The sequence below is a fragment of the Rattus norvegicus genome, chromosome 11, assembly GCF_036323735.1.
Source record: "Rattus norvegicus strain BN/NHsdMcwi chromosome 11, GRCr8, whole genome shotgun sequence".
NCBI lineage: Eukaryota > Metazoa > Chordata > Mammalia > Rodentia > Muridae > Rattus > Rattus norvegicus.
The window spans coordinates 39,977,725-40,244,498 of record NC_086029.1 but is presented as its reverse complement, the minus strand read 5'-3'; the positions used below and the strand labels follow the sequence as shown (position 1 = coordinate 40,244,498).

The following is a 266,774-nucleotide window of genomic DNA, read 5'->3' as shown; positions in this document are numbered from 1 at the left end:
CAAACATCACCCTCCCTCTTCCCCTTCCTTATGGGTGTTCCCCTCCCAACCCTCCCCCCATTGCCGCCCTCCCCCCAACAGCCTAGTTCACTGGGGGTTCAGTCTTAGCAGGACCCAGGGCTTCCCCTTCCACTGGTGCTCTTACTAGGATATTCATTGCTACCTATGGGGTCAGAGTCCAGGGTCAGTCCATGTATAGTCTTTAGGTAGTGGCTTAGTCCCTGGAAGCTCTGGTTGCTTGGCATTGTTGTACTTTTGGGGTCTCGAGCCCCTTCAAGCTCTTCCAGTTCTTTCTCTGATTCCTTCAATAGGGGACCTATTCAATAGGGATTCCTTCAATATTCTCAGTTCAGTGGTTTGCTGCTGGCATTCGCCTCTGTATTTGCTGTATTCTGGCTGTGTCTCTCAGGAGCGATCTACATCCGGCTCCTGTCGGTCTGCACTTCTTTGCTTCATCCATCTTGTCTAATTGGGTGGCTGTATATGTATAGGCCACATGTGGGGCAGGCTCTGAATGGGTGTTCCTTCAGTCTCTGTTTTAATCTTTGCCTCTCCCTTCCCTGCCAAGGGTATTCTTTTTCCTCATTTAAAGAAGGAGTGAAGCATTCACATTTTGATCATCCGTCTTGAGTTTCGTTTGTTCTAGGGATCTAGGGTAATTCAAGCATTTGGGCTAATAGCCACTTATCAATGAGTGCATACCATGTATGTCTTTCTGTGATTGGGTTAGCTCACTCAGGATGATATTTTCCAGTTCCAACCATTTGCCTACGAATTTCATAAAGCCGTTGTTTTTGATAGCTGAGTAATATTCCATTGTGTAGATGTACCACATTTTCTGTATCCATTCCTTGTTGAAGGGCATCTGGGTTCTTTCCAGCTTCTGGCTATTATAAATAAGGCTGCGATGAACATTGTGGAGCACGTGTCTTTTTTATATGTTGGGGCATCTTTTTGGTATATGCCCAAGAGAGGTATAGCTGGATCCTCAGGCAGTTCAATGTCCAATTTTCTGAGGAACCTCCAGACTGATTTCCAGAATGGTTGTACCAGTTTGCAATCCCACCAACAATGGAGGAGTGTTCCTCTTTCTCCGCATCCTCGCCAGCATCTGCTGTCACCTGAGTTTTTGATCTTAGCCATTCTCACTGGTGTGAGGTGAAATCTCAGGGTTGTTTTGATTTTGCTGCCAGTTTTTTAACATGGGTGCTAAGGATGTGAACTCAAGTCATCTGAACTAGCTCCTCTAGTATGACTTGAAGTCATGTATTGTGATACCTCTGGAACTACTCTTTGTGTATAGAATGGCTCTGATTATCCTGAGGAAAAGAGTGTCTGTAGTACTTGTTTATGGGTTTAGGACTGGTCTTTTTGTTTGGTGAAGAATACCAATGGACCTTTGATAGAAGTTACATTGAACTGCAGATTGCGCTTAACAATACTAATTCTGCAACTCTGTAAGCACAAGAGGTCTCTCCACCTTCAAGTGCACCGTCATGCATTTCCCTTCCTTATTCTGTTTTCACTGTAGAGGCATTTTCCTCTCCTTGGTTGGTTCACTCAGACATCTTTTGTTTTGCTTGTTTCTGTTTGTCTCTGAAGTTACAAGGAATAGAATTGTTCCATTTTTTTCTCTACAAGTTTTTTATACATGTATTGGGAAAACTGCTGATTTTTTTGTATGTTAATTTTGGGCCCTGCTATTTTGTTGAAGGATTTTATCAGATCTAAAAGTTTTCTGGTAGAGCCTCTGTAAGTTATAAATACAAGATCACGCCATATTACAGCAGAACTAGCCTGGTTGTATCTCCACTGTTGTCGGATTCATTCTCTCCCTTGTCTTCTGCTTTACCTAAGAGCATAGGCACTAAGCTTAGAGGGGAGTAAGGGCACACTCCTGTCCACCCCTCCTTTTAGAGGAAATGCTTTCAATCTTTCCCCATTTTATATAAAGTCGACTGTGAGCATGTCCTTCCTGACCTTTACTATGCCGGAGTGCATTTCTTACTTCTGTGTTACAAGCAGTTTTGATACTGTTTCATTTCCTAAGATTCCATCTCCTGTTGCACATAAATTCTCTTTATAAGTCAAAATTTAATATACCTCAGAGTTTTAATGCTAACATTTTCCTCCTCTTAGCAGTTAGCCATAACACCCAATACACCCTGGCCACTTTCTTCCTCAATAAATCAGACCTTGGATAAGGCTATTCAAAGTGTTCAGATTGAAGAGAAAGTGGGGAAGCATCTCGAACACATGGGCACAGGGGAAAATTTCCTGAACAGAACACCAATGGCTTATGCTTTAAGATCAAGAATCGACAAATGGGACCTCATAAAACTGCAAAGCTTCTATAAGGGAAAGGACATTGTCAGTAGGACAAAATGGCAACCAACAGATTGGGAAAAGATCTTTACCAATCCTACATCTAATAGAAGGCTAATATTCAATATATACACAGAACTCAAGAAGTTAGACTCCAGAGAGCCAAATAACCCTATTAAAAAATGGAGAACAGAGCTAAACAAAGAATTCTCAACTGAGGAATATTAAACGGCTGAGAAGCACCTAAAGAAATGTTCAACATCCTTAGTCATCAGGGAAATGCAAATCAAAACAACCCTGAGATTCTACCTCACACCAGTCAGAATGACTAAGATCAAAAACTCAGATGACAACAGATGCCAACAAGGGTGTGGAGAAAGAGGAACACTCCTCCATTGTTGGTGGGATTGCAAGCTGGTACAACCACTCTGGAAATCAGTCTGGCCGTTCCTCAGACAACTGGACATAGTACAACCTGAGGACCCAGCTATACCACTCCTGGGCATACACCCAAAAGACCTCTAACATATAACAAGAACACATGCTCCACTATGTTCATAGCAGCCTTATTTATAATAGTCAGAAGCTTGAAAGAACCCAGATGTCCTTCAACAGAGGAATGGATACAGAACTTACACGATGGACTGCTACTCAAGCTATTCATAGCAATGACTTCATGAAATTCTTAGGCAAAGGGATGGGAAATATCGTCCTGAGTGAGGTAACCCAATCACAAAAAAAAAAAAAAAACCCACAAATGGTATGCACTCATTGATGAGTGGATATTAGCCTAACACGCAGAACAGCCAAGATATAATTTACAGATGATATGAAGCTCAAGAAGAAGAAAGACCTAAGTGTGAATCCTTCAGTCTTTCTTAGAAGGGGGAACAAAATCCAGGAAGAGATACAGAGACAAAGTGTGGAGCAGACATTGAGGGAAGGCCACCCAGAGACTGCCCCACCTGGGGATCCATCCCATATGTAGTCCCCAAACCCAGACACTATTGTGGATGTCAAGGAGTGCTTGCTGACAGGAGCCTGATGTAGCTGTCTCCTGAGAGGCTCTGCCAGAGCCTGACAAATACAGAGGTGGATGCTTGCAGCCAACCACTGGACTGAAAACTGGGTCCCCAATGGAGGAGTTAGAGAAAGGACTGAGGTAGCTGAGGGGACTTGCAACCCCATAGGAAGAACAACATTATCAACCAACCAGACCCCCACCCCCCAGAGCTCCCAGGACTAAACCACCAACCAAAGAGTACACATAGATCGACCCATGGCTCCAGCCACATATGTAGTGAAGCATCGGCCTCGTCAGGCATTAATGGGAGGAGAGGCTCTTGGTCCTGTGAACACTTGATGCCCCAGTGTAGGGGAATGCCAGGGTGGGAAGGTGGGAAGGAGTGAGTGGGTTGGTGGGGGAGCACCCTCATGGAGGCAGGGGATGGGGGATGGGATTCAACAGATCTACCTCTTGGTGGGGTCTGAGGCGCATGGGAGCTTGTATTCATAGATGCGGCAGAGGCACGGATTGGTCTGAGACACACACGCATGTGTGTATGCATCACAATGAGTGCAGATGCAGACTTGGTACCCAGGATTCCAGTCTCAGTTATGAGTGTTAGGAGCTCAGTGGAGAGCATGGAAAGGGGAGAAGAACTTGTAGGTGAGTTTCCCAAGGCAGCACGACTTTTAGTATTGCAGCCATGGAAAGTAGGGGTCAAGATGAGCCCAGCAACTGGGTTTCCTGGGAGCGATCCAGATAAGCAGAACTCACACAGCCCCACAAGGAGCAGGATCTTCCAATGGCAGTTTCTTGACATCTCAAGAAACACAACCTTCCCAGGATCAGAAACTCTTGCCTATGGCCACCAGGACTTTGTACAGTGCCTTCCAAAGGGCCCCAGAGTTTCACCCAGAAGAGTGAGTTATCACAAACACAAACAGCCCTTAAATAAATATGACACACTGTGGTGTGAATGGGGGAGGTGCTACCTTGCTCGTCTCTACCCCAGAGAACAGATCAGTGAGTCTGCGAGGCACGAGAAAACTGCGGGAAGGATCCTTTGGAAAAGATGCACACACATAAAGAATCTCTAGTCGGTGGATGGGGATTAGCTGAAGGGCTCGCTGCAGGCTGTATCACTGGTACCTGAGGCGTGATGCTTCCTGGACTGCTGTAACTGGAGAGGCTACGCACACATTCTGTACTCAGACAGGTCAACAACTACGCAGCCCTTTCCTGTGTGTAATTCCAAATACTCCTGGCTCAGGACAGGGTCAAGTTTCCATCCTGGACTTTTCTAATCCAGGCAGGCTTTCTCTGCTTAGGAAGGGAAGGAAGTTCTCAGATTCAAAGTGAGTAGGTAAGGCTGTTCAGGGTAGAGTCAGAGCTAGATAGCAAAGCTGGTCTTCAAAAAAAACCATTTGTTCTGTCCTCAGTCAAGTTGAAAATGGAATGCCCACCATGCTCATCACCACAGAAGAGATTCGTACGTTTGGAATTCTGGAAGGGGCTCTTTTCCAGAGTGTTGTTGTAAAATATAAAAAATTTAAAAAGTATGGTTGTCTTTTATCCCGCCAGGTCCAGCACCTCAGTGTCCCAAGACATCTGCTGGATATCTTGGCAGAAACACATCCCAACTCCACGGAGGCCCAGTGTCTCCTGCCACCACACACTTACCTACTCTCAAACTGTCGCATAAAAAAGAACACACAACACAATAATCTTTGACCCAATTGATAAGATATAATTGCCCACCTAAACATACAGAGCCCAGTACCATCCATTCCTTAAGAACGTTGATAACAACCTGTAAATACACAGAGTGGAATCTTAACGTCACCTGCCATGGCCTCTCTCCCTCTCCCTCCTATCTCTTCTTTCCTTTCCCATCTCCTCCTCTTCCTTCAAACTTCTCTCCCGCCCACCCTTCCTTCTCCTCCAATGACAGGCCTCCTTCTATCCTGTACCTGCCCCTCACCTGTATTTTACAAATTCAATGGGGAGAAGGTTCTGGTGAAATCACCAGAGTTCTGAGTGGTTTAGGTAGCTGTCCTTGGGGCAGTGGAATTAGCATCAAAATACAGATAACTCCAGGGCAAACCACAACACTGGAGACTTTGGCAGTTTATATAAACCTCAGCTCTGGTTTCAAGGAGAGACGAGAGATAATATAATTTTGATAGGAAAACAGAATAACTTAAAATATTTAGATAGGGAGAGAAAGAGAGCGCGCTCAGCAGCTAAGAGCTGTCTTCCAGAGAACCAGAGTTTATGTTCCAGTGCTCCCAAGTCAGGTGTTTCACCATTGCTTGTAACTCCAGCTCCCAGGGGTGGGAGAGGAGTGGCACATGGGTGCCCACATAAGCAATCACACACACACACACACACACACACAGAGAGAGAGAGAGAGAGAGAGAGAGAGAGAGAGAGAGAGAGAGACTCATAAATTAAAAAATAAAAGTTTTTAAAATGAAAAACCATCCTGCCCCTAGAGGCATTGCAGGCATGGCTGCTGTTTCGCTTGTGCATCAGTAGGTGGCAGAGAGGAGAGAGGATATGACTACATCCAGTGTTCTGACCCGTGAATATCTGAACGATTGATTAGTAGCCTAACATTCCCTGAAAAAGCAAGCCTGAGACAATCATCAGTCAGGTGCCAGGGGCCCGGACAAGGAGCTAGCCAGAAATGACCTTTGGTCTGGTCCCCGGGCAAGCCCAGACAGGATGGGGAACAAGCCAGAGAATAGAAGAAACTTGCTTGGCCGTGGGCCCCAGGAGGTAGTGAGCCTGAGACAGATGACCCTGTCAAGGGGCCACTCGAGCAGGTCAGGTGAGAAGCGAGCCCAAGACAATCACCAAACCAGTGCCTTGGGACCTGGACAGGGAGCTAGTCTGGCGCTGTGCAGGCCTGTGGAGACCTGAGATGAACCCCTGCCCAGTGCCATAATACACAAGTGGGACATTGTGTGCCGGAGACTACTCCTGAGATGACCCCAGACATTTGGAGAGTCAGGGCACCACTAGGAGCAAGTAAGTGGTGGAGAAAGGGAAGAGAAAGAGAAACAGAAGGATGTGTGCACAATGAGGAGAGGTAGTACTGGAGACTCATGGGTAATGAGGAACGACCCGATGTGAGAAGCCGGTAATGGCACCTGGGACTATGGTGGCGTCCTGGACTGTGTTGCCACCAGAGTCCACGTCTGGGTCTATTGGCCCTGCAGTATCATGGGTCTGTTACTACCAAAGGCCAGGCAGATGTCTCTGGTCTGGACTGCCGCTTTGGGACATGTCGATGTTCCAGGGCTGTGCAGAACTGGCCCCACCCCTCACCTCAGCATCCTGGGATTGCTGGCCCCGGAGGCATGAGAGCAGGAAAGCCGGCCCTGCCCCTCACTAGCTGCAGCCCTCCAGAGCCGACCCTGCACCTTGCGTGGGTAGTACAGAAAAGCTGACCCTGAGTGTGTGAGGGAGGAGGCATAAGATCTGGCCCTGCACTTGTCTGCCATGTGGTAACATGGCAAGAAAAGACGCCCCTCCCTCTAGCACATATGGCAGGCAGAATCGCTGGCTCCAGCATCTTCAGATCAGGAGACCTGACTCTCACCTACTGCAGCACTCAGGAGAGCAGGCCCTGCACCTCACCTGGACAGCACAGCCGAGCTGACCCTGGACATGAAGGTTTCAGGTGAGCAAGCCCGAGGATATGAGTGTGGGAGATCCAGCCCTGCCTCTTGTCTGCTTGTCTGCTACATACGAGCATTGTCGAGGAAGAGATCCCTTCCCCTCCCCTTTGCCCTCGCCACTGGTGGCCGGCTGGAGAGTTGGCCCCAGTGAGGGGCTATGACACCAGAAGAGCTGGCCCTGTCTCTCACCCATTGCAGCACTTGGGAAAGTGGGCCCTGCACCTCACCCAGGAAGCACAGTAGAGCTGATCCTGTTGGCAGGGGTATGGGTGAGCCGGTCCCAAAGATGTGAGCATGGGAGAGCTGGCCCTGCAACTGCTCTACCATGTAGCAGTGTGGGCAAGGGACAGATGGCCTCCCCACCCTTGCTCTCCTTGTCTCCTGTGGCATCTTGGAGAGCTGGCCCTGGGATCACAGAGGCAGAAGAGCTATCTCTGCCCCTCACCTGATACAGACTCTGCACCTCACCTGGGCATCAAGGTAGAGGTGGCCCTGGGTGTGAAAGTTGCAGGCGAACTGGCCCCAAGGGTGTGAGCATGGAAGAACTGGCCCTGCCTCTGTGTGCTGGGCAGTGGCATGGTTGAGGGAGAGATACCTCCTCCTGTCCCATACTCCTCACCATCTATGGCAGGCCGGAGAGCTGGCCCTAGGGTCATGAGGCCTTGACCCTCATCAACTGCCACACTCAGGAGAGTGGGTGCTGCACCTCACCTGAGCAGCAGGGTAAAGCTGGTCCTGACTTCCTGAGAGCAGGAGAGCCTGCTAGATGACCAGGTCAGGTACCTCTCAAACCCAGGTCCTCAACATCTACCCCAGTGAACTGCTGTGGCGTAAGAGGGGCTGGTCCTGCAAATCCAAAGGCACAAAATCTCCATTACATAGGGTAACTGAGAGGAATTCCAGTGAGAGTCCAGCACTGATAGAGCAGCAGAAGCCAGAGGCCTCATAGCAGACCCATGAGTCATTGCAATGGACATTTGCAATCAAAGAAGTATGGACAAAGGGCACAGTGTGTGGGGGACACGCTACAGCTTCCATAATGAGACCTTTTTCTCTGTTGGGAGGGGGAGGTGGGGGTTGGCCAGGGTGGAGGTGGGTATGAGGAGAGGGAAGATGAGTGGAATTGGGGAACATGATTTAAAATTCACAAAGAAACAATAAAAGTTACATTCAAACAAAAAAGAAAAACACGTTAGCTGTAGGTATATCTCAGCTAACAGAGTATTTGCCTAGCATGAGGCCCTGGGGTTGAACCTGCACAAACCGGACATGGCAGTACACACCTGAGGTCCCAAGCTCTTGAAAGATAAAAGTAGGAAAATCTGAAAGTCGATGCTGCTTGACCAACTTGAGAATCTATCTCTTTTTCTTTTTCTAAGGGGTTGTTTGGGGGTGCTGATGCTGGAACCATGGACAGCTATTTGAGGAACAGTGCCAGGGATGCTCTCATTTGCAGGAAAACAGGGATGAAGAAGAAATAAAGAAGAAAACGCCACCAACATCACAGCGGGAGTCTGTGGAGATGGAAACTCCCAACTGGGCAGGCTGGGAGGCTAGAGAAGGAGGGTCCTTTTGTTGCACACGAAACACGCCCAAGTCATAGAAATCTGACAAGTGTTCATGAGAAACATAGAGAAATATTCTGTTTACCTTGATTTTGTCATAGCTATCTGTGTCCTCTGGTTCAAAGCCAGTCACCAAGAGGAAATCAGAGACACCACACACACACACACACACACACACGCAAGGGGAAAAATCTTCAAGGTATTTATATTGGGGAAGAACTGATTGAAGCATGAATGAAAGTACAATATCGAAGGCTCCCACACTGCCTAATAGAGGCCAGGACAGTGACAGGCACTGGCCCTGCCACCAGCTGAAGACCTCCCCACACTCTACACATCTCATTCGTCAAAGTGAGGATGATTCCGAGGCCATCCGGGAAGTACGGAACCTGACACAACCGATGTGGTCTGCTCTTTGGACTGAGTGCTCTCAGAGGCACTGCGAACCCAGCCCAGCCCAGCCACAAGTGTGGGCCTTTTCCTCTGGAGCCTGATGTGGGATTGGAGGTAAGGAGGCAGCGGTGATGAGTGGGGAAGGATCGTGAGGTGGAGTCAGTTGGAGGTTTTGCTGCAAAAACACCACCCTTCCCTCATTCCTTTACCAAGATAATATGAAAGGAGTCTGGCTTTGACAGTTTACAGGGGTATGTTTTTCAAGCTCAGAGTTATAAATTCAACACAACATTAGCTACAAATGACGCAAATCACAACTCAAAGGCCAAAGCATTCCAGAAATTGTCTGTTGAGTAATAAGGAGAGCTGAGGTAAGATAGCTGGAGGGCGTGTGGGTCAGTGGCTTGGTGATGTCATCACAGACAAAGGTTCAGTAAGAAAAATCTGTCTCAAAAAAAAAAAAAAAAAAGCAGAGAAGCAATTGAGGGAGACTCCAGTGTTAACCTCCGGTCTCCTTCCGTGCACACACACTGGACAAACAGATAAATCAGTAGAGTATGGTGGCTTCAAGTGAACATTGGTCAGACTATCTGACCATGCACTCAGTGTGACCCTATTTATACCCTACCTAGTTTTATGTCAACTTGACACAAAGTCATCCGAGAGGAGGGAACCACAATTGAGAAAATGCCTCCATGAGACTGGGGAAACCTTAGTGATTGATGTGGGAGGACCCAGCCGTTAGAGGGTGGGGCCACCCTGGACTGGTAGTCCTGGGTGCTGTAAGAAAGCAGTCTGCGCAAGCCATGGGGAGCAAGACGATGAGCAGTCCTCCTCCGTGGCCTCTGCACCAGTTCCTGCAGAGGTGACAGAGTTCTAGGTCTGACTCCCTTTGATAACAAAGTGATATAGAACCCTATCCTCCTCAACTTGCTTTTGGACTTGGTGTTTTCTCACAGCAATAAAAAACCCTGGTGTCTAATAACAAATCAACTATTAGGCAGCAAGAACTCTGTCACGCATCCTAAACCATGACACCCCCAAAAGCATGCATCCCCTCCCCTTTCCACTCAGTGGAAATGATGTTTTGTTGACGTTGTCACTGTTCCTGAACTAGAGGTATCTAACTGAACTGTACCTAGCTTCCCGGTGACAGGAAATGCTTGCTCATTAAATTAAAACCGCCAGACCTAAGGTCATCTGTGATGCGGTGACAGGAATGGAAGAAAGCATTCTTGTAAGTGGTGTGGCCGCTTGAATCTCCAAGCTTGCTGTGCTCAAGGACCCCTCGCCCAGGTCACACCACCTGCTTTGACAGATGAGGAAACAGACTCGGATTATTTCAATGAGATTCCCCAAATTCAGAGCAGCTCGGAACCAGCATGAGGGGCTGAGCTCAGATGCCCTGCAACTGTATAAAATAAAAGGAGGTCAAGGGGATACAGATCGGAAAAGAAGAAGTCAAAATATCACTATTTGCAGATGATATGATAGTATATTTAAGTGATCCCAAAAGTTCCACCAGAGAACTACTAAAGCTAATAAACAACTTCAGCAAAGTGGCTGGGTATAAAATTAACTCAAATAAATCAGTAGCCTTCCTCTACACAAAAGAGAAACAAACTGAGAAAGAAATTAGGGAAACAGGGGTTGGGGATTTGGCTCAGTGGTAGAGCGCTTGCCCAGGAAGCGCAAGGCCCTGGGTTCAGTCCCCAGCCCCGAAAAAAAAGAAAAGGAAAAAAAAAAGAAATTAAGGAAACGACACCCTTCATTATAGATCCAAATAATATAAAGTACCTCGGTGTGACTTTAACCAAGCAAGTAAAAGATCTATACAATAAGAACTTCAAGACTCTGAAGAAAGAAATTGAAGAAGACCTCAGAAGATGGAAAGATCTCCCATACACATGGATTGGCAGGATTAATATAGTAAAAATGGCCATTCTACCAAAAGCGATCTACAGATTCAATGCAATCTCCATCAAAATACCAATCCAACTCTTCAAAGAGTTAGACAGAACAATTTGCAAATTCATCTGGAATAACAAAAAACCCAGGATAGCTAAAACTATCCTCAACAATAAAAGGACTTCAGGGGGAATCACTATCCCTGAACTCAAGCAGTATTATAGAGCAATAGTGATAAAAAAAAAACTGCATAGTATTAGTACAGAGACAGACAGATAGACCAATGTAACAGAATTGAAGACCCAGAAATGAACCCACACACCTATGGGCACTTGATTTTTGACAAAGGAGCCAAAACCATCAAATGGAAAAAAGATAGCATTTTCAGCAAATGGTGCTGGTTCAACTGGAGGTCAGCATGTAGAAGAATGCAGATCAGTCTATTCTTATCACCCTGTACAAAACTTAAGTCCAAGTGGATCAAGGACCTCCACATCAAACCACATACACTCAAACTAATAGAAGAAAAACTAGGGAAGCATCTGGAACACATGGGCACTGGAAAAAATTTCCTGAACAAAACACCAATGGCTTATGCTCTAAGATCAAGAATCGACAAATGGGATCTCATAAAACTGCAAAGCTTCTGTAAGGCAAAGGACACTGTGGTTAGGACAAAAACGGCAACCAACAGATTGGGAAAAGATCTTTACCAATCCTACAACAGATAGAGGCCTTATATCCAAAATATACAAAGAACTCAAGAAGTTAGACCGCAGGGAGACAAATAACCCTATTAAAAAATGGGGTTCAGAGCTAAACAAAGAATTCACAGCTGAGGAATGCCGAATGGCTGATAAAAACCTAAAGAAATGTTCAACATCTTTAGTCATAAGGGAAATGCAAATCAAAACAACCCTGAGATTTCACCTCACACCAGTGAGAATAGCTAAGATCAAAAACTCAGGTGACAGCAAATGCTGGCGAGGATGCGGAGAAAGAGGAACACTCCTCCATTGTTGGTGGGATTGCAGACTGGTACAACCATTCTGGAAGTCAGTCTGGAGGTTCCTCAGAAAATTGGACATTGAACTGCCTGAGGATCCAGCTATACCTCTCTTGGGCATATACCAAAAAGATGCCCCAACATATAAAAAAGACACGTGCTCCACTATGTTCATCGCAGCCTTATTTATAATAGCCAGAAGCTGGAAAGAACCCAGATGCCCTTCAACAAGGAATGGATACAGAAAATGTGGTACATCTACACAATGGAATATTACTCAGCTATCAAAAACAATGACTTTATGAAATTCGTAGGCAAATGGTTGGAACTGGAAAATATCATCCTGAGTGAGGTAACCCAATCACAGAAAAACACACATGGTATGCACTCATTGATAAGTGGCTATTAGCCCAAATGCTTGAATTACCCTAGATGCCTAGAACAAATGAAACTCAAAACGGATGATCAAAATGTGAATGCTTCACTCCTTCTTTTAAAGGGAACAAGAATACCCTTGGCAGGGAATAGAGAGGCAAAGATTAAAACAGACACAGAAGGAACACCCATTCAGAGCCTGCCCCACATGTGGCCCATACATATACAGCCACCCAATTAGACAAGATGGATGAAGCAAAGAAGTGCAGACCGACAGGAGCCGGATGTAGATCGCTCCTGAGAGACAAAGCCAGAATACAGCAAATACAGAGGCGAATGCCAGCAGCAAACCACTGAACTGAGAACGGGACCCCCATTGAAGGAATCAGAGAAAGAACTCGAAGAGCTTGAAGGAGCTCGAGACCCCTTATGAACAACAATGCCAAGCAACCAGAGCTTCCAGGGACTAAGCCACTACCTAAGGACTATACATGGACTGACCCTGGACTCTGACCCCATAGGTAGCAATGAATATCCTAGTAAGATCACCAGTGGAAGGGGTAGCCCTTGGTCCTGCTAAGACTGAACCCCCAGTGAACGTGATTGTTGGGGGGAGGGCGGCAATGGGGGGAGGATGGGGAGGGGAATACCCATAGAGAAGGGGAGGGGGAGGGATTAGGGGGATGTTTGCCCGGAAACCGGGAAAGGGAATAACACTCGAAATGTAAATAAGAAACACTCAAGTTAATTAAAAAAAAAAAAACAGCCACAGCCAGACATGCCTGTAACCTGCAGCACTACGGGAGGTGGAGAGGTAGAGACAGTAGGATGACTGCAGCTGGGCAGATGAGTTTATCTCAGGTTAGTGAGAAAACCCTGTCTTAAGGGAATAAGGGAGAGAGGCCTAGAGGAGGAAGCATCCCTCGCTCTTCTGGGCATGGTATTTGCACGCAGAGATGCATGCACCTGCATCCACACATATGCACAAACACCACACACATATGGGACACACATCCCTTCACGAGAAAATTAAAATAATATTAATTCCCTAAATTATGCATACACAACAATTCACCAAGACTACAGTTGGCTTAGATAGATATATGTCCACGATCTTGTCCAATTATAATGGCTCAGTGCATGATAACGGAGCTAAAATTCAACAGGAAAGATCCTTTCCCACGTCTATGAGTTCCAAGAGTTTGGCATTAGTGGTTAACCCCCTTCGACCCATTGTAAATACAAATTACAACCTTGCATGTTTTAATTAACTTGGAATACTGTTCCTCTGCGTAATTTATGAGAAATCAATTATTGTAACTGCATATCACCTTATTCGACCATAATGCTTATAGAAGAAATGATTAGTTTCAAAAGAGCCCAGAGAGAAGGCTACGACCTAAACAAACTCATAGTAAATCTGTCTCCTGGCCCAAGGACCATGCTGCCCTCACGTGCAGGTGCTGAACTGCATCCCAGTTATAGTAACAACTGTGATGAAAACAGATTTTTTTTTATTTTTAACCCATCTCTTTATGTTTTGCATATAAGTCATGTTTAAGGGTTCCCCCCACCCCCTTTCCTTTCTAAGCATCTTTCTGCTCACGTATGGCACAGATATCCTAACAATATTCAAAACAAAACCTGTCGTCTAAGATGCAGTCAGAGAATGTCCAGAGACCGATGGTAACATTTCTAGGACGGATAAGGCAGGTGGATTGCTACAAGTACAAACTCTTGGGGAGTTTACTAAAATGATCCTTCTGGAAGAAAGGAGTCCTTACTCTGTTTCACGGTAGTGAGACTGGAATGTTGCATATCTTGAAATTTCTGAGATCTTAACCTGTGGTTTCCCAACTGTGTGAAAAAGCACCCTTCAAAGGGGGAGAATCCAGGGAAGTGGAGGAGAGGAAGAGAGATCACTTTACCTCTGTACCTAAGGCCAGATCCACCTACATTCAGTTTACCATCCAACTAACTTCCCTTTTATACTTAAGCTCCAGTGAGTTGTTTCTGCCACCTGTGGTCACGTGTGTCCCTTTAAGCACCGCTCCTCTCCAAACCCACCAGGGGTTATGCTCCTTCATTTCCTATGTGCCTGACCTGCAGATCTCACCTTAGACACCACCTTGTTAAAAAGGCTCCTCCACCTCCAGGACTGGAGAGATAGCCTGGTAGTTAAAAGCACTTGTTTCTCTTGCAGCAAACTGTAGCTGATCTTTGCTACTCTGTAGGTTCTTCTTTGTCCCATGCTTCATCTCCCTGGTTTCACTCCTTAGCATTAGATAGGAGAGAAACAAAGATAAAAAGGGAAAGGAGAGAGAGGTAAGAGGGAGGCAAGGAGGGAGGGAGGAAAAGAGAGACAGAGAGGTGGGGGGGGGGGGAGATCCCTGAATCTAATTTCTTTCTTTTTGTTTCTTCTGTGACCACTGCTACTAATATCAAGGAACCCTCCTAAAAAAAACCAACAACCACTGGCCATGCCTCTCAGAGCATTTATGTACCCTCTGAAAAGTTCCTAGAATTACAAGCATCATGCAATCACAGAAATTTTCTCCAGCTGGCAAAAACACGCTTCTGCTAGAGCACGAGGTAAATCATAGTCACCTGCTGCCAACAATCCGAAGCAGCCTACACCCTACACCTGGGATTAAACCTGAAGAACATTCTTATAGTATTTCTGTGTCTTTTAAAGAAACCAAAATTCCAGAATTCTCCAAATGTCGTAGAATAGACTCAGATCCAACTCTCAATACTTACAGGGTAGCTCACAAACCATCCACAGCTCTAGTCCTTAGAAATCCAATGCTCTGTTCTGATGTCCATGCACAAATATGCACATGGTGCACATGCATACATTCAGGCAAAACACACAGAAAATAAAATGAACAGATCTAATTTTTTTAAAAGAGATGGAGCTCCCCCAAAGCTCCCCAGCACCAAGTATTTTACTATCTCTAATCCTCATATCTCTAACATGATCAAAGTTCACTGTATACATGCATTCAAATATTACAACGAAGCCTAGAACCTTGTATAACTATTACAAGCTAATAGAAAAACAAATGAAAAAAGCAAAAGCCAAAAGCCTAACCCTCCTTATCACAATTGCCTCTCAGAAGTTTATCTTCAGCAGCCTACTCAGTGCAGGAAACTGCATCTGCCATGTACCCCACCACCTAGAAGGCTTAGCCCAGAGTCAACACCTAATGAATACACAAACAAATGAGGTTTTGTCTTCTACTTTCTCATTTGAAGCTTACAAGACAACACTTTCGCCAATATACTTTTGAAGCACAGAAGATGTTTTCAACTCTAGTTAACAGGATCAATGTCACAGATACCAGTTTCTCAAAGCCCCCACAGCTCACATCTCACTTTAAACATCTGCTTCCAAAAGTATTTTCTGTGCAAAAAGTAATAAACTTCCCTGTGGAGCCAGGGTTAAGTGTCACTGTTACAACATTGACACATGTATTTCTCTTAGGAACGGCTGCCAGCAGGATCACTGTTTTGTTTCTTTGTGGCAATAATAATTATTGCCACAAAACAGCTAGTTACTTCAAACTTTAATCTTGCTACTCCAAGCATGTTTCTTGTTCCAGCAAAGTCAACATGACCTGAGGGCTTATGCAGAAATGCAGACTTTCAGACCCCAATCCGGATTTCCAGAATCAGAAAAGTGCCTTTTAGGTACTCCAGATAACACAGGCACATAGCTCCCAACTCGCTTTTTGGCCAGAGAAGATACTTTGAACTGAGGTTGGGGATTTAGCTCAGTGGTAGAGTGCTTGCCTAGCAAGTGCAAGGCCCTGGGTTCGGTCCCCAGCTCCGAAAAAAAAGAGGAAAAAAGATACTTTGAACTATAAATTGTATTCGCTGTGCATGTAGTGAAGCCATAGGAGGAGCAACAAGGACAGGTTAGATGACATCAGCACAGGAAGAGATTGACTGTCAAGTTGAAGAACCACTAAAAAGGCCCCTGCCTTCCTGGGAAGAGAGGGGAAAGGGCCAGGAGTTGAAAATCAAAATGAGTACCCAGCACCCACATGGCCGCTCTAACAACTGTAAGTCCAGCTCCAGGTCGTCTGGCATCCTCTTCTGGCCTATGTGAACAATGTATACATGCGGTACACAGACATACATGTAGACAAAGCACCAGTGCATGGGTATGGTCAGAGAGTGAGGTGGGACTCAGCTTTGGACAGACAAAAGCCAGCCGTGGACGACCTTCTGGCCTTGTGGCTCTCTCTTACTGTTCTAGGGGCCAGAAGCGGCTGGCTTCTGGACATCCTCTTACTGTCCTGAGGCTGAATGATGGTGGCTTTTAACAATTTCTCTGTCTTTCACTCCTTGCTACTCTGTGGTCAAAAGTTGCCTACTTTTGACAATTCTTCTGTCCTTAACTCTTTGCCAAAAGCTGTTGCCTTCTGGTAGTTTGACTTCCACTGATTGCCTGCTGATGTACTTCCTCAAGGCCACACCTCCATTAGTGCCACTCACTGGGCCAAGCATATTCAAACCACCACATTCCACTGATCAAAGCAGGGGGTTTAAAAAAAGGGGGTGGGGCTTAGTTTCTCTCTGGCTCAAGCTCCCTTGCTGGCCAGGCAAGAGGCTTGGGGTTGATTAACTCTTTGTGAGCCAAAGGGAAGAAAGAGAGAATTCAAATACACACACACACACACACACACACACACACACACACACACACACACACAAACACTTTGGCCCAGCCCGACGACCACCTGTCTCAACAATTCCACAAGTGTTCATGAATACTTAAATACATAGATACCTACACGTGTTGGTACTACATATACACATTTGATAGATGGGACTAAGTCCCAAATGCCACACTTTATTTCTTCCCTCTGGCCTTTTTACACCTTCTTAGACAACAGTTCTTTATAAAATTGTCTCACGGATAAAATGTTACACAAAGGGGAGTTACAGAAGGACGTAGATATTAAGTTCAAAGCAGTGTTTCATTTCTTTTTTTTTTTTTTTTTTGGTTCTTTTTTTCGGACCTGGGGACCGAACCCAGGGCCTTGCACTTCCTAGGTAAGCGCTCTACCACTGAGCTAAATCCCCAGCCCCCAGTGTTTCATTTCATAAGCTCATTATAAGTTCTAAGCAACAGTTTCACATGGCCTTGCCTTATCATAGTGCACACATGTGGCTTTATCTTTGGATTTGAGCTAGAATGATTGTTTTCCTTTGATCATTGTCTTAGTTGGGGTTTTACTGCTCTGAACAGATACCATGACCAAGGCAACTCTTATAAGGACAACATTTAATTGGGGCTGGCTTACAGGTTCAGAGGTTCAGTCCATTATCATCATCAAGGCAGGAGCATGGCAGTGCCCCAGGCAGGCATGGTGTTGGAGGAGTTGAGTTCAACATCTTGTTCTGAAGACAAACAGGAGACTGGCTTCCAGGCAGCTAGGATGAGGGTCTAAATGCCCATACCCACAGTGACACATTCCCTCCAACAAGACCAGACCTACTCCACCAAGGCTACACCTCCAAATAGTGCTACTCCCTGGGTCAAGCATATTCAAACCACCACATTCTACTCCCTGGCCCCCATAGACTTGTTGAAATATCTGAGTCTATGGAGGCCACACCTAAGCATAGAATAATGCAAAATACATTTATTCCAACTTCAAAAGACCCCATAGTCCATAGCAGTCTCAACAATATTAAAAGTCCAAAGTTCAAAGTCTTTTCTGAGATTCATTTAATCACTTAACTGTAATGTCCTATAAAGTCAAAATCAAAAAGCAGATCATATACCTCAAACATCACAGGATATACACTACCATTTTAAAATGTCACAGTGAGGAAATACTGGACCAAACAAGATCAAAAACCAGCTGGGCAAACTCTAAACTCTGCATCTCCATGTCTGATGCTAATGTGGTCTTCAGATCTCCAACTCCTTTCATCTTTCTTGACTGCAGCACAATTCTCTTTGGCTGCTTTCACTCCCTGTGAGCAGCTTTCCTCAGCAGATATCCCATGGCTCTGGCATCTCCAACATCTTGGAGTATCCAAGGCATCTTCAACTTTACAGGTTCTCGTTCCAATGTCTGGGATCCATGCATGAACTTCTGGGCTCCTCTAAAGGGCTTGACTCACTTCTCCAGTTCTGCCCTCTGTAACACTCTAGGCTCTGGTTGACTCCAGTCCCCTGGTGCTGCTGTTCTTGGTGTTCATCCAGGGTCCTGGTATCTCCAATACACTGGGGTCTTCCGCTGCAATTGAGCTTCACCAATAGCCTCTCATAGGCTCTCTTCATAATGCCTAGCCTTAACTTCTTTGCATAACCCTTTCAGTCCTGTGCCATCTACTACAACTGAGGCTGCATCTTCACCAGTGGCCTTCTCTGGCCTCTCTCAGTGCCAAGCCTCAGCTGTTCTCCATGTCCCCTTCCTACCTTCCAAACCAGTACCATTTGGGAGATTCTTACACATTACCTAGTCCAGTTATAGCATGAGGTAAAACCTTGGCTATCTCTGGAACACAGCTCCTTTGTGCTCTCAGAAAACACTTCCCAGATTCCACCTCAATGATGTGGTCTCCTCTTAATCACCACTAATTTCTTGGTTCCAGCTAGCCAGCGTTGTTTTGTCCCAGTAATCTGTTCTATTTTGAATCTAAGGTCAGAGCCACATGGCTGAAGCTGCTGAGTTTTGCTGCTTGCTGCTTGCTGCTTGCTTGCTGCTTGGAGTTAGAACGTGGCCCCCTTGTTCTATTACATCATCACAAGCTTTCTGTTTTCCAGCTCCTTCACTGCCTAAGCTTGGCTGTCCTGGAACTTGCTCTGTAGATTGACCTTGAACTCAGAGATCTGCTTACCTCAATCTCCTGGGGTTAAGGTGTGTGCTATTTTTCCTGGGCCTACAATTTTTATGGCTACTATGCCTCAAGATCTCCACATCAAGACCTGGATCAAAGGCCTGTGTCTTGCAACATCAAGGTCTGGATCACAGGTATGCCCTCCATTTCTGGATTGCAGCTCATTCCAGATGTAGTCAAGTGGACAACCAGGGACAGCCACCACAATCATAAATCTATCCCAAGTCTTCTCTTCTTAGTATAACTGTATTCCTTATAATGTAGCTTTTACTTACTGTTCTGTGAGGAGGGGACACATTCCATTCTTGACTCTAACTTTATTATATCTTTCTGGCAAAACAACTAAAACCAACTCCTTAAACTTTCTTCCTAAAATTATTTGAAGCAAATCAGGAATGCCATAAAGTTGTTAATTTATCTAAAAAGCACTAATTCATGAAAGTTTATCTTCATGATGATTTGCAGGAAATTTACTCAGTAAGGTGGGATGCCCAGGAATGATTAGGCTATGAAACAGAGGAAGGAAAGGCATATCAGCAGGGAGAAGCAATCCTGGGATGAATCCCTAAGGACACTGTATTTTTTTTTGTAATAAACATGAGGTTTATTGATAGGAACCAGTGCACTGGGGTCGAGACGCATATCCCATGTAGGGGCACAGGAGTTCGACCCCGAGAGGCTGGGAGATAGGGTATTCAAAGGGAGACGCCACAACCCGAGGGGGCAGGGATGGTGTCATTGGAAAATCACAAGAAGCGTCCTGTCTCTCAAGATTGCTTAACTTTGTGTTCCCTTTAGTTCCTAGGAGAAGCTTCCTGCTTCTCAAGGTTGTTCTCTTAAGATTCTAATTTAACTGTATGAGGACACTGTATTCTTAGAGTTCACCCATCATAGCCACTCGAAACAGTGGGTCATCTCCAGAAATCTCCCTTGCTTGCCATAGACTTTCCTTCATGGCTTCTGATAGATGCACATAAGTTGGTAATTTTTAAGAAGAAAATATAGGGGACTGGAGAGATGGCTCAGTGGTTAAGAGCACTGACTGCTCTTCCAGAGGTCCTGAGTTCAAATTCCAGCAACCACATGGTGGCTCACAACCATCTGTAATGATATCCGATGCCCTCATCTGGTGTGTCTGAAGAAAGTGAGTGTACTCACATACACAGAATACACAGAATAAATAAATCTTTAAGAAAAAAAGAGTATAAAAAGAAAATGTAGGCATGAGGCCTGTGGAGTTGTGTTTAATCAGCTGTTGAAAAGCTCTCAGGGAGAACTTTCCCTCGGGATGGAGACCCTCCAACTCTAAAGACCAGACCGAGACACCACAGGATGCAATCAGCAAGAGGATTTGGTTTATTGTCGGGATACACAGGCACAGGCACCTGCGGGCGCTTCAGTCACTCGGAGGACTGGCGCGCCCCACGGAACCAAGGATGGGCTTTTTATAGGATTCTGGGGAGCAGAAGCAAGCATACAGAAGCAGATGCATGGTTACAGGGATATAATTGGTGGATTCTAATGTGGCAAGGGTTCAGCCCGAGGGCAAGTTTCCTAGCTACCTTCCTGAAACACAACGACTGACTCGGCCCCCCAAGGGTTCAGCCCGGGGGCAAGTTTCTTAGCTACCTTTCTGGAACATAACGGCTGACTCGGCCCCCCACCAGGGTGTGGGACCTCTCCCGGGGCTTTTCTCATTGTCAGGTGCTCAACCGCAGTCGTCCTGTTGCCAGGCCTTCAACCAAACACATCTTGCTTGGCAGCCGCTGTGTACTCAGTGTTCTAACCTTTCCCTGAACCAGTCATCTTAAGTACAGCCTTGCAAAATGGCGTTACTGCTGCTAAGCTGGGGTCTTTCACTGTAGCCCACATTCTGCTGCCTATGACTCTGGCATGTGCTTGAAAACCTTCTCTGCCATGAGCTCTCTTGGACTTAGCACTGTTAGCATTAGGGGCCAGATAACTCTGTGGAGCTGTCCTTAGACAAGGGCCTGCTTCTGCCTATCAGTGCTAAACCTCCTAGCTGTGGCACCCTAAAATAGAAAAGCCCTCCAGTCTTTACCAAGTGTATTCTGAGGAGGGAAAATGGCCACTGTTTGAGAACCACTGTACCTGAAGTATAACTATGGCCTAAATTGTTCCTAGGCTCAATCATGGTACATAAACACACAAAATAATAACATATGTGCCCTTATATATTCAGAGACATTTAACAATTTAGTGTAAAATAGCATTTGAATAATTAATAATTTACAAAGTCCTAATGCATAAAGGTCATCCATAGTTCTATACGAAAAGTGATTTTAGGGACTGGTAAGATGGCTCAGCAGTTAAGAGTACTGACTACTCTTCAAAAGATTGGGGTTTGCTTCCCAGCACTCACATGATAGCCCATGGCTATCTGTAACTTTGGTTCCAGGGGACCAAACATCCTCTTCTTTTGGCACCAGGTATATGTGTGGTACACAGACATACATGCAGACAAAACACCCATACATGTAAAATAAAAGTAAATCATTTTAAAAACAAAGAAAAAAGTAATTTTACATTCATGAATTAGTACTAATGATATGACCACCTTTCATAGCTAGAACTCAGATAAGGTGTTTGTCCTTCCTAGATAAAAGAGTTAAAGGAGTAATGGAGATAGGGTCTCGAGTCTCACTGGATAGCCTTGGCTGTCCTGCAACCTGGTTGCACATATTAGACTAGGTTGGTCTTGAACTCCCAGATATCCATGACCTGCCTCTGCCTCCCCAGTGCTGGGATTAAAGGTGTGTGCTAACATACTTGGCGTGGCCTCTAGACTTAACAAATCTATTAGGCAAGAAACAGGAGCTGTAGGAACATTTAAACAGACTGATCAACGGAATCTATTGTATAATTCAGGGCGGGTGCAAATCCAGACGGTGGCTTGGGTTATACTGTGAGTGAGCTAACATTTGCAAAGAAGTTGTGCGAGAGTCACTGTGATATTCAAGATATCAGAATATTTGCTCTCAAATCAAAGAATAAAAAGCTTCACAATTAAATTATTTAGGCACAGTCTTTCCCCCTTCAAATCACGCTCTGATGGGAAAGTGCAACGGGGATCCTGAAGTGTCAGATGACCCAGAGCTGGGACGACTCAAAGAGTTCCACTCTCATCCAGGTCCCCACAGTCTTGAGCTCTTACGGAGTAGTGCACAAAAAGCCGGCAAAGCCTGTGACTTTCGGGAAGTGGCTGGAACACCATCCCGAGGTGAGCTGGGGATTTCCATCCGCACAGTAATAGACCCTGGTGTCCGAGGGAGCGCCCAATCACCAGCGGCCAACTCAATGACCTTTGGATGGTCCTCCAACATGGCCAAACTTGTTGCAGAACATAAAACTGAAACGCTAAATAAAGACCAAGGCCAAGTCAAAGTCACGATGAGACCAATGACCTCACACAAACCTCCTCGTGTCCGTTCTTTTCTGCTCTGGGAAGAACCTGAAACCTCTTGCTTCCTCTTTGGACAGGATCATTAATGGTCCTTAAAAACTAGAGTTTAAATCTGGAAACATTTCTAATCAAGGGAACGGGCACAAACGTTGGCATCAACAGTGTGCGCTCCAGTCCTTGGTGTTAATGGGAGAAACCACTCCACCTTCCTCCTCCCCAGGCAGAAACTTAAGTTTTTGTTCCTGAAAACCAGAAAAGTCTGATTACAAGATTACTAAACTGCCTTTCCTGTCAGTTAGAATAACCATCACTTGGGAGACAATAAAGCTACGGACCTTGGAGTTTAGAAATGTCCCTATCCAGTTTGAAATGTCAGCTCTGCCATCTTCTAACCGGGTTGTGTAGGTCAACACCTCTAAGCCTCCCCTGCTTGTTCCCTCACCTTTAAAATAGAGGAGGTAATAAAAATACCCAAAAGGATACTGTAAAGAACAAGTGGAACTTTACGTGTGAACAGTTAATTAGACACATGCTCTAACACATAGGAAATTCCCAACAGATGGAGGTCGTATGCACTTGCAAATGAATACTCAGGAGAATAGAAGGGACACCTGGTGTTGGGGAAGATGGAATTTGAGCCACTGAAAAACTGCCTGAGAAATGCCACTTCTACCCTAGAAAAAAGATTGCAGATGTTTGTGACAGTCGCAGAATAAACTCAGGTTATTTCTTGTGTTTCCTACACTACCTAAACTGGTAGATAATTCAAAATGAGTAGTTCCTGGATACCTAGATTTTCTTTCTTTCTTTCTTCCTTCCTTTCTTTCTTTCTTTCTTTCTTTCTTTCTTTCTTTCTTTGTAGTGCACTGCTTTCTGCTAACTTTGTTAGGGATGCTGCAACTGAATGAAAAAAGAAAGTTAAGAGAGATGCATTGTCCAATAGAGTAGGCTCTTTTCCTATGTTGCTATTGGGCAATTGAATGTGGCCATTTTAATTCGGAAAATGCTGTAAATGTAACTTATCCACCAAAAAGTTTATATTGTGTAGATGTGGAAATGTTAAAAAATAAATTAGAATTATATATACATATATATTGCTGTTTAACGTGACTGTGAAGATATTTTAAATTATGCATGCAGTTTGCATTATATTTCCATTGAATAATACCCATACAGAAAGAGGGAACAGACACAGGCATTATTTTTTTTTAGCATGAAAACACACACACGCATATGAGACAGTGGGGAAGAAGAGAAAGAAAGAGAGAGAGAGAGAGAGAGAGAGAGAGAGAGAGAGAGAGAGATATGAAGGCTAGGCTTGGTGGCCCATACCTTCAGTCCAAGCATTCAGGAGGTTCAGGGAAGCAGATCTCTATGAGTTCAAGATCAGCCTGTTCTACATAGCAAGTTCCAGGCCAGCCAGGAACTTGCTACAGTAAGGAACTACACAGTAAGACCCTGTCTCAAGAATAATGATAAATGAATGGAAAGAACAAGGTAAAAAGTAAGTCCCAGCGAGGCAGTGATCAGAAAAGCATCAGCCCATGAATGAGGTCAGTTTCATTCTGTCCAGAATTTCACACTGGAGTATGAATGTCGGCTCCACCCCACCCTCTCATTCTTTCAACTGAGCCGATGCCCTTCCCACTTCTACCCAAATTCATGACCACTTCCAACTGAATAACCTAGTAAGGGGTTGTCCCAAGAGAAGACCGATTCTTGCTTACTGAGTAGCCATTAGTTGCCTGTAACTCTTTCTGCTAAGGGTAGATAGAGTCTTCGGGGATTCCCCTCAGCCACTCTGCATGCTGTCATTGTGTAGGTCTTATTTACACAAGCGTATTGCTAAGATTCCGTGCTGTAGCTTCCCTACCCCACCTGATAGTAGGCATCCCAGTCCGCTGGTTCACACAACCCACCTCTTCTGAAGTGTTCCTTGAGCCTTAGGTTTGGGATGACATTATATTGGGCTGTAGTGTGTTGTGTTGTGTTGTGTTGTGTTGTACTGTGCTGAACTGTGTTGTACCGTACTGTACTGTACTTTGTTGTTCATTTATTGGGGTTGGGTCGGGGACCACATAGTCGGTTACTCTCTGCGTTTTGACCAGTGGTCGATTTCTGTGATGGAGACTAGTCTTGAGAGAAAATCGTCAAAATTGTTTTTTTTATTACTGAGAAAGCTAAAAGAGAGGCTGCCTTCCATGCTTTACTTCTTACAAGTTCCATTCTCCAACATTTAGTAAAGAAAAGGAAAAAGAAGTTAAACCGCTAGTCTTATAAAATGTCGGGTTCTCAACAAAGAAAGAGAACTACAGACCAATTTCCCTTATGAATATCGACGCAAAAATACTCAATAAAATTCTGGCAAACCGAATCCAAGAGCACATCAAAACAATCATCCACCATGATCAAGTAGGCTTCATCCCAGGCATGCAGGGATGGTTTAATATACGGAAAACCATCAACGTGATCCATTATATAAACAAACTGAAAGAACAAAACCACATGAACATTTCATTAGATGCTGAGAAAGCATTTGACAAAATTCAACACCCCTTCATGATAAAAGTCCTGGAAAGAATAAGAATTCAAGGCCCATACCTAAACATAGTAAAAGCCATATACAGCAAACCAGTTGCTAACATTAAACTAAATGGAGAGAAACTTGAAGCAATCCCACTAAAATCAGGGACTAGACAAGGCTGCCCACTCTCTCCCTACTTATTCAATATAGTTCTTGAAGTTCTAGCCAGAGCAATCAGACAACAAAAGGAGGCCAAGGGGATACAGATCGGAAAAGAAGAAGTCAAAATATCACTATTTGCAGATGATATGATAGTTTATATAAGTGATCCCAAAAGTTCCACCAGAGAACTACTAAAGCTGATAAACAACTTCAGCAAAGTGGCTGGGTATAAAATTAACTCAAATAAATCAGTAGCCTTCCTCTACACAAAAGAGAAACAAGCCAAGAAAGAAATTAGGGAAACGACACCCTTCATAATAGACCCAAATAATATAAAGTACCTCAGTGTGACTTTAACCAAGCAAGTAAAAGATCTGTACAATAAGAACTTCAAGACACTGAAGAAAGAAATTGAAGAAGACCTCAGAAGATGGAAAGATCTCCCATGCTCATGGATTGGCAGGATTAATATAGTAAAAATGGCCATTCTACCAAAAGCGATCTACAGATTCAATGCAATCCCCATCAAAATACCAATCCAATTCTTCAAAGAGTTAGACAGAACAATTTGCAAATTCATCTGGAATAACAAAAAACCCAGGATAGCTAAAACTATCCTCAACAATAAAAGGACTTCAGGGGGAATCACTATCCCTGAACTCAAGCAGTATTACAGAGCAATAGTGATAAAAACTGCATGGTATTGGTACAGAGACAGACAGATAGACCAATGGAATAGAATTGAAGACCCAGAAATGAACCCACACACCTATGGGCACCTGATTTTTGACAAAGGTGCCGAAACCATTCAATGGAAAAAAGATAGCATTTTCAGCAAATGGTGCTGGATCAACTGGAGGTCAGTATGTAGAAGAATGCAGATTGATCCATGCTTATCACCCTGTACAAAGCTTAAGTCCAAGTGGATCAAGGACCTCCACATCAAACCTGATACACTCAAACTAATAGAAGAAAAACTAGGGAAGCATCTGGAACACATGGGCACTGGAAAAAATTTCCTGAACAAAACACCAATGGCTTATGCTCTAAGATCAAGAATCGACAAATGGGATCTCATAAAACTGCAAAGCTTCTGTGAGGCAAAGGACACTGTGGTTAGGACAAATCGGCAACCAACAGATTGGGAAAAGATCTTTACCAAATAACCCTATTAAAATGGGGTTCAGAGCTAAACAAAGAATTCAGAGCTGAGGAATGCCGAATGGCTGAGAAACACCTAAAGAAATGTTCAACATCTTTAGTCATAAGGGAAATGCAAATCAAAACAACCCTGAGATTTCACCTCACACCAGTGAGAATGGCTAAGATCAAAAACTCAGGTGACAGCAGATGCTGGCGAGGATGCTGAGAAAGAGGAACACTCCTCCATTGTTGGTGGGATTGCAAACTGGTACAACCATTCTGGAAATCAGTCTAGAGGTTCCTCAGAAAATTGGACATTGAACTGCCTGAGGATCCAGCTATACCTCTCTTGGGCATATACCCAAAAGATGCCCCAACATATAAAAAAAGACACGTGCTCCACTATGTTCATCGCAGCCTTATTTATAATAGCCAGAAGCTGGAAAGAACCCAGATGCCCTTCAACAGAGGAATGGATACAGAAAATGTGGTACATCTACACAATGGAATATTACTCAGCTATCAAAAACAACGGCTTTATGAAATTCGTAGGCAAATGGTTGGAACTGGAAAATATCATCCTGAGTGAGCTAACCCAATCACAGAAAGAAATACATGGTATGCACTCACTGATAAGTGGCTTTTAGCCCAAATGCTTGAATTACCCTAGATGCCTAGAACAAATGAAACTCAAGATGGATGATCAAAATGTGAATGCTTCACTCCTTCTCTAAAAGGGGAACAAGAATACCCTTGGCAGGGAAGAGAGAGGCAAAGATTAAAACAGAGACTGAAGGAACACCCATTCAGAGCCTGCCCCACATGTGGCCCTTACATATACAGCCACCCAATTAGACAAGATGGATGAAGCAAAGAAGTGCAGGCAGACAGGAGCCAGATGTAGATCGCTCCTGAGAGACACAGCCAGAATACAGCAAATACAGAGGCGAATGCCAGCAGCAAACCACTGAACTGAGAATAGGACCCCCGTTGAAGGAATCAGAGAAAGAACTGGAAGAGCTTGAAGGGGCTCGAGACCCCATATGTACAACAATGCCAAGCAACCAGAGCTTCCAGGGACTAAGCCACTACCTAAAGACTATACATGGACTGACCCTGGACTCTGACCTCATAGGTAGCAATGAATATCCTAGTAAGAGCACCAGTGGAAGGGGAAGCCCTGGGTCCTGCTAAGACTGAACCCCCAGTGAACTAGACTGTTGGGGGGAGGGCGGCAATGGGGGGAGGGTTGGGAGGGGAACACCCATAAGGAAGGGGAGGGGGGAGGGTGATGTTTGCCCGGAAACCAAAGAATTATTATTAAGTATTAAATAAATTTAAAAAAAAAAGAAAGGGGGAAGTGGTATAATTCTATTTCAATTGAAATATATTAATAAAAATAAAACCAAGTATAAACAGTAAAAAAAAAAAGAATATGTTGATTAGAAATATTTTTGTTATGATTTTAATTGAAGTTTTCTTTTTGTTGTTTCATAGTTATTTGTTCTTCTTACTACTTTTCATTTTTTAAAATATTGTTAAATATTCATATTAATTCATTTTAACCATGTTTTGTTGTAAATTGTATTCCTTATGAATAAACATTGATTTTTATCTCTTGAAAAAATAAATAAATAAATAAAATGTCGGGTTCCTCAGTGCAGGCTTGAGGTGTAAAAATAAGGAAAGTCCGCCCTCTGCAGGTTACTTAGTATATTTTAGAAGAAAAATAGGCACACTGGTGTGGACATGATGTAAGGTAAATAAATAACTGAGTAAGGTTGTTCTATGTAGTTTTCTCACCACTGACTTGTTAATGCTATAAATAAGGCATGGCAAGAGTTCAATGGGCCAGGTAGAGCCTTCCCTTCATTCTCACAGGAAGACACAAAAGGGACAGCACTCCTTTGCTTTCATTTCAGCGCCTGCTTAAATCACGAATCTGACCGTTAAACTGTGCCTGCTTGAGGTTCACTTTTGCTGCTGAAACAATCATGGTGTTCGGTGAGTGATGTTACCAGACCATGAGGGAAATGTGTTTGCAGCTCTGCTCCCTCCTTGAGTGCACAGACAGTTCCCAAGTTCCACACATGAGAAGAACTGCTGCTTCTCCCTGATACACAGTCCCTCAATCAAGCCTCTTTAGGGCCGGGGATGTGCCTCAGTCGGTTGAGTGCCTATTGACATTCACAAAGCCATCGATTCAGTCCTCAGTACCGCATAAAACCAGGTGTGGTGGTACATGTGTTTAATGCCAGTATTTGGGAGGTTGGAGAACCAGACGTTCGAGGTTATCCTCAGATACATAGATTGTGGGGGAAGCCTAGCCTTTATGAGACCCTATCTCAAAAATTTTAAAAAAAAAGAATAATAAGAAAAAAGCCCAAACTTTAAATGGATGGGGACGTAGCTCAGGTGGCAGAATATTTGCCTCACATGATCCAAGGCGTGAGTTCCATCCTCAACTCCATGGAAGCCAGGTCTGTAATTCAGGCACTCAAAGGATTAGAAGCATATGCATTAGGAGTTCAAGGTCATCTTCAGCTACCTTAGAAGTTGAAGGCCAGCCTGAGCTATCTAAGAACTTGTCTGAAGAACTAAAACTATGACCAAAAAATAGAATAAAATAAACCCACACACCTTGGCAGGAAGTGGTGGGGCCCATGCCTGCAATCCAAGCATTTGGCAGGCTAGGTAACAGGCATCTTTAGTTTGAGGCTAACCTTGGCAATACAGTGAGACTGTGCTTTCACACTCTCGTGCACACAAACACACACACAGAGGAGGTGGGAGGGAGACACAGAGAGGCAGAGACAGAGAGACAAAGAAAGACAGAGAGAGACAGAGACAGACAGAAACAAAGATGGAGAAAACGGTTTTGAGAAAGAAAATTTGCTGGCTTCACAACTATCCTTCCACATCTGTGACTTTCCCACGGTGAGTCCAGCCATGAATTGGTCTCTGCAGGGATCCCAGAGCCCATGCTTGCAGAAGCTAAGGAATAATGTGTCAGGTCTTAGAACAAAAATAAAACAGGTTGATATGAGAGATGGGCAAAGTTTTTAGACAAGAGTTTTCAAAGAAATTCTCTGTGGTGAGGTGAGGTTTGACTCAGGGCCTGGATAACAAGGAAGAATCACCGAAGGTCAGGACTGAGGACAGAGGGAAGCCACTGGAGAGCCCTATGGAGGGAACAAGGTTACAAGTGGCACATTTCAAGAATATGGAGTAAGCAGCATAGCTGTGGTGGGGAGAGCAGAAAGCAAGGCATGCAAGAAGGCAGGTGCGTAGCAGGCTGGGTTTGGTCCTACAAAGCCTCCTACGAGTGAAGGCAGGTACATAGCACACAGGGTCCTGCAAACCCTCATACGGAGTTTCGGTTTTATTTTAAGTAAAATGAGAATGCACTGAAGGCTTTCTGTCAGTGTGGTTCTGCAGATCAGATAAAATAACTTGCACAAAGCCCTCAGCAAACAGGAGCGCATGGCATGCAATGATGTTACCACACAGTAAGACTGTGCAATGCCATGAAGTCCAAAAGTGTTAATTTTTATACCAAGTCCAGGCTCCAGTTACCACAGGACTGGTGGAGTGAGAACGGAGGCTGGGGAGTGAATGGGCATCAACTGCTCATCACCATGAGGTCAAATGACCGTGCAGATGCTAAAGCAAACACCTTTCCACGGTTCCATTCTCACCATCACTGCTACCATCAGTGAGACTGAAGGCCAGCTCTGCCCCGGGTTGCTTTCCTAGCATCCTCATAGGGCAATTCACAACCACCTCTAACTCTGGCTCCAGTGGATCTGACACTCTCTTCTGGCCTGTGGGGGGCACTCAAACGCACATGTACTCAATGCACACACACACACACACACACACACACACACACACACACATACACACACACACACACACACACACAAACAGTATCAGTGGATTTTTTTTTTTAAGGGAGAAATGACACCGTCATTTCCCAAGAGCACCGTTGATCAGGTCAGTGAGGATACCTCCGCCCATTCGTCAGACCTGGTGGCAGTATTCACTGGGCTGCAGACACGTGGATATCCATTTCAAGCTGGGACTTGTGTGGATGTGCCAACGGGGTTTTTCTGGCCTGGCTTTACCCACCATGCCTTCTCTCGCTGTAAGAACGCCATATAAAGCTGCCCTTTCCCCATGGATCATCCCGTTTACTAAATCATGGTTTATTTTTTTCCTTGGGATATCACATGCTATTTTAGAGTCAGTTTTCAAAAGGCCTTAAGTGACTTGGCTCAAAGTTGGTTTTATATTAAGGGAAGGAACGGGTGATCCAGAGTCTCAATCAGCACCTTAGCAAGTTGGCCTTAGCCTTGGCCTCCCTCAATCGCCCAGAGGTGGCCAGCAGCAATAAGATGGGTGATCACAATGGCCCATGTCTTCCCAGTGATCTTCTTCATTTTTCCCACTCTTACCAAAAACAAGATGACAGTTGGCAGCCATAGGGAGGAGCATGAAGAGGTTGGGTGAGCATAATGTAAGACCAGCTTCCTCATCCTACATCCTACAGAACTTCTTTTTTTTTTTTTTTTTTTTTTTTTTTTTTTTGGTTCTTTTTTTCAGAGCTGGGGACCAAACCCAGGGCCTTGCGCTCTACCACTGAGCTAAGTCCCCAACCCCCCTACAGAACTTCTATGAGTGCAATTAAACAAACTACCTGGGTGCTCTAGATACCGAACTGGCTTTCAAGAGTGTAGTGAAGATCTGAATCCAGGTCATTGCAACATTGTTTCTGATCCTTACCGGCTACTGGTCTTCCACTAAATAAGCCAATATCTCATTCATACAGATTGTATAGAGGGATGAAGATTTCTACAAAATGATTCTGCAGACAGGGAATGAACACTCTATCAAGAATCAAATGTGTCTTACAAGTCCATACCATATTTTATAGAATTTACATGTAATTTACAGATGGATGGTTAAGCAAGGTAGACTGCTTGTTTTATTGTGTTTGTTCCTAGACAACAATCCCTCTCAGTGAATTTAACACATCGGCTTCATCAACTGGCCTCAGCTGAGTCTCTCTCGATTTGGGGTCTTCCATATGCTTGGTGGGTCCTCATTTATCGCTTGCCTATCACTACCTGTTACTTCTTGCTACAATCAATAAATCTGACTGTTCTTAGCTCATGCACGCGCATGTCTGTTCTATTTGTTTCCTGTGATGAAGAAGACTACAAGGCTTATGGAAATTAAAAGTATTATACGGACTGGAGAGATGGCTCAGTGGTTAGGAGCAATGACAGCTCGTCCAGAGGACCTGAGTTCAATTCCCAGCAACCACATGGTGACTCACAACCATCCTATAACCATGGGATCTGATGCCCTTTTCTGGTGTGTCTAAGAACAGCTACAGTATACTTATATAAATAAAATTTACCAAAAAAAAGTATTTTACAACAGCCCTTGATCCAAAAGACTTTAGTGGAGGGCCACTGATGTATTACAGCACAGATGAGAAGGAAATATACGGGCTTAGAGACAGCTGTTTTCTTTGTTCACTTTTTCCTTTGCTCTTGGGATTTTTGACAAAGTTGAATATCGTCTTGAGATATGCAGTTGTCATTAGATCTTCTAAATGTATTATTTCCTTGTACTTCTTTCTCACTCACAATTCCTAAAAAAGGGAGGAAGGGGTTCCTTTCTCCTCTCAGAGCTCATTCCTAATTACTAGACTTCACTTTCCTGTGGCACCACTGTATAACAGTATTATAGAGGTGACCGTCTTCTGGAAGGTCACTTGGGTAGCCAGTCCCCTCTGCATGGAGATTGCTGTTCTGACTTGACATTCTCCTCTGTGATGCAGCTGGGCATGTAGTCAGAAGAGAGAGGCTCTATTAAGGAGCCGGAAATGGGCTATCACATAGCAATGAGAGAGCGTAATTGCTCTACCAGATTGTTACACAAATAGACACTTGGATCCTTTCTTAATTTTACTCCCTGAGGCTAATGACTGACCCCACTGAAAACCCTGGTGGTAATCATCGCAATTAAAAATAGCCGAAACATTCTTAGGACCAGCGAGAATGACAATGGCTAATAAGCATTCGAAGCATCAAGCATCCTTGGCAGCTCGATCACAGAAATAAACACTGCCTCATGGGCTGAGTACCTCAAAGCAACTATGGACAAGCTGGGCATGGGACATATGCCTACAAGCCAGCCTTTGGGGGCTGAAGAGGGAGAACCACAAGCTCCAGGTGAGCTGAGGTTATATATTATAACCTTGTCTCCAAAACCCAAGGGCTGGGCTGTAGCTCAGTGGTTAAACACTTAGCACTTACAAGCCCTGGATTTGCAAGAGGACAGGGGTAGGGTATGGGGCAGGGGGTGGTTGCAGGGTTGGAGAGATGGCTCAGTGGTTAGTTAGAGCTAAGGCGAGGGGATGGAAGTGGGAAGGGTGGGGGCTGAGAGGGGAGGAGAGTGGGGAGGGGAGGGTTGGAGAGATGGCTCAGTGGTTAGTCCGAGAGCTAAGAGTGAAAAATCTCTGGATGCCATGTGCTGCCTCCTTGTTCAGTGACAAATTTGTAATTTTGCCTTTGGATCAAACCAGGCATCAAGGTCTTATTCTTTAGGGAATTAAATTTGACAAATTGTCCTTTAAAAAATAATTTATTTGTAATGTATATGGGCATTTTGCTGGCATGTACATCTATGCACTACATGTGTGCAGTGCTCGTGGAGGATAGACGAGGGCATCCGGTCCTCTGGGACTGGAGTCAAAGACACTTGATAGTGGCCAAATGGGTGCTGAGAAGTGAGCCTAGGTTCTCTGCAAGAGCAACAATTGCCACAAGTGCTCTTAACTGCTGAACTCTAGGCTGCAAGTTACCTCTTTTTTTCTAGCATATCTTATAATGTGGAAAATTAAGAGATAAACTAAAGGGCCTGGAGAGATTGCTTAATCCAAGAAAGCTGGAGGGCCTAGGTTCACTGTACATATCTCAGGGCTGAAGACAGGAAGACAGGAAAATCCCCAGGGTTCACTGGTTAATTGTCAAGTTCTAGGGCAGTGAGAGACCCTATCTCAAAGAACAAAATGGACAACTCCCAAGGAATTGTACCTGAGGATGACTTCTGGCTTTCACATATACACACATTCACCCGAAAACACACACACACACACACACACACACACACACACACACACAGAGTAAAAAAAAAGTGGACCATTGTCTTCTGTATGCCTGGTTTTGTGGTGTCAACCATTTTATTACATGGCTCTTTTCTTATATGATCGATAGGAAAATGTGTTTCATTATTCAACCAACTTTTTTAAAAAACATTTTTATGTATATGAGTATTCTTCAGACACACCCAGAAGAGGGCATATTCAGATGTCATTAAAATAAAATTTAAAAATACCTAGAGGGTCACTAGAATTCTCCTGCTCACTAGTTGGTGCACATGAATAGTCCTGGTTTATTTCCCTCCTTCCTTTCCAGTGCTAGAGACGCAACCCAGGTTTTTTGTTTGTTTGTTTTAGATTTATTTACTTATTTTATGTACATGAATACACTGTAACTGTCTTCCGACACACCGAAAGACAGCACCGGATCCCATTGCAGATGGTTGTGAGCTACCATGTGGTTGCTGGGATTTGAACTCAGGACCTGTGAAAGAGCAGTCAGGGCTCTTAATCACTGGGCCATCTCTCCAGCCTCCAACTAGCCTACTTTTTTACATAATCCAAGACCACCGGCCCAGAGATGGCACCATCCAGCATGGGCTGAATGCCTCCTACCCACCATGGATCACTAAATGAGAAAATGCCTCACAGTTGGATCTCATGGAGGCATTTCCTCAGCTGAGGCTCCTTCCTCTCTGATGATGGTAACTTGCATCAAATTGACATACAAAACCAGCCAGTACATACAGTTTAACCCAAATTACGCAAAATTAACAAACCTTCATTTAAAAGGAATAACTGGCAATTAAAATCTAATTCCTTGATGAGTTAAATGGATTTTAATTCTTTCCATTTCCACAAGTACAAAGCCAACTTTTACTGTAAACTTTTAATGAAAATGTATCAGTTGTCTTGAACTCAAGTTTAGTTTTTCAGGGTCTAGTTAGCAAATTTTGCCAAGATTTAATTCCTCATAGTTACTTTTTTTTTTTTTTCCTATTCTTTTTTCGGAGCTGGGGACCGAACCCAGGGCCTTGCGCTTGCTAGGCAAGCGCTCTACCACTGAGCCAAATCCCCAACCCCTCATAGTTACTTTTAACAAGCCAGGTATAATTTTACGTCTCTTTTCACTTTTATCCATAAATGGTGCTCTCTGAGAAAATGGGTTTTTGGGTTTTTTTAGCTGGTCCATGAGCAGGAGAAAATCTTAGACCGTCATACTGCTCAGGTCGCATGTACTTCACAGTCATAGAATCCGCATAGAGGTTTAAAATGATTGATTGTTTGTTACTGTGTACTGTAGTAATCAACTATTGTTTATATTATAAATCAAACTACTAAACATAAATATTAAAACAGAACAGTGAACATTAGAGGGTAACATAATATCATTGAAAATATCTTTTTTTTAAGGAGTGACATTTACAAGTTTTTTTTCCCAAATATTTTATATGTGGCTTAATGGAAGACAAAAGGTATAAGAGGCTCCTTGTTCTTTTCACATTCATACTGTGAAATACTGAACGCCCTGTAGGCCTTCAGAACGCCCCACAGGAAGAGAGGAGTCTCCTCTGTATTAGTATGGAAATACTTCCATAGTAATGGACCCTGAGAGTGTTGGAGAGCCTCAGAGGTGTCCAAACAAGTCTTTGAGAACCACTGACCTTTTGCACTGTCTTCCAATACAGATGGCTCACTTACCTTGTCGTCTTAGGTGACAAGAAAGTATTATTTTTATGGTTACATATTTTAAATGCTTATTAGAAAAAAATTGCAACTGATCATACACTTGAAATTATGAATCTGTCCCAATTTAAAGAAAACTTTAATTTCTGTATGTCCAAAGACTCACCAAAATGTTTCGTAGTTTTCTGCAAGGGCGGGAGATGCTTCCATTTTTTGTATTTTTTTATTGTAAGACTTTTACCTTCTCTGTGAAACGGTTCTATTTACATTAACTCCGTCGATTTGGAAAGATATAGCAGTGGCATGTGGGGGAGTAGAGGGGATTTTTTTTTTATACATACAAAGGGTTAAATATGCACACTTTGCAATCTGTCAACCTGAGGTAGAAATCATCCTTCAATATTTATTGGCTCGGTGACCTCTGGTGTATCACTTAAATTGTGGATGTCAATATTCAGTCTTACATTTGACCAGTAACAAAGATAACTACACTTAAGCAAACCACTTAGATCTGCCACACACGTGCACTCCACAAGTTGCAACCCTCGTTACTATTTCAGTTATCACCTTCGAATCTTCAGGGCTTCCTACAGTGCCCAACGGACACACGGAGGACCACCATTGGTAGTTTGCAAGGACGAGGGCAGGTGAGCATAGAGAAGAAAAGGCTACCTTGTCCCGGTGCTAGATCTGCAGGAGTAGTGCAAATGAAGGTTAATAAGTGGGGTGCCCACCTCAGAAATGTCACAAGCCAAACCTTCCAACCAGAGTTTGCTAATTAACTTAGGACAAGGGACACGAATCAGGCCTGCGAACCGAGATCGGCCTAATCGTTCGATTTAATCGGAGATCGGCAGATTGGGTCTGTCTGCTGGAACCTCTCTATGGAGCTCACTCTCGTTCTCGCGATACTTCAGATGAGATGATGGGTGAAGGGGCGGGGCGACCGGCCATAGAAGACCGTGAGGCAGCGCAAAGGCACCTTCCCAGCAGGCTTTGCGCGGGGCACCTTGCTTCCTTGGAGCGAGCGCGTGAGCGGTTGATTGCGGGCTAGCCATGGCGCTTCACGTCCCCAAGGCCCCGGGCTTTGCCCAGATGCTCAAAGATGGAGCAAAAGTAGGTGGCATAGAGAGTTTGTGCGGTGGGAGGGCGGGCCCGCGCTGTGGCGCCCGCGAAAGGCCTGCAAACGTGCGACCGCGCCGCGATCCGGGATAGAGAAGGTTCTAGAAAGGGAGCTGTGCTCTGGATGCCCGGTCGCTGAAACCCGTGGGCATTTCTGTTATTGCCCCAGCGAGGTTGGCCGGAGGGAACAGGACAAGGCTAGGGGTTTGCGTCCCAGCTCTGCATGTGTCCGTGGGATGGAGCCCAGGGGCCCCGCCCTTAACGGGAGCTGGCGATGCAGTTAATGAGTTTGGACAGAATTGATAACCGGTTGTTTTGGGGTCCGGACTTGTAGGGTGGAAGTGACAGGAGTCCGGCATAGTAACCTTTGAGCCTGCTCTTGGTTGCTTCCTTCCAAAAGGTAATCATGGACCATCCAGAGACATCCAATCCCAACTGTTTTACTGAAAACCCACCTCTGGAAGTTGTGTTTCCTTTATCTTTTCTGAATTGAGGAGACCGAGCCAAAGGCTGTTACTGTCTTTTCATCCTGACTGTCCGATTTCGTAGCCTACAGGATAAGTGAAGCCCCAGGACAGGTCAAATAGTGTTATCCCTTAGAACACAGTTTCAGGAGTGTTTTTATTTTATTTATTTATTTATTTATTTATTTATTTTTGTCAACGGTCACACTGCTTATGGAGTGATTTGTCTCGAGATGCTCAAGCTACCAGAAAACTTTGCTTTGACTTCCATATTTCTGGAACTTGTAGAAAAAGATAAATGCATTGAATTTAAGGTCTTCGGGGAAATAGAGGGTCCTTAACAGTTTAGAGGGCTAGCTTCTCTTTGTAGTGATAAGTTGGCACACTAAATGGATGTCAGGATTTAATGTAAGTTAGTAAGTTCTGGAAATGATACTGCTTCCCATTTGAGGGGTCTTTTTCTCCTTCACTCAGACTGAGGAAATGATATTTAAAGGATTTCTCTGGAAGGCTAGCACTTAAGCACAGAGATACTGTATGTAAATCAGTACTGAGGGGACCATGATGAAGATACATTTAAGTCCCCTCCAAAAGATTTCAGGTTAAAGGCTAGTACTAATAGGTTGGGATTGTAGATTAATGGTGGATTGCGTTTTTGTGTTCAATCCCTGGGTAAAGGCGGGGAGAAGAACAGTTGTTAATTAGCTAGGTGAGTCTAAATAACCTGCCAAGTAGGAGCTGCCAATCACCCCATTATTTTACAGGTAGAAAGTGATTGGGCACAATGGCAAGTTAGGGGTAAACTGAGGCTGTTGAGACCCCATCTGAAGGATGCCTATGTGATCCTGGCTGTTTCTTAGAAGCATAATTAGCAGAGGTATCTGAAGATTCTTCATTACCATATTTAAGCAGACGTTTTCTCTTGCAGCATTTCTCAGGATTAGAAGAGGCTGTGTATAGAAATATACAGGCTTGCAAGGAGCTGGCCCAGACCACCCGTACAGCATATGGACCAAATGGTAATGGCCAAATTCAGGCTGGGAAAGATGTGCCGTGATTGTTAGCTGCCTCGTTTCGTCCTGTGGGCGTTACTGTATAGTGCAGGTCTTACACACAGTTTTATAGTTGGTGGCATGATGTGCTTCTAACTTTTAGTTAGAAATTCAGCTTTCTGGAAAAAGAGAAATTAAAACCGATACTATTATCCTCTTAGGTCAAAGGAAAATTCAGCGTGCTCACTATTGGCACCTCCCTTTATTATGGAAAGGGCTGAGCAGTTGGAACAAAACAACATAGTATAAGACAACACTTCTTACCTTTAACCACCAGCTGAATTAAAGACACACACAAGGAGATGAAGGATAAAACCAAGTGTGCTTCTAAGCGTACTGTTTTTGTATGTGTTAATTCCTGTGTATTGAGCACTGCTTACATGCTAAGCATGTGGGTGTTTACTCAGGGAAAGGCCATGGGTTTGTGATACAGATCTAAAACAGTATTATTTCTGCCCATGTTTTCTTGGGTTATGTGGGGGAATATTTGGATAGTAATGGATTCTTTTCTCTTTGCAACTGTTTCTGAGGAATGAATAAAATGGTGATTAATCGCCTGGAGAAGTTGTTTGTGACCAACGATGCAGCGACTATTTTAAGAGAGCTAGAAGTAAGTATTGCTTTAAAACCATGAAAACCCATGACAAACATAGTTGAAACTGTATTTCAGTTTAGATGAAAAAAGGCCATTACTTCAAGTTTATCGTGAAGGGTTATGTGACCTAGTTTCTAGATTTGCCATTTTGGGTTGTGGAGTATTGGTCTGATGATCAAATTTATTATTCTATAGATTGGTTTTAATATGAATTCTCCAGTGATATAAAAATAGCTGGTAAATAACAATGCATTTTCCTTTTTTCCTGAAGTTTTATTGTCCAAGAGGGTATAGAACAGATACTTAGAGCAGAGATGAGAGGAATGTAATACCCATTTCTCGTCCTATTAGACCCTATAGTTTAGTATTGGAGAAGAATATAATCTGTGTTTTAAAGAAAATGAAGTCACATTTCTATAACATATTAAAATGCTAACTAAAAATTTAGCTTCACAGAATATTTGTGGAGGAATGTTTTTGTGGTAAACGAAATGAGGACTGGAGTTGAGAGTGCATACTGCTCTTGTGGTTCAGATCCCACAGCATGCAGCTCACAGCCTGGAATCCTAGCTCAGAGGGACCCACCACCCTCTTACAGTCCTCAGCACCTATATTCACACATAGCCACACGCAAAAATAAAAATAACCCTTCAAAACCTGTATACTGTCAGAATAACAGAGCTGCAGTGTGGGCTTAGAGGGTGAATTAGTGATTTGTAAACGTGGCCTGGGGAGGTAGCGCTGTAATGTAGTACTTGACTAGCAAGCACTAAGCCCCACTACGTTCTGTCCCCATTACTGAACATTTGCATTGAAGAGTGTCTATAAAATTAATTCCTAAGAACTTGAGGATTTTGTGGCTTTTTAAAAATACTTTCAGGCTTGGGGTGTAGTTCAGTTTGTAGGTGCTTGTCTAGGGTTTGATTTGCAATACTGTGTAAACTTGTATAAACGTGTGACAGCTTCTGCCTGTGATCCCAGCACTCAGGAGATGGAGGAGGACAAAAGGATCATAACTTCAAAGTCATCCTCAGCTATAGTCTAAGCTGCATGTACTATCTCAAAAGAGAAAAAAGGGAAGTCATAGGTTCCTTTGGATTTTTTTTTTTTTTTAAACAGGAGCATGTTTAGAAATGTAAGTGATACTGAGACTCTGGTCTGTTTTATTTCTTCTAAAAACTTTTGTTTTCGAGACAAGGTTTTTGTGTTCCTGGATGTCGTGAACTGGCTCTGTAGACCAGGCTGGCTTGGAACTCCAGAGATCCCCTCCTGCCTTTGCCTCCTGAATGCTGGGATTAAAGGTGTGCACCAACAGGCCTGGCAAACTATTTTTTAACCATTAAAAAGTTAGTATGTGGAGAAAATTGGTGAGACCAGTGTATCAGATGTTAGGATGGAGAAAATAAAGGGTGACGCTAAAGTTTTATGCCAAGTGTTTGAGAAGATGACAATTGATAGGTGTCACCACACCAGCTTCTCTTCTAAAGACTTCAAAATTGCTGAGTTTAACAGTTGCAAATGCTTTATTTTCTCAGTTAGGTATGAATATGGTACTTTTGTGGAGCTGTGTATAATGGGCGGCTATCAGAAGGATGCTTTGAAATGATTTCATTTGTACTGGTGAATTTGTGCTGAGAAACCATAGTTTAACATTCGAAACTATAATGAACTGGTCAGGTAATATTTACCTGCCATCAAGGAAATGAAGGACTTTTTGTTACTCCAAGTATAAGAATTTGTCACTTGATAACCCCCCTCTGTATCAGGTGCAGCATCCTGCTGCCAAGATGATTGTGATGGCCTCTCATATGCAAGAACAAGAGGTTGGCGATGGCACAAACTTTGTTCTGGTATTCGCTGGCGCTCTTCTGGAACTAGCTGAAGAACTTCTGAGGATTGGCCTGTCAGTATCAGAGGCAAGTGTTCATCTTTTACTTTAATTATATTTGATACCTTGTGTGTTTTTGCTTAAAGCTTAAGATTCAGAACTAGGTGGGTAACAGCACTCATGGGCAAGCACAGGGACCCGTGTTCAAATCCCTAGAACCCATGTAGTGCTCAGGTATACCTGTAATCCCACACTAGGAGGAGTGAAGACAGGAGCATCACAGGCACCTGCTGACCAGATTGAGAGAGTTGTCAGAGGGAATGTGTTAGATAGCAGGACACCTGATACCTACCTGTAGCCACCGTACATGTACATCATGGGCACACTTGCATATTCATATAACGCTATGCGTTATAGTCCTGTGTGTACAGTTACCATGCACAAGTGAACGATTTTTAAGTAAACTTTAAACCTCCTCAGTAAAGCTAATGTTGAGTAGCTTACGCTGCTAGGCATTGGCCATTGCTTCACATGAGTGTGTCCTCAAAAGATTCTAATAGCTAAGCTTTCTTAAAGTCATTCTGTTTCATAGGAAGGTAGAGATTTGAAATTAAATTGCTCAAGGTCCTATAAGTGGTAAGTGCTAGAATAAGGGTCGACGTTTGTGTTGTCGTCAGAGCTGTGTAGTCCATAGCTATTGGCTCTACCATGCATTTCTCTAAACACTTGCTATTTTATGTTGAAAATAATCCGTATTTGTTGGATTACCAGAATAAAGTCATATCAAAATTATGTCTACCAAAACTTATTTTTCTTCATGGTTTAGGTAATAACAGGGTATGAAATAGCTTGCAAAAAAGCTCATGAGATTCTTCCTGATTTGGTGTGTTGTTCTGCCAAAAACCTGCGAGATGTTGATGAGGTGTCGTCGCTGCTGCGCACCTCCATAATGAGTAAGCAGTACGGCAGCGAGGAGTTTCTGGCCAAGCTCATTTCTCAGGCGTGTGGTGAGTAATAGTAGGTAACAAAACAATCCAACCACATTATCTAATGTCACTGAGATGTCTCTGTCTTTTCTGTAGTCTAAAAATACATTTCATTTTCTTAACAGTATCTATTTTTCCTGATTCTGGCAATTTCAATGTTGATAACATCAGAGTATGTAAGATTCTGGTAAGTTTCAAAAACTACATTACCATATCCCAGTAGATCTTAGTAAGAGGCATTGTCTTTGCATTCCTGGGGATTTGAACTAGAGCCTGAGCATGCCAGGAAAGCACTCCACATGGAGGTGCACTCCCACTCCAAGGTCAGTCATTTTCCCTATTCCCCGGCTTCAGGATTGTTCTGCTCTTTTCTTAAGACTTAATTCATGTGCAGGTATTTTGCCTGCATTTATGTCTTTGTATCATGTACATGCACTTGTATGGAGGCTGGAGAGGGCATCATATCCCCTGGAACTGAAGATACAGATGGTTTTGAGTTATCTTTTGGTGCTGGAATCAAATCTGGTTCCTCTGGAAAAGCATCCAGTTCTAACCACTGAGCCATCTGTGTGCCCATAAATTTTATCCTATGTTTTATTTTAGATTTACTGCTTCTGTCTTAAAGCTGTTTTGTTGTTGCTCTTTCATAATTCTGTGACTACTATGAATAATGATGTAAATATCTGCTACAAACTCCCAAAGGGGTTGTGGCCCATAGCTTGAGAACTGCTGTTGCTCCTGGTTAGAAGTATAATTTCTTGTGAAGTCATTATTTCCCTCTGATACTTAGGGGTTAGAATAATGTAAAGAATGGGGCCAGAGAGACGGCTCCCCTTTGAAATCATCTTTGTCTATTCTTCCTGTAGTACTAGCAATTCTACTTGGTGTATTAGTGCCGGGTTCTTGGTGATGAGGCACATAAGTGACTTGACTGCTGTCTGCCTACCCTTGCTTTTCTCAGCTGCTGAAGCACGCTCCTTCCATAACAGTGGTAATTTTGTAGTGCTTCCAGCCATGAGAAGAGTGGCTTGTTATGCCAACCATCTGATCATAGGAGCCTTGGTATATAACTTTACTTTAAAACTTAACTCCAATGACAGTGTTGGTGTGTTCCAATCTTACTACTTTGTGGGTCCCCCGCCCCCCGCTTTATTCCCCCACTTTTTATCCCCTATCACTAGATAGGAAAGGAGAGAGATCCTTGAATCTAATTTCTTCCTTGCTTGTATAGGTCTTTGGTACTTTGTGGGTCTTCCCCCACTCCCCACTTCACCCCCATCACTAGAAAGGAGATAAAGGATAGAAGGGAGAGAGAGAGATCCTTGAATTTGATTTCTTCTTTGAGCACATCTACTAACAACCCATAACCGACCTCCAACCCCCTTTATCAGGTCTCTAACTTTTTTGGCTGGGAGGGGCTCTAGCCTTCATACACCCTCTGAAAAGTTTTCAGTATTCAGAACATCACACAGTCACAGAAACAACCTACAACAGGCAAAAACCATGCCTCTACTAGAGGCAAATCAGTCAGCTAACATGAAGCAGCCCCACAAAGTATAGACTATTTTCTCTGTTACTTAAAGAACCCCGTATTTCCGATTTCTCACTACATTGAGTTTGATTCCTTAGGGCTCTGGTGTTTATTCATCCTCAGTATTACATGGCATGGTTTTTAAGAAGGAAACGGAAGGCGATGTGACATCTGTCAAAGATGCAAAAATAGCCGTGTACTCTTGTCCCTTTGATGGCATGATAACAGAGACAAAGGTATGTGATTTGAAATGGACATTTGGGTTGCTTTTCCATTAAGTTGGGGGTGGGGCTTGCTCTTAAGCAAATTGAAGATTACAGTTTGTTTCTTCAGACCACGAGTGTTTGCTTAAGCTACCAAATACTGGACTAAAACACTTTGTGGTGGCAGTATTTCTGTTCATAATTATAGCTCTTTGTCAATACTCCATGCAGCTTGTATGTTCATGAAACCACTTTTAGTGAATGTTGACATGCTCTTACGCCCTTAGGAATACTAATCAATTAGAACATGATAAACCAGTCTTTAAAGCTACATACATACTGTAGATTCATCAGCAGTAGATCCATGGCAAACAATCGTGGCAGACTCAAGTTGTTGGTTTTACAGAATTGAAGGGAGGAGAATGGTTGTGTAGTCCATGCTTCAAGGGAAATGTGAGGAGAAGTTGTTTTGGTGACACTCGTTGATATTTGAAAGAACGATGTATCTGCCTAACATCTCTAAAGGAGACATGTCCCTGCCACATTGCAAAAGGCATTGGCTTTGACACATGGGAGTGTAGGAACAAACTGAGGGTCATACTTTTATGTTTTAGAGGTTTATACACGAGGATCCTCAAAAAATGTGTGTATTTTGCTTCATAATGAAACATTTATTTCCATGTTTTCTCTCAGATCTCTAAGTGATTGGGTAAAACCTTATCTTACAATTTTTGAACACCAAAATTGTGAAAGGTTTTAAAGGGAGAGATTTTGCTTGCTTTTCAGGGAACTGTGCTGATTAAGACTGCTGAAGAACTGATGAACTTTAGTAAAGGAGAAGAGAATCTTATGGATGCACAAGTGAAAGCCATTGCAGGCACTGGTGCAAATGTCATAGTGACAGGCGGCAAAGTGGCAGATATGGCTCTTCATTATGCTAACAAGTACAATATCATGCTGGTGAGGTAAGAGCTACATTCTGTAAACAGTACTATAAATGCTCTAAGTAAACTTGGCATTTAAGCAGTTGGGGTCCAAGGAGCAGTGAGTAGATGTTACTTGAGCAAGAAGGAAAAAACATTCTGGGCAAAGGAATAGCTTAAGGGTTAAGATGTGAACTTAATTGCTTGTCAGCTAGAGTGCGAATCAAGAAAAATGCCATTTCATTGTCTGAGACAAATTCTTGCTATATAGCCCTGGCTGGGCTGGAACTCACTATGTATATTCAGTTCTGTCTGTGTCTCCTCCCAAGTGCTAAGGTTAAAAGTGTGTGCTGTTGCACTGGCCTCAGTTTTTCTATCTGTGGGTGCCATACACTTCCAGCTAGTTTTTTACAAAGTCAGTATCAGCTTCTTGGCTTCCTAATTCAGTGCAATAAAGACATGTTCAGTTTGAATAGGGTGAAAGAATAATTCTTACTGGTATTATTTTTGAGACAGCCTTGGCTGGCCATGTAGACTAGCCTGGCCTTGAAATCAAAGAGATCTGCTGGTCTGGCTGCTGGGATTAAAGGTGTATGTCACCTTGTCCTTTTATTTTGCTATTCTCTACATTTTATGTTGGGAGTAAATCAAATTGCATATTTTTTCTTTTTGAAGACTGAACTCAAAGTGGGATCTCAGACGACTCTGTAAAACAGTTGGTGCCACAGCTCTTCCAAAATTGGTATGTATTTTGGAAAACAAAGGATGGGTGAATACATTTGGATTTTTACTACAAGGATCGTTTTCTTGTAGACTCCTCCCGTCCTAGAAGAAATGGGACATTGTGACAGTGTTTACCTCTCAGAAGTTGGAGATACCCAGGTGGTTGTTTTTAAGCATGGTAGGTAGTAATGGTAAGGTGTGTTTTATACAATTAAGAGTTTTGTTTTCTCTCATTTAATCCACAAATTATTTATTGGCAGAAAAAGAAGATGGTGCCATTTCTACCATAGTTCTTCGAGGTTCTACAGACAATCTGATGGATGATATAGAAAGGGCAGTAGATGACGGAGTTAATACTTTCAAAGTTCTCACAAGGGTCAGTATTTGCAATTTCAGAAATTGTGATTTCTTGAAAACAGTTGGTAGACTCAAACATGAGAACCTCAAGATAGGTGGTTTAATAGCCTGTCAGTTGCTGATGAATGCTACCTTCAAACACTAGTGTACAAGCTAAACATAACAAAGGTATTCCAGAGTATGGACTGTCTACCACTGCTGAAGCACTATCAATGCTATATTTATATTAATGGGTTCCTAGTCTCCATGTTTGAAAATTTGATGTAGTCCCTTAAAAGCGTATACTTAAATTTTGCATAGTGGTGCCTGCTGAAAAGCTATAGTCTAAAGAAATATTCCACTGTAGTGTTTTTGCTTTTCCATTTTGTTTTTAAATAGGATAAGCGTCTTGTACCTGGAGGTGGAGCTACAGAAATCGAATTGGCCAAACAAATCACATCATATGGAGAAGTACAAGTTTTTTCTATATAATTTGCCTTTCTGACCATTTCTTAAAAAAAAAAAAAAAAAGTATTGACGAACCCATTTTGTTTTAGACGTGTCCTGGTCTTGAACAGTATGCTATTAAGAAATTCGCTGAAGCATTTGAAGCTATTCCACGGGCACTGGCAGAAAATTCTGGCGTCAAGGCCAATGAAGTTATCTCTAAACTCTATTCAGTACACCAAGAAGGAAACAAAAATGTGGGGTTGGATATTGAGGTATTAAAATGTTACTCTTTTTGTGAATATACATTTTAAACGGAAGTGCAGTGTGCGTAAAAGAGGAATTGGTACAAAATAGAGGTTTGATTTTTACAAGTAGTTCTCGTAATAATCTGATAGAGGAAATCTTAGTTACCGACAGACAGCTTTGCAGTGAGGGTATATAAGCACTACTTAGATTATCAGCTTTGTAAGTTTTCTGTGTTGAGTATAAGCTTTCACATGTAAAAAAACTAACTTAGGTTTGTTTTAACAGGCTGAAGTTCCTGCTGTAAAGGATATGTTAGAAGCCAGTATTTTAGATACTTACTTGGGAAAATACTGGGCTATTAAACTGGCCACTAATGCTGCAGTCACTGTACTTAGAGTGGATCAGGTGAGTGAAATGAAAATGTAATCTTTATAGAGTGGTGGCACGTGGGAAGCAGAAGCAAGTACACTTCTTTAATCCTAGCACCAGGAGGCAAAAGCAAATGGATCTGGGTTCCAAGCCATCCTGCTCTACAGAGCAAGACCTTGGCTTAAAAATGAGTTGACTGGGGTTGGGGATTTAGCTCAGTGGTAGAGCGCTTGCCTAGGAAGTGCAAGGCCCTGGGTTCAGTCCCCAGCTCTGAAAAAAAGAACCGAAAAAAAAAAAAAAAAAGAGTTGACTTTTCAGGCTAGGGAGATGCTCAGATGGGAAAGCTTGCCCTGAAAGCATGAGGGCCAGAGTCACAGGCATGCTATGCATCTATAACCTCACTGATTGGCCTAGAAGGGCTACAAACAGGCAAATCCCACAGACTCAGCACTGGATAGACAGTACAGTCCAGCTAAAATGGCAAACTTTTCCATAATACAGCACTCCTGAGAGTAATCTGGAGATTATGGCTGGCTCACATTTAAAAAAAAAAAATGGCAGTTTTCAAATTAGCAAAGACCATTTAGACATGGGGGTTAGAGGCTTGGAACCTCCTTGTACAAACGTTCTAGAGAATAAATTTAATGTGGTATGAATATAGGGTGCACAAAGGAAATGCAGATGGCAAGTAAAGCCCTGAGGCTGATTATTATAAGCACTGTTGATATGAAGTCAGGTGAAGTCCCTAGTTAGTTGTTTCTAGAGGTGAGAAGGCCAGGGGATGTTTCTCTACTTTGATGAAGTGTAGGTTGAGACACCAGGAATGTTCATGGCTCAAAGTCACAATATTCCTTTTTTTTTTTTTTCCACTATTAAAATGAAGACTGTTGATAATTAATGTGGTTTTTCTCCACAGGTAGAAATTTAATTGCTAACACAAAATGGTCTTTGAGTTTATTGTATTTAACATGGTTTTTGTTATTTAGATCATCATGGCAAAACCAGCTGGTGGGCCCAAGCCTCCAAGTGGGAAGAAAGACTGGGATGATGACCAAAATGACTGAGGAACTTTGTCATGGTGAAGAGTTGTGTTTGTAGAGTAGAACTTGCCCAATGTTTTCTTACTTTTCTTAAAGTATTTGTGTTTGTTCTCTGCTGGGTGGTACAATAAACGTGTTACTGTTCTGGCCATCTGATTAACTACTGCTTGTGTCAATGTCAAGTTACTCACATGACTGTTCTCATTATAGATCTGGACTGCTTCTAAAAGCAAACTGCTATGACCATACCATGTATCTATGTTGGCAGTTGCATTCTACAAGGGACAGACAGTTTGAATAGTTGTAACAGAGACCTAAGAGGCTAGAAATCGTTTCTCATTTCCAAAGTTATTTTTCCAATCCCAGTCTGGATTTAAGCTCCAGTAACCTGATACAGTGGCTTATAAATTGGTTTGTCACCATGCCAAAGTTCATAAGCTTTTCAATAATCACTGGCTGACTTTTCACAAGGTTTTGCAGCATAATGTCTAGAGTCACACTGACACCAGGACTTCACATCGCTTCCAGCACTACAGTAGTGAAACATGATGCTGCCAGTAGGGTTACAGTAATAACTTAAAAATTTAATAAAGCACGTTTTGGGAATATCACTTTATTGATGTGTCAAGAACTACCACCCAGTCAGTTTAGTTATTCAAATCTTTCCTAAAGTTGAAACTAGAAAGAGTAAAAACCAGTATGCTAATACAAAAACTGCTGTAAGTTAATTTTGTCTGTATTTAAATAAACATGATTTTTTTCTGTCATTTACTTAGGTGAACATAATTTATAGTTTAACTTTTTATTGTTATAATAGCCAGTATAAAAGCCATAGGCGTATTTCCAGAGAAAACACTTCTTGTCATCACAGTATTCTCTCATAAAATAGGAGATAAGCTTGTGAGTTCAGTACTTTAGTTATAGGCACCGCTTGCACGTGTGTGTCGCTGATGTGAAACCACTGCCCTTTGGTTGACTCCATTTCACAATCTGCCAGGAAACAAAACAAAAGGAAAGAGTCAGGTTTCTTTGGGGGGTGGGGAAGGCTTTGGCATAATATGCAAAATGTCTGGATTATGTAAGATAATTTACCTTGCGGAATGTCACCATGAAGAACAAGATTAGAGAGATGACAGCTTGCAGTTCTTTCCTTTGCGTAGGCAGTGTAATGCCCTGACCTCATAGTGCCACTGTGTTCCACAACTCCATATAAGGAATACAGCACTCTTGTACTTTCCTCAGCAACGTTCTTAAAAAAATAAAAAAGCAAGAATATAATCCAATGTTACTGTCCCATTTACACAGTTGTCTGTGGTAAAACGTGTTCACAGCGTGTCACACCACCTGTCTTCTTAGCCCACAGAGATAATTTATTTCACCTTTATCAAAGTTGCCGTTGATTATTCATGGTGCAAAAACATGGTTAAATGAACAGTTAGATTTGCCAGTTAAAGGCCTCAAGGAAGTAAGTACCTTTATATCTTGGCCATCCTGGTTCTACCACAGTATAAACCTTGTAAGGCTAATATTTAGGTTGTACTTTAAACTACTTGGATTTTGTACATTCCCACCCAGAGTGAAGGCTGCTGAAGACCCTAGGTACCACAGCTCTTGTAACAAATGCATTCCCTCAAGCAGGGACCACTTTCCTTTGTGCTCTTACTGTTTTTGAACAATCCTACTCTGCCCTCTTGGGTAAATTGTGCCTCCACATTCTCTGGATTTTGTTTACATTGCCCCAGAGAGGTATGTGCACTAGTGATTCACATGGGTTTCCAGTGCCATTGCTTTTCAGCCATAATGGACTGGATTTTAAAATCTTAACCCAGTCCAGTATTCTTTTCCTCTCTTCAACTATGGTGTGCTCTTTAATCTCAGTTAAATTCAGTCTTGATTCTCAAGCCTTGGTCTCTTGGGTGTGAGGCTTGTATATCAAAGATACCTGAATTCACTACATCCAAAGCTGACCCCAGTCCTTCTAGCCTGTTTCCTGTACTTCCTATCCTTTTGGGGTTTTTGAGAGACAGTTTGTGTAGCCCTGGGTATCTTGGAACTCACTCTAGATGGGGCCGGTCTCAAACTCTAGAGCTAAGTCTGCCTCTGCCTCTGCCTCTGGGGTGCTAGGATTTAAGGCATCATGCCTGGCCCTATCTCTAGGGCACTCCATGTGTCCATCTAGTCACTCAAGCCTAGATCCAGAAATCCTCAACTGCCCTGCTCAACATCCACTTAAAGGACTCTGCCTCCCTTTCTAGTACCAAACAAGTCTCTTAGGTTTAACTTGGAGAAAACATTTCTTCCTTCCCCTTCTACCTGCCTAAGCTTCATGGCTTTATGGAGTTAAAGTGATTCAGTTCCCTCATTTGCTGCCTTTCCCGTCTCCTCAGATCCAGCTCCCACACTAAAGCAAATAGTCTAGATAACACTCACGTGGGACTGGGTCAAGAAATTGCTGTACCATTCTTCTGTGGCTTACAATTTCATACCTAATAAGGTCAAGTTCCTTGGCATGAACCTCCTCATTCCTATCTTCTTTGGCTTGAAATCCCTGTTTCCTTCTGTGAGCTATAGAACTACTGCTAGTCTCAAGTACTATTTCATATCACAACGTTCCTTTACCTGCTATTGTTTTTAAAACTGGATTCATCACACTATGTTCTTTAAGTGCTTAGGCATGCTCTACTTGGTATGGCCTTCAGAAACACAAACATGCAGAACTTCATAGACTGTATCTGCTCCAGGTATACCTATCTTAACATTAACATATTAAACTGAGACTAGTAATATATCTGCTCAATTTTTTTGTGTGCCCTCAACGTATCAAGACAAGCTCTACCATATAAGAAGTCAAACTAATTTTGTCTGTATGGTGGTTTGAATGAGAATGCCCCTTGTAGGCTCATGTGGTCAAATATTTGGTTTCCAGTTGGTGAAACTTTGGAAAGGATTAGAATGTGTGGTCTTCTTGAAAGGGTGTTTGCAGCGCCCAAAAATCCACTTCATTCCTCGTTATTTGTCTTCCGCATGGTTGCCTCAGTTTATGAGCTCTCAGCCAGGCCTGCCTGCTATATTCCTGACCATGATATGATGATCATAGAGTCTAACCTGAAACTTTAAGTCCCAAATAAACACTTTTTTTATACATTTACTTGATCATGGTGTGTTATATCAATTGAAAAGTCACTAAGAAAATCTCAAATAACCTAATCTTCAAAATGACTTATCATAGATTTTGAAATTATAACGGTGTGATGGTTTGTATATGCTCAGCCCAGGAAGTGGCACTATTAAGAGGTGTTGGAGTGGGTGTGGCTTTGTTGGAGTAGGTGTGTCACTATGGGTATGGGCTTTAAGACCCTCATCCTTGGGTCATGATGAGTCAGCAATTAAGAGCACTGACTGCTCTTCCAGAGATCCTGACTTCAATTCCCAGCAACCACATGGTGGCTCACAACCTGTGATGGGATCTGACACCCTCTTCTGGTGTGTCTGAAGACAGCTACAGTGTACTCACATACATAAATAATTCTTAAAAAAAAAAAAAAAAAAAAAAAAGACCCTCATCCTAGCTGCCTGGAAGCAGTCTTCCACTAGCAGCCTTTAGATGAAGATGTAGAACTCTCAGCTCTCCCTGCATCATCATGCCTGCCTGGATGCTGCCATTATGATAATAGACCGAACCCCAGAACCTGTAAGCCACAATTAAATGTCCTTATAAGAGTTGCCTTGTTCACGGTGACTGATCACAGCAGCAAAACCCTAACTAAGACAAAAGGTATAATCAAAAGTCCCACTCTAGGGGCTGGAGAGATGGTTCAGTGGTTAAGAGCACTGACTGCTCTTGTCAAGGTCCTGAGTTCAAATCCCAGCAACCACATGGTGGCTCACCACCATCTGTAATGGGATCTGATGCCCTCTATATAATAAATAAATAAATCTTTAAAAAAAAAAAAGTCCCACTCTAAAATAATTCTAGACAATCACTTTTATCACTAAGCTACATTCCAGCCCTTCTTCAAAAAATTATATTAATTTCATATTTAATGTAAAATACTGGAGGAGTATTCGATAGGTTATGACTTCAATTTCCTTTAAAAAAAACAAAACACTTTTACCTACCTTACATTTAAGGGTACAAAAAGGAGCCAAATCTAAGATTTCCGGAAACTTTATGTGTTTGTTAACTTTGCGTAGGTTAAAACCAGCCTAAAAAAAGAAAGAGAGGATTACAGGTTGAGTTCTTTTCCTGGAAAAGCTATACAGATTGTCCCTTCCAATGCACAAAGAACTCTCAACACATCCAGCACCGGTCACCTTTCTACGGAGACTTTTTCCTCCTTGTCTTGTTTCTGGCTAGTTTAGATTTTTCCTTAAGTACACTACCAAAAAGTGCTCTGGTGAGATTTCCCTGATTCTGCCTTAGTCCTCCCAAATGCCCAATTGGGTCAGAGATTTGGAGTTCCTAAAATTCAGCAATAGCAGAATGTCCTCCTTGAATCGGTTTTCAGCACATATTCTAACCATGCTTACACAACTGCCAGTAAGACCCAACCAACTGGACAAGCCAGTACTTGACCAAAACGAGGGAAAATGTCTATAAAATTCTGCAGAATTTCAAAGTTGTAGTAATATATCAAATGTTCCAGAAAATATGACCAGTCACAAAATTATGAAAATCTGATGTATGTCTTTTTAAGCAAGTCATTAAAAAATAAGATATACTACATAAACATTTTAGCAGTAAACTAGTGTTTTTCTAATCTGAAATTAAACTTTGAGTAAGATACTACAAATCATAAGTTCTAGAAACCAGGACTGTCTAAATTCCTCCACTTTGACAAACTTACATTTATTTCTCTTCTAAATTTCCCACTTTTTTTGAAATCAGAATTAAGAAAAAGCAGAAACAAATTCAGAAGAGAATAAAGTAGTTTTACATACTTAAACAGATTTGGGGTTATGAGGGTACCTGCTGAAATCTCTTTAAATGAAGAGTGAGTACAGGAGGAGCAAGGGAAACCAGCATCTGCTTCTTGGCATTGGTGTAAACATGTTTCCTTTCACCTACAAAACACTTTGTTATAAAAGTATCTAAACCTCTAAAACCAAGATTAACACGCTTCAGCAGAGACTGTGGTAATATTGGTGTTTTTATTAACCAAGACGCAAAATCAAGGACATTTTCTCAGTATAAATTGAAGAATGTCAAAAACACATGAAGAATGTAAGCAACATTAAGTTTTATTAGGGTTGGAACTTAAGTGTTCCAGATCATCAAATCATTTATAAAAACCTATAAGGAATGTTTTGAGGAGGGGAGAGACATGGTCACACATGCCTATAATCCCAGTACTTGAGAGGTAGGGGCAGGAGGATGGCAAGTTTGAGAACAGCATTCTTTAAAAAGGCTTAAAGTACAACTTACTACCAAAATGCACAAGGCCCTAGGCTCAGCCCTAGGCTCAATCCCAGACATTTTAAGGTATCTTTGAGAACTGTTACATCGGCAAGATGGTCTGGAGGTGTTTGGTTATCTCCCGTCATAAAAGATGACCAAAACGAGAAGAAGCATATTTGCTCAGAGACTATCAGAAACAGTAGGTCTGTGGATTTTGGCTTGCTTGCCACTGTCTGCTCTAAAATGAAATCCCTAAATGCAGCATCACTTAGTCTTTGTATTATTTTACACGTAAAGAAATGGCTTTAGAATGCTTCAACTCCAGTGAAAATCTTCAACAGTCTGACGCCCTCCCCCTTAGCCCAATCCCGCTTAGTCAAACGTGAAGAACACGGGCAAGACAAGGGGACATTGTATTATCAGTATCTCTGTTCCACATTTCAGGGAGACAGAAGCAAGCCGTCTGCTCTGGGTGTGTCACGTAAGTACACTGAAAACTTTAAGCGTGACTTCCTGGTGCTAAGGAGATGAGGGCCATCACAAATGCTGACAAGGATATGCGGATGCAGAGAATCAGTTTCTGTCAGGGTGTTCTGACAGCGGTCCAGTGTGAAATTCACCGTTAGACAGCAACCCCTCTTTGCTCTCAGGGTACCAGTGTACTAGCCGTGCTGGTGCAGTTTTTTTCTTTCTGCTAACACATTTACAAGCAAAATGGCACTACTGACTCTCTAAACCCGGATGTGAAGATAATTCACAAGGATCCTAACTGTAAAATACTCACTTAAATATCTATTTTTACAACAAGAAAAACAACTAAATACCTTTTATATTTGCCTTTGGTCCATTACACTGCCGTCTTGTGCACACTTCACAAAGCAGTTTATTTGCATCTTGAAGTTTCTCATTGCGGGTGAACTGATACAAACAATGTTGGATTGAACACTCATCAGTACTAAAAGCTTCCCGGTTTGCAAGGGTACAGAAAGCAGTTTCTGGGTCCTCATTCATGACCTCATACACCTTTAACGCAGGAGAATGGCTGTCATTCAGAATCTCTATACTTATTTCATCAGGATCAACAGCAGCATTCAAAGTAAGGTTTTTTAAACCATTGGTAATGTCTAGCTCTCCACTGGTCCTTTCTTCCAGGAAGGCACCATTTAAATCTCTAGGACACTCAGGAGCAGAAGTCAAACTCCCCAGATCACTCTCGGTGCTGACACTTTTCACCTCCGGGTGCTCTGGGCATTTCCGCTCATCGGCAGCGCTTTCTATCATTTCCTCTTGGCCATTCACATCTTTCTGATTAGCACAGAGCTCTGTCTGTGTGAGCTCCTCTTGAGAGCCACGGTTGAACTCAGTATCCACTTCCCCTTCTCCCGGAAGTGCCGTCTCAGCTTCATGGTCATTGTCTTCAGTGTAGTTAGTGGTGCAGATCTCGTTGAAGTGAAGAAACCTTTCTTGAATTTTTTGTTGCCTTCGTTGGTTCTAAGTAAAGAGTATAGATAAAGAGAGAAAAAAAGGAGGACAGAGAAAAAGAAACAGTACACAGATCACATCAGATTTTGTTGCTTTTCAAATAAATCATTTCATAAGGAGTGTTCACTCTCAAATTCTGATTTTAAAAATTCCTTTATTATCAGAGTTCAAATAAATTATGACAGAAAGTTCTTTAAATGGAATCAAGAATAATCACTTCATCAAAACATTGGACTACTGTGGAAATAGTATGAGTTGCTGTCTATTCCTGAGTTCTATGATTTGGAACTGAGCAGCCAATATTAGACAAAGTGGTGGTTTGAACAAAATTGGCCTCATGGGTCTTGGAGGAGTTACATTACTGGAGGCAGACACTGAGGTTTTCAAGGCCTATGCCGTTCCCAGTGCTCTTTCTCTGCTGCATGGTTGTAGCTCTGGACTTGGCAGTGGTGGTGCACACTTTAACCCAGTAATCAGGAGGCAGAGGCAGGCAGGTCTCTGTGAGTTCAAGGGCAGCCTGGTCTACACAGAGAGACCCTATCTTGAAAAGCAAAACAAAATGAAGAGGTGAGTCCTGCGTTGTTCTTTGTCATCTGGACACTAACCCTCTAAAAAAGTATACACCAATGAAACTTCCTTTTAACTTGCCTTGTTCATGATATGTTGTCACAATAACTAGAAACTAAACTAATTATTAACAGAAGTCTCACTAAAACAACAGAAGGACACACTACAAGACTGCCTTGGCTACAGGAACGGTGAGAATTCTGGAAGGGGAAATGGCTAATTTTAACAAAGAAGCAAAGACATGCACAAGGTCAGTAAAAAAATTCCCTCCTGAATTCACATTTCTGTCTGCACCGACAGGGGCAAATTATATACAGGGACTAGGGAATTAGCTCAGTTAAGAGCACTGGCTGCTCTTCTGAAGACCTAGGTTCAATTCCGAGCACCCTCAGAGCAGCTATCAACCATCAGTAACTCCAACTGAAGGGACTCTGATGCTCGTTTCTGGCTTGGGAGGCACCGGTCATAAGTGTGGTACACATACAGACATGTATGTTGGAGAGGCCAAACCTACTACATCTTGGGACCAGCCTCCATCTTGGAAAACAAAAGCCCGAGAACTCGACCTGCAGTTTAACCCAAGCTGTACCCACATACTAGGAAGGACCTCATGGCTTGTCCTTGGCTGAAGTTACTCCTTAGCTACTTCCTAGCAACAGCTGAAGATTAGTCTGATTGTTTCAGATGTACTTTTAGACCCTTTGTGATTGTTCAGTCTTGCTTCAGAGTACCCACCTGTTGGCTTACCACAGACATTCAGTTAGATACTAGCCAGGAGAGAAACCCCTCCCTTACTTCTACGTCCTATAAAGTCTCCTCCCACTGAGGGTTCAAGGATGTTTACCTTCCCATTGTCCTGAGCTTGTAATAAAGAGACCCTAGTGCTCTGTTGAGGTTCATGAACACTTCCTGGCACAACAATGTAAAGAAAACACCCATTCACATAAAAATAAACAAAAGTAAACCAAACAAAAGCAAGTGTTAAACCCCACCACCGCATGCTCATTAAATGCTTTAATTGGAAAAGCCTAGCCTTTTAATTGGAAAAGTTGCTCAAGGTTGCCCACCTTGGCTTGCTTTTTGGCTTGCTTCTTTGCTTTCTTCTGTGTGTGCTTGCTTGTTCCTGAGGGCACGTCACTCCGTGTTTTCATGTAGCTGTCATCTTTCTCTTCCTCACTGTCTTTATCTTCTTCCTCCATTGTCTTCTTCACATTTTTATCATTTATATTTTTCTTACCACTCTTAAAATATGGAGAAAAGCAAAATATTACCACAACTACTTGGTTAAGGAAAATCCATGTTGCCTAATGTTTCTTACTCCCTTATCCTTAATTGCCACAATATATAAAAGTTAGATAAAGGTCAGGTCTGACATGGTGACATACACCTTTAATGTCAGTACTCGGGAGGCTGAGGTAGGCAGATCTCTGTGAGCTCAAGGCCTGCCTGTCTACAGAGAGAGTCCAGAGCAGCCAGGGCTGTTAGAGGAACCCTGTCTCAAACAACATCATCACATGCTGAGAAAATATGAACAAAACAGCAATAAGGCTACTAGGGATGAAGAGCTGGCTGAGCGGTGGAAAGGAGCACCATGTCAAGTGAGTCACGACTACCCACATCCCTAGCTTGCAATCAGTTGTGCAAACCCATACAAAAATACATATGTTCACATTATCTCAAAAGTCAGCATCACACCTAAGTATATTAGAAAGGAATGTAGTGAATTTTACTGGCTACATGCCATAGCATGTTGTATGTATGTCCTTTTGTAAATGCACTTTGTGCAAGTGGTTTCTATACTACACCCCAATTCCTCCTTATTGTCTTCTTCTGCATGTGAATGATTATTAGGGAAAGTAGAGTTAGTCTGGTAAGACATTAATTACTCTAAGCAATAGGACAAAGGGTTCCTAATTCATACAAACTTGAAGAATGACTTATTCAATATTCATTCACTTATTTAGAAGTTAGGGGCTCACTGGTGTCACCCTCGTTGGTCTGCAACTTCCTATATAGACCAACCCAACTTTAAATCCAGAGATTTGCTAATTTCTGCCTCCCCAGAGTTGAGAGTAAAATCATAGGCATAGGAAATCACACCCAGCAACTTGTATCTTACAGCAACTTAAAAGGAACCCAGTTAATATGGTATAAAACTGAGATAATTATTTCTGTGTATCTTTATGCACTAAAGACTACAAGGAACTTGTGGTCAGCTTTAAATATAGAAAACAGTTATTTTAATTGGAAAAAATACTTCCCTATATGTAATACTATCAACATAACACCTACAAAGAATTCTATACACAGCTTTTTAAGAAAGATTATAGCCCTTTTTCTTTTCAAATCCTAAAAATGACTCTAATGTACACTGGGAAGTTTCTCAGTGAGCTGACTGGAAATACGCAGATCCTTCAAAGATGTTTCTCATAAAATCCTACAAAGGCAAAATAAACACCAAAGGAAATAAATCTTGTTTGATAAAATAAAGTAGACTTACCTGATCATCTAAAACTGGGAGAGACAAATCAAGGAAAGACTCATGCACCAAGGAGACCTTCACACCAACCAGAGGCCATGTAAGAGAAAAGGGAAAGTCATGTTGAATCTTATCATTACATCCTTCCCACCTGGCAGAGAAAGACACTTACTTTAAGCATTACCAACTAGGATCCTTCTCCCACCACCAAGGATGAGGGGTAGAAGGTGGGATTTAATAAGCCAAGGATTAAGAAACATGGATGAGACTGGGGAGATGGCCCAGTGGTTAAGAACACTGACTGCTCTTCCAGAGGTCCTGAGTTCAATTCCCAGCAACCACATGGTGGCTCACAACCATCTGTAATGGAATCCGATGCCCTCTTCTGGACTGTCTGAAGATAGTGAGTGTACTCATATACATAAAATAAATAAATCTTAAAAAAGAATATGTGAAATAAAAAAATTATAGAATGCTGAAGTCCTTGAGTTGGGGAAGGATTTAAAGTTATTGCAATTTACTAAAGATCTTAGGGGTGACATATTTACAGTGAGTAAGCATACACATCAAGAAGGAGTATCTTGACAGGGTTGGGAATGGAGGTAAGTACTTATAATTCAGAACTTATAATTCAGTACTTATAACTCAGCACTCAGAAGTTGAGGCTGGCTAACTGTGCTGAGTTCTCAGACAGCCTGGGCTACATAGCAAGACTTCATCTCAAAACAAACCAATACCACTCTAGTAGTAAATAATCAAATAAAGCCCGGCAGCAGCACATTCCTCACTACCTGCTTTAATTAGATATCTGTCTTAGAAAGGACTCAAGATCAACCATCCTCAGTGTCCACCCCACAATACCCACTTACAGTCCTGCAGTCATCACACATGATTGTACTAGTCAGTTCGCCACCGAAGATGCGGTCCACAAAACTTGGGATTGCCTTTTTCTTTTCATAATCTATAATAACAAAAAAATTACACTTATTTTTTAAAGTTAACTGGGAAAAATTTAAATAACTTATCTTAACTTTCATTTTTAATTTCTTGTCCCTATTTGTAAGCAGTGGGAGTCAACAGTATATATTCTATCACTGAGAACACAATAAACACAATGACCTTTTCATAAATAATATGTGTGTGTGTGCATGTCTTCTGGTCTGTTAATAAGAAACAAACTCCCAGTCAGTGGATGTATATTATCATCTGTCAGCAAACACCAAGGTCAGCCTCTGCCAGTCAATACTATGACTCCCTTGTTCCAGCACTAACATCTGAATACAACCAGTACTCATAAGAGATTGCAGTCCACGGATGGAGAGATGGCTCAGCAGTTAAGAGCACTGACTGCTCTTCCAGAGGTCTTGAGTTCAAATCCCAACAACCACATGGTGGCTCACAACCATCTGTAATAGGATCCGATGTCCCTTTCTGGTGTGTCTGAAGACAGAATATTCATATACATAAAATAAATAAATAAATAAATCTTTTTAAAAAAGAGAGAGATTGCAGTCCAAAAGAATATCCATAGCTTGGTCTATGAGCTCTAAAAATGAACTATTTGTATACTTAAAACCAAAACAATATAAAGCCCTAGGAGCTCTCAGGCAAAATGTTCCCTTTCATTTTCTACAATCCTATTAACACTTTTGACATGTTTAAAGTCAGAGAGTATTTTAATAACTAATCGCTTAATTTTCATAACATACAGAATGTATAAATATTACTCAAGTGGTATTTGCCCCACACGCAGAAAAATACTTTTATGCCATACGGTGCCAGGAGGCACTATTTTGTTACTAGGCAGACTCTATAGCAAGCTAAGGGGGCAGACTTGTTATGAGGTAACTGGAACCAAAGCTTTAATACTGTATCCCTTGGTCACTGTGGCCACCTACATTTTACAAAACTTACATAAGAATCAAATGTAGTTTTTGTGCTTCATCAGTCATGTGTCAAATGCTCAGCAGTTACATGTAAGTAGTTATGTCTTTATAGGAAAGCATGCAGGAGAATCCCATAATCACATTAAATTCTATGAACAAAGCCAAGTGTAGTGGCTCACGCCTGTAATTCCAGTACTCAAGAGGCTGAAGCAGAATGATCTGTGACTTCTGGCCCAGCCTGAGCTAGAGTGTCCTAAGTCCTTAAGTGACACGCGGCTAAGACAGCTTTCTGATTAGAAACCAGCTACTGATAAATAAGCCAACCTAGTGTCATTCACTTGCTGTTTGTTCATCAGAATGAGTTTCAGAAAAATAAGACTGTGATGCTACATTAATTCTATCTTTATAGATCTTAATATACTAACACATAAAAAGGATATATCACAAGTTAATTTTTCCAAAATATTTACCGCTGGAGGACTAATTAATTTTTGAAACTCAATGATGACATGGATAAATTGTTATTTAAATTATTATTTAAAATAATCCTGGGTTTGAAATATATGTGCCAGTAATCTTGTCCTAAGGTACAGAAGAATTCAACTATAGCGTTTTAATTCAAAAAGTCAGACATTACCTTTAACTTTATTTTTTACTTCTTCATCCAATTTTTCAGTAGAATTACCAAATGCTTTAAGAATTCCTTTACTCACTCTCTAAAAGTAATAAAATGAATATATATACACTATTAAATTTTAAAGTTATTTTCCTTAGAAACTATGTACTAAATTAAAGAAAGGAGTAAGTAGTAGCTCCACAAATGTACTGAGATGATCACATTTTCAAGATTAATTCAAGGAGCTGAAAGAAAACCCTGTCCTACAAAGCCTAGAAAGGAAATCTGTGAAGACAGGGGTGGTCTTAGCATCAGGACCTTAGACCTGTTCAACACTTTTTAGGACACACTATCCCTTCAGGAGAACACTAAGACACCTGATGCCTGGAAGGCTGCACCAGAGCCAGCAGAACCAGCTCCAACACTTCCTGTACTGCTGTGCCATTGCTGAGGGACTTCCTATACTGCTGTGCCATTGCTGAGGGACTTCCTGTACTGCTGTGCCATTGCTGAGGGACTTCCTATACTGCTGTGCCATTGCTGAGGGACTTCCTGTACTGCTGTGCCATTGCTGAGGGACTTGTACAGAGTAATAAAGTAGTCTACTCATAGGATGGCTGCAACACTACAAAAGGTTTCATATGAAACACAGAAGTGCCTGGTTTAAATGCAGAATTAAATGAGTTATTATTGCTGTTACTATTATTGCAATTAATTAACCTCATCCCTCCGAAATGCATTATATATCCTGGGAACTAACAAAAGTGTTTAGTTGAAAAAAGCATCCCCTGACTCTTACTCAAGTGACAACACTTCCCAGACTCAGCACTTGTATTAAACCATACTCAGAACGAGTGTGCTGCAACAAGGCCCGTCTGGGGAGAAATGTTTTCAGTGTTCTGCACCTCCGTGTAGTCTAGTGTAACAGAGTCCTTAAAGATATTATTGTTGCAGTAAACAAACAAACAAAAAATCCATTTAAGAGAATCATTCTCGAGCTCATCACTTATCCTAATGAAGAAGCACATTGGCTGGAAACCCTGGTATACGTAAGTGTTTAAAAGCACAACGGCCTCTGGGACTGGTAGGAGACGGCAGGCGAGCCCGTGGGATTACAAACAAGATTCTCAGAGTGTGCTAACTTGGTGCTCTTCCGCTCTCATCCCGTCCAATAGGTAGCGAAGCAGCTCCTGGCTGTCTTGTTGTTGGTACCCTTTAAAACGTGTTGCTCTAAAGAAAGAAATGCAGAGAAGAATGAGTCTACTACATTACAAAGCTACTTTTAAAGTCTTAAAGTAACAGTGTCTGAGTTTTCTCAAACACTGTGTCTGCTGTAAGACTAGACTAGGCAGATTTTTTTTTCTTTTTTTTTCTTTTTCTTTTTCTTTTTTTTTTTTAGACTAGGCAGATTTAATTATCACACAAAGCATGTTGTTTTTAAATCGGTTGGTTCTCATGCTATCGGTCATGAACTTTTCTCAGCATCTTACTGATTCACTGAAAGCACAAACAAGTGGATACTCACTTTTTACAGACCTGAGAAAAGAGCTCTTTAGGTGTTACAATTCGTTTTTTGTTCTCTTGCATCTCATTAAGAAACTGGCTCATGGCTAAAGTAAGAGGACCTGGAGGTTCAAGGTTTACTTCTAAAGGTTCCTGAAAATAGAAATAGAAATAATCCTAGTCAAACACTGGAGTCACTTATTTAACCGATATGTAACAGCCAATGATACCGATAGAGCTGACCAATGTAAACATCCGAAATGCACATCAAGAGACACAGAAACTTTCTGCTCAAAGACTCAGCCCTGGCTAAAAGGCTCCGTGGTTGCAGTCCTTGCTGACACCGGTGTTCAACCCCCAGAACTCTGTAGGTGGAAGGTAAGACTCCATTCATAACATTTTCTTCTGACCGCCATAGTTACACCATATCACAGGTACACACACACCTCACACACAAATTTTAATAAAAAATTTAGGGCTGGAGAGATGGCTCAGTAGTTAAGAGCACTGACTGCTCTTCCAGAGGCCCGAGTTCAAATCCCAGCAACCACATGGTGGCTCACAACCATCTGTAATGAGATCTGATGCCCTCTTCTGGTGTGTCTGAAGAGAGCGACAGTGTACTTATATATATAAATAAATCTTAAAAATTTAAAAGGGAAATTAAAGTTTATTTTAGTTTTAAATGGCTAGGACCTTATTACCTAAGAACTGAGAAAGCAAAAGCAAAATATATCTAATAACAGTGGATAAAGTAAAATTTATTTGGCTACACTACAGTTAAGTCACAGTGAAAGATGTTTAACAACAACGTGCAGGCCTCGGGCTTCACAGTGATCACCATTCACAAACACACAAGAAAACAGAAATAAAACATGGCATACATTTAGTAAGCATAAGTTCTAGTAACAGTTATTAGTCCTAAAGGATTTCTAAATAATTTAACTTAGACTGAAATAAAACCAAAGAAGGTCTCTATAAGTTCCAATTCCTCAAAATAAATTTGGAATATGTGTATTTATAAACAGGACACAAAACAACTTTTTACATGCATTTATTTCGTGTATTGAAGAATAAACCCATGCTGTGTTGGGACAAGTCAGGAAGAAAAAAAATCTGGGGGGGTCAGTTCTCACCTTCTACCATGTGATTCGAGAGGACTGAATGGACATCACCAGGCTTGGCAGCAAGTGACTTAACTACAGACACCTCCCTGGGTCAATTATTTTAAAAATCTGGCTCAGCAAGGTGAGATACACCTCTAATCTCAGAACTTGGAAAGCCAAGACAGAAGGCCTGCCAAGATTTGAGGTCAAACTTAGGTACAAGAACTGTTAGGCCAGCCAGGGCTATAGCAAGAACCTGCCTTACACAGAATAAGACAGGTAGACTGGTGCTGGTATGCCTTTAATCCCAGCACTCATAAGGCAGAGCAGTGGCTCTCTAAATTCAAGGCCAGCTTCGTCTACACAGTAATTGCAGGACAGAGGTATGTCCTAAAAATAAAAATAATGGGTTGGAGAGATGGCTCAGTGGTTAAAAGAACTGACTGCTCTTCCAGAGGTCCTGAGTTCAATTCCCAGCAACCCCATGGTGGCTCACAACCATGTGTAATGGGATCTGATGCCTTCTTTTGGTGTGTCTGAAGACAGCTCCAGTGTGCTCATATACATAAGATAAATAAATAATAAATCTTACTGTGAGTGCCAGATCAGGTGGCTCTATTTTTACAATTGTTCCAGACATCTTCACTTCTTTTAGTAGTTCTCTAAGCACTGGCGTTTGTGACAAGTTCTACAATGCAGGATGGAAACAAAGGGGCAATTAGATAGTCAAGCCATTCAAACATTAAGAGCTTAGTCTACTCAAACAGAAAACTACAGCCAGCACTGCGTTCCTCATCTCTACCTAGGAGAGGAAACTACGACATGCTCTTCTCGGCATGCTCCAGGGCTCATGCAATCAGGTCTGAGTGCGCACATCACTTCCGAGATGCCTTCGCCTGTATGAGTAAGGTGGAACTAATGCCTGTCCCTACATCCCAGCAGTAAGTCTCATCACCACTTGCTACCATTGCAACTGCACATTTCTTTCTGTACCAGGCTACCCTGGGTTTCCCTGCTCCAAACCCATGCCTTGTGAAAGCAGAAGCCATGACTGTTTGAAACTGTTACCCCCAGTGCTTGCCAGTGTTTTACTGTATGTCACAAACACTCGTTACATTGGATACGTGAATTCACACAGCAAGGATACAACTCAACACTGAGGGCCTGAGGGGAGAAGACAACGTGGTCACCTGCATAACAGCGTTGAAGAAACAAGTATTCCCCAAGTTGCTGAGTCCTTTCACCGTTATCTGGGAAGCAGAGTCCAAGGGGATGTTTTCTTTAGCCATGCTTTCCGATTTTTCTCTCTCTTGTTCATTTTTACTCTCTTTCTCCAATTTTTTATTTTCAAGCTCAATGTGTCCATTATTTTTCTCTGCTTTGAAAAGGAGAAAAAGAGGATTTGGCAAAGTACAGAATATGCCCAAGCCAAATGTAAAGTTACATTTAGATAGAAAATCATAATAGAATTTCTCATTTTAACTAGTATCAATTATTGGCATTGATTTGACTGACGATAAGTAGTGGTAAGCTCACAGAAGTGCTAAATGTTCAGAGCTGATGATATATGCAAGTGTGACAAGTGTAAAAATAGACTATGCTCGGATATAAAACCTTCCATTTATCATATAAATATTCCTATACATGAATGTATCTTACCATATACAATTAGAGCACAGAAAATGTGAGCATAATATTAATATATTCAAATGAACTCTACTAACTAAAAATCAATTCTGACATAAATAAACAACTGTGGTTTGAGAAAGAAAGGTACCTCTCCACACGAGCAGCTAAATTAGCTTAAAGCAAACACTGTACACACAGTGCCAATTCACTTAATTATCAGGAACTAAAAGTGTGACATTAGAAAATGCCACAAATACCAAATGCTAAGAGGTAGCAATACACACTGTTAATCCCTGCATTTGGAAGGCAAAGGCAGGCAGGTTTCTGTGAGTTTGAGGCCAGCCTGGTCTACAGTACTCGTTCCAGGACAGCCAGGGCTACACAGAGAAACCCAGTGTTGAAAAACCATAGGTAGGTAGGTAGGTAAGTAGGTAGACATACAGACAGACAGACAGACAGACAGATGCCCGCCTAGCATAAATTATGGCTAGGGTTTGATTCCTAGCACCTCATAAAACCAAAGAGTGATGGTGTATGTCTGTAAACCTATTACTTGAGAGGTAAAGACAGGAGGATCAAAAGCTTAGTACCTTCCTTGACTACATGTAAGGTCAGTAATGGCTATAGCAAACCCTATCTCCAGCCTGCCAGGGTGGCACATGCCTTTAATCCCAGCGTTTGGGAGGCATAGGCAGTCAGTTATATGACTTCCAGGTTGGAATAGCCAGGGTTTCAAAAGACAAAAACAACAAAATACCTTTTCTAAAAATCAATGTGTGTGTGTGTGTGTGTGTGTGTGTGTGTGTGCGCGCGCGCGCGCGCGCGCATGTGTGTTCCTCCCTCACCCCATCCCTTTGTCTTAGCCTGAAAACAGCAGGAGGCACTTCCTGGACATCCATTGGCAATGACAGTCAGAGAATCTGGAAGATGCTCTTCACTCTCCCAGCTGTCTTTCAGTTTCAAATCCCAGTTTTGCCCCCAGCTTTGTAGCAAACACTCTGCTGAGGCCTCTCCTTCCTATCTTCGCCCATTTCCAGAGAATCATGCAGACCTTCATAGCACCCCCAGCTTTCCTCCCTCCTCTGGACCCTCTCAGCCCCATCCCTTGTTAGACCATTCCTATATCTCTGTGTTGACTCCCAATCTCTAGAAACACTTTCTACTTAGGATCCAAAGTGGCCACACCTGATGGGGTCTCAAAGCACTCCCTATGAGGCAACCCTCAGCCACCATAATCTCCTGAGATTCCAAAGCACAGGGCTTGGATAGGTCTGTACCAGATGGAGTCCTAGTTCTCACAGTGGAAGTAGACACATGACCCAATCCTTAACCCAGAAACTATCTTCAATGAGAACCATTCGAAAATGAAGAATCAGCCTGACAGGGTAACCCACCACTCTAAAAGGCAGGTTCCATGCATGCCCGGCAGTAGATGACCAACACAATATAACAGTTTTGAAGGGTGTCTTCTAATGCTTTATGAGATCTTTTCCCCTCTCCCTCACGGGTCCTTTGAGTAGTCATTATGATTCCCAGTGTCTGTGTATGTGGGCATGTGTGTTCCTGCAACTCTGTGTTCCTTGTGCCTTCCTTATGCTTTTCCTTTAGCTAAGTTTTTTGTTTGCATTGTCCTATTCCAACTTGTTTTTGTTTTATCTTATTTTTTGTCTTCTTCTTTAGATTCTAGGTTGTTTTCTAAGGATAGAGAAAGGATACAGATTTGTATGGGAAAGAAAGACCAAGAGAATCTGAGAGGAGTTGAGGGTTGGGAGAGGAGAAACTGTAATCAGAATATATTATATTTAAAAAAAAACTATTTGCAATAAAAGGAAAATCCTTTTACACTTACACACACACACACACACACACACACACACACACACACACACACACACACAAAGGTTTATAGTAAGCTCTAGATCGGAGTTAGGAGAAGTTTGATCTTTAATGACCTTAGTCCAGGCCCTTTATCACATATGACTAGATCATTTCTTACATTCTATTTAATTGTAACACCACAAATAGTTTCTCAGTTTAAAAGGAGTTACAGCTAACATTGCTTGCTATATGCAATACTGGAGGTAACGTATCAACTGGGTGTGAGTCATACCCCTGTAATCCCAGTAAACAGAAGGCGTAGGGGGCTAAAGGAATGAGTATATACGCGGCTACACAAATGTAACATTGCCATACCTGGTAAGGAACATAGTGGTTTTGGGTTTTTACCTGGTTTTGAAGTTATTCTGCCAGCTTGCTTTCTAACATAATCAACCACTTGGCCCAGCCGGTTTGAACTGCAGTACTTGATTTCCTCATCACACTTGTAACACCTGTAACCAGAGAAGAACATTGACAAACTGACAACTGCAAGACGGAGGGACAATCCTAACTGTCAAATCATTCTACTAAAAACCACCAAAGGAGGGCTCAGTGGATAAAAGTGCTTACTTCAAAATTCTACAACCTGACTCCAACCCCCAGAACCAATGGAGGAGAGAACTGATTCTCCACACATGCACTACGGCAAGCCTGAACAACAGGGTTCACACATGTGCACATACATACACACAAACACATCACATACTCAATAATCTAAAAATTGTAGACAAAATTAAAAATAAAAAAGTTTCCGTGAGGGCTGGAGGAACAGCTCAATAGTTATGTACTATTTCTCCAGAAGACCCAAGTTTGGTCCCCAGGACCCATGTTGGCCAGCACACAACTACCTGTAACTCTAGCCCTGGGAATTCTATAACGTCTGGCCTCTAAGGTACCTGCACTTATAAGCCAAATCTTCACAGACATATACATATACAGAGCTTAAAATAAAAAATAGGTTTTAAAAATGTGTCTCAATACAACTAAGTACGCATTTTAAGCCTGGTTTATTAATAAAATTCACCACAATTACGGCTACACATAAGTAGAATGGAAATTCCAAAGACAGGGTACATCGTTAAAATGAAAAGGTGTTTTTTGTCATTTTTCTCCATATAAGGTTCCAGGAATGGATCAGTCTCATCATGCTAGGCAAGTGCTCTGTAGCCAAGTCACCCTTGGTCCAGTAAGTCTTTTCTGTCCTGGGAGGACAGCTCAGTGTATAACGGCACTTGCTACATGGGAATCTGAGTTTGATGCCCTATATGCCTGCACTTGCCTGTAACTCCAGTATCATCCAGTGGAGGCTCCTGGCTAGCTAGCCAAACCAATCAGCCAGCCAGTCAATACAAACAAGAACCCAATAACCTTCCTGTTCTGTGAGAGAGACGGTCTCATGCTGTAAGGTGGTGAGCAAGGTTTGGCCTCCGCACACACAACATGCACACGAATATGTATGGACTGCATGGTCTTGTAAATACATCTTGTGAATACATTTAAACTACAGGCCAATGCCAATAAGATTAACAAAGTTTACAAGTGACAGATGATACTCGGAGGATACTGCTGCAAAGTCAGTTCTTAATGAAATAAAAATCAGTTAATAATATTACAATTTAGAAGACACAACACCATAAACGGCCTGACAATGGTTTTGTGGAAATTCATTCTCCTTTTACTGTATTCTCATGTATTTGAAGTGTGTAATTCCTGTCCCTATGTTTAAATTGAAACAATTCCACAAGAAGAAGACAAGGAGGGGTTGGGGATTTAGCTCAGTGGTACATCGCTTGCCTAGCAAACGCAAGGCCCTGGGTTTGATCCCCAGCTCCGAAAAAAAAAAAAAAAAAAAAGAAAAAGACAAGGAGGTGACGATCCCCACACCTTCTGTGTGTTCATTTTTCTGTTCTGCAGTACTACATGACAAACAGGTACAAGTTTTCTTCTTGCTCTTAAACACTTTGAGTAGTTTCATTCTCTAGTATTTTAATCATCTCTAGAGCATAGGAATAGGAGTTGAGGCTCACCAGACGCTCCAGTTGTCCAAACTAAGCACCAGGTAGTGAGGTTCAGACCTTGGTGTTGTGTAGTGCTTCAGGGCATGCTGCTCCTGGGAATCTCTGCCACAGCCCTAGGGAGTAATGATCAGAAGCCTCAAAGCCAAAGACTCAGCACATCAATGTACAACCCATCGTGCACATTAATGTATAACCCATCATGAATATACAAGTACTTCAAGAACTTTGTTAATCCTACAATCTCAAAACTAAGGTAGCTCACCAGGAAACTTGCTTCCCCAGGACCTACTAGAGAGAACGTATTCCTTCTACCTGCCTTCTGACCTCCACTGTGGAACACCTGGGCACGATTCCTCCCTCGCTTGTGCACACACATATGCTCATACCAGACAGCCCACACATACCAGACACCTCACATATAGCACAGATACCCCACACAGACAGCTAGAAGAAAGACTGAAGATATAAGTGATGAATTATATCAATAGCAAAGTCTAGCTACTGTATTGCACCAATTTTTAAAAATATTACCACTGGGAGAAGTTGAACAAAATGTGTAAGAGTATGTGTGTAAAGTTTTAGGACTGTAATTGCATTTGAATCTGTAATTATCTTCATATAATTTCAACTTTTTTTTTTTTTGGTTCTTTTTTTTCGGAGCTGGGGACCGAACCCAGGGCCTTGCGCTTCCTAGGCAAGCGCTCTACCACTGAGCTAAATCCCCAACCCCATAATTTCAACTTTTAAATAATGGGGGACTAGCTTGACAAATGGCTGAGCCACAAAGGACACACACTGTTCTTCCAGCTCATTCCCAGAACACACATCAGGTGGCTCACAACTGCCTTACTACCAGTTTCAGGGGATGTGACAACCTCTTTTGGCCTCTATAAACACCCACATTCAGGTGCACACACAGTCTACCAAAGACACATAATTAAAAATAAATCTTAAAATATTTTTTCAAAACTTAGTTGTCTGTTTCATCTTGTAGTTTCATGGTAAGACTGAGCAGTCCAGTTTCCTAACAGACTCACCACCAGTTGGGCATGGTGACTCACAGCCTTTAATTTCAGTATTGAAGAGGCCAAGGTTGATGGAACTCTGAGTTCAAGGCCAGCCTGTTCTGTATAGTTAGTTCCAGGCCAGCCAAAGTTACATATTGAATCCCTGTCTCAAAATACGTAGGTAGACAAATAAACAGATGGATAGATGACAGACAGACACACACAGATAGATAAACATGCCACCATTTAATGGAGACTAAGGGCCTGAGCTTTAGTACTTCAACCATATCAGTAGGCTGATGATACACGGTAGATAATGAGATGCACCAGCCAGATCAGCCCAAGACCAATGGACTCACTTCTCCACCTGCCTACACTGTAGCTTGATCATGGTAGCAACCCAACCACCCATACCCAGAATTATCCCCAGAGGGAGCTGCCTTGCAGAAGCTTACAACCTCTCTGCAGGAGCAGAACCTGTGTGCACAGGCACAAAGACCTAGCCTTTGCCTTTATTCAGGACACATGCCAAGGGTCAGAGTCGCTCTAAAACCTTCACGTGCTCTGTTGCAGCTGTTTCTTCATCCCCCTCTGTCTACTCCTATTCCTTCACTGTTACAACTACGGTACCTCAGACAACCCTCCCAAACACCAACATAAAAAAAATTTTAGTGTCAGAATCTGCTGACTAGAGAGCATGACCTATGACTGCTGGCATTAGTCAGCCAGACTGTGTTTTTATATAGGACCCACCCAGAGCTTCCTATATTCTCGTGCTTCTTTAAGTCTGAGCATACCTGATGGCCACATTTAAGACACAGCCAAACCGAAGGGTCTTCTGCTTCTTCCTCAGATTTATCTTTCACTTTATTGTCAGTCTTACAGTCTTGGCAGATATTCCATTCCACATTTACCAAAGCTTTTTTCAAATTACCTTGTTCCAACCCTTTTCTAAGGTGTCTGCACATTGGTTCTATTGAATTAGAAAAAAGAAAGCAATACATAAGATTACATTTGGCTTTTAATTGTCAATATTGAAGTGGCCCCAAATTTCAACATCAGCTCTCAGACTATGAGAACATCCGTCGTCCTGTCTGACGTATGAACATTAGGAGGCTCTCAGAGAAGGACGCCTGTGTGTGCTTGTGGCAGGGTGGGCTCTATCAGCTGAGCTCTGTGCTTTCTAAACATCAGCCCCAAGGAGGAAAGACCAGCGGATAAGCAGTCCCTCCCAACTCCTTGTTTTCTTTGTGGTATTAGGGAAAGACTGTGTCCTCACACACTGGCAAAGATGACCACTAAGTTACATCCAAACTCTTCTAAGAAAGCATTTTCACAAACTTGAAATTGATTTATTTTTATTTTTTTATTTAGCATGTATACAGCTTTCTGTCTGCATGTATGCCTGCAGGCCAGAAGAGGGCACCAGATCCCATTACAGATGGATGTGAGCCACCAAGTGGGTGCTGGGAACTGAACTCAAGACCTATGGGAGAGCAGACAGTGCACCCCCCCAACCCCCCAGAGCTGAGGACCAAACCCAGGGCCTTGTGCTTGCTAGGCAAGCGCTCTACCACTTAGCTAAATCCCCAACCCCTAGACAGTGCTCTTAATCTCTAAGCCATCTCTCCAGTCCCTGAAATTGATATTTTTTAGCTTGATTTATTTCTATTTCTGTATAAATGTGTGAATGTGTATGAATGTGTGTGCATGCAGAGCAAGCCTAGCAGGCAGGAGAGTGTTGGCAGCTTGGAATGCCTGTGGGGAACCTCGGTTATGTGGGTACTGTAATTCAAACACCAGTCCTTAGGACTACACAGCCAGAACTCTTAACCAGGAGCAGTCTTGAAGGGACAAATTTTTATTTTGATGACCTAAATGCAATCACATCTACAAATTTATCTCTATTTCTCTATTCTCATAAAAATAAGGCCTTTTATCATATTAATTTTTTTTTAATCTTTGAAGGACAGGAAACTAAATTCATTCTGTAACACACACTCTTCAGCCACATTATGCCAGTTCTGTTTTTAGAGAATCTAAAGTTACCAACTTTCACCTCTTCCTTCTTGAGCAGCTCATATTCCAGCAGGAATAGAAACTAAGGCAATGAATAAGAATTCCCCAAACTGACCATCCACTAGGAAAAAAGTCTAATGATGCAAAAATGTCAAGAGGTAGATAAGGTAAAATACTGAAAGACATTTGCAGTAACCCAAGTCTCTGATATTGATTAGTGCATCCTATAAGCTGTTTTAAATATAGTATCTCATTTAACCCTTACAATTACCTAGAAGGAAGGCAGTACTAATCCTAGTGACAAATGAGAGAGCTAAGGTTAGCATGGAAGAGCGAATAACCACTGAATGACTGTGCCGGAGCTTGAACTCACAACGCACTGAAACCCTGTCCTCAGCACTGAGAGGCGCCAGGCTGAGGAGCCACACCTTTAAATCCCCGCATTGAGGAGGCAGAAGCAACTGGATTCCTGGTCAGTTCAGGCCACCCTAGTCTACACATGGAGTTATAATCCAGCAAAAATCACATAAGAAGGCCCTGTTCTAAGAGAGATAGATGATGGGTGGATGGATGGATGGGTGGATGGGTGGATGGATGGACAGACAGACGGACAAACAGATACATATCACAAACCAAAAAGACCAATTCCCATATAAAAGTGTGTAAAAATGTGTGCTATCTCTGTAAATGGTGGAGCCATACAATGTACTCAAAAGACAGCCATACTTGAGACTGGAAATCAAGTTCAGGACAAGTGATTAAAGGGTATCGGAGCGGGGTTGGGGATTTAGCACAGTGGTAGAGCGCTTGCCTAGCAAGCACAAGGCCCTGGGTTCGGTCCCCAGCTCCGAAGAAAAGAAAAAGAAAAAGAAAAAAAAAGGGTATCGGAGCCATTCTGAACAATTTGAGCAGTTTGATGGAAACTAGTCAAAGAAATCAATCAAGTAGCACAATTGGCTTCCTGTCCAATAAACACAGATCAAGTTAATACAAATAAAGTATTTGTGTGGAAAAACCACTGAATCCTAGTAAAGAAACAGAGATTGGAGAAGGGAGAAGAAATATCTTCTTTTTTTTTTTTTTTTTTTTTGGTTCTTTTTTTCGGAGCTGGGGACCGAACCCAGGGCCTTGCGCTTCCTAGGTAAGCGCTCTACTACTGAGCTAAATCCCCAGCCCCAAGAAATATCTTCTAAAACATTAAATGAACAATAAATTTTACAATTGATACTGTCAAGTATTAGTAAAGGTTCAGGAAAATAAGCATTTTATTGTACAATTAAGGACTATTATTGTTCCTCTGAGAACAATAAAACTTAACAGTAGCGGACTAGCTAAATAAATGATAGCATATACAGCCATGGTCCTTTATATCAAAAGTGATATAAGGCTGGAGAGATGGCTCATCAACAGTAGTAGTCGTAGAGGCTACTAGCTACTCTTGCAGGGTCAAGTCCCAGCACCCACACAGCAGTTCATAACTGTGTATAGATCCAGTTTCAGGAAATCCAATGCTCTGTTCTAGCCCCACTAGGCAGCAGACAGACAGACACATGGTGGAATTACCACACCTTCCAGCAAAGCACCCATTACACATAAAGTAGTTTTTAAAAAGATGAATGTAGAAGGCAAATGACACATACAGCAAAGACTACAACAAGGGCCAGCCTGGTGTGCGGGACTGAGGACCCAAATTAAAATCCCAAACCCATAGGGGCTGGAGAAAAGCTACTCCTGAAAGCTATCCACACATTTACACTATGGCACACAGATGCTACTCCCCCTCAATACAAACACATACCACACACATACAGTAATAAAATCTAAGCTGGGTGTGGTTGTGTATGTCTTAATCTTAGCACTAAGGGGCAAAAGCAGGCAGACCTCTGAGTTCATCACCAGTCAGGGACAGTGAAACCCTATCTTAAAAAGAAAAGGGCTGGAGGTGCTGGAGAGATGGCTCAGTGTTTAAGAGCATGGGCTGCTCTTTCCAGAGGACCAGTGGTTCCAATCCCAGCACCCATGTGATGCTTCACAACCAGGTTTATAAACTCGTTCCAGAGGATTCAGGTTCTCTTTTGGCCTCCACAGGCACTGCCCAGACATGGTATACAAAAGATATGCATACAGTCACAAGACTCATATACATAAAATGTAAAACTAAAAATAGATGAATAAATATGGTTGGGATGAGAGCTCAGTGGTTCCTGTGCTCTTCCAAAGGACCTGTGGTTCCAATTCTAGCACCCACATGGCAGACAACAACCAGCACGATGTACAACTCCAGAGGTTCTGACACCCTCTCTGGCCTCCACAAGCACTGCCCACAAATGCTTCAGTGGCATACATGCAGGGAAAATGGCTTTAAATAAAAACTTAACAATAGTAGAACCCTGATTACACAACAGTACAGACATTGCTTACACATCACTCATGGGGGCTGGAGAGATGGCTCAGCAGTTAAGAGCACTGACTGCTCTTCCAGAGGTCTGGGGTTTGAGTCCCAAAGTCTATGTGGTGTCTCACAGCCATCTGCAACTCCAGTTACAGGAGATGTAATGCCCTCTTCTGGTCTGTGTGAGCACTGCATACACACACCGTGTCTTACCATTAAATACACACAAGAAAAAGCACCAGTACCCATAAAAATAAACTTAACATTTAGTTATAGTAACAGGCTTTAACAACAATCGACAAAACATACCTGTAGATTCAGAAGAAGCCTTTTCTGGAACACTTTTCCCCTTTGTTCGTTTCTTTCCCATGTTGGCACTTTATGGAATGCTCACTGACACAAAATTACAATCTAGAAAACAAGATAAATTCAACTTGACAAAAACCAAAAAGACAAAATATGAAAGAACAAAATGATTTCTACAGTTTATCAGATAAAGATTCAAGTAAGCTACAGGCAATGCTTTGTATGTCTATCACACTCACAACTCAAAAACACCACCGGGACACACCAGCCATCATACTTTTAACACCACTGGGACACACCATGACACTTTTAATAAGAGCCCCCTAAGTACACAGAATAGACAGGACCATCCTGTTTTCGGAGCATCAGGAAGTGACAAAGATGTTTTCTACAAATGAAAGTGAAGGCTCTCAGTCTTCTTATCTCTATCTCGAAATGCTTCAGTGCTAACGCAAACAGGTATTCAACTCTTCACCACATAAATAGCATTCTACAATCAGCTAGCAAAGTTTAAAAGATTGCATGAAAACTTAAAAAGACAAACAAAAGTACACAATTCTCTTTACAAACCTGCCTTCAGATATGAACTAAGAATTGACTGCCGATTTATGTCACCAACAAACTCCCATTTGGTAGCCTATGGCTAAAATTTGAAAATATCAAGAGAATTCTAAGGAATTACAAGCCTATCTTTAAACATTAACTTTGAGAATCTGTACTTGACGTGCTTCAAAGTGACTTTAGGCTAAAAACTTGGTAACTGCCATAGAAAGTTACTTTAACTTGAGATGTTTATTAAAAGTTTGTGCAAATGGGAAATAGTATCTGGAGGAAATAGGTCACTTAATTCTACTTTTTACAGGTGCTCTACCATTAAATACACCCAGTCCTACTTCAAGTTAATTTTAATCTTAATTTTCATTAACATTCTGGCATAGTCTTGCAAGTATTTCTTTAGCTCCTGACGGGATGGTGTTATTAAGGATGGCCACATAAAAAACAGGAGCCAAGTGAAGTAATTCTTTTTTTCTTTTTTAAGATTTATTTATTTACTATATATGAGTACACTGTAGCTGTCTTCTGACACACACCAGAAGAGGGCATCAGATCCCATTACGGATGGTTGTGAGCCACCATGTGGTTGCTGGGAATTGAACTCAGGACCTCTGGAAGAGCAGTCAGTGCTCTTAACCACTGAGCTATCTCTCCAGCCTGAAGTAATTCTTTTAAAGAGAAAATTTTCATTCAGCTCTTTGTCCTCTTCAGTGCCAGATACTAAATCTGGGCCTTGTGTATGCTGGACAAAATGCTAGGGAACTACTGTACTAAGCCAGAAACCCTTCCTTTACCAAGGATCATCTAAAATGTTGTAAAAAACAAAACAAAAAAAACAAAAAAAACCTGATGAGTGCTAAAGATGTAGCTCAACATGTAGAGTGCGTGCTGACCATGCACAAAGCCCTGGCTCAATCCTCAGAGCACACACGAGCTAAGCGCAGTGGTGCACACAGCCCTACACTCAGAAGGTTCAAGGTCATAGTCATCGCTGAGCTGAGGTCAACCTGGGATATATGAGACCTTGCAATAAACAAAGAGCACAAAGTATGTAAGCTATATAAAATACTACAGTACTCTTTCAGGGAAAAAAAGGCCCAACTCCTTGCCTCCAAGCTGTACCTCTAAACTGTACCACATTAGTGCACATCTTCAAATAATGCCACTTGTATTACGTCACTCTAAAGAAGCCATTAAATAGCCAGAACATCTAAGTTTATACTCTGGAACTTGTCCCTTTCAACCGGACTCCCATAATTCCTCAATAAAAGCAACTAATGAGACAGTGCCTTTCCAAAACCATCATGTCTGATCTTCACGATAGTCTTTTAAATGACGATACTCACTAAAAAAAAAAAAAAAAAGAAAGAAATTTAGAAACAAAATCACTCACACTCAAGAGATCCAACCACCTCTGCCTCCCACAGTGCTAGGTTAAAGGTGTGTGCTGACACCACCACCAGGTTTCAATGAAGCTTTAAGAAAACCTTCATAAGCCAAGTTCCAGGGCAGTCTGGTGTATGGAGGGAGTTCCAGGACAGCCAAAGTTACACTGACACCTTGTCTCGAAGAACAAGGGAAACACACACACACACACACACACACACACACACACACACACACAGAGAGAGAGAGAGAGAAAGAGAGAGAGACAGAAAAAAGGTATGAACTAGCCTTTACCTGTTTCTCTATCCTCTATCACAGTCACAGTAAACTGCTTTTCAGATCTATAATCTGAGCATGCTAATTTCTTCTCTCTCTGTAATCTGAAGCTTCAGAAGAAAGAACTGGTTCTGGGCCGAATTTTTATGTTGCTTATAGCATACTGTGAGTACATAGGTCCTCAAGAAAAACTTCCTCCCTTAACAGCACACACCTTTAATCCCAGCACTGTGGGATAATGGCAAAAGTAGGAAGTTACAAAGTTTCAGGCCAGCTGGAGTGAGGAGAGAGAGAGAGAGAGAGAGAGAGAGAGAGAGAGAGAGAGAGAGAGAGAGAGAGAGAGAGAGAGAGGGAGAGAGAGAGAGAAAGCGCAGACATCAATTAAATCATAAGCCTGCAGTTGTGAAGACAGAGCTAGAAAATCTGGTTTAAGGACTGCAGTTTCCCTTGAGACAGCAGAGGAACACATGAAAGACAAATTTTAATTAGGGCAACCAGTTGGCCTGAGGAGTCCGTCGCTGCTATTGAAGGAGCTACAGTAAAACTCTGACAGCTGTGAAGGTCACTGATGAGTCGTGGGAAAGGGTGCTATAAAACATTAATACTGTCAGGCACAGTTCAGGTGGGCTTTCAGATAAGAATTGTCACCTTAGTCCAATTACCCGCTCGCGGCTCCCTTCACTGAACCCAAAACTCCAGTTGTCAGCCTCCAATTAAGCCAACTGCTCTCCTTTTCTTCCCTCCCAGTCTTCCTCTGCCTACGCAACGCCAACACGAATCCGTAAGGGGGGAAAAACCCTGTCAGCAGGTCTCTCGACAACGTGGCTTTCGAGTTTGGACGTAGGCTGTCACCCATAGGTGACAGCACCAGCCGCGCTTACAAAGCACACAGTGTCTCCGGGCGCTCTCCGGAGCTCGTCCGCCAACCACTTAGCCGTCTTCCCGGCGCCCGCGGACCCCACCAACTGCTCGGCGCCCACGGGGCAGGCTGGGGTACACAGGCCCGGGCCACCGGCACCCCATGTCACCGGCCGCCCCGGGAGCCAACAGCACTCGCAGCAGATGAGACCGAGGCGCGACAGGCAGGGAGGGAGGGCGAGGGACGCGACCGGTACTCACCCGGTGAGACGGCGCCCATAACTGCCTCCCGCGACGGGCCCGGAGCCGGCCGCCAGCTCCGCTTCCTCCAGGTGACGAATAGAGAGCGACGCGGTGGAACCAGTCACCCTCCAGGAGAGGCAACTTCCGGAACTCGGCATTGTGGGAAATGGCTCGGCCTCCTGTGGGTAGTTCGCTGACCGCTGGGATCCCGGCTCCAGTGTCAACTGTGGAGTTATTTAAATCTTCCTAGAGGGTGGATAACAGAAGCTGGTCTATGGCTTCGAAAATCCTGCATGGTTACCTCTCTTAAACACGTTATTTCTGCAGGATGGCCAAGAAAGCAACTTATAAGCGTCTCTCATTTTCCCTAATCCTGTCCCAATCGCTTATAAAAGTGAGTGTTCCTTCCTCCAACCCCAGTCTTCACCTTGCTGACCTTGCCAAAACTGACAGGAATTCAAGGGAAATGTTACAGTGTAAACTCCTGAATATTTACAGTTCGTTGATGAAAAACGGCAACTACACACTTTGTGACAAGTCTCTTGTACGGCGAATTAAGCGGACCACAGTAGCAAATTAGGCAAGAACTAAGCAACACAGTAAAAGAACAGTTGATTGTGTATGCGAGTGGATGCCATAAAGGAACGACTTGGGCTGGAGAGATGGCTCAGCGGTTAAGAGCACAGACTGCTCTTCCAGAGGTTTTTAATTCAAATCTCAGCAACCACATGGTGGCTCACAACCGTCGTTAATGGAATCTGACGCCCGCTTCTGCTGTGTCTGAAGACAGCTACAGTGTACTTAGACACAATAAATTAAATCTCTAAAAGAAAGAAACAAAGAAAAAGAAAGAAAGAAAAACCACTTGAAACTGCCGTTCAGTTAGGGGGAAGGCTTTTATTGTGAATAAGAGAGAAACTATTCAAAGGCACCTGGAAGAGTCTAGAGAGAGAGAAAGGCAAGGGTTAGGGAAGCAAGAGAGTGGGAAAGAATAGTAGATATAGCATGATTTAAAAAAAAAGGGGGGGGGGTGGGGATTTGGCTCAGTGGTAGAGCGCTCGCCTAGGAAGCGAAAGGCCCTGGGTTCGGTCCCCAGCTCCGAAAAAAAGAAATTAAAAAAAAAAATAAAAAATAAATAAATAAATAAAAAAGGCCAGAATAGGCAGGGACAGGAGGTACAAAAAGAGCAGGAATCAGGAAACTGATGAGAGAAGATCCTGAAGGCTAGTGTGAAGATGTTGAGATGTGTAACCGATACTTGTGAATGGGGACTGAGGGAGCCTGGAGACTAGTTCTGGATTTTGATAGACAACCACGGGTGTATATCAATGAAGAATCAAATGTCCCTTCTGCCAGAGGCAAGGGACATGAGTCCTTTTGGGGGAAGAAAGAAACCTCAAGTTTCTGAGGAATGTTGGCTATTATCTAACCCCAAAAATCCTTCCACGGTCCAGCTAGAGCTCATTTCAGGATACATGGACTTCTTAAGACCTAAAGGATTATAAAGGAAACTTACTAGTTGTCAGATAAAACTTTATTACGATAGTAGCATAGTAAGTAGGCGAGTTGGCCAGTGTAATTTTTACTTACAGTTTGGGGAAAACTAACATTCTTGCTCTTTACTGGTGATAAAATGTGTGGGGTCTAATCTTATTTACTTACTTTGAGATGGGAGCTCACTGTGTAACACGGCTGACTTTGAACTCAGTATGTAAAACAGACTGGTTTGAACTGGCAAGGCACAGCCAGCCTCCTGCTCCTGACAGCTAGGATTAAAGGCGTGCACCACATCCTGGCTGGGGATGACAATTCAAAGCTCAATGCTTTTAAAGCCCAGCGACAAGGTTTTCCTCCCTGGTTCCCCATGGCTGTATTGCCAGCTTTCTTTGACCTTTTCTATCTCTTACTTTTCTGTGGCTGGTGCCTTAGACCACTCCCTAAAAATCATGATAAAAGCTAAGCAGCTTATCTAACTCCGTCACCAGGTCACTCTCATCTGATTTTAAATCTCTGCCAATTAACCTTCATCTTGACACATGATTTTCATGTTTCCATGTATGAATGGAGAATATAGATAGAGATGTAAGTATTTGTGTATATACGCATATGTATAGGGAAGAGTATACATATTTTTCTATAATTCTAGTAACTAGAAGTGCCTGCAACATACTAAGTGCTTAAAGTATTAAGAAAGTTTATTCATTAGAACAAAGTGCTGGCTGGGGATTTAGCTCAGTGGTAGAGCGCTTACCTAGGAAGCACAAGGCCCTGGGTTCGGTCCCCAGCTCCGAAAAAAAGAACCAAAAAAAAAAAAAAAAAAAAAAAAAAAGAACAAAGTGCTGTAGAAGAATGTTCATATAGGCGGCTGGAGAGATGGCTCAGTGGTTAAGAGCACTGACTGCTCTTCCAGAGGTCCTGAGTTTAAATCCCAGGAACCACATGGTGGCTCACAACCATCTGTAATGATATCTGATGCCCTCTTCTGGTGTGTCTGAAGACAAACAACTACAGTGTACTTATATATAATAAATAAATCTTTTTTAAAAAAATTAAAAACAAAAAGAATGTTCATATAGCTAAAATACTGAGAACCAACCGGTTTCCCTTGAAACAGAATAGAAAACGAGGGGCCAGTGGTTAGGAGCATTGGCTGCTCTTCAAGAAGACCCAAGTTCAATTCCCAGGACTCACATGGCAGCTCACTCACACAGATATGCATGCAGGGAAAACATTAATGCATATAACATAAAAATAAATAAATTATTAAAAAAAATAGAAAATAAATGGAGTTGTAGCTGGATGGGAGAGCACCTGGTCAGCATGCACATTGTCTGGGATTGGATCTACAGCACATCTTAAAAACAAAAATAGAAGGGCTGGAGAGATGGCTCAGCGGTTAAGAGCACCCGACTGCTCTTCCAGAGGTCATGAGTTCAATTCCCAGCAACCACATGGTGGCTCACAACCATCTGTAAAGAGATCCGATGCCCTCTTCTGGTGTATCTGAAGACAGCTACAGTGTACTTATATATAATAAATAAATAAATCTTTAAAAAAAAAAACAAAAAAACAAAAATAGAAGAAAAAAAAGTCATATCACTGGAACACCACTATGCAAAACACCAACAGTGATAAATCTTTACAGTATTACACTAGGGGCCCCTATTATGCTTCAGAAGGCTACAGAGCTTGCTGCTCAGCCCCTGACTTGAGTTTGAAACTAAGGAGCAAGAGCAGGCCGTGGTGGTGCATACCTTTGACCCCAGCACTCAGGAGGCAGAGGTAGGTGGATCTCTGTGAGTTCAAGGGCAGCATGGTCCAGGAGAGCCAGGGCTGCAGGGCTGTTACAAAGAGAAACCCTGCTCTAAAACAAAACCAAAACCAAAACAGGGTAAAAAAAAAAAAAAAAAAAAAAAGGAAAGACAAGGCGAGAACCAAGTGTTGTGTTTTATAAAAAGAAAAAGAGGGGTTGGGGATTTAGCTCAGTGGTAGAGCTCTTGCCTAGCAAGCACAAGGCCCTGGGTTCGGTCCCCAGCTCCAAAAAAAAAAAAAAAAAAAAAAAAGAAAGACAAGGAGAGAACCAAGTGTTGTGATGTGGTGGGGGCCCGGTACGGTGTGAGAAGAGGAGGTGTCTCTGAAGACCCATGCTGAGGCAGTCCTTTCCCCTGAAGTAGCAGTCACACAACAGGTACAGTTTACAATAGCGTTCATTTAGGGTATGGGGAAGGGAGTTGAGGGGGTAGTAGAGACAGAGAAAGGAAGGCAGGCAGACAGACAGACAGTGAGAGGGACACAGAGAGAGGGGGACAGAGAGTATAGAGGAGTAGAGGCTGGCCATGAACACAGGGAGGTGGGGGAGGGAAATGAAAAGAGAGGGGGAAGACGGTGAGGGAACAAGAGCAAGAAAAGCGAGGAGGGGGCGAGCAGCCCCTTAGTGAGTCAGGGTCACCTGGCAGAGCCTAGAGATGCCAACACCAAGTTCTGTGTTTCTGACTTCCACACTCAGACCCTGAAACACATATATGCCGCGCATGTGCGCACATGCATAAACACACACACACACACACACACACACACACACACATACACTCAAGAAATAAGAGAATGTAAAATATAATGAAGGAAATACAAATGTAAACAGAAATACAAACGAGTAACAGATACTGAAAGGAAACAAAGGCCCTTCCTGTTTGGTTTGCACCATATTAAGTCCTAGAACACACAAATGTGTATGTGGGGCAGTAGTGCCTCCTAGAGAAGCGTAGGAGCTAAGAAGGAAAGTGTGGGAACTTTTTGAAGTGACGATAATAGAATATGAGTAACATAGATTTTTGCACTTGTCAAAACAAAGCGAATATCCATTTAAGATAGACATTTCATTTTTAGCTCAGAAGAGATTAAAATTAAACTCTGATGCTAAGCGTGCGCCTGTGTTTTGAGAATACTATTCTCATTTTGCAATGTACTTTTCATAAGCTGTGGCAAAACACTCATGATGGTTCCCAGCGTATAAACTGATGACACAACTGCTCCACAGTACGGCTAAAGAGACAATGTCTAACTGTAGATGAGAGAGAACAGCCAGAGGCATCAGGAAGAGTCCAGATTGGAAACTATGCTGACCATTGCCAGCAGACAGGATATGGTGGGCAGACAGGGACATGGCGGGCAGTCTTTGAGAGTGGGGCAATAAGGAGGGACATAGAACAGAGAAGACAGTGAGAGAAGCAGAGTGGAGCAGGAACACAGTGGGAGGAGCAGGTTAGAAGGAGAAGGAGAAGCTGAGGGTAGAGAAGCCATGAGCTGGAGGGAGGCTATGGAAGGGTGGGTGAGAAGAGCAAGGCTGCTGGGAGGACTTTGAAATGTCTAGTGGGCACTTGGGATACTGAGGGAGGCTGGAGGCCAGCATGAGCTTTGATGTGCTAATAGACACCACAGACAGAGTCCATCTACCTTTTGGTAGAAGGAAATCAACTGTGGTGGTTTGAGTAGGTTTGGCCACCATAGATTGTTGTGTTTGAATGCTTGGCCATCAGGACTGGTACTATTAGGATGTGTGGCCTTGTTGGAGGAATTGTGTCACTGTGGATGTGGACTTTGAGGTCTCAGGTTTGGCCACGATAGATTCGTGTGTTTAAATTCTTGGCCATAGGAAGTGGTACTATTAAGAAGTGTGGCCTCATTGTTGAACTGGGTCACTGTGTAGGTGGGCTTTGAGGCCTTCTGTGCTCAGGCTCCACCCAGTGTGGCAGAGAGCCTTTTCCTGGCTGCCTTAGGATCAAGATGTAGAAGTCTTAGCTTCTCCAGCACTAACTATGTCTGCCTGCATGTTGCCATGCTTCCCACCGTGATAATAGACCATACCTCTAAAACTGTAAGCCAGCCCCAATTAAATGTTTTCCATTATTAGAAATTACCTTGATCATGCTGTCCCTTCACAGCAATAAAACCCTAAGACACTGGCTTAACAAGTTCCCAGGAATGCTGGCTTTTATTTAACCACAAGAAATAACTCAAATTGATCTCATTTCTGCCTTTTGAAGTTTGGGGAATTGGAAAGATTCTATATTTTTTTTAAGACCAGTCTTTTAACACTATTCCTTAATCTTAAAGATAGGAAGAAGACCACTGTGTGGAGAGCTTTTGGGGTCACTTCTAGAAATTTGACAAGCATTTATCACTGGGCTGGAACAAGAAAGTTGACTCAGATAAGAGAATTTACATTTGTGCTAATACAAAGCTCAAGGTAAACACAGCTGAGGAATATGTGGCTTTCCTTTTATCTCGGTCATCCTGATAACCCCTAGACTCAGTGACTAAGGGACTTTGTTTATTGCCTCCTTTGATTACTACCTTGTTTGATTTTTTTTTTGTTTATTGCCTTGTTTGATTTTTTTAAAGATTTATTTATTATATTTATTATATAGAAGTACACTGTAGCTGTCTTCAGACACACCAGAAGAGGGCATCAGATCTCATTACAGATGGTTATGAGCCACCATGTGGTTGCTGGGATTTGAACTCAGGACCTCTGGAAGAGCAGTCAATGCTCTTAACCACTGAGCCATCTCTCCAGCCCGCCTTGTTTGATTTGTCTTTGATCTAAGAACTGACCTCATTCCCTGCAAGTATCTAGAATGGTGTAAAAGCTGACTGGGAAGAAATAAAGATGCTTCAGCCTCAGCACTGGCTGGAGTCATGTTATAATGTTGTCTAACTGTCTTTTTCTTTTCAATCTTTAATTCAACCCTTGACACCCCATTGACTGTCTGAGCTGGCTTGGTCACCACTGACCCAAATTATCATGGACAAATTAATTACAGCAAGTGACTAATTACACCAAGCTTTTTTAATCGTGTACACAGCTGCTTCCCCCTAAAGCAGGGTTAGAGAGGTCAGCATTAGACTGAGGAAGACAAGGTTTTGATAGCTCGGGGCTAGAGAGTTTCCAAATGGGAGATTTGCAGGCAAATAGGCTGGGCTATAGAAGCAGAACATAAACTTAACCATTTGATCATAACTGTAGGACGATGCCATTATGCAGCAAGGCAGGTCCAGGATAAGGTGAAGCCTATCACTGGATGAGAAGGAAGGGTAGGCTTCTAGTTGGGGTAGGGACGGGTCACGCATAGAAAAAAGAATGACAAGACTGTAAGCTATTTAATATTTCTGTACTAGGCTCTTAAGCATTAAAGTCCTGCCTCCCACTGAAAAAGATTTGTTCCTTATCTGTCTGCTGACTGACATTCCTCGCCGGTCCTGTAACACTGCCACAGCCCCAATACCAAGGAAGACAATCAAACCAGGACAAGAAAGCACCTAGTAGGGAGCAAAGTATTCCTTTGCTGTCCCAGTCCTGGATCCTAGGCAAGAAGTGAGGAGCTTCCTGCTTCCGGGGCTTGAGTCCTCACGCGCAGGCGCCGGCCGGCAAAGCAGATAGTTGGCTTCCCGCAGGAAGGGTTCAAAGGTCGCGCCGTTCCCTGTCGTCTCTCTGGGGGTGAGACCTGAGCTGCGAGCGCATCCAGACTCGGGGTATCGGCAGTGTGGGAGCCCCAGCTCTCGGTGAGTACGGCCCCGGATGCTTTAGCTAAGCGGAACTAAGAACATCTCTCCGCCGGGGCTCGAATGGGCGGGAGCCGAAGCAGGACTTCCCTCCATTGGTCAGAACCGGCTTTGGTGTTTCCTGACCCCGCCCACATTCTGCGGCTGCCCAGTCCGTTGTCACTGCGCCTGCGTGTGCGACAAATGGGTTAACACTTCGGGGTACTTAAGGTTTGGTCTAGCTCCTTAAATCTCCCGGGGCAGCAGTGGCTCCTCTCAGCGCTCTGGAGACAAAGCCGTGTGTGTGTGTGTGTGTGTGTGTGTGTGTGTGTGTGTGTGTGTGTGTGTGTGTGTGTGTGTGTGTGTGTGTCTGTGTCTGTGTCTGTGTCTGTGTCTGTGTCTGTGTGTCTGTGTGTGTGTCTGTGTGTGTGTCTGTGTGTGTGTCTGTGTCTCTGTGTGTCTGTGTGTGTGTCTGTGTGTCTGTGTGTGTCTGTGTGTGTGTCTGTGTGTGCGCGCGCGCGTGTCCGTCTGTCTGTCTGTCTGTCTGTCTGTCTGTGTGAACGACCCGTCCCTACCCCAGTGAAATTTTCTCTGAGATTTTCTCTGAAGCTAAGCAAATTTTACTGAAGCCATGAAACTTTAGCAAAGAACTTTCTGTGTACTGTGTACACCAGGCTGGCCTCAAACTCACTGAGATAATCCCTACCTCAGCCTCCTAAGTACTGGAGTTAAAGGCTTGTGCTACTACACGTGGCCATCCACCCATTCATTTAAGCATTGGCCACACATTCTTTTTTTTGTTTTTTTTTCCCGGAGCTGGGGACCGAACCCAGGGCCTTGCGCTTTGCTAGGCAAGCACTCTACCACTGAGCTAAATCCCCAACCCCCTGGCCACACATTCTTTTGGTTTGTTTGTTTTTGTTTTTGTTTTCTTTAGACAGGGTTTCTTTATGTAGCCTTGGCTGTCCTGGAACTCATTCTGTAGACCTTGCTGCCCTTGAACTCAGAGATCCACCTGCCTCTGCTTCCTGAGTGCTGGAACTAAAGTCATGTACTACCACTACCTGGCTGGCCACATTTCCACAATTATATCTATCTAAATAAATCACAGATCCATTTTTCCAGGAGCTTAAACTTTGGGGTCATCCTTACATAGCTATATAATTCAACAGCAAAGGCTCTTGATTCTACTCCCCTATATCCAGAACCACCGCAACTACCCTAACCCAAGCCCCCTTCATCTCTCCCGGGTCTCCCTGCTTTCTTCTTCATAGTAGTGGATAGGAGCCCCTTCGTGAGTTAAATTCCTGCAATGGCCTTCTGTGCCAGTGAAGGTGAAATCCAAGGTTCTGTCTTCTTTGACGCCACTTCCAGCTCACTTCCTATTTAGCCAGCTGGTCTAACACACCTTTGACTGCTGTTTTCTGAACATGCTGTTACACTCCTTGCCTAGAAGAGGGGTGGAGGGACTTGTTAGATTGGCTTACAAGATATGGTCCAGGTAGTCCAGCATGCCCATCTCACGCTGGAGAGAACATGAAAATCCAGTAGTCGCTCAGTCTACAAGTCTTTCTGTTTCGCAGTGCCAGTCTGGTGCTGGAGAAGTCTCTAAGCCCAAAGATGGTTCTAATACCAGCAAAGGAAGGCAGCAGACCCAGGATAGATGGGTTTCCAGTGAGGGAAATCAACCAAGAACAGTTTCCTCTTCTCCCATCTGTTTATCTGGGCTGCCTGCCGCCAAGAAGCGCCTTGCACATTTAGAGTGAGTTTTACCACTTAGAAATGATCTGATCACGACCATCCTTCATGGACCCGCTCAGCAGCCTGAGTACTAGCTGAGTCCAGCCAAATATAGTCAAGCTGACAACCAGGCAAGCTAGAGCTGGGCTTTCCCCGTAACCTTACATAGTCTCATCCCTGACCCACAGGGGCTTGTTATGCCTGCGTGTCTCAGTTAGTTACTGAACACAGCAAAACCTGTTTTTGATGTCAAAAGACTCCTGTCCCTAGATTAACCCTGTGTGACAGCAGAGACAGTCTGCTGCCGTTGTTACTTTTCTTCGTACTGTCATGCACTGTGCCTGGCACACAACTGTTTGGGAAACATTTGTCGAATTGATAAATCCTAGCAGGTACTCAAATGACACTTCACTGGTGGGAATCATTTTGGTTGGTGTTTGTTTATTTGTTTGTTTCTTACATAAAATCTCAGTATGCAGACCAGGCTGGCCTCAGACTCAACTGAGATAATCCCTGCCTGTCTCCCAAGTACTGGAGTTAAAGGCTTGTGCCACTACGCCTGGCCATCCACCCATTCTTTTCAGCATTGGTCACATGGGTTTTTTTTTGTTTGTTTGTTTGTTTGTTTGTTTTTTATTTCCTAGACAGAATTTCTCTGTGTATCCCTGGCTGTCCTGGAACTCACTCTGTAGACCAGGCTGCCCTTGAACTCAGAGATCCACACGTTCTGCAGCTGCCCAGTCCGTTGTCACTGCACCTGCGTGTGTGACAACTAGGTTAACACTTGGGGGTACTTATGGTTTGGTCTAGCTCCTTAAATCTCCCGTGTGTGTGTGTGTGTGTGTGTGTGTGTGTGTGTGTGTGTGTGTGTGTGTGCATCCTCTGCATCCTGAGTGCTGGTACAAAAGACATGTACCACCATTCCCTGATTGGCCACACATTCTAACTTTTCACAGCAGCCATATTGTTCCCATTTTAGAAATGGCATCTTTTGTGTAGAGTCTGAAGGTGTATAAACTAGGAAACAGAAGCCATCTCCCAACTGTGTTGAGTTGACCAATAACTGTTCAGTGCCTTTCTTTTCTGACTTTTTCATGCATGTGTGATCATATACCAGGCCCTGGCTTTGATCCAAAACTGTAAAACAGTAACAACTGATAATTATACCAATAATTCTTTGTTGTCCCTTTGCTGTTTCAAGGCAGCCGTTTCATGAACATTAGTAACAATGTATATTTTAATGACCTTATAATACTTGTTTGTTTACATATATACTGTAGCTGGTCTGTAACACTATGTAGACCAGACTGGCCTTGAACTCAGAGATCTTCCTGCCTTTATGTCCTGAGTCAATGCCTCAGTTTAGTTGGGACTAAAGGCATGTGCCACCATGCCTGGCCAGCAGCTTTAGTGTTCTGGTGTGAAGCATCAGAACTGCCTTGGATGCAGGACTTAGGTGGACAAGGGAGGAAGCCATTGACAGAGGACGATATCGTCATGGTTTAACTTTCTTCTGCTGTTTCCATGTTCTAAAGTTTGCACCTTTCAAACAGGAAAAGGGGCTGCTTGAGCTATGGGAGGAGTCAACTTTCCCCACTGTACATCATTTACCTTTTATTGTTTTGCTTTGTCTCACTCTCTAGCCCAGGCTGGCTGGGAACCTGCTGTTTTCTAGCTTTTTGAATGTTGGGATTGCAGGCATGAGCCAACACACCTATGTTGATGTAAAAATATAAAAACTAAAACAGTCTTTTTACCCGCTTTAGGTCCGTCACCGCAGTGCCCCAAGATATCTGATAGATATCTTAATCTCAGTCAGCAAAGCCTCTCACCCATTTTGCTCCATCCCATATCACACTGCCGAAGGCTTCTCTCTGAGCCTGGCAACAATCTCTCTACCCTTCCAATTCCCAAGGCAGGCTGCCACCATGGCAGAAATATCCATCCTAATTCCGCGGCGGCTCAGTGTCCCAGCTTCCCCACACTCTCTTATACTTAAATCGCTACAAGAAAGAACACACAGCCCAATAACCTCTGATCCAATTGATAAGATATAATTGCCCACCTCAACATATAAAACCCTGTACACATCCATCCCTTAAGAACATTCATAACAACCTGTAAATACAGAGTGGAATCTTAACATCAGCTTCCATGTTCTCTCTCAGTGGCGGCTTCTCTGCTTTCTCCTCTCTCGTCCTTTCTGTTCCAGTCTCCTCCCCTTCCCTCAAACTTTCTCCTGCCCATCTTTCCTTCTCGTCCAATGTCAGGCCTTGTTCTATCCTGTAACCACCCCACCTGTAGGGTCATCTCACACACCTACCTGGGTCTTCCATTTAAAGACCACTGAATGGGGGGTAGAGAGGTAGCTCAGCTGTTAAGAACACTGGTCACTCTTCCAGAGGACCCAGGTTCAATTCCCAGCACCTACATGGTGGCTTACCACCATCTCTAACTCTAGCTCCAAGGGATTCAGTTTCCTTTTCTCACCTGTGTATGGCTCCAGGCATGCACACGGTACTCAGACATACACGCAGACAAAACACTCATAATAGATAAAATAAACGTTGTAAAAGACTAGTAAACATTAATATGTACTTAAAAGAAAAGCACATTACTTGCTCCCTTACTCTGTTCTTCCAGGGTTCCTGTGTAACTGATCACAACTGCACCTCAGGCTATACCCTTGGCATAGCTTTTTGAGTACATAGTTCGTATTTCTCAGGGAGAATGGCCACTGTTGTAACTAGAAATGCCAGATCAATTGTCTAGATAAATTACTGTCTAGATGTTGAATACTGCATAGACTTATGAATTTCAGTGGATTGTCTCTTAATTAAAAAATTGTGTGTGTGTGTGTGTGTGTGTGTGTGTGTGTGTGTGTGTGTGAGAGAGAGAGAGAGAGAGAGAGAGAGAGAGAGAGAGAGAGAGAGACTGACTGTGTGACATATATCTGCAGGTACCCATAGAGGGCATGGGATGCCCAAGGGCTGGAGTTACAAGTCGTTGTGAGCCATGAAACATGGGCACTGCGAATTGAACTCAGGTCCTCTGGAAGAACAGGCAGCACTCATATCTACGAAGTTGTCTGTAGCCTACTGTAGTTGTTTTGACCCTTAGCATATGATATATGAAAATAGAATAACGGGGTGACGACTCTGACTACTCTTTTCATTTCATGAAGGAATTAAGTATTCTTGAAGGAAATATCTATGTCACTCTATTTGATTCTTTCTCTTATCCTCAGCTCCTTAGGAACTTCAGATGTCTCAGCATGGTTGAGATGGAGCAGGCAGAGGCCCAGCTCTCCGAGTTGGACCTCCTGGCCAGTATGTTCCCTGGTGAGAATGAGCTAATAGTGAATGACCAACTGGCCTTAGCAGAGCTCAAAGATTGTATTGAGAAGAGGACAATGGAGGGGCGGTCATCGAAAGTATACTTTACGATTAATGTGAGCCTGGATTTCAATGAGGCAGCAATGGTAATTCAATTCTATCTGTTCTGGAAAGAGTGGAGCATGTCAAGAATAGTGTGTGTGTGTGTGTGTGTGTGTGTGTGTGTGCGAGTGTGTGCATGAGAGAGAGAGAGAGAGTTTTAAAACAATGTTTATAGCATTTTTCTTCCTCCTCCTCTTCTCAGGTGATGTTTTCTTTGTCTTGCATTCTTCCCTTTAAATACCCTACAGTCCTGCCTGAAATTACAGTGAGGTATGTTATAGAAATCGTGTCCACGGGGTTGGGGATTTAGCTCAGTGGTAGAGCGCTTGCCTAGGAAGCGCAAGGCCCTGGGTTCGGTCCCCAGCTCCGAAAAAAAGAACCAAAAAAAAAAAAAAAACTTAAAAAAAAAAAAAAAAAGAAATCGTGTCCACCGTACCAGTCAAAATTAACATGAAGATAAAAATAATTCTTGCATTTATTTTTTTGCCTAAGGAAATTGAAAATTTTCCCTTGTGTTTCCTGTCAGATCAGTATCGCTGAGTAGATCCCAGCAGACTCAGCTGAACACAGATCTGACAGCATACCTGCAGAAGCACTGTCTGGGAGAGGTCTGTATCCTGAATGCCACAGAGTGGGTTAAAGAGCATGCCTCTGACTACGTCAACAGAGATGCCTCACCCTCCCCGGCCAGGCAAAGCACAGTCCAGCCTGTGGATCTCACGTTCACGAGGCTCTGGATCTACAGCCATCACATCTACAACAAATGCAAAAGACGAAACATCCTAGAGTGGGCCAGGGAACTGTCCCTGTCCGGGTTTAGCATGCCTGGGAAACCTGGCGTTGTTTGTGTGGAAGGCCCACAAAGTGCTTGCGAAGAATTCTGGTCAAGGTGAGGGTTCACCTATATTAGTTGTAAGCGGAAAGATAATGCTAGAGATGTAGAAATAAGGATGTTGCAGGGGGATGGATGTCTTTACGAGGATGTAGTCTCAAGTGGGTGGTAAGGCAGAAGTCATGCATAGATGGCATTACCTACTCCTCCCCTAGCATGGTGCGCATCTATAAACACTCGAGGAATAAACTGAGCTCCCTCTCCCAAGTGATCTAGGACCTGTCAGTTTTCATGATTCTTCCCTTCCCTTATCTAAAGAATATGGTCAACTTTCAACTTGTGAAATGGGGATTGTTTGTGGGCACTCGCATAGAAATCTTATTCCTCCACTAGGTTTCTGAGAGGTTCCTTAAGCACTAAAATATTTGCAGCAGTCGCTGAGTCTGTAGCTCAACTGGAAGAGTGCTTGCTTGGCATGCACAAGGCATTGGGTTCTAGTCTCAGTACCACATATACCAGGCACGGAGGCGCACATCTGTAATCTTGGCCCTTTGAAGGTAGAAAGGACAGGATCCAGAGGTCAGTGCCGCCTTTGGCTACTTATCAAGACAGAGGCCAGCCTGAGATTCTCCCAAAATAAATGATTAACTACTAAAATCAAAAGTGATATCATAATAAAAGACAGTAATGGTGACCATAAATGAGTGTTAAGATGTAATGAGAACCATTTGAGGAAATTAAGCCCCTGGGAGATTACCTCTCTACTTACAGGAAAACACACTGGCAGGTCATTCTTTATTTTTTTTTAAAGATATATTTATTTATTGTATATATATGAGTACACTGTAGCTGTCTTCAGACACACCAGAAGAGGGCATCAGATCCCATTACAGATGGTTGTGAGCCACCATGTGGTTGCTGGGAATTGAACTCAGGACCTCTGGGAGAGCAGTCAGTGCTCTTAACCGCTGAGCCATCTCTCCAGCCCTGTTGTTTTGTTTTTGAGAGAGGATCTCACTATATAGCTTTGACTGGTGTAGAACACTCTATGTAGACCAGGCTAGTCTCTAATTCACAGAGATCTGAATTCTGACTCCCAATTCTGATGAGTGTGTCTTACAGATTCTAGCCCAGTGCTGTAGAAAGTACGTTTTGAAATTTTCTACTTTGAAAAACTATGTTTCAGACTCAGAAAACTAAACTGGAAGAGGATTTTAATTCGCCATCGAGAAGACATTCCTTTTGACAGTACAACCGAGAAAATGGAGGAACAGAGGAAATTTTCCATTTTTGAAGAAAAGGCCTTCAATGTCCATGGAGCCAGAGGGAACCACATGGACTTTGGTCAGCTGTATCAGTTCTTAAATGCCAGGGGGTGTGGGGATGTGTTTCAGATGTTCTTTGGCGTGGAAGGACAGTGACTGAGCAGAGGGGAAGTCAGATCTGTTGGCTCTCTGTTCCTCTGTGGACCATTTCTTCCCTGAAATTCAATTTCAGTGCTGTTCTAGAATGTTCTAGGGTTGAGATCATGAGAAGAAAATATAGCTGAAGTGTATCAGTCAGGACAAGCCATGCCTAGGGGGTAGAGAGATGGCTCAGCGGTTAAGAGCCTTGGCCGCTCTTCCAGAGGTCATGAGTTAGGTTCTCAGCAACCACATGTTAATGGGATCCAATGCCCTCTTCTGGTGTGTCAGCAACAGCATAAGTCATAAGAAAACAAAACAAACAAACATAAAACATGGCATGCCTGAGAAAAGAACTGAGTTTCAACTTGTAAACTTTAAATGACCAGAGAAGGCTGGAGAATTTAATAACTCAGCGGTTAAGAGCATAGACTGTATCACCAAGGACCTAAGTTCAGTTTTCAGCACCCATGGTAGGGAGCTCATAACCTCCTGCGAGGGAGGATTCAGTGTGTCGGATGTACTCTGTCATCAGAGTGCTTGAACATACACTCGTAAATATACTCATAAATATACTCGGGGTATCAGGTCCCCTGGAGCTGGACTTACAGGAGTTGCCCATTGTGCGTGCTGGGAACCTCTGCAAGAGCAATGCACTCTTTTAACCACTGGGCCATCTGTACCATTTGGTGGAAATGTGAGCTGGATATGATGTCACATACTTGTAATCCCAGCATTTGGGAAGTAGAGGCAGGAGGATTGGAAGTTCAAGGCCAGCTGGGCTATATCATTCTCTGTCCCAAAAAACAAAAACAAAAAAACCCAAAAGTTATTCATGCAGAAACTTTTGGAAGACAGATTGTATGTATCAGTAATTTTGGTGGTTCAACTTGCTATGCATTTCCAACACTCTTCTTCTGCCTTTACTGAGGAACCTGGAAAAACTGTCTGCTCATCCCCCTGGCCTCTGTTGCAGCTACATTTGGCTGTGGCACAGGAGTGCAGGATTTCCGGGGATGAATTTGGTTCTCTTTTTGCCAAGGACACTGAAGTGATGTCAGGAGAAAGGACTGATGGACCAAGATATCTCAATCTCAGAGAGGCCACTGTACAAGATACCTTGTCATGTGCGGACCCAATGTTAATCCTTGCCTATCTCCAGACCTTTGAAATAAAGTGAAATTTTAAATTCTCTGTGCTTGTTATCAACAGTCAGAAGTTTGAAATGTGTGTGTGTGTGTGTGTGTGTGAGAGAGAGAGAGAGAGAGAGATGTGTGTGTGTGTGTGTGTGTGTGTGTGTGTGAGAGAGAGAGAGAGAGAGAGAGAGAGAGAGAGAGAGAGAGAGACTGCATTCAGTTTGAGCTCAAATGTTTGCAAAAGTCCTTGAGAGTTCTCTTTACCTTCATTGTTTGAGATTAAAGGTGAATACTAAGGCCATGTCTTATTCCAGCCAGAGAGATTAAAGGTGTGTGCTAAGGGTCAAGACACACCCTAACTAGAAACACGTTCAGATATCCTGTAACAGAAGAGAACAGATTTTCTTTCTTTTTTTTTTTCCGGAGCTGGGGACCGAACCCAGGGCCTTGTGCTTGTTAGGCAAGCGCTCTGCCGCTGAGCTAAATCCCCAGCCCCGAGAGAACAGATTTTCTAACCTCCTAATTAAAAGACTTTTTTGATCCAGGCGTGGGGGTGATTTCCTTTAATTCCAGCACTCCAGAAGCAGAGACAGGTGGATCTGAGTTTGAAGCTATCCTGGCCTATATAGTGGGTTCTAGGTTAGTCCTGACTGCACGGTGAGACCCTGTTCCTCAAAAAATTTTCCGTTTGAAAATTAGTAAACTTGAGGGCTGGAGAGATGGCTCAGTGGTTAAGAGCACTGGCTGCTCTTCCAGAGGTCCTGAGTTCAATTCCCAGCAACCACATGATGGCTCACAACCATCTGTAATGGGATCTGATGCCCTCTTCTGATGTGTTTGAAGACAGCTACGGTGTACTCACACATATAAAATAAATAAATCTTAAAAAAAAAAAGAGAGAGAATTAGTAACTTTGAAAAAAGTATGAACATGATAGCCTATAGTTTCAGTACTTGGGAGGTTGAGGCAAGGGAGCGGAAAATTTGAAGGCATCCTAGGTTGCAGAGTGAGAACTTGTCGCAAACAAATGAAGGACAAACATCCTCTTATGGCACAGCATATGCAGTACCCTTGTCATTGGCCCATCATAAGAACGCTAAGAAATGGAACATCAAAATGCTTTAAAATTTTTGTCTGGACCATATCATCACCAGTGCTTGCTGTTGTTCTGACAGCACAAAATGTTCTAGCATCTTGTCGAGTCCAGCTGCTTACTACACCCAGGACAGCTCCAGAGAAGCGACCTCCAGATATTCCAATCTCTTCTCATAGACACAGAGGCTTCTATTATACCTGTTCCTTCTGACCTATACTCAGATGGTTCCACAGTCCCTGGACAACAAGGAAACAGCCAACCCTAAGACTGGACAAACATCCCATACCCACTTCTCTAGGTTCCCTAGAAACATGTCATCCCAAAGCAAGCAGAAAGTAGAGATCACGATGATGACCCTATTCCGGCTCCACCATCGCCTCTAATTTTCTTTTTTAATTAAACCGAAACAGGGAATGTTGGTATTCTGTCTAAACACCCCCACAGCAACCTGGTATCAACCAGCTGTGCCTGACACACACTCTCTCTCTCTCTCTCTCTCTCTCTCTCTCTCTCTCTCTCTCTCTCTCTGTCTGCTTGCCCACTCCTCATTCTCTCTTACTCTTATTCTTCCTCTTGCTCTCTTCCCTGCTCTTTCCCCTTGTCCCTTCTCTCCCCATCCCTTCCTCGTCTTCCTTCAACGTGCCCATGGCTGGCCTTTTTTACTTCTCCCCACTTCTACTCTTCTCTCATTAAACCTCTCCATGCAGATGTTGGTTTGGTGTGTGTTCTGTCTGGATACGGGCTGACATTTAAACCCCAACAGATGGGGCTACTAGAGAGCTGCCTGGTCAGGTCACTTTTCAGATACTATTAACACCACCACTCCTCATGGCCCTCCCGGCCCAGACACACTCACTGGATTCTTTAGTGGCTTCTAGGATGTCAGAAAGGCAGAAGAGGTGTGTGTGTGTGTGTGTGTGTGTGTGTGTGTGTGTGTGTGTGTGTGTGTGTGTGTGATGGGTCTGAAAGAGAATTTCAGGCCTGTTTAGGGAGAGCAGAATCCCATCCCTTCTTCTTAAGGTCCATTTGAAGAGAGTATGGAGAGGGCAAGTGTTGAATTAGGAAAAAATGGATTCAGGGTTGTCTCATGTCACCTAACTAGACTAAAAGATGCGACGTATTCTTGTATCATTCTATTTCTGGCTGAGACAGGTGTTTGGAAAGTCCCAAGGACCTTTCTGAATAAGAATCATCTATAAGAACAATGAACCTCGATAGCATAGCTCGCTGCATGTTTCACTGTCCCTGCTTGCTGTTCTTTGTTATGCTATCTGGAAGAGCCTGGTCCCCTGGTCCCAGGAAGAGTGGGAGTATGGGTGGAGATCGAGGCAGGGGGCATGTGTGACCTGACACTGTTTCTTTTTTTACATTTTGAGACAGACTTCCATGTGTCCCAGGCTGTCCTTGAACTCACCAAGTATGCAAAGCTGACCTTAAATTTTCGATTCTCCTCTTCTACCTCTGTCTTCGGTGCTGGTATTGGAGGGTGAGTCAGCAGACCTGGTGTGTTCAATGTAGGGAGTCAAACTCAAGCTTCAGGAATGCCAGGCGAGCACTCTACCAAGTTAGTAACCCTACTGTTTGTATCCATTTGATTTTTTTAATTAATTAATTTTGGTTTTGAAATACTGTTTAGCCCTGGTCATCCAGGAACTGGCTCTGTAAAGCAAACTCAGGATTTAGAGATCCATCTGCCACTGCCCGGAAGTGCTAGGAAGAAAGGTGTATCCCACCACTGCCATGAATAGTCGTAATGTTACTGTCAGTTTCAAAAATAAAACTTTTTAGAGCCTCCACTGCTGTTGCTGATCAGTCTTGGTCTTTGCTGGTTTGAGCCCTCTCCTGAAAGTGCATAGCCCTCTCTTATTTCTTTGTACTTTCCTGGCATACATGTGTATCCCTATGCAATATCTTATGGCTTCGTTCAAAATATATTTGTTTTTATATTTATGTGCATGGGTCCCTATGAAAGTCAGAAGAGGGTGTGTTGAATCCCTCAGAACTGGATTTATACAGGGTAATTATGAGGTGCCTGATTACAGGGCTAGATGCTGCATTTGGGTTTCTGGAAGAGCACTCTTTTTTTTTTTTTTTTTTTTTTTTTTTTTGGTTCTTTTTTTTTCTGGAGCTGGGGACCGAACCCGGGGCCTTGTGCTTCCTAGGCAAGTGCTCTACCACTGAGCTAAATCCCCAACCCCTGGAAGAGCAGTCTTAACCACTGAGCCTTTATGAATCCCCAAACCACTGATCTCCAGTCCCTTATGGCTTAACATTTTTGAGTGAGGCATGCAATAGATATTTAGTTATTTCCTTAAACAGCAACTAGTTTTCCCAAAGATGTTTGAGATGCTACTTTGTTAGTACTTGAATGCAATGAGGAAGCTTAAAGGTTTATGAACCCTTGCTGCAAAAGACTCAAGTTGGGTTCTCAGCACCTGTACTGAGTAGCTCACAAAGGCCTGAAATGTCAGCTTCAGGAGATATAATATCCTCTTCTGGCTTCCATGGGTGCATGAGCACACACACGCGCGTGCGTGCGTGCGTGCGTGCGTGTGTGTGTGTGCGCGCACACACACACACACATTTAAAATACATTTTTTAAAGATTTATTTATTATATATAAGTACACTATAGCTGTCTTCAGACACACCAGAAGAGGGCAGCAGATCTCATTACAAATGGTTGAGAGCCACCATGTGGTTGCTGGGATTTGAACTCAGCACCTCTGGATGAGCAGTTAGTGCTCTTAACTGCTGAGCCATCTCTCCAGCCCTAAAATAAAATTTTAAAATAAAAAAAAAAAAACCCAATCTAAGTTCACATTCCTCTAGTGCCATATAATTTGATCCAAACAAAAGCCACACGTTATATTTGCAAGATCTGTCTTGGGTCCTTTAAAATGTTTTCTTCCCTAACTCCTGTCAATATATTTGTTAATGAAACCATTGGGGAGGGGTAGAATTTCCCACAGTCTGAATTCTTTGGACGTGCCAGTGTCATTTTATATGGTCCTCAGTATTCTGCAAATTGTTAGATTTGAAGCTCAGCTAGACTTGGCTTTGATTTTATTGTTATTTTTTTTTGCAAGAATACTTAATAGGTCTTGAATACTTTCTATTGTCTTACATCAAGGCATGTAATAATCAAACATCGAAAGATTATCATAAATTTAGAGGATTTTGAGGGTATGCTGCTAGGGACTTAGCCAGACCTTTGTGTCTGTTAGGCAAGAACTCTACCGATGAGCTGCACCCAAAGTTTGATACTATCAATGTTTGTCAGATATTGTCTGCTTGGTTCTACTTACTATGGGTTATTTTCCACCTAACTAACAGTTGCCTCACTTTGGTATGGAAAACAGGGAGAGCTCTACAAAGAATATAGAGTAAAACAGTATCCAAATTCTAGGAGTCTTGTCAAACGCAGAATGATTCTCTAGTCATGGGCCTGAGATGAGTCTGTTTTTCATGCGGATGATCACATCACTTTCTTTACCTCTAGCATTCTCTTTTTTTTTTTTTTTTAAAGATTTGTTTATTTTATATGAGTACACTGTAGCTGTCTTTAGACATACCAGAAGAGGGCATCAGATCCCATTACTGATGATTGTGAGCCACCATGTGGCTGCTGGGAATGGAACTCAGGACCTCTGGAAGAGCAGTCAGTGCTCTTAACCATTGAGCCATCTCTCCAGCCCTATGTCTAGCATTCTTTAGCACAGTTGCTTCCATATCATTCTATTGCTACCTTGAGCGAGAATATAGCTGAAGTCACATTCCCACACACCAGGTAGCAAATCTATCCTCTACAAATACCTAAGACAGGTTTGGCGCCACGGGCTCAATGCTGGCTTCTTATTGGTTAGCGGTTACGCCACTCATGCAGGCGTGGCCTTCTTTGTTACCGTTCAGGCAGCGGGTGGTCAGAGTCCTGACAGGGAGGCGGGAGCGGAAGTGAAAGCCAAAAGGCTGGGAGGGCGAGGGGGAAGTGGCTACAATGAGTCCCCTTCCGGCGCGAGGGACCGGAAGTTGTGGTCCGGCGGTGTCAACTTCGCCTCTGCAGACTGAGACCCCGGCCGCCACCGCCACCATGGGCGGGAAGAACAAGCAGCGGACCAAGGGGAACCTGAGGGTGAGTTCCGTGGTGGTCTCCCCGTGGCACATGTCCAGAGGGCCGTGAGGGTGTCGTGTGACCTCCCGGCGTGTGCGTCCCCGCGGGTGGAGAGGTCGTGGAGTTGGGACCCAAACGACGTTTCACGTTGGATCTGTGAAACGGAGCGCGCATGGGGTTGTGTCACCGGGGAACGGTGTCAGCGTGCACCCGGGCGGTCCCTGCCCAGGTGGCCGAGCTTGTGTAGGAAGGAGCTGTGGGAAGAAGCAAGCGTGGGCTTCATTTGCTCGGAAATGAACAGTAGCTGTCCCGGTCCCTCCTTGCCAAGGCCCGAGCCTGTAGGTGATATGCCTGGTGTCAGGTCGATGTCACCTATCGGGTCTCAGTCTTCAAGCTCCTCTCGCTTTTTCTGCTTCGCTTTGGCCACCCTGAACTTGCCACGAACTTGGCCCGGCCTGACAGGCTCCGTATGGCCATATGTTAGGTGGCTGTAGATACCTCAATGCACCCTTCCTCCGGTAGCAGTCCCACTTTAATGTGGCTGTCCTCCGTGGTAACAACACTGCGTGCTGTGTAAATTACTACCGTGCTTTATAAGCATTTTAAAGGCAGGTGTTTCTCTGCCGCCTTTATCCTAATGGATCACACACATACACACACACACAGTTCGGTTTTGTAGAACTGTTCCACCATTTCTGACTCAGTTAACTTTAGTGATTTCAGTATCAAAACATAACGATTACAGTAAGTTAATTACTATGTTAAATGCTTTTTTTGCACTTTTGGTTTAATTGTCACAACATAAAAACTTTATTCACTGTTTTAGAACAAGAATATTAGAATTAAAATCTGCATTTTTGTGTGGGAGGGAGGGAGGGAGGGAGGGAGGGAGGGAGGGAGGGAGAGAGGGAGAGAGAGAGAGAGAGAGAGAGAGAGATTGATTGATTCTTCGAATAGCCCTGAGAGACAGGGTTTCTCCCTGTAGCCCTGGCTGTGTTGGAACTCTGTAGACTACCCTGGCCTTGAACTCCAGAGATCCTTCTGTCTCTGCCTTTGGAGTTTTGGGTTTCAAGATGTGTGCCACCACAACCGACCTTTTGTTTTGCTTTGTTTTGTTTGTTTTGAAGCCATTTGACTGTGTAACTCTGCCTGTGTGAGGCTCTGCCTTACCTGGAATTCAGCTGTGTAGACAACCAGTATCTTAGAGAGACCACCTACTTTCCACTTTGAGAGTATTGGGATTGAAAACATGTGCGAAGCCCAGAAATCTCCATATTTACTGAGCTGTTAATATTCGTTCACATTTCATTTTCATCTCTTAATTTATGCTGACCCTTAGGAGAGTTAATTTCAGTATTTAACACCCAAATTCTCCACCTTACATATTCTAAAAACAATGCCATTCTTCAAGTAACATTAGAAACTTTAACCATGTCGGCATATTGCAAGTACAATGTGTAGACTTTCAATTCGCATTTCTACTAATATATATATATGTGTGTGTGTGTGTGTGTGTGTGTGTGTGTGTGTGTGTGTGTATTTTTTTTTTCCAGAGCTGGGGACCAATCCCAGGGCCTTGCACTTGCTAGGCAAGCGCTCTACCACTGAGCTAAATCTCCAACCCCTAACCTTTATATTTTTAATTCTGTTTTTGTTTTATTTTGTTTTTTCAAGACAATGTCTCTGTGTAGCCCTGGCTATCCTGGAAGTTGCTCACAGAGATTCGCTTGTCTCCGCCTCTCCAGTGCTGGGATTAAAGGTGTGCACCACCAAGACTGACTTACTGTTGTTTTTAGATAGTAACATTTTTCAAAGCATTTATAGTTCAGTCATATATCACTTGTTCTCTTTGGCAGGGACTACATTAAAAGACACAATAAAACAAACAAACAAACAAAAAAAACACTTAAGGGAGCTGGAGAGATGGCTCAGCAGTTAGGAGCACTGACAGCTCTTACAGAGATCCTGAGTTCAATTCCCAGCAACCACATGATGGCTCACAACCATCTGTAATGGGACCCAGTCCTCTCTCTCTTGTCTGAAGACATCTATAATGTACTCATATAAATAAAAATAAAAATAAGTCTTAAAAAAACCATTTAAAAGATACATTAAAGTCTTTTGATCTAGACAGTTTCCCATTTCCTGCATCCTAAATGAGTGTCTTTTGTGTCATAATAACCAGGAAGAGCTGGCCATTGGTTTGACTTGTTTAGACTTGTCTAATTGTTTCCTTTTATCAATTCAGGGTAAGCCATTTTTGTATGATGCCGTTCTCAGTATATCATACCAGAAGTGTACAATACTTTATCCCCTTCAGGGCAGGGCTTCTCTGTGTAGCTCCCATTATTTTGGAACAGCTCTGTAGACCAGGCTGTTTTTTTTTTTTTTAACTTTCTCAGAGGCATTTGCTTAATGTTGAGCATTGTAAAAATTATCTTTTTCCATTGGGTAATAAGAAATATGTGATGTAGTCTGGTTAAATATACTTATGCCTAAAGGGTGTGAACACCCTTAGATGATTCTTGATGGGATCAATTATTACTATGGTACTTTCGAAACTTACTGTTGGTATCCCAAAGGACGCAAAGACTGAATTGCTTGCTCTTACCTCATTTTAAGGATGATCTAACTGAAGTTTAGAGAAGTTTATCTGCTTAAATTCATGTAGCTTGGAAGCTTCAGAGTTGGAACTTGAAATTTAGTCTTTTAAAATGTTATCTCATGAAGGGAGGCAGTAAGAAGACAACTTTCAGGAGCCCATTCTCTCCTTTCCCTTTTGTGGGTTCCCAGGATAGAAGTCCAGACTGTCTGCCAGCTTGCATGGCAAGTGCTTTTACCCTCTGACCCATCTTACTGGACCCGGACTTGAACTTAGTAGCATTCATTCAATAGAAAATAGTGCTGGGGGCCATATATATTTGTAAATTATAGTAGACACATGTCTTTTTTGTTGTTTTGACTTTTTGGTTTGAGTTGGGATTTTACTATGTAGTATAGCCTGCTCTGTGACTTCTTATGCAGCCTATGCTGGCCTCAAACTTGTGATCTTCTTGTTTGAGCCTCTTTAGTACTGGGGTTGCCGTCTTGTGCCACTAAGATGGCCGGGCTAAGCGCTCCTCTCTCCTTTGTTTGGAAACTGGGTCTCGTATGTATCAGTCAGGCTGGATTTGATCTCATTATATAGCTGAGTCTGGCCCTAACACATTCTGATTCTCCCTCCTCCCAGTGCTGATTGTGGGATTACAGGTTAGTACCACCACATAGCTTCTGATCGCTATTCTTTTTTTTTTTTTTTTTTAATTTATTTATTTTATGTATGTGAGCACACTGTTACTGTCCTCAAACATACCAGAAGAGGGCATTGGACCCTATTACAGATGGTTGTGAGCCACCATGTGGTTGCTGGGAATTGAACTCAGGACCTCTGGAAGAGCAGTCTGTGCTCTTAACTGCTGAGCCATCTCTCCAGCCCCTGATCGTATTCTTGAAGTATCAATTCAAAGGCAGGCACAGAGTTGTAGGAAAATACTATGGTGTGAAGCAGTTCTGAGACAGGCATGAGTGTGTGGATGGAAAGAGTTCCAGAGAACAGAAGCGAGTCCTGATTGGTGTGAGGGAGGAGCACGTTGCAAACACAAGTGTCCTGAATGATGAATAGGAGGAATCTGTCAGCCATTGGAGAGGAAGGAAGGGCTTTGAGATGGAGAGAAGATTATGTGAAGTCTAAACCATGAAAGAACATAGACCATACTTGGGAAACCTTGAGTTGAATTTCGCATACTGAATAATGGGAGAGGGTGTCAGAACCTGTAGGAAAGGCTATGGCAAGCAATTCTGTAGGAGGCCCACTGCTGTGCATGGCTGTGATGGGTGCACTCATGCAGGGACCTCGTGCATCCCACGCTTCTGTGCTGCTGATAGGCCTTGCCTGCCACTATTAAATAAAAACAATTTCCTATAATTCCTTAGGCCTTATTGACCTATGATTTAAACCATTGCCTTAAATTTATTATGAATGTAAAAATGCTTCAGAAAACGTGATCAATTATCCTGATAAGGTATTAAAACTAAGAAGAGGGGTTGGGGATTTAGCTCAGCAGTAGAGCGCTTGCCTAGCAAGCTCAAGGCCCTGGGTTCGGTCCCCAGCTCCGAAAAAAAAAAAAAAAAAGAAAAGAAAAACAAAAAAACAAAAAAACTAAGAACAATAGTAAATTGGTGGCATAGCTTTTTTCTGCTTCGTCTGTGTGTGCCTGAGTTTTCTCTTTTTTTTTTCTTTTTTCTTTTTTCCCCCTCCCTGAATAGCAAGAGAGAGTTAAATTGCCAGAGGCATCAGCGTTTGGCCCCAATTTCGGACTTGATGCCTTCCTCTGGAATCTAACTGTCGGGACCATGACAAGAAAGGAAGGATGAGGGGAGGGGAGAGAGCAGGATGAGTAGTAGTAAAGGAACCTGAAAAGTTGAAGACAGGTGAGGGAAGATCTTAAACCATGGACTCAGAATCACTGACTCAGAAAGCCTCAGAGAACCCAGGTACAAAGGACGGACAGATGTGGGTAGAGTTTGTGAGGGCTGCCAAACGTAGACTAAGGTTCTGAAGTGTGCGCGCATCCAGTGTGTTTTGATCTTCTCAGCACTAGGGTGACGCGTATGTGTAACCACACCAGGCTTCTTTGTCTGGGTTCTGGGCTCAAACCGAGGACCTCAGGCTTAGGGGGAGGTAAAGTCCTTTAAAGACTAGATTGTCATTCTTGCCCAGGGGCTGTATGTGTGTGTGTGTGTGTGTGTGTGTGTGTGTGTGTGTGTGTGTGTGTGTGTTTTGAGACAGGGGTTCTTCTTCGTATAATTCTGGCTGACTTGGAATGTCTCCTAGAGTCCATGCTGGCCTCAGATCCACTTGCCTCTGCCTCCTGAGTGCTGTGAGCCACCACTGTCCAGCTTGCCTACTAATCTTAATATTTTAAAAGAGTGCTTATTATATATTTATTTGTGTATGTGCATGAGCATGCCTGCCTATGTGCACTGGTGGAGAGATCAGAGGACAATCAGTTCCCTTCTTTCACCATGTGGGTCTTAGGATGTAACTTAGGTCCTCAGGCTTGGCATAGCGTTCCTTTCCCTCTGGTGCCACTTCGCTTGCCCCTTAGGTTTGTAATTTTTGTTTGGCTATGGGTATAGGTGTCTAATTTGCAAGGTCAGAATAGTAACTATTTTATATCCAGTGTAGACTTTGAATAAGACACAGGTTAAGGGAATGTTTTAAACGGGAAGCTGATGGCTAACGTTTCCTCATGCTTGTGGTGATCAGCATCAGATCTCAGGTTCAGGTTCAGTGGTTTGGTAGGAGGAGTTTATGTTCTGCGGCTCTGTTCGCTTGCTTGTTTTTGAGGCAGGGTTTCTTCTTGTAGCCCTGGCTGTCCTAGAACTCTCTCTGTACACCAGGTTGGACTTGAACTCAGAGATCCACCTGCCTCTTGGTTGATAGTGACTAATTTCTTTGAATAGCTCAAATATTTTCTCATTGGCATTAAGTCTCCTAATTCTTTTTTTTTTTTTTAAAGATTTATTTTATTCATGTGAGTACACTGTAGCTGTCTTCAGACACACCAGAAGAGGGCATCGGATCTCATCACAGATGGTTGTGAGCCACCATGTGGTTGCTGGGAATTGAACTCAGGACCTCTGGAAGGGCAGTTGGGTGCTCTTAACCGCTGAGCCATCTCTCCAGCCCAAGTCTCCTAATTCTTAGACTAGAAGACAAGTATACTATGTCAAAACACTGACCACGATTTAACACAAAAAATGGACTTTTAAAAGGGTTTAATTGCATGCGCTTTCATGTTTGGGAATGTGCACATGTGACTGCAGGAGCCCTCAAAGGGCAGAAGACAGGGCTTCAGATCCCGGGAGTTGGAGTTACAGGCAGTTGTGAGCAGCCCACTGAAGCTGTTCTCCAAGAACAAACACTGCTCTTAACTGCTGAGGCTTTACTGTAGGTTGAGAATGTGTCTCTTGTCTTGATCATTACATCGAATTTTGTGTGTATTATAGTAATTTTAGGCTTCCAATATGTGGAAATGAGTTTATTTGTTCTCTAAGAATTCAGTCTAGCAGAATATGATGTTAGGTCTTCATATAATGAACAAAATTTGTTGGGTGAATAAAAAGACTGGACCTATTTATTAGTTTACATCATTATAAGATATATGTGTAAGCAGATACTGTATATGGAAATTAAAATTTTCATAAGCAAATGTATATTTTGTTCTTTAGACTTTTCATTCTTTTTCTTTAATATGTGCCCATTATATTGATATCATCAGCCACTAATGGGTTGTAACTATAGTTTTCAAAACCTTGTTTTGACCCAGTGATGCTATATGATGCCTATATTTCTAGGATCTGGGAGACTAAAGGAGGAGAGTCAGAAGTTCAAGGCTAGCATCATCACTACACGAGACTAAGACTCTACAAAAATCAAGAGTTGTTCTTATGTTTAGGAAACTAGAATTGTTGTGAGAACATTTTTTGATAGTGTGTTATGACAAAATAGTCATCTCCAGGGAACATTGCAGGCTAGGGTCAAAAAGCAGCCCACAGTTTTGAATATACTTGTGCAGGAGTTAAAGAATTAATTTCTTTATATAGTTCAAATATTTGTTTTCTCTTTAACAACAGATCCCCTAACTTTTAGAACTATATTTGTATATTATAAATATAAGTCAAAACACTGTGGTTCAAACAGAATATTTTTTAAAAAATTTTATTTGTAATTAATGAATGTGTGAGAATGTGTTCTGACTTTTTTTTTTTGCTTTGTTTTGCTTTCTTATCAGCCTTCAAACAGTGGCCGAGCTGCAGAACTCCTTGCCAAAGAGCAGGGGACAGTCCCTGGATTTATTGGTTTTGGAACATCTCACAGCGACCTGGGCTACGTTCCTGCTATTCAAGGCGCGGAAGACATAGACAGTCTTGTAGATTCTGATTTCCGAATGGTGCTGCGGAAACTTTCCAAAAAAGATGTTACAACAAAATTAAAGGCGAGTTTTCTCATTTTCACAAAAACAGTAACTAAGAATGGAGTTTTATTAGAATAAATGTTAGGTATATTTGAAATAAAATTGTGTAGTGATTTATCAGTAGTTCTTTTTACAGTTGTAATTTTTTGACACATAAGTTCAGTTGACACTTACCATTTGGGTTACAAATTAGTTTGTTGGTTGGGGATTTAGCTCAGTGGTAGAGCGCTTGCCTAGCAAGCGCAAGGTCCTGGGTTCGGTCCCCAGCTCCGAAAAAAAAAAAAAAAAAAAAAAAGAAAAGGAAATTAGTTTGTTGCTCTGAAATGTTTTGAACCACATTTCGGAATCTTGGCTATATAGTTATTCATGGTAGGGAAATATAAGTTTTAAAAGATGGTTTTAGTTATGTTTAGGATTTTGCTTGGTAGCTCTTGCTGTCCTGGAATTTGATATGTAGACCAGGCTGTCCTTAAATTTGTGGCCTGCCTTTGCCTCCTGAGGGCTGGAATTACAGGTTCAAGCCACCACACCTAGCTCTGTGTGTGTGTGTGTGTGTGTGTGTGTGTGTGTGTGTGTGTGTGTTTTGCCTGAATGTATGGGCACCGTGTCCATGTGTGTGGCCAAGAGACAGGAGAAGTAGTTGGCTCTTCTGGAGCTGGAGTTGTGGCTGTGAGTCATATTATGTGGGTGCCTAGAACTGAACCTGGGATCCCTGAGAAGAAGCCGGTGCTGCTGACTGCTGAGCTCATTTTTATTACTTGTATTGATTTACTCCTAGTTTTTGAGATGCAGCACTGTGATATTGCTGAGCTAGTCTGAGGTTTCTGGGCTTACATAATCTTCCTCAGCTTCCGGGTAGCTGATGCCATGCTCAACTCTGTCCTTTGAATGTTTGTTTGTTTGCTTGTTTGTTTTTTGAGACAAGTTTTCTCTGTGTGACCCTGGCTGTCTCGAATTCACTGTGTAGACAGGCTGGCTCTGAACTCAGAAATCTGCCTGTCTTTGCCTCCCAAAGGCTGGAATTAAAGGCCTGCCCCACTACCATGTTTGTTTTCTTTGTTTACGGTAAAGTCTAAAAGTAAATGGTTAGGATTCTGCTTTGGAGGACTGTGAAAGAATTTCTCATGTTTCCTGTGGGACAGACAGAAATGATGCATTCTCCTTTTAAATAAAGTAGATTAAGTTCCCAGAAAATCAGTAGGTCGACGACTGCTGACAGAGACATGACAACTCTTTTAATCCTTGATGATATTAATTATTTTCAGGCAATGCAAGAATTTGGAACTATGTGCACAGAGAGAGACACAGAAGCTGTAAAAGGGGTTCTTCCATACTGGCCAAGAATCTTCTGCAAAATCTCCCTTGTAAGCATTAGAGTTTATGAACCTGTTTCTGCTTAAACAGTTTATTTCTGGAGAGGGTTTTCCCTCTGTATTCTACAGAAGATTGAATGGGTTCCTTCTATTACTCTGTCTGTGAACCTATCTTGGATACAATCTTACTGGGTAGGAGGAGAAAGGAAAAATTATATCACATGAAATTATTTTACATGATTGCCAGTAAAGAAACCTTAAGTCTGCACTATTTTAAAGCAAGTTTTTTTTCTTTTTCTCTTCCTCTTTTTTTCTGGCTTGTAATTGAATTCAGGGCATTGTTAGCTTAAGAAGTGTGCTCCACTGCTGAGTTTTCCCTCTAGCCTGTCAAAAGTTATTATTTGACTTTATATACAGATGAATTACTACTGTGAGGCATTGTAGAATATTTACAAATATTAGTATTTGTTCTTAACCCACATTTCTGTTTTCAATAGGATCATGACCGCAGGGTTCGAGAAGCGACGCAACAAGCTTTTGAAAAACTTATCCTTAAAGTAAAGAAGCACTTAGCTCCATATTTAAAAAGTGTAATGGGATATTGGCTAATGGCTCAGTGTGACACATATCCACCAGCTGCAACTGCAGCGAAAGATGCCTTTGAAGCCGCTTTCCCTCCAAGCAAGCAACCTGAAGCTATAGTGTTTTGTAAGGAAGAAATTACAACTGTGAGTTTTTGGAATTATTCTGTACCTGTGTTTCTCAGTTGTCTAAGGGCTCTCAGGCATCCAGTGGTAGCTCTTTTACCTGCTCTGATAAATGTGTCAAGAAGAAACAAACTGTGTCTCTCTTCTCATACACAATCAACATAAAGGATATCTGTAACCTCCAAAGATATCGAGGGGCTGGCAAGATGGCTCAGTGGGTAAATACCCTGAATACCTGACTTTGTTCCTTACAGTCCTCAAAGGTATATCGAGAGAACTGACTCCACAGCTGTCCCCTGACCTGCACGCCCACACAATATGTGTTCTCTGTGGGCCCCGGATGGGAAAGGAAAGCAAACCCTCATCTGTCTCTCAGATTGATTGGCTGATCATCCACTGTACTGCTGTAGTGAGAATAGTGGCTGATGAGTAGCTACAGATATTTAAAGGAAAGTTTCTTTAGATGGGAATTCATCATGAAGTACCGTCTGCATCATAGTTCCACAATGCAGGGAATACAGCAGAAGAGAAAAATGGGCACAATCTACACCTGATAGTTTGATGCTGACAAGTGCTAGTCTGCGGGTTAAGGGCATGAGAATATTGAGTAGAGGCGGATTTTCCTACGTCTGATTACCAGTGTCAGTTCCATAAAATCTCAAGGCTTTGGTGGTTTTCTCCTTCAGGTACTACAGGACCATCTTTTGAAAGAAACTCCCGATACGCTCAGTGACCCTCAGTAAGTTACAGTGTCTCTAAGTAATGTACACTAGGCATTTACTTTGTTGATTTGCATGTATAATTTCAATATGGCCTATTTTGAGAAGGAATTCCCAATGCAGGTGAAATTACCTCAGAGAATGCTGCATGGTGCCTTCCTGAACTTTGGCTAGCTGTTAAATTTGAATTTTATGAGATACATATGTAGTTTTATTAGAAAGAATTTTACTGTTTTTCTTTCTTTCTTTTTTTGGGTTTTTCAAGACAGGGTTTTTCTTTGTAGCCCTGGTTGTCCTAGAACCTAGTCTTAGAGGGTAGACTCCACCTCCAGAGCACTGGGATTAAAGGCCTGCACTGCCACCTTCTAGTTCGTTTTTGTTTTTTTTTTTTTTTTTTTTAAGATTTCTTTCTTTCTTTCTTTCTTTCTTTCTTTCTTTCTTTATTTATTTATTTATTATATAGAAGTACACTGTAGCTGTCTTAAGACACACCAGAAGAGGGCACCAGATCTCATTACAGATGGTTGTGAGCCACCATGTGGTTGCTGGGAATTGAACTCAGGACCTCTGGAAGAGCAGACAGTGCTCTTTTTTTTTTTTTTTTTTTTTTTTTTCTATTAACTTGAGTATTTCTTATATACATTTCGAGTGTTATTCCCTTTCCCGGTTTCCGGGCAAACATCCCCCTCCCCCCTCCCCTTCCTTATGGGTGTTCCCCTCCCAACCCTCCCCCCATTGCCGCCCTCCCCCCATAGACTAGTTCACTGGGGGTTCAGTCTTAGCAGGACCCAGGGCTTCCCCTTCCACTGGTGCTCTTATTAGGATATTCATTGCTACCTATGGGGTCAGAGTCCAGGGTCAGTCCATGTATAGTCTTTAGGTAGTGGCTTAGTCCCTGGAAGCTCTGGTTGCTTGGCATTGTTGTACTTTTGGGGTCTCGAGCCCCTTCAAGCTCTTCCAGTTCTTTCTCTGATTCCTTCAATAGGGGACCTATTCTCAGTTCAGTGGTTTGCTGCTGGCATTCGCCTCTGTATTTGCTGTATTCTGGCTGTGTCTCTCAGGAGCGATCTACATCCGGCTCCTGTCGGTCTGCACTTCTTTGCTTCATCCACCTTGTCTAATTGGGTGGCTGTATATGTATGGGCCAAATGTGGGGCAGGCTCTGAATGGGTGTTCCTTCAGTCTCTGTTTTAATCTTTGCCTCTCCCTTCCCTGCCAAGGGTATTCTTTTTCCTCATTTAAAGAAGGAGTGAAGCATTCACATTTTGATCATCCGTCTTGAGTTTCGTTTGTTCTAGGGATCTAGGGTAATTCAAGCATTTGGGCTAATAGCCACTTATCAATGAGTGCATACCATGTATGTCTTTCTGTGATTGGGTTAGCTCACTCAGGATGATATTTTCCAGTTCCAACCATTTGCCTACGAATTTCATAAACTCGTTGTTTTTGATAGCTGAGTAATATTCCATTGTGTAGATGTACCACATTTTCTGTATCCATTCCTCTGTTGAAGGGCATCTGGGTTCTTTCCAGCTTCTGGCTATTATAAATAAGGCTGCGATGAATATAGTGGAGCACGTGTCTCTTTTATATGTTGAGGCATCTTTTGGGTATATGCCCAAGAGAGGTATAGCTGGATCCTCAGGCAGTTCAATGTCCAATTTTCTGAGGAACCTCCAGACTGATTTCCAGAATGGTTTTACCAGTCTGCAATCCCACCAACAATGGAGGAGTGTTCCTCTTTCTCCACATCCTCGCCAGCATCTGCTGTCACCTGAGTTTTTGATCTTAGCCATTCTCACTGGTGTGAGGTGAAATCTCAGGGTTGTTTTGATTTGCATTTCCCTTATGACTAAAGATGTTGAACATTTCTTTAGGTGTTTCTCAGCCATTCAGCATTCCTCAGCTGTGAATTCTTTGTTTAGCCTGAACCCCATTTTTTAATAGGGTTATTTGTTTCCCTGCGGTCTAACTTCTTGAGTTCTTTGTATATTTTGGATATAAGGCCTCTATCTGTTGTAGGATTGGTAAAGATCTTTTCCCAATCTGTTGGTTGCCGTTTTGTCCTAACCACAGTGTCCTTTGCCTTACAGAAGCTTTGCAGTTTTATGAGATCCCATTTGTCGATTCTTGATCTTAGAGCATAAGCCATTGGTGTTTTGTTCAGGAAATTTTTTCCAGTGCCCATGTGTTCCAGATGCTTCCCTAGTTTTTCTTCTATTAGTTTGAGTGTGTCTGGTTTGATGTGGAGGTCCTTGATCCACTTGGACTTAAGCTTTGTACAGGGTGATAAGCATGGATCGATCTGCATTCTTCTATATGTTGCCCTCCAGTTGAACCAGCACCATTTGCTGAAAATGCTATCTTTTTTCCATTGGATGGTTTTGGCTCCTTTGTCAAAAATCAAGTGACCATAGGTGTGTGGGTTCATTTCTGGGTCTTCAATTCTATTCCATTGGTCTATCTGTCTGTCTCTGTACCAATACCATGCAGTTTTTATCACTATTGCTCTGTAATACTGCTTGAGTTCAGGGATAGTGATTCCCCCTGAAGTCCTTTTATTGTTGAGGATAGCTTTAGCTATCCTGGGTTTTTTGTTATTCCAGATGAATTTGCAAATTGTTCTGTCTAACTCTAGGAAGAATTGGATTGGTATTTTGATGGGGATTGCATTGAATCTGTAGATCGCTTTTGGTAAAATGGCCATTTTTACTATATTAATCCTGCCAATCCATTAGCATGGGAGATCTTTCCATCTTCTGAGGTCTTCTTCAATTTCTTTCCCCAGTGTCTTGAAGTTCTTATTGTACAGATCTTTTACTTGCTTGGTTAAAGTCACACCGAGGTAGTTTATATTATTTGGGTCTATTATGAAGGGTGTCGTTTCCCTAATTTCTTTCTCGGCTTGTTTCTCTTTTGTATAGAGGAAGGCAACTGATTTATTTGAGTTAATTTTATACCCAGCCACTTTGCTGAAGTTGTTTATCAGCTTTAGTCGTTCTCTGGTGGAACTTTTGGGATCACTTAAATATACTATCATGTCATCTGCAAATAGTGATATTTTGACCTCTCCTTTTCCGATCTGTATCCCTTTGATCTCCTTTTGTTGGCAGACAGTGCTCTTAACCGCTGAGCCATCCCTCCAGCCTCTGTTATTTTATTTATTTATTTTTAAATTAACCTTTTGGCAGTCATGGCAGAAACTATTTTAAGGTCTGGTATACTCGAAGATATTATTAAAATAGTTCTGTAAAAAGCGTAATAAGAAAGTTTTATTTATCTTTACTGTTGTGTTGTGACCAAACTTTTAAGATCCATCGAGGGGAGTCGTCGGATGCCTCATTGCTATTCCTGGAGTTGCAGGGCGCCTGCTGCGCAGAGAGGGTTGTGCTTGGCGATTGCTCCCTGCTGCTGGCCTTGCCTTTGCTTTCACCTTCGTTAGTTGCAGAGTGTGTGTGATTCAATTCTACCTGTGGACCGGCCGGATGGCTCAGGGGCACATGCTCTTGGTGTCAGTCCCAGCAACCCGAATTCAGTCCCTAAGACCGGCGTGGGGGAAGGAAACTGCTTCCCTGGTTTGTTCCCTGATTGCCAACTCTCTCATGCACACACGTGTGCACTCACACATGCACGTTCACTATGTCGTGGACACATAGGCACACATGCTAAGTACATGTGACATAGCGTTCTATGAGTTTTGAAAGGTGTTTGTGGTGGGGGTAAAGATACAGAAATTAGGTAGCTGGTAGAAAGTTAATAAAGCATGTATAAATAAAGAAAACAATATAGAGGTGCCAAATGTGTAGCTTGCCTTTTCTGTGCTCTAACTTGTTTACCTCTCACATTTAGAACTGTCCCAGAGGAAGAGAGAGAGGCTAAGTTCCATAGAGTTGTAACATGCTCTTTATTGGCCCTGAAGAGATTGCTCTGCTTCTTACCTAACAATGAGCTCGATTCTCTGGAGGAGAAATTTAGATCGCTGTTGTCGCAGAATAAGTTTTGGAAGTACGGAAAGCACAGTGTGCCTCAGGTATGCTAATAGCTTCCATTTTAAGGCTTCTTTCTGTACTGATTGGCTGCATTCATGCTCATGGCTATTGTTTGTGTTTATAGTCGAGCAAACCCGTCCCTGTGGTTGGTCCCTCAGGGCTCACTTGCTTGTATCAGACTGGAGCTGTGTTCACTCCTGTGTTGTTGAACTGACATCCATGCTTTACCAGGTCCGTCTGTCACTTTCTTATGTAGTTGGCGTCTGTCTCCTGCGTGCTGTCATTAACAACATGCACCATTACGGCCAGCTCTCTTTACATTCTCTTAATGGCAGTATGGTCTGTTCCTTAGTGTTTTCACACATTCATGAGTCCTGCTTAAAATTTATTAGGATTCTTTTTTTTTTTTTTTTTTTTAAAGATTTATTTATTTATTATAGATGAGTACACTGTAGCTATCTTCAGACACACCAGAAGAGGGCATCAGATTCTATTACAGATGGTTGTGAGCCACCATGTGGTTGCTGGGATTTGAACTCAGGACCTCTGGAAGAGCAGTCAGTGCTCTTAACCTCTGAGCCATCTCTCCAGCCCTTATTAGGATTCTTAAATCTGTGAATCGAGATATTTAATTGCCTCTGAAATTCTCAGATGTTGCCTTCAGATATTTCCCTCATTTCATTCTTTGGGATTGCAAGTAATTATAGATTAAATGTCTGTGTTCTACTTTGTATGTCTCATGTGTTTTTCAGTTTTCTCTCTGTGTGAATAAGTTCTTTTATTCAGTTTTCTACTTCACTGATTGTGTTTAATCTACTTGTTCCAGCCCATCCTTACTACTGAAACAAAACAGCCTAAGTTGGTTAATTCAAAAAAGGTAGAAATACATGGTCTCACAGGTATTGAGGTTGGCTAAGACTCAATGGAGGGGTTAAAGATGGCTCAGTGGTTTAGGGCTCTTGTTGCTTTTGCAGAGGATCTGGGTTTGATTTCCACCAGCCACATAATAGCACACAACCATGGGTAACTCTCGCTCTAGGGGATCTACCACCTCTTATAGGCTCCACCCTTAGCTTGTGGCCCCTACTTCTTGCATCAGGTATTGCATGGTGCACATACATCAGTGCAGGCAAAACGCTCATACTGTAAAATAAAATAACTCTGAAAGTACTTGTTAAAAGACTAGATACATATTCTAGCAGATCTTCTATTAGGGATATTTTTTCAAAGGTGGGTTGTTATAGCTAAGGTATTACTACTGTGAACAGACACCATGACCAAGGCAACTCTCATACGGACAACATTTAATTAGGGCTGGCTTACAGGGTCAGAGGTTCAGTCCATTAGCATCCAGACAGAAGTATGGCAGCATCCAGGCAGGCATGGTGCAGGAGGAGCTGAGTTCTACATCTTCATCTGCTGGCTGCTAGGAGATGGCCGACTCCCACGTGGTTAGGAGGAGGGTCTTAACGCCCACACCCACAGTGACACACTTCCTCCGACAAGGCCACATCTCCAAATAATGGAGCCAAGCCTATTCAAGCTACACAGAGGTTTATGCTTCAAAGATGGGTTCTCGTCACCGTACCGTTACCTGTTGGAGGACATGGAAGCGGGCAGCCTTGCTCCATCGAGCCCTCTGTGCAGTTACTGTCTTACCGCTCTGTTTTACTGGTGCTTTTGTTTGCTTTGTTTTATTTTGTTTTTGTTTTTGAGGCAGCCTCCCCATGTAACTGGAATTTTCTGTAGTTCTGGGCTTGAACTCCCAGAGATCCACCTGCCTCTGCATCCTGAGTACTGGGACTAAAGACATTGCCACTATGTTGAGCTTTCTTTTGTTAATTTTTTTAAAGATTTATTTATTAATTATATATAAGTACACTGTAGCTATCTTCAAACACACCAGAAGAGGGCATCAGACCTCATTACAGATGGCTGTGAGCCACCATATGGTTGCTGGGATTTGAACTCAGGACCTCTGGAAGAGCAGTCAGTGCTCTTAACCACTGAGCCATCTCTCCAGCCCTCTTTTGTTAATTTTTAGTTGCATTTATAAAGGTAATGTGCTCAAGACCTAATTATTTCTATATAGCAATTAAGTTTTAGCATGTGAACTGAGTTAGTGGGAAACATTAGATGTAACATTTCCCCCTACCCCCCTTGAGCTTTAAATTTAAATGTATTAGATTAATACATTTTTGTTTGTGGAATTATGATTTTTCAGATCTACGGTCTACTATCTTGAAAAAGCATAGAACACTTTGTTGTTGTTGTTTGTATGTGTAGCCCAGGTTGTTCTGTGGTTTGATCTGTAGACCAGGCAGTGTGAACTCAGAGATCTGCCTGCCTCTGCCTCCCGAATGCTGGAATTAGGCTCTTTAGATAAGCACTTTTAATGAAGATTGTAGATGATTAATTTTAAATCTTGTATTTTGCTATGCTTGCTTTTCTTTTTGTTCATTGTGGCTAATGTTTTGAATGGTTTGAAACTCCATTTGAAGGGTTCTGCTATTAAATAGGGTTTCTATTAAAAATTATATCTTTGCCTTGCTGATCCCGAGTGTCAGGTTTTCAGGTTGTTATGTCTTAAGATGTAAAGGTTATTTTTATATAGTGCCTTCAGTTATGCCAGGAGGAAATTGTGAGCAGTCGCCATTCAGTGCTGCCATAATTAATTGTGTCAGGTGTCTTTAGGCCTGCATTTCATTCCACTTTCCTGTTCTTTCAGGTCCGCTCAGCGTACTTTGAATTAGTTTCTGCTTTGTGCCAGCATGTACCCCAGGTGATGAAGGAGGAAGCTGCCAAAGTGAGCCCGTCTGTCCTGCTCAGCATTGATGACAGTGACCCTGTGGTCTGCCCAGCTCTCTGGGAAGCTGTGCTCTACACGCTGACAACTGTTGAGGTGTGTAAAGGAGGCACCCTTCCCTAAATGCCACATGAGAGAGAGTGCATTATGTTGTCCTATCTAATAAAACTCCCTGGAAAAATGCTAAAATTTGTTCAACGTGCTGGACTGGGCGTGAATGGCACAAGTGTTATGCTCCCTTCCAGACGCCTTTCTCCTTCCTTGTCTTTCCTCCCCCCAGTTTGCTGTTGCTGTTGCTGTTGCTGTTGCTGTTGTTGTTGTTGTTGTTGCTGTTGCTGTTGCTGTTGCTGTTGCTGTTGTTGTTTGAGATAGGGTCTCTGTACATAGTCCTAGCTGTCCTGGATCCCGGAACATACTCTGTAGACCAAGGTGCCCTCTAACTCACTGGCATCCACCTCCAGAGTGCAGAGATTAAAGGCATGTGATGCCACATTTGGCTTTTTTTTAAACATTCATGTACGTTTTCCCATTGAGGATTTTGGATGTCCCTGGGGAAGCACAGCGATGTTGAGTGGTCTCTGTGCAGAAGTGCTTAAGTTCCGCTTGCCTGGTTGTTGTGCCTCTGGAAGGAGTTCTCAGTCAGATATGTTTATTTCTTTAAGAAAGCAGTTTTTCTAGAAATGTTTTCAATAATCTTCCTGTTAGCATAGCAAATATGTGATTGTTAAATGTACCATTTAATGTTTGGAGTTTTTTTGTTTGTTTTTTGTTTGTTTTTCTTTGTTTTTTGTTTTTTTTCGGAGCTGAGGACCGAAACCAGGGCCTTGCGCTTGCTAGGCAAGTGCTCTACCACTGAGCTAAATCCCTAACTAACCCCTTATTTTTTAATTTAAAATAAAATATTTTAACTGGTAAGGCATTAAAATCCCTCACTACAATTAGAAAAATATTTTAAGACAGGGTCTCTGTCATTTTGGCTGGCTTGGAACTCAGATGAGGCTGACCTTGAACTCACAGAGACTCCTTGCTTCTGCTTCCTGGGTGCTGGAGTTGAAGATGTGCCTTACCCTGCCTGGCCTGATTTTTGTTTTTTTGTTTTTTTGTTTTTTTTTTCTTGTTTTTTTTTTCCGGAGCTGGGGACTGAACCCAGGGCCTTGCGCATGCTAGGCAAGTGCTCTACCGCTGAGCTAAATCCCCAACCCCATGATTTTTGTTTTTTTAGAGGCAGATCTTCCTCCATCACAATAGCTGTGTGGGCAGCCTGTGTATGAAGCCTCCCAAGTGTTGGGCACATCCAGGTGCTCTGCCACTCCCTGCTTGATTCTCATTCTTGAGATTTGCTTTCTGGTATCTGTGAAACACATTTACCATTTTTAATTACTATTACAATTTTTTCTTTTTTTGTTTAGGACTGTTGGTTTCATGTAAATGCCAAAAAAAGTGTGTTTCCCAAGCTGACGGCCATGATCCGTGACGGTGGCCGTGGCCTTGCTGCTGTTATTTATCCTTATCTCTTACCGTTCATCAGCAAACTCCCTCAGTCCATCACAGAGCCGAAGCTGGACTTCTTCAAAAACTTTCTCACCTCTCTAGTTACTGGGTAAGCAAACACATTTCTTTTTACTTTAAAGATTATGTTTATCGTTTATTGTGTGTATCACGGTGTATGTATGCATGTACACACGCACATGTGCACGTGTGTCATTGTGTGTGTATGCATGTATGTATGTATGCGTGTATGTATGCATGTATGTATCTATGAGGTTTGAGGTGCGGGCTGTAGGAACCTCTCCTGTCTTTGTCATGTAGGACCTATGAATTGGACTTGTGTATTCAGAGTTTGCGAAAAGTGCTATGACTCACTGAGCCATCTTGCCAGCCTAAATCCTATTTTTAAAAGGAAAAGGAATTTTTCTTGCTTTTATTTTCATAGTTTTCCTTCTTGTTTGAATTTCACCATTTTTTTTTTCTTCTGTTTGTTAAACACTTAAAGCTTTCAGAGAGATGGGAATGAGGGAGCAAGGCAGAGTGCTACAGTGCTGTGTAGGCTGCACTGGGCTCAGAAGAGCCTCAGGTTCACTGTCAGCCTCTTAGGTGGCTGGGACTATGGGACATGGATTGTAGCCAACTCCCTTCTTTTTGTGAAAACTGTCAAAGCTTTTGTGGCAGTATCCAGTACAAAGATAAATTCAGTTAAAAGTGTCTAGATGGAAATAGACCATATTCTAAATGAGTCATAGTATTTTTATATCGTCAGATCTAGATGCCCAAATCCATGTTAGAGCTGTTAAGGACTTGAGATGTGGCTCACCTGCTTAGAAGCATGGGTAAGGTCCCAGGTCCCATACTCAGGTTCCAAAAAGTTACTTTAAAGTTTAACACTTTAAAATGTCTACCGCATTTGTCATTCAATGAATGACATGTATACTTTATTATGATCAATTATGATAATTAATAATTACAACTAAGTATTGTGATTAATAATTAAATATTAATTGGTAATTAATTATAGGTTGCATTTTAAGTGTCACAATCTCTTTCATGTTTCATCTTTAATATTTACAGATTGATTGACACATAAGCAGGAAATATGTCTTACCTTAGGTTTGAAAATAAGTTCTTTCTTTTTCTAATTCTTGACTTTCACAGTCTTCACAGCTGTAATATTCGGTTGCTCTTAGTTTTTAGTTCGAAGAATCTAATGTTAAGGTCTTTATTCAGTGCGACTCCTTTTTCCTGCTGTGTGTAGATCTGAGCTCTTCTTTTCTTCTGGGAGAGTAACCCTCGGTTATTATTGCCTAGGCTGTCAACAGAGAGGACCAGATCGAGCTCTGCTGAGTGCTCAGCGGTCATTGCGGCGTTTTTCGAGTGCTTACGGTTTATAATGCAGCAGAACCTAGGTGAGGAGGAGATGGTGCAGATGCTCATCGGTGAGCAGGTACGTTTGCACGCCATCCGTGCTGTGCACATAGATAGAACTCACCGGGTCCTCCTCACCCTTTGGCAGTTAGCCTCCCAAAGGATTTCACTTTGAAATTTACAAATTGAATAGTACATTTCTGACTGTATAAATAACAATTCTGTACTGTCAGTTGTTATCGTAATACCCATATACTAATTTACCACATTCTGTCTCTGGATTTAAATCCCTGACTTCTTTAGAAAGAGACAGTGCAAAACAGAAGTGGCTTGGTGCTTTTGGCGACGTGTAGTGAGGTTTCAGTTATTCAGTAATAATACTCTTGTTATTTCTAAAGTGCTCATACGCATTTACGCCTTTATGAATTTGACTCTGAGATCCGTGAGAGAGCAGGCTCTATAATTATAGAAGCCTGTATATTTGATATTATCTTAGATATTCTCTCTCTCTCTCTCTCTCTCTCTCTCTCTCTCTCTCTCTCTGGTTTTTCGAGACAGAGTTTCTTTGTGTAGCCTTGGCTGCCCTGGAACTAGCGCTATAGTCCAGGCTGGCCTTGGACTCAGAGTTCAGCCTGCCTCTGCTGTGCTGGGATTAAAGGTATGTGCCACCACTGTCCAGCTGTCTCTCACTCTGTCAGAGATTTTGTGGGTACTTGTGGGGTGTGAGTATAGGCACCTGATGGTCTAGATGAAGGATTCGGGTCCCCTGGAGCTGGAGTTAGAGGTGGTTGTGAAGTAGCTGTAATTGGTGCTGGGAACTGAACTCCAGTCATCTACAAAAGCAGTACATACTTTTAGCTACTGAGCCATCTCTAGCTCCATTACCATCTCTTATCTGCCTGCCTGCCTGCCTTTTTTCCTTCCTTCCCCCCTCTCCCTCCCTGCCTCCTTCACTTCCTTCCTTCCTTCTCTCTCCGGGTTTTGAGAGGGTTTCTCTGTTGTCCTGTCAGTCCTGGAGCTCTGTAGAGCAGTCTGTCTGTCAGTCCTGGAGCTCTGTCGAGCAGTCTGGTTCCATCTCTCGCCTTTTTAATTCAGGAAAGATATTCTAAGTCTTTGCTGCCTAAGTGCTCCAATTATTTTTCACATGATTTATGGTTTATTATTTATACAAGGTCTCATGTAGCCCAGCCTAGCCATCAGCTTCCTGTGTAGCCAAACTATATATGTTAAGGAAGCCGAGTGATTCCACTTCCCAAGGCTAGAATTACAGGCATACACCACTTCATCTGCTTCTAATCTTGTATGTTTTTTGTATCTTTTAATTAAGTGAGGAAAATGCAAAACCTGATCTTAGAAAATACAAAGAAAACTGGATTGTGAATTATGGTTGAGTATATCATAAAATTGAGGTAGAATAGAGTGAAAGTGTCAAATTTTTTGAATGAGTGGAAAATAGTTACAGTTTTCAGATGTATGAGGGGAAAAAGTTATTACCAAATAGGAGGAGAGAGAGAAAGTGTGTATGTGTGCGTTCATGTTTAAGTGTGTGTGAATGCCAGAGGATGACTTCTTGTGTCATTTCTCAGGACTCCACTCCTTTTGCTTTTTGAAGAAGGCTTGAAATGCACAGATTTGTGTGCTGCCAGTGAACCCAAGGATCTGGTCTGATTGGGTTTTTTTTTTTTTTTTTCCTTTAACATAGATTTTGGGGATTGAACTGAGGTCTACATCCTTGCTTGGCATGCACGTTACAGCCTGAGTCATCTCCCAGGTCCTCAAATAGGATACTTTATAGTGCTTTAACCTTGTTTAAACTCTCTTGAAAACAAAATTAAAAGTTTGTACCTTCTCTTTCAGTTGATCCCATTTATTGATATAGTTCTCAAAGACTCAGGACTGCAACACGGGCCGCTGTTTAACCATTTAGCAGACACGTTGAGTTCTTGGGAAGCCAAAGCAGATGTAGAACAAGACGCCGAAACTGTTTACAACCTGGAGAAGGTTCTGCTAAGTTTCTGGGAAAGGCTGTCAGAGATCTGCATTGAGAAGATCAGTGAGCCAGAAGCAGACGTGAAGTCTGTTTTGGGTGTATCTAACCTAGTAGGGATCCTTCAGAAACCAGAGAGCTCACTGAAGTCAAACAGAAAGAGGAATGGCAAGGTCAGGTTTGTCATCGATACACCTGAAGCTCCTAAGGGGAGTGAAAAATGTGTGTCTTCAGAAGGAGAGAACAGCGAAGGCTCTGAAGGAGGAGGGACTGGGTCCTCTCTCAGTTACAAATCTTCAGACGTAGTATCTCCTCTAAGGAAAAAACCTCTGGAAGACTTAGTCTGTAAACTTGCAGAGGTGAGCATTAGCTTTGTCAATGAGCAGAAGTCAGAGCAACACCTGCAGTTTCTCTCCACGCTGCTTGATTCCTTCTCCTCAGGCCAGGTGTTTAAAATTCTCCTTGGTGACAAACAGAAGAATATTGTCAAAGCCAAACCTCTGGAAATAACCAAACTTGCAGAAAAGAACCCTGCAGTTCAGTTCTTATATCATAAATTGATAGGCTGGCTAAATGACAGCCAGAAGGAAGACGGGGGCTTCCTGGTGGACATCTTGTATAGTGCTCTCCGATGCTGTGACAGTGACGTGGAGAGGAAGGAAGTCTTGGATGATCTAACTCAGGTATGACTCACCTAAGGTTTCAAACGTTTTTAGGATGGGCGATAAGGATGAGCATGCAGCTGTAGTGTTCCTGGCTGGGCTCTGAGCGTCAGTCTGAAGACAGCATGCTCTCCCTGCTAGCTGGCCTGCCACACTGAGGCAGCTTGTTTTGGATGTGGGGAGCTTCAGTCATGTTTTCAAAGCTTGTGCATTTGTCCTGTAACTTTGTAACTTTGTCTTTTTCAGGAGGACCTGAAGTGGAGCTCTCTTCTTCGGGTCATTGAAAAGGTATTTTAAACCCCCATCCCATCCCCTTTCTTTCTTTTTCTATTTCTGTGTGCAGATAGAGAAATTAAAACCACAGTCCTACTCTCATGCTGACTGTAGTGGTGTTTGAGAGAGCACATTCTGACTGTTGTCAATTCTAATGAGAAACGGATCTGAAAAGGCCAGTTGGTTTCTTAGCTGATGATGCAGCATTGAGTGCAGTACAGTATTCTAAAGGGCTGTGAGGTTTCTTCTGCTCTCCGTGGTCTAAAGTTAAGCAAGCGATTCTAGCTCTGACTGCACACATCTGCACACACCCTTTTTCCTGTCTGGAGGGCTGTGCAGGATGCGAGAATGTTTCAGCCTTGTGCAGTTTACCACTTGATTACATAAGAAAACTGATAATAAAGGAACCAGATGAAGTCAAAGGATGCAATTCAGAAAAATTTAAAAAGGCCTTAGTATTCTTTTCTTTTTGCTTTTTTTTTTTTTTTTTTCTTTCTTTTTCGGAGCTGGGGACCGAACCCAGGGCCTTGTGCTTGCTAGGCAAGCGCTCTACCACTGAGCTAAATCCCCAACCCCTAGTATTCTTTTCTAATGGTGATTTTTAAATGGCATAACTAAATTCTCAACTGTAGATGTTTTTGATGAACTTAAAAAGACCTCCTCCTAGAGTGTATTTTACTGATATTTCTATTTCACCTGAATTTGTGTTTTTCTTGTGCTTTTTTTTTTTTTAATGTGGTAGTCATAAATACAAGACAAAATCAGTTATCCTAGTAATTTCTTTCCTTTTTTTCCTCTTTGCTCTACTGGGGATTGAACCTAGAGCCTCTGACATGCTTAGCAAGCCTCTGTCACTGAGCTATGCTTCAGTCCCATTGTATGTCTAGTAGACATCAGAGGTGATCAAGTATACTCACACTGTTGCTTAATTTTACAAACTTTTTTTATTTTGCGAAAGTACATTATGGTTGTTAGGGAAGCTCAAAGGTAGAGCACTTGCCAAGTGTGTTTGGAGTCCCAGGTTTGATTTGTACCAGTACAAAAAATGAAAAATTAAGTAGACGAACTCCTTTCACTTGTGTTTATAGAATGCCCAGTTTCACCAGTTGGTTTACCTTTTACAAAATGTAAGTGTGGACTGGTTTTTTTTTTAACTGTTTACTGAGAATTATAGCTTCCAGGCACACAGTTTCTTTGGTTCGATCAGTATTCTGTAAGCAAGCTCCATGAAGAGCTCGAGGGGCTGCTTGAGAAGCCTTGAGTCAGAACAGGGAGAGTCAACCATAAAGACTCACTGGGTAATGGTGCCTGCTGAGCCTTGCGGCCTGAGCTCGAGCCCAGCGACTCACATGGTTGAGGAAAGAACAAACTCTTGCAGTTTGTCCTGTGATCTTCGTACTTGAGCCGTAGGTCCTGTCTACACACATACAATAAGTAAGCATGTCTCACACATGCATTCACACATTGATGCGTGCGCGCGCGCGCACACACACACACACACACACACACACACACACACACTCTACAAATGTAATTTTTTAAAAGTAAGAAAAGAAAGAATAAATGTATAACTACCCACTTGATGTCAACTGTATCAGCCTGGTCATCTAGGACTTATGTCTGTTTAACGTCTTCCTGACGTAGTGTTTGTAAGGTTCCAGTTCTCTGGGCTCCTGACACTTCTGACTGTCCTGGCTTCTTACAGCTGCAAAGAGTCTTTCGCTAGCTGCGCTGAAGCACTGCAACTCTCATGTTCATGTCTTACTAACTTGAGGGTCATTTTACTCTACCAGGAGGGAAATCTGAAAATTAAACCTGTTGGTTTATAAGTTATGAAGTGGGCCCCAGTTGGTTGAGAGACGTCAGAGATTGTAAGGCTAGCTTAATGATAAGGCTTAGATTGAAATTCTAGCTCTGATTGTCTATACTTTTTTAATATAAAGATAAGCAGTTTTTAGTCACTACCCAACGTGCACTTGGGTTTTCTTTTTTTCCAGGCTTTGAAATGAACCAAGTTGCAAATCCTTTCTTCTCAACCTTTAAAGCAAAAGAAGCCCTGGGAACATGGATCAGCATGGTTTTGGGGGTGGATTTACAAGTTTTTCTCTCTCACTTCCCCACTCAACAAAAATAAAAAAGTTACATTAGATACTTGGCCTTAGGTACTCTGTTTCAGAGACTCTGGGGAAGTAAACCCCACTGTTAATATCGAAGAAGTAGCTGGCCATTATTATTAATTGTTCCTTAATATCAGAAAAAATTAATGAACAAAAATGTACCATTAAGAGGCCATTTATTTATAAACTATCTTCAGAGTTCACTCATTGTTCATTGAACATATCTTCAGGATTGGTAGCAGGCATCAAAGAAGTTCAAAACAGTTTTTGTTAGCAGGGAACTCAGTCTTATTGGAAAGACAAGACACACACAGAGATGAAACATTTGTATAATAGTACTTTCTAGTAAGTGCTTTAGACAGTCAGAGACAAGTAGTTGGCTTGGGCAGAGAGAAGAAAGTCTATCTTGGACTAGAACGGATGGGGTGATCTTGAAAACCAGGTGGGATTGTATGGGTTTTGATATGTGGGGATCTGTGTGGTTGGGGTAATGTAACAAAGCTGGGGAGTGATGTCACTAGGGTCACTGAGGACAGGAAGACAGCAGAGAGAGAGCCAGGACCAGGGGAGGGAAGGGAGCTAGTAGCATTCGCATACTAATCCAGACACATCTTTTGATCTGGCTTCTAATCTTTAGTTTTATGGTTTTTAGGCATGTTCTAGTTCAGACAAACATGCTTTAGTAACTCCTTGGCTAAAAGGCAGTATTCTTGGAGAGAAATTGGTTGCCTTGGCAGACTGTCTTTGTGGTAAAGACTTGGAATCCACAATATCTTCCGAATGTCACTCTTCCGAACAGTGGACTCTGCTAAGACTGGCACTGTCTCAGCACCTTAAAAACGGTAGGGATACAACTTGGCTTTCTAGCAGGGTTGATAATCCTTTCTACCTCCTAGGGGGATTCCATACTTTTAATTTGAATATTGTTGGTAGAGATAAGACATGTTTTCTCAAATACCTTATATTTGTTATAAATACTGTGTTTGTTACATGGTATTACTCAAGATATATAATGTTATTCATTTTGATTTCTAATTCTTTGAAATAATAACCACTGTTGAATTTTATAGTCCATGGCTGGGTTTTACTCAAAGTTTGCTTTTTATTCTTTTTTTTTTTTTTGGAGCTGGGGACCGAACCCAGGGCCTTGCGCTTCCTAGGCAAGCGCTCTACCGCTGAGCTAAATCCCCAACCCCAAAGTTTGCTTTTTAAAGCTTGAGGGCTATCACATGTTAGAGGCATGTTGACTTTCTAGATGTTTTTGCTGTTTAATATAATCACATTTTCTGGTTTTTGTTTTTGTTTTATTTGTAGATTACTTGATTGGAGAAGTGTACGTTGCAAGAATTATTGTTAAACTTCATGAAACTTTATCCAAAACCAAGGACTTCTCAGAGGCAGCAGACAGTGACTCTTCAGTGTCTTTTGTCTGTGATGTGATCCATAGCTTCTTCAGCTCAGCAGGAGGAGGCTTGCTAACGCCCGCATCCGAAGACTTGTTGTTAACTCTCTTTCAGTTATGCGCCCAGAGCAAAGAACGAACACACTTGCCAGGTAAGAGCCTACTGCTCAAGTATTTGGTTGGGAATCTCCGGCTCTGACCTTCATAGTGTAAGTGCCCGGGCTTTTTTACTTGGATCGTCATGTGTTTGTCAGTTTAAAGAACCTTGAGAAAATATTACTGTCATATTTTTAGCTAAAAATAAATATAACCCAGCTAAAAATAAATATGTAGATGATATTTCTACTGTGCATGTTGATATCGAGGCAAACAGTTTGCGAGGGGCCATACTAGAGTCTGAGCCTCTTCTCTCTGGAGCACTGACAGGACACTTCATTTCTGTTAGGATTACACGTATTTGTTTGGTGTGGCCCTTTGTTGTCCACCGTGAACTGTGGAGGTCGGAGGACAGCGAGGAGGTTGTCCTTGCCTTCTACCCCATGGGTGTCGGTAGAACCCTCAGGTTCTTAGGCTTAGGGCCAGTGGAGAGCTCTGCCTGCCTCTGCCTCTCTAGTGCCCAGATTAACGCTGTGCACTACTGTGCCTGCTGTACCCCATTTCTCAATGACTCTATTTCCTTACTTATAAAAGGATAAGACTACTAAGATAGAATCTCTTATTATAAAATGTGTTTAGTCTTGATTATGAAAAATGAAATTGAAATTGCCTTGTAAGGACTAAGATTTTGCTCTCTGTATTCAAGTTTATCTGAGAAAGGGTCGGAACAAAAAACAAATATTGATGAGGCCTTAATCCCAGCACCCGGGAGGCTCAGACTGGAGAGTCTCCATGAGTTTGAAGCCAACCTGGTTCACATAGTGAGGTCCAGGCCAGCAAGGGCTTCCCAGGGAGACCCTGTCACAGAAATGAACAACTACTAAGAATGCCACTGCTGGGTAGCTCTCTTCCCTATCCTTTCTAACTTTTCTGTTGGAAAAGATAACCTGTGACAGGACACCTACTTTCAGTAAGGAAATTCAGACTAGGGAACATAGCTACCTTATCATTTTGCAGTATTATGGTACAGGCTAGCTTGCATTATTCTCTGAATATGACAGTTAATTTCTTTTGGTGATAAGTTTCATTTTATATTTTGTTTTAAAATTAAAACATGTTAAAGATCTCAGATCTACAGCAAATTTGTTTCCAATGTTTTATTCTAAAAATAGTTTATTCGGTGAGATTACAAATTATTGCTAATACCTTGGTTTTTAGATTTTCTGATCTGTAAACTGAAGAATACTTTGCTTTCTGGTGTAAATTTATTGGTCCATCAAACTGCAAGTACATATGAGCAGAGCACCTTTCTACGTTTGTCTGTTCTATGGCTGAAGGACCAGGTTCAGTCTTCAGTTTTGGATAACGAGAGGTAACGTTTTGTGCACAGTTGCACGGTGTCTTTTGTACTGTCTCCTTCTGGCTATGGGCGTGCATGCCCATACTCTTAGCCCTCAGGCGGATCACAGATTTGAGGTCATTCTGGACTATAGAGTGAGAATCTGGTCTTAAAGAAGAAGAAAAAGTTCATGATTAGTGAGTTCTAATCTGTTTAAGACCTTTACAAAACTAGACCGTCCAGATTTTTTTTTTAAGAAATTGTCTTAACATTATTCATTTAAGTTGTCAATAGAGCAGTTATTTACCTGCTACACTATCTGTAGTCAGTAGCATGTTGTGATATTATTCTGTGTTAAATATTTTGGATTGTTAACTGTGATCTTTAATGGCCACCATACTTACCAATTGTACTTGGTTGTTTATTTTTAAGATAATGGGTTATAAGAACATTTACATAGCTGTCCATATAATGAACTTGAAAACAATGTATGTAGTGTCTTTGGGGTTAGGTAAAATATATACTCATCCTCGTATCATTCAGGAAGGTAGTCGTGTTTCAGACATTCTGTATCTGAAAACAGGCATCTACTCCATCCTGAGATAGAAGCATCACCTACTCTCACATCATAAATGTGAGATTGAACCCTAGTTCTGAGTTTCTGTGTCTGAGGTATGGTGGGCAGTAGGAAAGATCTCGTCCCTTTGTCTTTCTGTGCTCAAGTGTGCTCTTTCTCTAGTTGGGTGTTTAGTGAGTACTAGCTTGTTAAACTGCTTGTACCCTAACTACAGCACTTCCTTGCATTGGTTTCAGTCTTCAGGTCCTCTTGTCTGCTGTTGGAGACTTGCTGAGTACTCTTGTAGAGAGTGAGGACACTTCTCTTCTTGGAGTCTATATTGGAAGTGTAATGCCCAGTGACAGCGAGTGGGAAAAGATGAGGCAGTCTCTTCCTGTTCAGGTGTGTTGAATGCTGCAGTATGGATCTCATTCTGAATTGCTGGTCCGTTCAGCTGTCAGTCTTTTTATCCTGGAGTAGAAAGGATAGTTAAGAGGATTTCGTGCATTGCTCTTATGTCTCTGAACATTAATAACAGTTTTAGTGAGAATATGCCTTTTGATACTGGTATCAGCCTCATGTAAAGAGGAATAAGGTCTTGTTCTCTTAGGGAATCCTAAAGAAATGTGCATGCTGTTGACTGCGCCAATACAAACCAAGCTTGTGAACTACTGCACTTTTATGTAGACTTCATAGTCTAGCCTCATGTGAACAAAAGACACTGGATGAAGAGTGAACAGAAATTGGACATCTATAGATGAGCAATTTAGAATATCTAATGAATTTGCATTAATTTAATGTATTCTATTTACAGTGGTTACACAGACCTCTTTTAGAGGGAAGGCTGAGTTTAAATTATGAATGCTTCAAGACTGACTTTAAGGATCAAGATACAAAGACTCTTCCCAACCATTTGTGCACTTCATCATTATTGAGCAAAATGATCTTAATTGCACAGAAAAAGGAAATAGTCCTAGAAAACGATGTCCTTGAGAAAATATGTAAGTATCTGTGAAGGTTCAGGTAGACACTCTAGGATCTAGTTCAGTGTTCAGCATAATTTGAATTTTATTTAAACTATTTATTTTATTCAAGCTGGCACAACATCAGAGTAAGGAGATGCTGGGTCCCATGCCCTGAAGAAAGTAGGAGTGATGTCAGGATTGTGAAGGTTCTCTTGGGTTGGGTGTTGAACATATGAATCATTACACACATGGCTCTCATTATTTTACTGCCAAGTAAGGACTCAAATGTTTACTCTCAAGATTTAGGCCTCAGCTTATTTCCCCATTCATTCGTATGTATGTATGTCCTGTACACAGTAGTATTCATTTGAGAACTACATGCATTTACATGCATTTGAGAGAATAGTTGTTCTATGAAAGAAAGGTGAAATTTCATTTGACTACTGAATGACATTTAATTTACATTGCTATCTCTGTCCAAACAGAAGATTAGAAGTTGGTGATTCGTCCTTGTTGTGTTAAGCTGTTGTGTTATTTGTTTGTGTGCGTGTAGGTACTCCTGGAAGCCAGGAGACCATTTCCGACTGCCATGGAAGCTAGTGTTACAGGCGGTTTTGAGTGGGTTGACATGGCTGCTGGAGCTGACCCAGGCCTGGTGATGGAGGTGCAGCAGTCGCCTTTAACCAGTGAGCCGTCTCTCCAGCCCCTTTCCCCACCTTTTTTTTTTTTTTTTTTTTTGAGACAAAATCTCAGCCTGCCTTAATGTAATCATTGTCATTTTTCTCAATGATTGATTGATTTTTTTGAGATAGGGTATCAGCGTATAGCTGTAGCTACTCTGGAGCTTGCTGTGTAGACCAGGCTGGACTCAGACTCAGAGAGATGGACTTGCCTGTGTTCCAAATTGTTGATAGTACAGGACTGAGCTACTATTTCTAGATAAGGGATACTTAGTCTCCTTTTCAGCTCTCAGTTAAATACAGTAATTGTTTTTGCTATTTAATGAGTGTTTGTTACCCACATGTGATTTTATAAAGGTTTTGACTATCTCCAGGCTAGAAGAAACCTGTGATTGGGACGTTTGTGCTAGATTCTTGGTCCTTTTATCCCGACAGCCCTCAGAGATTTCATGCAGGGCACTCTGTTACTGAAGACATGGTTACTTTTCGTTTGTTGGTTTGAGACAGGGTCTTACTATGTGCCCTGGCTGGCCTGACAGAGGGCTTCTGTGCTCCCCTCAAGTGCTGAGATCAAAGGTGTGCTGCCACACCCCCGTGTTTGTAGGGTACGTTGGTTCCTGGTTTTGATGAATTTGCATGAAGCTCTTGTCTAAGGTCGTGGAACCTCTTAGGCTCCCCTTCGCCCCCTGTGTTTTTGTTTTTTAAGATTTATTTTTATTCTTAAATATGTGTGTGCTATAGGTAGGTACATGTGAATGCACATGCCCTCAGGCCAAAGAAGTTGGATCTTTGGAGTTTGGGCTATAGATGGCTGTGAGCTATCTGACATGGGTGCTGGGAACCAAACATGGCAAGTTCTCTTAACTGCTGAACTATCTCTCTTGCCCTTCTTTTTTTTTTTTTTTTTTTTTTTTTTTTTGTAGACCATCCTGACTTTGAACTCACTGAGATCTGCCTGCCTCTTCCTCCTGAGGAATCAATCCCGTCAGTCCTGGCAAATTGTAGGTGTGCTTTATGTCCACTTTTGGCCCAGTTTCTTTTACCTTTTATAACTTGATGGGAAGACTACAGTAATAGCTGGCTGTTTTTTAATGACTAGTAAGTTCAGAAGAGGAGTGGTATTTGTTTTGATATGGGGCCTCATTAGGTTACCATATTGGTTTCTAATATGAGGTGGGAGACACCTCGGGCTCTCTGGTGCTTGGGACTATAGTATAGGTACATGACCCTACATCCCGGACTTAGGGTTAGGGTTAGGATACTGTTTTATGACAGACAGCTGTTGTCACTTTCTTTATTCTTTCAAATCTCAAAGCAATTGGAAAACCAGCTGACAGCTGTTTTTATGAGTGAATACAGCTGTTAGAATTGGGTGGACTGGTGAAAGTACTTCAAGGGCTAGCCACCATGTCTTCTGTAGCCCGAGAATCTACATGGCTGTGTTTTATAGCAAGCAGAAGTAAAAGAAGAAGTAACAAATACCTGATGGGAGTAGCAGACAGTTAGCAAAATGTCATCACACTGAGCATTCACAGCATCCAGAGAGTAAACAAAGGCAACATCTTCAAATGAGCTTACAAATACTTAGCAGAAATCAACTGGGGAAACCCAATTGAGGTGTTTGAGCCTTGGGCAGAACAGTGTCTCCCCAATAAGGCTTGCATAGAAAAGAATGAATAGCATCAAATAACATCATCAAAGCAGGCACATAAAGTCAATATCCACTATCAACTCAAGGAGAGACCTGGGGAGGGTCTTCTTGATCCTCCATGGATGAGCAGCTACTGTCCTGTTCCCACTGCGGGCATTTTAGGGTGTGGGACAAGGACAAAGAGTAATTGTGTTGTGGAAGCAGATTGCTTTCTCCTCGCCCTCACCGCCATGTTTTCAGCACCCTCCACTGCTCACCTGCTTTCTCCTTGATAGAGTTAGAAAGCCAGCTTGGCCCAGGACAGGAGTTTTGGAGGAGACAAGGGAGAGCCTGAGACTCAGCTTTCCACAAGCGTAGCTGACAGTTGGGTCAGCACAGGGTCTGTACGCTGGGCTTTAATAACCGACTTGTGTCCATTCTGTTAGGTGCGGAGCTGCTGTATTCACTGCAGTGGTGTGAAGAACTCGACAATCCGCCATCTTTTCTAAGTGGATTTTGTGAAATGCTTCAAAAAATGAATATAACTTACAGCAACTTGTCTGTACTTGGTAATACTTCTAGCCTCTTGCAGCTTTTATTTGACAGGTCAGATTCCCTTTCAATTTGTTTTTAAATTGGCTTTCCCTTCTATAAGATGTAAGCCCCATTTGTGCTTTTGTTTAATCAGAGCATTGATCTAAATCCCTTTTAATAATAGTGTCTTAGTTTGGGTTTTATTGCTGTGAAGAGACACTGTGACCAAGACAGATCTTCTAGAGGAAAACATTGGGGCTGACTTACAGTTTCAGAGGGTGGGTTAGGCTACAGTTCTCACAGCAAGAAGCAGGACAGCGTGCATGCACACTTGGTGCTGGAGAGGAGTTGAGAGTTCTACACCTTGATCCAAAGCCAGTAGAAGGAGACTGTATAACACTGGGCACAGCTTGAGCATAGGCGACCTTAAAGCCTGCCTCCACAGTGACACACTTCCTCCAACAAGGCCACACCTCCTAATAGTGCCTCTCCCTATGGGCCGAGCATTCAAATACATGAGTCTATGGGGGATGAAGACATTGTTTTAATTTGTTACATGTGACTGATCTTCCCATTGCTTTCAAATTAAATCTGTACTTTCATTGTACCTGTAACTTAGATGTTTCTTAATGTTGTAGCTATGAGTTTCTCTTCCAGATGAGGAAAATGGATTATACAAAATGGGAAGGGGAGAGGGAGAGCTAGCAGCCCCCCTCTGCATTTAATAATGCTTCTTTGTCTTTCACTGAGACTCAGTTATTCTCTGTGAGACAGCCTTTTCCCAGATGTGGCTTCTGGTCTTCAAGTTAGGTGTTTAAGGGCATCTCTCCTATTGGATCTTGAGGTACTTTGCTATTGCCTGGGAGTGAGAGCTCAGTTCCCATTGTCCTTAACTCCCAGTCCTTTGGGTAATTAGTGGCAGTTGAGTTTGAAGTTTTTAGATGACTTTGTGACCCAGATTTATTTAACTTTCTAGAAGGAATCTGGATAATCAGTGTTTTAAAATCTTAACAATTTTCAGAATGATCGATCCAATCTATAGCTATATATCTGTATTTAACACTCATTTTTGCCTCTTCTTTTAGATCTAGAAAAAATGGCACACTTTGGTCTCTTATTATTGCTAAATTGATCCTTTCCCGAAGTATTTCATCTGATGAAGTAAAACCATATTATAAGAGAAAAGAAAGGTATTCGTAATTATGTTTCCACTTGTCAGTTTACCATTATAGTGGGTTACTTTGGCCGTCTGTGGTCAGCAAACAGTATAGTGATCAGAGAAGCAAGGTTTGGGAATGAGGGGATTGAATTAAGGGAGATGAGAACTAAAGACTGAACAGACTTGAATGGCTTTGATTGGAGACATGTTTGTTGTGTTATGAGACAGGGTCTCACTATGCTGCCCCGGTTCATCTGAAGCTCATTTTGTAGACTAGGCTGACCTGCCTCAACTGCTTGAGTGCTGGAATTAACAAGGTTGTTTTTGTTGTTGTTGTTGCTTTTGTTTCTCTCTCTCTCTCTCTCTCTCTCTCTCTCTCTCTCTCTCTCTTGAAGCATTTCTAACTTGATGCTTCCTGAAATTTTATGCTTCTTTCAGAAAAAACAAAGTATAAGCCTAATTTTCTCAGAACTAGATTCCTTTGGTAGGGAGCTAGAGAGATGACTCCATAGTTAAGAGCAAGCCCTTGTTGCTTTTTCAGAGGAGCTGGATTGAGTTCCCAGCACCCACGTGATGGCTCACAACCACCTGTAACTCCAGATCCAGAGGATCTGACACCCACTTCTGGTCTCTGGAGGCACCAGGCATGCAAGTGGTGCACAAAGACAATTGAGCAAAATACTAGTACACATAAAATAAAATAAAACTGATAGGAAAACTTTGTTTTTAACATAGCACCTTATTTGTTGCATGGAAATGGAAAAAGTTGCTCCTCTTTTTTCTTTTTGTTAATAGCTCCCTTGTTGGCCTCCTTTCCATGGCCTCCTGGTCTCACAACCTCTACTCTTTTCCCCAGACTCATTTAACTCTCATTTTAAGTGTTTGCCTACATGGATGTATGTGCACCATGTGTGTGCCCGGTGCCCATGGAGTCCAGAAGAGGGCATTCGGATCTCTTGGAACTAAGATTACAGGTGATTGTTACAGCCATGTGGGTACTGGGAACTGAATTGGGGTCTTCTGTAGGAGCAGTAAATGCTCTAATCCCGTAGGCCATCTCTGTGGCCCCTCCTCTTACCTTGAGTAATGGGCCAGTGTGAAAGTGCATGGCAGAGGACAGTGAATCTGTAAGACAGGCAGACTGGGGCATGCCGGGAAGCTCAGCCTGCTGATCAGTGCTTGGCCAAGACTTACCAACGAGCATTGTGAATTTCTGACTTACATAGAATGCTCTGTGGGCTAACTAGATTTCAGTTTAAATCTTATTTAAAAATTAAGCAATTTTTTAGAGATAGCTTGATTCACTTATAGGAAGTAATAAAAGAAAAAGAAAAAAAAAAAAAACCCTGACAACATCTTATGATGTGTATGCCTGTTTTACTCATTGGTACCATTCTGCAGAGTGCATTTGGGCTCTTATTTGCTTAAGTTTTTTGATGTTATTCATTGATCCCGTGACTTTGTGAATGCCACACCAACACATCCCACTATTAGGCTGTTTGCAGTCCAGCCCACTGGTATAATAATAAAAGGTAAAAATCATCAGACTCTAGAAAAGGTATAAATGTTCTTTTCAAAAATGAGAAATACGCAGCAAAGATAAAAGCAATAAAATGCAAAATAGAAATGTGGAGTTAGCATCAGTCTGATGGGTCCTCTTCCAGACAAGTATTTATGCGCTGAGCTTACACGTTCCTTCTGAGTGGTCTGAATAACATCATGTTGTGAAGTAGCCACACTCACAGAATAACTATACACAATGTTTTCTCTCTACGCAGCTTCTTCCCTCTAACAGAAGGTAATTTGCATACCATTCAAAGTCTCTGTCCATTTTTGTCTAAAGAAGAAAAGAAGGAATTTAGTGCTCAGTGTATTCCTGCTTTTTTGGGTTGGACTAAAGAAGACCTTTGCAGTATTAATGGTAGGTTGCTGGGTAATATTCTACATTTTAATTATTTCTTGTGATAAGAGAAGGATTGAGTATGTGCAAGTGTCAGAGTGTCCTGGAGCTCATGTCATTCTGCCTTGTAGTTCTGTTACCTGTCAGGTTGGTAACGCTTCCCATGAATTCCTGTAGGGGCGAGCTTAGCGCTTTTGAACAGAAGTGCTAGAGCTGTGAGGAAATTTATATACCTAAGAGTCCCATAATCATATACTTTCCGCCTCTGGCTGATCTTGACATGGTACGGGGGATCTAGGGCCTTCTGCATGCTAGACAAGCTCTCTGCCACTGAGCAGCTCTATCCTCAACCTTCACCTGTGTAGCGTTGTAAAGCTACGTCTCATTTCTCCCTAGTCAACCAATGACTGAACAGGGAAAGGTAAAAGAATAGTTTTGTAGTATTTTAAAGTTTTTGAACTCTGCACTATGTTGGGTCATGTGTTTACTGATTTAATAAGCATCTCCATGCAGTTCCTGTTGGGAAGGGGGAGAGACAGACAGACAAACAGACAAAGACACAAGTCATGTTACGTCCTATTGTAATTGATTGTAGCAGAGCATCATGTACTGCTTTGGGAATGGCAGAAAGGAGTAAGTTTCCATGCTGCCCAGTGTCAGGGCTAATTTCTCAAAAATCCCTCAAGTGCCATGTTGAATGTACATGTTTGAGCATGTATACAGATTAGAGTATACATGTTTGAGCATGTATGTGGATTGGAATGTCCTTGTATGGGGATTGAAATGCACATGTTTGAGCATGTATGCAGATTAGAATATACATGTTTGAGCATGTATGCAAATTAGAGTATACATGTTTGAGCATGTATGCGGTTTGGAAAGAGCATTCCTAGCACACAGAATGAGTGCAGATAGTTCATTAACTGACATTGGGAACAAAGGATGTTGGATAATAAGAGGATGGGTTTTGAAATGGTAGGGTCCTCCAGGAGTGAAGTCAATGAGCTGGTTGGTGTAACTTCACTCGTAGAAGCCATTTTTAAAGGTATTCATTTGGGCACTGCTCAAGAAAGATTTTGACTTTCAAAGTAGACTTTGCATTTTATGATCGTATAGTTTACAATTCTTTGAGATTTTCATTTTGTATTTTATTTTGTGAAGTTTGAATATCTTGTAATGTAAAAGTTTACCAGAAAGCATATGTGCTTTTTGAGTGAGTGTATTAATTATATAATTCTATATGTTCTGTTTCCTACTTCATTTAACGGTTTACTCTATAGCTGTGTCTCTGTTGTTTGCTTGTTTTTGAAAGGTAAGTACAAAAGGCTTCTGTATACAAAGTAGAAAAGACTCGTAAAGTCCAATGGTGTGTATTCCTGTCCTCTCTTTCCAGTTCCCCATTCGGAACTACGTGCTCAGTGGGCACGGGACACACCTGTGCCCATAGCACTGACGAGCTCTTCTCTTGACTCTTTAGTGTAATGCCTTAGAAATGGGTTATTTTTGTTAATTATTTATACACACAGTCTGTGTGCAGCCCAGGTTGGTCTAAATGCCAGCATCCTCCTTCCTCTACCTCTGAAGGGAGCTGGGTTGCAGGCCTGGGCATCACACCAGCCTAAAGCTTTCTTCAAGGAGACTTAGGACCTTGTACAGTACATTTTCAGTTTTCCAAAGTAGACTTGCTTTATAGACATTGTTTACAGTGCATCATCATTCCCACTTTACTTTAGGAGCTTTTGGACATCTTGCCATTTTCAATTCTTGCCTGCAAACCAGAAGTATAGATGACAAACAGCTATTGCATGGTATATTAAAAATTATAACAAGCTGGAGGAAACAGCATGAAGATATTTTTCTCTTCAGTTGGTAGGTGATACTTTATTCCTATATAAAATGTGGGCCTACATCATTTATGCATGCCTGGTTTAAAATGGGGTATTCTCTAATTGAATGTCTTTGCCTTCATCACAGTAATCTATCGGAAGCAAGTCCAGAGGTCCTTGGTTTAAACATAGAAATCATGCGATTCCTTTCCTTGTTTCTGAAGTACTGCTCGTACCCGCTAGCAGAGAGCGAATGGGATTTCATCATGTGCTCCATGTTGGCTTGGTTGGAGGTAAATTAGCCTGACGTGTCATCACTCTGTTGGGTCTTCGCACATACTGTGCGTCTTGACCCTTTATTCTGATTTTAAATCGATTAGTTCCTTTGTGGAGAAGACATGTAAAATACTTTGTTTAAAGAACATTAAAATGCTTCCTAGTTGTTCCTGCACTAGCTGTTGCTGGATAGACCTGAAAAACGATAGTGATTTCATGTGATCTCCAAACTGCATTTAAAATCTTCTCATCACTTGATTGAACTTAGTCTTTACAACACAGACTTTTCAGGTTAGATTTCATTATGGCACGGTTTGGGTTTTTTGGTATGTTTTTGTTTTTGTCTCTTGGGGTGTAAAGCACACTGCACAGTATGACCAAAGGAATTTATGAAAGATAATGGCATTGAGTGGGGAATTGGTGTTCTTACATGAACCCAAGTAACTAGAAAAACAGTCACCTGTGAGGTAGGTCTGAGATGGACAGCAAAGTCAGTCAGGACTGACGTGGTCCAAGTCTGCTTTTGACTGGTTACCCACTGTGTGAGTTGGCATTTTAGCTCCAATCTCCTTCTGAGTTTTTTTATTTTAAGATAACTTAATGTTCAACTGGTAGAGCTCTGAAGCATGTGTATTTAATGTATTGTACTTGGTGAATGCAAATATTATTCTCTTCCATACTTTACAAGCTTAAAAAGTTCATTTCAGAATAAATTGTTCATTAATAATTGTTAAATTCCTGGTATTTTTGAAAGTTGTTTGATGCAAACATGCATGAATTTTTCCTGAACTATGAACTTCAACAAGCACCTTTTTTCCTCTTTTCCTTCCTCTTCCCCTCCTCTGCCATTCATCTCTGATGGAGAATGATAAAGATCTCTGTCCTGTACTGCTTGTTGTGTGGGGTAGCAGCCTGCTTACCTGTTTTATTTCTCTCTTTTCTGTAGACAGCCAGTGAGAACCAGGCCCTGTACTGTGTTCCGCTGGTACAGCTGTTTGCCTGTGTCAGCTTTGATCTGGCCTGTGACCTCAGTGCCTTTTTTGACTCGATAACTCCAGATACTGTTGACAATCTTCCTGTAAATCTAATCAGTGAGTGGAAAGAATTTTTCTCTAAAGGCATCCACGGTTTGCTATTGCCTCTTTTGGTAAATGCCACAGGTAAGTGCAAAGGGGCATAATAATGGTAATTATTGAAAATGGCTGTTGAAAAATGTAAAATGGGCTTCGTTTCTTAGAGGCGGTCTCTATGCTGCTGCATTGTAGTACAGACACAGCATGACAGGAAAAAAGATGGTTTGGTATTGAGAAACCGCTGCAAGTTAAGATGCTATAATTCAACAGAGGACAGCATTAGAACCCCTCTATACTGCTATGCCTTTTTAAAAAGTGTAATAGAGACCATTATAACAGTTGAGGGTAACAGAAACACAGTTTATTTCCAGTGAGGACTTGTCATGTTTGAATCTAGTTTTCATTTGATCAACCCACTTGTGTTCTCATGAGTAGTGTGTGTTTCTTCATTTCAATACCAGGAGAAGACAAAGACCTGTCTGAAACGTCCTTTCAGAACGCAGTGCTGAAACCCATGTGTGAAACGCTAACATACATCTCTAAGGACCAGCTGCTGAGTCACAAGCTCCCCAAGAGATTGGTTGCCAGCCAGAAAACAAACTTGCCAGAGCACCTCCAGACTTTGCTGAATACTTTGACCCCACTGCTTCTCTTCAGAGCCAGACCTGTGCAAATTGCCGCTTACCACATGCTCTACAAGTGAGACAGCCATAGCTGGATAAGGGTTTACTCTCTAAGCATGATGCACACTTAGTGTTTTTGTTTTGTTTTGATTTAATCCACACAGCCACCTTTCCAGCTCCTAGATTGCATTTTTAATCTTTAAAAAATTAAGTGAGACAGGAGACTGGATTATATATATATCCTATTTATAGAGTGGTTAAAGTTTTGACCATGTCATTTTTGTCCCTTTGTAATTCTTATTTATACAATCTTGTCCATAAGTAATTGTTTTGGAAAGGAATTATTAAGTGTAGACTCACCACAAAGTACGCTTTGTTGGCCTTGAAGCACAAGTGAGCAACAGACAGTGGGTTATAAATGCTCTAAAAGCCATGCTCTGCTTTTCAGACTGATGGCTGAATTGCCGCAGCATGACCAGGACAATCTCAAGTCCTATGGAGATGAAGAGGAGGAGCCAGCCTTGTAAGGGTTTTTGGCTTGTTTGCTTTCATTTCACCTTTTGTGAGTGTGTTTGTGTGAGTGCAGTTGTGTGCCATGGTGTGTGTGTGTGTGTGTGTAGGTTACAGGACAATCTTAGGGTGTTGTTCCTCGATTTCCATCTTGTCTTGATAGCCTCTTGTTTGCTGCTGCAATTTGCCCTGCTGGCTGACCCTGCCACCCTCTGGCATTCTCTTGTCTCTACCCCCGTCTCGCTCCTGTGTCCACCTGAGGCCAGAGAGGTCTGTCACATCCCTGGAACCGAATTATCGATGCTTGGGAGATGCCACGTGGTGCTGGGGCTGGTGCCTCGGTGCTCGTGACGGCTGAGCAGTCTCCCCTACCCCTGTATTCTCTCCTAAGTACTCCTGGATCATAGTTCAATATGCTGCTGTTAGTCTAAACTCTTTGGCCTTATGGTAGCTGTGGAATAATGAAGCAGTTCAGGTATCTATTGGTCGATCCTTTGTACACACAGCATCAGTGCTGAGGGGCAAGTAAGCAGTTGTTTTTAAGGATCTTATACTCTGACGGCTGCTGGTGGATCTGGAACAGTCGTTAAGGACAGGATAAGAGATGGCCTAAAAAATGGGATTCTTGGGCCAGGGAACTGGATCAGTAGGTAAGAGCCCCTCAGTTGGAATCCCCAGCACTTACATAAAAGCTGTGTGTGGCCAGATGTGCAGTTACCCCATACTGGCACCCTGATCTTGCTTTCGTAAGAGTAGCCTAAGCAGTGAGTGTTGAGTGTTGGGCTCGGTGAGAAGACCTTGTCTGAAGGAAAGAAGCTGGAGAGTGATAAAGGAAGAAACCAGTGTCCTCTACTGACCTATGTGTGCATGTGCGTCTGGGCAAACACATGCATGCATACACCATGTACAGCTGTGAAGATGGAGTCACTAAGGATTCAGGGCAGCATCAGCTGATTGTGACTTGAGATAAAGCATGAATTGCAGAAAGAAGCAAGCTGAGGTGGAAGCATCCCAGAATTAGATGACAGTATCGGTTGGCGGTATGGAAAGCAGTGTCAGGAGATGTTTGAGGGATAGTAGGGCAGTTGTTACACACTAGAAGGCCTGAGCCATGAGGTGGGGAAGCTGGGAGAAAGCCTAAATTCATGCTCAAGCAGCAGGAAGCCATCAGGAAATGTAGCACTAGACCTAAAGGAAAGAGCGAGGTTAGAGGGCTGAGGAGAAGATTCTGAGAGGCCAAGGAGAACTTCACTTTCTAAGACCCCTTAGTCCACATGAAAATGGTACTGAGTTAATGGGAATGTCAACTTTGTAGAATACAGATACTCTGATCAAAAGTTTATCCTTTGGATGAATTGTGGTGATGTTGTAACTGTAAAGTAAGACAGTAGGGTGCACAGTAAGGTGAGACTCAATGTCTCCTCTTCTCTTGGTACAGGACTACAAAGGGCTCGGTTAGCCTTCACTGACCTGTTTTGACAGAAATCTCTGGCGGTGTGACTTGTTTTCTTAATTAGAAACAGAAAATTGGGATAGGTGTGTTCTACAGCTGCATTTCGGTGTTGACCACGTAGCGTCTTTCTACAGCATGGGCTTTTTTTTTTTTTTGTAAACTAGGGGAAGATTTTCTTTTTTAAAAGTTTGAAGTGTTTAGGTGCCTTTCATTTGTTAAGAGTCAGGTAAACAGTACTGTGTGATGTTTGGTCCCCAGGTCACCGCCGGCCGCGCTGATGTCTCTCCTCAGCACTCAGGAGGAACTGCTGGAGAATGTCTTGGGCTGTGTCCCTGTGGGCCAGATAGTTCCCATTAAGCCACTGAGTGAGGACTTCTGCTACGTTCTGGGCTACCTCCTCACTTGGAAGCTGATACTCACTTTCTTCAAAGCTGCTTCGTCCCAGGTAAATAAGCACAGGGCCGAGGTGCTGGCGGGCACTGTGGGTTAAAGCCTGTGACAGCTTCTGTCCCCAGCACTGAATCTTGGGAATGGTAATCTCTTTTTTCTCCTAACAGAATGTACTCAACTAATTCTGTACTAGTAGGACAGATCTTTGTATGATTTGGCTTTGTTCTGGTGGTGATTAGAGAGTCGGGATTAGGTGGTGCTGTTTTGGAAGTCACCGCCTTGCTGCCCAGATGTAGTTGTGACATCACTGAGAACAGGTTCTGAGGACAGTCTTTGTGCTGAGCGGTACTTCCTCAAACTTTAATCCAGCAAAGAGCCTCACATAATAGACTAGCAACGTGCAGTTGCTGCATCGGCCGCTAGGTGTCTCTGTTATTTCACATCTCAGCCTTCCCGCCCTCCTCTGCTCTCACACTCCTTTCACTTGTCAGACAGAGTCTTATGCAGTCCAGCCTGGGCTTGCACTCCAGTCTGCTGCCTCAGCCTCCCCACTTCTAGTATTATAGTGTGTGCCTTCGTGCACAGTTTTAACTTTTATTTCTTTAGAAAGACAACAACAAAACTCTTTTTGTCAGTTTTGAGACATGACCTTGCTCTCATATTGGTTTTAAGACATGTGCATCCTCCAGCCTCACCCTCCCGAGTGCTGGGGTCACAAGTGGACACTTAATCTGATGTCAAACTTTGGTTTAATCAGCCTTGGTAAGTTTCTTCTCTTACAGTCAATACAAAAGTGCTTAGCTGAGAGCTCCTCACACAAATGTACTTAAATGCATTCTTTTCCAGTCAGCTTTTCAGAACTCTTAAACTATACTTTATGTTGTCGCTTATACCCGTGCCTTAGTACAGATATATCAGTTTGCACACTCTTGCCACTATGCCAGGCCAAGTGTGTGTTCTCATGTCTGCATTTTAGGAGAGGATTATACTGGGGACAACATTGATCTAGTTGCTAAGCAGAATATTTTATTGTCAAGCCTGTTCCTAGGTTTAGTTCTTATGCTACTGTCATTTGCTGATGTATTCTTAGAGTCCCCTTTGGAACTTTTAGATTTGTTCCTAAAGTATTATTGATGTCCAGAAATTAACAGCAGATTCAGAGTTTGGTGTGTATAGCATTTGTCATCTGAACGTCATCATATTCCTTATCTCAGGGAAATGGACATTCACCATGGCTTTGATTCTCAAGATAGGCAGGAACCCAAAAAGGTTGTGCAGAAGCTTTTTTAAAATTTAAATTCAAGGTCTCACTGTGTGGCTGTGCCTGGGACTCACAAGCTCTGCCTCCGTCTGTGATGCCGGCATTAAAGGCGTGTATCACAGTGCCAGCAACAGCAGCATTGTTTTTAATTGAAAATAAGTTTTTGGGGTTGGAGAGATGGCTCAGCACTGATTACTCTCTCAGAGGTCTTGAGTTCAATTCCCAGAAACCACATGGTGGCTCACAACCATCTGTAATGAGATCTGATGCCCTCTTCTGGTGTGTCTGAGGACAGCTACAGTGTACTTATATATAATAAATAGATAAATCTTTAAAAAAAAGAGTAATTTTTTTCATGCAATATATTCTGATTACAGCCTTACCTCCCCCACTGTTCCCAGCTCTTTCTCCCCTCCCTTCCTGTCTAGTTCCTCACTCTTTCTGTCTCTCCTTATAAAACAAGCAGGCATCTAAGAAAAGTAGCCAAAGGCAAAGCACAAGAAACATACACACATTCACACACTCAGTAATCCCATAAATACTCAAAACTGGAACCCAGGATACACACAAGGGACCTGAAAGTAGGAAAACTGACAAACAAGCAGCAAAGTGCTCTGACTTGATATTAGGAGAGAGAGAGAGAGAGAGAGAGAGAGAGAGAGAGAGAGAGAGAGAACCACACCAAACCCTCTGAAGATGCCCTTGTTGTTTCCGTTGGCCACCTCCTTCTGTCCTGGGACCTACCCCTCAGACTAGTTTGTCTCTGTGGTGGGTGGACTTCCTTGGAGAAAACGAAGTATTCATTTGCTAGTGAATAGCTTCTCCATTGGGAATAGCTTCTGGGTTAGGATGGGTGTGCGAGCCTACTTCTGTTAGCTCTAAGACCCCAACTGCTGCAGACCTGTGCAGGCCGTGTCCACGAGCAGCGTTTATGATTGAGCCTGAAATGTGAAAGGAGATAGAAACAAGCCAGCCAGAATGTCACAGAAGAGTAAATGTATTAGCTGTGTTCTGAAATGAACTGAGACAGTTTTTAAAAAAAAAGTGTAGGGGTTGGGGATTTAGCTCAGTGGTAGAGCGCTTGCCTAGCACGCGCAAGGCCCTGGGTTCAGTCCCCAGCTCTGAAAAAAAGAAAAAAAAAAGTGTAATGGTTTCGAATCATGGGATGCCTTAACTTCTCAAGAAACCCTTAGCAAACTGGATTGAACTGGAAACAGTCCTGTGTGTGTTTCCTCCTCTGGTTAGAAGTATATGGGTTTGTCTGTTTAGCTGGTTTTGTTTTCTTTTGTTTCGAGACTGGCTTTTCCTTGTAGCCTTGGCTATCCTGGAACTCAGAGATCCACCTGCCTCTGCCTCCCAAGTTCTGGGTCTAAAGGTGTGCGCTGCCATTACCTGGCGGAAATATGTATTACTTCAAAACATGACAGTCACATAGGGTTGTTGGGTGCCGTGCAGTATTCCAGTAAATGTTTGTATCTTTCCTGAGAGCTCTAACTCTAACATTGTGACATTCATTCATCTGTGTAAAGTGCAAACCTCAGGTTTTTAGATTAGTTAGTTAGGAAGCTGTTACCATCCTCAGAGTTTAGTCCCCAGAACATACTGTGGCTCCTAGCAGTCATTTCCCAGTTTCTCCCCTCCCCCACACCATCTCCAGATTACGTCTTACTAAGTTGCCTAGGTTGGTTCACTGTGTAGCCAGGCTTGGATTTGTGAGGACCACCATCAGGTTCTTCCTGGCGGCTGCAAAGTATTCTGTTGTGTATATTGCCACATTTGTCCCTCTGTTGATAAACTATGATATTGCCACTTCTGGGCTATGATTAACAATGCTACTGCAATTCATGAATGTGTCTTTTCTTTGAAGATAAGTTTTCATTTCTCTTGCATTGTAAACCCCAAAATAGGATTCATGTTTCTCCCCATTGATATGGTTGATAAAGTTTTTCCATCTAATGTTTTTTGAAAATGTATAGGCAATATATTTTAGTAATATTCTTTCCTCTCAACTCTTCTCCCCCACATACACACACATAAGACAGAATTGGAGTGCAGTTGATATAAACAGTGCCTCTTACTGTAGAAGACTGATTTTTACTCTCATAGGGGGTATCAATCACAAGTAACTTCTTTTTCCATCCATCCATCCATCCATCCATCCATCCATCCATCCATCCATCCATCCATCTGTTTAGTTAGTTATTTTACATCCGGATTGCAGCCTCCTTCCAGTCCTCCTCTCACAAGACCCCTTCCCCATAGCCCCTTCCCCTTCTTCTCTAAGAACAGGGAGGCCCTTCTGCTGCCAGTCCACCCTAGCACCTCAAGTCGCTGAAGGACTAGGTACATCCCGTCCCACAAGGCAGCCCACAAGGATCCACATGTAGCCCACAGAGTCAGGACCAACCCGGACTCCAGTTGTTGCAGGACTCACATGAAGACCAGGCTGCACATCTGCTACAGATGTGCAGAAGCCTAGGCCCAGCCTGTGTATCACAACTAACTTCTTGTGTCCATCTCCCCTTCTGGAGCTGAGATTTTTGTCTGACTTAACCCCGTGCAGGTCTTGTGTGTGCTGTCACAGTGTCTGGGAGTCTGTTTGTATCGTCCTGTTTATCTGGATGGCATCCATCCCCTTCGACTCTTCTGTAGCCTCTTTACATCCCTGCCTGAGCCTTGAGGGAAGGGGTTTGATAAAGGCATCTCATTTAGGGCTGAGCAACTCTGCACACTTCTCCACTCCTACAAGGGAGAAGCTCCTCTGATAGGGGCCGAGGGGTACCCCAATCTAGTGGTATAGCAGTATGTCATTAGGGCTCATTGCTGTATTCCTTTAGCAGAATAAACGTGCGTTTTCCCTTGGGCCTGCCAAGACCTGTCTAGTGTCAGGTTCTTGGCCACGTTGGCAGTTTCAGGTGTGGGTTCCGTCTTAGGGAATAGGCCTTAAAACCAAAACAACCAAAACAACCACCCAAACCCAAATGACCCCAAAGCTTGGTCACCCCATGAGTTTGTGTCACTGTTGCCCCAGTATGTCATTCAGGCATGTGGCTCTTGTAGGTTCTCCACTAGCATGCAATGTTAGCTTCCAGTACCATGAACACCACTCAGTGCAAACGAAGCTTCTGCTGGACCACTAGCTTCATGTCTCCATGCTGGATGCTGGATGATGTAAGTCTGATCATCAATAGGGCCATCCCATCAGGCTGTGGAGGGTGACAAGTAGCCTTGGAAGCAGCCTGGGATGTTTGGGGGGTGCTCTATGGGACCCCTTTGCCAGTGACTCAGGAGATGTTACCCACTCCTGTCCCTGGAGGTTTTACCTAGTGGCCTACCTCATTTGGTTGGGCCATTATAGTTCCATATTCTAAACATGTTTTAGGAATCTATAGTATTAGGTTTCCATATGGATTTTCAAAGGGCTCGGCCTTTAGTGTTAGCTTTCTCTACGTTCATTTCTTTATACTTCCGTCCCATCCTTCTCCCTAACCCTCCTATCCTAGTCTTGCCTTTACCTCTACATAATACTGTATCCTATTTCCCCTCCCTGGTCTCTCTTCTCCCTGGTCTCTTGTTAGCTACCTGGCCTCTGTGGCTATTTCTGTTGAAGCACATGCAACTAAAGCTTAAAAGGTAGCAGGAGTTCCTCACACTGGATGATTGCTTCTGTCTCCAGTCATCTACCATAAACTTAAGAATTGCACTTTTTATAAACAGCCAAATAACATTCCATTGTGTAAATGTACCGATGTTTTCTTTACCCATTTATCACTTGGTGGAAATCTAGACTGTTTTCAGTGTCTGGTCATTATGAACAGAGCAGCAGCGAACATCAGTGAGCAAGTGTTTCTGTAATAACGTGGGTGTCTGCCTAACAGTGGGGTAGCTGGATCTTGTGGTAGGTCAGTGTTAAGCTTTTTGAGAAACCTCCACACTGATTTTTGTAGAGGTTTTGCAAGTTTGCACTCCCACCAGCAGTGGATAAGTGTTCCCCTTCCCCTGCATGCTTTCGAGACTCTGTGGTTGTTTTATTGACCTTAGGCCATTATGACTGTGGGTAAGAGGAAATGTCAGAGTAGTTTTGATGTGCATCTCCCTAAGAACTAAGGATGTTGGGCGTGTCTTTAAGTGTTTCTCAGCCATTCTCGTCTACTGAGAATCCTATTTAGTTCCATTCCTCACTTTTAATTCGTGTCATTGTTTCTTGATGCCCAGTTTGTTTGTTTTTAGTTCCTTGTATAGTCTAGATACTGACCCTCTGTAGGCTGCCGCTTTGCTTTAATGATGGTGTCATATGTGGTACAGAAGCCTTTTAGCCTCATGAGGTTCCATTTATATATTGATGATCTTAGTGCCTGTGAGATTGGTGTGCTGTTCAGAAAGTCCTTTCTTGTGTTAGTATTTCCTACTTTCTCTTCTATCAGGGTAAGCATATTTGGTCCTGCATCCATTTGGGGATGAGTTTTCTAAAGAATAATAAGATATGGGTCTATTTTCATTCTACATGCAAATACCAGGTTTGACCAAGATTATTTGTTGAAGATGCCAACTTTCATAGGGTATTTGTGGCTGCTTTTTAAAAAATTAGGTGTTTATAAGTGTGTGGAATTATTTCTGGGTCTTCAGTTCTATCAGCTAATTGACATAATCTTTGTGTGTGTATGTGTGTGTGTGTGTGTGTGTGTGTGTGTGTGTGTGTGTGTGTGTTGTGCGTGTGCCTGTGTGTGTGTGTATGTTGTGCGTGTGCCTGTGTGTGTGTATGTTGTGCGTGTGCCTGTGTGTGTGTGTGTGTGTGTGTGTGTGTGTGTGCCAATACCATGCTGTTTCTATTACTACAGCTCTCTACAACCAGATCTGAGATGGTGATACTTCTGGAGTTCATTATTCTGGATTACTTGAGCTATTCTGAGTTTTTGTTTGTGTTGGGATTTTGATGGGGATTGCATTGTGTCTGTAGATTGCTTTTGATAAGATGGCCATTTTCACAATATTAATCCTAATGATATATGATCCAATGTTTTAAAAATGTTTATTTCATTTTTAAATATGTGTCTACATGTTTTGTCTTGGTATTGTGAGTGTAGACACCTTTGGAGGCCAAAAGACGGTATAGGATGTCAGATCCTTTTTAGCTGGAGTTACAGGTGGCTGTGAACTGCCCAGTATGGGTCCTGGAAATCAGCGTCCAGTCATCTGCAAGAGCAGTGAGTGGTCTTGTCTGATGAGCCTTCTTTTCAGCCCTCTCTACAACTTTTCTTTTAAATGTCTCACTGTGTGACCAGACTGACTTGGGACTTATCTAGCCCCATACAGGTTTTTAACGTGTGGCAGTGTTTCTACTTGTCTTTCCAAATGCTGGGATTACAGACATTTCATTACCACATGAAAACATAGCCACAGACATGTAAATACTATTATTTTAACTGTTAAAGGACTTTCCTAATTTCTAATTAGGTATATACGTGGTGGTAGTGGTGGGTGCCCACGGAGTCAGAGCCTCTGGAACTAGAGTTACGTGTAGTTATGAGGTCCCTGACACAGATGCTGAGAACTGAGCTGAGGTCCTCTGAAAGAACAGTGCAAACACCTAACACTGAGCCATTTCTCTGCCCTTGTTTATGCTTTGAGACAGTTTCATGTAGCCAAGAGTGGCCTCAGAGTCCCTGGGTAGTGGAGGATGTGCTTGCACTTCTGAGCCCTTGCCTGTAGCTCCTGAGTCCTGAGATGACAGGTCCATACAAACACACTGGCTTATGCAGTGTGCACTGAACCGTAGAGTCCACACGGAGAGTATGAACAAGGCTGTGTGACCAGCACCCTCACTCAGTGAGCCATCTCACTGACTTCTGTATTTACTTTTATTCCTTTATATATGAAGGTGTATTGTAAGATCAGGATGCTTTACAAAAGCAGTTAACCTGTGTGTCTGTAGTGTGCCATGCAGTTTGTTTTTATCTGGTTGTTTTCTCCTGGTTAATTGTCAGTAGACGTACTTTACATAGATCATGTGACTTGGTCCCTCAGGAGGCGTGCTAAGGCCTGTGCTGGTGTGTTGTTGCTGTAAAGGTTCTGTCTCTAGATTTCTCCACTGCAGAGGGGTTTTATCGCACGTCTTTAGAGTCAGCTCCAGACCTTACAGCTTATGCTGTGAGCTGTGTGGTCCACTGGAAGGAATCATCATGGAACTGTTGCTGAGACCCAAGCAGTAAAGCTGCGATGAACACAGGCCGTGCTAGTGAGAGGCAAGTAGTTAGGACATGAGGATCACACAGAGTTCCGGGGTCTCGCTCACATGGTGCCAGAGTCTCTTGATTTCAAGGGCAGCTAGAAATTCATAGTTTTATTTAGAATTTTCTGATTGGTGGTGAAACACTTCTGATGACATTTTGTGCTACTCATTCCTGCATTCTGTTCTTAAAGAATGCTGTAATATTTGATACAGAGTAAAGTTAACCTCGAAAATGTGATTGGTCTTCCTCAGGAATTTGCCAGATTAAGACTATGGTGTGGAAGGAATGTGTGGAGGGCACGAGTTAGTCATCTGTGGGGAATGGCAACTACATATTCTTGGCTCAAATAGAGCTGCAAACCAATGTCGGCTGTACTGATAGGGAGTTGATTTGAGAAAGATGTTAGAACTCTGTATCTAACAGTGAGGAGGGACACTGCTGGCTTAGGAGGAAAGGTGCAGTCCATGTCATAGAGAGGAGGGAAGAGAGAAGGTGTAGGTCTCATTTCTAGGAGTGCTCCTGTAATAATGCGTTCTCTCTCTCTCTCTCTCTCTCTCTCTCTCTCTCTCTCTCTCTCTCTCTCTCTCTCTGTCCTCTCACCCTCTCCCTCCCCCCATCCATGCATCCATGTCTGTTCAGACCGTGTTGGAGCATGTTAGTGTTCTGCCACTGAACCACGTCACAGACCTCTCCTGTGTAATTCCACCACTGGAAGTGCATTGTTCTGTAGCACTGTATGATCCATTCAGGGTCATTGTTCTTTCGTCTTGGTTTAGTTGCCTTTACTAATGCATCCTTTGCTTTCCGCCAGCTTCGTGCTCTGTATTCAATGTACCTACGGAAAACCAAGAGTCTGAACAAATTACTCTACCACCTGTTCAGACTTATGCCAGAAAATCCTACTTACGGAGAGACGGCGATTGAGGTGTCAAATAAAGACCCCAAGACCTTCTTCACCGAGGAGCTTCAGCTGAGTATTAGAGGTCAGTGAGTGACACGGGTGCATCCTTCTTAGGGACTTTGTACTAAACTTCCTGGAGGTGTGGAGGACAATCCCAGTGGGAAGTCTCAGCCACAATGCAAGCTTCCCCACATTTATCTAGTAGGACACATAGCTGGGTCTTAGAGATAAGAATTCCATTCGAGTTTGAAGCTGTGTTCTTTAGAAGCTGTGTTTTTCTTTTTAATTTTTGTTTTTTGAGACAGGGTTTTACTCTCTGGCCCTCGCTTGCCCAGGACTCATTGTAGAGGAGGATGGCCTCAGACCCCTGAAGACCGGTTTGGTCTTCTGGGTTTAAAGGCATGTGCCACTATACCTAGCTATCTAGATTCAGTCGGTGAAACAAAAATTAAAGTGAAGTTGACGTTCTTCACCTGGAAACTCAGGTTTTAGTTGAGACAGAAATGCAGTGTATCTGTCTGTATAAACTGTGAAGAACTAAACATCCTTAACCAAGGATGCTCTATGGGGTGAAGATGGGAGTGTTATGTGGATGAGTGTTTTGCCTGAGGGCATCTGCACTATGTTTCCCAGAGAGGCCAGTAGAGGGTGTCTGGAATTACAGACAGCTGTGGGTGACCATGTGGGTGCTGGGACTCTAGGTTCTTTGCAAGAGCAACAAATATCCCTAACCACAGGGCTATCTCTCCAGGATTGGATGATTTTTCTAGGACTTCAGTCCAGCAGCTTAGTGAGCTTTGAGACAATAAAGAAAGCAACTTACTTTTTTTTTTTTTTCTTTTTTTCTTTTTTTTCGGAGCTGGGGACCGAACCCAGGGCCTTGCGCTTGCTAGGCAAGAGCTCTACCACTGAGCTAAATCCCCAACCCCAGCAACTTATTTTTATAATTAAAAAAACAAAATAGCCTTAAGTGTTTCTCTTTTAAAAATAGCTATCCCATTTCATTTGTGTTCTGTTATGTGAGACATTTCTGTATCAGGGATTTTTATTCCTACCTCTTGATCAGTTTGAGTGTGTGGGAGGGTGCTAATCCTCTTGGAGTTGGGGCCTTTCCCTGTTTTATGAGGCACCACACTATTGTTGAGTAATGTCGGTGGCTTTCTAAGGTAATTCTGTTAGTCTGCTGTTCTAGGGAGAAGTACATATCACTAACTTGGAATTTGTTTTTTCCTCAGAAACAGCAACACTGCCGTATCATATCCCACACCTGGCATGTTCAGTCTATCACATGACTTTAAAGGACTTGCCTGCCATGGTTAGGCTATGGTGGAATAGCAGTGAGAAGCGTGTCTTCAATATTGTAGATAGATTTACAAGCAAATATGTCAGCAGTGTTCTTTCTTTTCAAGAAATATCTTCTGTACAGACAAGCACACAGCTATTCAATGGCATGACGGTTAGTATCTGTCGGCTTGGCTTTTCCTAGATGAATGAATAGCACTTCTGTTTTTGATTGCTTACTTCATCAGAAGTTGTAACCTTTGATTCAAAATAGATAGAAAATTAACTACCTTATTTTCTGACTCCTCTGTGCTAAGAAAGACATAGTAGACATTCAGGTGACACTTACTGCTCTTATCATTTGACTGCGCCACAGTGCTTTCCTGTGTTGAAACCTATTACAGTTAGATACTTTCTGTGCACAAAGCATACCTTGTAAGACAAACTGTAAATGTAATAAAGTCATTCGAAAGCATGCTAAAGTCTTTATTTTGGAGACAAGTCTCACTTGTAACCTTGGCTCATAAGAAACTCATTATGGAGACCAGTCTAGACATCCACCTGCCTCTGCCTTCAGACAGCGTGGATTGAAGGCATGCGTCATCACCTCTGCCACACGCCAGGCTCTTAAGCCTACTGTTAAATGCCTGGTATCAGATAAATGGCAGGTTTTATGTCCTTATTCTCCTGTGTTGTCTTCAGCTGTTAGTTGAGCTATCAGAGTGTTTTGTTTGAATAATAATAATTCGAAGTTGTTTTGGCAAAGAAAAAATACCTTTGTTTGAATTGTATCCCATCGTATTGCAGGTTAAGGCACGAGCTACTACTCGAGAAGTGATGGCCACTTACACCATCGAAGACATAGTCATTGAACTCATCATACAGCTGCCTTCCAACTACCCACTGGGTTCAATAACAGTGGAGAGCGGGAAAAGAGTCGGGGTGGCCGTGCAGCAGTGGCGCAACTGGATGCTGCAGCTGAGCACCTACCTCACCCACCAGGTACGCGTCCGCTTTCACGGCCTCTCAGACCACAGGGCCGCTGTCTGAGAGCACAGCAGGGCACAGAGATCCCTGCTTAGTGTGGAAGTAAAACTTCTGGGATAAAGCCAGGCATGCTGGTGCACTCCTTCAATCCCAACACTCGGGAGGCAGAGGCAGGGGGATCCCTGAGTTCAAGTCCAGGATGGCCAGAACTACACACAGAAAGTCTCTCTTGGGAAAAAACCAAACCAAACCAAAGCAAGCCAAACCAAACCAAAAACCAGCCAACCAAATAAAACAAACAAAAAATTCTTGGATTAATGTTTTCTCAGTTGTTTTCTCTTTTATTTCTGCATTCCAACTTTGCTTTGATCTTTAAACTAATTATAAATCTCCAGTTTTGTTTGTATGTTGTAAAGTATATACTTTAAGTATTTTACAATAAAAATTATTTTAAAGCAAGTTTACATTCCATTATTGTAAATTCATATTCCTTCAGCTGAGTGGTCAGTTGAAAAATTAGGAAAGCAGTTCAAAATGACTTAATTTTCTCAGAGAAGCTAAGAGCATAGCACTTAATGCATTGGTTCAGAAAGCAGTAAAGCTGTTTCTTTATCTTCTGTTTTCCAGTTTCTTACACATAAACTCTGTCTCTTCATGCCCATTCTCAGCTTCCATCCCAGACTCGCTCTCAGCTGTCTCCCTTCAGCCTTCATCTGTTTCTTGTCATCATCCCACTGTGCACTAGGTCCTGTTCTCCAGGCCTGCTGTGCTGTGGACTGACCTCCTGTGTGCAGGCTACCATAGTTGCAGTGAGTTCCTAAGTGTACAAGCCATGTCGTGTGCAGAAGAGAGCCATTGTCTCTGGTGCTTGCCTTCTTTCTGCCCCCTCTTCCTAAGCTTTGAGTGGTTGGTTCGGATGCCTCAGTCACGAGTCACTTATTCTCTCGGCATTTGACCAGCTTTGAGTCTCTCTGTTGCCATCCACGTGAGAAAGGACATCACTTATCTGAGGGTTTGAAACATAAATGTTTACAAGTTAAAAACATGCTTGTCATTTAGCAAAATAAAAGTAATAGGGCCATGGGCTTTTGACCAGGTTTACAGTAGCAGGTTTGAATCCCCTCTTATGAAGCAGGACACACATCCAGGGAGAAAGCTGTGGCCACCCTTGCAGCACTCGTGCCATCACTGCACCAGTGGGCACATCTTGCCTGGTAGAGTCCAGTGTTGGGTAAGGCAGTTTCTTCCTTAGTGACCTTAGAGCACTTACTGGCACTGAAAGGCAGGGAGCAAGTGTTCAGGTCAGTTCCAGCTTGGTTTCTCTGTGTTCTACACTAGTCTTCCCCCCCCCTCCCCGGAGCTGGGGACCAAACCCAGGGCCAAATCCCCAACCTACACTGGTCTGCTTACCTAGTTCTGATCGGCATCCAGGGATAATTGTAACAGTCTCTGTTGTTTGGGGGCCTCTGGGACCTTCCTAGCCAACCATTCATGCATAGATAGCATTACATTAAATTCCTCTTTTCTCTTTTTTGTAAAGAAGATGCAAAGTTTGGTTGGGGTAGGTAGGTAGGTAGGGGCAGATCTGAGTGGAGACCAGGGAGGAATTGGTAGATATGATCAAAATGAATTATGTAAAATTCTCAGATTAATGAAAACCTAAATAAATAAAAAATAAATTTAAGTTAGCTTATAAAGTATGGGTTTCTGTAAGGGATTCTCATATTCCCTTAGCTTTGGTCAACTCACTTATAAACTTCTACTTCTCTTCTACTTCTCTGTGCCCCTGCCTGAATCTCGCTTAAACCTTTAACCTCTAGGATTTCTTATAAAAACTGTCTTTAGTGATAAAAATTTTTGGTTTCTAAAATTCAGAGATAATTTAAAATAACATTTAAGAAAGTTAGGAGATAATATGATCAGCCAGAATCTCTTCTTTCATAATTAAAATTGAGCGTAAAATGTGTGGTATTGAATAAACCCAATTGGAGACCTTTAGTGTGTGACTGCCCTCTTTCTCACAGAACGGAAGCATCATGGACGGCTTAGCGTTGTGGAAGAATAACGTAGACAAACGCTTTGAGGGCGTCGAAGATTGTATGATCTGCTTCTCAGTTATTCATGGTTTCAACTATTCCCTTCCCAAAAAAGCCTGTAGAACATGCAAGAAAAAGTTCCACTCAGCTTGCTTGGTAAGGCAGAGAAATCGCTTAACAGTCTTTGTGGTCTGTATGTGTTATGTGTGATATATGTTTCAAAGCTTGTGTGTCGGACCAGTAAGGTGATCTCAGCAGGTAAGGGAAAGGGTGCTTAATGGGAGGAGAGAACCAACCTGACGAAATGGTTCTCCTAACCCACGACCCAGTCACTGCACATTCCTGTCACGCCAACACACACAGCGTAAGACAGTGTGTTTATGGGAGACACTAAGAAGTGGATTTTCAAAATCTATAAAAGATATTAGTGATTGACTGAGATGGTGGTCAAAGCACTTTAAGGAATGGCTACTCTGATATAGGGCTCTCAGCTCTCAGTGATTGGCGGTCTTCTGAGATCCTGTCCAGGGTGGGAGGCTACAGGACTTGACTTGGGTCCTCCAGCACCAGGGCCTTTTTATCTTTGTAAACACCACAGTGAAAGGACACGAGGGAGCTCATTTCTTCATATGTCTTCCTTCCACCTTAGTTTTATGCATGAGCCTAAGTATACAGTTCTTATCACAGGGTAGCCTCCAGAAAGAACATTTGATTTGTGTTAATTTTGGAGATGAGAAGCAAAATTCTTTTTTTTTTTTTTAAATTTAGAGAATACTTTATTAGTTTTTGTAATCAAACCCACGTAGATAAGACCTTACATATTTAATACAGTGTGTTACCCCTGTACAAATGGAAAAAACTTAAGTTCAACATTTCTAGACCAATATGGCTGTTAATTTCTGTACAGTGCCAACTCAACACAGTAAACGGGGATACTTTTTTCCAAAGTTGACAGCACAGCTAAGGTTTCAAAAAATTCAAATTATATATCTGTATATATATATTTATATTTATATAAAAAGACCAATAATAGCAGTGTGTTATGCATCAACAGCAGCAACAGCTTTTCCAGGTTCTGCAGTCATCTGAACAAAACTGTAGAGACATCCAGCACACTCCATTAAAAAAAAAAAAAAAAAAGTAAAAAAACAAAACCCGAGAAAACAGCACAGTTCTGTTACTCTTCTGGTACCTGGCACCATTTTTTTTTTAAATTAGCTTCTCAATCATCATCTGGAAAGAAAACATTCTGAGCAACATCATTAAAAACAGCTCTGATAAAGCATGGTCACTACTACGTATCATAAAGCAGGTACAAGCTATTTTACATCCACAGAGGTATGATACAGTACTGTCCTACATCTATAATACTAGAGGATACAATTTAAAAGGCATTATTTGAGACTGGATTCTACTTTTCCAGCAGAGGGCCCAAAGGATGATGTGACACAGCTTTGTAAAGAAACATACTCTAGACAGGATTTCCTTTCACTAGTGGCACAGTTCTAAGGATTCATTCTCTCCATGAATGTCAGCTAAAACCGTTATTAAAAAAATGAAATATCCCTAGAACAAAACCGTATAACCACCGGATTCACATGAAGATGACCTAGTGGAGACAAGCTGGACCTCACCTTACCAACAAGCTATCAAATCTGTTATGTTTAAACAGTGAGACCTCCAAGGAAGGAAATGCCAAGTAGTGGAGAAGCAAAATTCTTAGTTTGTTCTTTTTTTTTTTTTTTTGTCTTGTCACTATAGATTACCTTCTATGTGTGTATGTGAGAAGAAAGCTTTAAAAATTTGCTTTAACATTAACACCTTTTCTTTTTCAGTACAAATGGTTTACATCTAGCAACAAGTCCACTTGTCCACTCTGTCGTGAGACCTTTTTCTGAGGTGTTTTCATTGGAAGTTGTCCCTGCAGAAGGTCAAGCCAGAGGGAATGGATTTGGCTCAATCTTGAAGTACTGGCGTGAAGCCAACGAGCATGACAGAAATGCCATCGCTGTCAGTGTGACCCTCAAGTCAGGCTCACCTCTCTGTAGATTGCTTTGTAAATCTTTGGAAACTTTTCTTTTACAAAAGAATATTACATATTTGAGAGAAAATATTTATATTAATGGCTTAATCTCTTTGTATATTTAAAATTGAAAATAAATATCTCTTCTCAAAAATATTCTAAATTATAGAACTGAAATTTGTGAAAGCATAAACTATATTATAACGTGTCAGAGCACCCAATGTGTTGGTCTGTGCTGTAGAACAGTCCAGGTGTAAGGCAAATGAATTGAGCCGATTTACATCTGCAGTAAAACTACGGCTTGTTCGTTAAGCGATGTTTTGTTAATGACAAACGATAATTAAAGATTACTCTGACTTTCATAGTTTGAATGACACAGTGAGGCTGAGCTATTTCTACCCTCATCCAGAGCTGTTTGAAGCATCCTCCGAAATCTCACATGACGAAGGGACTAAGTGAACTCTAAGGGGCTTTGTCGAGAATTGTGAAATTCATCACTTACATCCTTGACACTAATCTTTTGCTTGTGAAAGAATCATTTCCATGTTAATGAGATTTGAACTGTAAATGTGTTGGTTGAATCTGTTACTCAGTGAGACTACAAAGAGTGGGAATCTAAAGGAAGCAGTTGTTTGATTAGTTTGTGAAGTAAAATGGTAGCAGTCTATCAAAGGAAAATTGTTACTAAAGTATAATCATGTGTGGAGAAACAATATTTAAAAATCTTGTAGGAGACTGTAAATTTGTAAGCAGAGTTTGCTATTCTCATTAGCCATAGTTAACACCAAATCAGGAATTGGGGGAGCTAATTACTTAAAACTATCAGGAATGAAGGATATAGTTCTGAGTAAAATTAATTTTTGTTTTGTTTTTGTTTTGAGATAGGATTTCACAATGTAGCTCTGGGCTGGGCTGGAACTCATCCCGTAGACCAGACTAGCCTGGAACTCAAGAGATTTGCCTGTCTCTGCTTCCCAAGTGCTGGGGTTAAAGTTCACCACCAAACCTGGTGGAATTATGTCTTAATGGATTGAAGTGTGTAAACACGTGACGATCTGCCTTTGGTTACAGTACCCTTGCCTTTAAAGCTGTATTCACAGTATAAAGTGTGGAAGCTTGGATCACAGTCTTCCATTGCACATCTAGTAGTTAGGATACCTCAAGAGTCAGTTCATCATCTGTGTTTCAAATGTTCGATTAGAAGGGTGCAACTCGTGTCAAATAAAATTACTGCTTACCATCAACTAGTCACAATGAGTGTTATTGATACAGTGTGAAACTGGTCAGGAGTATAGTCCAGAGTGAGAACTCCGCGTGGGTTACAAGTGCAGTGTCGGTTTCTGTCTCCTGTTTTACTTTTCTGTGTAGTAGTTATTATCTTACAGTCTTGAGGTTCAGAGACAGATCGTAGTGTAGATAGCAAGACTACTACCTCTTACCCCTTCCTTACAACACTCTTACCTTTCTATGTCTGCCTCTGACACATTGGTCACAAGGATTGCGTGTTGGCTCTGTGGAAATCACTCTTTTCCTTTTAAAGTGATTTTACAATAAAATCTTGTTTATAACCTTTCCAGTATTGGTTCTTGACTTTTGACCCAAAACCCAGGTAGAAGAGAAGACAGGGTAGTAGAGCCTTGGCTGTGTGGGCATTGGTAGCTCAGGACTGGGAATACATTCTGTGGGGTTGTGTGGGTAGTCGTCAGTCACTCCTGGGGTAATGCTAAAGAAAGCTTCCCAGAAGCAAGGCTGAGACTCAGAAGGCCACGTTCAGGTTTGATTCATTTATCTTTGGCAACTCATGGACGGGATACCAGCCCTGAAAACGTTAGTGTGAAAGGAACTTAAAATTGCCAGAGTCAAAGCCCCGTTACAAATTTACTTGAAATCGGAAACTAAATAGCGATTTCTAAAATCTATCTTTAATTTATTTTTCTCACTTAATATATGTATATGGATTTCTGTGGCTTAAATAACATTAACACTTGATACGTTTTATGGTGTGAATAATTATTACTTTATTATACCATTATTAAATTATGAAAAATTCAAATATACAGAAAATAGTAAAATAGCAGTGTGCTACTTGTACTCTTCCCATACTATTTTGCCATATTTGCTTCTGATTTTTAAAGAAATAAAATGTTACTCTTTTATATTCTCTGGCCCATTCTTCCTTCTCTGGAGCCAGCTTACTGCAGTGAGGTCTGTGCATTCTTCCCTACTCGACGACTTATAATTCCTGCTCTCTGTCTCCATAAATAATGTGTAGCAGGTTTTTCTTTAGAGAAATTTGAAGGTGCTAGCTATCCCACTTGTGTCAACTTCTACAACTTCTCCACCTAACTACTATTCAACATCATACCTACTCGTCCCGCTCACCACAGCCACCGGTCCTCATACCTACCAATCTTCCTAATCGCCATTTTGGGCAAATGCTGCCGAATACATTCTTCCTCAGCAAATGTGGTAGGCGTTCTGGAGGCATGAGCTACAGTGGAATTTCAGGTGACAGGATCTGTAGACTGTTGCTATGTAGGTTGCCTCCCCCCAACCCCCAACCAGACAAAGGTTCAGAGTAGAAGAAAAAAACCGGTTAGGCCCTGGGATTGTACGTTCCAGGAAGCTTCTCCTAGGACCATAGAATGGGTAATTACATCGGCCGGTTCAACAACTCTCTCCCAGGAACTAGCTGACCATAAAGTTAGATTAAAATCTTAGAGAACAATCTTGAGAAGCAGGAAGCTTCTCCCAGGAACTAGCGGACCATAAAGTTAAACAATCTTGAGAAACAGGAAGCTTCTCCTTGTGATTTTTCACTGGTATTCTCAACATTTTCCAGTGATGCCCTCCCTACCCACCTTGGGTTGCGGTTTCTTCCTTTAAATTCCCCTTGTCTTAACTACTGGTGGTCGAACTCCACTGCCCCTGCATGAGATACGAGTCTCGACCCCAGTGCACTGGTTCCTATCGATAAACCTCATGTGATTACAACAAGGTCTTGTGTGAGTTCTTGGGGGGTTGTGTCATCCCGAGACTTGAGTGAGGGTCTCCCCGCTCTGGGGGTCTTTCATTTGGGGGCTCATCTGGGATCAGTGACCACCCTCATCTCCGAAGACCCACTTGGAGGTGAGATAGCGTCTGTGTCTTTGTCTGTGTCCTTGTGTTTTGTGCCGGCTAAACTCTGGGTCTGTATTTGCTACTTTGGGTCTGTATTTGCTTGCGAGTTCTGGAGTTCTGGTGTCTCGGGCTGAGAAGGGAGGCTCGTGTCTCAGGAGAGATGCGAGTGTGGGCGGTAGACGTGCCAGGGGCTCACCGATTGTGCTGTTCTGGGAGACGTCCCAGGAGGTCTGGGGGAACCCCAGGGATGCCTGGGAGATTCCTGTCTGGGTGTCGGTAAGAATTTGGTGATTCTCCTGGACTGGAGAAGAGACCCGTCCTACTAGCTGTCTGGGTGCCAGTGAGGATTCTATGATTCTCCTGAACTGGAGAAGAGACCCGTCTTCCTGGCCGTCTGTATTTTCAGAGTGGTTTTTGTCTGTGTGTCTTAGTTCTTTGTTTTGTGTTACTTGTGACTTTGATGATGGGACTCCTCTGAGTTTGACTTTAGACCATTGGACTGCTAGAGCACACAATTTGTACTGTGGCAGACTTTTTGCTCCTTGGAGTGGCCGGTGTTTGATGTTGGCTGTCCTCCAGAGGGTACCTTTGACTTAACCATTATTTTTGATCTGCTCTCCCTCATCTGTCTTTGGGTGTCCCCTTGGGAAGGAGGAGTGAAGTGGAATCCACTCTCCTTCATCTGTCGTTGGTGAGCTCACAGAAGCTCCCTTCTAAATCAGTTCAGTTTTGTGGTGATCTTGTGGCAGCCACTTGTTTTTTGTTTTTGTGCGCACTTCTGTGTTTTTGTCTATTAATCTTTTAATTGTCTTTCTGTGTGACTGAATGCTTTTGTCCTTTTTGGCGGGCCTCTGTTTTCTGGACTCTCTTCTTGTTTTCTCACCATCCCACTTGAGATGCTTGTTAGTAACTGTTATAGGAAATACAGAATCCTACTAGAGGCCAGAAAAAATGTTCCAGACATGGATGGAAGGTCCTCACTTCTGCCTGTTGACTTCAATACGCCAGAAGGTAGGGAGTGCCAGGTCTACCATCAGACTCCAATGGTGGGTCTCTGAGGGGCTGAAACCCCCCCCCCCCACCACCAATTTGGCTAAAGTAAGGAAAAGATATGAAGAAAAAGTTGCAGAAACTTGAAGGGTTAAGCTAAGTCGCTGAGAGAGTTAGTGTAAGTTGCAGAGAAAATAAGCTAGAGAAGAAAAGAGACAGAAAAGAAAAAGCTAAAGAACTAAAGAGAGATAAAAGACAGGAGAAAAACTTATACTGGCCACAGTAGTTAGAGTCTAGGAAGACAGTACCTGGCAACAGAAGAGAATTCCTGGCTAAAGATCAGAGTGTCTATTGTAAGAAAAAGGGCACTGGGTCAAGGGACTGCCCCAGGATAGAGAGGAAACCCACCCAGTGTTTTGTGGATACAAGCACCCAACGCTCTGTGCTCCTATGCTCCAGTGGGCCAGTGTCCATCAAAGACCTTGGGTACAGGGGGCTACCGGCAACAAACAATACTATGGACTACCCGAAGAATAGTGGACCTTGGCGTGGGCCGGGTAACCCACTAGTTCATGGTCATCCCTGACTGCCCCTATCCCTTGCTCATGAGAAATTTGCTCTCCAAAATGGCTTGCATGGGCTGAAGTGGCTGGGTGAGGCCATGTGTATGCATATCTGCAGACTGTGTATGTGGAGTTTAAGACTTGTCTCAGTGCACCAATACCTGATGCTGGGAGATGTGTGACTTAGTGCCGTTCTGCCTAGAACACATTGCTCCTGCCAGCCAGACACTAACAATTATCACCCAATCCAGGACTTAAAACTGTGATAGAGTGGCTGATGTTTTACCTTTGAATGGAATGTCCCAGAGGATGGGACCATTGGTCAGCTGACATGGACTAGATTCTCCACCGGTTAGGGGCAATCTGGCCACCTTGCTGCCTGATCCTGACCTGGAGCCACCACAGCACGAGTGTCAAGAACTGGCAGAAGCCATGGGTGGAGGAAAGACCTCTGTGACTGACCGATCGACCCCTGCTGAAAGCCGAGGCTACCTTGTCTACAGATGGGAAAGTTCTCTTCATGAAGATCAGAGATGAGTAGGTGCTGCCATGGTGGACAACACAAATGTCATCTGGGATGGCTGAACCTCTACCCCCCTCCCCCTCATAGCACATCAGCGATGCAGATGCCTTCGCCATCTTTTGGATGCCCTGATGAAGCCAGCAACTGTGAGTGTTATTTATTGCCCAGGACATCAGGAGGGAAGAGATTCAGTGGCATGGGGCAATAACAAAGTAGATTAAGTGGCTCGAGAAATGGCTATGCAGGAGCCTATCCTGGTTACAGGCCTGCAAGAGACAGCTACTGGGAACTGGGATCGGACTAAGGGATGGCCTCACTTAGAATGTACAACAGAAGAAAAGGCCCAAATTGCTTAGAAGAAGGGAAAAAAAAAAAAAAGACAGTGGCACACTTGAGAACTATATTCCCCGGAGAACAAACAAAAGACTCACTTTGCAAAATACAGAAATGGACTCATTTAGGAGATAAGAAGTTTGTCCAAGTAGTTAAGGTGTATGTAATAGACTTCAAGATTTTAGCTAAGAGAGGCAGTAAAAAAGTATAAGGTATGTCAGTAAGTGGAATGGTCTTGTGTGAGTTCTTGGGGGGTCGCATCATCCCGAGACTTGAGTGAGGGTCTCCCCACTCCGGGAGTCTTTCATTTCCATGTGTCACTACATGATGTTCCATTTCCCCCTTTCTCAACATGAGGTGGAAGACACTGTTTCTCTCCACGGCAGTGTGGTAAGCAGAATGTACCCCAAAAGAAGGCAGGCTAAGGGAAGACGCAGGCTTCTTGAGAGTCCCTGTCCTCTTAACATATAGACTATATAGTTGGTATTCAGCTAGCTGAGCCCACACTGCTGTCCCTGTCCCCACAGGATTTGGGACAGACTGACAGAGACAAGGCTAATTGCTGTGCTATAATGTCTTCTGCTCTTGTTCAGGAGGCTGGTTTTGACGGCCAGGAATGAAGCTGTACCTAATGTAGGTTGCAGGCAAGGTGAAATCCGTTCTAGACAGTTCAGTGGTATAGTTTCCCTTTGGAGAGTCCACCGATGTTGCTTTTGAAAGCCAACAGGTTTTCACCTAATTGGCCACTCCCCAACTCTGGCACATTGGCAGCATTTCCATAGGACCGAGGCAAGACTGTAGGTTGGAAACAAGCGTTCCTGAATCCGTCAGGTCTCACCTACAGCCCGTCACTTCCATACCCACGTTCAGGTTGTTGTGTAAGCTGTTCTGGTACTCTGGCCATTTGGCCGAGCAAATCCAGTGGTTGGTGCTGGAGGTTGTGGTGGCAGGTAAGGATTCCATACAGGGCATCTGGCGGGCCCTATGGAAATCTGCAGTTGTAGGCCCTTTGGATTCTGGAACAAGGCCCTGCTAATATCACAGCTGTTCCTGCTTTGAGTGACAGCCCTTGGCCTGATACTGTATCGTGCCACATCTCAATACAGAATATTGAGCACCAACTGACCCTGACCCTGGTTAGCTCTATCGTGAACTGGGAATTCTTACCGATTTTATTATTTGAAAATTTAATTTATGTACACAGTGTATCTTGATCACATTCCCCCATCACCTTCCTCTCTTCTCCTTTGCAACTTCATGCCTTATTTTTGAAATTATACAGACAGAGCTGCAGAGATAGCTCATTGGTTAAAAGCACTTACTGTTCTGAGAAACCTGAATTTGGTTTCCAACACTTGTGTTGGGTGGCTCACAACCACCTGTAGAGCATCTGACACCTTTTCTTGTACTCTTGAGGTACTGGCCCATATGCGGCATATATTCACACACACACACACACACACACACACACACACACACACACACACACACACACATCTTTAACTCTGAGTTCAGGCATACAGGGTTATTCATTGGGACATAGGCAGTGCACTAACAGCCACCCTAAAAGAGAGGGAAGGTGGTCAAAATCCTTGCAAATTAGCATCTAAGGTTACCTCCATAGGAGGCTGGACTCTTTGGATGACTCACTAGCCTCTGGTGGGCCTTCAGGAATAACTGGAGGAAAAAAGACCCTCCTGATGAAGCCCTGGTAGCAATCAGCGAGTGATGTTGTGTCGTTCAGAGAAGAGTTTTTGTCATATTGATCATGAAAAGCCACTGGCATTCTAATATCACCACTGTGTAAGAGAAATGCTGCCATGAAGAGTGAAGTTCTTTTATTCCTGCAGTTTATCTCCCAAAACTCTGTTATATACACACCTCAGTACACTGCTTTGCCTGGCTTTTCAAGACAGCATGTGTGGGAAGAAGCTCAGCTGCAGTGTCTTCGCACTCAGTTGTAACTCGTCACCAAAAAGCCCCTTTTGGGACTCACACAGTAACTTGTTTCACGGCTATGTTCAGGGGAATGGGTAGATTTTACCCGGCGTCCTTTCTGGTGGACATTTAGGGTACTTATATTGCTTTGCTATTATAGCTAAGGTGAAATCAAACATGCCTTCAGATATAAATATATAAAATATGGTTATAAATATACACATTTACTTGCACATGTACAGAAAAACTGAAAACAAAATGGCCTTTTTCTTAGGTTTATTTGGTTTTTGTGTATGGGTATTTTGCCTGCACTATGTATGTATGCCAGGTGTGTGCCTGGTATCCTTGGAGGTCAGAACAGGGCAGGAGCCCTTGTGAACTACCTTGTGGGTACTGAGAACAGAGCCCCAGTCCTCTGTATTAGGGGTCAGTGGCTCAGTCTCTGAGCCATCTGTCTATCCAGCCCTCGCTTTTTTTCTTTTTCTTTTCCTTTCCGTTCGTCGTTTGGTTTTGGTTTCTCTGTGTAGCCCTGAGGGTCCTGGAATTCACTCTGTAGACCAGGCCTTGAACTTAGAGACCCCCTGCCTCTGTCTCCTGAGTGCCTATGCCACTACCACTTGGATCCACTTTTTCTTTAAATGACAAATTTTGGTAAAACTTCTTGGCCAGGGAATGGCATCAGTCTCAAACCTACTGAGTGTTCAGCAACCGGTAGCTAGTTTATTTACTTCAGGGGCTTTCAGGACTTGCTGAACCTGAGGACTGACAGGGTTTCTTGGCCTGCTTGCCTGCAAAGTGCCGTGGTTCCTTGTAGTCCTCTTGTCTTCATTATTTTAAAGATTTCCTCTAAAATGACAAATAAAAGTAGAATTCAATTAAACATTTGGTGATATGCATGATCACTGAGCAATTTAGTAGGATGATAAGTGCATTAAATTCCTCTGATTAAACAGCGTAGAGCAGGCACGTGTTTGTTAACTCAAGCTTGGACCTAGGAGAGGTGGGACACAGCTTTAAGACGGTCTGAGGGAACCAAAAAAAAAAAAAAAAAAAAAAAAAAAAAAAAAAACAAGGATTCAGGCTGGGGATTTAGCTCAGTGGTAGAGCGCTTACCTAGGAAGCACAAGGCCCTGGGTTTGGTCCCCAGCTCCGAAAAAAAGAACCAAAAAAAAAAAAGACGGTCTGAGGATTCTGACAGACTTAAGTGCCTAGTTTGTAGTGTAGCCCACTTCCAACTACACAGAGTCATTATTTAACCTTGTTACCATAACAGGCGATCATGTTTTAGCTGGTTGGTGCCAATCTCTCCCATATATGCTTTATGGGGAAGGTCAATGGAAATCTGGACAAACTGAATCCTGACAGTGCCCAGAGTATAAATGAATTCTCTTCTTCTTCTTCTTCTTCTTTTTTTTTTTTTTTTTTTTTTTTTTGGTTCTTTTTTTCGGAGCTGGGGACCGAACCCAGGGCCTTGCGCTTCCTAGGCAAGCGCTCTACCACTGAGCTAAATCCCCAACCCCGAATTCTCTTCTTTTGAAAATAAAACCAGAGGCCCAAGAGATAAGAGCACTTCTGGCTCTTGCAAAGGAGCTGGGTTCATGTCCCAGTACCCGCGTGCTAACTCACAACCATCTGTAACTACGGTTACAAGGCTTTCTTCTGTCCTTAGGCTCCTGTACAGCGGGGTTGAGGGTGGGGAAGCAATCAGCACTATCCAGCTATGAACCCTGGGACCTCAACAGTGGCCGGCCTGCAAGTTGTAGACATTACTGCAGTGACCACCTTCTCTTTCTTCTTCTATTATTATTATTATTATTTTATTATTATATCATCATTATTGCTGGAATTTAAGACCTGTTGCATGAGATGGGACCCATGCTGAGGGGCAAGTGTTAGGTGTCAGCGATTGTATCTGAATGTTAGTTTATGAACGAGTGAAACTACTCGTCCCACAAAGACGACGGGTCTTAAAACATACACATTTTACCTCTTAGAAGTGTTTCTCCTCTCTCAACATGTCAGCAATTAACTTGCTCTACAGCCCAGCCTACTTTCTAAGTTAGTCCCCGACGTTTGTCGTCAGCAAGTGAATATCAAGAAGCTCTTTTTTCCTCAATTACCTGGATTGTTTTCTTTTATGGTAACTAAGTAGAACAGCCCTCTTGGGGAGAGAAGTTGTGAGGCCAGTGGGAAGAACCTGTCCATGACTTCCCGGCCGTTTCTTCCACCAGCCCAAGCTGCTTCTATTCCGTGGCTTCCTACCTGTCAGCAATCACAGAGACATTGGATTCAGGCTTCAATGAGAGTACCCTCTTAATGGCATAAAATATCACCAAACAAGTACACATTTTCAAACGAATGTACCTTGGCTTCTGAACATCATTCTGCCAAAGTCCTGATGTCCTTATGCTATGAGAGGGCATATAATTATCCAACAAATAAAACAGCATTCTGGGTGGCTAGGCGCACCTGCGATCTTTGTACTAAAGGCTGGAGAAGACTGATTGTGATTTCAAGGCCAACCTGAGCTACGTGGTGAGACCCTGTGTCAAACACTCAAGGGACAGGATACAATTGAGTGTCAGAGCTCATCTGGCATTTGTGGGGCCCTGGTTCACTTGGTACCACCAGAATATTCTGAAGAAATCAATGAAAATTAGGTTCAATGCGGACACAACTGTTTTCCGATTTTTGCTGTGGCCTTTACGTATTTTTGACTTTGTTTTTTAATTTTTAGTCAATATGTTTCCTGGTTTAAAGTAATACCTTTACAATCAAATTCTGTAATTTCAGAACAAAAAAGTACATATACTTACTTACAAGGGCAGGTTTTCTCAGGTCTGCCTCTCCCCTATCTTCAGCAACTTTGTTTTCAATCATGTTTCAGGGTTGTTCAACTTTCTTCCTTGCCTTTATTTTGTGAGTGTGCACATGGTAGTATGTGTAACATGTATGTATGTGTGTGTGTCGGGAGGCGGGGCACATGCAGGTCAGACACAATCCTTGCCTTGCACCTTGTCAGAGGTGGGGGCCTCTCCTGTCCACTACTGTATATATCAGGCTAGCTGTCATGTGGGCTTCCTATCATGCCTCAGGTCTGTTGGGGTCACAGGCATGTGCTGTTGCGTGACTTCTACATGGGTTCAGAGGATACCACCTTCAGTCCTCACTTTCACAAGCATCTCATCCATTACCCATCTCCCCAGCCCTGTCAATCAACTCTCAAGGAAGGTTCACTTCCTCTGCAGTAGCTCGAATTCATTCCTTATGTTGGTCCAGGACCTTACTGAAGAAGTATATCTTATTTAGCTGGTGTTTGACATTTGTTTATTTTTCTCTGAATCTAATTTGGATTATTCTCAGACCTATCATCCACTCAGTATCTCCACAATCACACTAGATCATTAATTCCACATTTGTGTCAGCATTCTGGGGACTCCCTTTCCTGACCCCTCTGCTTTAATTCTGGGTGAGCTGCTCCTGTTTGGCTCTCTGTGTTACTCCATCCTTTCAGCAGGTGTGAGCTTTGGGTCAGTCCCTATCAGGCCTCTCTCTCGCTGCTGCACAATGTATAGGGCTTCCTGCGATCAGACTCCAGGCTATTGAGCCCCATTTATCTGCTGATACTGAGATGACTTCAGCAATGCCTGGCATGAGCCCAACCCTGAGGCCAAAGAAGAGAGGGTTGCATTTCAGGAGGAGTCAGGTAAGTGTTAGTGGCCGTCTGCTTGTTTGCTTGCTCCCTGGGCCATCTAATGGGTCCATCTTGGTTCCTTAGAGACCACAGGTACAACCCACAGCACTTGACTCGTGTTTCTGAATGTGACATTCTTATATGTCTTCTAGATGCCATCCATAACCATCTTGCTGGACCTGTGCTGTGTCTTCATCGTCTCCAATCATTCAGCTCTGGGAATTCAGACCCCGGATCTCCTGCACTGCCTACACTTGGTCCTCCAGTGTATCCCTGCAGATGTAAGGCTCTGGAGCTTAGTGCTGCAACTAGAAATACACGGAGACCCCAAGTGGGCCACCATGTTCTCAGGGCTGTTTCTTCACTCCCTGGTTTTCTCAGTGTGAACTGAAACCAAGACCATGAATTAATCCCTCCTGCTGTGCACAGGCTCGCATGGTCATTACACATAGGAAAACATAAACTTTCATCCATTTCAGCTTTTGTCCTAGTACTGAAGGGTTTGTGTTTGTTTGGAGGTAGGCTCTCCCTGTCTAGCCCTGGCTGGCCTGGAGCTCAGATCTGCCTGCCTTTACTCTTGAGTGCTGGGGGATTAAAGACCCTCATCACCACAGCCAGCTACTGAATGGTTTCTAAAATTAGATCTTAAGGACTGGAATGACTGGACTGAAACCTTCTTAAAAATTCATTGACTTACTGTGTGTATTGTGTGGGTGTACATGCGCTCAGAGGACCTCTACAGTATGGATCCCGGGGATTAGGTTCAGGACAAGCACCCTCACTCTCAGTGTGTGATGTCCCTGTCCTAACACAGCAGAAAGGCCTTTGCCAGAGCCACACGCTCTGAGATGTCTCCTCCGTCTCCAGCCTGTGATTGATACAGATATTAATGACCCACCCTGTGATGTTTTAGTATAGGAGCTGTGAACAGAGTACCAGACACGACGGTGCTGTGACTTATTTTGGCTCCTCAGTTATAACCTCAGCACAACAGTGAGGGCAGTCAGAAGAGACATGGCCGCCTTCATCTTGGAGTGGAGGTGAACAAAGTATTTATCAGCTTTGCCAGAGAATAATCTCCAAAGCATACAGCAGGCACAATCAAAGAGAAGCTAGTGCTCAGCTGTTACTGAACTGTGTTCCTTCACCTTCTGGGGGCGTGCTGATAGGGCTTACTCCTCACTGTGGAGAGTCTTCAATAATGTATTTCTATTGTTCCCAATGGAAGATTAGAACTGGTCCCACACCTTCAATTTCTGATCACTTTAAGGGATGAAACCCCAGACTTTGAGAAGTAAATTATTGGTGAATACTTTTAATTGACTACAAGTATTTTTAAAACGTGCTTTACAGATCTGTTATTTCGGGTGATGGATTTGTTTAACCGCCTGGCCTGGTCTGGGTGAGAGCTCTGACTAGTTCTGTCACACTTTGCACCTGTGCAGTATTTCCCTTCTGCAGCACTCACAGCACGGGTGACTGACACCCTCTGAACAGTCAGAGGAGTACTGCTGGAGGCAGTGACCGAAGTCAGAAGAAGCTCACTCCGTCTCATCAAGCGGCTGGAAAGAAAGCCAAAGTTCTGCTGTGGGTCTCACCTCTTCAGGCGGAGTCACGACGTAAGGGGGGTTGAACACCAGCAGGTCTACTTTCCCCTTCAATCTGGGCAGCAAGCCTTGGACCTGAGGACAAGCAACATTGCAGTTTAAGAATGGGTCCTGATTTCAGTAATGAGTAAGTCTTTATAGTTACTCTCTCGCGTTATCACGAGGGGAAGGGCTTACAGACGGAAGTGTTTCAATTTTCTTCATGCAGATGCAGTTTATATGAACACTGTCTAAGGTGAGAGCGAACATATTGATTGTGGCTTCTACTCAGCAGCAGACACATCTCCATTCTGGGTTAAGCTTTAGAAGATGGTGTGAGAACAAGTGAGTTCTGATTGTGTAGACTATATTCCCTGTAGATCTGTGAAGAGCTATACAGCTATGTCTGCTAACCTGAACAACACAATTAAGAAGTGATATTTGTGTGTGTGTATGTGTGTGTGTGTGAATGTGTGTATGAACATGTGTGTGAATGTGTGTGTGTGTGAATGTTGTGTATGTGTGAATGTGTGTGAGTGTGTGTCTTCACACATGCACGAGTGCATGGGAGTGCGAGTTTTGAAAGTGTTTTCAATTCCATAAAGAAATTAAGTTTCCTAAAAGAACTCTGAAATACAATTTTCCAGAAATGCTGGATAAGAAAATTTTGCTTCATAATTCCTAGTACTTTATCCTATCCAGCTATCTAGTAATAACTGTGAGCTGAATTTTGCAAAAAGAAAAGGGACAAAATATTAAAACAGGCACCCTAACATCCACAGAGTTAAATAAAAAGTAACCGAGGACTGACCGTCCAGTAAAGACATCTGTGGATTGCTATCTATGTGCAGGTGAGGGTGGGCACAAGAGAAGGCAAGGCCTGTGGCTGGGCAGTGAAAAATAAAGGCGGGCAGAGAGTTTGGAAGGGAGGGAGAAGAGAAAGAAGAAAGAAGAACCAAGAGGGAGGAGAAGGACGACCCAGATCTGTCTGGCCTTAAGGGGCCACAGGTAGTTATGAGTATTTCATAAGGGATGGAATTTTATAGAACAATTTGTCTTATCTAGGTGGGCAGTTTATATCATTATCAACTGGTTGTGACTTTATTGTGTGGATGTTTTGTGGAATGAGAATTTAAGATATAAATCGGATTGCTAAATTAAAAGCTTATTGAGTTTTGATTTAATGGGTTATTGGAAGTTGTGACTGTAACCACAGGGGACGAATGCTGAGAATGTGAGCAGAGTCTGCAGCAAGAGAGTTGCAAGAGGGCGGCTGCTGCCGAGCTCAGAGAGTGGCCAGAGGCAGAGCTCAATGGAGAATGAGCTGCTTTGCTGACTGAGATGAAAATGCCCGCAGATGCCGTGTGGCCCTGCGGTGCTGGCACTGGCACGGGATGGTGATGCGCCTTTTAAGTTTACCGCTACAGGCATCTCTAGTCAGGCCTAGTCAGTTCCCTGCCTTAACATCTCTGACAGTTGAGAAACACACGAAAGAGGCCCCGGTAATGTTCGATGTATTCATGCAGCAAAACACAGGACCTTTATTCCCAATGGGACACTGTGCAGGCCCTTATGTTAAATGCGGGTCGGAATGTCTGCTTTTCTTGCATGAAGCACAGCAAGAGGGAGAACAGACTCTGCCAATAGGTGATGGAGACACAGGACAATGGAGAGAAGACGGAGGAGGGCTGTCAGCTTCACAGAGCGGACACCTGAACAGGCCTTAGTACCACGCAGCTCAGACAAGCCGAGGCCAGCGAGTTTGTAAAGGGTAAAACGTGTTTGGTATGTTTTAATGGTGGAATGGAACACGTAATATGTACTTTAAAAGACTGTACAGCTAAAAATGAAGGACGATGACAACTGTACCTTTCTGACTTTGAGAAAGAAGTCACACTATGTAGCCCAGGGTAGCCGTAAACCCATCTTACACTCTTGAGTACTGGGTTATAGGAGTGGGCCAGCCTACCCCAGCTGGTTGCTACTTTTTAAACATGTAATCTCAGCTACGGAGTGGGTTTGTCTTCTATGACAGCTGTAACAATCCCTGTATTTTGAAGGTAAAAAGGCTGTAAATCTGCTAAGCCTGCCTCTTGTTTCTTGCTTTGCCAGGTCAAAGTTTAGTTCAGCGCCCCCTTTAACTACTGAGGAGTTAACTCTAGCATGCAGAACCTCCAGTCCCATCCCTGAGCTACTGTGTAGCTTCTGGAGCTGGACAGGAGAGCCAGGCTATAATCCTAGACATAATTTTATTAACACTGGAGTTTTCAAAGACACCAGCTTCCATATCTATTTCAAACAGTTTGGGTTTATTCTATCTGGTTTTACCGTTCCACCAAAAATAGATGTAATATTTTTTTTTTTTTTTGGTTCTTTTTTTCGGAGCTGGGGACCGAACCCAGGGCCTTGCGCTTCCTAGGTAAGCGCTCTACCACTGAGCTAAATCCCCAGCCCCGTAATATTTTTTATAGACTACTAGGAAGCAGGCGGTTCTACATCACATGTATCACCATGCATCGCCATGCATCACCATGCATCAACATGCATGTGAGTGGCCTGAGAACACTCTCGTTCTTAGCACTGTGAAAAGAATTTCTTGTCTCTTGGGCTTAATCCTGAGATGCAAAACCCTTTGTAAATGTGAACTTCTCGGGAAGCTGCCTGCCTTTATCAGGGCAAGAACAATACTGGTCTACAAGCACAGAAAGCTGGGTGTGAGGGTGCATGTCAGGAACCCCAGAACCTGGGAGATGAAGGCAGGATCAGTAGTTCAAAGTCATCCGTAACCAAAAGAGAGTCCAAAGCTACCCTAGATTTTCTGAGACTTTTATATTCCCTACACACCCACAGACAGCATTGTTTTTAGGGTCCACCTGCTGCATGCTATTAGGATTTCTGTTTATGAATAACATGTCACTGTTGTAACTCAAAGTATCCTGCAAATCTAACACCACTCAAGTCCTACTAATACCCTTAAACTACTGTAACAACTGAAACTCACAAGATCTAATCTGAATTTCTTAAAATAATGAAGGGCTGGAGAGATGGCTCAGCAATTCAGAGCACTGGCTGCTCTTGCAGAGGACCAAGGTTCAATTCTTAGTTCCAATACCGTGGCTAACACCCATCTGTAACTCCAGTCCCAGGGGATCCAATACCCTCTTCTGACCTTGGTGGGCCCTGGAGAGATGTGATGTAGACACACACACACACACACACACACACACACACACACACACACACACACCTTTTGATAAAACAATAAAACAGTGGAGTGGGGGTTGTGTAGGCTCCTCTAACGAGGTAGAGACGGAAGAAGCTAGAACTGACATCATCTACAACTACATGGAAAGTTCAAAGACAGGACTGGGATACAGTGAGAACCGTCTCAATAAAGAAATGAATATCCTGCAGCCAGTCTAAAGCTGTCAATCATTTTGCTTTTCCGCAGGACTCGTGCTCATTCCCCTGTCTCTGCTTATATCTCCTTGGCTTTTGATGGGACTGTGGTGGTTTGAATTGGACTGGCACCACACACTCATGGCCTTGGAAAAGGTGGGTCTTTTAGACTTTGAGGTTTTAAAAACCCAGGCCAGGTCTAGTTATGTCCTGCCCCGCCCCCACTTTCTGTCTCTCCCTCCTTCTTTCTCCCCTCAAGCCCTCCACTTCATAGCAATAGAAAAGTAACTAAGACAGGGATATTCTATCTCCTCTCACACTTAACTCAAGCTTGGGTAGGTAGCTTTGGGGTGGAGTTGAAGCACTATGACCCAGGTCAAAGTCACTCTTCAAATGCCTGCCTGGGACACAGGACCCACGTGGTTCTAATCCTAAGAATACTGCGGGGGACACTTCTTTCCATGGGGAGTTGCTAATAAAGACACAGAGATGCAAACATTTTGTTACATGAGGATGTCCAACCTCGAGAGGGAAACTCAGAGCTGAGAAAAAATGTGTGATGTCATCTGAGTTCCTGTGCTAGCTGTGCAGAATGGTTTTTAGGTTTAAGCCAGTAGGAACTGGATACAGAGTTACATGTGGTCAACCTATAAGTCCAACATTTACCTAGTATCAAATGGTCAGGTTTGAAAGCATACATTATACAGACTGAGCACGTTCTGGTTATGAATATACATACACATGTATGTATATGTAATATATGTATGTATATGTAATATATGTATATATACATATTAATTAATGAAGAAACAATTAATGAAGAACAGAGGCCATGAATTTGAAAGACAGCAAGCAGGGTTATGTGGGAGAATCTGGAGGAAGGAAAGGGAAGAGGGAAATTATCAAATTATATTATAATCTTAAAAATAAAAGAAAAAATTAATTAAAAATAAAAACAAACAAAAATGAGAGTTCAAGCTCATGTGTGGCTGTATACTAAGTTTGAGGCTAGCCTGGGCTACATGACATTTTGTCCCATACAAACAAAACAGAAGTTAATTTCTAAAGTTTATTTCCACCGAAACCAATCTGACAAAATTAATTGAAATCAATTGCTACTGAACGAGGATTAAAGCTCACCAAATCTGTAATTACTGGCTGAAGGTGGACTCTGTTACAGCGCGCTGTTTCCAAGGTACATGCAGCTGCCTTGGGGTTGATATCGGTGCACCTATAAACACCGGAGGAGAAAAAAGGTCAGGAGGGCATACAGAAGCAGACAGTGCAGCAGCAGATTCCTGCTGAGAAGATTCGCTAATTCTAACATGGTGTAGGAAATCAAAGGAGAATGTTTCCTAATGGCAAAGAAAGAGGGAACAGAAGCTTGTTACTGTGATGACAAACACTGCTAGAAAACCTGTTTCCCCTCATCTGTAGGGGGTTTGTAAACCTGTTTCCCCTCATCTGAAGGGGTTTGTAAACCTGTTTCCCCTCATCTGTAGGGGGTTTGTAAACCTGTTTCCCCTCATCTGTAGGGGGTTTGTAAACCTGTTTCCCCTCATCTGAAGGGGTTTGTAAACCTGTTTCCCCTCATCTGTAGGGGGTTTGTAAACCTGTTTCCCCTCATCTGTAGGGGTTTGTAAACCTGTTTCCCCTCATCTGAAGGGGTTTGTAAACCTGTTTCCCCTCATCTGAAGGGGTTTGTAAACCTGTTTCCCCTCATCTGTAGGGGGTTTGTTTCCCTTTAAGCCATTAAGCTGTATGGCTTAAGCATCCAGCAAATAAGAACTGAGGGAAATCACTGACAGGAAAGCACTACACAAGACACACAGGAGATAGCGAGCTGAAAGAAACATATCTGTTCTGTGTGTGGCAACATCTTCTGGTATTTCCCCCTAGCTTTTGTATTTTCAAGCTCTCTGCAAGGACATTCAACTTTGCACCTATTTTAATAGTCAAACTGTTTACCTGAGAACGATTCAAAGTACAGATAACATAAAGTTGTGTGCTTCTAAAATCCTGTGGCATGAAGGAGGGAACAGGAGCCTATACCTGGGGGCAGGCATAATTTGTGACCCGAGTCCTTACCAGAACACTATCAGAGACATATTGCCTATTTAAAACATTTGACTTGAGCTGCTGTGGTCCTAGGGACCCAGGAAGGGTGGATGAATGTCACATACTCACATGTACAAGGCCTGAGGACCTATCATGGAGGCTAGGAATGCAGACACCACCCCAGATCCTGCTCCTACTTCCAGGCATAGTTCCACTCTAACAAGGAAAAAGACGAATTATTTAGTCCCTTCCTATGAAGATATTCTTCCTGGAAGATAACTCCCATGCTGTATGATATACTTCTGTAGCACCACCATTCTCTGGAAAATACGTGGGAATATGAGGAAATTTAACATTTCTGGCAACCACTTGGTGCTTGTTGTTGCTTAGCCCAAACCTGCTAATAATAGTTTAGGTGTGTAAAGTACTTACATTGAAGTACTTGAATAAACCCAGCAGCATATCCTAGGGTTTGGTAAAAGCCTTCCACCTACTTAGATACGTGAAGAACAAAGACCTTTCTCGACTGGAATACTATATTGGGCAAATACCTCAGTGTCTGATCTTAGAAGGCCTATAATCTTAGCTTTCTAAACTTAAAAATTTTTATATGACTTTTCAATAAATTTATCTCCAGGATCACCGTCCATGCATCAAAAGCACTACTTAATTTCCACGACTCATTGGGCTGACGACACAAGGTTTTTCTGGCACTTAACTTTTCAAACAACCATTCAAGAAGGAGCTATAGTAGTTTTACCTTTAAAAAAAGGGAGTTACAATATTTTTACCTTCAGAATCAGCCACATGTCTATGTGACCCACAAGCCACTTGTGGGTCACAGTAAAGTTTGCGAATCTTACCAGGTGTCTTCTTTTTGGAACTAACCACTACAGTCTCATAAATAATTAGAATTCCCAGGCTTTGTAACAAGGTCAGCTCTATTACAGCATACCCTGAGATGCAGTTTGAGGTTGTAAATCTTTCTGAGCTATTCAGAGCATTCAAGTTACAATCCTGTGCACCACAAGGTATTTCAGTAAATGTTCCACCATCTATGAAGAAACACTGGGGTTAAGAGCATTTTATAGGTGGAAAAAAATGTGACAATGTAAATAAACATCATAGCTATTTCGTTCTGGAGAAACCTAGTTGGAATCTTGACCATTAAATAAATGACCCAAAATTCTTTTGGCAAAATGTTTTATTAGGCTTCCTTTGTGTGTCGGGGGGGGGGGGGGGGCAGAACGGTCTTCAGCATTGTAAGTGAACTTCCAAGTACAACCTGTAGTAGTTTGAGGCTAAAACTCAGGCCTGCGGGCTAGAGAGCAATTGCTTTTACCAGCTGAGCCGTCTTGCCTGCTCTCAACTCAAATTCTTTTCTCTGAAAAGTTAACATGTAGGCATTTACTATTTTTGTCAATAAAAGTTATGGCCAATACTTCAACAAATCACGCTAGTGAAAATCCTACTGGAGGCTGTTATGTAACTATTTAAATCTTTCCTAATGGTTCTAACATCCAAACTAAATTTCTAACAGTTCAATTTTAAAAAAAATCCAGTTTCTCAGTTGCAATAACACTTTAAGAGCTCAGACGGCTAAAGGCTGTTCCTTCAACAGGTTGGGTGGGTTTTATAGTTCACTACTTTATCATTTGTGCCCTTCTGTTGCCAGAGGATGTTATTCATGGACTAAGGCGTTCAAATAACCCTACGCGAGTTTTACATATTCACTAAAAAAATTAAAGTTGAAAAGCAGCAAAGTTTTGGACCAGCCTGTTTCTGGTCGATAAACTCCGGCGGCTCCTCAGAGGCCGGTTTACATTCTTCGGATTAACAGGGCAGGGTGATCACGAACCCGGAGGGAGACCAGAGCGATGCTCTCACCCCCGCCCGCGGGGAACTCCTCCTTTATCCTGCTCTGCTGTCAATCACCAGAAAGTGGACCGACCCATCACTTCCGGAGGAGGGCGGCAAGTTCCGGCTTCCGCCTCTAGGACACCCCGCTCTCTACCGCTGAGGCGCGCACCCTCCTCGCACCCTGCTAGCTCTGCTGCTGCCGCCTCGAGCGCGTCCAGTAACAGGAACGTGTCCTCCGCTGGCTCGTACACGTCGCTGAAGGCTCCACGACCCACGTGCCCGTACAACGGCGTGGGGACACTCGGCGCCGCCATCTTCCCCTTCCGCTCTTACGGGCGGGCGTTGAGTACGCACGCGTCAGGCTTGCTGCGCATGCGCTTTTGTCTGACACTGGGTGGAGTTTGGAGTGCAATGCTTGTGGGCCTATCTGGAACTTTTAAGCAAAACTCACATTCATTTTCTTTTTTTATTTTATCTATATAAGTATACTATAGCTGTCTTCTGATACCCAGAAGAGGGCATCAGATTCCATTACAGATGGTTGTGAGCCACTGTGTGGTTGCTGGGAATTGAACTCAGGACCTTTGGAAGAGCAGTCAGTGTTCTTAACCCCTGAGACATCTCTCCCGCCCCTAGCATCCGTTTTCAACTAATGAACATTTTGTGTTTACTCTTTTCGGCTACCCTACTACTGAGCATCCTCGGTTATTTTGTACTAGGATGACTGCATTTTTATTCTAATGACATTTGGAAAGTTTATTCCATTTTTTTTTAACTTGCAAGGACTTGCAAATACAGTGTTTACTAAAATTTACAGTTTTTTTTTTTAAAAAGACAGCTGAGTTGTAAATATCCATCTGTAAGATTATGACTACTTTTCTTTGCTTGATTTTGTTACACAAGAGTCTCACTCTGTAGCCCTGGCTGTCTTGAAACTCACTATGTAGACTGGATGGGCCAGGAACTAACAGTGAACCTCCACAGAGTGCTGATACTAAAGGCGTGTGCCACCATGCCCAGCTTAGATTATGACTTTTAAGTTTTATTTTGTATTTGGCAATTTTATGCATGTATAAAATTTATTTTGGTCATTTTCATTCATTAAAATTATAGTTTGGCACACATGGTCTGCACTCATTGATAAGTGACTATTAGCCCAAATGCTTGAATTACCCTAGATGCACAGAACACATGAAACTCAAGAAAGATGACCAAAATGAGGATGCTTCACTCCTTTAAAAGGGGAACAAGAATACCCTTGGCAGGGAATAGGGAGGCAAAGTTTAGAACAGAGGCAGAAGGAACACCCATTCAGAGCCTGCCCCACATGTGGCCCACCAAACTAGATAAGATGGATGAAGCAAAGAAGTGCAGGCAGACAGGAACTGGATGTAGATCTTTCCTGAGAGGCACACCCAGAATACAGCAAATAAATAGGCAAATGCCAGCAGCAAACCACTGAACTGAGAACGGGACCCCCATTGAAGGAATCAGAGAAAGGACTTAGAAGAGCTGAAGGGGCTCGAGACCCCATATGAACAACAATGCCAAGCAACCAGAGCTTCCAGGGACTAAGCCACTACCCAAAGACTATACATGGACTGACCCTGGACTCTGACTTCATAGGTAGCAATGAATATCCTAGTAAGAGCACCAGTGGAAGGGGAAGCCCTTGGTCCTGCTAAGACTGAACCCCCAGTGAACGGGATTGTTGGGGGAGGGTGGTAATGGGGGGAGGATGGGGAGGGGAACATCCTTATAGAAGGGGAGGGGGAGGGGTTAGGGTGATGTTGGCTAGGAAACCGGGAAGGGGAATGACAATCAAAATGTAAATAAGAAATACTCAAGTTAATAAATATAAAAAATGGGGCTGGAGAGATGGCTCAGAGGTTAAGAGAACTAACTGCTCTTCAAGAGGTCCTGAGTTCAATTCCCAGCAACCACATGGTGGCTCACAATTATCTGTAAAGGGATCGATGCCCTCTTCTAGTGTGTCTGAAGACAGCAACAGTGTACTCACATACATGAAATAAATAAATAAATCATTTAAAAAAATAAATATAAAAAATAAAAAAAATTAAAAATTACAGTTTGGGCTGGGTAGAAATGGTGCACGCCTTTCATCTCAGCACTCAGGAGGCAGAGGCAGGCCTGTTCTACAAAGAGAGTTCCAGAACAGCCAGGTTTACACAGAGAACTTCAGCCTCGAAGAACAACAAAGCAAAGCAAAGAGGCTGTAGTTTGGAGGACTAGAGAAGCGCTCAGTGAGGCCTTGTTCTGCACTTGGAGAAGACAAAAGTTGGGTTCCCTGCACCTTTGGTGGCTCACAACTCCCTACAAGCTCCAGGGAACCATTGCTCTTTCTGCCTAAGTGTCACTGAACACACACACACACACACACACACACACACACACACACACACAGGCAAAAGTAACATACATTCATAACATACATAAAATCACAATCTTTAAAAAATGTTGGTGGCTGGAAAGATGGTTCTGCAATTAAGAACCTCAACTCTCAGAGGACCAGAATTTGGTTCCTGGTACCCCCAGCAGGCGGCTCCCAGACATGGCGACTCCAGTTCCTGGGAGTTAAATCTTCTGTCCTCTGCTAGCATCCACAAATACAGAATTGAAGGTGGCCAGAAGGCTCTGCAGGATGGCCTTGTTGGGCACCAATGGGAGGAGAAGCTCTTGGTCCTGCCAAGGCTGGATCCTCCAGTGCAGGGGAATGTCAGGGCGGGGAGGTGGGAAGGGATGGGTGGATGGGTGGGGGAACATGGTCATAGAAGAAGGGGGAAGGAGGGAAGGATAGGGAGTTTATGGACAGGAAACCGGGAAAGGGGATAACATTTGAAATGTAAATAAAAAAATCCAATTAAAAAAAAAAAAAAAAAAAGAAGGCTCTGCAGGTAAAAGGCAGGTGCTGCCAAGCCTGAGCACACAATCAGGTCCCTGAAACTCACAAAGTGGAAGGAGAAAACCTATCTTACAGTCCTCTGACCTCCAGGGGCATGGCAGCATACATGCACACATACGCACAAACATCTAAAAATAATACAGAGATCTCTTTTTTTAAAGTGCCATGTGCTACAAGAATTTGTTACTGTTATTTTCACATACATCCTTAAAATATCTCTGAAAACAAGAGATAAAATGAAATGGCTGTGCTCTCTCAATTTTTCCTTGGAAGACCTATTTTTTTATATGTATGAATGTTGACTTTTCTCCAGCTTTGTCTGTTGCAATTCTTGAGAATAACTTCCTTAATTTTCTTCCACCGTGGTACACAGTTCCTGGTGTGAGATCTGTTAGTGCACATACATTTCAGTTTTTTTCTGGATACTTCCCCATCTCGCTCCAAACTAACCATACTTGTTTATACTCCTAACATCTCTTGGTGGCAGGTATATGAGTTGATCTAATATTAGACATTTGTCTTAGACCGATTTGGTTGGACTGCTGATTGAGGTTAAGCTTGGGTTCATCTGTCCGTTTAGGGAATTTCTTCCTTTGTGCTTGTATGTTCTTTTGTCCTTACTTCCCCTTTTCTGCAGGGGAGGGATGATAGGGTGTCACTCTGTAGCCTTGGCCGGTCTAGCTAACACACAGAGAGCCCCCTGCTTCTGCCTTCTGCCTCCCGAGTACTGTGATTAAAGGCATGTGCCACCATGACTGGCTGTCCTTGGTTTTTTGTTTTTTAATGTTTTTGATCCTGGGTATTGAACCTAGGTCTTCAGACATGATATGTACACATTTTACCCCCAAATTACATTTCCGCCCCTATTTTTATTATTTCTGAGAGAGGGTCTCACGTAGCCCAGACAGACCCCAAGCTTGCTATGTTGCTTAGGATGACCTTGAACTTTTGCTTCTTCTGCCTTTGCCTGCTGGATGTTGGGATTGTAGGTTTATCCCACCATACCCTACTTACTTGGTGCTGGGGATCAAATTCAGGGCCTTGTGCATGCTAGGTAAGTTCTGTAGTACTGAGCTACATCCCTGCACAGCTCTTTTTGAAGATTTCAGAAGGAGTCTTGAAAGCTTTTCAAGCTTTTCAGAGTATAGTTTCCTATTCTTTCAGCATGGTCCCCTAGCTCAGTGCTTCTAGGCTGGAGAGCTGGGGGTCAGGCTTCTAACAGATTTGATACTGATGGGCTCAGTCACTCTGGTGACTGCTCTGGTTGTTTTGGGACTTTCTCCAATGCCTATCTATGTCCACAGGGTCCACATTTGGAGTTCTGAAGCCTTGTCTAAGCTTTCCTTTGACAGTCCCATCCTTGCTTCTCTCTTCTCCTTGAGGGTGAGACAGTTTTACCTCGTTTGGTGTGTTTATTTTCCCCTTATTGTGCCTCCTGAAATTACTGAGACTGGAAACCTTAAAACTTACTTTGTATTCCACTAAGGCTCTGGTTGTAGAGGTGACTTAGGTCTCAGAGGTCCCTTACAGCCACATGAACAGAACCCTGGGATACAGGTGGGACCACATGAGCAGAACCCTGGGGTACAGGTGGGACCACATGAGCAGAACCCTGGGGTACAGGTGGACTTGTGTTGACTCTGCTATTTTGCTGGCAAGCAGAGTTGGTTTTCCTGCAAGCGCCATGTGAAATCGTCAGCTCCTCGGGTGTGTGGACAAGGCATAGTTCCTGCATTCTGTGGCTGTAGAAGGGGTGACTTGGATGGCCTGGCATGGAACTATCAATTCCATGTAGTAGGTAGTGGCTTCTTGACTCCACAGTTTTCTGACCATGAGTAGGCCAGAAGCTCAGTTGTGCAGTGTAGTTTTAAGACGTACTCTGGGAAGCTCACCCCAAAGCTGATCTTTGAACATCTCGAAGCTGGCTGTCCTCAAAGCTTGGCTATCCTGTAACAAATTCCTTTTAGTTTTAACTAGAAATGGGTTCCATGAGTACAGAGAGCCACCAACACGGTTGATTCCTGCGTTTTCTGTTTCGTTGTGGTCACACTATGTTTCCAAGAGGTGTAAAATCGATTATGATGAGAGTATTTGGTTCTATCACTGGTCATGGTTTTTGGTGATATGGTATTAAAATCATGTACCAGTCATCCATTAACTATGGTTACTGCTTGCACCTTCTCTCTGTAGTTAGAATTAAGTTTTCTCAGAGGCATCAGCGCTCAATAGCAAGTTACAGTAAGGTTTATTTCTAATCCAAGGAAGGCTTTGGTCCAAGACTATTTAAGCATGACATAAACCCGCTCTGTTTTCTGATAAGAAATAGTTCTTGTCCCACCTTAGCCTGGCTTGTATTTTAAAAGAAATCACAAGTTGCAGTCAGCTCCATTTATGATATGAAGGAGTGGCCCCAAGGCTAACAAAATTTCCTCTCTTAATAGAAGGGAACTGTAGGCACTCCAGTTAACTCTGCTTAAGTTTAGTACTGAAATCATATGAGATTTAAATTAGGGCTTAAAAAAAAGATGGATTGATTTTATTTATGTGAGTACACTGTTGTTGTCTTCAGACACACCAGAAGAGGGCATCAGATCCCATTACAGATGGTTGTGAGTCACCATGTGGTTGCTGGGAGTTGAACTCAGGTCCCCTGGAAGAGCAGTCAGTGTTCTTAACCACTGAGTCATCACTCTAGCCCAGGGTGTTTTGGGTTTTGGTTTTTTTGGGTTGTGTGTGTGTGTGTGTGTGTGTGTGTGCACGCTTGTTGAAGTTCAGTTATAACATCAAATGATTTTTTTTGAAGTAGCTTTTGCCTTTGCAAAGTCATTTGATCATAATATTCAAAACACTATGACACAGATTGGAAGATTTTCAAAGACGTGTCCTGATAAAGACCTGCTAGGCAAAATGTACAAGAGAACTCTTAAAGTTAACACTAAAGATGAACCGGATTGAAAAATATGCAAATTTGATAACCTTAAGGGTGTATTAGTGACACACATACTTTAGCAGTAACCAACTCTAAATTTAATAGATCTCTTAAATTGGACTAAAGACCTACTCAACAGGAGGGAAATCATGTCTGCTACAAGAAATCTATGAAATTAAGTACTAGTGATGTCAAGGGTATTGGATCTATAACCTCTAGTTTGCTAAACCATCAAAACCCCTAACAACAATCTATACACATTTGTTCTTATACTCCCAGAATGCATCGGAAGAGGAGGTAGAGAGATTGTAACAGCTAGAGGATTAGAGAGTTCCTTGTGCAATTGTATCTCCTAGTAACATCAGAAGCTCCACCCATAAAATCTTGCCAATATTACTGCCCAAACGTGAGCAGAACAAGGTTGACACAAGTGGACATGCAAGGAAGCCCATGAAGTCTCAACTAAAGAACTAAAGATAACTAAGGGGACCTAGGAGCAGGAGAGCTGGTCTTCCTTGGGGAGTACTAAACAGCCACTGGTCAGTGCCAAACGGTCAACCCTGAAAACACACACACAGGCAGCATTATACTGACTGAACATTCATATGACAGCCTGCTTTTAGGAATTTATATGTATACAATAACAATGAAAGAAGAGACCACGAATGAAGGCAAGTGAGGAGGGCTACAAGAAAGGGTTTGGAGGCAGGAGAGGGAAGGAAAAACATAATTTACCATAATCTCAAGTATTAGAAAAATATCTTCAAACTTGTAAAATATCCTACCCCTAACATAAAAATGTACAAGTGACCTAAAGAGATAGCTCACTAAAGAAGACGCACAGATGCCAAGCATATGAAAGCTGTTCCCGTGCACATGTCATTAAAACTGCATATTAAATCAACCACAGGACAGTATTTAATCGGGGTTCTCTAGAGGCACAGAACTGATAAAACGAACAGGTATTAAAATATCTATTAGATTGGCTGACACGGTATACTCATGTTAGTCTAATAATATTCTCTAGAACACCTAAAACACTAAGAACCCCATAGCTACTTGGTCCATTGGCACAGCCACATCCACTGGAAACAGCAAAAGCATGAGGCTAGCACAGATGTTTGACACAGCTGACCGCTACAATTGCTCTCATCCTGCCTCTCACTTTCACGGTTTCACTTCTGTGTGTTCCATTCATGGGGACTTCCTGCATTATGAGTCATTTTATGTCTTTTCCCAAGAAAATTATGTTTGAGTCTTACAGGATCTTATCCCCTCTGGTTATAGGGAAATAACTTTATCTGGCTTATTTGGATATCTTCCTTATGTCCTGGAGATTGTGATAAGCACTAACCTAGGAATTTCTTTTTTTCTTTTTTCTTTTTCCATGTGGAAAGGTTTAATGAGAGAAGAAGAGTAGAAGAGGAGAGGAGTAGAGGCCAGCCATGAGCACGTGGAGGGGAGGGGGGAGGAATGGAGAGAGAAAGAACAGAGGGGAAGAGGGGAAAAGGGAAAGAACAAGGAGCAAGAGCTAACCTAGGGATTTCTAAAGGTCATGACTCCAGGAATCTTCTGGGGGCGTCAGCCTCTAAGCGTACTCAATCAGTACAATTGGTGAAGGGCAAACAGAGACAACTGACAAACTGACTGGCCACACAGAGCACGTTTTACAATAAGTACGTTTTTACAATACACTTAGAGTTCTCTCCAAATGTAGTTTAACAATAAGGGACTGAGCAGGAAACACCCCTGGAGGAATTAAACTCAGTAAATACGAAATATTGACTAAACCATTTCCTACTTTGTAGCGTAGATAATGAAATGATACGGTAAAAGGAGTTAGGCATCAGTATTTGCTATTCACAAAAAGACCAGTTCAGATATTTTCTGTTTGTCTGGTGTGCTTCAAAAGTACAAACACTGTCAGCCTAAAAGCAGGCTGCCATATAATAAATGTGTTTGCTTTGGTGGGACATTCTTTAGATTCTTTGAATTGGAGTTACAGGGCTAATAATAAAAATAAAATCGGTTCCATTTGTCCTTTCTAATTGTGACTGAACTTGTAACCCCAGACATGTAATGAAAGATCAAACCCTGTCTAGAGACAAAGCGATATAATCTGTACTTTTTGGATAACCAGACTGTTCTTGTTCTGTGAAACCTGTATAAATAAAGAAGCAGCCTGATTGCTAGTCAGTCAGAGCTGCAAGATTCTCCTGACCATCACATCTGACTCTCTCCTTCCTCCTCCTTATCTCCATCCTCCTCCTTATCTCCTCTTGGGGCAACCCTGCATACAGGCCAAGACTGGCCTCTGGCTGTACATGAGGTAATATTCCTCAGCAACCCCAACCTGGAGAGCTGGACTCTGATATCACTGAAGGAGTGTGACAGGAGCAGCAGCAGCGGCAACAGGCTGGACTTGCTAGTGACATGCAAGGGCAATGGTGCAAAACGCAAAGCTTTTTCTCACGGTTCCGACTTAACTGGACTGCTACCCCAAGGTTCTACCCACATTTAGGGTGAATCTTCCCAACCTGATCAAGAAAATCTTTAAAGATAGGTGTTATTATCTCCAGTTCCTTCGAGATCCCGTCAAGTTGACAAGTTGTGAAGAACCTTCACAGACACAACCATACCCTTATAATGAAGAAAATACAAAACACTGGCAACTGCCGGTGAGGATGCAAAGTGGTATAGCCATTTGGAACACGGCTCTTTGGTTTCTCTCAAAACTGAATGCTATGCTAGGGCAGGGAGGCAGGAGTGGGTGGGTGGGTTGGGGAGCATCCTCACAGAAGCAGGGGGAGGGAGGATGGGATAGGGGGTTTCCAGAGGGGAAACTGGGAAAGGGGCTAACATTTGAAATGTAAATAAATAAAATGTCCAATAAAAGAAAAAAGGAAAAAAAAAAAAAGAATGCTACTGTGACCATCGGTAGTGTTCCTTACTATTTTCATACATGCATTAACACATGCCCACACCAAACCTGCACGCACAAGAATTGTAGCACCTTTATTCACAATTCCCAAAGCAAGGGGCAAGCAACATCATTGAAAAACTACTGCTATGATGTGCGGCGAACGTCTACCCCCTCATGCATCAGGAGGAACACTCCTAATGAATATACAGTCGGGCTACTGCATGATTTTACAGCCCCATTGTGAATGTTACACTGCGCTGGGCATATTTCATCTTGGAGCCCAATTCTGGGCTGCTTAATGTGCTCAGAAATAGCAGACGCATGTCCCTTCCTTCAGATGGTACCTCTGGTGAAACACTGGCTTCTGGGCTGAAGGAACAGCCGCTTCCAATGCTGATGTGTGCCTTCAGCTCCTCCTGGCACAACAGAGAGGAGAGGGAGGGAGGGAGGGAGAGAGGGAGAGGGAGAGGGAGAGGGAGAGGGAGAGGGAGAGGGAGAGGGAGAGGGAGAGGGAGGGAGAGAGAGAGAGAGAGAGAGAGAGAGAGAGAGAGAGAGAGAGAGAGAGAGAGAAGAGCGAGCCTGCTTGGTTGTGTCCATACTTGGAAAATTAATTTTTAAAACCTATTTTAAAGATCTCTTACAGGTGGTCAAATCTTAGAAACCTAGGGCCAGAATGACGTCGCTTTTGGCTGTTCTAAGATGTTGTCTTTGGCTCGGACAGCCTGCATGAAATCTTGTTAATTATGACTGTTTTTCCTAGTTAGAACCCTTTTTGGGGATTTAAAAAAAAACATTTATTTTTATCACTTACATAACTACATAAAGTATTTTCGTTGGGGTCCAAATGCCCAGTTGTTGCCAAGCACATTTGATTTCAGCTTCTTGAAATTATTGGAAGGTTAATACATTTTAGAGGTGCTTGTGCCATAATCACACGCTACTGAAATTCACAGTAATTTTCATAAGTTTCAGACAATTTCCATTGTCTTTGCATAGAACAAAGCATCAAAAGTCTCTATGACTGCCCCTTCTCTTTAGAAAAATGAGTATTATTCATTATTTCTATGAAATTTATGTTCCATGAAAGTGGTTTTAGTGGATACTCATGGTTTGCTTTTTAGCACGATGATATTTTATTTCAGAATTCATTAAGCGAATCTTTTCCTCCTTATAAAGTGACTTTTATTTTAAGGAAACTAGAAATGTCTCTAATGGTAAAATTAGGCAGGAAGTCATCATATTACTTGGTCCTTTAGTTTGTCTTTATGGATACCTTTCAAGAAAACACAATCTTGAAGCCAAGCACGGCGGCTCACGCCTGTAATCCCAGCATTCAGGAGGCTGAAGAGAAAGGTCACTGGAAGTTTGTGTTCAGCCTGGGCTACAGAGTGAGTTCTGCAGGAACTTGCTATAAGAAGGCCCTGTCTGAAAACAAAATTAAACTGGCCACACATCATTTCTCTAGACGTTGTCCTAAGGTTATAACTGCTTAGCTTCAAAGCTACATTTTGGACCCTCCTGTCTCTGTCCTCCTTGGAGCTGAGTTATTGGTTTGTGTTCGGTACGGAAAGCCCTTGCGGTGGTGCACATGGAAACCACACTTGGAGAAGCCGAGGAGTAGTAAGCCTCAGCAGCAAACATGCTCTTTGTCCTCTGTTTTGCAATCAGGAGTTGTGGAGGACTGACATCTGATTCAGGTCAAATCCCCTGGAACGTACACATTGCGTCCTGCTTTGCTTGGATCCTACAGATCTGCTACGGGCTGTGAGTCTCATACACTGAAGTCTGATATTCAATCAGGTTGCCATGGTGTTTGGAGATGGGGCCAGCGTCAGTCAGGTGCTGTGATAAAACACTCGCACAACTTAACGGTCTACTTCGGCTCACACCTTGAGAGGTGTAGTCCTTCCTGCTAGGGAAGACGCGGTGGAAGGCAGCTGGTTAAACTGCTTCTGCCGTCAGGAAGCAGAGACGGATAAACAAACGCTAGAGCTCAGCGTGGCTTCTCCTTGCTATTCAGTCGAGGCCCCCAGGCCAAATAATGGTGTTGCCCACATCCAGTCCAGGTCTTTCTACCTAAATGAGCTCAATTTCCATAAACCCCCTCACAGATGTCCCCAGAGATTTGTTTCCAAGGTAATTCTAGATCCTGTGTAGTTGTCAGGCAATAGAAAGTACTTACAGGGCTTTGAGAGATGATAAATTTAGGAGAGATAAGGAGGACGTGGTCCTCACAATGGGCTTAGGAGTCTTAGAGGAAGTTGCAGAGCAGACGGCTTTCCCCTGAGGGCACAGTGAATGCTGGCTGTCTGCATCCCAGGAGATGCCTCTTTACTACAGTCCAACCACGTAGAAAAGCAGACCTTGCACTTCTGACCTCTAAAACGGTGGGAAACGTCTGTTGTTTCGGACGCTTCTTTTTGCGAATGAAACATGCACTTTCAAATACATCCTCCCGAAGATCAGAAACAGGAACCCGAATACTCAGGAGAGGTGCAGTGGGGTTTCAGACGATTGTCCAGGTGAGTCAGAAAGACATGGTTTAGAATTAGAATTAAAGCTTCAGTCATTTTTCTGAACATGTTAAACCTCAGCATCCAATAATCTAATGGATTCCCTTAATTTGTAATGGAAACAATTGCCTGTCCTGATTTGCTAATGAAGAGAAATTTTAAAAATAGATTTTGTTTTAATATGGAAATAGCTAAAGCGCGCGCACACACACACACACACACACAGCCACCACCATCACCAACACAACCACATGATCTAGCAATTTTACATTGGGTTCATATCCAAAGTTGGTGAAATCATTATCTTTCCCAGACACTAGCACACCTATATTCATTGCAGCAATCTTCAGACTAGATGTAATACGAACTCATCCGATCCAGTCAGGAGTGAATAAAGAATAAAGTGTCATACTTATACAATGAAATACTACTGGGTCATATAAAGTAACGGAACTGTCTTTTCAGCAGGGTGAATGCCGCTCTGAAATGAGCTGAACGAAACCAGCCAGGTACAGAAAAAATACTTAATCTCCTTCCGGTTGCCGTGACAAAGCATCTTGCAGGAGAAAGCTTCCGGGTTCCAGCCCATCAAAGCAGGGAATTCAAGCCAACAGGAACTTGAGTCAGCTCATCACATCCACAGTCGAGAGAGCAGTAGAAGATGGAACAACGCTCTTGAAAGTCCCGGAAGGGCCTGGATATGTAAGTATGACAGCACCATAGTGCACAACGAGAACTTCCGGTTACTGCTCCTTTTAAATGTTTATGTTGTAAGAGTGTTTGCAAACCTACTCCTCCTCGTGGTAGGATCTTTCTGGAAGCTGGGCTTCCATTTTCTTGCTAGGCTCCATGCCGGTAAGCCCCAGTGACCCTCCTGTCTCTCTCCTCCTTGGAGACAGGGGTTACAGGTATGTGTGGGGTAGGTAGTTTGTTACATTCTGGAACCCAAACTTCAGTCCTTAGGACTGCACAGCAAGTCTCTTAACCACCGAGCAATCTCTCTCCAGCCTCTGCTGCTTCTTTAATAGGACAAGAGAACTGTGGGCCAAACATGATGTATTTAAAAATAATTAGCACATCACAAAATCCCCAACACATAAAATTGACTAACAGTTGAAGAGATTGAAATACTACATTGAACGCTACTTCTTGTAAACATATATCGAATTATCATAGTGTAGTGTAGTGTATAGGTATAAATATCATGTTTTAGTAAGAATATAATGTTCTGTCTTTTTCTTTTTGAAGTAGACTTACAGTTTAAGGTGTGGATACTCTACTTGGACACTTAGCATCCCATAGGTTGCATGATTATCCTTACCTGGCTGTACAGAGCACTAGGCCAGCTGCTGGCTGGTCATGCGATGTGCCACAATTATGAGGTTTTGTAAAGAATGCAAACTTTGTCATTAGTAATATTATATATTGAGAACATGTTGAACTAATACCAGTTTGAGTTAAATAAGATATTAATTTCAATTTCTTTTTATTTTTGAATGTGGCTATGCAACATTGTAAATATACGTACTATGTTTCTATTGGACAGGGCTATTCTAAGCACATGATCCTGTGTATGATGTAATTAATAGAATACACATTAATTCAATACCAGTTGTGATCAACTAATGACTAGCAGCCTTATCGGTGAATTTATTTAAGAACACTGTATGAGTTTTAAAAGCGAGTATCTCCATTAAAAGAATTCATATCCGCTTAGAGTCTGATCTCCACAAATCCCGAGTTAAATTGTGGTTGTTAAGCCAGACTTTGGAAATTAAAGAGCTGGAGGGAAAGCCTAAGGGATTGTGAGAATTACTTTTGGCAGTGGAGAGGTGGCAGTTTTGGATGGGAGAAAGGGAAGGTTTTCTGTGGTAGATGGAGGTGATCTTTGCACGTGTTTTGTTGCTTTTCTTTTTCCCCAAGGATGGAAAGGTGGTCTGTAATATGAAGACACTGTTACTAAGAAAACATTAATTTAGGTAATGTTTCTTTGTAAAATCAAAAACATATTTTCCTCTGGCATAGGAATTCTCACAGGCAAGGCCTAGAGTTAAAAAACAGAGGAAGATTGCTGGATAAAAAAAATCCCAACTGAGATCATTAGTAAAAGCCAGGGATCTGTGGATTCATTAACACAAGCGTATCTGAATGGAACGATGGGTGCCGGGTGATTAAGCCAGAACTGCCTAGACATTGCTGTTTTGTTTGGCTCAGAGGTACACCTGGTTGGGGTTCAGACATTGGCCCTTTTATTCACAGGCTGTCAGGGTAGTTTTGAATCAGTTTAGATGCCTTTGTCTTCCCCAAAAGGTTTCTGGACATCTCATCTTTCCATTCTGAAGAAATCTACATCTTTTTGAAATCCAGTTAGCATTTCAGGCATCCAGCCAGTGTACTTGTTAAATAGATAGTAGTGTACACACACACACACACACACACACACACACACACACACACAGAGGGAGAAAGAGAGAGAGAGAGAGAGAGAGAGAGAGAGAGAGAGAGAAAGAGAGAGAGACAGAGGGAGACAGAGAGACAGAGAAAGACAGAGAGAGACATAGGAGAGAGACTGTAAAAACTCCATAGATTCAGTGAGTATATGCTATAAATGACTGGTAGTGGGAAAGATTCTTCCTCCACTTCCTCCTCCATTGCAGTCTTTTCCATACTGTGGGTGCTGCTACTACCATTCTGTCATGTCAGTATTGACCTGCTAGGCTCATCTATAAGGAAAGGTCAATCTCTGAGAGGATTTCCACTTCCTGACAGCACCCCTGTTATCCTAGTGGTACACCTACAGGCAAGCACATCTACCTTTTCAAAAGTCGCTTTCATTGTCTGGAAGACAGCTGTCAGATGCGCATATCTTGATTAGACATCTATGAACATGTCTATTTCTTAACAAAGCGTCAGTGGGATGTTCATTTTTGGCTTTTCCAGACTGAAAAACCATGCCATCCATAACTCATTTCGCTTTCACGCTTCAAGACAACAACGACTGTCCTGGTTTCTCAGAAAACCTGAATGTGCTTGTCTCCAAGCAGGACTGCCTTAAAGTTTGCCAAGCAGGCATTGCACCTCTGGTCATCTGAAGTTGCTAAGGCATGAGGCTACCTGAGGACACACCAGTTTACCTGCCTTGAGCACTTCTGGGGCTTGCTGGCTTTCCTGGAGCTATAAAAGTTTTTATTGTTCTTCTACGCATATCATGCCATGAGCCACATGGCCTTCCGGGACTTCAGCTGCTTGTAAAAAAGCGCAAGGTTTTTGTTGGCTGAGGTGCAGGGTGTGAATTGCTCATCACTCTTATAGAGCAACTGGAGACCTCTTTTGGGATCATTGGTTAACCTGCACCAAGGGCGGTTAATGGGCCTATGGAGGAAAACACTAACGTTGCATGTAAATATGGGAACAAAGATCTCTGAAGGCAACTGACCACCTGACCTGGGGTGGGAATACCGAGAGCCAGTCTAGGAAATCTCGAGTGCTTTGCTCTTTTCTGAGGCACACGGAACTCATTATAATCCATGGAAACAAAATAATCAGGACTGAGCACCTCGAGTAAAGCAAAGGTTAGAAACCCTTGGCTCAACTTTGCCTAGGCAGGCTTCATTGGGTGCGCAAAGAAATCTCTGTGAAGAGAGGCCTCCTGGCTGCACTGTGAGAGCTTTTATTGCCTGTTCTGATAATCAATGCCACGCATTTCTACCATTATATGATGTTTAAAAAAATCAAACTTCTTGGGGATATAAAATTATGACTGCCTGGGCCCATAGGGGTCCACAGAGACTGAACTGCCAACCTTAGAGCATGCATGGATGGACCTAGGCCCACTGCACATATGTAACAGATGTACAGCTTGGTCTTCATGAGGGACTCCTACCAGCAGGAGCAGGGCTTGTCTCTGACTCTGTCACCTGCCTTTGGATCCCTTTCCCCTAACTGGGCTGCCTTGTCTAGTCTCAGTAGGAGAAGATGCAACACCTAGTCCTACAGCAACTTGATAAGTCAAGGCGGGTTGATACCCATGGGAGGTCTCCCCTTTTCAGAGGAGAAAGGAATAAGAGGGGGATGAAGGGGAAGTGAGAGGGGAGGACTGGGAGGAGAAGAGGGAGGGGAAGCTGTGATGAAGATGTAAAGTAAATAAATGAATTAGTTAAAAATAAAATTATGAATGTGTTAAAATAAAATACTTAAGATTCTCCACTGTCAAATGCGGACCATAGTCTATTCTGTGAGGTAAGTTGTAATTAATATGTGATGGCTTGTTTCTGATCCTAGCTACACTCATGTGAAAGGAGGGACCCTCAAGTGAGAAAACGAATCCATAAGAACAGTCTGTAGGTAAATTTATAGGGGCATTCTCTTGATTAATGATTGATATGGAGGGCCCAGCCTTTTGGAGGAGCTACCACCCCTGGGCAGGTGGTCCTAAGGTGTATAAGAGAAGAAACCAAGCAAGTCAGGAACAGCAAGCCTATAAGCAGCATTCTTCCATGGCTTCCACTTCAGTTCCTGCCTTGAGTTCCTATCTTGATTTCCCTCAGTGGTAGAGTATAACCTGAGAATTGTAAACTGAAATTCCCTTTCTTTCCATCCCAAATTGCTTTTGCTTGTGGTATTTCTCACACAGAGACATGGCACTATCTGTCTTTTCTTGGCAAATCTCAATGAATCCTAATGGCTGCAGTTGTACCCACTGGACTAGCCAAAAGACCAATAGGCAGTGGCATGTGGCACCTGTAAGTCCGACCTCAAAATCAGCAAGCCAGATTGCCCAATCCCCACCACTGTAAGCATTCTTTAACAAAGAGGAATCATAGTATAGAGGCTAAGTAAACTATTCAGGGCTTTGTTCTGAATTTGGTTGTATAGAAGGTCACTTATTACAATAATTATATCAAATAACATATCAACATACTCACATTGCTTTGGAAGGTCACTTGTCAGCAATTCAAGAGCTGGATTCCTAGGTGAACAGTCTGTAGAAAATGTAACAAGAAATGAAAAAGGTTTGGAATCCAAGACCTGTCTTAAATCTTTGAGAGTTCTATTAGTGTCACATTTAGAAAGTATACTACATTGAAAGCTCTGTGAAGCCAATTGTCTTCTCTGTCTTTCACTGGCTACCAGCATTCTGTCCTGATGGGCTTGGATTTGTTGATCTTACTGTGTCATAACCCAATAAGCAGTCTCTAGGTGGGATAGCAAAAGGGCAGGTCTTTACCCATAAGTCAGTCAGAAGTAGTCATGAAGTGGGTCATTAGTGCCTAGGAATCATGAGGCTATGTAACAATGACAGGAAGGGCATATCATCAGGAAGAAGCAATCCTGGGATGAAGGCTCTGGTGACCTTGCATCTCAGAGCTCACCCATCGAAGGCCATGCTAAATGGTGGGCCATCTCCAGAAAACCCACATGCATGTCTTAGACTTTTCTAGATGGCTTCTGACAAGATACATAAATTGGCACTCAAAGAACTTAGTTTCTTTGTTGAAGTTCAAAACGCTACTTAATCAAGGTTGAAGTGAGAATCCAGGTTTCCTGCAAGCTCCCTCCAAATTTCTCCATGGTTCTTAAAACTTGTTATTAAAGAAGGTACCTCAAATATTTGAAGTCATAGTTTCTACTTGTTTCTAGTAAATTAAATACATCTTTATAATTAAACTGAAAACCAATGGGAAGACTTTTTTTTTTCTTCTGTTTTTTAACATCGTTGTATTTTGGAAAGTGAACCCATCCTGCATTGCCGGGTGCTCTGGTAGAACTTGTATTCCAGCTGTAACTCAAGTCTTAGAGAATGGAGACTCAGCTAGGAGGCATAGAGCCCGCTGGCCTCCTGCAGCTACTCTGGCCAGTGGTTACTTCCCGGGCCTCTAAGGCTGAGGAGCCAGAATCAAGGCTTCCAACTGGCAGATACTCTAGACAGAAAGGCCCAGAACACAAGGTGGTCTGGGCTCACCTGGCTGAACACCACAATCCAGAAATGAACTCCTTGCCTCACATTCCTGTGCCACACAAGCAACGCGTGGTGGTGCGTTTGAGTGGAAACTCTATGCAATCTATTCTATTTTAAACTACTAAGGAGCTGACTTTGTTAAGAAGTATTAAATGAATAGTTCACAGAAGATCTTCCTAGCAGCATATAATAGGCCTTTTTCACATTAATTGTTGTTTTCTTTGCCTAGGAGTACAAGGTTTTCCAAGCAAACCTTTCTTCATCTACTTATTGTAGTTTCCTCACAAATTCCTAGGGTCTCTTTTGTACAAACTACCATGGACATATAAATGATATTTAATGCACTTTCCATTAATGGAGTTTAGGTTCTGGTTGAGAAGGGAGGCTCCATGAAGTCTTAAATTCTGGTTTTTATCCACTTATGGGACCCTTTCCCTCCTATTGGTTTGTCTTGTCCAGCCTTGATGTCTTTGGTTGATGAGGGGAGTGGGGAATGGGAGAAGTCTGGAGGGAGAGGGTAGGGAGGGGAAAAAGTAAAAAAATTTTCAAATAAAAAATTTAATTGCCATGTAATATTTGTACAAATACATGGGTGTTGTTTCCTGCCTTGTTCGTTATTGGGGTCTAGTCCCAGAGTGCTGTCTCTGGCAGAGAGCAGGAATTCAGGAACTCTCTGTGGAATGTCTCAATGAATACATTTGCTGTGGCAGTTAACATTTATGGTCAACCTGACTGGATGGATCTAGGTTCTCCTAGGAGACACACCTCTGGGTGTATCTGTGAGGAAGTTTCACCATGGATTAAGAGAAGAGGGAAAACACACCATGAATGTGGGTTGCATGCAATGGGGTGGGGGTTCTACACTGAATAAAAGGAAAACAAGAACAACAACAGCAACAATAACAACAACAACAACAACAACAACAAAACCAAAAGACAAAGAAAGGAGGAAGCCAGTCAAGCGCTAGAGTTCATCTTTCTCTGCTTCCTGCCTGGGGATGTGACAGCACTGGCTGCCAGAAGCTCCTTTTGCTAAAGCCTGTCTCACCTTTATACCTCTCCATCCATGACAGACTATGCTCAAACCATGAGGTGAAATAAACCCTTCCCTCCACATGCTGATTCTGTCAGGTGTTTTGCCATCTCATGGAGAAAAGTTACTAATGTGCACATAGGCAAGGATGGTCACATCCTCATATGTGCCCTTACTGTCCTAAGCACAATCGTTTGTCTCACTTGATCCCTACAATATCATAAGGTAGACTACTAGTAGTCTCCATTTACCTATGGGGGAAACTGGGCATTAAAGTGGTCCAGTGATGCGACCCTGGATTTATCCCAGAGTCCTCTAGCTCTGAAATCTGTCATCTTAGGCATGCTCATTTGTCTCTAATTGCCAGGTTGCCTTCTTTAGGATAAGAATACTGCTTACATATTTCTAGAATATATAGAGAACTATGTAACTATCTTACTGGAGGTGTATGTAACTGTGGACTAGAGTGCTTTATGGATTCTGAATTACAGGTAGAACTAAGGCTACTCTCAGGGATAGGAAGGCTTTGAGTAAGAGTAGAGCTCACCTTCCTATGACTTGAAATTTCTTACAGTCCAAGCATTTTGGCCAGGTTTTTCATCTTTTACCTGGTTTCATCCCCTAAAGTAGCTCATGTAGGCAAGAATGCTGTCTGGTTCAGATTTACCCCCTTCTCCCTCCCTCCTGTCCCTCCTTCCTCTTCCTTTCCTCTTTCTCCCTCCCTCCCCCTTCTCTTTATTTTATTCTTTTCTGGAGACATGGTCTCATGTTTTCTAGGCTGTTCATGAACTTGGTCTATAGCTAAAGAGGATCTTGAACTATGGATTCTACCTCTACCCACCATGTCCCAGCATTACAGGGACATGGCACCACATAGGCTTCTCTTTGCCCCTTTCTCCCTCTGCCACTTCCCCTTTCTCCACCTCTCCTTTTCCTTGACCTGTCTCTCTTCCCATAGGGTCACATTGTGGAGCCCAAGGTCTATAGCTGAGGTTGGCCTTGGCTTCAAGACTCTTCTGCCCCATCCTCTGGAGGGTTGGGATAAGATGTCATGGTAATGCTACCTTGTTCATGCTTCTGCACAAGCTCAGCACCTAACATAGTCACTTTCTCTTTGATTGACATGAATTACTTTACTATTGGATGGTGGGCTTGTTGACAGCCCAGGAAGCCTTGCTGTACTGAAGTGTTCTTGCTGAACACTGAATTTTGGTAATGTTTCATATATATATTATATATATTATATACACATTATATATGTATAAATATATGCCACTTCCATATATATTATATCCATATATATAATGTATATGAGTACACTGTCTCTGTCTTCAGACACAACAGAAGAGGGCATCAGATCCCATTACAGATGGTTGTGAGCCATCATGTGGTTGCTGGGAATTGAATTTATGACCTCTGAGTCATCCCTCCAGTCCTGGTAATGTTTCTTTTAAATGCTTTCTACAACTCTCCCTCCTCTTTGAAAGAACCCTAGAGAAACACAAGCACACAGTAATTCATATGAAATCACTTTTGACATCTTTAGAGGTTTCTCTAGGTTCTTGCTCGAGTTTGACAGTCGTTTTATCCCACCTACATTCTTCCTGTACTTGAGGGCTTTCAAAACACACACTCGGGTTCATTTTAATTTCCTCTAACCTATTCATTTGTTTTTGTCCTCAGAGGTTAAAAACACTTTGTAAAATTCACAAATACCAAAAGTATTTTGCTCGGTGAAATAGCTTTTAAAACATCAGATCGAATTCAGAATATTTCCCCAGGGGAAGGATGGCCACAAGGGGTCAAATGATTAACTGAAACAACAAAGCAAGAGAACTAAATAACTCTGGACCAAGTCATGCTCCTCTCCACTGTGAACGGTTGACTAATCTGTGCTATTTGCTTTTTGAAGTAAAACACTGACTGGAATATATGGAACTGGGCCTTTTGTATATTTCGACACTACCGGTCTTTTATTTTTTTTTTCCAAACATGTTGCAATGAGATCAGGCATTTCTATTGCTATTGGTATGTTTCTAGTGGCAGAAAAGGGCCCTGTGTCTTTGCAGAGAATGATTTCTGCCTGGGTTGAACTTCACTCTGTTAAACAATCGTTCCATAGTCTCAGGGTCTATGCCAGCTTGTGATTCTTTTCAGTGTATTCTAACTGGGTAAGACTTCAACTTCTGCTCATATTTGTCATCTTTTGTAGTTAAAGCACTATGCCCTACTGTCGAAGCCCACACCGACACAGCACTGAGAACTGGGTGTAAGCCTGTGGGATTAAAACACACACACACACACACACACACACACACACACACACACACACACACACACACACACACGGGTTATTCATGTTAAGAAAGAATGCCTTCTGTAGCTTTATTTACCAAATATATACCTCAAGTCGACCAGGTGGAAAATTCTGGGAAACACTGTGGGAAACCCCGGCTTAAGGCTTTGGTAACAAAAGACCGAATATGTGCCCCAAATTTACTGGGGAGAAATCCAGGAAGACCAGCCTAAGTCCCAAAAACAAAAGGCTGGGAAAAAACAAAAGGCAGGAACGAATTGACCATCACCATCTGGACCTGGCTGTTCCTTTGTTAGGAACAAAAGGCTTCCACATGCATCAGCAGGGCTCAGCAGGGGTCAAACCCTGCAAGGGACCCAGAAGGGTCTGTCAAGGGGGTGAAACACTGCAGGGGACCCAGGAGGCTCTGACAAATCCCCCTATTTTATTTTTTATTAAGCAAGTCCCCCTATATTATTTTTTAAGCAGCGCTTGTCTTAGGACACTTTGGGTTACCCGGCCTCTTTCCTGTTTCTGGAAAATTCTGCCAGTCTCAGAATTTCCTGTCTTAGGTGAGGCCTTGCCCCAATGATGACGCCTGCGCTGCCAGTGTGTGAATATTGGGAGTAAGTCTGCAGGATTGAAAGAAAACACGTACACGGGTCACCCGTTTTCAGAGAGTGCCACCAAGGCTTTACTGAGATCTCTTTACATACTGGAGGCAAAAGTCTTGGAAAAACAACAAGGCAGGTGAAAATTCCCAACTAGGAAAACAGGAAAAGTCTGTGTGGTGGAAAGTCCCAGGCCCAATCAGGGGCATAAACAACTTCTTAACAACAACAAGCTGGAAGGCTTGGTGGGGGGAAGGGTGCCATGGAAAGTCCCGGCCCCAAATTAGGGGCCAAGAGCAGCTGCCAATGGTGTAAACAACTTCTTGCTATAGCAGGCTAGAAGGCTCAGCAAGGGGGAAGGGAAACACCCCAAGGTAGGGCCCAACACCCTACCATATAAAATTACTCATTTTACTTATAACCAATTAAAACATAGAGCTGTTGTGTTACTATACTTATTATTTGAGGCAGAGTTTCATGTATGGCAGGGTGTACGCAAACTCACTGTATGTCAGAGGATGACTTCACATTCCTGGTCTTCTTACCTCTATCTCCCTAGGGCAAGACTACAGGCAGTACCCATCATGCTTGGTTTTATGAAGTTCTGGGAATATGCTTTGTGAATGCCAGGGCAAGCACTGTATCAACTGAGACACATTCCTAGTTCCAATTCAAATGGCTGCTGCCTCTTCTACTTTACTCTTCTTCTTTTTCTTTATTTCCTTTACATTCCGCTCACTGCCCCTCCTCCCACAGTGCTTTTCCCTCTTCTCCTTTGAGGGGGTGGTGGTCCCTGCTAGCTATGCCACCACCCTGGCACATCAAGTGTCTGTGAGGTTAGGCACATCCTTTCCCACTGAGGTCAAACAAGCCAGCACAGGTAGAAGAACATATTCCCCCCACCCCCAGCTCAAGTTGTTTGGGATCTACATGAAGACCAAGCTTCACATCTGCTACATTTATTCAGGGGGCCTAGGTCCAGCCCATGTATGTTCTTTGGTTGGTGGTTCAAGCTCTGAGATCCCCAATGGTCCAGGTTAGTTGACTCTGTTGGTCTTCCTGTGGAGTTCTAATCTCCTTTGGGGCCTGCAATACTCTCTTCCATAGAGTCCCCAAGCTCCATCCACTGTTTGAGTGTGGGTCTCTGAATCCCTCTGAGTCAGCTGCTGACCTCTCAGAGGACAGCCATACTAAGCTCCTATCTGCAAGCATAACAGAGTATCATTGATAGTGTCAGGGATTGGTGCTTGCCCATGGGATGGCTCTCAAGTTGGACTGGTTATTGGTTATTATTATTAGTCCTGCTTTCCTCAGTCTCTATTCCATCCCCTGTCCCTGCATTTTCTGTAGACAGGATAAGTTTTGGGCCAAAAGTTTTGTGGGAGTGTTGGTGTCCCTATCACTCCACTGGGGTTCCTGACTGACTACAGGAGGTAGCCTTTTCAGGTTCTGTATTACCAATGCTGTGAGTCACATCTATAGCCACCCCCATTAATTCTTGGGTGCCTCCCTAATTACAGATCTCTGTCATGTCTTCAAGATGTTCCCCACCTTCCCATGTTTGTTAGTTGCAGATTTCCATTCATTCTCAGGGCCATCTGGCCATCTTTCTTGTCCCATCACACACCTGATCCTGAAACCTCCCCATTCCCCTCTCATTCCCCTCTCCCACCCAGATCCCTCCCTCCATCTGCCTACTATGACTATTTTATTCCACCTTCTAAGTGAGATTCAAGCATCCTTGCTTGGCCTTCCTTCTTGTTATCTTCTTTGGGTCTTTGGTGTGTAGCATGGGTATCCTGTATTTTATGGCTAATATCCACTTATGAGTGAGTACAGACCATACATGTCCTCTTGGGTCAAGATTACTTCACGCAGGATATTATTTTGTAGTTCCATCATTTGTGTGCAAAATCCATGATGTCCTTGTTTTTAATAGCTGATTACTTTTCCATTGCGTATATGAACCACACTTCCTGTATCTATTCGTTGGTTGAGGGACATCTTGGTTGTTTCAAGTTTCTGGCTATTATGAACAAAGCTGCTACAAACACAGCAGAGCTGCTATCCTTGTGGTATGGTGGAGCATCTTTTGAGTATATGCCCAGGATGGTATAGCTGGGTGTTTAGGTAGAGCTATTTCTGGTTTTCTGAGAATCTGCCAGATTGATTTCCAGAGTGGTTGTACCAGTTTGTGATTCCACCATCGATGGAGGAGTGTTCCGCTTTCTCCTCATCCTCGAAAGCATCTGCTCCCACCTGAGTCTTTGATCTTAGCCATTCTGTTAGGTGTAAGACAGAATCTCAGGGTCACTTTGATTTGCATTTCCCTGATGACTGAGAATATTGAGCATTTCTTTAAGAGCTTCTCAGACTTTTAAGATGCCTCTGTTGAGAATTCTCTGTAACTCTGTACTCCAGTTTTTGATTGGGTTATCTGAGTTATTGGTGTCAAATTTCTTGAGTTTATAAATTTTGGTTATTAACCCTGTGTCAGATGTAGGGTTGCTGAAAATCATTTTCCAATCTGTAGGCTGCCCTTTTGTCTTATTGACAGTGTCCTTTGTCTTACAGAAGCTTTTCAGTTTCATGAGGTCTCATTTATCAATTGTTGGTCTTAGAGCCTGAGACATTGGTGTTCTGTTCAGGAAGTTGTCTCCTGTACTAAGGAGTTCAAGGTTATTCTCCACTTTCTGTTCTATTAATTTAATGTATCTGGTTTTATGTTGAGGTCTTTGATTGGCTTGGACTTGAGTTTTGTGCAGGGCGGTAGATATGGATCTATTCGAATTTTCTGCATGCAGTCCTCCAATGAGACTAGCACCATTTGTTCCAATTCAAGCTTCTTTTGATGTATTTTGTTTTCCAGAAAAAACCTTTTCCATGCTTCTAAGACTTAATTTTACGTATTTGCATATGTCAGTTTAAAAATACTGATAGACTTATTCTTGTCCCCACATTAGGTAGGATATAAGACTCAAGATTTTATAAAGATACATGAGCACTAGTAGTTGAAGCAACAATAGCATACAGTTAAAAAGGAATAGACATGGAAAACTATGGATAATGTCTACTAAATCCTTTGCACCTAGGTGAGCCTCTCATTTACATTAACAACTGCACACTCAGGAGAAGAAACCAAGGCTTAGAATGACAGAGCAGATTGTTGAAATTGCATACAGTACCAGGGATGGAAATGGGGAGAAAGAAGTCATTTCTTCAAAGTTTAGCAAAAATGGCAAGGGAAGCCATCTGGGCATTATTTTGTTTTATTTATAAGAGGGGGAGTTTCTTATTCTCATTTAGTTTCCTACTATTGTTTTATAATTTTATGTGTTTTTCCTGCATGTATGTCTGCACTTCTTCTGTGTAACTGTGAGGAATCAAAGAAGGGGTGGAATCCCCTGTGTTGACAGGTGCCTGTTAGCCACCCACAAAGGTTCTCATGGTTTAAATAAGAAAAGCCTCCCTAGGTTCAGGTATTTGAACAGTTTGTCCCCAATTAGTGGCCCTATTTGGGGGTGGTTCAGGAGGCACAAATTCCTGGAGGGTGTTAGGAATTAAACCTGAGTTCACTGGAAAAGTGGTCAGTGTACATAATAGTTGAGTCATCTTTCCAGCCCCACTTTCTGCTTTTAATTGGATACATTTCCTTCTTTGCGCTTGTAAGAAGGCTAGGCTGATTCCATGATAGGCTTCAAATCGGCAGTTAAGGAGACATAGGTTGAAATCTGTTTCCAAGAACTGGGTATTTCCAGGCAAGTTCAGGTCTCAGAAGCAAGGGCAATGGGTTAGCAGCAGCTTCCAGACTTCCTCAGAAACAGTTTCCAGATCTCCCCAGCAAGTTTCCAGCCCCGCCCCCACACCTCAGTAATGGAATGTCTGTAGAACTGGACCCAATCGATTAGCATAAAGGTCACCTACCCCAGAATTCCCTAATGTGCTTTAAATCAGACTTGCAAGCTCACTTGGTTATCTTTCTATTCTGGTAATGGGAGACCCCAGCATGCTGGACTTCTGCAGAATAAAACACTCTTTGTGTTTACATACTATTTGAATCCAGGGTGTCATTCTTCAGTGAATCATGGACCCTTACACTTGGAAACTATATTTGCTATAGTTTGCATATTAAATGTTTCCTGAAGGCCTGTGTTGGAAGGGTGGTCTCCAGGGATGTTGGAAGTTGTAACTTTTAATATTTAGGTTTGCCTAGGGTCTGGTTGCTGGAGGGGAGTGTGGTCTGTCTGTCTCTGCTGGGTTTTTTTTTTTTTTGTTTGTTTGTTTTTTGTTGTTTTCTCTCCTCTCATGAGGTGAAAAGTTTTGTTATGCTCACCCTTCAGTTATGTTATGCTGTCTTGAGATAGAGCCAAAAACAAGGATTAATTGACCATGACCCTGGGCCAGTAAAACCACAAGCCAATACAAAACACCCTTCTGTATAAGTTGGTTATCTTGTGTATTTGTGATAGTGCTAGAAAACTCATTAATACGTCATATTGTTAAACTGGAAGTGCTCTTAATTTATTGCTGAGATTGTCGAATTTATTTTCATTTATTTAATTCTTACACTTTTCAGTGTCCATATTACTCCTCTTACAGACAAATAACTTAGGATACCTCAGTTATTTTGTAGTCTTTCCCCACCACTATGTTAAATCCTATTTCCTGGAATAATTATGGATCAACATGGACATAGGGTACCCTTTGGTTTGCTTTGGTTTTGGTATTTTTTTTTCTTTTCCTTTTTGTAACCAAAACTTTAGTCCCACGGATTCTCTTAAACATTACAAATGATAGCATGAAAACAAAATTTTGCACAGTAACTGAAAAGATCAGCTCTACAATGTATCCTTAAAGCGATAGGACACTGGTATCTTAGTTTAACATTTCCAAATAAAGATGTTATGCATACAGGAACCAGGAAGGAACTGCTTTGAAAACCTTTGAAAACCTTCAGGGTGGGGTTCCTTCCCTTTATCTGTTGGCTTGTGTTCACAGCAGCTTTTGAAGACTGCTTACCATTTCACCCGCAGTACCACACGTGTCTCAGCTACTAGAGGAACTACAGCCTTAGCCAATCCCCGCCAGTTGCTTTATATCATCCGTACATCACATGTAAAACTGGGCAGGATCTAGGTTTATTTCAGTCTATGAAAAAGTAAAATTCAAAGAATAGTCACTCTCGCTTAAGGGAACATTGTAAAGTAACAGTTCTTTTTTTTTTTTTCCCCCGGAGCCGGGGACTGAACCCAGGGCCTTGCGCTTCCTAGGCAAGCGCTCTACCACTGAGCTAAATCCCCAACCCCAACAGTTCTTGATATCACACGCCTCATATGATCCATTTGAAACCATAGAGAATGACATCGTTTTGTGTGTCACTGTTCCAAGAGACAAAACAAATTTGAACAGCTAAAACATTTGAAAAATGCACCAAGCTTATGACGTCTCAAACAAAACTTTAATTTCCTGTACATACTCCTGTCAAATGACATTATTTCCTCTACACCACTTTTGCAAACTGGTCTTCTATTTCCTTGCCTTTGACCTAGATCGGCTACGAGACATACATAAGGATCTGAGGAGGCTTGTGATTTCTCTCACAAGACAGAGACCTTTCTCTTCTCCTATATCTAGAATGTGACCTGCTCCGGCTTTGAGAAAAGCTTCTTCTTGGGGATCTGTGCCAAGGTGGAAGACTCCTCCAGCAGTAATCATCTCAAGGACGACCTCAAGAGGGAGGCGGCCATGATTCCGACTTCTCTTTTCACCATTGGACAGTTCCACTCTTACAAGGCAGCCACATGGTGTTCTTCCAGCTAGCTCTCAGACAGCATCAGCAGCATCTCGGGGATCCTCAGATTCGATGAAAGCAAAACCAGGAGGGTTTCTAGCCACCCACATACTTTGGAGTGGTCCATAATAGCCAAAAGTCGGTTCTAATTCAGTCTTGTTCCCATTGTTTCTAAGATTACCTACATAAACCTTACAGTCTGAGGGACAGGAGTTACAATGCATTTCAAGATCCTGGATTCAAAAGGTAGAAGCTCAAATTCTAACGCTTGGACAGGCCCACTTTCTTCCCTCTGACTCTGCTCCCACAGATGCTCTCGGTACTGTGGCATCCATGAAATGGCTGGTCTTGGTCTTTCGAAGACCATGCTCATGTTCAAGCCTTTCTGCCCCTACTGCTTGTTCTCCTTTCCTATTTATTTCACTAGATACAGAAAGAGGTTTGGTAAGGTTTCCCCTTATGATTGTGGATTCCACCCCTCCCCCACTCCCCCCACACCCTGTCTCTGTCTCTGTCTCTGTCTGTCTGTCTCTCTCTCTCATATTACCATTGTGTCATAGATTTTGAATCTATGATAATAGAAGGCCAAATTTAGTATAATTTGGTTTCACAGTGAGTTGGCTCGTTACTGTGATGTGTTGCTTTACGTTGCATAAGTCTTCTGGACTCAAAGTACACTCTGTATGTTGGTGTTCTTAACCACAAGTCTTTTCTTTATGTAGCTTTAGTAGGTATCTTAGCCAATTCAGGTTGCTGTTTCAAGGAAACATCAATTATGCGTGGGAGGCATAAATGACAGGGATTTAGTTCCCTCTTTTGGGAACTGAAAGTTTGAGATCATGTTCCTGGGATTGTTGGGTTTGGTGAGGGTCCTTTATTCATAGTCTCCCCCTCAAGGTGGCAAAAGGGATCGATAACTATAGGTTTTTGTGGTAGTTTGAATGAGAAATGTTGCCCTGGGCTCAGGGGTTTGCACACCTGGCCCATGGTTGTTGTTTGGGGAGGTTTAAGAGGTACCAGTTGCTGGCGAAAGTGTCATATGATCAGTGCTTCACACCCCTACTGTCTTGTCTTTCCCAACATGATGTACTATATTCTCAAGCTATGAGTCAGAATAAATCCTTCCTTTAAACATTTTATTTACTTTTAAATTAGGTGCATGTGTTTGTCTGCATGTGGACATTCAAGTGAGTTCATGCATTCAGGGATTCAGGCCAGAGGCATTAAATCCCCCTGGAGCTGGAGTTATGGGAGGTAGTGAGCCACCAAACATGAGTGCTGAGAACCAAGCTCAGGTATCCTGGAAGAGATAAACCCCAAGCCATCTTACTCGCTCCTAAACCCTTCCTACGTTGAGTTGCTTCTATGGAGGATTTTGTCACAGCAGCAAGAAAAGTAACTCTGCATAAAATCAGAGGGGGAACCTTCCCTGTTGTCTATGGGGACATTTTACCTGTGTCTCATCATTCATAACGACTGGGTCATATGACTCTTTGAAGTCAGTCATCTGCAAAATGGCAAGAGACTATCACAGCACTGGTCTTGTCCAATCAAGACTCATCTAGAATGGGAACATTCTGGTGAGCGGGTAGATCATGGCAAATACTTTTCAGATGCTATCATGTTATATCTCTTAAGGCATCAGGAAGGCGAGACAGGAGGCACACACTCTCATGTTGATTAATGGTGAATATTGTTATTTCAACACTCCCACTGCTGTCTATGATCATAGGTTCAAAATCTATGACATAAACGGTAATGAGAGAGAGAGAGACTAAAACATACATGCGTGCGCACATGCGCGTGCACGCACGCACACACACACACACACACACACAGAGAGAGAGAGAGAGAGAGAGAGAGAGAGAGAGAGAGAGAGAGAATCTGTAATCACAATAGGAGACTTTACCAAAGATATGATTTTAGCTCATGCGTTCAGTGGAAGTGTGGCTAAATCTACAAAAGGACAAGAGAGATAAATGAATGTTTAAGGAAGAATAAGAAAGGAAGAATTGTCTCAACCACTTACTGATACTGTAAATAACCTATATACTACATAAAATTATTTAATGTTTATAAGTCATACACAATTATTATGGGGAGTGAGTGTATAAATGAGCATTCACGATGTGGGGCATAGCCATGGCAAGGTCCCCAAAGCTTCAGACTCATGGGAATAATTAGGTTTTCTCTAGGTCAGGCTCATAGGAATGCCAAGACCTTCCCCTTAGTAAGGATATTGACAATATGTGCAGAAAGTATCAAACACAGTTTCCTCCTTTGATTGCCTGAGATTGCTTCCCTACAGAGACATCTTATCTAGATTGGATAGCCCACCATTTTGTTCAGCTATGTATAATAAGCATGCTGAGTTTCCAGCTTGCCGGACCATCTTCACCAGAGTGCACAGCCCAGCCAACCCCAGCTTCTCTGTATGTGTGCCTGCCCTTCCTTCATTTCCCATCACCCCAGTCAGGTCAGTACCAATGCCATGCAGGTTAATGCCAACTGTGATATTAATAACTCTTGGCTCACAGATTGTGTTGACTGCCTTGCACACCAACAGAAATTCTTAGCTTGGCCAAAAATCAGTAAGGCTTCTGAAATTTCTAGGTCCACCTAGCATTTATAAAATCCAGTTTTAGCCAACAATATTGCAAAGTCGATTTAACAAAACTCTTATATTAAAACTCTTTTATGTCTAATCACCCTCCCTTCATAGCTGACTTTGGTCCTCATCCTCCACCATCCCACCAGTGATGCCAATCAACCTAGTTTGTCTTCAACCAGGATCCTGTTAGGGCAGTTCAGATAGACTCTCCCTCACCCTGATCCCATTATGCATCATCATTCTGTATCTCGGCCATTAATTTACACTTGTTCATTTGTTGTTCAGAGTAAGCCTCGTCTCCTCCTATGCCAAACCCTGTAACCATGCTTCCTCTATCCAGCACCAAGGTCCTGACCAAAGTCTTTGCTTGTTTTAGGGAGTGTCATCAAACAGTTGTTTTCCTCAATATTGTCATTTGATCTTCAGCCACCCTTTGAAATGGGGTGTCAGGCCACCACGAGACTCAGAGATTCCCTACAAAGGCTTACACGACCAGGAACAATTCAGATTTAGATCAGTATAGTAAAAGGAGAATACAAATCCATGTTCAGGAGAACACAAAATCATGGAAAGAAAAGGCACCTGTCTAAATGACACAAACTCCAGTGTTGAAGCCTTCTTTCCGTGAAATCACATACTGTGTACTTAGTCCCCTAGAAATGAGTTGAGACAATGCACACACACAACATACACACACAGTATTGTTTGCAGGAAGCTCACCTGAGCCTACAAGTCCATGTTTGTTCCCTGAAGGTCTTCCACATAGACTGTCTACAGCCACCGTAGCACTAGACTCCTAGCAGGTGTTTACCATCAATCACATTGTTTGCCAAACTGTCCAGACAAACCAGTATAGTTTGGCTCAAGGGTCTCGGTGTATAAAACACCCTCAGCTCTCAGAACATTCTAGCAGTTCATGGTTCAGGAACTAGCCATGGGCCATGAAAACAAGCCCAACTTGGGGATGTGCTAGATTTGAGTAGCTCAGACCTGTGGAGTTAACTCTTTCCTGTGCATCAAGATATTGTTGACGTGCTCATTATGCAGATGAAGTATAATAGAAATTCAGTGATTCACTTCGTCACTCTTTCTTGTTGTTGGGACAAAATAACCCAGCAAAAGCAACTTAATGGAGAAAGGATTTATTTTGGCTTACAGTTACAGGGTATAGTCAGTCCATTGTGGTAGTGAGGTTATGGCAACAGGAACACGAGAGGACTGGTCGCATGCTGCCTACATTCAAGAAGTAAGGAACAAAGGCTTCTGCTCAGTTTATTTCCTTTTTTAAATTCAGTCTAGGTTTCTCAGCCTAGAGAATGTTGCCATTTCAGAATGGGGTGGCCCTTTCTACCTCAGTTCACCTAATAAAAATCATCCTTCACAGGCATGCATGGAGGTTCATCTCTGAGGTGGTCCTAGAGCTCATCAAGTTGACAGCTGAGATTAACAATCATAGTGCTCTTCAAAGATAATGAAAAAAAAATGGCAGAGCTCCATCCTCACATCTGTGTATCAAAGCATGAGCTAGAAATTGTTATGAGACGATGCCAAGTTAGCTCAATATGTGCAGTCACTTGTCAATAGCAGAAGAGCTAGTCTGAATTGTTCTGTATTTTGCAGTAAAATGATTAATGAGAGGAGACTTGTAGAGGGCCGCAATAACATTCGCCACCGCTAGATGGCGCTGGCTTCCACTGCGCCCCACATGGAAGGCCAGGATAGCCTCCGCCATTACAAGATGGCGCCAGCCTTCGCCGCGCCAGCCGACTTCCTTTCAGGAAGTTAACTGTGTGCGCATGTGCAAGAGTGCCTTCGTGCCAGGTCTTTGCCCACTCCGGGGCGTGCCTATGAGATCATGGGTAAGCAACCAATCAGGGGTGGACACGCCACATTAGGGTGTATATAAGCAGCGCCATTCTGGGGCTCGCTCTCTCCTCTTCAAGATGTAATAAATGCTTTGCTGCAGAAGGATCCTGGTGTCCGCGCGTCGTTCTTGCTGGCGAGACGTTGGGCGCGAGACAGAGACTCATACTCCTAATTTATGATGGCTCAAGAAAAGTTATCCAAGGGAATTATTTAGAATCCATGTAAATAGCACCAGTGTCTTACATTTTAGATAGAAGAGAATGGAGCTATCAAGCAAACAATGAAGAAGCAATGCCAGCTCCAACCCTCCAAGCATGTCTCTGGGACAAGCATAGCTCTTTTGTGCAGTAGTTAAATAATTAATGATATATCTACAGGACAGAATAGTATGAATTATTTATAGAGAACTGTGACAGATCTATACATGTCAATATAGAACTATCTAAAAAAATTTAAACATGGGAACATTGTGAAGTGTGCTTGTATTTGTGGAAAGAGAAACACTCATTCATACTTAATATGTGTATGAAGTGACAAGTGTGTACATATCTGTGCATACATGGGATGTCTAATACATAGATGCTAAAGGCCATACCTTAGGAGGACAACAAGGAAATTTGAGGAGACTTATGGATTAATATTCGTTCATATTGTTGCGTCTTTTTTGAAAAATAAAATATTTATTTGACATTTAGAATGTCACCATTTTCCACCCTAAGCACTTTCTGTCTATGTTATGGGTAAAGAATATGAAGCCCATTGTGACAGTCAGCTTTGCACAATCTAGAACCACCTGGGATGAGAGTCTTAAGGTGGGATGGTACACAGTATTTTAGTATGTGTGTAGGAACATGTGGGCATGTCTGTAGGGAATTGTCTTAAATAAGTTAATTTATGGGAGAGGACCCAGCCCACAGTGGGTGGCACAATTCCGTATGCAAGGCATTCTGAAGTCAAACTGATCATTAGCAATCAAATCAACAAACATATTCATTTCTCTCTGCCTTTGACTGTAAGTGTGACCTGGAAATCTAACTCAAGTTTCTGTTTTCACTTCTCCACAGTAATAGACTGGAATAACACTCTTCTCCTCTAAGTTGCTTCTTGTCAGAGTATTTTTTTCACAGTCAAAGAAATGAAGCTAGAACACTTAGTGGGATAAGGTACTTACATTTCTGTTGTTGGAAGCAGTTGAGCCAATGTCTGAACACTGAAAGGTCTAGCTACAGAACATGTGCTGTTACTTACACATAGATGTAGTGACTACTTCCCATAAAGTAAATAAAATTAAGTTAAAAACCTTACCAAGTTGGCTGTGAAGATGGCTCCTGGGTTAATAGCACTGGATGCTTGTCTACAAGACCTGGGTTCCTTTCCCACATGATAGGTCACAACTGTCTGTAACTTCAGTCTTAGGAGACTTAAAACCCACCCTGGGCATCTTTGGCCCCAGGTATGTATGTGGTGCACAGACATACATGCAACTAAAACACCCAGACACATTAAGTAGAGAAAAAAAAAACAACTTATTAAGTGAAATCTTTCAAAATGGCAGATCCAAGGAAGGAACAATTTGATTTATACTTGTTTATCTGTGAAATAATTTATTTCCTTCCTAGTTAAAGCTCTGGGCTGTACTTGGTAAATCACTCATGGTCTTTTAACTGGCTGATTTTAACTATCAATTGGTTACAACCTAGAGTCACTTAGGAGTCTTAATGAGGGCTTATATAGATCAGGTTGATCTCTGGGCAGGTCTGTGCAGGATTGTCTTGATTGTTAATTAATGCAGGAAGATCCAGCCTATGGTAACAACATTCCCTAGGCAGGGAACAAGCATCCATGTATTTATGCTCTCTCTGCTCTTGACTGAATGTGGTGTGACTAATTGCTTGAGTTCCTGCCTTGGATTCCTTGAAATGATGTAATATGGAATTGTAAACCAAATAAAGGCTTTCTTCTGTAAGTTGTTGTTTGATCATGGACTTTTATTATAGTGACAGCAATGTAAATAGAGCAGTCATAGAGTCTAAGAGTTGTTTTGAAATATATTGAAAATATGCAAGTACTCCAGCTGGGTAAGATGACACCCTTCTGTTTAGGTTGCTGCTATCAAGGCATTACTGGTTGCCTTTGGCCACAGTACTCCCCATCTTGAAAAGATGTGGACTTTGGCTGTGTGACATGGGCTAAGTTAAGCTCATGAACTTAAGACAGAACATGACACAAGTTAGATATAGCCAGGGGACTACAGCTAAAATGGCATGGTTGATTATATAACTTTGGATGAGTTACTTGAGTTTCCTGGGTCTCCATTTCCTGTATGTCAAATCTAAATGTATACTGATGAAGTTGTCATGAAGATCAGATGAGAAAACATATCAAAGTAGCCAGTACATTACCTACTGCATGGCAAGTACCTTCATGAGTAAAACATGTTTTTAGTTCAATACCTCACATGTAGTTGTCATTCAGAAAATAGGAGCAGAACCTTAATGGGAATTCATTAAGATCAGCCTCTCAATTCATAGCTACTTCCTAATTCTGTGGCTCAACGAATGCATAATTATTATTTGTATGGCCTCTTATAGGCAGTTCAACACTTACATCTTGCATCTTTTAATAATGGACAAGTGAGAAAAGCTAAGAATTCAGAGTGTTAGTATTATTATGCATATCACGAGACTGGGTAAGGTAATGGTTTCTATGGGAACACGATGTTTTAGGAGAGTTGTAATTCCTTCAATATATTAATTTCAGAACAGTCCCCCCAATTTATATCACAATATAAATTCTTTGTAATAGTCTGTCCTCGTCTTAGTGATTCATTTATTTTATTACTGTCATAAAATTTGTGTCCAAGAATGCACTCCATTAATTTTCCTTTCATTACGAATTATTTACATCAATGGTAACTGATATACTTGGCGAGTCAGACACAGAACAGAGAGGACAGGAAAGAAAGAGCCCAGGTAACAGGGGCACACACAAGACAAACCCTGATTGTCATTTCCTCTGTCAGCCCTGTCTTGTGATCACATCACAGTCACAGTATCCTGAAGCAAGACTGTGCTTCTTTGTAAGACTCCAGAGTGTTTGTCCTACAATGTGAGATCTTGAGTCTCTGCCAGGGAAGGATACTGAAGTCTAGCCCTGATAATAAGGCAATGACTCCGGAGAAACATGCTCAGTGTCTGCACCCTTATGCTGATTTATGAAGAAAATCTGGAACCCCAAAGCCTTACCCATAGGAAATGGTTGTTTTAAAGTACAAGAGTCCTGTATAAATATATAGTCCTTAAAAACCAAAACAGTACATAATAAGTTCTTTTAAGCAGTTTGTTACTAAATTAAGTCTGCTCACTTGTAAACAAGATGTTCTAAGAGTAAAAGACTTTAGTATACACATTACACTAACAAAAGAGTCTGAACTGAGCAGTGTGTCTTCAGTTTCGTGTCTTCTTCCCAGATAGGGAAAGTGACATTGAATATAGGCAGCTTGGAACATGAGTGTAACCATTCTTGGCACTGAGAGATCAGTGGCCAACCACCATTTGAAAGGTGACACTGTTCTGTTTTCTAACTTTTAATCTCCAGGGATCTGCGGTTGACACAGTCATTACATCATGTTGTATTCTTTCCTACCTCCCAAAATTGAATTATATACCCATTTACTGAATATCAGTGTTCACCAACGTATAGATACTTAAACCTGAGTCCTAAAACAGAAGACTTCAATACGATATACATAGCTTTAGGAAAAGACGCCTTGAATGGCTACCTTAATTGGTAGGATGTGCCATTATCAGTAATGACTGGCACGCACTCCATTCTGGTAGGGAGTAACTCATATTTGTCTATGGAAGAAACTTAAAATGCTTCTGGCATGTAGCTAGTTTATGGCACTAAACATCTTAGCAGGATCCAAATTCCAAGAGAAGGCTCCTTACATTTAAACACGCACGTTTTAATCATTATGAAATATGTGTCCAGTCTATATAGCTTATTATTACTTTTTACAGAGACACCAGAAGACCACAGGGTATTCTGCTAATATTTACAAATGTTATTTCCCTCCTGGCTGGACTGTGTGTGACAGGGCCTGTTAAGGCTACACTTAACGAGATCTTAAGTGTGTGTGATGATTGTCAAAAGGCAGTGAGGGAGACTTCCATCTACGGGGTGTCTGGGTTGCTCTGTTTGTACTGAACTTTTCCACTTTGGGGAGTTTAGAAAAACTGCAAGCCTGGGGAGTTGTTTAACATGTTTTGCCCATTTAAAGCAAATGCTTTTCAGCACTACAGACCATATTTTTGGGCACCCCTTTCCTTTTTCTCTAAGGCCATATGTTGCAATGGCTCTTCTCTCTCTAACTGGATCCTCTTTCTACCCAGGCTGTCCTTCTCTTATGGTGGAGCCACAGGACCAAGTTCCAGTCTCCTGAGACCATGTTTGGGGTGAATAGTTGGCCTAGAACTGAATTTCTCAGGCTTTTAACTTTCAGTGCCTGCCACCATTAAGAAAGTCTTGGGAAAATCAGTAGGGTTGGCCACTGTCCTTTTATTCCTGCCTGAGAATCTTGAAGAATTGCCAATCAGGAGCTCTCCACCTTAGATGGTTGTTCAGATATGGAATTTTGCTTCCTTTCTTAGACCAAGACTTACTACCTCTTACCTCTTACCTCTTACCTACTTACCTGCTAAGAAGGTCTTAGCAATGAATTGTTCTGATTAAAGTTCTTTCTGCTTATCTCCATCATAGTCAGCTATTCCTAGTTGGGGTCCTGTGTTCGTTAAGATATACTATGGACCTTGAGTTCTGGATTTGGATCCCATCTTGCATCTTCATTTAATAGCTTGCTTCTAACTCTCTGGTGCTGACAATACCTGCAATTTGCTTCTTTATGCTCAAAGGCAAGTATGCTTAATACCTGGCCCAGGATCTAAGTTTGATCCTGAGATCAACAGCATTAGTAGATGAGATTATGCTAGAAATAAAAATTCACAAACCCCTCTCCAGACTTACTATCAGAATCTGTTGTCAGGGGCAGTGATCTGTGGTTTAATATGTCTTCTGGGTGGTTCTGATGCCCACACAGTTAAGAGAACCATGAACTTAGACTCTACATTTCACCTTCTCAGTCTCCCCTTGAAGCCTAAAGCCTGCTCTGTTGACTTTGATGGTGGTTGTCTTGCTTACTGTTTATTTTGGCAGTTAACTCATCAGCCTTGACCTCCTTCTATATAGCTCTTTAGAATATGGAGTTTGCTTCCATTTCTTTTTTTTTTTTTTCCGGAGCTGGGGACCGAACCCAGGGCCTTGCGCTTGCTAGGCAAGCGCTCTACCACTGAGCTAAATCCCCAACCCCTGCTTCCATTTCTGATAAGGACATTTTTAGCATGGCACATTTTTAGCATTGGTCTTAAATCCCAGCAAATGGGTGGATGAAAAATCCTAGTTGGGCATGTTCATAAATGGGCTAAACATTGCTGCCTTACAGAGACATTGGGAAGTAGGATTGCTGGCCCTTCATGTCTCTCCCTTGCTACCAAAGACCCCAAAGGATACTGCAGTTATGAGCTATAGTGGTGTCAATGGTAAATTGAATCACTTTTGACATCAAGGAGTGTGCATTTCAACCAGGACTGTCCAAATATTCTTTTCTTGCTCTGAGAAGAGATTCAATGGAGTTTGATTCTGATCATGAACTTGTCATGTGGCCTCAGGAAAAATGCCGTTTGTTGTACGATTTGGGTAGTGATAAAATTTTCTTCAAACTGCATTTCAGGGGATGAATTGATGATAAATGAGATTAAAAGATATCCATAAAATAGGCTATGTTTTGGATGAGTGATGTATAAATGTGTGATTTTATTAGTAATAACACAACCATAGTTAGGCCCTCTCCAAGGATAGCATAGTGTCTTCTTCAAGGTATAAGAGGACAGCAAATATAGAGTCTGACCACTGCACATCTCTTCCTTTCTTGAATGTTTGCTTTATTTATAGCTAATGATTGTTGTTCTCAGTCCTGGATGTGTCTTAGGGTTCCTTGCGGTTCTTAAAATCAACCAACTAACAAAAACCCTAACCCAATCAAAGCTTGTCAGGTCTTTTCTTCTCAAGGGTCTGCTTTGGTGCCTGGTCACTCCAAGTTTTAAATTTACTGCATGGTTCAAATGTGAAGCCAGGCTTGAGCCCAAGAATAGTTGAAACTGTTACTTCCCAGAGCAAAAAGACCAGCTGAGAGCATTATCAATAGAATTGTAAGAAATGAAGCTAGCTGCCGTCCTTCCATCTGCTTAATCTGGGGTGAGACTCAGGACTCTACTCAATACACAAGCTCACTGAAGGGCAGATCCAACCACTTTTCGAAATGCTTGACTCTGCTATTTATTTTGCCTAACGTTAGTATATTAGTTGTTTTAATAGATTTTAGATTTATTTTTATGATTTTATGAGTATGAATATTTTGCCCACATGTATCCCTGCGTACCACATTCATACCTGGTGCCTGTGTAGGTCAGAAGAGGGCATTGGGTCCCGTATGACTGTATCATCATTAGAGAGATTTATGAGTCACCATGTTGGTCCTGGCAATCAGACTTGGGTCCTCTGCAAGAGCAACCGGTGGCCTTAGCCACTGAGCCGTCTCTCCAGCCCAGTTGTTTCTTTTTTTTTTTTTCGGAGCTGGGGACCGAACCCAGGGCCTTGCGCTCTACCGCTGAGCTAAATCCCCAACCCCCAGTCCAGTTGTTTCTTGTTGCTGTGACAGAACACCTGACGAAAGCTATCTTAAGGAAGGACAGGATTATTTTGGCTCACAGTGTGAGGGGACAGTTCCTTACGGCATGGTAGAGAAGGCTTGGCTGAGGAGCGTGAGACAGGTGGTTCACCTCACGCACAGTCAGGAAGCAGAGAGGGATGAACACTGTTGCTTACCTCGTGTTCTTTTCATTCAGCCCAGAGCCCCAACCTGTGGAATGGTGCTACCCACAGTTACGGTGGGTCTTCTCTGGAAGCTCCCTCATGGACTCACCAAGAGTGTTTTTCCTCCATGATTCTAAATCTTCTAAAGTTGACAAGACTACCCATGACAGGCAGTTTAGGTTAGTAGAGGGCCTTGCGTAAGAGAGATACTTAATAGATGCGTTATTATTTTCAATCAATTTAGAGTAGTCTTAGCACTGAGATTGCAGGGCACTAAGCTCCTGTGGCATGTTTTAAATTGATCTGTGCCCCAGCTAAGCCTGACTTAGATGGGGTAATAGAAGAGCCCCCAATACCTCCTCCTCCTCCTCCTCCTCCTCCTCCTCTTCCTCCTTCTTCTTCTTCTTGGGAATGTCCCAACAGTAAGTAGAGATTCCACATTTCTAGCTCACTTGTCATGCGCTGTTCAGGTTTCGGTTTCTACAATGGTTCAGTGGAGATAGAACTAACGCAAACTTGAGAAGAGCCAGTCAGAAGTAGTTAAAAGAGTTACTGAGATATCCAGATACTTAGCTCCCCACTACCCCCTCCGGGGGCCTAATGTCTACATTTCAGGTCTTCAGACAATGATCCATTAAGCTCGCTAAGTGTTATCTTGGCCTCAGAAAGAAGAGCTCAGGAGCACTGCTGAGCTTCCCTGATGAAAAAGTCACTGCAGAGAAGCAAGGCCTTTGGAGACAGAATTGTCAAGTTGGCGTTTTAACAAGACCCACCCTGTTCATGTACAAAGGCTGCAAGTCTTAGACACACTAGAGCCTTTTAGCAATTACTTAGTGGAATCAGCCTCATCAACCCTTGCATAGTGTGTGTGTGTGTGTGTGTGTGTGTGTGTGTGTGTGTGTGTGTGTGTCTCGGGCCTCATAGTCATCTTTCTTGCAGGAACTAAGTTTTTTGTTGTTAAGTTGACTTTTGTTTTCTACGCCATGCCAACATTCCAGCCACATGAGAGAGACTGAACGGACTTAAACCCTAATTCAGGGTACTATCTGTACTACAAACATGTTACAGTTGTCAGCCGGCAGTACACAAACACAGGAGGGGGTGGGGGTGATGGAAACTGAGCGGATGTTATTTCCTGGGGTTGGCTGCCAGGTGTAATGGCAGAGTTGAGAAAATTTGCCCAAACTGTAATTGGCTTCCCCAAAGTCAGCTAGGCTGAATCCCGGCAGGACCAAGTTTTGTGGATGCAAATTACAGCAGCTCAGCTAGATAATTAAGTCAAACCTTCAGGAATAACTGGGGACAGGAGAGGCTCCAGCTGGAATTCCTGGGCTCTTTCACAGGAAAGTCAGTCTAACAACCCGGCAATTATGAGGGCTCAGGGACATTCGTATGTATATAAAATGCACTGGAACCACTTTTATGGTGTGGTTCATTTTAGGGAAATAAACTAGAGGAATTCCTCACATATTTTATTCTGCAAACCTATAAAGTTCCTGCTGCACTCAGTCTCTCATAATATCTTTTTAGAGTGTGAGCCAAGACATCCGGCATTTTAAAACAAACGATTACTTTATGTGATTTGTGATTAAACCGTGCTTCATTTTTTTAATATGGGCCTCAGAATACAATTGCCAAATGATTAAAATAATATTACCTCATTTTCTGCTTAATTTGGGCTGACGCCATTAGGTAAATTTGTAAGGTCCAAGGAAATGAAAAGGGAAGAAAAAAACCCTCTCTCCCACGTGAGGCCTGCGATACTTCTCCCATTGTTCTAAACCCACTCAAGCAGAAGATTGGCCCCGATCAAGCAGAAAAGTGACTTTAAAGCGTGGCCAATCTAAAGACTGGAATGCTGCCATGGAAGAGAGATCCATGAAGAGGAATGGATAATTGGATAAAAAGGGCTCTTCTGTGCCCCTTTCAGCTATTCTAATGTTTGTGTTTATCTCTGTTCTTTTTGACTCTCCAGGAGGAATTTTAGTAAAATCAATAACTAGCTCTGAAGATGTAGATATCAAAAATAACCAAAGCAATCGGTGTTCCAAATACCAAGTGGAGATGAACAAGGCTTCAAAAATTTGGCAATCTGTAGAAAAACCCTTCTTAGAGTTAAACTCGAATACATATTCAATCGTTCCTCACCCTTGTTTTTCATCACGGGATGACTGCCAGAACTGGACCTAGAGTCAGAGTATTCAGTCAGTGTGGCAGTTTGAATGAGAATGTCTCCCATAGGTTCATAGGCTTGTTTCCTAGTTGGCATAGTTGGGTAGGTTTGGGACGTGTGACCTTGCTGGCCGGGACTGGGTTCTGAGATTACAAAGCCATGTACCATTCTGAGTTCATCCTTATTTTTGTGCTTGCACTTCAAGATGTGAGCCTCTCTCCACCTTCCTGCTTCAGCAGCTCTGCCTGCTGTTTGCTTTTGTTGTTCACCATCATGGTCTTTAGATCACTGGAACCAAACCCCTGGATAAACTCAGTCCTCCTGAAGTTGCCCTGGAAATGGTGTATTAGCCCATCAATATAAAAGTACCCAAGGGTTGGAGATTTAGTCTACTGGAAGAGCCACTTGCCTAGCAACTGTGAGGTCCTGGGCTGTGTTCCTGCTGGCACACCGTGGGGGCTGGGGGCAGGAGATTATCAGAGACTGTAAAAGGCCACAACACCACCTACTTGGTTTCTTTCATATTCCCTAACTAAAAGGGAATCCTGTAAGATAAACGACAGAACAAATATTCTCATGTTTGAATTATATTTTGGTTACGATTCTTTTACTGTACTTAAATTTTAAAAACTTAAAATCCTTCACATGCAAGGCACATAAAAACACTTTTAGCACATGAATGGAATAGGTCTAAACGATTAGAGCTGCCTCTCCTCACCCCCACCCATAGCCAAAATGTTGATAGCTGCTATTTAGTTTAAATGACATTTTGACTTTGTAATACAAAAGGCTTTGTGCATTCTTACAGCATGGGTACCCAACAATACCCATCTAGTTTTACTTGAGGCTTTTCTATACTCTATTATTTGCTGGCTTTTTCTTGAATGACTACCAGAGCTTTGAGAGTTCCCAGTTTCTTCACATATTCACTTACTGAGGGCAACTAAAACATTAATGGCTGATTATACAGAGAATCTGCAGTACATAGACTTTGAAATGGTAAAGCGACACGGAGAAGGGAAATTTAAGACAAAATGATAAATATGGATGGCAGGTCAACATATCAAAGGCCAACTTTTAGATTAGCTACTTTCAGATTAGGAACATTGCTCTGTAATTTCATTCATTTTGACAATGCGTCATGAGCCCTAATCCCTTTATCTATGGGATATAGCCATTCCTTTTTTTTCCCTTTATTCTTGGTTACAGAATTATTATTTCTTTTTTTTTCTTTTTTCATCCCACCCAACCACCCATCCCTTCCCACCTCCCCACCCTGACTGACATTCCCTTACACTGGTGAGGTCCAGCCTCCCACTGGTGCCCAAAAAGGCCTTCCTTTGCTACATATGCAGCTGGAGCCATGAGTCAGTTCATACATAGTCTTTGGGCAGTGGTTTAGTCCCTGGAATCTTTGGTTGGTTGGCATTGTTCTAATGGGGTTGCAAGCCCATCCAGCTCCTTCAATCCTTGTTTTCAGTTCAATGGTTTGCTACTAGCATTCGCCTCTGTATTTGTCATGCTCTGGCAGAGCCTCTCAGGACACAGCTAAATCAGGCTCCTGTCGACATACACTTCTTGGCATCAGCAATATTGTCTGGGTTTGGTGACTGTATGTATATGGGCTGGATCCCCAGGTAGGGCAGGATCTGAATGGCCATTCCTTCAGTCTTTGCTCCAAACTTTGTCTCCATATCTCCTCCTATGAATACTTTTGTTCCCCCTCTTAAAGAGGACTGAAGCATCCACACTTTGGTCATCCCTTTTCTTTAGCTTCATGTGGTTTGTGCATGTATGTTGGGTAATTTGAGCTTTTGGGCTAATACCCATTCATCAGTGAGTGCATACCATGTGTGTTTTTGTGATCGAGTTACCTCACTCAGGATGATATTTTCTAGTTCTATCCATTTGCCTATGAGTTTCATGAAGTCATTATTTTTGATAGCTGAGTAGTAATACATTGTATAGATGTACCACATTTTCTGTATCCATTCATCTGTTGAAGGGCATCTGGGTTCTTTCCAGCTGCTGGCTATAATAAATAAGGCTGCTATGAACATCATGGAGCATGTGTCCTTGTTATATGTTGGAGCATCTTTTGGGTGTATTGCTACGAGTGGAATATTTGGGTCCTCAGATAGTCCTATGTTCAATTTTCTGAGGAACCATCAGACTGATTTCCAGAGTGATTGTACCAGCTTGCAATCCCACCTCTTTCTCCACATCCTTACCAGCATCTACTGTCACCTGAGATTTTGATCTTAGCTATTCTGACTGGTGTGAGGTGGTATCTCAGGGTTGTTTCTATTTGCATTTCCCTGATGACTAAGGATGTTGAACATTTCTATAGGTGCTTCTTGGGCATCTGATATTCCTCAGTTGAGAATTCTTTGTTTAGCTCTGTACCCCATTTTTAATAGGGTTATTTGATTCTCTGGAGTCTAACTTCTTGAGTTCATTGTATATACTGGATATTAAGCCCATTTGGTTCATAACTTCTGTTAGTTTCTATGTGTCTCTGTTAAATTTCTGTTTCCATGATCTGTCCATTGATGAGAGTTGGGTGTTGAAGTCTCCCACTATTATTGTGTGAAGTGCAATGTCTGCTTTAAACTTTAGTAAGGTTTCTTTTATGACTATAGGTGCCCTTGCATTTGGAACATACATATTCAGGATTGAGAGTTCATTTTGGTGGATTTTTACTTTGATGAATATGAAGTGTCTTTCCTTATCTTTTTTCATAACTTTTGGTTGGAAGTCAATTTTATTCGATATTAGGAGTGCTACTCCAGCTTGTTTCTTGGGACCATGTCTTGGAAAATTGTTTTTCAGCCTCTTACTCTGAGATAGTGTCTGTCTTTGTCATTGAGGTGTGTTTTCTGTATGCAGCAAAATGCTGGGTCCTCTTTTCTTATCCAGTCTGTTAGTCTATGTCTTTTTATTGGGGAATTGAGTCCATTGATGTTAAGAAATATTAAGGGATCGTCGTTTCCTCTTATTTTTGTTATTAGAGGTGAAACTGTTTGTTTGCTCTCTTCTTTTCAGTTTATTGCAAGAAGATTACTTTCTTACCTTTTCTAGGGTGTAGTTTCCCTCCTTGTGTTGGAGTTTTCCATCTATTATCCTTTGTTTGACTGGATTTGTGGAAAGATACTGTGTAAATTGGTTTTGGCATGGAATATCTTGGTTTTTCCATCTCTGTTAATTGAAAGTATTGCTGGATATAGTTTTCTGGTCTGTGATTTGTGTTCTCTTAGGTTCTATGTGACATCTGCCCAGGATCTTCTTGCTTTTATAGTCTTTGGTGAGAAGTCTGGTGTAATTCTGATAGGTCTGCCTTTATATGTTACTTGACCTTTTTACTTTACTGCTTTTAATATTCTTTCTTTATTTTGTTTATTTGGTGTTTTGACTACTATGTGACAGGAGGAATTTCTCTTCTGGTCCAATCTATTTGGAGTTCTGTAGGCTTCTTGTATGTTTATAGGCATCTCTTTCTTTAGTTTAGGGAAATTTTCTTCTATAATTTTGTTGAAGATATTTACTGGCCCTTTAATTTGGGAATCTTTGTTCTCTTCTATATCTATTATCATTGTTTGATCTCATTATGTCCCGGAACATAATGAGATATTTTTGGTTAGGAGCTTTTTGCATTTTGTATTTTCTTTGACTGTTGTGTCAATGTTTTCTATGGTATCTTCTGCCCCTGAGATTCTCTCTTCTATCTCTTGTATTCTGTTGGTGATGCTTGCATCTATGACTCCTGATCTCTTTCCTAGGTTTTCTATCTCCAGGGTTGTATCCCTTTGTGATTTACTTATGGTTTCTATTTCTATTTTTAGATCTCAGATGGTTTTGTTTAATTCCTTCATCTGTTTGGTTGTGTTTTCCTATAATTCTTTAAGGGATTTTTGTGTTTCCTCTTTAAGGGCTTCTACTTGTTTACCTGTGTTGCCCTGTATTTCTTTAAGGGAGTTATTTATGTTCTACTTGAAGTCCTCTATCATCACCATGAGATGTGATTTTAAGTCCAATCTTGCTTTTCTGGTGTGTTGGGATATCCAGTATTTGCTTTGGTGGGAGAACTGGGCTCTGATGATGCCAAGTAGTCTTGGTTTCTGTTGCTTAGTTTTCTGTGCTTGCTTTTGGCCATCCATCTGGTTGTCTTTGGTGTTAGTTGGTCTTGCTGTCTCTGACAGTAGCTTGACCCTCTATAAGCCTGTGTATCAGCATTCCTGAAGACCAACTATCTCCCAGCAGGATCTGGGTACAGAGAGCTGTGCCACAGGGTCAGCTCCGGAAGCAGGTGGAAACCAAAAGGATCCCGTCCCAGACTGCTTCTGGGTTCCTATGTCCTGAGGGAACCAGGCGGGTGCCTTGGAGCAGAAGTGGTGGTCTTACCTCTGCTCTCAGTCAGAACTCCTGGAGACTGACTTTCAGTTCTGGGTGCAGGAAGAGACTGGAAGGATCCTGTGTCCCTGACTGATCCTAGGTTCCTGTGTCCAGAGGGCATGGGCGTTTTCCTCTTGTGCCAGGAATGTGAGCAGAAGTGGTGGTCTCCCCTGAGCTCTCAGGATTGTCTGCACCTCTGAGAGTCCAGCTCTCTCCTCCACAAGATTTGGGTACAGAGAGCTGTTAGACCAGATCAGTTCTAGGTGCAGGCAGAAACCAGAAACATAGCCATTCTTTCTATAAGAGATCCAATATAAGATGAAGATGAGATCATCTCTTTCATTCAGTATGTTGATGATCAATGGTGCTGACAGAGTTTTATATGGAGCTCCATGGACTCTGATGAAGGATCTCTGTGTTTTCAGGAGCAAGATACCCAATAACAGCACCCTATGACTCTCACAGATTTTGGATTGGCTAAGAATTCTTAAGGAGCAAGTGGAGAAAACAAGAGAAGACTGAAACATCAACAGTAACAAAGCAGAAGGGGGTTGGGCATGGAGGGCACTTCTTGCTTTGATTTCTGTCTATAACCACAAATGAATAGTTGCCAAGAGAGACTTATCTTATTAAATATTTATCTACAGAGTAATTTTGCAAGGAGACTTTATATTCTAACAGTAAACAAACCATTGCTCCAAGCATGTAAGAACCATGGCCGAGGTCATACATCTAGGCAATGGGATGTGAGATTTGAACCCCACCTATATGCTTAATCACTGTCCTGAGGGTCTCTGAACACAAAAGTCCAAGGCATAAAATGGAAAGTTGAGAAAGATCATTGCTCCCTTGGGCTTTCAGCAATTCATTTCCTCACTCTGTCATACACTTATTAGCAGTTGCTTGGTATAATTACTAACCTTTAATAAGATTTCTTATTTCCCTTCTTTAATGACTCCTGCAAGGTATACATGTTATGAAATATTATGTGGTGCGGGGTATCTTTGGCAGACCCAATCCAAGGTGTCCCCCTGATATATTATGCCATGTAACAGATCTGGTGTAGAAGAGGGTAGAGGTAGGGAAGACCTGGGGAAGGGATAGAGCCAGAGAAGTGGACACAGACAGGCAGACAGATGGGTAACTATGGGAGAGCTCTGAGGGCAGAGAGGAAGAGAGAGGGGTTACTCACAGAGAAGAGAGAAAGAGGTTCTTGGTTCGATGCTTTTTTTTTTTTTTTTTTTAGGATTTTAAGTATGACGTTCCAACATCTAGCACCCAGAGCTGTTGTCAAGATTATAAATATTCATTAAATTCTCGATATTAGTATATACCCTCTCATCCTACTCCCTGTGAGTGGGGTTTTCTTTTTTGTTGGACAGCATAATGGGGACATATTTTGCTGTAATTCTTTTATTCACTCTACTTGCCCTTTGATAAGTCATCTATTTTATTTAATTTTTGTTTTCATATGTTTCATATGGCTGTTTGTGGTAGTTTGAATGCATTAATAATAGTTAATAATAAAGTCAAAGTTACCAAAATAGTACATCAGTGTTGTATTAAGGAAGGAAATCAAAGCACTTCATCTTGCTGTCTTAACTAACAGCAAGCCCAGAGCTGAATTCTTTACTCTTCTCTCTCTGTCTCTTACATTGTTCCTAACAAAGGGCTTCTGCCCTGTATTTATTCAGTTATTCAACAGCATAGAAATCATCACATGAGAAAGAAACAAGGGATACTATATAGAAATCCCTAATAGAGTTTTACAAGGGATTCACTTAGTGACTCCAACTGACCCCAACTGACGCAGAGAGTGAGGAAACAAACCCTGTGAAACAATATCTCCGTGGTGCTATTGTCATTTACAGTTGTAAAATTAATGGAAATTCATTTTATAAGACTGCTTTCAGGTTATTTTCTCTTTTTAGAATATGATTATCACAACACACAAACACACACATTCCTCTAAGTCAGGGGCAGGGAAGAGGGGCTGCGCATCAGGTGTGGTTGTAAGAGTTGACTACAAGCTAAATCTGAGGCGAGCAAAGAGCTCTCCTTCCTATGGTGTTTCTTTAATCATTTTCTCAAGGATGATTGGTTGGCTGGGAGGACTTGGCACCATCCTTTTGTGGCATTGCTTCTATTCAGAACTTTGATGGGACTGCCTTTTGCTCATCTGTGACATTGTCACCTGCCCCAGGATGCTGACTATTGTAGACCATGGTTTCTGGAGGGAAGCAAGGCACTATTCCACTGAGAAGTATGAAAGGAGATTTCTCTTTCTCTTTGGGTCAGGTGGGCTTTTTTCTTTCTACAGTTCATTGCCATTTTCAGAATTTTAAATGTTTTTTCTAATATCTCAATTGTACAAATTGATGTGGTAGTGTTATATTTTTATACAATAAATGACACATAGCAATAAAATCAGAAACATTTCGTCTTCATAAACAGCTTTCTAAAAATTTTAATGGACATAAAATAATTGTTCATATTTATGATAACTCAATAAATGTAGTTTACACTTCCTTTTCATAGTCACACAATAATGTTTGGAGTGTTAAAATGCCTGTCTTCTAGACACTTATAAAATAACAGATAAACTTTTCTAAGCCTCTAACATCCCCACTGTACTGAAATCACTAGAACTTTCTTCTTCTTCTTCTTCTTCTTCTTCTTCTTCTTCTTCTTCTTCTTCTTCTTCTTCTTCTTCTTCTTCTTCTTCTTCTTCTTCCTCCTCCTCCTCCTCCTCCTCCTCCTCCCTCCTCCTCCTCCTCCTCCTCCTCCTCCTCCTCCTCCTCCTCCTCCTCTTCTTCTTCTTCTTCTTCTTCTTCTTCCTTCTCCTTCTCCTTCTCCTTCTCCTTCTCCTTCTCCTTCTCCTTCTCCTTCTCCTTCTCCTTCTCCTTCTCCTTCTCCTTCTCCTTCTCCTTCTCCTTCTCCTTCTCCTTCTCCTTCTCCTTCTTCTTCTTCTTCTTCTTCTTCTTCTTCTTCTTCTTCTTCTTCTTCTTCTTCTTCTTCTTCAACTTGCTACTTCTATTGAATACCTTTCTCCTACCTCCTACTCCCGATACAGTCTATTGTAATGCATTACTGTTGAATCTGACCTACTTAAAGAAAAAAAATAAGGAAATCCACATTATGACAGAGAACATGTGGTACTTGTCTTTCTATATCTGCCTTCTTATTTCACTTAATATAATACAAGTTCTGTCCATTTTCCTGTAAAGGATATGTATTATCTACTTTCCTTGTTGCTGTGACCAATACCAGACTAGAAGAAACTGAAGGAAGAAGGGTTTGTTTTATTGCTTGAGTAGAGTCCACTGTGATGGGGAAGGCAGGACTTCAGGAATGGCTTAAATCAGTGTGTGTGTGTGTGTGTGTGTGTGTGTGTTTATTAACACTGAGGTAGATTAGGAAGCAAAGGGGAATGTTAGCACTCAGCTTGCCCTCTCTGCACTTCTTATTTAGCCTGTGCTGCTAACCCACCTTCTTGTTATAAACCAGGCACCCCATCAGCCTGCCCTTCGGTGACTCAGCGGCAGCAGTTTACTTCATCACCTGTTGCTGCCAGGTGTGGCACATTTCCACTGTCACTATGAGTTGTGTATTTTCCTATGCAACAGGCACACCCATGACTCATTGCAAAGAATTTGCAAGTCAAGTTCTCGAGGCAAGAGAGTACACTATGTGACACACAGTGGCACACCACAATGTCCACAGTGAGATTTATTATTGTAACTATTATTTAAAAAATTGTTTTCTTATGTAGGGGAGGTTTCAAGGGCAGAGGCAGATATGGATAGACTGAGGGATGAGTGTGATAGCAGTGCATGATGTGAAATTTACAAAAAAATTAATAAAGTAATAAAACCAAAAAGATCCCTTGATATCATGGCCTCCTCTCTCATTCTCTCTGTCTTCCAGTCTATTTCTCTGTCTGTCTCTGTATCTCTCTCTCATGCCTCTACTTTAAGATTGGCTTTCATTCTCCTCTCTCCCAACAAATCTTTGAGTGACATCGGTTTCTTGGAGTGATCTATGTAGCATACTTTGGCCCAGACTCACCATGGTAACTTGTACCACTTAATCCTAATGCTTCCCTTATCAGTTAATAGTAAAAAAAATATCAACAGACATATACAACGTGTACTTCATTAATGCTTTAGGCAATTCTTAATCCTGTCATGCTGGCAATCAAACTGATCATCATTAAAAATGATGTTTTATGCACACACACACACGTGCACACATATGTGTATATAGGTGGTCAATATATTATATATAGAGTGGCATATAATACATGTAGGTTGACATTTTTTCCTCTTTTATACTTGTATACTGACACAACTTGCTGCCATTCTTTCATAGAATTTGCTAATAATGAGTTAGTGAGTTTTCAGAAAATGGTCCCTGTGGATTATTAAAATGGGACTGGATCCATTTTAAGGATACTTACAGGTTGTTGTAAAAACATAAAAAAAATTAAAAAAGTATAGTTGTCTTTTACCTTGCTAGGCTCAGCACCACGGTGCCCCAAGATATCTGCTGGATATCTTAATTCTCAGTCAGCAAAGCGTCTCACCTGCTTTGCTCCATCCCATATCACACTGCCGAAGGCCTCTCTCTGAGCCTGGCAGCAATCTCTCTACCTACCTAGTTCCCAAGGCAGGTTTCCATGCCAGAAACACACATCCCAACTCCGTGGCGGCCCAGACCAGCGGCCCCACACTCCATTACACTTAAATCTACACATGAAAGAACGCATAGCACAATAACCTCTGATCCAGTTGATAAGATATAATTGCCCACCTAAACATACACATCCAACCCTTAACAACATTTGTTACAACCTGTAAAGGTACAGCCTGGAATCTTAACATCACCCACCATATTGTCTTGCCACGGCTTCTCACCCTCTCCCTCCTGTCTCTTCTTCCTTTCCATTCCAGTCTCCTCCTCTTCCTTCAAACTCTTCTCTCGCCCATCCTTCCTTCTCATCCAATGACAGGCCTCCTTCTATCCTGTTTCTGCCCTCACCTGTATTTTACAATTTAAATGTGGAGAAGGTTCTGGTGAAGTCATCTGAGTCCTGAGGACGGGACTAGGCAGCTGTCCTTGGGGCAGTGGAATTAGCATCAAAATACAGATAACTCCAGGGCAAACCACAACACTTACCTTTTATCTTCTGTGCCCTGGGCTGTAGAACTGATTTTGATTTAGCTCCATTGCCAGTATCTTCCTGGATGCTGTTTGATAGATATGGAAGGGACGAATCAATGCATGTTCAAAACTGCCTTTAGACTTTTCCTCACTGTATTGAGTCTAGAACATCCAGAGCTCCATGTAGCATTCTGCTAAATTTATTTTGTACTTTAAAAAAATAACTCAAGGGATATTACTATGTTTGCTTATTATCTTTCAAAAATTCAATGGATATAGGAAGCATATCATAGAGTAAGCCTTGGAGAACCAGGATTGTCAATGACTTGGGCCTATTTTCTTCAATTAAAGGAAAGGAATGATGTCTGGTATTTGGAATGCTGGGTGAAGCAAACAATTTGGTGATCCTTTGTCATTGTATGAGGAGCTGCCTCCACCAGAATGCCTCTCCCGCAGCTTTGGGTCTCAGTCAATTGAACACATCTCTATGAAAAAGGCCCCAGGCAGTTGGCATCCTCCACCAATAGAATATATCCATACATTATCACTTATCAGTCCTTTAGGCCCTAGCACTGAGTTCTGTTTTACAGCCAATAGAACCCATTCTTATCTCAAAGGTCACAGGTCTTTGTTACCTTTTGAGGGGTTTGGCTGTAGCAGCCCTGAAGCTTTGTTATGAGAATTGTTATGTGGAAGCCCCTTCCCACTCTGCTTACATGTATAAGAAAAAGTTTTACTATGTTTACATGTGTAAGAAAAGTAAACCACAAGGTCTGTTTCTGGAAGGCTTTACCTAGGGCCTGCAAACGTGGTCCTGTCTCAAGTTTCATTCTTCACCTCTCATAGATTATTTCCCTGTCAGCTGTGAGGCTTGTGGGGATGGGGGAGTAGCGTGGGATGTGTTGGGTGGGGTGGGAGTGGTCTCTGACAAGTGAGTACATTTTCTTTTTTTCCACTTAATGTACTAGTGGATTTTTTTTTTTTTTTTTGTTGTTGTTCATCTTCTTAGTGCCCCCCTTTCCCATTTTGGGAAAATTGAGATAGGACTGATAATAAATGTATACACATGTATATAAACATAAGCTAAACCTGGGATTTTCCTTATATTATTATCAATTATTATCAGTAACATCAAGTGTTTAGATGTTTTAATATCTACAACTATCTAATTCCATTAATATCTTTAGCTAGATCATAAGTACACAAGGCCTAATTTCTGCAAATCTCCATTTTTGTCTTCCTACAGAATTTTTATTTCTTTTGTTTTTAGCCCCACAACATCTTTTTTTCCTAAATTATATATGTGGTGTTTGAAGTAATCAACCAGTATATACGTGGAAACATTCAGTAGCCTGCAAGATGTGAGAAAGTTGTTATTCAGTTTTCTATTTGTTTAAGGATACATTTTACCATATAGTAGTTCTCATATTTTTCCTAGAAACTTAAAGGTTCACCCAACGGTGGTACTTACACCCAAGTAATTCACAGTGTAGCGAGTGAGTCTGTTGCACAGAGTCTGGCAGTACTACTGTAGAAGAGACATGTTCTCAGGGTCTAGACGAACGAGTCAAGTTCCTCCAGAGATAAAGAGAATGTTCTCTCATATCTCTTCCTACTTTGTGGATTCCCTCTGTGCTGGAATTTGACGAAGTACAGCAGACACTTCTGGCTGTTTTGTTTGTTCTTGGCTGGTTCACTGGAACACTCTTTGGTATGCATTGCATAACCTATTCTTTTCACATAAGGGGATTAATCTTGGGTTTAGTGAAAATGTCTCCACAGAGTATCCCTCCACCTTTCTACCCACAGTGGCTTATACCATGTTATTTGAACTCTGGAGAAGTAGATCTTTGGATGAGGAGGTGTGGCGCTTATTAATTTCCACGGGGCAGAAGATAGGATTAAAGGAAGGAGCAGAAGAATGTAGAACATAGATGGGGACTAAGCTGAGTTTCTGAAGGAAGAATCCCATAGCATTGTTCTAAGTTCTGTCCAGCCTTGTAGGGAAGAAATACTAAAATATTACATTATGTTCTTCAGCTTCATTAGCACACTCTTGGCTCACTCCCTCAGTGTGGGACATGAGTATGAATTTGAGGAAACAGTAGAGAAGACTCATGTGTCCTCATCTTCAGTGATAGGCAGTTGGCTCAGCATCAGCAACAGGAAGTGAGGTTTTGCAAATGACTATCAAATGTTGTCTGGAGAATCTGCCACTGGGAGCTAGTGGAGATTTCATGGGGTCCTTGTTCTTTCTGATTTATTGAATTTAAATAGAAGCTCCCATGACCATTGGGTTTCTAGTCCATGGGACAGCTTTGTATGTCTGAGTCCCTTCATTAAATTATTTCTTGGTTGGAAAATGTAAGGTGGTTTCAGTTTTCCTGTGGACTCTTGATGGAGCAGACAGAAATGGCTATTCCTTGAATAGTCAGGAACAATGTGTGAGCCACTGGGTACCCACCTTCCAGAGACAGCTTCAGCAAGAGTGAGTGAGGATATTGTTGACTAAAGGGACACACACTGCTGGCAGCAGGTCGTTGACATTGTACTCAGGACATCCTAGCCAACATGACTCCAGGGCATCCAGACTCAGAGGGCTTTGTTATATAACATTTAAATGGTTTTGGACCATGACATTACGTGAGAGACTAAGGCAGTGAGAAGACTGAAGGCAGTTCACAACCAGTTATTGATAACCCTACAAGGCTCAGATCTAACATCACTAATGCTTTAAAGGCATTCCCAGAGTATCTTGTTTCTTCAGTCCAGCCTCCCCTGGAGTATTTTAAAGGTGAAACTACCTTTGGTAACACTCATAGGAGAGCCAATGTCTTGTGGAGTTTACACTTTAATAGCTTCATGATGAGTTTGCAGCAAAATGTAACTAGCCATCAAACTATTGGAATTCAAGTCTGGCTAGCAACTGACCAATGCAGATGAGGATCCTTGTAGCCAACCATCAGACAGAGCTCAGGGAACCTGGTTAGGGAGCTGGTGGAAGGTCTGGAGGGGTGGAGGAGGATTGCAACCCCACTGGAAGAACAACATAGGTTGGCCTGACCACCCAGTTCTCCCAGAGAACCACCAACCAAGGGGTGTACCTGGAGGGATCCATGTCTCCAGGTACATATGTAGTTGAGTATGGCCTTGCCTGACAGCAACAGGAGGCAGGAGGACCTTGGTCCAGGGAGGCTTGATACATCAGGGTAGGGAGATGCTGGAGGGGTGTGGCAGGAGAGTGTGGAAGGGTAGGGGAGTACTCTCATACAGGCAAAGGGGAGGGGGGAGGGCTGATGTAGGATGGGGGGCTGGTGGAAGTGGAACTTGGAAGTGGGATATCATATGAGATGTAAGCAAATGGAAAGATTAATAAAACATTTAAAAAAAGAATTCAATGGCTTTTTGTTACTATTCAATAACAGTATTATCCATATAGCAACAATTACTCATTGAGTTCAGAATGAGCTTATTTGATGTCTATTAAAGCATTCTTATAGCATTGCTATGGTGAGGCCTTCCAGTTGTGGCATTTAAATGAAAATTATCAGCATGGCTTCAAGGCCATCTCTTTGGCTATGTAAACAAGCTCAACCAAACCACGAAATATTCCTATGTGGGTAAACTATTTAGCCTTCGTGTTTACTCTCCACCTCCTGTTGCAGTGGTGTATGTAAGGGCTATCTCTTTTCAGAGGTCATGGTCTCTTTGACTGTGATCTTGCTATAGTTTTTCTTGTGCTACTTCACTATGTAAAAACCCCAAAGCAGAGCATGAAACCCACAGTCTGATGCGTGGGATGCTGTCTTATTAGCTGTCAGTATTCCTCATAAACTTGATATGTCTACACTTGTAACACACCTTACTCATTGTTTTTGTGCCTTTCCTTGCTTTAGTCCTGGATCTTTCCTACCTCAACCACAATATGAAGCTTTCCTCAAAGGCTACTTTAGACCTCTTGTATCCAAAAGCGTTTCTCCTGCAATGCTACCCCATCCTTTGAAGTTACATTGCACAGGGTTGACTCCAAGATGTGAACTCCTCCGGCATGATTCTTCAAACATAAAATCTTACTCTGTTCTATTACCACCTTTAAACAAAAATTAGCAAGAGACGAGATAGACCATGCTGAATGCAATGCGTGACTTCATCTTACCTGGGCATGGTGACTCAGATCTGTAATCCTAGTACTTCTTGAGGTAAGAGGGTTGCCTCAGAGTTCAAGGGTGGCTTGGGCTAGCTAGTGACTCCCTGTCTTTAAAATGTGCTTTATAGACATGGTAGAATTTAAGTTAAATTAATTAATTAAATTGTGTGTGTGTGTGTGTGTGTGTGTGTGTGTGTGTGTGTGTGTGTGTATAGAGGTCATCAAAGGCACCATCAAAGGGGTAAGGTGATATTGTGAAATGGGATAAGAGAGCAAGTGACATGGACACAGAAGACGCTATCCAGCATAGAAGGATAAAAGGCAGTCAAGGGATGACGAGGAAGACGACGAAAGATAACAAAACAAACCATGTTTGAACATCCTGTGACCCCAAGGCCTCATCCTTTGCACATTAATTTATGAAATGAAAACATTTAAAGCCTTTTAATTTGATGTTGAGTGTTTTGGAAAAGGAGTTATCTTATTAACATTAATAGCCATTCTCTTAGTTAAAACACTTTATTTCGAATCATTTAAAAGGATTTTTTTTTTTGCTAAAATATCAAGATCAGAAAGGAAGATAAAAATTTGCCTCAACCTTGAATGATGTGGTTTAGGAAAAGATTCCTACTGCATCTTTTGCACAACCACAAAAGCTCATAACAAGTTCATCAAGGACGTAGGACATAAGGCCTATTTAAAGTCTCTTTCCTTTATGCAAGAGCAGTAAATAGTTGGAAAGTTAAATAAAGTAACTGCATTTATAATAACATTGAAATATCATATTTGGAAAACATTCCCAAGACCCTCGACAAACATTTTTCTCTGTTTTCTCCCCCATCTTCTCAATATGTCTACATCTGTTACCAAATTTCCCCCTTTTATTTTGAAATTTTACTAAATAAATGTTTTGTAGTGCTCCAAAAATGTCAGACAAACAGTCAGCCAGAAATATCCCCAAATTTCTTCCTCTCATCACCACTTTTTTATATGAACACAGGTCACATTGTTCAAGGGTCGGTCTGCTCCACCCCAACACAATCAGATCTTAAGTAAGAATATCTGGACCTATACTTTAAAATAAGGTTGTATTGCAAGTTTGTGAAGGCTAGAACCTGTGTGTGTGTGTGTGTGTGTGTGTGTGTGTGTGTGTGTGTGTGTGTGTATGGTACATAATTCAGTCTGTGACACTTTCCTGTGGCATGTCCCAATCAAGGTTCCCGAGTTAAAAGGATAGTGTTATTTGCCTGCAAAGATATTTCTAAACATCTTACGTTGTTTTTGTATAAAACTGTGAACTTCATAACATTGTAAGGTGAGCTATAAGTGAATACAGAAGGAAAATGAAGCACTCTTATTCATCGAACAAGGATATTGTTAAGTTGGGGTCATGTTTCATATACCATTTAACGTTTACACTGACTAGCCTTGTGCATTCATCAAGCTGTGAAACTGCACATCCACATGGAAAAATTATAGCACAAGATCCCTGACATTTCACCAGCATGTCAAGGTCAAAGTGGAGCACTTCAGGAAGCTCGCACTGACTCTGGTTAGGGCAGTGATTCTGGGGGCGCTGGAGATGTGATTCCTGGAAACCAGCCTTACATTCCAGGTCACCGTACTTTTACCAAATTTGTAGATCACAGTCGAGTAGCTGACTCATGCTTCTGGAGTTTTGGGAAGCAGACACTACGCCTCTGTAATACTGATGTGTACACTGAGAAATGACCGAGAGGCAAGAGCTCCCCAAACCATTGAAGAGTGGGCAGAAACGCTATGTACTGGATGGCCCCAATTTTAACTTTCTGTCCAAGTTTTGCTTAAGTGCCACATCATTTCTCATGATGGCATATTTTAGAAGCGTGTAGCACCTATAAATACACGCGCTTTGGAGATAAGAAAGCAGAACTTTTAAACAAGAGAAAGTAAAGCCAAACAGAAGTATCTGTGACGACATTACCCAGCTGAAAGATTCATGCACGCAGACTCGGTGTTTTGTTTGAGAAACAATTCCGCTGGCAGCAACCTTCAAGTTCCTGACAAGTTGCCTTGATTAGTTATGGCTAATTATGATTCCCAAATATTTTGGTTTGAAGCAACACTGTGTACTTTAGGGAGATATGGCTGAAAGCATCCGAGAAGTAGAATATGATATCTATTAGCTTATCGCTCTGCCTGAGCTACAGAGCAAAAATTAAAACATACCAACCGTGATAGTTTTCACTGTGAACTTGACTCAGCTTAAAGTCACCAGGGAAGAGTCTCAAAGAAGGGGTTCCTAGACCAGGTTGGCCTGAGGTCTTGTCTGTGAGGGATTTTTCTTAGCTGGCTTGATTGAGGTGAGAAGATCTACCCCTAATGTAGGTCTCACCGTTTCCTGTGCTGGGCTTTGAACAGTATCAGGCTGAGGAAAGCAGCTGAAAGTGAGCATCCATGCATTTGCTTCTCTCTGTTCTTGACAGGATGTGATGCATTGTTTCAAACTCCTGCCTTGACTTCCCTAAATAGAACCTGGAACTGTAGCTAAATATACTTATCCCCACTTAACGTTTTTGTCAGGATTATTTTACCACAGCAATAAAAGTGAAGCTGGATACAAACTAGAAGTATAATTAAAGAAGCCATGTGATGTCGTTCTTGGGCAATGGGATAGGAAGAAAAAAAAAACAGAGAGGAGAGCTAGTGCTCTATGAACTGGGGATTGAACCTCTTCCTTCTTTCTTCTTTAAAGGTATGAGGGCTTTGCATAGTCCAGTATAGCTTGGAACTAGTTATGTAGTCCTTACTTGTCTTGAACGTGAAGCCATCTTCCCATCTCTACATCCTGAATGTGGGAATTGCAGGTATAACACCTGTCCACATGCCCAGCTGAAGCTATTGTTGGTAGAGAAATACTGAAACGTGAATAGGTATCTCACTGGTTTGTGATACGGCTCAGTGATAACACTGGGTTTGGAGACATTATCCTTGACACTGAACATCTAGCTTTGTCCTGCAACTTTGGGAGTGCCCTGACAAGTTGTTTAAATCTTAGTGCATCTGTAAGGCAGAGACAACAAGAAAGTATTTTATATAGTAGTGCAATGAGAATAATATTTTGTGAAAACAGAGAGCTGAGTCTCAGTCTAGCTAAGGGGATTCTCTGATAAGGCCAGGGATTCTGTATGTGGAACAACCCGGTCTGTCTGTCTGTCTGTCTGTCTGTCTGTCTGTCTGTGTCTGTCTGTCTGTCTGTATCTGTCTGTCTGTATCTGTCTGTCTGTCTGTCTCTATCTATCTATCATCTATCTATCTATCTATCTATCTATCTATCTATCTATCTATCTACCTATCTATCTACACTGTTGGGGTTCTCTGAGAAGCATGAGCTACAAATAAGCACCAGGTCAGGTCTTTGCGTTTTTGGCATTCAGCGAACATTAGCCTTGTTCTAACATTTGTCCTATTCTATGTGCAAAGATTCCATGTGTCACACTTGGACAAGGAAGCAGGACCATTCTTCCCATGTCCCCATGTTTCCAAGTGTCATAAAACATTTGGACTGGGTCACTTGCTTGGGATCCATTAGCCTACTAAGCGCCATGCTCTCTTCACCACACTATAATAGATCGTTATGGGGGCACACAGGCTACCTTCAAAAACGGCCTCAGCATTTCCTTCCATGACAAATGCAGGCTAATTACTGGAATTATTCTGCTGACAGATAAAAAAGATCTGGCTGTTCTTATCTTTATTTCAAGCTGCAAAATGTTCCAACCTTGTCTTGTACTCTTTGTTTTTGAGCAGTGTACCTCTGGTTAAATGGTACTGTCTGTCCGTGGCAGCTGGAGATGCAGCTCAATGCTGTGGCAATGTGGGCAGGTTCAAATGCAGGAATGACTTCCCTGCAGAGAGGAATTTCCGGTCAAGTCAGTATGGGTGGAGTTGGAGGTAATTATGAAAGGGTTTTAATACAGGGTTAAGCACTTGGGGGAGGGAAGGAAGGACAGGAAAGATAACAGTACAAACCCTAGAGTAGTATATGCTCAGGGGGTGACAGGTCACCATACCTTAGCACAACTGACTCCCTGTTGGTTGTACCATCCAGGGCATGAAACATAGTCCTCCTGCAAAAATAAAAGCGAAGACCTAATCCATCAATGACCATAATTCTGGGAAAGTCACTAAATGCACTAACCTTGCTTTTGGCTCCTCTAGTTCTGCTTCTGGCTGTTTTTGTTAACTGAAATATGACTGAACACTCCTCCATTGCTTGTGGACTGCAAATGGGTACAACCACTCTGGAAATCAATCTGGCAGTTCCTCAGGGAATTGGAAATAGTTCTACTTGAAGACTCAGCTATACCACTCTTTGGCATTTATCCAAAAGACACCCCATAACACCACAAAGACATGCCACCACATTCATAGCAGCTTTATTTGTAATAGCCAGAAGCTGGAAACACCCCAGTGTCCTTCAACCAAAGAATAGATATAGAAAATATGGTTCATTTACACAGTGGAATACTATTCAGCTATTAAAAATGAGGACACCAAGAATTTTGTAGGCAAATGGATGGAACTAGAAAATGTCATCCTGAGTGAGGTAACACAGACCCAAAAGGACATGCATGGTACGTACTCACTGATTAGGGGATATTAGCCAAAAAAGTTCAGAATACCTAGGATACACCCCACAGACTGTAAGAAGTGTAACAAGGAGAAAGACTCAAATGAGGATGCTTCAATCCCACTTAGAAGGGGGAAGAAAATAATCACAGGAGGCGGAGGGATGGGAGGGGTCTGGGTGGAAAAGGGAGTCAGAAGGGAAAAGGGGAACAGGATGAGGTATGGGGGGCAGGAGAGAAGCCCAGGGCCAAGAGGATGATGGAGATAAGCACCCAGGGCGGGGCTGGGTGGGTAGGAGGTTTCTCTAGAATGTCCCAGAGAGCTGGGAGGTGAGAGACTCAATGTGCATGGCCTTAGCCAAAATGTCCAACATTGGCGACAGGCACATGATGCACTGTATGGTAGTGACATAAATGTTGTGTGAATAACCTGTCACTATCTAATTGGATAAGATAAGACCTACTCTATTAAATAAAACTAAATGTTGCTGCTATGTTAAAGTAACAGCAATAAAATGACTGGCAATGGCATTCTTCTGTAGGCTTAGACATTTCAAACCCTACGTTAATAAGTGTTCTTCAATGATTCGACCTCCCTTCTAGCCCATCGTCCAAAGGTAGGGGAATAAGGACGGTAAATGGGACACGAGGATATGGACCTGTATAGAAGTGGTTCTTTGGGGGCGATTCCAATCTTTGTTGGGATACCAGCAGTCTATTTCAGAGTGTCAGGATACCAAACATGAATCAGTGTCACGATCCAATAGAAACAGCCAGGCCTCTGCCAAGCGAGTTAGTGGGAACAACTAGCACCAGCCGAGATGCCAGGAGATTTCTGCCATTCCTTTCTCAACAAAGAGAAGACTCGAGACCAGCAAAGCATTGCAAGGCTAGCTATGTAAGCACCACATCACTGTCCATTGAAACTTTTTAATACACTGTCCAAATACCACCTGAGTGCATCACACGATGCAACCAGAAACTTCCCCTTCATTCTGCTATACTTATAGACTTATAGGCCAGTGTCTCAATCAGTCATCAGCAGAGAATCTTCCTCCAGATGTAGATGGGAACAAATACAGAGGCCCAGAGCTGGAGGATGTAAAGAGAGTAAGAGATCTTGGAGCATTCAGCCCCAAATGAGATGTCTTCACCAAAACCCTCCCTTCATGTCATAGGGAACTATGTGAAAGAGGAGGCCGAACAATTCTACCACCCAGAGGGGATGGATGATGTCCAGGAAACCGCAGTGTCAGTCATAACAGGAATGTCACGCATACTACAAATCCACACAGACTGTGACTGCGTGCTCAGGGTCTGCGCAGGTCTAATCCAGACAATGCTAATGCTGAGATGAGGAAAGTGGACATGAGGTTCTATTCCCAGCCAAGAGACTATCTTCAACCAATAACCACTCACAAAGGAATATACAAACCAGACTTAAGGGCAGGCCTCATGCCCAGCAGTAGATGGCTAACAAAATGTCATCTCATTTTGCTCTGTTTGGGGTTTATTTTTTAACCTTATTGGTCTTTTGCCTTGTGTATTACAGTTTCTGATATTGTGCTTTTATGGTGTGTGTGTGTGTGTGTGTGTGTGTGTGTGTGTGTGTGTATTTTCCATGTTCTTCCTTTGCTGTTAATTTGTTCACTTTGCTTTATTCTTGTTCATATTTTTTATTTGCCTCTTTTTTCTCTAAGAGATAAAGAAAGCAGCTGGGTGGCTGTAGCACATGCCTTTAATCCTAGCACTCAGGAGGCAGGCAGATCTCTGTAAATTTGAGACTAGCCAGGCCTACACAATGATACATACATACATACATACATACATACATACATACATACATATATGTATGACATATGTATATGACAAATTATTATTATATTAATTTGTTTTTATACAAATTTATCACAAAAGCTTTGTAGATAGCATTTACAGTATATTAGATATTCTAAGTAATTTAAAATATGTACAATGCATATGCAAAACAGACCAGAAGTGTGTTATAGAGAAGAAGCTTGAGGGTCCAAGGATTTTAGTATACCTTGGGGATCCTGAGACAGCTTCTTCACAGGGCCTGGGCAATGATTGCATATATACTCTTATATATACTAATGATTTATACATACTATACTGTGTATGAACATAGATGCATATTAGTACATACACTCATTATTACTATGTTATTATAGAGGATTCAGGTCAGGACCAGATAGGTTGAAGACACGCAGTACTCTGAATAATGAGATTTGATGCTCTTTCTCTATCTTCACTTAATTTTAAATACTTTATTAGATTTTGTTTTTACTGGATCCTGTAGTGTGGGTTGCTTTTCTCGATACAGCATGAAGTGAACTGTAATTGCGTAGTTTTACTTGCCTGTGCATCAGCATAAGATGAACACAAGCTGGTGAGTTATTTTAGACTGCTATTTCAAAATAAAGGGCTGTCTTGGAAGCAAGAGACTCCCTTAGTAGTGCAGGTTGAATTTCCCAATCAATTATGGGTCTGGTCTATGGGGTGCAACCAGTAGGAGTTGTCCTGCTTTGGACAGTGCATCTCATAATTTGCAGTATAGTGTGCTTAAAACAGGCAAAACAGAGTGCAGTGTTGGTGTGCATGCTGCAGGCTATGAGGGAAGTGGACAGTACCATTACTATTACTTGGGGAAACAAAATGTGCCTACCTCTCTGTCCAAAGCTGGGCTTTTCATTAGTGAATCACACAAAACACCAGGAAACCATGATCACAGAACATTCTGATTATGCTCACGTAAAGTAATATACCTGGTTACCATCAAATGAAGAAGATAGTTTTGTGTAAGCAAAGATTCTGGCTAAGAAATGAGAAACTAAATAAAGAATACTTACACAGAGAGCAATTTTGAAAATCTCATACGACTTTCCAAACCTTTAGGAATGAAAATTTGGTTAGTTTAGTTATCAAAACACTGCAGGGGGTTATAGTTGTTTGTTTGTTTGTTTATTTATTTATTTATTTATTTATTTATACAAGAAAACTAAGTTTAGTGTACTGGTTTTCTTAGTTTTTAAGAAGACATGAGCCCTTTGTCTACACAGTTTTGTGAATGAGGAATACTGAGGGAGGTCATCACAGAGACAGATGAACAAAGAATTTGTCTTTGAAGACATTCCATGTCTTATCTTCTAAGTTTCTGGGTGTGCCACCTTCATTCAGAAATCATCAACTATACTGGCTGTCACTATTGTGTCTGATACTAGTGGGCTTGTTCCTAATGTAGCCATGATCACAAGTTCAATTCATCTCTATTGATTGACATCTCTGTTAACTGCCATTTTTCCCCCTGTCCGGCTGCCAAAGAGGGTAGAGATCAAAAGGAAACAAACAAAATGGCTGAAGAACCCTTAGTTTGGTATCTATTCAGGCTGTAGAGTCCCAGGCTTCACTCTTGGTAAATAGAGTCATGGTAACAAAATAAAATCACATATTCAGCCATCATCACCTTGCTGAACTGTCCAGTAATTGCTTAACACAGAGCATCTCATCCTTGGAGCAGTTGAGTAGGTGGGTAGTTTTACTATCTCTATTTTATTGAACTCGAAAGAGAGATTCAGATCATCAAATTCTCCTAAGCCATAGAACTATCATGTGAAAGACACAGATACGTTGCTATAATAATATACTAGGGGCTAAGTGCTTTATAAAGAAAAAGATTCTTATGAGTCTGGCAGGATGGCTCAGTTAGTAAACTGCTTGCTTCACAAGGATGAAGACCTGAATTCAACCCTCAGAGTCTATGTGAAAAGCTGGGAGAAGTGCTGTATTTTATATCCTCAGAACTGGGGAAATGGAGATAGGTGAATCTCTGGGGCTTACTGGTCAACCAGCCTGGCTGGATCAGTAACTTCAGGTCTTAGGGAGAAACCTTGTCTTAAAAACAAAGGTGGTTGAATCTCAGGGAAAGGCACAAGAGACTGACCTCTTGCATGCACATGCTTGGGCACATGCCATCTAAGATGTGTGGGGTAGAAGGTGGTGGTAGTAGGTGGTGTGGGGAGGGGGTATGAGGCAGGAGAGGAGGCACGCTACAAAACATAAAAGAAAACGAGTTTGAATTTCACTCAATAATTTATAGTTTTAGAGAAAGCAGCAGCAGCATTAGGCATGTTTGTTTGGAAGTAATGCATCTCCCTCTGTGTATATCACATCATGGTGACAATTGGAAGTACGGAAAAGATCCAAGGAGAAGACAGAAGCTGAATAGTGAGTCAGAGACTGAGGGACTCTGGGGGTCAGGCTCACTCATTTGTAGCAAATTCCTCTTAGGAAAACAACTAAATGTCACTATAAGATTATCTTAATCTCAGTGAGGACCATGCCTAATGACCTAAGCAACCAACTTTTTCCAGGCTTCACTCTTCAAGGTCCTGGCATCTCTTGGCATTGCAACACTGGAGCCAGACTTCCAACACATGGATTTGTGGGACACACTCACACTAGAGAAGACTCCACACTTTCCTGCTATTCTGTTTCTGGTGATTGGTTTTGGAATTTATCCAGAGGAGATCTAGATACATGAAGGCAGTGATTGTAAACACCAGATCCAAAGCCCCTTCCATATCACATAGAGGGAGAAGCCTGGGTGTGGGAAGATGATGATTAGTGAGTTATGAGGAAAGAACCAAAACCAAGCATCCAGCAAGTGGCCCTGGACCACTTGCTTTGTTGAGAGCTCCTTAGAACCGTCCAACTCTTGATAGCCAGTATCCAATTCAAATACAGGTGTCCCTTGGTTTATAATGGAGTGGCATTCTGATACACTCATCAGAAGCTGAAAATGTGTTTAATACTCTAGAAACTGAAATCACAGATAAGTATTTTGTAGAAATAATGTCACATGGAGACATAACATCAACTATACTGGCAACATAGCAGATTGTAGAGAATCTGTTGTTTTTTCTTATGTCAAGAATCAACATAGTAGAGCGCTTGCCTAGGAAGTGCAAGGCACTGGGTTCGGTCCCCAGCTCCGAAAAAAAAACCAAAAAAAAAAAAAAAAAAAAAGAATCAACATAGAATTAACATACATTGACAGTCTAAGAAACAAAATCAAAACAGAAATCTCAATTATATTGTCCATTAAATGGAAGATAAAATTGTGCATTAAACTTATGACCTGGAGAGACTCTTTGTATCTTCTTAAGCCTTTTAGTAGGTTTATAGGCATACACACACACACACACACACACACACATACACACACACACACACACACACACACACACACACACACACACACACTCATCCCAGTTCCAATCCCTTGTCTTTACCTAAAAAGAACACTACAAATGTCTATTTGCTGTCTACTTTCCATTTCCTTTAAAAAACTTATTTATTTTTATTTTATGTGGATTGACATTTTGCCTGCATGTGTGTCTGTGTTATGGTGTCAAATCTTGGAGTTATAGTCAGTTGTGATCTGCCATGTGGGTACTGAGAATTGAACCTGGGTCCTCTGGAAATGCAGCTCTTACACACTGAGCCATCTCTTCAGCCCCACTTTTAATGACGAAATTTTCTCCACTTACTGTGAAATTAAGATTAATCTTTAAAAGTCTATTGCAAGATTTTGAACTATTTCTTCTCATACTTCCATATTTACAATGGGATTCTTATGGGTCTAAGTTTATTTCTTTTTCTTTATAAAATAATTTTGAAACCTTCTTGTTGATTTTCTGGTCTGCACCATTGCTCATATCTTGCTCATAATTTTTGCCTTCACAAATAGTGGTACAATGGGCACTCAACAGTGAGGCCACACCAGGGTTAGTGGGCAGTGAGGCCAGAAAAGGGGTAGAGTAGCATTCAACAGTGAGGATGCTCATGAGTATAGGTTAGCTCCTTTAGATTACTGTGAGTGGATTTTGCAAGAGGAGTATAAAGCAAGAACATGTCATTATCTAAGACCTAAGGAAGTTTGTCAACTTCTCATGTCTACTACCAGGAAGAGGTATTTGGTCCTAGAAGTTGTCACAGAGACGAACTAATGGCCCTCAAAAATACTTAGGTGCCACCAACAAAACTTTAGATGGACAAAAATGGTAAGTAAATAAAATAACAACCCTAAGAAAGCTTCGGTCACTCACTAAAGTTGAGATCAAAGTATGTTCATCATTGGTTTTCGTGTCCAAGCAAATCACCAACAAGTCTTTAAGCCAACTGCTATTCATTTCCTCCCAGGTCACATTTCTAGTATTGATGTCACTCTCAGTCCAAATCTTCACTATCACTCGGGGGTAATTAATTTTTGTCAAATGTATGAACATTACAAAGTCTTGGATCAGATTACCTTTTAGATTTCAACCTGTATACCAAAAGCCCATCTGAAGCTCAAACTATAAACAGTTCTTATTTGCTGAGCCCGGGTATCCTGTAAGCACTTGATGAATTAAGATGGCTGAGATGATTATTAATAAGTGATGCTTACATGTGGTGATGGAAACACTTCCAAAATGTTCCTTGTTGTTCCCCTTACCGAGTCTTCCCCCTTTTATTATACCTTTGATCTGTTAAATCTGTTCATCTAGTAAACATTTATTGGGCATTGTATTACAGATGATCACAGGGGTGATTGTTATGGTTGAAAGGATGAGAAGACAAGTTCTAGTCATTTTTGAACATCCAGTGAAGTCAGTTGGAACAAGCTGAGGGAGGCACTTGGCTAGTGGTCAATTCATTAAAGAGAGTCTTTTTTTCTGAGGCCCTTATTAGGCAGCATTTCCCCATTAACAGGGAGTATTACAGGCTTTGCAAAAGACAGATTTTTTTTTATTGGTTGTCTGACTTTGGGGGCAAATTCTTCACACATTCTGAGGATTCTTTGACCATCTCCACAGCTAGGCTAGATTTCCACCAATGTAGCAAGACGTGTGCGACAGTCAGCTAGGGGGCAAGAAAGATTGATTTTGAGGTCCAGGTTCAGAGATGTCTGTCCAAGGCCACTTGGCTGTGTCACTTCAGGGTGTGTGAGCATGAGCATGCGAAGCTGCTGAACTCATTAGAGTTGGGAAGCAAGAAAGGGAGTAAAGGAGAGACAGCGTCAGAATCAGTCCAAGGTCTCAAGAAACCCTTCAAGGACATGTGTCTCCCAGTGGCTTACTTTTGGGCTATGAAGTAACACAGTTGGCAAAGCACTTGCTTAACATGGTCAAGACCCTGGATTCAGCACTCCCCCTCCCGCCCCCAAACAACCCAAAGACAACCTGAACCCAGATTAAAAACCAAATTACAATAATAAAAATACTCAAAACCAATGACTTATTTCCCTGCTAGGGTCCCCTTGACATCTCACCAGCCTCAACGTGTCACCAGCTGCTACCGTATTTTCAGCTGGAAGCTGTAGAGGATGCTTATGTTCCAAACCATAACAGCTGTTGAGGGCAAAAAAAATCAACATTACTTTCATGAACTGAAAAATAAGATCCACTGCTACCAGGAGCAATTTTGCTTATGTTGAGACACAGTCTGATGTAGTTCAGTTAGCGTCCAGTTGGTTGACGTGGATGATGATATTGAAGTCCTGAACCTCTGGTATAACCAGGATCATAGTCAGTGATAGGGAACAAACCCAGTGCTTCTGGTATATTAGGTGGGCCTTTCCCCCACCAAGCTCCATCACCAATGAGAGCTGTCATCGTCAGAGAAATTCATGTTCTCTTTCTTATTGTATCTAAAACATTTTGAAAATAAAGTAGATAAAAAAAAAGAAAATAAGGTGGATTAAGGATGTGAAATGAATTAAAAACAGGCACTACTATTCCCTCATGGTGCATTCTTCATTTAAGCACTCACCTATAGGCCCAGGTAATGCAAAAGTTCATGTAGAATTATATGTGGGTATGTCTATTGTGGAAGCTATCAGAACCTAACCCTTGAGCAATCAGGGCGTTACATCATCAGGTGAACTTAAGGGACACCTATTTGCAAACTTTATCAACATCTAGCTGTTGATAGTTTTATCAACATGTGTAGTGGAATTACCTTGTGGCCATAAGGGAATCCCACACTTCCTACTTGAATCTTATATAGCACAGAACCTGCCTTTCCCTAGAGGAAAAACAGGCCCTACAGGCTCAGACATAAAATAGAAGCTCCTATTGGCTGATCTATTATTGTTCTTCTGTGGTTACTTGTGGACTCTGAAGTCATTGAATAATTTGAAACAGACTCCATTGTGCGTTATACAGGGAACCCAAACCTGGGATATGACGTGTGGATTCCACATTTTCTGGATGGACTTCGCTGCTTTTGACTGTTTTTACATTTCCTTCCTTCCAGTTCCCAAATATTTAGTTGTTATCTGCTGATCCAAACAACATTTTTATGAATACCTCCATTCAGTTGTTCTGACACCGCGGCTTTTAGTGTTCACATAGCTTCCAAGTATCTCATCTCATGGGCAACTCATGAGCATTCCTACCGAATTTACCATGTTGTTCTGACTGTGTCTGACATTTGAATGATTCTGATTACACACATCCATATTTAGGCAAACTCTTAATGCTTCACTTTCAACCTTAGGAAAGGGGAATGTTAATTTAAGTCTTTCATTTTAGCGAAAAAGGTCTTAAAGGAAGTGTTCGGTGTCCAAATCAGCTTCATCAACAGTGTGTAGGCCATGACACATTTTCTGTTGCCAATTGGTCAGCGCCCTGAAACATGGTAGTTAAATGTGTCTGCATATGTTCTGTTGAAAGCTTGTGAGTATCTGGGTCATTTAAAAACATGGGGATGCTGAGAAAGAACAAACTGTACTTGTTACTGAGGTTGGCCATAATGAATTACAGCTAACTGGCTGTCTTAAGATAGTGAGAATCCATTCTCTTAAAGTTTTGCCCACCAGAAGTCTGAAACCAGAGTACTTGGAGGACAGCATTTGCAGCTCCAGGGCAGATAAGAACCTTGTGCCTTCATGTTTGTTCTATAGTAGATTTCATCTCTCTTGTGTTGTCCACATGACCCAGAGTCTAGTTCCTTATTATGTCTTTTGCACATACACCGTGTCTCACTTAAAGGGCACATGCCATTGTATTTAGCGTCAACATGGATAATTTACTATGAACTGGCATGCAGTTTTTTACGTAAATCACACAGACAGAAGAGCTTTTACCAAAAAGGTGACACTCACAAGTTTTGGAGCTCAGTATGCAAGCCTATCTTCTGAAGAGCCACTATTTACACTTATCAGACACTAAGCTTTTGTCATTAAATGCTTCACTTTGGGTACATGTAAATTGTATTATTCTTTCCCTCCTTTTAAATTTTAAGTGTGTGTGTAAGTACTGTGAGGCCAGAAGACAGCCTTGGTTCCCTTAGAGCTGGAGTTGAAGACAGCTGTAAGCTGCTAGATGTGGGTGCTGGGCACCAAATTGGGGTATTCTGCATGAGCAGTATGTGCTTGTAGCCCCAAACTGTATTTTGTTACAGCAATTCCACTTTCAGTCATGTAACTCCTGAAATCAGCAAAACAAAGATGATGTTGAACAGAACCAAGAAGCTGGTTTTCCTGAAGAAGTTTAGTTTGATCGTACGAATTTATCCTTGGGGCTGTCTCCTCATATAGTTCGGAAGTGCAAAGCTCCTTTTATGAACACATGAATTTTGCTTTAGACAAATGAGTTTTGGAGCCAACCAGACACTCCCTTAAAGCTGATTCTTCGCATTTGCAATTCAGAGGTAGTCACCACTAGATGGTAGTCTTGGATCATCAGGGAATGCAAGTCCCTTCAGGAGTATTTATAAGATTGCTCAGAGACTATTTTTTTTTTTAATTAACTAGAGTATTTCTTATATACATTTCGAGTGTTATTCCCTTTCCCGGTATCCGGGCAAACATCCCCCTCACCCCACCCCTTCCTTATGGGTATTCCCCTCCCAACCCTCCCCCCATTGCCGCCCTCCCCCCACCAGTCTAGTTCACTGGGGGTTCAGTCTTAGCAGGACCCAGGGCTTCCCCTTCCACTGGTGCTCTTACTAGGATATTCATTGCTACCTATGAGGTCAGAGTCCAGGGTCAGTCCATGTATAGTCTTTAGGTAGTGGCTTAGTCCCTGGAAGCTCTGGTTGCTTGGCATTGTTGTACATATGGGGTCTCGAGCCCCTTCAAGCTCTTCCAGTTCTTTCTCTGATTCCTTCAACGGGGGTCCTATTCTCAGTTCAGTGGTTTGCTGCTGGCATTCGCCTCTGTATTTGCTGTATTCTGGCTGTGTCTCTCAGGAGCGATCTACATCCGGCTCCTGTCAGTCTGCACTTCTTTGCTTCATCCATCTTGTCTAATTGGGTGGCTGTATATGTATGGGCCACATGTGGGGCAGGCTCTGATTGGGTGTTCCTTCAGTCTCTGTTTTTTTTTTTTTACATATAATTTTTTTTTTAATTTATTTAATACGTAATAATAATTCTTTGGTTTCCGGGCAAACATCCCCCCCCCCCCATGAGTGTTCCCCTCCCAACCATCCCCCCATTGCCGCCCTCCTCCCAACAGTCTAGTTCACTGGGGGCCCAATCTCAGCAGGACCCAGGGCCTCCCTTTCCACTGGTGCTCCCACCAGGACATTCATCGCTACCTATGAGGTCAGAGTCCAGGGTCAGTCCATGCACAGTCTCCAGGTAGTGGCTTAGTCCCTGGAAGCTCTGGTTGCCTGGCATTGCTGTACATATGGGGTCTCAAGCTCCTCCAAGCTCCTCCAGTTCCTTCTCTGATTCCTTCAACGGGGCTCCCATTCTCAGTTTAGTGGTCTGCTGCTGGCATTCACCTCTGTATTTGCTGTATTCTGGCTGTGTCTCTCAGGAGCGATCTTTGACAGTTGAGTCAATGATTGTGTTTTCCTGGAATTCTTTCAGGCATTTTTGCGATTCTTCTCTGTAGGCTTCTAATTGTTCTCTAATGGAGTTCTTCACGTCTTTCTTGAAGTCCTCCAGCATCATGATCAAATATGATTTTGAAACTAGATCTTGCTTTTCTGGTGTGTTTGGATATTCCATGTTTATTTTGGTGGGAGAATTGGGCTCCAATGATGCCATGTAGTCTTGGTTTCTGTTGCTTGGGTTCCTGTGCTTGCCTCCTGCCATCAGATTATCTCTAGTGTTACTTTGTTCTGCTATTTCTGACAGTAGCTAGACTGTCCTATAAGCCTGTGTGTCAGGAGTGCTGTAGACCTGTTTTCCTGTTTTCTTTCAGCCAGTTATGGGGACAGAGTGTTCTGCTTTCGGGCTTGTAGTTTTTCCTCTCTACAGGTCTTTAGCTGTTCCTGTGGGCCTGTGTCTTGAGTTCACCAGGCAGGTCACTTGCAGGGGAAAAGTTGGTCCTACCTGAGGTTCCGAGGCTCAAGTGTGCTCGTGGGGTACTGCCTAAGTCCTCTCCACGGCGGCAGCAACCGAGAAGATCTGCACTGCTCTTTCCGGGAGCCTTCGTGCACCAGGGTTCCAGATGGCGTTTGGTGTTTTCCTCTGGCGTCTGGATGTGCGCAGAGTGCAGTGTCTTCTGGTTTCCCGGGCGTGTCTGCCTCTCTGAAGGTTTAGCTCTCCCTCCCACAGGATTTGGGTGCAGAGAACTGTTCATCCGGTTTGTTTCCTTCAGGTTCCGGCGGTGTCTCAGGCGCAGGGGTCCTGCCGCTCCTGGGCCCTCCCCTACGGGAACCCAGAGGCCTTATACAGTTTCCTCTTGGGCCAGGGATGTGGGCAGGGGTGGGCAGTGTTGGTGGTCTCCTCCGCTCTGCAGCCTCAGGAGTGCCCACCTGACCAGGTCAGTCTCTGTTTTAATCTTTGCCTCTCCCTTCCCTGCCAAGGGTTTTATTTTTCCTCATTTAAAGAAGGAGTGAAGCATTCACATTTTGATCATCCGTCTTGAGTTTCGTTTGTTCTAGGGATCTAGGGTAATTCAAGCATTTGGGCTAATAGCCACTTATCAGTGAGTGCATACCATGTATGTCTTTCTGTGATTGGGTTAGCTCACTCAGGATGATATTTTCCAGTTCCAACCATTTGCCTACGAATTTCATAAACTCGTTGTTTTTGATAGCTGAGTAATATTCCATTGTGTAGATGTACCACATTTTCTGTATCCATTCCTCTGTTGAAGGGCATCTGGGTTCTTTCCAGTTTCTGGCTATTATAAATAAGGCTGCGATGAACATAGTGGAGCACATGTCTCTTTTATATGTTGAGGCATCTTTTGGGTATATACCCAAGAGAGGTATAGCTGGATCCTCAGGCAGTTCAATGTCCAATTTTCTGAGGAACCTCCAGACTGATTTCCAGAATGGTTTTACCAGTCTGCAATCCCACCAACAATGGAGGAGTGTTCCTCTTTCTCCACATCCTCGCCAGCATCTGCTGTCACCTGAGTTTTTGATCTTAGCCATTCTCACTGGTGTTAGGTGAAATCTCAGGGTTGTTTTGATTTGCATTTCCCTTATGACTAAAGATGTTGAACATTTCTTTAGGTGTTTCTCAGCCATTCGGCATTCCTCAGCTGTGAATTCTTTGTTTAGCTCTGAACCCCATTTTTTTTTATTAACTTGAGTATTTCTTATATACATTTCGAGTGTTATTCCCTTTCCCGGTTTCCGGGCAAACATCCCCCTCCCCCCTCCCCTTCCTTATGGGTGTTCCCCTCCCAACCCTCCCCCCATTACCGCCCTCCCCCCATAGACTAGTTCACTGGGGGTTCAGTCTTAGCAGGACCCAGGGCTTCCCCTTCCACTGGTGCTCTTACTAGGATATTCATTGCTACCTATGGGGTCAGAGTCCAGGGTCAGTCCATGTATAGTCTTTAGGTAGTGGCTTAGTCTCTGGAAGCTCTGGTTGCTTGGCATTGTTGTACTTTTGGGGTCTCGAGCCCCTTCAAGCTCTTCCAGTTCTTCTCTGATTCCTTCAATAGGGGACCTATTCTCAGTTCAGTGGTTTGCTGCTGGCATTCGCCTCTGTATTTGCTGTATTCTGGCTGTGTCTCTCAGGAGCGATCTACATCCGGCTCCTGTCGGTCTGCACTTCTTTGCTTCATCCATCTTGTCTAATTGGGTGGCTGTATATGTATGGGCCACATGTGGGGCAGGCTCTGAATGGGTGTTCCTTCAGTCACTGTTTTAATCTTTGCCTCTCCCTTCCCTGCCAAGGGTATTCTTTTTCCTCATTTAAAGAAGGAGTGAAGCATTCACATTTTGATCATCCGTCTTGAGTTTCGTTTGTTCTAGGGATCTAGGGTAATTCAAGCATTTGGGCTAATAGCCACTTATCAGTGAGTGCATACCATGTATGTCTTTCTGTGATTGGGTTAGCTCACTCAGGATGATATTTTCCAGTTCCAACCATTTGCCTACGAATTTCATAAACTCGTTGTTTTTGATAGCTGAGTAATATTCCATTGTGTAGATGTACCACATTTTCTGTATCCATTCCTCTGTTGAAGGGCATCTGGGTTCTTTCCATTTTCTGGCTATTATAAATAAGGCTGCGATGAACATAGTGGAGCACGTGTCTCTTTTATATGTTGAGGCATCTTTTGGGTATATGCCCAAGAGAGGTATAGCTGGATCCTCAGGCAGTTCAATGTCCAATTTTCTGAGGAACCTCCAGACTGATTTCCAGAATGGTTTTACCAGTCTGCAACCCCACCAACAATGGAAGAGTGTTCCTCTTTCTCCACATCCTCGCCAGCATCTGCTGTCACCTGAGTTTTTGATCTTAGCCAATCGCACTGGTGTGAGGTGAAATCTCAGGGTTGTTTTGATTTGCATTTCCCTTATGACTAAAGATGTTGAACATTTCTTTAGGTGTTTCTCAGCCATTCGGCATTCCTCAGCTGTGAATTCTTTGTTTAGCTCTGAACCCCATTTTTTAATAGGGTTATTTGTTTCCCTGCGGTCTAACTTCTTGAGTTCTTTGTATATTTTGGATATAAGGCCTCTATCTGTTGTAGGATTGGTAAAGATCTTTTCCCAATCTGTTGGTTGCCGTTTTGTCCTAACCCACAGTGTCCTTTGCCTTACAGAAGCTTTGCAGTTTTATGAGATCCCATTTGTCGATTCTTGATCTTAGAGCATAAGCCATTGGTGTTTTGTTCAGGAAATTTTTTCCAGTGCCCATGTGTTCCAGATGCTTCCCTAGTTTTTCTTCTATTAGTTTGAGTGTGTCTGGTTTGATGTGGAGGTCCTTGATCCACTTGGACTTAAGCTTTGTACAGGGTGATAAGCATGGATCAATCTGCATTCTTCTACATGTTGCCCTCCAGTTGAACCATGAACCCCATTTTTTAATAGGGTTATTTGTTTCCCTGCGGTCTAACTTCTTGAGTTCTTTGTATATTTTGGATATAAGGCCTCTATCTGTTGTAGGATTGGTAAAGATCTTTTCCCAATCTGTTGGTTGTCGTTTTGTCCTAACCACAGTGTCCTTTGCCTTACAGAAGCTTTGCAGTTTTATGAGATCCCATTTGTCGATTCTTGATCTTAGAGCATAAGCCATTGGTGTTTTGTTCAGGAAATTTTTTCCAGTGCCCATGTGTTCCAGATGCTTCCCTAGTTTTTCTTCTATTAGTTTGAGTGTGTCTGGTTTGATGTGGAGGTCCTTGATCCACTTGGACTTAAGCTTTGTACAGGGTGATAAGCATGGATCAATCTGCATTCTTCTACATGTTGACCTCCAGTTGAACCAGCACCATTTGCTGAAAATGCTATCTTTTTTCCATTGGATGGTTTTGGCTCCTTTGTCAAAAAATCAAGTGACCATAGGTGTGTGGGTTCATTTCTGGGTCTTCAATTCTATTCCATTGGTCTATCTGTCTGTCTCTGTACCAATACCATGCAGTTTTTATCACTATTGCTCTGTAATACTGCTTGAGTTCAGGGATAGTGATTCCCCCTGAAGTCCTTTTATTATTGAGAATAGCTTTAGCTATCCTGGGTTTTTTGTTATTCCAGATGAATTTGCAAATTGTTCTGTCTAACTCTTTGAAGAATTGGATTGGTATTTTGATGGGGATTGCATTGAATCTGTAGATCGCTTTTGGTAAAATGACCATTTTTACTATATTAATCCTGCCAATCCATGAGCATGGGAGATCTTTCCATCTTCTGAGGTCTTCTTCAATTTCTTTCCTCAGTGTCTTGAAGTTCTTATTGTACAGATCTTTTACTTGCTTGGTTAAAGTCACACCGAGGTACTTTACATTATTTGGGTCTTTTATGAAGGGTGTCGTTTCCCTAATTTCTTTCTCGGCTTGTTTCTCTTTTGTATAGAGGAAGGCAACTGATTTATTTGAGTTAATTTTATACCCAGCCACTTTGCTGAAGTTGTTTATCAGCTTTAGTAGTTCTCTGGTGGAACTTTTGGGATCACTTAAATAAACTATCCTATCATCTGCAAATAGTGATATTTTGACCTCTTCTTTTCCGATCTGTATCCCCTTGATCTCCTTTTGTTGTCTGATTGCTCTGGCTAGAACTTTAAGAACTATATTGAATAAGTAGGGAGAGAGTGGGCAGCCTTGTCTTTTCCCTGGTTTTAGTGGGATTGCTTCAAGTTTCTCTCCATTTAGTTTAATGTTAGCAACTGGTTTGCTGTATATGGCTTTTACTATGTTTAGGTATGGGCCTTGAATTCCTATTCTTTCCAGGACTTTTATCATGAAGGGGTGTTGAATTTTGTCAAATGCTTTCTCAGCATCTAATGAAATGATCATGTGGTTTTGTTCTTTCAGTTTGTTTATATAATGGATCACATTGATTCTTTTCCGTATATTAAACCATCCCTGCATGCCTGGGATGAAGCCTACTTGATCATGGTGGATGATTGTTTTGATGTTCTCTTGAATTCGGTTTGCTAGAATTTTATTGAGTATTTTTGCGTCGATATTCATAAGGGAAATTGGTCTGAAGTTCTCTTTCTTTGTTGTGTCTTTGTGTGGTTTAGGTATAAGAGTAATTGTGGCTTCGTAGAAGGTATTCGGTAATGATCCATCTGCTTCAATTTTGTGGAATAGTTTGGATAATATTGGTATGAGGTCTTCTATGAAGGTTTGATAGAATTCTGCACTAAACCCGTCTGGACCTGGGCTCTTTTTGGTTTGGCGACCTTTAATGACTGCTTCTATTTCCTTAGGAGTTATGGGGTTTTTTAACTGGTTTATCTGTTCCTGATTTAACTTCGGTACCTGGTATCTGTCTAGGAAATTGTCCATTTCCTGAAGATTTTCAAGTTTTGTTGAATATAGGTTTTTATAGTAAGATCTGATGATTTTTTGAATTTCCTCTGAATCTGTAGTTATGTCTCCCTTTTCATTTCTGATTTTGTTAATTTGGATGCACTCTCTGTGTCCTCTCGTTAGTCTGGCTAAGGGTTTATCTATCTTGTTGATTTTCTCAAAGAACCAACTTTTGGTTCAGTTGATTCTTTCTATGGTCCTTTTTGTTTCTACTTGGTTGATTTCAGCTCTGAGTTTGATTATTTCCTGCCTTCTACTCCTCCTGGGTGTATTTGCTTCTTTTTGTTCTAGAGCTTTTAGGTGTGCTGTCAAGCTGCTGACATATGCTCTTTCCTGTTTCTTTCTGCAGGCACTCAGCGCTATGAGTTTTCCTCTTAGCACAGCTTTCATTGTGTCCCATAAGTTTGGGTATGTTGTACCTTCATTTTCATTAAATTCCAAAAAGTTTTTAATTTCATTCTTAATTTCTTCCTTGACGAGGTTATCATTGAGTAGAGCATTGTTCAATTTCCACGTATATGTGGGCATTCTTCCCTTATTGTTATTGAAGACCAGTTTTAGGCCGTGGTGGTCCGATAGCACGCATGGGATTATTTCCATCTTTCTGTACCTGTTGAGGCCCGTTTTTTGACCAATTATATGGTCAATTTTGGAGAAAGTGCCATGAGGAGCTGAGAAGAAGGTATATCCTTTTGCTTTAGGATAGAATGTTCTATAAATATCCATTAAGTCCATTTGGTTCATGACTTGTCTTAGTCTGTCTACATCTCTGTTTAATTTCTGTTTCCATGATCTGTCCATTGATGAGAGTGGGGTGTTGAAATCTCCCACTATTATTGTGTGAGGTGCAATGTGTGTTTTGAGCTTTAGTAAGGTTTCTTTTACGTATGTAGGTGCCCTTGTATTTGGGGCATAGATATTTAGGATTGAGAGTTCATCTTGGTGGATTTTTCCTTTGATGAATATGAAGTGTCCTTTATCTTTTTTGATGACTTTTAGTTGAAAATTGATTTTATTTGATATTAGAATGGCTACTCCAGCTTGCTTCTTCTGACCATTTGCTTGGAAAGTTGTTTTACAGCCTTTCACTCTGAGGTAGTGTCTGTCTTTGTCTCTGAGGTGTGTTTCCTGTAGGCAGCAGAATGCAGGGTCCTCGTTGCGTATCCAGTTTGTTAATCTATATCTTTTTATTGGGGAGTTGAGACCATTGATGTTGAGAGATATTAAGGAATAGTGATTATTGCTTCCCGTTATATTCATATTTGGATGTGAGGTTATGTTTGTGTGCTTTCATTCTCTTTGTTTTGTTGTCAAGACGATTAGTTTCTTGCTTCTTCTAGGGTATAGCTTGCCTCCTTATGTTGGGCTTTACCCTTTATTATCCTTTGTAGTGCTGGATTTGTAGAAAGATATTGTGTAAATTTGGTTTTGTCATGGAATATCTTGGTTTCTCCATCTATGTTAATTGAGAGTTTTGCAGGATACAGTAACCTGGGCTGGCAGTTGTGTTCTCTTAGGGTCTGTATGACACCAGTCCAGGATCTTCTGGCCTTCATAGTTTCTGGCGAAAAGTCTGGTGTGATTCTGATAGGTCTGCCTTTATATGTTACTTGACCTTTTTCCCTTACTGCTTTTAGTATTCTTTCTTTATTTTGTGCATTTGGTGTTTTGACAATTATGTGACGGGAGGTGTTTCTTTTCTGGTCCAGTCTATTTGGAGTTCTGTAGGCTTCTTGTATGCCTATGGGTATCTCTTTTTTTAGGTTAGGGAAGTTTTCTTCTATGATTTTGTTGAAGATATTTACTGGTCCTTTGAGCTGGGAGTCTTCACTCTCTTCTATACCTATTATCCTTAGGTTTGATCTTCTCATTGAGTCCTGGATTTCCTGTATGTTTTGGACCAGTAGCTTTTTCCGCTTTACATTATCTTTGACAGTTGAGTCAATGATTTCTATGGAATCTTCTGCTCCTGAGATTCTCTCTTCCATCTCTTGTATTCTGTTGGTGAAGCTTGTATCTACAGCTCCTTGTCTCTTCTTTTGGTTTTCTATATCCAGGGTTGTTTCCATGTGTTCTTTCTTGATTGCTTTATTTCCATTTTTAATTCTTTCAACTGTTTGATTGTGTTTTCCTGGAATTCTTTCAGGGATTTTTGTGTCTCCTCTCTATGGGCTTATACTTGTGTATTTATGTTTTTCTGGAATTCTTTCAGGGATTTTTGCGATTCCTTTCTGTAGGCTTCTACTTGTTTATTAATGTTTTCCTGTGTTTCTCTAAGGGAGTTCTCCACGTCTTTCTTGAAGTCCTCCTGCATCATGATCAAATATGATTTTGAAACTAGATCTTGCTTTTCTGGTGTGTTTGGATATTCCATGTTTGTTTTGGTGGGAGAATTGGGCTCCGATGATGCCATGTAGTCTTGGTTTCTGTTGCTTGGGTTCCCGCGCTTGCCTCTCGCCATCAGATTATCTCTAGTGTTACTTTGTTCTGCTATTTCTGACAGTGGCTAGACTGTCTTATAAGCCTGTGTGTCAGGAGTGCTGTAGACCTGTTTTCCTCTCTTTCAGTCAGTTATGGGGACAGAGTGTTCTGCTTTCGGGCTTGTAGTTTTTCGCTCTACAGGTCTTCAGCTGTTCCTGTGGGCCTGTGTCCTGAGTTCACCAGGCAGGTCACTTGCAGCAGAAAAGTTGGTCTTACCTGTGTTCCTGAGGCTCAAGTTCGCTCGTGGGGTGCTGCCCTCAGGCTCTCTGTGGCGGCAGCAACCAGCAAGACCTGTGCCGCCTTTTCCGAGAGCTTCAGTGCATCAGGGTTCCAGATGGCCTTTGGTATTTTCCTCTGGCGTCTGAGATGTATGTGCAGAGAGCAGTCTCTTCTGGTTTCCCAGGCTTGTCTGCCTCTCTGAAGGTTTAGCTCTCCCTCCCACAGGATTTGGGTGCAGAGAACTGTTTATCCAGTCTGTTTCCTTCAGGTTCTGGCGGTGTCTCAGGCAGGGGTCCTGCCACTCCTGGGCCCTCCCCCACGGGAGCCCAGAGGCCTTATACAGTTTCCTCTTGGGCCAGGGATGTGGGCAGGGGTGGGCAGTGTTGGTGGTCTCTTCCACTCTGCAGCCTCAGGAGTGCCCACCTGACCAGGCGGTGAGGTCTCTTTCCCACGGGGTCTGGGAGCAGAGAGCTGCTGCAGGCCGGGATCCACGGGTCGAGACTATTATTTTTTAAGACACTTTTGCTTCCCTTTACATATGACAATATCTAGAATGCTCAAATGCATATGAATAAATGATATGCCACTGAAAAACTCAAGTGGAGTTAAAAATTCAAGGAAAACAGAATTTCTAGACATTGTGAAACACTTTCTTAGTTTTTTTATTTTTGGTAAAGGGTGAAATTCTAAATCCAGTCTGTTTTACATGTGTCATGATATACACACATATATGTCTCTATCTAACAATCTATCTATCTATCTATCTATCTATCTATCTATCTATCTATCTATCTGTGATTTGTTTGTACACACAGAGTAAATGCTGAAGGGTCTAGAAAGAGCAACAAAGGCTCATGGGAAGACATAGTGGCTTGCACTTTTGGTCAAACACACATAGGGAGGTCAAGGAATGACATGTAGAAGAGGAAGGAACCAATGACAGCAGTAGCTACTGATACAAAAAAGATTGCTACAACCTTAGGTAGGAAGTTCAGTCAGCAGTTTCTGAGAAATAGTACTCACAATTTGGGGTCTTCTGGGAATTCACACCTCTAACACTGTACTAAGTAGTCACCCATCACATTGTCACCTTGTAAAATTCACTGATTACTCCGTTTCTTGTCACCACAAGAACAAGTCACCAGGGACCTTTGTTGATGTCTTTCTATAACTATTCTATTTAGTTCTCATCCTTTGAGAACAGGTGCTAGGTCCAGGAAACCCTACTGATGTTGAACACTACCAAGGACTGATTTGTGGCCAACCCAAGAAGTTGTAAGTGCAAAGGAAGATGGCTTGGAACTATGGTTCTCAACTTGACTTTGGATAATACAAAATTATATTTCTGCTAGAGATTTTGTGAATGTATGTCTATGTGTCTTTTATACATGAATTTTATTGAGGTTTGTCCAATAGAGCACTATAAGGGGAATCTAGATGGAAGAGAAAATGTCGAGGACTCATTTTGGTAATTGCTTTTAATTATACTTATTTTTGTGACTCCCTACCTCTCTGAAAGGAATAAAATAGAGGCAAAGAGTGGCCTAGGAAGGCCTGTTTCCCACATTCTGATAGGTGGAAGGTGGCCTTTTGTTCATTTCATATCCGAAATGAAGCTAAAAACATACTTTGCAAGGGGAGAAGAAGAGAGTCAGTATCCATCAATCATCGTCAGCCATGATGGATGTGTTAGTTACTTTGAAAAAAACCACAATGACCAAAAGAGTCTTATGGAAGAAAGAGTTTATTCTGGCTTATGGTTCCAGAGGCACAGTCCATAATGTCATGAGAGGCATGAAAACAGATATCCAGAGCTGAAATCTGAGGGATCACATCTGTAGCAGCAAGAATGAAGCAAAGAGAGCCAACCTAGGTGAGGAGAGTCTGGGAACTTTCAGTGGCCTTCCTCCAGCAAGGCTGTACTTTCCTATAACTTTTCTAAATAGTGCCACTGAGTGGGGGCCAAAGATTCAAACAGCCAAGCCTATAGGGCACATTTTCCATTTAAATCACCACGAGGGCACAGTAATTTGTTTTTGGCCATCATTACTGTATTTTATTGAGCGATGTTTACTGGTTTTTTTTTTTGAAGGCCATCACAAAATGAAATTTATAGTTAAGAAACCAGAGCACAGTTGTACAATGATTGACATGCCCAAGGCAGGGCAATGACAAATGCATATGAAAGTGACTTTAATAGTTTTGATTGCTAGAGCATATTTAAGGCTTGTACCCTTATTGACTAGTCATTCTCTCCTGCTTCTGTCACGAGGCCCTTTTATATGCCAGGTAACTCGATTTTTCTAGTTAATTAATTTAATTTAATCAGGATATAAAGTATTGTATTTTATTATGGAATTTTGAAAGAAATTTTGGTTTTATGGGTCCTTCTCCCTCCTTTATGTGGCATCAGTGATTCAACTAAGGACCTATTATGTGCTAAATGTATGCTTTACTGCTGAACAAGACAATTATTGTGTTCCTGATTTAAAATTTGTTATAAAACTTTACTCTTCCATATTTTGGAGCAATTTTTCCAAACTATAGCATGAAGTTTCAATTCAGCCTGTGACCTAGTCTTGTAGGTAAAGCTTCTTTTTCCTGTTATTGACTGTAGACTTATTTCTCACATAATGTATTATGGTTGTGGTTTCGCTCCCTCCACTCCTCTCAATTTTCCCACCTCCCCTCCCATTGGATCTACTCCCTTTCTGTCTCCTGAGAAACCAAACAGGATTCTACATGTTAATAACATAAATAATTAATATAATAAGATAGAACAAACACTAATGCACCAGAATAGGACAAAAGAAACAACAGAAAGACGAGGCCAAGAAAAGACAAAAGAAACACGTAGGTGCAGAGATTCCCTAACCACTTATTTACACACATTTATACACAATCCCATAAGAACACTCAACTGTAAGCCATAATATATATGCAAAGGGTCTGTAGGACAAAATAGAGAAATATATGTAATTAAATATATAAATAAAATGATACGAAACAAAAAAATAAGACTAGAAAAAGCCCTAATATGACATTGTAAAACTAGGAACCCCAATGGTTCTGTTGAGTTAGTTTTCTGTTGCTATCTGTTACTGGGCATGCAGCCTACCTTTAGGAGTGTTTTGTTTCCTCAGTGAGATTTCCTTGGAGAAAACTGAATTTTCATTTGCAATTGGCTATTGATGGAAGATAGCTTCGGGGTCAGGGACAGGGACATGTGTCTACTTCTTTCAGCTCTAGGATTCCACCTGTTGCCAACCTGTGCAGGCCCTGTGCAGGCTGCCTCAGTCTCTATGAGTTCATATGTGTTTCAACCTGATGGTTTAGAGGGCCTGGTTTCTTTGGTGTTCTCTATCCCTCTGGCTATCACATTCTTTCTTCCTCCCCTTCTGAAGGGTTCCCTGACCCCTGATCAGAGGGATTTGCTGGAGATGCCCCATGAAGTTGAGTGTTGCTAGGTTTTTCACTCTCTGTGCATTGCCTGGCTGTTAATCTCTGCATTTGTTCTCATCTGCTGCAGGGAGAAGCTTCTCTGATGATGGCAGAGCAAGACAGTAGATCTCATGAGAAGTCATTTTACTGCTGTGTTCTTTTAATAGTAGATCAGTAGTATTTGGGTTTCTCCTAAGTTTCTGAGCTATCTAGTCTTCAGTTCTTGGTCACCCAAGATTGGGTATGGCTTCCATTTTGTGGAGTGGGCCTTAACTCAAACCAGACATTGACTGGTTACTCCAATAAGCTTTGCACACCACTGTGCCAGCATATCTTGCATTCAAGATATAATTGTAAATCAGAAGGTTTGTAGATGTGTTGGTGCTTATCACTCTCACTTGGTAGCATGCAGAAAAATCTTCCAATATCATGATTACTAGTCTGTACAGATGAGGTTTTAGGTAGGCACCAGCTTGACTTCTCTATGTTCAGTGGGTTATAAAAGTGGTGTCTTCAACAATAGGACCTTTCCACCACTTGCTATCTATAGTCTTGATAACAGCTTGGGTTGTTTGTAGGTTCCTATAAGACCCATTTAACCAACAGCTCAATTAGATATAACCCCATTTCTGGTACTTGAAACTGTATTTGGTGACAAGGCATGTTCAGTTTGGGCTCTGTCTTCCCCATTATTTTGTGATTTAGATTGCACTCATATATGTATATGTTTTAGGAAGCATCTTCTGTTTACATACTATTCTTCAAAAAGGCCTTAATTTTAGCTGTCTCCGCATATTCCCTACCTTGTTCCCCTCTTCCTTGCTCTTCTCTACTTGATTCCCCTATTCCAGTAACCTTCAGGAACTATCGATTCTATTTCCCTTTCCTAGATTTGCTTGATCTAGTAGTCTGGATTGGCATCTATGATCTCTTAAGAGTTTGTAGCACATCTGTCCAGACCCCTCTGGCTTTTAGCATTTCCATTGAGAACTCAGGAGTTGAGAGGCAGGGAGGAAGGGATGCTACATCAGATGGTCTGCTATAGAGCTGGGGATGAGACTGGGAGATTGCATTTGGAGAAGAGGGAGAAGGAAGATCTCTGCAGCTAGACTATCTGCTTCACTGACCAGAGTCTTGAATCTTTTAAAAGACAGATGTCTGGGCTGGAGAGATGGCTCAGTGGTTAAGAGCACTGACTGTTCTCCCAGAGGTCCTGAGTTCAAATCCCAGCAACCATATGGTGGCTCACAACCATCTGTAATGGGATCTGATGCCTTCTTCTGGTGTGTCTGAAGACAGCCACAGTGTACTCATATATAGTAAATAAATAATTAAAAAAAAGACAGATGTCACATTTATATTCATGTAAACCTTGATTTGATGGGTGTGCAGTCTTGGAGTTGATATTTTGAAAAGGCATCTGAGGTACTATGATTGTGAAGCCAAGGTTCAGCTCAGTAATGGAAACAGTTCTTCCTGGTACCATCATCATACAATGTCCAGAAAATAAAGGATCAGCAAAGTATCTGATCGCTGGTATTTACGAAGCTCTCTACAAAATGCTTCATAAGTGTGTGTTCCCTGATTTCACTTTTCTTTGAATTGAATAGAGTTGAATAGCCTTTTATAACAATAACACTCCCACCCCAAGGCCTACCCACAGAGAATACAGTGGAACGGAGAGTGCTGTAAAATAACTTTCATTGACCAGTTGTAATTGTCATTTCAGAGGCTTATTGCTGAAAAAACTCAGATGTTCTGGCCCAGACTCATCTTCAAGCTGACTTACTCAAATGGGCTTCTCTCAGCTTCTGGTTGAACTGCTCTGCTTGGCTTGCAACTAACTCTGGCGATCTGTTCCTCTGGCCCCTTCTCATTCTCTGGCTCATGCCATCTTCACTTGCATCCTGCTTCTGTAAAACTTTCCTGGGAAAACCTCTCTCTCTCTCTCTCTCTCTCTCTCTCTCTCTCTCTCTCTCTCTCTCTCTCTCACTGCTCTTTTAAGTCACTTCTCCTTTCTGTCTGTCTAATGAGAGTTGGGCATACCTTATCTCTGACTCATTCTGTCAAATCTTTCTCTGGTTCATCACTTTGTCTGTCCCTCAATCTGACATCATTTTTCAAACATGGCTGCTTCCTTCCACAAACTCACCCTACCTCCATTGTTTGGGATTAAAGGCGTATACTAAGGGCATTGTCTATATTCCAGCCAGAGGGTTTAAAGTGTGTTTGTATTCCAGCTAGATCACACTGAGCTAGAAGGTCTTTGGATCCCTTGTCAGAGCAGCCATGTTGCTGGTTGAAAATTCCTCTACAGAGTACAATTTGGAAAAAATATTCTTGAGTGTTACAGGTGTTTATTGTCAAGCTTGGAATTATATTTCCAATCGTTTGTTTTGAACATTGGCATTCAGAATGACCATGGAGATTCTTTATGATGTACTTCATCCTTTTACTGATGTAAATGTACCCTAAACTGATTGGGCACAAAGTGGTTGTAAAATAACCAAATTTATCAATGTTGCTAAAAATGCAAATGTTAGCAAGGTATACTGATGTGTGCCTGTCATCCATGACTTTTGAATGCTGAGACAGGAGGATCAGAAGTTTAATGCCATCTGGACTACATAGCAAGAAGGAGAAAAGGAAAAGAAACCTTAAATGAAAACCTGAGTTGTTTGAGATAAGTCTAAGAAGGCAATGAGTTAACAGTATTAGTCTGTATAAACTCAACAGTTACAGATAATAAAAAAGTCCCCATGTAGATCCTTTTGTGATTTTCTAAGAGTAGAGTATCATTGGAACCCCCATCTTTGAATGAATAATTTAGTGATGGTAATCCTGTATGGTCCCAAATCGTCTCCTTAGTCACTGAAGTTGTCTTTGCAGCACCAACTGAAGGCCTATTCAGTCTGGTTCACATTTATTCAGAGTGATTTTGCAGACCAGTCTGTTAAAGACTGAAACGAGTAGTACAGAGTTGTTCCTGTTTGAAGGACTGTGGTTATTCATTTACTCCATGCTGTCTCTTTCGTGTGTGAATGTGTTCATGTATGTGTTTGTCTATGTGTCTGTGTATGCGTGCTGATATGAGTTCTTGTGTGTGTGTGTGTGTGTGTGTGTGTGTGTGTGTGTGTGTGTGTGTAGGGGCAGAGGTATCTTCTTCAATCACTCTTTGAGTCAGGGTCACTCTCTGAAGCTATAGGTTGCTAATTTCTGATATTGGTTGGTCAACAAGTGGTGTGAATCCTTCTGTCTGGGATTACAGGCAAACTGTCACTGCAATGCATTTTAAAAGCAGGTGCTGGGAATCAGTTCATGTCTCTATTCTTGCATGACAATATCTTTAATGGCCGAGGCTCCTCACCTAGCTCCTGTTGGCAGTTTTGTGTTAGATTTTTAAATAGAACTTGACATTGTTTGATACCAATAAAAAAATCCATCTAGAATTTCCTTCTATCTAGAAGCATTAATATGCAAAGTAGATTTGACTAATATCTTTGTAGAAGATGAAGAGGAAATTACGTTACCAGTTACCATCTAAAAGTATGTTTATATAAAAGACACTCTGAATTGATTAAAGGATTCTATTGAGTGAGACTTGAAGCCAAGTGTGTTCAGTTACAATGTTGGCTTTGGTTAGGGAGGTAAGCTTTTGGCTAACATTTAGAATGCTAGTAACAAATGGTTACATAGATACCTACCAAACTGAGTCAGTCAAAGTGTCTGTTACAAATCAACACAAAGAACCACTCTGTCTATATGATAATAAAGTGTGATTAGTCACAACAGAAAACTGAACATGGTTCAAAAACCACGTGGAGAATGCTAGCACACCATCTCTGGTGTAAAGAGCTAATGTGTCGTTTCCCAGGAGCCTAACAGGGTGGCATCATTGCCTTGGTAGATTTCATGGTTTGGCCTGTGCTTCAGCCTCACAGGCTATGAAATTAGATCTTGGCAGAACAGGGAGAGCAGATCGGTCTCTGATGAACCAGCTTGTTAAAGAAGCTCATGTGGCTGAAGAGCCCTTTTTCCCATTGCTGCTTCTTTTCCAGGGCCATGACTTTCTCTAGATTCTGGAATCTTCCATGCTCTTGAATTCCTATGCAAATACTGGCATGCTTACTGTTTGCTTTTCCAGCGATGTTCTCTGCTCTCACTCCTGCATCCCTTTGAACCCACACTTGCATCCTGAGCTTTGATAACCTTCCCTTGCTCTCTTGACCTTCAGGTTTCATCTTCCTTCCCGCCTCAGGGATGTTTTGATTGAACCTTTATTATCTTTTGATCCAGGCCTCTAGTTCATGTTAGGTGTTTCATTTCCATGACTCCTCTCACACACGGCTTTACTCTTCCTATATTTATTTATTCAATGTCTATTTTAAGATAACTCTGTGAGAACAGACATAACACTAATAATTGCATAATGGCTCCTAAGCTAATTAAAGAACAGTTATTCTTGCACATTAGTGCTTATTACTGCTTCGCTCAAATAGCTGAGGCATAGAACCAACTGAGATATCCACCAACAGACGACTCAACAAAGAAAACAGAATGTATATATGTAACAGGACTTTAATTTGAATTTTACAATTTGTTTTTATTAGGTCTACAGTCTACTAAATAAAGGCACTTAACAAGACATTTTGCAAAGCTATACAATTTATGTTTTGGGAATTTCATTTAATTAAAAACAAAACAAAACAAAACAAAACAAAACAAAGACATTGGTACACATTTACCTGCTGTTTCTTCCACATGTCTAAGACACCTGAATGTGGAAGACTTGATTCCAACACTCAAAGTCAGCACAACAGTATTTTAAAATATGTATTATGACAGAGAGACTGTCCTCTCAGTAAAATCAGATACAGTCTAGTTCACCATGGAAAAATGGAAACAGTTTAGAGCATACCGACAGGCGTGCACTCACACACACGCAGAACCAGAATCAGTCCTTTTGGATGCACATAGTTTTCCTTTTCCTTCCTCACATACAGAACTTCTCACACATTTCTTGTAGCTAAAGTCAAGCTGATGTTGGCAAGGTACCATTTTATCCCTAAAACTTTGTTGGCATCAAAATATGACAGTTACCAGTGTTAAATCCATCAAATATTTACACAACACAGCACATTCTGCTTCAGATGTTTGTCCTTTACACACAGAAGAAGATAAGACCCCCGTTCTATGTGTTTGGGATCAGGAGCTCACTGGTCTCTGTCTGGCGACCGTACATGGGTTCCAGGGCAGCAGAGACAGCAGGCAGCTACTTCAGAGGACACTGAACACTATGATCTGGAAGCATGTTATGATGTCACCCAAGTGCGTCCCACACCACTTCCTCCTCCGAGGTTGCCTCAAAATCCTAGAATGGCAGGTCCAGCTGATACAGAAGGGAGACAACACATTTACTCTGTGGAGACACTCTTTTCCTAGGCATGTGCTGTGACTTTTGAGCGAAACTCGTCCCCAAAAGTTGTCATGTTCATTCTTGTTTCTTAGGCTCTTGGAGTCATCAATTTAGCACTCAATTGCTATTTCTTTCTTGGTAGCACCAGAGTCAAATTTGACCTGGATGTCAACTAGGGGCTATCGATATCCAATGTGCCATTTCCCCCCATAATATGGAAAATACTTGAAGTCTGTAAGTCCATATTCAGGATGCATTGCTATATTTGCTATGTTTTCATCCTTTGTCACACACATTATATATATATGTGGAACTCTGTCTGGGACTAGCTCAATTATTCTGTTCATTTTCACAAGAATACAAGGTTGTCCCTTGGAATAGCCAAAGTCAGCATCATTCACACCACTACAATCTTGAAGCAAGGAAACTGGAAACTGACACACACTATAATCTAGACACTTGCTGATGAAAAAGTGCTCCATCAGGATAATGTGTAAGATTCTTCTGTTCTCCCACAGAATATGGCTCTAGGAAATTCTTCAGGTCTTCATAAGTATGTGGCTCAGACACGCTGTATGTATACTCCAAGGCGGCAGTCAGTGGTTTTGGAAAAACCGTAAGTCCTGGACTTATGGAATCTGGTCTTGATATTTTGGAACCTCATCATTCAGAGTCTGGAGCATGGCCCACATTGTGAATGTGAAGAGTGCAGCCAAGAACCCATCAAGAAGTAGGTAGAAGAGCAAGGTCACAGCCCAGCTTTTGGAGGTGCGCCCCAGAAACCCTCTACTGGTTGGGTTGTAGATGAACAGTTTCTACTTGGCCAGGCTCTGGTGGGAAGATTTCATCTCAGTCTTTGTCAGGATGGGCATGTGGAAGATGAGGTGAATGGAGGCCGTGGGGCTGCAGGCGACGAGGAGCTTGGTCCTGCAATTACTGTAGAACCCAGCCACTGCACTTCTGGACATTTGCGGTATGGAAATGAAAGCATATGTTTTCAGACAAGCACCCGGTGGTGAACATTTATGGAAGCTTTTCTACAGGAGCCTAGGCAGGAATCAGGTGCCTTTCCTCAGGTGAGTGCTCTATACACGGGCAGCTGTACCATGGAATGCTACTCAGCAGAGTGAGCTGGAAGGCTGGATCTCCGAGGCATTGTGCTGAGTGGAAGAAGCCAGTTTCAAAGGGTTGCATATTGCATGATTTACTTACATAAGCTTTTAGAAATGATGAAAGTTTATAATTAAAAATCAGCTGGTGGTTGTCAGTGGCTGGAATGTGAGAAGGGATGTGGTAAGGAGTCTGAGTTACAAAGCGACACGATTGGCACTTGTGGTGTGGAGGCTCTTCAGTGTCCTGACTGTGGGAGTATATACACATGTCCAGATAGCAAAATCATAGAGTACCACACACACACATATACACACACACACAGAGACACACACAGACACACACAGACACACGCACACACAGACACACACACAGACACACACACACACAGACACACACACAGACACACACACAGACACACACAGACACACACACAGACACACACAGACACACACACAGACACACACAGACACACACACACGCACACACACACAGACACACACACACAGACACACACACACACAGACACACAGACACACACAGACACACACAGACACACACACACACGCACACAGACACACACACGCACACAGACACACACACAGACACACACACAGACACACACAGACACACACAGACACACACACACACACGCACACACACACACACACACAAACAATATAAAACAGGAAAGACCATTGACCCTTTGGCTTATTGATATCAACATCATGGTTATGATATCACAATGTTTTCCAATTAAGGAAGAAACTCTCTGTATATAGTTTTTCTTACAATTGCATGTGGGTTATAGGTATATTAATATACATTTCAATGAAAATATGAAAATGTCCACCTTTATTCCTATTGAACTGAGCTTTCAAAATTTTTAATGTACTTTGTTTCTTTATGTATTTATATTTATTCCTAGATAGTCTATTCAGTTCTACTCTATCCACTGATCTTCTGTTTAGATTCTCTTTTTTTTTTTTTTTTTTGGTTCTTTTTTTCGGAGCTGGGGACCGAACCCAGGGCCTTGCGCTTCCTAGGTAAGCGCTCTACCACTCAGCTAAATCCCCAGCCCCTGGATTCTCTTAAAATATACACACATACAGGTGTATATTTTTATATGCATATGTATGTATATATAGTCTCTTAAAATTATACACACATGCATATATACATACATGTGCATGATTTTAAGAGAATCTACATATACATATGCATGTGTATACAGGTCAGGAACAAGGAGGCAGAATTGGTTCTCTGCTTCCACTCTACAGGCTCCAGGAACCTACATGAATTTAGATTGTCAGGCTTGGCAGCAAACGGTTTTACCCACTGAACAATTTGCTGTTTCCCTAAGGAGATTTTTAAATTACTACTTCAGAAATATGGTTGATAGGTAATGTCAACTTTGGTGTTTTATTAATTATATCATTATATGTAGATTATTTCAGAAAATTCCCGCAGTAGTAGTTGAATAGTTGGTCTCATTATATATATGCTATTTTCTCCTTCTCTATGGGGATGGGGCCCTGTTTTTCTTCTCTTTATATCAATGCCTGCCTCTCTTTCTCCCTGCTTCTCTTTCTCTTCCTCCTTTCCATCCTTTTCTCCTTGCCTTCTTCCCTCCTTTCCTCTTTTCCCCTTGGGACTGAACTCAGGATCTCATGCCAGGTGAATGATGTCCTGGCTAGTTTTGTGTTAGCTTGACACAAGGTAGAGTCATTTGGGAAGATGGATGATCAACTGAGAGAAATATTTGCATGCAGGCAAGTATGTAGGGCATTTTCTTAATCAGTAATTGAAGTGGGAAGGTCCTGCTCATTGATGGTGATGCCATCTCTGGGCTGGTGGTTCTGGGTGCTATAAGAAAGCAGGCTGAACAAGCCATGGGAAGCAAGCCACTAAGCAGCATTCTGCCATGTCATCTGTATCAGCTCCTGCCTCCAGGTTCCTGTCTTGAGCTCCTGCCCTGACTTCCTCAGATAATGGGCTACAGGTTGTTAAAGAAAACAAAATCTTTCTTCCTAAGTTGTTTTTGGTCGTGGAGCTTTATGACAGCAATAGAAACCCAAGCAAGTGTTGGAGCCACACTCCAAGGCTGAGGATGCTTTTTAAATGAGGTTACTTATTTGTTTTTGAGTAAATGTTGGTAAGGGATTTTGAAGGTCATTTTCACTAGCAAGAATGTTATGTGAGGGGATTTTATTTAAAACTCCAGTTTTATTCTACAGTATCCTACTTAGTTTGGCCAACTCAAATGAACCTCTGAGCTGGGCTTTTGAAAGTTTGTTTGAAATCACTCACTTTTAAAAATCTTGCACTGACTTGTTTCCAGAAGCACCCTTCTCCCTGAGGTGTTCTTTAATACTGTGACAGTTTGATTTCTCTGAGATGTACATGATTCCTTTCCCTTGAGCTCCCCCTCTCCCCGATCCCTTCATTTCTTGACATTTACCTATAGGCTACTTTTAAATTCTGTTTTCCTCTTGTATGAGAATAATCTCACAGCTTCGGAAAGATTTGTATCATTCTTGAGAGTCGCAGGCAGAATTCTAGCCATAAGTTTCAGCCCGAGCAGCAGGTACCAGCCACAGAGAAACAAGTCTGAACTTGATTTGTGGGCAGGGGTCCTCCCAGGGTTGTGCAGGGCGCTGGGATTGGGATTTTGCTAGAGGTGATCCTTGCTTTGCATTTGTCTTTGCGGTGAGGAGGGAATTGAATCTAGGTTAAGCCTTGAAAGATAAGAACTTTGGGAGTCTGGGAAGATCAAGACATGGAACAATGGCAAGGCAGGAGTGAGTGAGTGAGAGGGGAGCACCCACATAGAAGCAGGGTAAGTGGGGTTGGGATAGGGGGAAAATTTATCCAAGCATCACAATTTGAAAACGATGACACAGGAATGATAAATCACTCTGTGTTTTCCTTTGATATGGAACAGTTCAGAACATTCAGAGGGATAAATAAACTTTACTGAGAATTGGATAGTAGATGTCTGGAATGCTTTTGAAAGAAACAGATATGATGATTAATGGTGCTAAGACAGAGTGATCAACTGCCCAAACCAGACACCAGCCAAACAACACTCTTCACAAATTGTTTTCACCGTAGATGAATACTGTAAAGGCAATAAGATGTTTTCTTGGATTGATAAGATTTATACAAAGTTTGTGTGTTGGTTCTGTAATGTAAACAGCGATGCTCTCTGCCAAGTTCTACGCCGTTTAACTTCAGAACTTGCTCAGTATGGGCAGTTGGGACATATGTTTATTTCTCAAACCCATTGTATTTATCTTTTGACTAATAGGGTTTTGATTTTCAAACCACAGAACTGAGCATTTTCTGGGTAGTGTCTCCTCTACTCCTGCAAACCACAGAGAACATGCCTCGTGAGTAGGTTGGAAACTGAGCTTTCTTTGACTTATGGACTGTGAGGAACTCTTAGGGCTGGCATCGGGTTGTGGGTTTGTTGTGATTTTCGTTTGCTTTCTCACTGCAACGGCATGTTCCTTGGTTCCTTGGTAACCGCTCTTCCTACCCCCAAGCACTTTCTGGGGACAGGCAGGATTCCAGGAGGTACCAACTCTGATAGTGATGGATGAGTGAGTGCCAGACAGATGGCTGCTGGGTCACTGTTCTCAAAATAGAGTTCTTGGAACATCCTGTGTCAACCAAGGTGCTCACTTGCTCAAGAGATTCTTTGAAAGTCACTTTCTCTTTTTCATTGCACTCTTGTTTCCTAAAAGGACTCATGGTCTCACTCAAAAAAAAATGTGGCATAGAAAAAGAGTATTAAAATAGACATAGATAATTAAGATTCACAAAGAACCAGTGGGCATTAGGAAACAACAGAACCCACTGTAGGACTTAGCAGGTGGCCTACATTCTGGGCAAGGCAGTTCTGTCGAAGGAGCTTCTCTACTGCAGGATGCTAAAAGGCACCCCTGCTTCTTCCCAGCAGAAGGCAGTAGAAACCCCCAGTTGTGAAACCTACCTCCAGACACTGTCAGATATCTCACGGGGGAAAAGTCACCCTTAGTTGAGAACATCTGCTTTGGATTAACAGGAAGTATCCGATGCTGTACCACAATCAGGTCGTCTTCCCTGAAATCGTAAAACTCCAGAGACTCTGAGTCTCGGTATTGGGCTGTGGTGCTTGGCTGCCAAGCTGCCTGTTTGTCGAACATTGTGGTGGAGACGTATCAGCGATCTGTATCTGGGATTCAAAGCTGGAAGCCACTTACTGGCTGTGTGGCACCCGAGACTCAATATCTATACCTGTGAAGTGGAATAGTAGAGTTGTCTGTGACGAGTTAGCAGCATGGCTCCTGAGGAACGTCTACAATGTCTGGTATGTAGTAAGTGCTCTATAAATCCTAGACAGCTGGGGCTGGGCTTTTGTTTAGTTTGTCTTATTTCTCCATCCTGAGTCATGGTTAGAGTAAGTGAAGGGCGGAGAGGCAGATCTATGTACCATTAACAACAGGTTTCCTAAGAGTTTAGTCTTGGTTCTGAAAAGGTCTCATGTCTTCAGATACTCAGTCTACTCCAAGACTGGAAACATGTGGAATGGAATAAATGGAAAATACCCAAGGACAAGAGGATTGCAGGGGTTTAAAGGGTATAAATGACTTGGTGGGGGGGGCTGAGATAAGAGGATAAGCTTTTTTCCGACAGACCAGAATGTGAATGTGTGAATGTGTCCAGATGTGAATGGGGTGTAGGGACTGCACCAGTGTGGAGGAGCTCAGTCCTCACCTGAGGTCTTCTGTATCACAAAGCCTTGTTCTAGAGATACAACCACCCACATAAGGACAAATTCCATGAAGGACAGACTTACCATGGCTTCACAAATGGCATTTTGATGTGCTCAGGGTGCTTGGGGGATGACTCTGATGAATAAAAGTCTAATAATAAAGCAACCCGTTAGCCCAAAGGCAGAGACTGTGACATTTATAAGCAAGTCACTTAGTGAAACCATCGCTCAAAGGAAGCTTGTTTAGAAATAACTGTAAATAGAAGATCTCAAGAATTAGAAAGTTTCATTCCTGGAACCAGGCAGCTAGCACTTGAGCGAAATAAGTTTACTACAGGCAAGGACCTTTCCAGTTAGGATAAGAAAGCCTTTAGTTCATATGTTTTGTAGAGAAGGTTTTTGAGTTCATTGGATTCCTGTCTCAGTTATTATAAACAAGTAGGAGACAAGAGGATCTCTTCCAATGGGAAATACTCAAATTTGGAGGGATTAAAATATCTGTAATGCATCTGCACCATCTCCACAGGAGCTCACAAGCTCACTTGGTTATGTTAGCAAATGTTCGCCAGCAACTGAAGAGATGACCGTCCCAGGGCGAGTGTCCTGGCGCACTTGTAAGGTGCCAAACTTCCTGCTCTTTTCTGCTTTGTTGAAGGTTTGATAGGACCATGGACCATCATATGGAGCAGAGAACAAAGTGATATGTCAGTGAACGGAAGGATGAGCTCTAAACTCTATGCCAGCTGACTGACGGAGTGGCACAAAACCTTTGCAATTGGACCAGTGCTTAAAATCACCCAAGGACAATGTCGGAAGCTACGAGAAAGACTCAGTCTTGGTTTGGAACTCGTTATTCCCAGTGGGCTTCAGGTAACTAATGTCTGGAGGCATCTTGTATCCAGTATTGAGACAGTCAGAACCCTTTCTCATATATAAAATGCAGCCGAACCTGTGTCAGTCTATTAGGGGTTCCATAACAAAAAGGTGGCACACAAAGTGGCTTAAACACTACGTTTTCTTCTTCTTTTTTTGTCATTGTGTGGAGTCGGGAAGTTCCTCCTGAGTTTTCTCTTTGGCACGC

The 266,774-nt window shown here is 42.4% G+C and overlaps 5 protein-coding genes, 1 long non-coding RNA gene, 1 other non-coding gene and 2 pseudogenes across 16 annotated transcripts in view; 5 read left to right on the top strand and 4 right to left on the bottom strand.

Annotated features, from left to right (window-relative positions):
* The first annotated feature begins 5,815 nt into the window (after window positions 1–5,815).
* LOC120095748 (small nucleolar RNA SNORA17) lies at window positions 5,816–5,951 on the top strand. The gene has a single exon (XR_005491540.1). It is a non-coding gene; the product is annotated as a small nucleolar RNA SNORA17 (small nucleolar RNA).
* Window positions 5,952–36,170: 30,219 nt separating this feature from the next.
* Cct8 (chaperonin containing TCP1 subunit 8) lies at window positions 36,171–47,880 on the top strand. Its single transcript, NM_001105897.2, has 15 exons — window positions 36,171–36,357; window positions 37,756–37,846; window positions 38,410–38,489; window positions 40,241–40,390; window positions 41,129–41,309; window positions 41,414–41,475; window positions 42,918–43,055; window positions 43,809–43,987; window positions 44,621–44,687; window positions 44,759–44,846; window positions 44,929–45,044; window positions 45,404–45,475; window positions 45,562–45,726; window positions 45,986–46,105; window positions 47,056–47,880. The coding sequence occupies exons 1-15, from the start codon at window positions 36,298–36,300 to the stop codon at window positions 47,131–47,133; spliced, it is 1,647 nt and encodes a 548-aa protein (NP_001099367.2). The 5' UTR covers window positions 36,171–36,297; the 3' UTR covers window positions 47,134–47,880.
* On the bottom strand, window positions 47,707–77,848 carry Usp16 (ubiquitin specific peptidase 16). 6 transcript variants are annotated; one of them, NM_001100501.1, is made up of 18 exons: window positions 76,732–76,833; window positions 73,399–73,500; window positions 69,476–69,651; window positions 67,681–67,784; window positions 66,002–66,105; window positions 63,337–63,521; window positions 62,739–62,834; window positions 61,063–61,193; window positions 60,680–60,767; window positions 59,559–59,637; window positions 57,905–57,996; window positions 57,057–57,113; window positions 55,624–55,797; window positions 53,332–53,998; window positions 52,079–52,173; window positions 51,229–51,315; window positions 48,202–48,358; window positions 47,707–48,099 (listed from the first exon to the last, which is right to left on the bottom strand). In NM_001100501.1, exons 2-18 carry the CDS (start codon window positions 73,457–73,459, stop codon window positions 47,975–47,977), a joined length of 2,478 nt encoding a protein of 825 aa, NP_001093971.1. In that variant the 5' UTR covers window positions 73,460–73,500; window positions 76,732–76,833; the 3' UTR covers window positions 47,707–47,974. The 6 variants fall into 6 exon arrangements, 5 of the variants coding, with proteins under 5 accessions (NP_001093971.1, XP_006248077.1, XP_063126503.1 ...); XM_006248015.4 differs by having other exon boundaries at window positions 47,896–48,099; window positions 63,337–63,524; window positions 76,732–76,869; XM_063270433.1 differs by having other exon boundaries at window positions 47,896–48,358; window positions 63,337–63,524; window positions 76,732–77,848.
* Window positions 77,849–78,170: 322 nt separating this feature from the next.
* On the top strand, window positions 78,171–92,360 carry Rwdd2b (RWD domain containing 2B). 2 transcript variants are annotated; one of them, XM_039088441.2, is made up of 5 exons: window positions 78,171–80,401; window positions 88,742–88,975; window positions 89,134–89,201; window positions 89,458–89,820; window positions 90,950–92,360. In XM_039088441.2, exons 2-5 carry the CDS (start codon window positions 88,769–88,771, stop codon window positions 91,182–91,184), a joined length of 873 nt encoding a protein of 290 aa, XP_038944369.1. In that variant the 5' UTR covers window positions 78,171–80,401; window positions 88,742–88,768; the 3' UTR covers window positions 91,185–92,360. The 2 variants fall into 2 exon arrangements, with proteins under 2 accessions (XP_038944369.1, NP_001094029.1); NM_001100559.1 differs by lacking the exon at window positions 78,171–80,401 and adding an exon at window positions 83,699–83,775 and having other exon boundaries at window positions 90,950–92,355.
* Window positions 92,361–97,339: 4,979 nt separating this feature from the next.
* On the top strand, window positions 97,340–154,330 carry Ltn1 (listerin E3 ubiquitin protein ligase 1). Of its 2 annotated transcripts, NM_001024235.2 has the most exons (30): window positions 97,488–97,529; window positions 104,345–104,548; window positions 105,793–105,891; window positions 106,338–106,568; window positions 107,234–107,286; window positions 111,116–111,296; window positions 113,984–114,157; window positions 115,471–115,661; window positions 116,864–116,999; window positions 118,778–119,590; window positions 119,816–119,857; window positions 122,612–122,801; window positions 123,274–123,513; window positions 124,676–124,829; window positions 125,610–125,754; window positions 126,167–126,353; window positions 129,074–129,233; window positions 130,247–130,351; window positions 132,099–132,241; window positions 133,954–134,089; window positions 134,195–134,339; window positions 135,269–135,482; window positions 135,857–136,094; window positions 136,467–136,541; window positions 138,240–138,426; window positions 146,674–146,845; window positions 147,999–148,219; window positions 148,852–149,046; window positions 151,056–151,223; window positions 152,903–154,330. In NM_001024235.2, exons 1-30 carry the CDS (start codon window positions 97,488–97,490, stop codon window positions 152,963–152,965), a joined length of 5,304 nt encoding a protein of 1,767 aa, NP_001019406.2. In that variant the 3' UTR covers window positions 152,966–154,330. The 2 variants fall into 2 exon arrangements, 1 of the variants encoding a protein (NP_001019406.2); XR_005491012.2 differs by lacking the exons at window positions 133,954–134,089; window positions 134,195–134,339; window positions 135,269–135,482; ... (6 more) ...; window positions 151,056–151,223; window positions 152,903–154,330 and adding an exon at window positions 131,177–131,294 and having other exon boundaries at window positions 97,340–97,529; window positions 132,099–132,170.
* A 6,705-nt stretch (window positions 154,331–161,035) lies between these two features.
* On the bottom strand, window positions 161,036–173,482 carry N6amt1 (N-6 adenine-specific DNA methyltransferase 1). 3 transcript variants are annotated; one of them, NM_001191592.1, is made up of 6 exons: window positions 173,335–173,482; window positions 171,424–171,510; window positions 170,377–170,467; window positions 165,850–165,933; window positions 162,678–162,819; window positions 161,036–161,403 (listed from the first exon to the last, which is right to left on the bottom strand). In NM_001191592.1, exons 1-6 carry the CDS (start codon window positions 173,466–173,468, stop codon window positions 161,297–161,299), a joined length of 645 nt encoding a protein of 214 aa, NP_001178521.1. In that variant the 5' UTR covers window positions 173,469–173,482; the 3' UTR covers window positions 161,036–161,296. The 3 variants fall into 3 exon arrangements, with proteins under 3 accessions (NP_001178521.1, XP_038944153.1, XP_038944154.1); XM_039088225.2 differs by having other exon boundaries at window positions 161,252–161,403; window positions 173,246–173,365; XM_039088226.2 differs by lacking the exon at window positions 173,335–173,482 and adding an exon at window positions 173,182–173,292 and having other exon boundaries at window positions 161,252–161,403.
* A 26,385-nt stretch (window positions 173,483–199,867) lies between these two features.
* On the bottom strand, window positions 199,868–200,356 carry Srsf3-ps7 (serine and arginine rich splicing factor 3, pseudogene 7; annotated as a pseudogene).
* Window positions 200,357–259,685: 59,329 nt separating this feature from the next.
* Window positions 259,686–260,792, bottom strand: Atp1b3-ps2 (ATPase Na+/K+ transporting subunit beta 3, pseudogene 2; annotated as a pseudogene).
* A 3,994-nt stretch (window positions 260,793–264,786) lies between these two features.
* LOC120095559 (uncharacterized) overlaps window positions 264,787–266,774 on the top strand; it is a 6,137-nt gene continuing 4,149 nt past the window's right edge. Inside the window, exons 1-2 of the long non-coding RNA XR_005491109.2 lie at window positions 264,787–265,288; window positions 266,349–266,563. This is a non-coding gene — a long non-coding RNA (uncharacterized LOC120095559). The remainder of the gene's footprint in view (window positions 265,289–266,348; window positions 266,564–266,774) is intronic.

Excerpts from the sequence above, each read along its gene's own strand:
- Cct8 (NM_001105897.2), top strand. The coding sequence starts at position 36,298 with ATGGCGCTTCACGTCCCCAAGGCCCCGGGCTTTGCCCAGATGCTCAAA. Across the intron at positions 37,847-38,409 it reads TACAGCATATGGACCAAATG|GAATGAATAAAATGGTGATT; the intron begins GTAATGGCCAAA and ends ACTGTTTCTGAG. Across the intron at positions 43,988-44,620 it reads TACAATATCATGCTGGTGAG|ACTGAACTCAAAGTGGGATC; the intron begins GTAAGAGCTACA and ends TTCTTTTTGAAG.
- Usp16 (XM_063270433.1), bottom strand. The coding sequence starts at position 73,459 with ATGGGAAAGAAACGAACAAAGGGGAAAAGTGTTCCAGAAAAGGCTTCT. Across the intron at positions 57,997-59,558 it reads AGTAAAAAATAAAGTTAAAG|ATTATGAAAAGAAAAAGGCA; the intron begins GTAATGTCTGAC and ends TTGTTATTATAG. Across the intron at positions 53,999-55,623 it reads AAGCCAAAAAGCAAGCCAAG|AACCAACGAAGGCAACAAAA; the intron begins GTGGGCAACCTT and ends CTCTTTACTTAG.
- Rwdd2b (XM_039088441.2), top strand. The coding sequence starts at position 88,769 with ATGGTTGAGATGGAGCAGGCAGAGGCCCAGCTCTCCGAGTTGGACCTC. Across the intron at positions 89,202-89,457 it reads CTGCCTGAAATTACAGTGAG|ATCAGTATCGCTGAGTAGAT; the intron begins GTATGTTATAGA and ends GTTTCCTGTCAG. Across the intron at positions 89,821-90,949 it reads TGCGAAGAATTCTGGTCAAG|ACTCAGAAAACTAAACTGGA; the intron begins GTGAGGGTTCAC and ends ACTATGTTTCAG.
- Ltn1 (NM_001024235.2), top strand. The coding sequence starts at position 97,488 with ATGGGCGGGAAGAACAAGCAGCGGACCAAGGGGAACCTGAGG. Across the intron at positions 114,158-115,470 it reads ACACGCTGACAACTGTTGAG|GACTGTTGGTTTCATGTAAA; the intron begins GTGTGTAAAGGA and ends TTTTTTGTTTAG. Across the intron at positions 115,662-116,863 it reads CTCACCTCTCTAGTTACTGG|GCTGTCAACAGAGAGGACCA; the intron begins GTAAGCAAACAC and ends ATTATTGCCTAG.
- N6amt1 (NM_001191592.1), bottom strand. The coding sequence starts at position 173,468 with ATGGCGGCGCCGAGTGTCCCCACGCCGTTGTACGGGCACGTGGGTCGT. Across the intron at positions 171,511-173,334 it reads GCAGCAGCAGAGCTAGCAGG|AGTGGAACTATGCCTGGAAG; the intron begins GTGCGAGGAGGG and ends TTTCCTTGTTAG. Across the intron at positions 162,820-165,849 it reads TCGTGACTCCGCCTGAAGAG|GTAGGAAGCCACGGAATAGA; the intron begins GTGAGACCCACA and ends GATTGCTGACAG.